This window comes from Apteryx mantelli, chromosome 2 (assembly GCF_036417845.1).
Source record: "Apteryx mantelli isolate bAptMan1 chromosome 2, bAptMan1.hap1, whole genome shotgun sequence".
In the NCBI taxonomy this organism is placed as follows: domain Eukaryota; kingdom Metazoa; phylum Chordata; class Aves; order Apterygiformes; family Apterygidae; genus Apteryx; species Apteryx mantelli.
In genome coordinates, this window is record NC_089979.1 from 86,060,582 (window position 1) to 86,348,939 (window position 288,358).

At 37.2% G+C, this 288,358-nt stretch overlaps 1 protein-coding gene across 2 annotated transcripts; it reads left to right on the plus strand.

Annotated features, from left to right (window-relative positions):
• The first annotated feature begins 48,500 nt into the window (after positions 1-48,500).
• On the plus strand, positions 48,501-234,581 carry CDH18 (cadherin 18). 2 transcript variants are annotated; one of them, XM_013952442.2, is made up of 11 exons: positions 48,501-48,728; positions 92,244-92,538; positions 101,326-101,445; positions 161,308-161,475; positions 174,562-174,749; positions 182,849-183,102; positions 196,329-196,465; positions 209,651-209,772; positions 215,613-215,730; positions 232,112-232,363; positions 233,898-234,581. In XM_013952442.2, the coding sequence occupies exons 1-11, from the start codon at positions 48,501-48,503 to the stop codon at positions 234,398-234,400; spliced, it is 2,385 nt and encodes a 794-aa protein (XP_013807896.1). In that variant the 3' UTR covers positions 234,401-234,581. The 2 variants fall into 2 exon arrangements, with proteins under 2 accessions (XP_013807896.1, XP_067148505.1); XM_067292404.1 differs by having other exon boundaries at positions 233,910-234,581.
• Positions 234,582-288,358: the final 53,777 nt, after the last annotated feature.

Below are 288,358 nucleotides of genomic sequence, written 5' to 3' on the forward strand. Positions count from 1 at the left end.
TCATGTTTTCAAGTTTGCTTTGCAGAAGGCCCTGAAACACAAGTTTTGATGACTGTGAATTTCAAATACATACATATTATAGCATTGTAGGTTGTTTTGTTTTTTTACATGATTACCCAATATTTCTAAGGGATATCCGGCTCTCATTAGTCAAAATATTCTTTCATTTTAACCTGCTTGTAAAATATTTTATTTAACTTACAGTGCTCAATTTAGTACCTCACAAGGTCTTACTTTCTTTTATTTAAACTGTTGTTTTATGTATCCTGCATGTTTGCAATAGACTACAAGGTATAATACTTTAAACAAGCTCTTTCTCAGCTCAGGAAGTCATTTGTGTGTGGGTACCCATCATACCTGTTATGAGACTGTTCCTTGGTCTTCAGAAAACATAGCCATTTGTGCAATTCTTGTTTTTTAATTTTTCCCATCATTCTGGCAGCATTATAAACCTCTCAGTTTTTTCTATATGCCATTGTTAAAGGATCTATAGATATACCTGGCCAGCTTGACTAGTAGCTGTTGCTTCCCAGATAACATGCAGAACAAGTGCAGGAAAGGCAAGCAGGCTGATGCTTCTGTCCCTGTTAAATTTTCAGGATGTAAGAAATGGAGAGCAAATTAGTACCTTTTTTTGTATTTGTACTTGTACACTTTGTTAAAGGCAGATGGTTGGGAGCTGCTAATAAGTTTCAGTGGCGAGGAAGGAGGAGATAAACTTCTGAATTATCGAGGAAACTTCATAGGAGGACTTGTGTGATTATTAGTCTGGTTTGCTATTTATATCTGGGACACGAGAATAATTAATATTCTGACAATTATATTTAAGAATAGTCCTGGATATGTCATCTGTGTTGTCCAAGTCAGGATAAGTAGATGAGACATGGAAACAGAAATAGAAAAGCCTTCCCTGTCAGTCACTCACTCTAACCATCTGAAAGAAAAATAGCTTGCCAAATGATTGTGATAACCATTTTATTATTATTATTATTAAAGTAGAAAAAAGAGAACAAATAGGACTGTGGAATGAATCCTCCATTTAATTTCCATAGCAACCAGTGAAAACAAATGTTTGACTGCAGTATGTCATCTTCAAGAAAGGGAATTGCAGCTCCTGCGGTTTAATTTGAAGGAAAGGTCAAATTCAGTATTTTTGCTTTAGGGAAAAAAGATAATATTGAGAGAAGTAATGATGTTCTAATTAATAGTTGTGCCCACCTCTTACTTCACATACAATGTGTAAAATGTTATGTATATAAAATATAAAAACTATTTTATTTGTGTTCCAAAGTAGATATTTATGTTTGTTTCCAGAATGCTTCTCATGTTACTGTTATCATTGCAGAAACAGAAAATTGTGTCCTCTAGTGTGAGGAATTATTGTTCTTAATTTTGAAGGTGAGAGCAAAGACTATTCAAGTGAGAGTTTGTGGGATTGGGTCTGCATTGCATGAAACTTGGCCGCAAACATGAAACAAGGAGAATGAAAAACAAGGATAGAGTTTTTGTTACTTTTTTAAGATCATCAGATACTCTGCCTGAGTGCGTAAGACTTATCAGGTTTTGAAAAGCCCCATCATCAACTTACTCTTGCCCTGTTGAAAGAAAGAGAAGCCAAGCTTACACGAAGGCAAGAATGGAATCATCTGCAGGACGTATCCTGTAGTGGTGCTGGAAACTTGCAAATGAGGAATAGAGCTTGGGAAGGCTTCTTGGTTGCTTGTTTGCTTTATGTAATTCGTCACACTTTGTGCGAAGCATGAAGGGATAGCTTTTAGATAGCTCATGTGAGCAACATTCACTCGGGCTTTTATCAGGAGCATTCATTCATGCCATGTTCAGCGGACACCCAGCAGCTTGTGCGCTCTGGCGTTCCTGAAGGGCTTTGTTTAGTTGGGAAGAATTATGCCATCATCCAGCTTTGCCTCTGTTCCCAAGTTTAAACAGTGTTGCAGTATGGTGTATCCATTCAGTACTATAAGTGAATTCTTCTCAGTGTATTATAACACATTTTAGTCCATAGCCCATTTGATGATAAAATCAAGTAAATGGGACAATATTGTAGGAAGTGCCAGGTTTGGTATGAACATGTCTCTTTTCAGATCAGAATGGGTGAGTGTGAAAAGAAACATAATGCCTTATATTACTATTTTAGAAAACATGATATACTTCGCAGTAGTAAAATTAATCTGCCCCCTCAATGAATGCACTATAGAATCTATTCTGTTCTGGGGAGTGCTTTTTTTCTCCAATTAACTGAGTACCTTGAACCAAATGGCTTGTTCTTTTCTGCATCCTATGCATAAAATAATTCACCATGGCAGTGACATGCTTTATCTTCAGAGCCATCACAGAATATTATAATTCCCTTCCTATAACATTGTGGGAATTCATGCATCCAGGTGGGCTGAGCTGGAGCAATAGCTCATTCCAGATCACACACTTCACAGTGCCAGCCAGGAAGATAATTCAGTAGGATGATTTTTGCATACTAAGAATCAGTCTAAGAGCATTTTCACTCCTTCAGGTATTCAGTTCATGCCTTGCCACTAATTATGAAGATAGAGAACAGATACTATGAGCACCTGACATTTATCCAGCTCAGCTATTTGTTTGGGAGCACTGACTCCAGTGTGGGTGTTGGTAAGGCGCTCTAAAGGATTTCATTACTGTCAGAAAGGTGAGGTGAACTGTAGCACAGGTGCTTAATGTTAAAGTCATCCACAGAAAAATCAGGTGCACCTTGGTCCCAAGTATTTTTGGAACTATTTTCTTGTTACCTGCCCGAAAACTACACATGCATCAAACTTTTGCAGTCGATTTTATCTGTTAGCAGAACAGTAATATGGCTAGTAGCACTCTTAATGTTACATCTCAGTTCTGTTAAGAAAAAATATTCGAACATGATGAAATTTATAACAGTGTAACATTTGTCCTACATACAAACACATGAATAGGTAAATTACATATTTTGTTTTCTTTTGCATTTTAATAGTAAGAGCTTTTCCTTGCAAGCAATAACTTTTTCTAGAAAGGGGTATCTTTCCCACCTTGTATTACTAAACAAGTTTTGCCCTTCTTTGCTTATCTGATATTCACAACTCTAATAGAATGTGACCGTTTATTTTGCAAAATATTGCAGTTTTTCATGCATTACTGAATATCTTTCCTATAAATTCAGATAGTCAAAACTTGGGGGAAAATGATTTTTAGCAAAAAATGGAAACTTCTAGAAAATGTAGTTATGACTCTTTGGAAACTTTTTTTTTTAATATACCTGTAATAAAATATATTTTCAAATATGTTGAAACAAACATAATTTGGGAATAAGATAATAGTTTTTCTAATATAGGTGTAGTCAAAAGCAAGTTCTGTGCAACTTGAGCACTATGCAGCAAAAACATTCTAACCTGATTCTGCTATAGCAATATATATATAACTGTGCCGAATGGTTCTGTGAGCAGAAAATAGACAGATTTTTTTGTGACCTGGGACAAGTACTCTAGAGTAATTTTCTTCTGCCGATGGAAGGAATTGCTCTTTTCCTTGGCAAAAAGCACAGGACCCTCCTCATTAATTTACTCTGTGGCAGTGACTCACTTTGTGGTTATTTTAGCTGTTTGTCCTCAATAGCCTCAATTACAAAATGGGACAAAGCTTATTTAATAATTCATATATTAGACTTAATTTCTATCTTATTTAAATGGAAAACTTTTCAGGTTGGTGGAATTCCTTGTGAACTCTTGATAAATACAAAAAACAATGTTAAAATCACAAAATTCAGAACCCAGGCCAAAATTAGAGGAAACTAAAATCTCTTAATTATACATAGCTTCACAGCTGTGGAAGCCAAATTATCTTAAACTCTGCTTCCATAGAGACACTACCCTAAAATTATCTTTTTTTTATTCATGGAGAATCAAATATTTGCACCGTGGTATCTTACTTTCTGTAATGTATTTCAGGTGTACATGTCTCCCATGTAATATGCATTATGTTCTCCTTTCATGTTTTAGAAATATGAGATTATATATATATTTATTTATTTATATTTATATCTATATTTATTTATTTATTTAAAGGTGCTGTGTTCCATTTCTGACAGTGTTGTGGAACAACTTGGCCTAGTCCTTTAGGTGTGCTTCTGTTTTCATCTATAACAAACCAAGAATGTTACCTGTCAGAAAAAAAAACACTTACCATTTGTTTTTACGGTGTGTTATTTGCTATATGGAATGTGATAAGAATCCACAATCATGCTACAATTAAAGAGTTCCAGGAGTTTGTTTTTTATAATAGAAACTTTATTACAGATGGGTAATGAAGAATGAATGTGTGATTCATATAAGCATCACTTCAAGATCAGAATTATGATTCTTTTTCTTTATACATTAATAATTAAGTTTGTAATTTTTGGTTGGTTGGTTTTGTAAGTATCAACATACTGGAAAGATGATACAAATCCAAGCAATGATATGAATGTGCCAGTTCCTAATTATCTTTCTTTTCTCACTTCTAGAACATATTTATGTTTTAATTTCAGAGTAGTCTTTAAGTACAGCTAGGGAGTGAGACAATTGAAGGGGTAGTTAAGAAAATTGAAACATTTGATTGTCTTGTAGAGTATGTATGTTTTCTGTTTTATGGTTGAAACATAATAGAAGTAATTTGGGCTTTTTTTCTGGGACTTCTGTGACCTTATAATGAAAATTGAATTAGAAATATTTGTAGGGCAAATAAGAAAGAAAAATCCTGTGAGAAGGAAGAAGTAATAAAACAATAAAAAAAACTTCTGGAATCCTGCAGTTATATAACACGTGTGTGTGTGTGTGTGTGTGTATAAATATATAAGTAGACGCACACACACAAATATATAAGTAGACGCACACACACACACACACACACACACATATATATATATATATTCCAAAATTGTGCCTGTACTGGCAAAAGAGGTATGTTTAAGTTACATCCTTTGCAGTTCAGGGGACAAAACCAGTCACTAGTATGGACTATGAAAGCAGCCGATCACAGGACAGCTGGATTCCAGTGTCGTCTTCAGCTCAGAACTGCAATTCCGTCTACTCAGCTCCATTTCGTTCAAGCACACTGAGTTCATTTGGGTTGGCTTGATAGCATTTTTTTTCTTTTTTCAAGTCAGGCATAGTGTGATTAAACACTTGTAGGGCCTCTTTTAGAATAGAAACAGCTAGGCAGGAGGTCTGCTTAGTTAGTAGACAGAAAATGTTTGATTATAGTGTTTATTGAGCTTTACCTGCACAGTCTCTCCCTTTTATCTTTCCTCAAGAGTAATCTGCAAATTTACTGGGACAGCTGCTTCACAAGCACAGCTGCCTTTAACCTAGAACCTCAAGGGGCCATTTATATTATATATATATTTTTACAGATTTTTATTCCTTTTTAAAAGAATTTTCCCCCTTTGCTTTCCTCATTCCCATCCTTAAACCCTCAGTCTCCTGGGTTGGAGGGGTGACTGACAAAGCATGTGGGGATTTTGTCTGTGCAGATGCTCAGAAATTATCACCATCATAGCCACAAAATTTGTAGGAATTCAATGGCTATCTGCAGTTACAGGATATTTTCTTAGTTTCATTGAAATATTTTCTTTGACAGTATACTGAGGCTAGGCTAAGACTCTTACTGTATGCCTTTTTCTCTGAAGAATCAAGTAGTTCATGAACTGAATCACATAATTTCATTTGCATTTGTGTTTTCTGCTCCGAATATTAAAAGTAAGCTATTTTTCTAGAAATTGTTGATGGGGGGAGGGGGAAACACTTCAGGAATGTAATCCTAATGTTACTGAAGTCAATCTGATTCAATACCAAATACAATGGGACCAGCATTTACCTCTGTTTTTTTCACCAACTTGTAAAACTCATTTTTTTCTTTTATAACATATTTTTGTTTATTATGATATTCACAGAAACATCTTGAGTGCTTTGAAATTCTCAAAGTATATAGAAAAAAAAAGTGTCCTTTGTGTCCTTTGGCAGGGCCATCACAGGAATTACAGCTACCCTATTTTGACTTAATTGATTGTCCAGAGTTTGAGGCTCCAAGGCACAGTGGAACTGATGCCGATACTGAGGTATGAAGAGGCCTCATGCGTTTTGCATAGGAACATGAGTCTTACAGTCTCAGTCAGGCCCTTGTTTATTACCATTCCTTTCCTTCTTCCTGTGTTACTATTTATGTGACTGTGGACAAATCCTGCCATGTGTATTTGTATACAACAACAGCCAAATGATCAATTAAAAAGTACTGATCCTAGGCTTGAATTTGCTTACTTTCTTTTCTTCTTACTCATGAAAAGTTTGTGTGAATAGCCTGAGGAAAAAGAAGGTCTTTCATGCTGGAGTTTGATTTACACCTGCATAAAACTGATCCTAAGGTTTTAATTCTCTTAAAATGTTAAATTGTCTAAGAAAAATAGAAGAATATAGTGAATTGTAGTAATAATATAGAATATTTAAAAAAAAAGCCTTTTTCAAATCAAACTTGTATGAAAGCAGCTGAAACTTGTTTGTACTAACGTAGTGGAGAGAAAGCACACCAGCGCTTAGGAGAAGAATTCCCTGCATCAGGTGCAAACTCCGGTTCCCGTGTCTTTGCCTGTGTTAGGCCGTGCTGCCCTTGCACTAACTGCAGTGCCCTCCTGGGAAGGGTCCCTGCTGAAGTCATTTATGGCTCCATGTTGCTCGTTTAGTTCCCTACAATGAGTAACGAAGGACAGGTTTCTACTGGCATGAGCGGTCCCAGTGGGAGGAACGCCTCCTGATCCAGGAGCCTAAATGCAGGGCTTGGCCCCTGGCAGCAGCAGGAGGTGCCTTCCCTCTCCTGCCTCTCCTCACGTGGAGACCGTGTCAGGCTGTCATCCGAGTCGCACATCATTCCTTGCAGACCAAACACACTGCGGCAATCCCGATTGAACTGCTGTGGTGTTCATCATAGTAAATTGGAAAAAATGTATTTTGTAATGTAATGTCAGTTCATTACCAAAGTTGACCGGGTTTCTCGTCCCCACCCCAGAGTAAGCAGAGCCATCCAGCCCAGTTACAAAGTGCCTTTGCACTGGCAGTTTTATCTGAAGGGAAGAAATAGGAGAACCAGTGAGGATAATGTTTTATGGCTTAGAAAAGCATGCTATGTGCAGTGATTTAAATATAGCCTAAAAACAAAGATTGATGAAGACTGATGTAGAATAAGGGTGTATACATATAGATAGATAGAAGCTCAAGCATATTTAGATATAAATACATAGCTTATTAAAAAATGTAAACTCTTCATTCTCTTGTGAGATGTTCATGGTTCCATGTCTTCCACAGTCAGTGCAGTTGTTTGCAAAGCAGATAGGTTCCAATTTTAGTTGGACCTAATTTTCAAGTTAAATCTCTATTCTACATAGCCAAATCTGAAGAACTCTCTTAGCCCGTTCAAATAATGTCAGGCAAATGCAGTTGTTTATATTTATGTGTTGTAATGTTGGTGAAAGATTACAGACACAAGATATCTTGCTTTGTCTAAATAAAAGAGAAAAATAAAACCTCTATCTTTTTCATCAGTTGCATCACTTCTGAAGATATTTCTGTAATAATCTTAGTTCACAGCAACTATGAAACAAACTACAGAAGTACATACTGAATGCATTCAAGAAAAGCCATAGAGAAGGGATGGGATGTCTGATGGAGGGTGGTTTTTGTCATGAGCTAAATTTTGTGAGCTAAGCTTAATAGGAGAGTAGAATTCATGTGTGCTCTTAGGTTCTCAGGAATTGCTTTGGAGTGTGATTATTTGCTTTGCCATTGTGTAGACTTAGATGATAAGGAAATATCTTGGTGATAGACTAAACTTTTTTTTTTCCCCCTGAGGTAGAAAAAGAAAGTTAAAGCAAAAAGATGGAATTGGTTAGCTTCTGAAAGTTTTCTTTCAATTTAAAGATGTGTACGATCTCTGAAATTATAAGAGCATTTTGAGGTTCAGTTGTTTCTAAAGATGTTTTAAACACTGTTGTTCCTAAACTTTCAGTGATGAGTGCTAAGAACAAGAAAAAATTTAATTTACTGATACAGCTGTGATCATCCCCCGCATCTTTGCACTAAAGGGTTTATTTAACTAGGGGAAACATGATTAGCTTTTCTCTTCTTTTTTTACTGGTGGGTGTTTTGATGGGTATTTGAGAGACCTAACAGTAAAATTCATGTTTTTAAATTTCCTTTTGGTGATTTCATTAACATTTTATAAATCTCTTTAAAATAATATAAACTACAGAGAAGTGAATACTAGCTTGCTGAATGAGAACTTGTATTCCTATATAGGTACAGTAAAATATTCATTTTTATTTCCTTAACTGGGTGTGAATCCAAAGAAGCTAAGAAACAGGTTTAACTGTACATAATTTGAAACCTTTTCTTACTTGTTAGACTTTATATCTCATATTCAGGGAGCTTCCTCATTATGGGAAAAAATAAACGTTTCATCAAGGAATATGTACATGAGAGAACCTTGTATCTTACTGTGAGTTTATTATTGCGTATTGCTTTCTACTGCATATGTAAGTCATATTAGTTGTAAATGGATGGAATGATCTGTGGAGTCTCTCTCAACCCACTGAAGTGACTGAGGTGCTTTGCTTTTGGCTCTGCCATTGACAGATACAGTAAAAAAGGACATTAAAGGACAATGGTGAACACACAAAAGCAGTTTTCATTTAGTCTTGGCTAAAGTGCCAGCTTTATTTATTTGAGCTACCTTGTAGTGACCCTTCTCTCCCTAGCTCACACTTTCTACTGAAATAATTCAACTTCAGCAGCTGTAATCTTCATCCTTTTAATCCACTGAAGATGCCCTTAAAGGTATTGGAGAGACTGAAAAAGGATCTGTCTATAGTTCACCTGATGTGTATTTAGAATTCAGAGTAGATTTGTCTGTTCTAAACCTATATTTTGCCTGCACTTAAAATTGTGGCCCCATTCACTATCTGGACACCAGTCATAAATGCATAATATCAAATAATCTGGGCTGGAATTATTCTACTCTGGGATTAGTTCCTGTTTCATACATCCCTTTCTGACTGTTTGAATGAACTGTGTGGTCTGTATGTACTGCCAGAGACCAAAAGTTTGCATAGCAGTAAATTGTAGATCCATATACAGAGCAGGCAAGGCAAAATTGTTGTCCGAGGCAAAATATAAACAAATAGCAAAGACAGAAACTATATGCTCCAGCCTGTACAGATGAATGAACAGCAAATGAAGTGTGGGACAACTGTGAGAAGAAACTGGAGGAAATGATGTGATTATATACTTCATATAAGCTTTTTTTCTGTTTAACAGCCTTTTTCCATACTGTCACTCAGTTCGTCTTACTATTTTTTTCAAGACCTTTTTTGGAAAAATCATTTGGCCTGTAGGCTAGTCAGCTCCTCCTAATAGTATTTGCAAGAGCAGCATTCCATCAATGCCTTTTTCTCCTTTTATATGTGCTTTCTTAAGCTGCAGTTTCTGGAAACAGGCCATTTATTTTAGAATTTCAACTTTAATTTAAAGAGAAAATTGTCAGGATTCTGCTTCTTTTGGCATGTAAGAAAGATTTAAAGCATTATCTCACTATATCCTCCAGGTTCAGAAAGTAAATTAAAAGAAGTTAGAATTCATTATATTAAAAGAGTATTATTTTTTTGAAAGTGACCTGTGGTCATTTAATGCTTGGGATTGCTGGTATTGAGTTTCTATATAAGAATTGCTAAAATTTGGTAAGCCAAAACAATAGTTACTGTTTTGATAAGCCATACTTCTGTCATGAGAAGGCACCACTAATTTTTAGTTAATGTAGAAAATGAAATAAAAGTGGAGTTAGAAAGAAATGTATATAGAGGAGAATACAAATCTAAACATGAAGTATATGAAGCAGTATGAACATACGGTAGTGCATTTATTTATTATGACTGAGATTTTCATTTATTTCTTCCTTTATAGAAACCTAGACCTGCCTTTCTAATTGTATATTAATATGAAAAATTACTTTCTTAAATAAAACTAGTCTTTTCCATTTCTATAGCTGACCATCTGCATGCCACTCAAAGGGAGTGAGTGGACCAGTTTAACTTGAAATGCAGGCAATACAGTTACCCTAGAGATAAAATAAAGTGTTACAATAAATTTTAAAAGCCAGTTCACTGAGATGAATGTTATACCTGCTAGGATTTAGAAAACCAGTTCAGATGAAGTGAATTGATTCTTTTAAATACAGATCTTTTAGTGATACATAGAAGCAAACATAAATGTTGTCAGTTGTATGCAACTCTCTGTTACATCTGAGAATAAAATGCTAGCTGCTCCATCATATGTGGAATATGCTTAAATGGATTTTTTTGGTCCACTGAAAGAGAAAAGAAAATAATAATGGGTGATTACATGGTGTGTGTAATCTGTGGATCTCAAAAAGCTGAGGTTACTATTCCCATAGAGTTGTAGGGAACATCGCTTGAGTTGCAAAAATGCATTGGAAGCTAGAGCAGTCTTTGAGGTGCAGGCAAGTTCATCAGTACACAAATATTTCTCTCCAGAAAGAGAAAGTGAGTACTGTCCCATAGTGTGTCAAAGACAATTTCTTGATGCAGGTGATCAGTGAACCAGTGGTGGGAGGTGCTCTGCAGACCTGTTACAAACAAGGAGGGACTGGTTAAAGATGTGAAGGTCAGCAGCAGCCTTGATTGCAGTGACCAGGAAACTGTGGAGTTTAAAATCCTGGAAAAAAGTGAACAACACAAAATCACAAACCTGTACTCCAGGGCTACAGACTTGGGCTTGTTCAGGAATCTTCTTGGCAGGATCCCATAGGACTCTATACTGTGGAGCAAAAAGGGCCCAGGACCTCTTCAAAGGATAAGAATGAGCCACTCCAGTGTGCAGGAAGCCAAGCAGGTGTAGCAGAAGGGCAGCGTGGATGAACAGGAGACCCCTGTCTGAGCTCAAACAGAAAATGAAAGCTCACAGAAGATGTAAGCTGGGATGGGCTTACTGGACAGAGTACAGAGTGATTGCCAAAGCATGCAGGGATGAAGTTAGGAAATCCAGAGCTCAGCTGAATCAAGGGACATGAAGGAAACAAGAAGAGCTTCTCTAAGTGCGTTGCTCAGTGGGGCAGGGGATCTAGTGACAAGGACATGGAAAAAAATAAAGTCCTCAATGCCTTTTTTGTCTTGATTTTTACTAGTAGGGTCTGTTCTTAGGCTTCCCAGGTCCATCAGCCTACCAGCAGAGTCTGAGGGTGTCAGCCATTATCCACCATAGGGAAAGATAGAGTTAGGTAGTACTTAAGCCTGTTGAACACGCAACAAGTCCATGTGACCAGGTGGGATCCATCTGAGCGTGCTGAGGGAGCTGGCTCATGTTGTCAGGACACTGCTGTCTCATTTTTGTAAGGTTGCGGTGTTCAGGAGAGATTCCTGATGACTGGAGAAAGGCAAATGTCACACCCAGCTTCAAGGAGGGAAAAGAGGATCCAGGTAACTTCAGGCTGGTCGGCCTAACCTCAGTTCCTGGGAAGGTTATAGAGCAAATCCTCTTAGACGCCATGTCTGAACATATGAAGGACAAGAAGGTCATTAGGATCAATCAACGTGGATTTACAAAGGGCAAATCATGCCTGCTCAACCTGATTGCCTTCTGTGATAAAATGACTGGCTCTGTGGACAATGGGAATGGATGTCATTTACCTTGATTTTACTAAGGCCTTCAGTGCTCTCTCCCATATTATACTTATAGCCAAATTTGTGAGATATGGACTGCAAAGGTGGACTGTAAGGTGGGTGAAAAATTGGCTGGACCACCAGGATCAAAGAGTTGTGATCAGTGATGCAAGATCCAGTTGGCAGCCAGTGACTAGCGGTGTCCTCAAGGATTTCAGCCAGAGAAAGTACTCTTTTAATGTTTTTATTAATGATGATCTGGAAAATGGGGTGAACTGCGCTCTCAGGGATTTTGCAGATGATTGGGGTTAACAGTCAATCTGATGGCAGGCAGGGCTGCTATTTAGAGGAACTGTGACAGAATGGACTAATGAGCTGACAAAAACTTCATGAAGTTCATTGAAGGCAGATGCAAAGTCTTGCTTCTGGGATGAATAACCCTGTGTAGCAGTAGAGGCTTGGTACCAACAGGGGAGAAAGCAACAGAATGCAGAGGAGGATCCGGGGGTCCTGGTAGACAGCAAACTGAATGTATTCAAAGAAAGCCAATTGCATTCTGGACCGTATTAGCATGAAAGTAGCCAGCAGGTTGAGGGGAATAATTTTTCCCCTCTTTTCAGCCCTTGTGAGAGTCTGTATGGAATACTGGGTCAAGTCTGGGCATCCTAAGACAAGAAAGACCATGCACTGGAGCGAGTCCAGTGAAAGAGCTACTGAGATGGTCAGAGGGCTACAGCACATGATGTACGAGGGGAGGTTGGGAGAGCTGGGTTTGTTCAGCCCTAAGAAGAGAAGGCTAAGGGGAGACCTTACAGATGTCTTCAGCTACTTAATGGGAGGGTATAGAGAAGGGGGAGCTGGATTCTTCTCAGAGGTGTGTGGCAGGAACACAAAAAGCAACAGACACAAGCCGGAACCTGAGAAATTTTGGTCAGACAGATGAAGAAAAATTACCACAGGGCAAGCAAATACTGGAATAGATTTCCCAGATTGGTGTAGAATATCTACCCTTCAAGATGTGCTAAACTCAGCTGGACAAGTCCCTGAGTAACCTGATGTAGTTGTCCCTGCTTTGAGCAGAGATCTCATCCAGCACAAGTATTTCCTAATTCTGTAATCAGTGCTTAAAATAAGTTAGATAATTAAAAAAAAAAAAGGCGTATTAACTACTCGAAGTACCTAAATTTTAATCTTAAAAATTCCTTTATTGCTTCAGTGTTTAGCTTCCTTGTCTTCCTGAGCAACTGGGAGGAAATCTGAAATGCAGTTTTGCCAGTGTGCTTCTGACAGAGCAAACAAAGCGATACTGGAAAGCTCTTGTTAGGAGCTCCTGAGATTTCGCTTCTGGCTTCCTGAAATGAGCTGCATTCAAATATGCCATGGCTCAGCACTGAAGGTGTTTCCAAGTTTTTCTGAATTGAACTCCACTGTCAAAAATGTTGAGATTTATTCATTACTTGTGATGAGACTGCAAATGAATGGAAACAAGACAAATCAACCAAACACTTCTGGGTTGGGGGCAGGTTCTGTTATTTATTTATTTATTTTAACATAGTTGCTAGAAAATTAGCAGAGCTTTTCATACAACAAATATTTTTGTTACATAAAGGGCATTGTTCAGTGAAAACCCTGTTCTGCATTTTGCTGTTATTGGGAGCAGAGCCAGGAACTTAATATTGCTTTGTTATTTCATGGTACTTCTGAAGAAAACAAATAAATCCCCAGATTAACCTGAAAGTGAGCCTGCACTAAGCATTTTCAGTCATTAATATTTATAGCAGTAGGAACATATTAATATAGTAATATCTAAGGAAAATAAACTCCCAGTGCTAATTAAGACTGACTTGGATTTTAAAGGAGGCTTTTTTCCCCCCCTTTTTTTCCCCCTCAAAATCCATTCAACTTAAACATGTGCTCTTGTCTGGGTAGAATATTCCAATGCTGTTAATTTGCCATGAATTCTGAGCTCCAAGGAAATAATGGAAATACAAAACAGAGGTTTATAGCTCTATGAAGAGCAAAATGCTTATTTAAATTTTGTGAACATTTTTTTTACTGAAGTGATTAAACGGTATTTTGTCTCCACCCTTCACACAATTACTCAAATTAAACTTTTTTTTGTTCTAATAAATAAAATTTTGTTCTTCTCAAGTCTGTTAAACAGTATGAGCAATGATACATACTTATGTTGTGTCAGTAAATATTATTTATGCCACCTAAGAGAAGAAAGTTTTTTATAGAACTTTATTGATAAATCTTGATGCTAAGATGGTAGGGACATAAAAAATTTTTAAGTTGTTAACTGCAACATCACCAACATCCTGATAAACCTTTAGGAGCTTGACTGTCAAAATTATAGTCAGGGACATGTTGATAGTTGTGTTATTGTTGTTTACCTTGAGATGGACTGAAGGAGGTGACCCTTCTGTGGGATTTATTGTAAGACTTTGCTGCAGGACAGAGGATCAAACTGCAGCTATAATTTTACTTCCCATTAGCTGTCAGGAGGAAATCTGTTGGGAGGATGTACTATTCACAGATTTCTTTATAAAAGGACCTGAAATTACATATTTGAGCATATTCAGCTGACAGCCTGTGCTTTACTTCACATGGAAGTAATGACATGTTGGTGAGGAAATAAATACTTTGAAGCCCAGGGAACTTAGTTACAATATGAGTGAATGGATTTTTTTCATAGCACTTACTCTCTGTAGGGAGAATATAATTTAAACATAGATGAAATGAGAAATATTACTTAAAGGACTAGTCTAACATTAAGCAGCATGTGACAATTATTTTTTACACTTTTATTCTTCAGTATTCCACACCTTTTAGTTTGCAGTATTTTGTTTAAAGCATTTGCAAGTGACTGACTTTTAAACGTGACAGTCAGGGTGTGGTGTAGCGGAGAATCCTCTAATAACTTCTTACAAAGTGGTCATTTTACAAATACTAAACTTGATCGATTAGCTCAGCTTCTTTGCAGTAATTGTCTGGGGGGGGGGTGGTTGGTTGTTGCAGTTTTTCTGAGCTTGGCAGGTGATACTTTTACCACGCTAAATCCGTAACTGTGTGAAGTGGTAGCTTCTCAGGCCTTTGCAAGAAGAATGTGAAGTTCTTTTGCTGGGCAATTTTAGTTCCGGATGCCAAAATTCTGCTGTATAGGTTCATGGCTATTATCTTTGAGTTATAGTGAGAGGTGGGTCCAGCTGGCTCTGACATGGATGTAATATGGGGGAATGAAATGTCTTTCTAGATCAGAGGGAATTATATTTCAGGTGGAAATGGAGAAAGCTGTTAGAATCTGCCAAGTGTGGGAAATTTAGATTAAAGTTTGTTTATTCCATTCAGCTATAAAGCGAAACCCTTAGACTTGACAGGGAATATGTGATGATTTTCAGTGATCTTAATGGAAAGACTCACTCGGACCGCAATGGAAATTGGATCAACCTCTATGTGTTTCATTTTGTTCAGGCTCAGGAATAAAACTTTCATAGAGTTTAAAGACTCTGAAGATGAGTACCAGTTCCTACTGTAAATTACAAATCAGCAACCCAATTTTACACTGCTGCATAGTATAAAGAATTAGACGATGACTACTTTTTATAGGGTAGATTTATATTTTCTCTAATTCTTATTTTCCCCACAGTGTACGTTCACTATTGGAGTACCTATGTAATTATCACTCTTCTAAACACTATAGAAGTTACACTGAGAAAAATAACTGTTTTGTTTTGTTTTGTTTTGTTTCCCACCAGAACATCATCTTACCAGCTACTGAGGTCTTTTTTCAACATTTTGTCCCTTCTTCTTGGTCATAAATGATGTATGTTACTATTTAAGACCCTTACACAGGAAATCACTTCAGCAAAAAGTGTGCTCAAGTGCCCGTTCTGAACTGGGAGGTATGTGTTCCTGAATTAGAACATAGATTGAGGGGGAATAAGTTAACTTCCAAGGGTGTAGGTCAGACTGAAAACCCATTTGCATCCCAGTTTCAACTTTACGTTCAGCTAAAAAGAAAACATGTTGAAATGGTTTCTTCTCCTGACTTGTACACTGTTTAAATGGGAACAGGATCTGACATGTTCAACACAAAGAAAAGAAAAACAATAGTGTGAATAAATGTGGAATATCCTCTCTGCCTTGAAATAGTAGTTCACTAACTCTAAAATGATAGTTTCTACATTTTCAAATCAGACAGATTAGCATGTTAGCAGTCTTCGAAGAATGCCGTATGAAGTCCCTGAACCAGCTTGCCTTGCTTATCTTTATTTTTCATAGAAACGACTTTAGCCCAGAAAACATTGAACTAAGAATGGAAATCCCAGTTTTATGAAAAAATGGACAACAGTCTAAAATAACTTAAGAAAAAAAAGAAAACTGCAGCACACAGAGGACTTAATCTCTTTAATGCCTAATTTGGTTTATTTGCCGGTTAAGTATCCTAGTAGAGGTTCTTTTCTGGAAAAACACTTGAGCACATTTAGTTTTAGCATATGAAAATATATTCAGTGATTGTCTACATAATATTTATTAATGTAGTCTTAAATTATTCCAGAGCCGGTCTCTAATTTGTCAAGCCTGAATTGATATGAAAAGTCCTTTTTTTGTGTATTACAAACTTTTTATATGAAATTTGGATGTGAATATTCTGAGATTTTAGATGTTCACTTTGTGCATAGCTAGAACAAAAGTTCTTTGAAAACTACAGAAAATAGAGGAATCTTTTTAAAAGGATATTTTCTTCTTATATAAACAAAAGCGAAAATACTTTATTTTCATATATCAATATTTTCCTGCAATATACTACTTTCAGTAGAATGTATGTGCATTTGAGATTGGAGGAAGTCTAAAAAGGTGGCTATGTTAATATTCTTTGCTTACCTTTTTCTGAATTCCTTTAGGTAAAGAAGATCTTGTTTTAAGGAAAGTAGAAATCGAGGTAAAATAAACTACAGCGCTTAGTCAAATCTCTACTTCCACTTATACAAGTTATCTTATGATTAACTTATTCAGGCCATGTATTTTTATACTTGCAAATTGTTTATAAATGTCTCTTCAATTAGTATTGGATGTGAGCAACTCTAAACTAAGTATATTTTTGGTATGAAAACTTAGATTTTTATAACTTTTAATTGAAATTATTATGTTCTGTTTTGTTGGTAAATATATTGCTTATTTATATGGACTGTTCCCCTCTAGTATCAACTTGCCTTTCAGTAGATACCCTATTCATAGTCCTTTGAGGTAGGAGAGGACTATTACAAATGAGAAACAAAACACACAAAAGTCTGTTTATGAGCTAGGAGGGAAACAGAAGTTTTCAAAATCCCAGGGCAGTGTCTCTAATCACTCCTTTTTTTTTGACTTAGTGACCTTTATCCACCCCCAGCCCAGTGCTGCTCAGAATGCTGCCTTCCACCACTCCAGAGGCAAAACATGTTTGTGTTAGTGGCTTTGTGTTCACACATAGAAGGGCATTGAATATAACTGCTCCAACTTGATTTCCCTCTCTGCCCAAAACTTGCCAAAACAAAACATTGTGCTGCAGCTATGGTTTTCCATTTGGGGAGTGATTGGAAAAAATGGCCACATGTGACAAGTATATTTAACACAGTATTGAAAGAAGCTCAGTTTATGAATAGAATAGTTTTCTTACATCTAAATTTTTATCTTTAGCCCCGATATTCAAATAACCTAACCTCAAGTTATTTGTTGCAGCTTTGTGTTGTATCCTAATCACTGGTCTTCTTTCCACTCCCCCAATCTTCCACTCTACTTGTCTCAGATGTTTCTTGGTGTGCTCACATTTTTCAGAAGTAGCAGAAAGTCCAAACTGCTTGTGTTGTGTGTCCTATTAAAAGAAGAGTATCTTTCATGCCTCAGCAAGAATCTCTATAAAGTGAATAAATTGATTTTAGAATAAGAGAGCTATTTAAAACCATTATGCTTAGCTCTGTTCTCTGGAAATTGTGTCTTACGAGTGCAGTGGAGACTTGCATTTAACTATACTTTCCTTATACATCTCCTGATCAGAAGAGCTAAACCACTGAGGTGAATGTGGAGAAAGACAGTAATAGGTTTAGGGTGATGTTTTTGAGCTAGCAGGCCTCTGTGAAACCGTAAGTGCAGTGATTCCATGTTCAGAATTGTGTTTGAAGGCACAATACATCCCTAAATCTTGTTTTTGGCAGCAACCTTTTTGGAATGTATATTTAGGAAAGTCTTGATGACTTGGTGATTCTCTTCTTTTTCAGTAGGGTTTTGAAGTTATTGATGAAAGAGGTTTTCTGAGGAATATAACAGGGAAAATGTTTTCATCCATTTAATAATATGTAGCGTTAGTTGTTACCCAAAATATTATACCAGAATAAATTAGTTTTATTTGGAAAGAATAGGAATCAGCATCAGAAAAATCCTCCTGCCATGGAAATAGAAGATTAGTGGAGATACTTAAATTTGGATTTTTTTTAAAGTAGTTATTAGTATTACTACTACAAGACACATCATTCAAAGACATATATAGGCAAGGACAAAAATCATAGCTTAGAAAAAAAATCCCATATTTTCAAAGAATAGGTATTTACTTGCTTCTTACATTATATTATAGAATGTGTTATAGAAAATCTCTTTGCAAGCAAATATCTTAAATGATTTGTAAGAGTTTCATTGCCCACACTTTCACCTTTCACTTACAAAAGCAGGGCAGGTTAGGTAGCCCACTCATAAACAATCTGGTGGGATTATTTTTAACACATAAGCTGGTTCAGTTATCTCTGTACAGCATCAGTGTTAACATGCCCTGTTTCAAATGAAGACCTACATTTTCACTTTGAGGTTTTGACTTAGATGTGTTCAGAACCAAACAAAATATTTGTATGTATACATGGGAAACAAAACTTCTAAGCCTCTAAGCTTAACCTTTCCTGAGGTTCTAGGAGGTGTTTGTATTATCTGTATGGATCTGATGATAGGAATCTTGCTGAAAGAACGCTAAATATCTCTTACAGAAATATGTAGATGTTACCTCTTTGAAAAAAAAAAAAATTACACCACAAAAGGAACAGGTAAACGTCATTGAAAATGGTTCACATGTTGTGGACATCCAAGGAAATGTAATTTGTGCTCTGTCAAAATATTGCTGAGATGTATTGTTTCATTCTGCTATATACTATAAAACATCCGAATGTCAAACCTGTATATTAAATGAGAAGTCAGTCATGGTTACACTGTTATGACCCTACAGGTTTAAGTGCGTAGCAAAAAATCTTACCGTGTCCCAGAGATCCTTTGAGGTCACCAGCAATCTCCGGAAGATGATTCTGCTTGCATTGACCCAGTAGTACCAGTTTCCCATGCCCTGCATCCGCTGTAGCCAATTCTACTACATTTTGATAGGTTAGAGGATGGGTGGATCTAGGGTTCTTGTTAGGCTCTTCCAGGATCCAATTTATTGATTTTAGACACACTTAAGTAAGGAATGCTTTGTTATCCAATTGGCAGTATTGAAACTCAACTCAAGCAAAGTTAGGATAAAATTCAAATGCTAGCATTTATTTATAGCATTCAAAATAGATGACTTACAAATATTTATAACCTCGATAAATGAAGAAGTGAAAAAAGTTGTAGTTAATCTTCATGCACAAAGATGGTGTCAGAAATACCTCTTTCTCCCTTATCAAGTTGACTTTATGTCCTTGCTGTCAAGTTGGCAGTCAGGGTTTTGGTCTTTTTGCTTATCTTAAACCTCAGATTGCACCTGCTCAGAAGGGTTTTTCAGAGAATTTAGGAAGTGCCTTTGGTGGCTTTTCATATTTCATTGTAGAATGTCTTTCATTATACGTTGTATTCTATACCAATGTGTACTTTAAAACTGTGTATGATTCAAATATCTATGTAGGATAATTTTACATGACTTAATGGTAACTTACAACTTCCGACTGAGACCAGACATATATACACTGAGATGACTAATTTCTAAGTTTTTCTTCCTAAACAGAATATGAAAATATATTAATCAGAACACAGGAAACAGTAGCAAGCGTTCATGATACGTTATTCTTGTATAAAAAAATACCAGTATGTGTATCTTTGCTGACATTACTGCTGAGGAACTTCTATCTGAACAGCGTTGGCACATTTGATTCTGAAGAATTTGCATACTGATTGAAACAATCTGGCTGGATCATTGACTAACTGTACTATAAAGCATCAGATCTATTCATCTGTTGCTATGTTGGTGGAAGATTTTCTTGAAGCTCTAGTAGCTATAAATTTCTGTAATTTGTGGAAGCCATTTAGTTCAAGTATATAGTCTGCCTTCAGCCAGGAGTGCATGTCATCACAGCTGTATAGAAGATTCTCCCTGCGGAGGTAAGCTGCACATTCAGTTTACATTTTCTGTATCAGGGAAGCTCATACACTTAGTCCCTAAATTGAGCACTGGTTCTTCTAGGGTAAAGTTATGGGAGATCACATGAATCATTATATCCTTTAGCATTCATTGCTGGGGGGCTCTGGTAACCTGAAAACTTTCGATATATGACAGAAACCCAAAGAAAAGCAGGAACCAAGATCATCTGCCTGCCTTTGAATTAAAGTGAGATACCAATAGATTATGCAAGGGACAGCTAGCAGAGTTAGTTGCAATCCTGGCCTCTCTGCACCTGCCTCAGTATACTAGACTCTATGCATTTATGTCATTGTGTGTCATTGCTGTGGATCACCACCAATAAAACATCATGCAAATACAAAATGGTAAAAAGCTATTGATGCCAGATACCTATACCAGAAATGACAGGATGACATGAATCTGTTAATAAAGCAGGCTGCTTATATGATGTAGTCAAATTCTTGGGATCAAACGGCTGATGTATTAACACCAGGCAAAAATACCGTTTCAGGCTTGTGTGTTTAGGAAACTCTAACCTGTCCTATTAAAATCCATTGCAGTGGATTAGTTAATAGCCACCATCATTTGAATAACAAATACTGCATTTTAGTTTCATCTATATTTACCTTTTTCTAGTTTTAGAAAAAACTGATACCAGCACAAGTATTAAGACTTTTTAAGACTGTAGAATGTAGTTTCTGGAAGTAGAAGGAGTTCTGCTTAGGTGATCACTTAAATCTTACAAGTTTTCTTCCATACATTGGCGTACTTTACAGTAAAAATACTTAAGATGATATCTGCAACCAACAGAAGTGGGCTTCCTTTACGTTTTACTCATCATTATTTTCTTTACCCTCTATTGCCACCAACATAAGAAACTCAGAGGAATAGATGGTCATGGCTGAGTTTTATGTTGATTTTGCTTTCTAACAGAAAACACAATTTACATAGAAAATTCTGTATTGTGGAATGGAAAACGCTTAATCAGAAACATGTTTGACTTGATTCATTTGACAGATAAAGACTGTTTTTTGCAGAACTTTGCCTGAATTCAGATTGGGATGTGGTAGACCAGAGTTTTTCCAGGCCCTGTGGGCATTATAGCCATAGAGTTGGGAGTCTGAATGCACTGCACGTGCATGCAACAGTGCCATAGCAGGAAGCGCTAAAGCAGCAGTGAGTTCCAGGATTTTTGAACTTCTGTATGTGGAATGTGAATACACAATCGTGGAAGTTACAGGATACTTTCCCTGAGTTTGCTTCTCTGAGAGTTTAAAAATACTAATGTTGCCAAGCAGGAGCTAGTGCATGTTATTGAGCTGATTTAGTTTGCACTGTTTTAGTGGGGAGTAGAAGCTGCTGCAAAGGAAGTTAAAAATGTAAGTGCCTTATCAGCTAATTTATTTTCCCTACTTCTTGAACTTTCCAGATTATATAATGTGGCATAAGTATTTAGCTAACATTGATTACATGTTAAGTCAGTACTGCTTTTTTTAAAAACTGTTACACATTTGCTCAGTAAATAGATTCCCTGGAATGATTTATTTTAGTTCTTTTATGCTTTAAATGTGCTTTCTTTCTCCCCAGCTTATGTGGCTACTTGAAAAGTTGTAACACTAAAAGCCCAATTTCTTTCTGCTCTTGCACATGCAATCCATTTGCACAGTGGGATTCCAGCTAAGTATAGAAACAAGAACAGCACACCAGGGAATGCATGCACCTAGCAGACACCTGAAAGCTTCCATCCTTAAGCTTCGATAATGGTATAATGATCTTAGTGATCATACTGTGCTGCATCTCAGGCAAGAGAAACTACAGAAGAGCAAAAAAGCACCTTGCTTACTTTATGCCTGTCCTATTATTTTGAAATGCTACCTCTGTATGATTTGCTTGAAGACACAGAAAGCATTGCTGAACTTCACTGCTTTTCTTAATCTGCCATGAGCTTTTCTGTTGTCACACTTGGCTGATGAGTTAAAACGTAACTGCTTGCTCTGATCAGGAATGTGTTGTAGTCTACAAAAACTAGCTGCCTGTGTTCTGCTATGTACACTAAGCTTTAGGCCATTTCTGCTGTAAGCCCACTGAAATCACTGGAGCCACACAAGAGGTGAAGCCTCGCCCAGTTCAAGTAAAGACTTTGATTCCACACTCTCCATTTTGTCTAATACTTTGTCACATGACATACTAGGCTGTTAGGATTTTGTAGAAAAAAGGAATAACAACAAACAATTGTTGTTCGTCCCTAGTAATAGTAACTACTGATCAAGGACAGAGATTATTTTAAAAATAAATTAAATAACCATTTCAGAATCAGCATTTTCAGCACTTTGATTTGGTTCCCAGAAGTGGTTTCCTCTCTCAGTCACTGTCAGGACTGATGAATATAAAAGTAGCATTTCCTTAGCAAATACAGAAAATACTTCTGTTAATGGGAACATATTCTATTCTACTATGCCTACATTTGTAAATGTTTCAGATTTCCAGAGGATCATCTAGGGTCATTCTGTTACCAGAGATGATTATTATGTGTAGTATAATTGGATGTGTGATGCTACACCATAATTTTCTACAGAACAATTGGGAAAATATTAATAGCTATACAAAGCAGATGGTTAGCTCATACTATACTATTCATTAAGAATTACCCAAAGTTCAAGCATTATGAAGGACATCTGCAGGAAATTCAGAGCCTTCAACAGCCTCTAAGAGATATTATACATCGATGGTTTGAAATAAGAAAAGTAATTGATTTCCCAAATCACTTAACAGGTTTTTTATTTCTGACTGAGAATAAAATGGACACTTGTAAAGCTAAGCTATCTTCTGTAGTTGAAATTTCTGCTGTTAATTATAATAATATCAATAAAGCACTTTATCGAAGAAAGAAAGGATGCAGGATGAGAAAGGGGAGCTTGAGAACTGACAGAAATAAGCACTGTTACTGGGTTAGCATGATAAATAGACATACTGTTACCACAGTGTCTTATAGAAATTGTGGAACATATTTTCCTCCTAGAGAGAACAGATAAATCCCAAACCTCAACCAAAAAAACCCTGCAAGAATTACACTAGCATTCTTAAGCAGAGTTATGAACCTATATCTGGCTATTGCTGTTAGTAGTTGAACGTTCTTGCATTTGATTTAAATGGGCATAGTTTCAGTAACTCGGATGAAATTTGTCATGTCATTTTGGTAAAGCTCAAGAACATAAGTACATTTTCTCTTTTTTAGTGATTCTAGATGAGTTGTTGAAAAACAAATTTCCAAAGCCACAGTATGGTATACTGTACTGAACTGCAGAAGGAAGAGCAGGTTACTTAGTTTGAAAATGTTTAAAAAGTACTCATTCAGGCTCTTTTAGATACGAATGATACACAACACAATTTGGAATATAGAAGGTAGCAGAAGTCGAGGCAATTGAAGTCTAGCCATTACACAGCGAGTTTAAGGGGCCAGTGCTTCGTAGCACTGCAGATAGTTTAGCCCATGCTGTTTTCATTGTTTAGTGATAAAAAGAAAGCAGAATATACCAAAATGCCTAGGAGAGCCTTGTCAGGTTGTCCTACTGCACTTCAGCCGATACATCTTGGGCTCCTAAACTCATTGAGCTCCTTGATAAGTCTTTTCTTCGGTTCCCTGATCAGTTCCCTAAGGCTAAGCAGTTGCTCCCACAGTGATTGTACTGGAGAGTCACCAACACTCATTTTTACTGTAGAAAGATTTTATTCAGTTCAAGCCCAGTTTGTTAAATATGGAAGTGTGAGGAAGATCACTGCTTTATGTGTTATAGCTGCATTGCTTCAAGCTATAGGTTTTTGGAGATTTAGAAAACCTTACTACAGTTTGCATATGTCTGTTGTGGTTGCTCTAGAACCTCCATAGGATATCACTAAGAAAATAGATCTTTGTAGCATTTATCCCACCTGTAGTTCAAGGAGAAATAATAAGAATAAAAATAAGAATGATATTAATAACCTGATTTGTTTTTCTCATTTTTAAAAAACTGATTTGTTTATATGACTATATCTAAAATATAATCTGGTGATGACAGAAGTATTACAATCCAGAAAGAAGAAAAATCATATATTTTATTAAGTATTTGCAAATGTACTCACGTCCCTTCTTTATTGCATCTTTAGATGAAAATTCATTGGCATAAAGGGCTTTGTGGGATGCAAAGGAAAAACTAAATAAGAAACAACTGCTTTTTCCTCTCCAAAAGAGATTCCGTCATAACTCTTTGCAAAGGGATAGGAGAAATTAAAAGTGACAGGAGAAATTTTCATTTTTGATACAGGAAGTAAACTGTTGTTAGCTTTAAATTCTGTAGTAGGTAAAACAAGTTCTGACATGCCTCCTGTCTGTAAAAAAGGGGGTTGGACTTTCTGGTTTCTAATTCATGCACTTATCGGTGGGAACTCTGCAAAAGTGCTGGGACTGTAGGGCTCCAGCATTGCTACCAGCATCGTACTTCCCACGGTAAGTTTCTAATTTTAATACAGAGAGTTTTTTTCTCTTATTATCCTGTTCTGCAGAGTAATCTCAATGCCGATTATTGTTTCCAGCTTCATATCTAATAATTCAGTTTATCCTTCAAAAGGCAGTATTAACATCCTTTAAAAATACTCAGTGAATAGCAGCTTAATATATGTTTAACTCACTGCAGCCTTTCTACCTCACCTTGCATATTTTTATAAAATACAGATGTAAAAGTTTGCACCGAATCACCTGGATTGCACCAGCAGGGGAGAGCGATGAAGGGAAGAACTTGAGTCAAACAGGTGTCCAGACAGGTCCTGCCTGATGTTTCTGTGGAAGAAACGGGTCATGTAACGGCTCCCACTTCGGCGGTTCCCTGTGATCTAGTGGCAAAACTGGTTGGTGGCCCTGTGGCCTTGCTGAGTCTCTTCTGCTTTACTGTTGGTGGTTTGCAATGTCTATCTCTCCATGAGGTCTAAAAAAGAGGATAGAAGAGTGCTTTGCCCTTTCTATTTCCTGGCCTTTTTTGCCAGCTGTGTCCCGTAAAGCTTGCAGTGGTAGTGTTTGCTTTCTCATGGATTAGCAGAGGCCTCACTGATCACGCCACCAGGCTAGGCTCTGTGACTTTCTCCCCATCTAAAGCCAATTAAATGGCTGTTGCCTGGGTCCCTACTGCCTTCAAGTGTCCTGCCCCAAACGTGTTATGAGGGTGTAAAGCAGGCAGCAGCTCATCCGTTCTGCTTTTCTGCGCCTACCCAACCTGGCAGAGCAGGCGTATGGCACCGGTGCCCCCCCCGCGGCAGTTACGGGTGTTTCCAGCACATGCCGGAACCTTCCACGCGGTTAGAGCCAGGCGGGTGCAGCCCGGGCTCCCTTGCTCGGTCCCAGCAGTGCTTTCGGGTGCGTTTACCCCACGCCGCCTGCCGTGCCTCGCTTTTCTGTCCGTAAGGTGGAGATAACAGTTATGCCCTCGCAGAGAGTACTTCTCTTCATACATGTGTCCTTAGTGCATTTTCCCCTCCAGAGTACAGGGGCTGTCTCTCAGCAGTGCGTAAGTAGCAGGCGTAGGTGGCACAACGGGGATCTCCATGTAGTCTCTCCGCATCACCATGTGCCGCTATGAACAGAAAGAAATTTTGTAGCCGGGGGTGGTCATTTAAAAGCAGCTGCTTGCTGCCTGTGGTGTTGACTAGAAGTATGAGAATACTGCAGACTTTTCCTTTAGAAAGCAAAGTCCTGTTTCGTTTTTTTGGTCATGGTGAGTTTTACATACTCCGTGAAAAACTCAGGAAAGGACAGTTGTGGATGTAAAATCTTAAAGGATTATGTTTAACATGGTGACATCTCTAACATGCATTAAGTCTGAAGCAACTGTTTAAACTTTTGTTTCTTAAGATGCTATCTGGTGTCTTGTAAAAGCAGCTTACTGAAAGCTGTAGCTCCTTCTTCATGCTAGCTTTATAGACATGATTCCAGCACATTTGATTTATGCTAGAATTGCAGTTATTAACAGCTCTGTCAAATGGCTGGTGTTAGCATTGCACTGCTTGCTGGTACCTTTGGGGAAAGTTAGGTAATCAGCAGCTATCCTGTGTATCAGAAACTTTAAGTTTCTTACTGCTGTGTTTTTTTCAGTTGCATCTTCTCCAAAGGAGATTTGCAACTTTTATATAAAATAAAAAATCAAAAGCTTCTTTAAATAAGTTTAATTTCATATTGAGATGGCATCCTATTTGGACTTGCAAATCAGTAAAAGGAATGTGATACTGATGGGTACAAAACCGGATGGGCACAAACCCTGTCCAATCCTTTAATACAATGGAGCAGTAGAGAAGGCATTAGAAAAAATAAATCTGCTGTTGAAATGTGCATAGTTCACAGTGTGATAGAAAGGGCAGAAAACTGAGCTGATGTGAAGGTGATGGATTTGCTTTATATATATATATATACACACACATATATATATACACACACACGCACACACACACACACACACATATATATATATATATATATATATATATATATATACACACACACACACTTGTAATTTGATCATTTCTTGTCATTGTTGTTGTTTCTTGTTATCTAAAGATCTTAACTGTGTCCTACCACAGTATTCCTGTGAAGGGATTGTAGGCTCACTGATTCTTACTAGCTTTTAAGAGCAAAAGGTTCAAGTGAATCAAAAATTCCAAATACCGTGGCTGTACTGCTTTTTACCTCAGCTGAGAGGTGTGGTTTTTTGGGGGGGTTGTTTTTTGGTTTGTTTTTTAAATAAAATACCCTCTCCCTCAGTTCCTTTAATTCTGACACATGGGAGTTTTTTGTTTTTCCCAGCAGCTAAAGAGGCAGTAGGTTTGTTTTGGCAAGTTGTTTGGAAAAAGGAGAAGTGGAGAAGTGCCTTGTTACCACTGAGCAGTGAGTGCCTGGTTTACGTGCTATTTTAGCTGCAGAAATAAGTAGGATGTGCAAATGGATTGTTGTGAACATTTTGTAATAGTGAGAAGCATCTAAAAATGATGCTGCCTTTTCATTCTGTGCAACTCTCACACACATAAGTCTAACTATTTTGAAACTGAAATGCTTTAAAACAAAGGCCAAGAGATCTGTTTGGAAGCAATTAGGGATCAAGTCATAAGCACTGTTGAGATATACAGAGTAAATTATTGAAAGCTGAAGTTGAGAAGTACAATAAGTGACATTCAGTTAAATTGATTCAGAGAATAAGTAGTTTTAAGTATGCAATATAGACAGTCTCTAAAATTAAAGGGAGCTGTGTGGATGTGTATGCAGAACTCTGCCCTTACAAACTAGGAACTAATTAAATAAAGACATGCCTGTCAGTTGTATTTGCATGCTACTGAAAATGCCACCCTGTTTTATATTATAAATGGCTGTCAGCTTAATTTGCAACATGTTTCCCTGTTAATTTAAACTTTTTTTGAATCATGTTAGATTAAAATTACTATTTGAAAATGCAGGTACTAACTGCTTTCTATTTTTCCCCAAGAGAAAATATCTCTGCAGAAGAAAGTAATATATAAAAATGGGTCTTACAGGGTAGATTTGGTAACATGATGCGAGAGACTAATCTGGAACACTAATGTATGAAGCTTGGACTCAGAAATGTTTAGAAATATTTGCAAATGTATTAATCACTTAAGCTACTGTTTGAGAACAGTCACACAAGAAAAGTGTTAGCATGCACCTAATTTACCGTATCTTAAAACCTCCAGAACTTCAGAGAATTAGTTTAAGAATGAAGTTTTTACTTTTCTTAGAGTTGAAAGCTTGAAAGCAGCTGAGGCAGAAGTTAATAATACTAGCCTGTAGGAGTTACATTAGCTTAGGATTATGGATGTTGCTTTAATGTATTGTCTCTTATTTATGCATAGGTACAGGGAAAAAGAATGCAGTGAGATCTCCCTTACTCTGGGATAAGCTGCTCTCTGCAGTTGTACCCCCAGATTTGTGAATACGTGGACTCTTTATCCCAAACTCATTCCTTTAGAGCAACAAACCCCAGGTTTGGGAAGCAAAGGAGTAGTGTTGTGTTTTAGTGGAGTTGGACTAACTGGAAGGAGTATGGAGTATTTTTTGTGAGGCTGTAACCAGGATGCAGATCAGAATGGGACAAACCGATCTGCTAGCTCACTCCCTGGTGGAAATGCAATGAAAAATGAAACAAAACAAAGTGTGGTATCTGGTGCATGTTTCTTTCATAATACTATTAGTAAAGCAGCTGTAGTAGATGAGATGGACTCTACCTGTCTCGGACTTCTGTATTCTAAATTATTAGATCTGACCCCATTTATAAAGAACTGATTTTTACCTTTGCTATCAGTAGAAAATAAAGATAGAGTAGAAAGTAGATTTTAGAAATAAAGAAATTCCCTATATTTAGAAGAATGATTGTATTTAAAATAAGCTAGTGTATTTACCCTAATTATATAAAAATGGTAAGATTTTAATTAATTACAGTCTATATAACAGATAACAATAATGAAAGATAAAGAATGAAAGTAAACCACCATAAGATTTTACTCTCTAGCTATATGATCGATTTTGGCAAAACGGAACCTTAATGGCAGACATGGATTAGTTTTCTCTTACATGTGTATGGCAAAAGACCTAAAAGGCACAGCTAAAGTTAATAGGATGGTATGCTAAAAAAAGTATGTTTAGACAATGTTACGGATGTAACATTGTCAACATCTGTTGAGATGGATCAGTGCTTTGCATCTGTTTTTATCTAATATCTTAAGTGAGTGTGTTGCGCCTTGTGGTAGGATATGTAGATTGGTATTTGAATGATTTACTGTCCATATGTATGTGAAGTTCGTGTTATAGTTTAATCTATTCTTTAACAACCAAGGAGTTTTAAATTGGAAATAACACAGCAAAATGCCCTTCTTCATGCCTTAAAACTCTTCTATCCTCATAGCAGGCTGTATTTCTCAGGAATTTGTTCAAATATGTGCTGAAATAAAGAGGGTTGAACTCTGTCATTTAATAACGCATAGGTCTTTCCTGGCCTTTGTTTAGAGATGGGTGTCACTGATGGGCGGTGTCTCTGGTATAGTGCAGTTATATGTGAAGGAGCTTTAAGGAAATTAGTGTGAGGAAATCACACATGCATCAATTTACCTGTAGTGTCTGAACACAGTATGGGCCTCCCATTTTAATCAGATTCGTGGGCACATTCTGCAGATCTCGCTGAGTATTTTGCTGTCAGCGCCGGAGAGCTACTGGTTACAAAAAATAACTGCATGTATATGTATTCCTGATTTATAGATAGAAGAACTTCAGGAAATGCACGCCTTAAGGAAGCAGCTAGGTTAAAAAACCGTTGGGTTCCTCTTTACATTTTACTTTCCACTTTTTTTTTTTAATTATACTTGCCCTATTCAATTAAATTGTTTCCTGTACATTCTCACAGTAAATAAAAGTGACACACTTTTTATTAGTTGGAAGCTTGGATTCCAAACTGGTGAGCACAATTAACTTATGAAAGCAGTTGTATAAATTAACATTACAATACAATGAGTAATTCTCCTTTACACCCTTTCCCCAATGTTTTCCAAGGGTAAAGGTAATAGCCACACTACTAATGTTTATGATGTAATCTAATATTGAATATTGAGCTCTTTCTTTCTTTTCATATTATTTTCTCTCTATTGATTTAATTAATTGAGTTGCAGAATATCTGAATGCATAAAATGCTGTGAAAATATTAGGTTAATAGTTACAAATGCTAGTGTAATGCTACAAAACTTAAAATATATATATTTTTTAAATTTCATGCCTAATATTAGAAGGCTCTCAGTGGAGGGAGAATCTAAAACCTTTTGGAAAATTGGAACAGGTGGTTGTCACTGTTTACTCACCTTTATTTAGGGAAGATAAGATATTATTACTCGATTAAGTCATCAGGTTTGATTCAGAACAGTCTTAATTCTACAAGAATCTTGTTATTCGTTTTCATTAGTTTTGCATTAGGCACTGAATGTGAGACTCTTTACTGAATATTTACATCTGTATGTGTATATGTATCTCTTTATGTGCCTGTGCACCTTTTCATGCATATGAAATCTTTGTGTTATTACAATAATCATGTAAAAGCCCATCACCTTCATGCAAAGGGCATGCACAAGAGTTAAATACCAGTCAGAGTTGCTTCAATCTGGCATTAGTATCCTTTACACAGCTTGTTCAATCTCAAGACTTCTATAATTCCAGAAATGTCAGCACCTCACCATTCATAGTTTTAGAGATGAAGCCAATATTCAAGTTTAAATATTATGGCCAACTGCATGATGATGTTTAGAAAATGACTTTATCATCATGAAGAAACAGTTTTGTTCTGCCACTTTAACAGGGAGCTGCCCTCAAAATCATTTTGGGGTGGAACATCTTTGTTATAGTAGCTCTTATGCCAAAATCTGTTACTTGGGGAGTAAAGATGCCCATGACTGACCCATGTTAGATATTAGATTAGCCCTACTCTTGATTTGCTCAGTTGCTTTAGTGTACTGTATAAACAGTCTGCCTATCAAGAAGGAATAGACCTGAAGCCACCTTGATACTACTTCTGCAGCAGATTAGGATCATAGGCCTTCAGGCTTTTCTAAGCTTAAACACAGTTCTGAATCGCTCTGTTGTCTTGATACTACTATTCTGTTGGATGTGAAGCTTGTGGCTGGCTGTTCTGCTAACTACATGCTTCCTTTAATTCTCAAAGGGTGATTGATGAGGGTTTGCTAGTATCCCCATCAAAAGCCTAAACCTCTTTTAGTAATAACAGAGCTGTCCTAGAATGTGTAGAAATTTATGTATTCTTATCAGTGAAATACCAGTTTATTTTTACCGAAAGTAGCAGATAGCAAGTGAGGAAACACTGAAATGCAAGAGAGCAAAACCACCAGGGAAGGGCTTGAATCTCACTTTGATTGGCTGGTTAGAGATTGTATTATATGATATACAATTTTGATTTATTATTTCTCTTGACTGTTTTCATAGCAGTTATTCCTGGCTTCATAAAGAATTTCTAGAAGTTGTTATACTTCTAATTTTTTTGATGTTGTATTACTCATGAAATTATATTCTCTTTACTAACTCTGGTGAATGAGTACTTTCATAAATAGGATAGAGTTTGTTAAAACCTGTCCTCCTCCCCCTACAAATAGTTTACATGTTGCATTTAGGAATCTCAGTCTACCACTTTTCACCACTTGCTTGAACAGAATATTGTGGGAGCACTGTAGTTGCGAGCACTGTCAAATAAGGCTGTAAATGAGACTGGGATATGAAGTTTAGTTCAGAAATCCACACAGCAGCATTAAGATCATCTGTTGCATCTGCCCAGTCAGATTCCTTCCCTTCTGGACATTTGAAACCATCACTCCTAAGTAAAACATCTTTGATCTTTCATGTGAAATGCATTCCCTATTAAAGCGGGAGTATGATTTTTCTGAGTGTTCAGCCCTGACTGAGGTGCTCTTCTAATGATGCTGGATGATTATTAAATGAGGTGATTGTGCTAAATCCTCATCCTGTTAACTTACAGACACAAAGCCAAGCTCCAGAAAACATGTAGGTTACAGTTTGAGTTGCCCTCTGGGTGTAAAGAATCCAATATTAAACTTTTTCTATTAAACATATTGTTTGTGGTTTCACGAAGACTTTCAATGCACACTAGAAAGCCTAATACCACATACCATGCCTGTTATTTATGAACAATATAAAAATGGCCTCATACTGTTTTGCTTGCTCTTAGGCTATTCTTAATGTGTTAATGGAAGAAAAACACATTTTGAAACTGAATGCTACCTTCTTAGGTTTTCTTAATGCTTTTCAGTATGTAATGCATTTGTCTAAAATAGTTATTCTTTTAGCTCCCCCATGAAAACACTAATGACCTGATCTTTAAAAAGCTGACTTTTAAGCTTAGTTTTAAGCAAACAGTTAATCCCATTAACATCAATGAGCTTTTCATTAATAAGCTTAAAGTTAAGTCTTTTTTTGTTTGCATATTCAGTACCTAAGATGCGATCCTACGGATTATCTTTGTTTCTCCTACCCCATCTGTCCCTGAGGACTTGCTGGTGTTATACTTTTGACATTACACCCCAAGGTATCTACTACTACTCCTCGGTAATTGCTGGCACAAGCATGGAAGCTAGAATTTTCACAAGAATGTAGTAATGTTACATATACAAATTCTGTGGCAATTCAGCGGGATCTGGATATTAAACATGTTTGGATATTTAAACCATAGTACAAACTATGTACATGAATATTGTCTGCTGTATAAAAGCTAAATTAATAAGGTTTTCATGATATATTTAATTTTAGTTAAAAATAATATATGCCCACACTCATTTCTAGATTAATGCAGAATTATTCAAGACAGAATGCTGAAGTGATTTATATCTGAACAAAAAATAAGGAATAAAATAGGAGTTACAAAAGACTGTCTTGGTTGAGCTGAAGGACAGGACCTCAGAAAGGAGTCTCAGGAATAAGAGTAAAAACAATCTGAGGTAAAAGCATGGAAATATTTCTTTCTGTTTGGGAAAGATGGCTGAGTATGAAGATGACTTTATTGGTTCTAGTGTTAGCAAAAGATTCATTCTTTGAAATTTTATTTTTGTATGCTGACATTCATGCATCATTTTAATGAAGTGCATGTTCAAAGTGAATATAGTGTTCATAGTGTATATAGTGTGCAAAGATAAGAATACATGCATCAGGTTTGGAAGAGGAGGATCTTCTTCTTTTTGTTTTGGTATCCTTTTGCAACAAACTACTATTTTGCATTTCTGAGAGAGAAAAGGGGGATAAAACATGCAGCTTGTTGGAAAAGAACAAGGTACTACATAGTCTCAACAACAAAAGAAGAACGTTTTACCATCTTCTTCATGTCAGTATTCATTTTCACTAGTGGTTGATCGTACTTATTTCCCCCTTATAAAGGTTTTTTTTTTTTTCATAATTCAGAGCACTAGAAATTGGAGAGTAGGTAGAAATGAATTAATCAGGGAATTTCCGGTTATAAATTTTAACAGACCAGAGCAAGTACTGCGAAATAAAAATCTGTGGAAATTTTATTCACACAGATACACACATACACAAGCATATCTACATGGAGAATGTTTGTGTATAAGTGTGTTTACATACCCTTCACAATCGGAATATTTTTAAACCGAAAAATATTTTCTTCGATTTTGCTGTATCTGTAGGATCTAGTGTTTAGTTGGGAAAGAAGCTTTACCACTAGAGAAATAGTAGTGGCATAGAACTAAAGTAGTTGCCTTTTTTTTAAAGTCCCTGTTGTCCTGTTGTCAATTTCACTGGATTTTTTGCATTTTTTACTTCCAGTTTATTTGGCCCTGAACTTTGGTTAGATATAAATTTCTGAAAAATACAGGTTGGCTTAACTAGATGAATAAAGAACTGATCACAGGCAGGAATATTGCATGGCTTCTAAGAGGCTAAAGATGTTTTGCTATTATAGTAGCAAAAAGGCTAATTCTGCCAAAATCTATTAGTTGGAAGACTATGATGAAACTATTGTGTAGCCATGCATTGCCGTTTAAATACGCTCTCCTTAAGAAGTTCCTAAGAAGTTCCTAAGAAATCACTTAAAATATCACTATCATTTCTGTGTATCTTTTCAAAAGTCATTCTGAGACCTTTTTCGTTAAACTCTTCTGTTTGGATTTCACCTGAATTTGTTACATCGTTGCTTTCTAAATTTGCAATACAGCAAGCTAGAAAACTTAGGAAAATGTTTTCTTGGCATATTCTGGAGAGTTTCAATATTCGTAGGGACTACACTGATGGAAGACAGAGAAGTTGCTTCTTACGAATTATGAAATCTCTGGACTTCTTATGTTGATGTCCCACAATAGAAAAACTAGTTATCTAGAGATTTGGGGAATCCTCCAAAGTAAAAAAGATCTTCAGAAATAAGATACTCACCAAAATCCTTGCAGCTAGTCTAGCTTGCCGGTAGGGTGAAAAGTTCAAGTAAATGCTTGATGCTTGTGTTCATTTCTGCTTCACAGTGACAATAAAAATACTTATTACTACAAACAGAGCTACGATTTCTTTCAAAGTAAAAGAATATTTAATATCTAACATGTGGACTAGCGTTTACTCATTCTGTTCAAGCAGCCTTCTGGAAGACATTTGGTATTTTTCTAATTATTAGAATTTTGTTTCTTGCCAGCGAACGTGGATAACTTAGATATTTCTGCATTTGCTTTAGTAATTATCCGTGGAAATTTACAGTACCAAATTACACAAATTTTCTTATTATTTATAGGCAGACATTTCCTATCTTCCCATCCATCTGCCCACAAGCACATGCACCCTCATCCATCCATCTGGGCCAAGCTGCCTTTGCAGTTTACGTGGCTGTTTTGTATAACTTGTGAATACTTGACAAAATGAATCTAAGTTATTCTGTTTGCATTTAGCAGATGAGATATTTTACTATAGGTATCTATGAGGATGTTATGACATGCCAGTTGAAGAATTTGGTATTTATGGGTAAGTCAGTCTAAAATGGAACTGGATACATTTATCAATGGAAGTGATAAAATGAGAACCATGATGGTTTGATGCTGGCTGAGCTGAAAGAGCAATGAAAGAAGACAAGAAGATAAGAGTCAGGAGAGAAGAAAAAAAAAAGTTATTATGCACATTTCAAGAGAATAGAGAAACCTAAATGTAATGAAAAGATGAGTACAGCCAGAGAAGAGTCCAATTGGTATTGTGTAGAAGGAGATTTTAGGGTGATGGTAAGAAATCAACATACTAGCAGCAATGCTTGTGTGGTTGACAGTGATTATAGTTGGCAAAAGTAAAGTCACAGGAACAATCAAAGACTTACAGAGATATGATTTGAAGTATAACATGAAAAGGCATGTTTTTAAATACAGACTTCAAATTTAGACTTGACATATATGGATATCTCTGCTTTTCTTTCTCTCTACTTACTATATGTATTACTATAGCTGCACAAGAGTAGTCCTGGAATTCTCAACAGCTGTCAAGCAGAGCTTGTTACTCAGCTTTGTGTCCTTTAAAATCATGCTCTTTCTTCAGTATTGGTCTCGTGGGTGTTAGTTTTACTTCTAAATAGGATTTTCTTTTATTGGGGTTTGTGTGACTACCATGATTACTCTTTTATTTGAACAGAAGGGACTCAAGTACTGACCTGATTCAGCATAGTAAGGAAGTTCAGAAGCCTACACCAAAATTTGCTGAAGTCTGGAGATGCCTAAATTGCATATTTGACTTAGAAGTACCCCAGCTTCCCACAGTTTTTTTTTTCTGACCATACATAGGACTGACCAATCCAAGTATTTTGGTACTGACAGACTTGTTATGCCTAACCTAATCACTCATAAAAGGTAGTGGCAGAAACTTTGTTTTTAAAATTTGGTAAAAGGGCCATTCACTTTGTACTTCATCACTTGCTGGAAGAATTGCTTACCCAGAAAATGAGATCTTTGAAGTCTGTGTTTTCCTACCTCTCCCAAAGAATGTACAAATCACCAAACTATAGAGTCGTACTCTCCACTTCTACCAAAGTCGTGCTGCTTTAAAGGGTTCGCAGTTCTCTGAACTGTAGAGAGGAAGTCTAGCAGTAGTGTCATTCACCTGAGAGACCATAGGAGCGTTTATACTTGTCCTCTATAGACACTTTATGCAACCAAAAATTAAAAAAAAAGAATTTGCATATAACAAAATCACCTATAGATGTTTTCTTCTGGAAGTTTGGCTATGGATATATGAGACAGGGAAACACTCTACAATTTGTGTACTTGAAACTTAGTAGACACATGAAGGCACCTCTTCATTTGGGCCAACATACTCTCCTTGAAGAGCTCTTTGTGTTACACAGAGTCCCACACTAGTGTGGCATTACTGCCACCAGGACCATGCAGGTGTATGCTCTCTCTTCTGCAACTTGCAGAAGTTGATTCACTTTCCATATCCATGAAACAATGAGTAGGGATTTACTGAACTACCACTCCTTGATTATAGACTTCATGCAATATGTTTTTAATTAAAAAATAATCTAGGCCTGCAGCAACAGTAACAGAAACGATAGAGGTATAAAACTAATAGAGGGGTCCAAGTGTGTATTAAAGGAGATTAAGGAGGGAAAGCGTAGTTAGATGGTGCCCTCCAGGTGTCTCCCCATCTTTGCTAGGAAAATTGCACCCAGAGATCTCTCTCCAGGGAAGATGTGCCATGTCCCTCTGACCGCAGAAGCAAGTCAGACATGAATACAGTGGAGACAGCAGCGGTACTGTCAATCTCCAAACTGCAGTGTTCAGGCACAGGGCTGCTCGCAAAAATGCCCAAACTGATCACGTGATTTTGCTGCCTTTTATATTTCCTTTTTCCCTCATTTCCCCTTCCAGGTTATTCCATTTTACCATCTTCTTGTGTCCTCCCAAATAAACAACTCCTAATTGCTTTTTCCATAGTGGTCTTAGTTTTGCTACATCTGCACCCAAATTTGTTATTTCTGGTAGTGTTTCCTAGGTAATCTCAACTTTAGATAGGGTTATGGAGATGGTTACCTAGGTACTTTTGACATTGCAAGATTTTACTTTGAACAGCAGTTAGAGCTACATGATGTCCAAAGGTCCCTGCCAACCTCAGTTGTTGTATGATTAGATGGCTTTATAAAGAGGGTGTCAGGATGTTGTTATATCTGTAGAGAAAGATCTTTGTGACATTTTATTGATGCCAGTGCTAATTTGCTTCTGGCTTCATCTGGCACTCAAAATAAAGCTAGTAATGAGCTAAAATGATTGTCATGTCGTTAAGTCATGTGAGTGAATGACTAGATAGCAGTTTTACATGGGAGTTTAGAAGACAGATTTTGAGTCTGTAGCAAGCGTTTTTCATAGGCATGAAAAGCAGTTAAACAGATTTGCAGTCCTTTGAGTGTATAAGCTGGTTTCTTTTCCATGTTAGCATGAAGTTCCTCTGCTAATTTACTACAATTGGGTACCTGTTTTTAAAATACATTCTCTGGCTATTGCTTGTTTCATTTCATCTCCAGAAAGTTTTGTTATTTATTGCAGGATTCCTGGAGTGGAACTGTAAATTTGGAGATTTGGATTGGTTCCTATAAACCTCTCAGAATTTTAGAAAAAAACTCGTTCAGGCATTAAAACTATCTGAATTTTTTAGGCTTGCCAAATACATTTAAAAAGCTTGTGAGAATAGTGCTTATTGCAAATAGTTTAGTCCTTCCTTTTTCAGAATTGTCAGAAGGGTGAAAGAGCATGAAGAAAAAGAATGATCAGAGAGAGAAAGGCAAATTTTTCAGGTATAAAAAAAATTGTTTCACATCTGGTTTGATTCTTGGGAAGAATTCAGTTTACGGTTTCTTCTTTGTGAAGAATAAGAAAAAAGATCTTGGCATTATTAATTATTTTGCCAGTAAGTGACCCAAAGAGATGGTCTTCCTTGTCAAAAGTTGGGCACCACTTGACCTCTTAATGCTGACTGCTCAAAAACTAGTATGTATTAAGGTTTTATATTTACTACACAAAATAACAGGACTTTGTGAGCACTGAAATATTTTGTCAGCCAATCATAAATTTCCCCCTCTGTATATTGCCATAATTAAGGATTTATTCATATTTTTACTGGGAGCTTTTGTACCTAGAACATTTATAATGCTAAAATACCTTAACTTAGATTAAAAAAAAAAAAAAAACCCTCAAGGTGCTTTCTTGCCAACATAATGCACTTGATGCTGAGTGCCACTGAACTTGAAGTAAAATCTTGCCTCTGTTGAAGTTGATTGGAATTTTGCCATTCACCTAGTGGGAATCAGAGTTTCATCATTTGAATCCAGTGTAAGGAAAAGGGGGTAAGTCAGTCAGCAATTGTGATGTTCCAGAGCAGTGATAAATAAAAGTCTAGCATGATTGCTTAACAGGAAGCAAAATCTATGAGTGACATGCATTAAATGAAGAGCTTATTGGGAATTTTCAGGCATAAGGTTTTTTAACTGCAGTGTGTCAATTTTTGAAAAGCAAAACTGTTTATAGAGTGTTAGTATGGTGTTTCAATGAGAAAAAAGTTCAAAGTCAGTTACTTATGCCATTTTAAAGCATTAAAATGAAAATGACCTTTGCTTTGAAACTTAGTTGAACTTTAATATTAAAATATTCTATTTAAACAAAATATTTTATTTTTATTAAGTAGAAGTATCTTGTTTGCCTTGATGCAATTTTTTTCTCCTTCATTATTTTACTAATGTTGCTACACTGAAAATAGAACAAAAGATCTGGCTGTCTTGCTGTCTTGTGAAGTACCTTAAAAAAAAAAAAAGTAGATTATTTCAGAAATAATGGTGACAATTTGTGTTTTAATTAAAAAGGAAGGGAAAAATCAGCCAATATAAATGTACTTTAGGTTTTTTTTTCCTCTATTGAAACATCATATTTTAGGCATCGTTTCTCACAGGACAGTCTGACATACTGGAAAAGGAGTGTTTTCAAACAGCAAACATGCACAATTAGAAATGTTTAACAGGTCAGTCATTTACTCTTATTTTTTTTTCTCTAAAACAGTGAGATACAAGTTTATTTTTAACAATATCTTATTTACCACCCTTCTACTGGGTAATTGCTCATCAGGGTCTCACGTATTTGCTTTGTTCCCCGATTGGGTGAGGAATGACTCAAATCAGAGAAATCTTTATTCTGCCAGCAAGTTCTTTGGGAAGAGAAACAGAAGGGAAGAAAAACTTCTACTGCTTTGGGAAAGTTAAAGGATTTTTGTGCTCTGTCTTGTATTATCCTTGACTAAATACATGGACTCCAGATATACATGTAGGTGGATTGTGGTCCTGTTGAGGAAAAGAGAAAGATGTGACTCAGATTTATGAATCATCTCTCTCTGTTTTGCAGTTGTTCCTTTCACAGCAGGTTGTGGTTAGCGTGATTGTGTGTGCAATTACAGCTGTAAAAAGAGTGGCTGGATTTTATCTGACTAATTGTGTTGTTAGTGTTTCATGGTCATGACAGTCACTCTCAGTGCCAATGATATGTGTATAGCTGCAAAAAATATTTCTTCAGTAGCTGATTGTGATAGAGCACTTCTGTTATCCTGGAGTTGCTGTGTGTCTGATTTTCATATATAAAATAGTTTGTGTGCTTAATGAGGACGGATGTTGAATCCCTCAATCTCATTTTAATGTCATATTTTTACTAACCATTCATCATAGTTGTTAATTGCCTGTCTATATGCAATATTGTTTGTAAATTAAATGCTTTTTTTCTGTTTTGTTTGCAATCTTTGCAAATCTTTACTTATTCAAAGATCATCTATTTCTCTATTCGGCTACTCAGTTCCTAGAACATATTTGCCAGAGTACCAAAACTACTGGTTTACTGTGTCTAATAATAATGTCTGTACACATTCATATAAAATGTCCTTTTATAAAACTCTTTACTGTATCTACTGAAATCAGTGAGTCTCTTAAATTGTCTCTACAGCTACCACTCACTGAAGCCATTTATTGTTAAAGGCAGCATAGCAGATCATAGTGCATCATGCACATCATTTAACCAAAGTGACAATTAAATGCCCTTTTTAAGATCCTTTTATGCCAATAAGCTTGAATTCCATGGTGGTTCTAATGTACTGCCAGCATTATACTGCAGGTGATAGTGGGGGTCTAGTATGACCTGCCTGTTTGTATCCTGGCTATGAATGAATACCTCAGTTCTGATGGGCGTTTCCAGGTCTGATAGGATTTTGTTTGGGGGTGCAGGTGGTTAATATGTAAAATTGCATTTTTCCTATTGAAACAACTGAAACTTGAAAAATGATTTTTTTTAATTTGAAAAAAAAGTTGCTCTCCAAAACGGAACTCTTTTTAACTGTAAGAGAGATTGTCCTTTTTTATGTATCATGTTGAGTCTCAGTCTTCCCAGAAGCCTTTATTTGGGCCATGTGCTATCAGTCTCCTTTGCCATATAATGTGCTGGATTAATTGCCCAGCTGTGATGTGACTAAGTTTTTAAGATACTCTTTGTAAATGGTACCTCAGTTGATGCTATCCATTAAAGAATACATTAAAGCTTATGCTTATTGATTAGCTACACACAGGACCAGAAGAGACCACCTTCATCACAAGCCCATATTGCTTTTATAAAATCTTTGAGCTCCTGTTATGGCTGCTATTTTAAGGCCTTGGTGTAAGACGGTCTTGAATTTATCTTTATTTAGAAAAAAAGAATGAAAAAAAGAAATGCAGCCCAATAACTACTTGGAAGTTTCTGTTGCCAAAAGCAACATTAAAGACTTTTTAATATTCCTTGTAACTATACATCTCCTAAGGCTGTTCCAGCCTCTAATGCTCTTATTCTTCCTAGTGCTGCAGTTAGGTAGGGTTTCAGTGGGATTTTTTCCTTTGGGTAGTCCATATGGAGGTAACACATCACTAATCTATTTTAATCTAGGCATTAGCAGAAAGTAGTTCTGCACAGAGCTGTTTGCTACTACCTCAGCATTTCTGTTCTCTCTTAATTGCAGGTGCTGCTAGGTTTTGCTTCCAAATTTTTTTTTCATAACAAAATCTGAATTCCAGTTCACATAACTCTTTGTGTATGGAATGTGGGACCACTTCTATGAATAATCTCAAAAACTTTTATTCATACCACATCTACTCTGTTTTATGACCCCAGCTAGTTCAAATATTATAACTTATCCTAGCTAGTGAGCTGGCTTTGTATTAAGGTCTATTAAGCTAACAGGGAATATGGATTCTGAACATTAATACTGGCCATGAAGCAAGCAAGGAAAAATGAATACAAACTTTTATCTAAAACTTGAATCAAACTAATGCTGGATGATTGTTTTGGCAGTGGCCAGTGTGTTAAATGAAACCTTTGAAATTATTCCATCTTCACAAAGTAGTCAGAACTAAAAATGAAAACTAAAAATGTCAGTATGTTAATGCTGGATGAAGAAGTTGTGTCTGGTCCATACCTTTTTCCTTTTCCAGTCTCAAGACGTTATTAACCTTTACAAAGGGAAAGATAAGACCAATCCATTGTGCGAGAAATTAAGAAAACAATCCATACTTCTTCTGCGTTGAAGTATTAGGTGTGAACTGTCTAAAATCAAACTTATGATGCAAATAATAAAAACACAGACTGTGTTTTAATAAGAAAATAAGAGATTTTGCTGTTTGTTAATAAAAATGTATTATTTTTCTTTTTTCTTTAAGAAAGAAGTATTTAATAAGAAAATAAGAAAAGACTTCTGCACTGTGAGGGTGACAGAGCACTGGAACAGGTTGCCCAGAGAGGCTGTGGAGTCTCCATCCTTGGAGATGTTCTAAACCCGACTGGACATGGTTGTGGGCAACCTGCTCTAGCTGACCCTACTTTGAGCAGGGGGGTTGGACCATACGGTCTCCAGAGGTCCCTTCCAACCCCAACTGTTCTGTGACTCTGTGACTGTTTCAATTATGTTTCTGAAATCCAAATTATTGGATTGGATTATTATCCTAATAGCCTATTCAGCAGCTGCTAACCCAAAGGGCTGGCTTAGCTCTATTTTTTGTAGTCTTCACAAAACATTTGAATTGATAATAGTATATTACTATAATTCAGAAGCTACTGAAATTTTAATAATTACAGAGTAGAGTCAGAAAAATGAGAAATTTTAATTAATAAAAAACCTAGCAATAAAGCTAATGGAGTATACCATTGAGGGCAAAGGCGGAATTTTTTAAATGTATTAATTTTTAACCATGCACCTTGTGGTCTTCCTCATATTTAAGATGTAATGGAAGTAAAACTGGAGAGAGAAAAAAACTTTTTTAGACTGAAAAACTGTCCTGGAATATGAGCAGTTAGGAAGAAATCCCTTGTGATACAGACCGTAGATTTAATACAGGCCTCTAGCATTGTCTCGGTGAAGGTCTGAGCCAGTAGGAGAAATAGATTCTCATGAGTTGGGATTGTTTGATTTGCATGTGTCAGTCAGGATACTATTGAAAAATTCATCACACTTTACTACCTGAAATAATTTAAATTTTAAGTGATTTAAATGCTAACTCTGAAATTAAACTCTAGTGTTAAATTTGAAAATCAAGTGGGAAGAGTAATGAGTTAATTCCTGGACAACGTCCTGATTTTGTATACCTAATTGTAACGTTAGGACATGTAAAACATGTTACATGTAAAAAAGCTAGGGCATACTTGTGTGCTGTCAAATTGTCTTTCCGTTATGTAGCATTATAATTTACTCTCCAGTGGACCAGCTTGCTTTCCCAAATGCAGGATTTGTGTAAGGAGTTTTTCTTTCACTATTTTAGAATGCCCCAAAATGTGTGATTTCCCTTTCCTTAGATAATATCCCAGCATCAAATAGGATACAGCTGCTGGGTTTTGTTTCCTCCTGGGCTTTTGGTACAACTGTTCCTTTCTTTGAGGTGGTAGGAGATAAGGGGAGAGAAGAAAAAAAGGGCATTTTTTTCTTCCCTTCCTTGATTTTTTTCTGGGCAATGTTTACTCAGTACTCTCAGCAAGATTTCTGTACTGATCTAAATAATTAATTTTATATAACTTGTTTCTCTGTAAATTGAACTTACGAATATCACAGCTTATTATTCACATTGTGTAAGAACCTGTAATCATTAAGCCTCTGCAGTTGTCCTTATATTCTTGTATTACTTCATGTTGGATTTTCTTTTCTGAACCAAATGTGTCATCAGTTGACTTGATTTGTGAGTTGTGCATAAAAATGTAGAACTTAAAACAAGAGCTTTTCTGGTATGGAAGATAGAAAGCACAGGGAAATAAATATTGCCATTGTTTTTGCACTTCTCTTGGCAATTTCAGCAAACTCATTCACAGATTCATGTATTTGGTGGGGAATTTTGTGTCATGGTTTTATTTTCAATTAGTGTTTTCTGTAGGATAGCATTTTTCTGTTGAATTGTATTAACTGTTTTTCTTCCATTCCACAGAAATTGTACTACTTGTTTCTCACACGTGCTTGTAGGTCTGAGAGAAAATTCATGGCTTTACATAGTATCTTTCACAGTTGCAGCTGTTTCCACTTGAACTTTCCAATTTGCTTCTCTATCTTGATTCATTTTTTTCAGTTATTTTTCAGTGTCTTTGTTTTATCTTATTCTAAACTTTCTTCTGTTATTTATCTGTATATAATGTCTGAGTGCCTCTGTTTTTTGTATCCCTTTTTATTTTCCTGATTATTTTTTTACACCCCTTTCTCCCCACAATAGAATTTCTGTTACCTAATGTGAAAGAACAGTATTCATTTGCCATGGAAGCTTTCTTTTGCGGTTATTTTTATTTATTTTATAAGAGGGAGTTTGTGCCAGATAATTTTCCTTGTGAAGTCATGGTCAGTTCGAGATTAGCATGATCTTTTTTTCTTTTTCAGTTAGTAAAGGTGATATTTACCAAAAGACTCTGTATGTAAGTGTGAAAGAGAAACACAAGAAATAACACCCTTTGCCATTGTACAGCCACGAGCTGGGTTTGTTGTCCTTTAAAAAGGTGAGGAAGGAGATGACAAATGCTCTCTTTTTTGTTTCTTTAAGAAATAGATTGTGTTCCAGGATGATAAAGACTAGCTTTTAGAACAGTAATACATATATACATAAATTTGGCAAAAATTTTAGGAGAGTGATATCTCATGCAGTCATCTTAAAAGTTAATGAAAGTTTCCTTCTGCTATGGCAGGGAAAAATAGTTCAGTTTTCCATTTCTAAAAGGTCTGACAATATAGAACTATAGTGTCAAAGCATTTGTAGTTATTGAAATTACTGTTAAACTATTTTAAAGACTTCTTTCTAGTTTAATTATATATTTGCTTTTAGTTTTTAGTCTTATAGACATAGCTAAGGTACTGCATTTTACACACACAGTGGCAAGATGACATTTAATACTGTTTTTAAATGCTTTCTAAAACAATTTGGACACTGTTTCTGTTAAATCAACTAGCATCAGAAGGCTTTGTTAAGAAGCATTGATGGTTATACTTTGTGTTTGTATACCATAGGCTGAGAAAAACTTCATGCTTCATCTTTTCATGTAAAGTCCCATAGCTCAGCTCTACCAGCCTTGGGAAAAGAGAGTGGAGATCAACACTGTAGGAAGCCTTTCCCTCTGCCTACTTAGAAATTTCACTTTTGTGTGTGTGTGTGTGTGTGTGTGTGAATTACCAGGGGTCTGTTGGATTGCTGTGTATTCTCTTGGCAATTTATCAACCTGTTCTTCAGCAGGATAAAACAAAAAATAATATCCCATTTCTCATTCTGATATTAGCCCAATATTCTGTCCTTGGTCTTCAGGTCAATATGCTATTATCTCTGCAGTGCAGAAACACGTAACATTAGCAACAGAATAAGCACTGGAATACAGAAAGAAAGAAATATTTTCCTGGCTGATTATATGTATGAATAATGATGTTGATTCGAAGCTGGTTGGATTTTTATAATGGAAGAATTTGTTCTGACAGGGATAAGTCTAGACGGCAGAGGGTAGAGGAGGAAGTCAAAAAGTGTATCAGAAATGCAATTTATTACAAGTTCCATAACTAATTGTTGTTCCATCACCATGGGACTAAAAAGGGTCCCTGAGGGTTGTGACAAAAGATGTGCAGAGCTGCGTTGAATGTGCATCTGCAAAACTGAATCATTCAAATGAATTCAAATGTGTGGTCAATTTGATTATGGAGATGGGGGAGACTGAGATTCAGGGCAAGACTCTCTTTCTGTATGGCCATAATTGCTCCTCGATGAAGGATGTGTCTCCTCGTGATGGTGAAGCATCCTCATTTTGCATCACTGTGCTTATACTGGTTTCCTGGGAATTCATTATAGAGACTTGCTTCCACACTTAAGCAGTAAATACTCTGCTCTAATGATTTTCAGCAGTGCTGATGGAACTTTGCCACCTCATCTTATTTAATTATTTATTTTAATTTTAACTCACTCTGACGGTCTCTTGAGATATACAACTCATTTTCATGAGGGCTCCCAGGAGATAGCAGTAATACAAGTCTACTCTGCTGCTGCATACAGCATTATAACAAAAAGCATAAAGCAGGACACTTAATTTGAAAGTGCAGACAAGAGCATTGAGCAGTCAACATCTCAGTTTGTTAGTGTAAGCCAACAATCTAAAGGATTTCAGAAAGTTCAGTCCTTTCGTTGAGTTCTTCACAGTTCAAGTACATCTCTACTTTGGTTTGCCATCTTTTCTGTGTTAACCGTTCCAGATCTTTCCATCTGGACTTGCCCTCTGTAGACAAATTTTGCTGCCTTCATGGCAGAGTGTTGGGTTTGAGGAAGGGGGGTTATAGTTTGGGGAGGGGGGGGGAGTTGTCGTTTTAAATGAATTTTTGCCCTAGACTTTTAATGGAAGGGTGCTGAATAACTAAGAATGAGGAGTTTTCTACTGAGTGTTATTTAGGCTTTGATTTTAACAGGTGTTAACCAAAGCCAAAACACTTCAAAGAATCTTCACTAAAAATCCTTCCTCTTTTAATTGTTCAACTTTTAATCACTTTTACAGTCACGGTGGAAATGACTCTCCAGGCACCACACAATTCTGTAACTGTTGATGCCTGAATTTCAAATCGTAATTGTAACAGCAAATAGACTCCATTGCCATCTTTCTTTTTTTCTTTTACAAAAGATTTATGCAGAATAAAGAATTTAAAAACTTTGATTTTGTTGGATGGGGGACCCATTTAGCACGTGAGTTATGAATTGACTTAAGAAAAGATAGTAGTTTTGGCACAAAGTGGAGTTAATGTCTCCTATGTTAATGCTAGGAAGAACAGGTATTTTTGAGATGAAGAAGCTCTTTGTAGTGTGACATTTCTTACTTGTTCTAAGTCATATAAGAGCCAAGCTAATAACACAGTTTATAGGATCCATGTTGCTATTAATGAATTTGTTCTATGTATGACTTCTGGGGGGGGACGACAAAGTTCTGGATAGTAAATCTTGATTTGTGGTATCTGCTGCACTCATTTACATTTATTCTTTTATGAGGTAAGAATTATCCAAAACAATCAAACAAAAAAATCCCACAATTTCTGTAAAGGAAAGTTCAGTGATAATGATTTCAAATACATTTTAAATATGCAATTCTAAAAAATCTCAATGTGCTATTCATATACTATTTTTTAACTTATTATGCACTGCTTATAGTCCTATGAACTGCTCCCAGGCATTTCCCAAGATGGGAACAAGGGGAAGAAAAATAATACTTGAAAGGATAAACCTTTCCTTTTGTAAGGTACTAGTTAATTTTAGTGTACATCTGAAATATAACAATGACTTACCTATTTAAATAGCTCATCTATAAATATAGAAATCTTTAGGAGGAAATTACAAACCTCGGGGCAAAAACTGATTTCCAGCAAGAATCAGGAAAGAATGCAGAAAGGCAGGGGAAGAGAGGAAGACAAATACAAGGTTAGAAACAAATGTGAGTCTCAGAACTGCTGGATTCTGTCCCTGCTGTAACTAGATTTCATATAACATTTAGCTGTGGAAAAATCCCAATGAAATCACATTTATATTTAAGGAAGGTAATTTTATGAATTTGTTCTGAGATGGGATGCGAGGTTTTTGAGAGTCCAGTGGCTTGGTCTTTATGGGTTTTGAGGGGAGATTACGTTGCTATGGAAGTAGAAAGCAAGGTAAAATTAAACGTCTACAAATTTCTGTCTTCAGTTTCTGTAGAGAGTTTCTTTTTGAGTTTCTCCCCATCATCCAGAGACTGGTATTCTTCCTTTACTTCAGAATGCTTTAATTTTCATGACTGATGTACTGTCCAATGTCCTGAACTTGGTAATAGCAATAGGAAATATGTCCTTTATGGGTATTCCTAATTATGGCACAGTCTTGAAGTATTGTTTCATTATTCTGATGAGAAACTATACTTAGATGAATATGTAAGAAAGTATGGTCAGGCTTCCAGTATTATTGTGGCTTTGGAACAAGCATAAGGGGAAAAAACCTTGCAAACCAAAGAAAGGTTGGTGAGCTTCCACGACAGTATTTTTCCACTTGGCTTCTTATTTCTTGCTTGGTTTTTCTTTGGAGATTTTGTTGTGTTCCCATGGAACTTGCAAACAAAATTAGTTTCATAATGTTTCTGTTCACATACCTTTTAATGGCTTTCTGATATTTAAACAAAGCCAATATTGGAAGGCAGTTCTAATTCTAATTTTTGTAGATTTAGGTGCATGTTTTGAGATTCTTGACTGATTGATCCTTGATACCTTCAGATAATTGAACAAATTGTTTGCCCAGGGTAACTATTTTGTTTGAGATTCAAGAGTTACTTTTAAAGGTACTTTTGCTTAAGCACTACATCAACTTCTATGTACTTTTTTACATTTTAAATGCTATTGTAGTATAAATCTTCTCTTTTGAAGTTGAAAAAATGTTATGTTACTGGGAATCTAGGAGTTTTTGAAAAAATAATACTGATTATCTAAACATCAGTATCTGAAATTTCTGTCAGTATGAAATAATTTTGTAAAGGTCCAGTGCAATATTGTTTGTAAGTAAAGCACAGTGGGTAAAAATGCACGTTTTGACTAAAGTTCCTCCCAGTATGCTCTAATATTGACTCAGACTCAAAGCCCATTTCGGAGGCTTTCTTTCCAAACCAATTGTAGCCTTGTTTTTTTTTCACAATCTTGGGTCTCTTTACAGTATATGAAAAGACCAAGAACTCATCTGATAAGAGTTATCAACTGCTTTCTGTCTAATAACACTGTAGCAGTAATTTTATTTTACTGCCAGACTAGGTCAGTGATTTGCAGGCAAAAGGCCAGATGAACTGTTCTGAAACATCCAGTTTTTAATAATGCATACATTTTCCATAGTTTGGAAGAGACATACTAATTTGTAAGGCATTTAAATAAGAGCAATCAGAAAACACTTTTACCGAAAGGGCTGGAAAGAAGTTTAGTTACAATGAGAGTCTTTGAGGGACTGGTTAGTACAGCTGTGACTGTATCATCTCAGGTCAAAAAGCTGGAAATTGCTGGTTTTAGCGATGAGTAAGTGGCTTTCTTTTCTTTCCCTATTAGACAGAAAATGGTCGGCTGTGGAACTCTATTGTGAAGACCTCAGAAGAAATATCAATTTTTCCAGTCAGCTTTTCATAATGTAAATATAGTTTGAGCTTTCCCCAATGGGCAGCTAAACCATGAACAAGCAGAAAAAAACATTTTGGACTGTATTTCTGAACCAGGCTTCACCTTCCATCCTGGGAACTTATTAAAGGATTACAGCTGAAAAAGACCACAGAAAGAAAACCTTGAACCAGGACGTTTATCCTACAATGAGAATTACAAGTACATCTTGTATCTGCCCAGTCCTAGTTTGTCTCTGTTTTGTGCAGAGGTGTTATGGAGCTGCTCACCATGGCTCCATCAAGGTGACTAGAAATCAAACCAAACACATAGAAGGTGAAACAGAAGTGCATCATCGTCCCAAGCGTGGATGGGTGTGGAATCAGTTCTTTGTTTTAGAAGAACACATGGGACCAGATCCTCAGTATGTAGGAAAGGTAAGGTCATCGTCTTCCTTTTCCCCCCTCATCCCCTGAAACGTGACATTGATAGAGGAAAATCAGGTATCTCCTTAGGTGGTACCTCCCTTTTTTAAAGGTGGAGGCCTCTTGAGACAGGAATATTACTACATCCATACTCAGTGAACCTACCTGTCTGTGTATACTTTCTAAGTTAATTATAAGACAGCAATATGAATTAAGTAAATAGGATGAAGATACTTAAATATGATGAAATAGTGTTTCTTCCGAGCTCAGCTAAAAATGGCTGGAGTGAGTGCAGGTGATATTCTTGCATCAGATTCTGTATACCCCTAGTGCTTAAATATGTCAGTGTTAAAGACGTTTCCATACTACTTCAGGATAAGATTCAGTTCCACTTCAGGGAATATTATAAATACAGTCTAGACTCAATAGGCTATTCATTCCACTCTGAGGGAAGGGTGGAAAAGGACTCCTCTGAAGGGAAATCCCTCTGTGACTTTCTTCATTAAAAGAGTCAGGAGATACGTTACTTGCTACAACTCCTCAAGAGTTTGTGAAGTGTTTTTAAACTGTAGTTTGTCAGGATGCCAGTGACCAACAACAAGACCTGCATTTACATTTGACTTATGTAGTGAGCTGAGCTTCAGGCATAAGGTTCATTCTATCTTGCTGATGCTGTTGTTGGGTGGCCAGCTGAAGTCTGGTATATCATGTGTAATGTTGTCTGTATGAGTTTGAAATTTACATTAAAGTAATACAAAAACTGAATATATAGCTTCATAAAGAGGTGTTTGAGATAGAGCTTTTGTGCCCCTGAATATTGTCTTTCAACATTATGATAGAATTTTTTATTACTTGACTTAGATGAATCTCTATTTCCTTAATGAAAATGGAGAAAGATATTGAATATGAGGGTAGAAGCAAAATGTCTAATGGGAATGAGGGCGCGGAAAAGGAATTATTTCATTTTAGTTTGTCTTCAAGTTGAGAAACTTGAAAATTACATCTTGGAGTATACAAAATATCCAAGGAAAGCAGTAGCTCGTGAAATCACAGATGTCTGGTAGCAAGGTCTTTCAAATTTGGACAGTATTGTCTGAACTGGAAATAGCAAATGGAGCATCGATATTTAAGATACTGTTACCACAAAGATCGAAAAAGAACCCCATGATTTTGTTAATACAAGCTAAGTAAAATATGAAGTATATGGCATTTCTCCAGGTGGTAAAAAATGTTGGTTATACTGAAGGATGTTGAGATTTGTGCAGGAATTGTAAGCTGGGGAAACAACTTTCTAAATGGAGCTAACAAGTTGTGTTGAAAGAGAAACTTTCAAAATAGGTGAGGTGAGGAGGGGATATGCCTTCAGACCCATCTTAGACTGCTTAATAACCTCATGAATGATTCTGGAATAGAAGAAATACTCTGTAAATATGTGCTACTGTCTCAAAGGTATGCAGGAGAATCAAAACATTGTCTGGAAAGTGCTAGATAGCATTGAGAAGATATGGATATGGAGATACAGAGTAAACTTCAGGACCACAGTGTGATAAGGCTCTTACAGAACAATATCATGAATTTCTGCGGTACCCTGATGATTTGTCAGGTGTAAGTGACAGAGGAAGAGAAAGATCTGGTCAACAGATCCGTTATTGCCTCTATTGCCATACCTTAAAAAAGGCAAATACAATTCTAGGCTGCAAAAGTTGAGATAGTCCAAAGAGAGATAAGACAGTATTAAAGCTATTGTGCAAAGTAATGTTAACCTGTGTACAGCTTCTGATTACTTTTGGCTAAGAAAAATGGATTTATATATGAAGCAATGCAGAGAAAAACTGCTACTATGGATGGGATGGTAGTGTGGAATAAAATATGTTTGGTTATTTCAATAGCTAATAGTGGAGAGCTTTTATATTTTCTGTAAACACACTTTGGAAGAAACCATAAGGGAGAGAGAAGAGCTAGTTAAGTTAATTGAGTTTCACTTGAAAAAAATGAGTTTTTGCTGGCTGTGAGTTAATTTAGGATGGAAATAAGAGAAGATAAGTGAGGTTCTGGAGGAGCCTCCTAACAGGAAGAGTGGAAACAAAAGTCTGAAATGCTTTCAAAGTAAAGCATGCTTTTCTTTATGAAAGCATTTATAGACATGATTGCAAGCAAAAGCAGAGACCTGGATTCAGTGAGTAATGGATGGTCCCCTTCAATTTTATATTCCTGTAATAGTGTTACATTTTTTTTCATTCTCTGACCTCTTTAACAATGCCAGATTTATGGAGATAACAAATAGGATTTCTTTTTATCTTTCATGCTCAGAATGTGACTAGATGCCTTGTTTGAGGACATTTCTTCCTGTGTATTTCCCAATTTTTTTCCACCTTTTCCTCAAAGAATTCCCTATGATGTTCCATACTCTGAGTGTCCTCCCAGCAGTAGTAAGCTTGTCTTTGTAGAAGTTTTGTGGGACTTAGGAGCATCAATACTCTATTTTGCATTTGGTGATAGTTCTGATGACCAGATTTAGTGCAGAGATCAATCGTATTAGCTCAGGCATTTATTTTTAATTCAGAAAAAAGGCTGAGACAGACAAAATCTTAGTAATCAACAGAATTTCCATAGCAGTCACTGTGCATGAGTTTCTTTTCATTTTGAAGCACAGATGTTTTAGTGATGTTGCATTTAATTATAAACACCTCATCAAGGTCTCATTCTGTATGCTTTAATTTGACAAGAGGTTTTCATTTGGAGCCCCTCAGTTTATGAAAGAAGGCTATGTGCACGTTGCCCTTTAATTCTAGGCTTCTATTCACTAGCACTACTCTATCAATTCTGTCAGTTATTAACTCTGTGGACTGCTCTGCTTCACTGGTGAGAATTTTGCCATTTGATATCTGTCCTTTCACATTTTTCACACCCAGTTTGGGAGTAACATCACAAAAAGCAGTCATTACGTACAATGCTGTTATAATGATTACAGTCATTGTCATGGAAATGCCCGCTGAGGACAAGAATAGGTTAGGTCTGCAGTGGAAATGGTAAGGTTTCCCATTCTTATCATGAAATGACTGTCAAGAGGATGGATTAATTTACTGCCATCATCTCTTATACAGCAAGCGTTAGGACAACAAGTCATCATTATATTTTAATATCAAACATATCCCCACTACTCACTCATTATTTCTTTTCTCTTAAAAATTGTCATTTGGAGACTGGAAAATTGTATAAAATGAATCCATATTAGTAATGCTCATGAGGTTTTTATAGGAAAAGGAAACATGACAAAACACAGATCCTGCGTGAATGAAGTTGTGATAAAAATGAGAAATGATCCTTCTGTAGATGCTAAGTATATTCTCTGATACCTAGGTTATTGAACTGATGCTCTCTTGTTGCACTTCGGATCAATTTTCAATGTTTCAGGTGATGTTTTCCTGAACAGACATCTCCAAAAATAGTTTTATATTAAAAAAGGTATCTTTAAGTTCTTAAAACAACAGGGACTTCTTTTTCTGAAATTATGAGTTATTTGGGGAAGATTTTGTGAAAACTTCCAAAAGGTCAAGACTATCTAACGGTGTTCTGACAGACCATTCATCTGCAAATATGTGCCTGCATATGCACTGGAGAAACTGAGGGAATTTAATCAAGGAAGAACAAATATCCCTTTTCAAATAAGCAAGTGAATTCACAGAATTGAGCTCTCAGCTAGAAATCATGAGGAGCTCTCCTGTGTGTTGTGTGTCTCTGATGAAAAATATCCTAATGAAAGCATAGCTTTGAGCTTCGAAAGAGGCAGGGCTACTAAGTGCTCAATGGCTTGGTAAGGAGTTGGGTACCACCATTTTATTCAGTGCAGCAGCTCAGAAGAGCAGATTCTCCTGAGAAAATCTAGAAGAAAATGTATAGTATTGCTGCAAGCTTTAATATCGCTTAGTTCCTATGGTGGTGAAGTATGGCTTGAGTTTCCTACAAGCTTCCAAGTTAGATAATTCAGGATACGGAAAACAAATAAATAAAGAACTTTAGGAGAGAAAAGAGAAACAGAGGATGTATTTCAGTCCATAACATTCTTCATTTTGAATGTTGACACATCTTTGTTTCCCGAATGTCCTGTGATATTTTTTGAAAGTGAGTTGTACTGGAAGCAGTTCATAACTTCACAGTCACTGTACTTTTTACTTTGGAGAGAGAAGTAAATGTGCAGTGGTAAAGGGAAGATCAGTATTGGTCTGACTTTGGAGTGAGTCATGCCTTTAAAGGGAATAGCAGAGGAACATAAGGAACAAGACTGACAAGTATGGACCCTTTGGATCTGTAACATACTGAATGCAGGCTTCTCTCAGTCCACTCCAAATGTCCTCTAAAGGGCAAATAAGAATGGTGCTTCAGGTATTCAACTGAATGTAGTTTTTCAAATGCATTTTTCTCCCCAATTTGGGGTGTAGAGAGAGTGACATTTTACTCCATTCTCATATTTTTACCTGTAATTATAAAACGCTTTCAGATTTATGTTGATGGATGACGTAGGGAAGTATAAGCAGTTGGAAATGCATGTAAATACAGAAAAGGGAAGAGGGAAGTAACAGCTTTTAAAATGTCCTGAAATGGTTATACTGAATACTATATAGAAAAGGAAAAAAATCCCAGTTGTTATCTTAGACTTTCAAGGCAGTAATTCTATTTTTTATTTTTTATTTTGGTCTCCTTGAAAACAGAAATAAAGCATAACAAACTGGTCATTCAGACTTCCTTTTCAAGATGATATGATGGCATAACACTGCAAGAAGTTAGGTCTAGCACAGGGGAGAGAATATAATGCTTCCTTGGTCATATAAAGACAATTTCTGCATCTCAGATTTAATGACAGTAATGGAAAAAAGTATACTTTAGAACTGCTAGGGAAGAAACAAAAGTTAAATTTTATAACTAAAATGCATTTGTTCATTTTTAGAGGCTTATATAAAATAAAACACATCAGCTGTTTCAGCGTTTTCTACATTAGTAAGCTGTTCCAAAATTTATTCTAATGGATTGGGAAAGTGTTTTTCTTTCATGAAAATGTAAAGGAAAATCTAGGTGTTGCAGTCTCAAGATTTTGCACAGGGCTTGTTAGTTACCTTCGTGCCTTTGCAGAAAAGAGTGTAAGCGGCATAATCAGTGTCTAGAATAAAGTGTCCCATTTTATACCTTTAAGTTCCTAATTTCACAAATGATAAATATAAATAAAGTCATTTCCCAGCATCCATATGTAGGAAAAGCGTAATAATAATAAAGTAACAACCTGAAAATTCAAACCCAGTTATTCCAGTTCCTTCATTGACTTTGGGTGCTTCTTAAAAGTTTTGTGCCAGAATTGGCCTATGAAGAAAAGAAAGTAGAAACAAAAGGAAAGGGTTTTGGCTCAAGACAGTAATAGGCATTGAAACAACAAATTTCATGTGTCTGGTGTGAAACAGTTTTTTATTCATGTTATTTTTAGTTCTTTCAGGGTTTTAAAAAGGGAGAAGAACAGCTTTCAATTAATACACTAAATATTTGAGCAAAGATTTTAACATAACAATTTTCAATTCAGTTTAAGACTGAGAGATCTGTCCAGCTCCTTCAAAAGAACCTCCAAGCAAATCCAGGAAAGACTGGGATTAGAGACATTTGCACTGAAAAAGTAGAGATTTATAGTTTTAATGGATCCTTTTTAATTAAAAAAAATCATCATCCTTGTTAGAGCATTTCCGTTGTGTTAGGTCATTAAACCCAGATTTTATAGTACTTTGTATTTATTGAGAAATTTATGATTTTCTGGTCTCTGATTGCTCAGGTCCTGGTTCTTGCCACCCTTACTATTGCTAAATGTCATTTTGATTCAGTGCCGTTTAAGTAGATGAAAGGCTGACACTGGTCATACCAGACAGCGCCTGTTTGCTTGTTCATGGTTCGGTGTCCTTCCTTTGCTCAGGGAGAGGACTACTGAGAAAACCATCTTACTGCTATCAGCAAACCTGAGGTCAGTATTATGCAACATTATACGGTCCTATCTCATGTTAGTCATCTTATTTTCTGCTTTATTTTTATGAAGAGCTAGTTCAAGACTGTTGCCACCCCAAAAGCTTTTCATAACAAAAATGCACACGTGTACTTGTTGTTTCTTGAGTCGTGTTGGCACAGTGTGCCATGTTGCCTCCTCACTGCTACTAACCCTGTCTCTATTCACCAGCTATTACTTGGTTTCTTTTTGAGAGGACGAGAGCACATTACTCAAATTCTACCAGGCACAGAACACTGTGGGCCTTTTTAGTTTTAGCTTTTATTTTTGCATTGGAATCTCTAAACATTCAAAGGTTATTTGGGGGAAATTCAAACTGAAGAGAAGAGAATGCTTTCATCAGTCTGATCAGTCTGACTTTCTCCCAGTAAGTTCAGCCATATCAGAGATTTCCTGAAGCTTAGTACTTGCATTGGAGTCTTTTGACAGAAAATGGCTACATACAGACTGACAAGGACGTTTTGACTTGACGGACCAAACAAACAGAAAAGCAGGAATGCACTGAAGTTCAGTGTTAGAACAAAGGCATGGGGTAAAGTGTTCACCTAGTTTAACTTCATTTCAGTAAATGTGTAATTACACCATGAATAAACTTGGCATTTTGCATCAAAACAGCAACATTGAATCTAATATATAGGAGGAATATTGTTTTTGTGAGGAAGCTTTATACAATCTGTCAGCTTTATATTGCAAAATATCAGTCTGCTTTGTGAAGACTGGTATTTCAATTAATAGGTCAAATAAGGTGTGAGGGTGATCTGTCTTCTCTGATATTCTTTATGCACTTAAGTCTGTAAACAACTTGATTCACTTTTATTCTTTACTTCTTATCCTTTCACTATATGGGCACTTGCATGCTTCTTATCTGCAGCTGAAGTTCTGTAACTTTTAAACATTCTTTCCACTGAATTAAAAATATTGATGAAACCAAGATCTTTTAGATGAAACTGCTATATTCTCTCTTCAACTAGTCACAGTCAAGTAAAGTAGGCTAAATCTTGTAGCACACCGGCTTCTTCCTGAGTGAAAGAAATGGGTTCTTCAAAAACTGAGGCTGTCTTGTGACTTCAGAATTGACTTGTAATGCATAAGGGATGTTGCATCCTGGACCACTCTTTGGAGGACGTAAGATATTTCAGTCTGTATTTGTTTTCTTTTATGTCCTTTTTGAATAAGGGATTCTGGCAGCCTTGTTCATTTTTCCTATTTGTAGTTGCCTATAGCAGAGAGTAAAACTTATTTGATATGTCGAGTCAATTTTGTTTTTCTTCGTAACGTTAGAGATCAATGATAGCTGAAGTCTGAGAAATGTAAGGTCTTATTACAAATATATCCAGTTTCATAAATAATTTTTTTCTAAGTGTTGTTTTCAAAGCATTTAGATTTTTGGCTAGACTGCTACTGAATTTTCAGCTATAATTTCAATAAAATGATAATAACTTTTAAGCTGAAGATTCACGCTATTAAAGGTTTTTGATGAACAACTTATGCTGAAATTGGAAAATGTAGCTCTATCTGTGTTGAGGTGTGACATTAATTTATTTCTGAAAATCCTATTTAGCATTCACATTACTCCCAAGTAGGCCTCCTGCGTCCTGAGATTTGTTCTTTTTTTCCTGAAAAGAGTAGATTTTTTGGAAAGTAAATATGAAAGCTTGGGGACAAATATGAAAACAAAGGGGTTCCATGCCAGGGTGACTCTCCTTGTAGTGAGAGTTAAGAATAGTGTAAGGTACTCATGCCTTCTGAAGAGGCAGGTGCATTACTACAGAGTGCCTAAGAGAGGATAAGAGCAGGGAATGCGTCAGGACAGAACAGTATATGGAGTTAGTAGTGACAACTGTTGAAGAAGTTTCAGTTAGTCAAAATTTGCACTGCTTAATCTTTTGTGGGATGCTTTAAATTTAACTTTTGTGTAGAAAATAGGCAGATGTTATTATAGGTGTTGTTATAGGTGCGTTTCTGGATCTATTAATCAGAAAACTTGGCAATAATGTTTTTGTGGGGAAATCAAGTCTTGTCTAAGTAGAAAGCCTTCCTACTTAAGCTATTTAAATTTTTCATTTATTAAATAGTATTACCTTTCAAAGTATGGCAGAAGCTGGATATTGCTGAAGTTCTCTGTTGTTTTTTGTCTCTGTTGGGTGCTTCTTTATTTGTTGGTAGTTTTTCTGTTGACCACCCTCAAACTACAATTCTGCAATGATGGTTTTTTTTTTTTTTTTTCTTTTTTTTGACAAAAAGGTCAGTGAAGACAATAAGAACAGCTGTGACATTGAGAAAAGTAAAATTATCTGGCTTAGTGGTGGTGAGGAATATGCCTGTATTTTAAATGTCTACACTTTTCTCCTGATTAAGTCACTGGGAAGGTTCAAAGCAATAGAACTGAGAGAATCTTACTTATTTGTCATGTCTGTGTGACATGACCATTCTACCTCTCATAATACTGGTTCTTGATACAAAGCCTCAGTGATGCTAATTACTTCACTGGCGTTGAAGTGTCAAAAGCAGGGAATCCCTGCAGTGTGGACAGTCTTAATGTTTTGGAATACACAGATCTTATGCATGTCAAAAAGTCATAGAGGGATATAGGTGGGGAATAATAAGAGTTTTAATTGACCCTTTAAAAAAATTGATTCATTAGAGCTGCAGTGTATTTTACAGATTTTTGACAGACACCTTTTGCCTCTAAAATGAAATAGAGTATTGCATGCAGCCCAAAGGAAGATGAGTTCCATTAGGTTAGAAGATGAAGGGAGTGAGTTTGTGTTCAAAGTGAATACTAGATACATATTTTTAAATTGTGCTTCCATACAATATTTATGTTAACTTACAACATGTACTATGTAAAGTGGATAATATTTGTTTGTATTCAAATATAAATGAAAAATATCTGAAAGCAGGAAGTACCATGAGTACTCAAAATCATAGGTATATGTAGTACGGTCGCCGGTGAATTCCAGTGAAAACTTGCTCTGCTATTGTTTGTTTTTTCTTGAGAAGTTTCTAGTGTTTTAATAATGTTCTGACTTTCCTTCAGTCAGAGCACTTACATTGAGATGATAATAGATTTTTCTCCTTTATCTAGCCATTTTTTTTCACATCCCTTATAGGAAATTATGATCCTTGAGACCACTAGCCTTCTGTCAAATTTCCTTGGTATCATCCAACAGTCCAAAAGTCATGGGCGCCAGGGGCGCAAACACAAATGTATAATGATGCTCAGAGGCTTGCTTGCATAGGCACTGTGTCTAATTGGAGTCAAACTTGGAACTACTTTCTTTGATCACCTAATGTGTGATTGCCATGCAGTTTTCAGAAGGCAGACATTGTGTTGGTTTAATACTGCTCTTCTTAGCTGTCACAGTGACGTTTACACAACATACAGAGTTATGGCACTTCCATCAAGCTGTTATGAAGTGAGTACAACTTGGCCCATTGTTTCTTTCCTGTTCATGAAAAATAAGTGATGAAGGGCTTACTCTTTACTTTGTCTTAAGTGGAATTTGATTAAGTATTATCATGTGTCCTTACCGCCCTAATAGAAAACATGTTGTGTGTGGCACAAAGATAATGATTCACAAATTTGGTATAGTACATCTTGCCTTCCCTGTTACTGCATCTTTACCTTATGCGATACTCAGTATGCATGGCTTCTGTCAATCGTTGCATTAAAATTATGTAAAATCTCCAAAAGATATAGTTTATATATTAAAAAGTAGAACCACGGAAGAGGCGATATATTATATATGTTATATATTATATCTATTATATCTATAATATGTGTCAATGAGGAAACACAGATAACTCTACATCCTTTTATATTCAGGTCTTCAACATGGTAACTTTGTTTTTAAGAATATTTACCATCTAATCTTAAATCAATAGGCAATGAAGCTCATAGGCTGGCAGCCTCAAGCATGAATGGACATCTCAATTACTTCTCAAGCGCCTTCTCAGCCTTATTTTGGAGAGGTATTCGTTCATGCTCAGCAGCTTGTGTAACTTTTCTTGCCCACACTCCTTTTTTTTTTTTCCCTAAGATGCTGCTGCATCATTTGGCTATTCAGTATATTTTATCAACTCATTCACAATGCCTTTATAAAAAGGACTGTTAGTTGAACTTTTACTTAGCTTTTTTTTTAATATACAGTGACAGAAACACTTCTGTTGCATGGTTGAAGCTCTACATTCAGTCATGCTAAATATTTTGTACTAAGCTATACAGAATTGGAAAGAAAAAGGAAGCACAGGAAGTGCTTCATCTTCATTTGGCAAACAGATACAATGTGCGTTAACAAACCTGTTAAGTATTTTCTCTCTCTCTCTCTCTTTTTTTAATCTAGAAGGATGTGACAAGTGAAACCATACAGAACGTGATTTAGCAGGAGATTTTCTAGGGTATTTTTCTAGGGCGAAGATTGTTGTAAGAGAATAGGGATTTCAGATCCAGAAGCTTACTAATATTTCGTCTCAAAATGGCTGAAAAGAAATGTAAGCATGAGCCTGCAATTTTCTTGGACTCATAGTGGGATTTATAAACTAGTGTGTTGTGTATGGCACTACAGGTAGTAATTCACAAGGTTGGTTTGGAATGCATTGTCTTCTCAGCAATTGCTTCTTCAACTTATTAGATACTTAACCTTCGTGATTTCTTTAAGTTGTTTTATCAGAATTATGTAAGATGCCAAAATTATATTTATTTGTGTTCCAGAACCCATGCACAATTTTTAATGACAGTAAAAATGTCAGGCAGTAAGAAATGAAGCAGATCTAATATGTAGTTTTAAAACTTCCATATTATTTCTAACTGTTTCTAGTCATATAATATTTATGCAGTTTATGAAACTAAAATCACAGTGAATTTCCAGATGAATCACATTTGTAATCATTTCATTTCTAAATTACATAGAGTATTTTCTAATTATAGTGGAAATCATCAGTCTATGAAACATGAAAGAACTATTTCAGATTTTATTTTCTTATCAGGATTAGTTTTGGTTGATTCTTGACAAGCAATTAGTTTTCATTTAAATAGTTTTTCCTACAAGTTTATCAGCTGTGACTTGAACATTTTTTAAATGACAATGAAAACACAAACACCTTTGTCTGGAAAGAAGGAAAGGATCTGATATCTGCATTCAGATTATGCTTAATTAATTACAGCCAGAAAGCTGAACAGTAGTTAAACTGTATATTTGGGGCTAGAACAGAATGCCTTAAAAAGTCATCTCTGTATTCCTGTGATCTTGGGCCCATTTGCTAAGGAGTCCATTCTCTCCAAAAATTAGATGAGCTTTTTTGGAATTGAGGCTGCCTACATGGAGCTGTTCAAGACAGGTAAGCAATTAAAGGACTCGGGCTGGAAAGGATAGTTGCAAAGACATCTCTGTGCAGAGAGAGATTACTAAAGGATGTGGGGAATAAATTGGCCAGACAACTTGCTGTAAGTCAGTTTATCACTCGAGCAATAGTGTGGTTGTCTGAAATGTTGTATGTTTTTGTCCAGTCTTTATTTTTCCTGTTACAGTTATTTGAAATTCTCCATTAGGTTCAAAAAAAAAAAAAAAGAAAAAATCTCTATCGATGATAGTTCATATTGATAAATTTACACTTGAGACTTACTTGGTTTTAGAGTATAATTAATTTGTGTGGCATGGAGTATTGTTATGCCATTGTTTTGATTTCTGATACCAGTAACTAGCTGTTGGCAGTTTGTTTGTTTGTTTTGTTTTATTATCTTGCAGTGAATTAGTATATTTTCTATTTAAGTTATCACTATAAATAATAGAGCTTTTCAAAGAAGTCTCATATAAAAAGAGATACTAATAGTTTTACTGAAGAGATTTTTCATGTTAATCAAAAGACTTACTTGAACCATTCTTGCGCTAGTATGTTGATAATTAAAACAGGTGCTATCCACAAGCAACTCATGCTTTGAATTAGGAAAGCCTATTTAGGAAGAGATTTCTGTATATAGTTACAAGACAAGTAGAAATAGTTGTAATTAATATACATATAGACTCTTGGAATGCATGCTCCGTTTATGGTTGGTTATTTGTTTTATAGATTTTTTTTTAATATGTTGGTATTCCTCTTTTTATTTTACCATTTAATATTCTAAGGCATTGCTTTTCTTCAGTGATGACTAACTGAATCATACAATTCAATAATATCCTAAAAATCTGTAATTGGGGACCTGGTAAAACTTGACAAAAGCAATGTTTGCACAGCCTTGATATATGAATATTTGCTGTCTGAAAGCTTAGAGTCAAATCATGACAAAGTAACTGTTTCAGGAAATAAAAGAGCATCTCTATGGGCATTCCAGATGTAATATTAAAACTACTAGAACATTCTCAATGCTTTGTTGACAAGGATAACAAGTTGCTGATGCTGTTTTGAGATAGCCTGTGAAGAGGAGAAATGCAGCAGTAGTGGGAGACTTCCCTTATTTCCCAGAAGACAAGATAAATTTTACACTGAGGTTTAACTCAGTATCGAAGGGTTTTAGTCTTTCATGGCTGCTTCATGAAAGAGCTGGTCAAGAAATCTCTAAAAGAAGAACCAAAGCTAGACTTGTTCTCTCTTAAGTAATGCTTAAAGCAAATGTGAAGCACCTGCCAGAAAGGCTTGAAGGGCTAAAGGAAGTTGGAATGACTAAATGGCACAGTATGGAAGGGAAATAAAGGCAAAGTGTCTTTTAAAGTGTGTGGTTGTTTCAAAAGGAGAGAAACAGAAAGAGCTGTGAAAATTTTGTAGGTTAATTGTAAAGCTCAGTAACACATGTCAAAAGAAAGTTTGAGAACAAACAGCAACAAAATAAGCTAATAATAAATCCTTCTTTACGTACATTAGGAAGAGGAAGGCTGTCAGAGTATCTGATGTGCTGAAAGAGAGGCAGGGTATGAAAGGTGTAAAAAGAGTAAAAATAAGGCTGTAGCAGGAAAAAAAATTAATTTCTCTTTACCTTGGAAGATCTTAGGGTGAATAGTCAGATGACAAATATCATTAATAATACAAAGTTACTAAGAATAGAAAAGTGGAAAGGCCAACCATAAAGAAATGCCGCAGAAGGACCTTCTAAGACTGAGTGAAATTCAATGTAGATAAATGTAAAATGGTACACATGGCCATCAGCAATTTTAACTGAGTTGACAGTTACCGCTCACTAACAAGATCTTAAGGTTGTATTATTCTGATAAAAAAAGCCCATTGGCTCAGTGCTCAGAAAGAGTCCAAATGGGAAACTGGATATTAGAAATTCTTAGGAAAGGGAAAAAATAATTTTACTAATTCTCATTAGCAAGTAACACCGAATATCATTACTGTATAAATCCATAGTGCATCTGTATCTTAAACACAAGGCATGCTTCTGATTTTTCTTTTCCTTTTCCCCAGTCTTACAGCAGAAACATTTCCAGGAAGGAAGGGCTAGAAGCCTGATCAAATGTATAGAACAATTTCTAAATGAGGAGTGACTAGGTAGACCAGCAAATTGTCAAGCTGTAGTCTTTATTTCAGAAACTCTGTGTTCAGTTAGTAAGTTCATCCATGTTCTGGGATTTCAATGCTTATTTACAGCTCTTGACCTTCTGAGTACTGGATTTTTTATGAAAAGAGATTACTTTCTTGGAAGCAGTACAAGGAACAGATGAATAAAGCAGGACTCTTCTGACTGAAAAAGAGATGACTTAGAGTGGATTAGATAGTGGCCTATATAGTCTCGGATAGTGTGAGCAAGGTGAACCAGGAATGATTTTCACTGTCTTTCCCTTCCCTCCTACAAGCAGTTGGAGTCATCCAAAAAATAAGCACATGACAAGCTAGAAACAAAGGAAACAATGTAGTGCTTCACACATTAAATTAGTAAAACTGCTTGCTGTAGGATTCTTTGGTAGTTAATGCTATATCTTATGAGTGAAATGGTGAAATTGTATTTTAATGTTCGTAATTACTCCCTCAATATCTAATCAAGGTATTTCAGTGAGTGAAAACTATGGCACGTTGAGATTAAGAGCAAGCAGGAGTTTGACAGAAAATCCATTCATTCAGGAAGTAAGAGCTGCACATCACTAAATATGGATAGCTGAGCTTCAGCTCAAATAAACGTTAACAACAATCATTTCTGCCAGTCGCATACCTGTATCACAAGGTTTTGTGTCATATTAAATATTATTCCAAGCTTGATTGTGTCAGAGGCTATTACTGATGAACTCAGCATTTCCAGTCCATCCTCCCTTCTTTGATAACTATTCATCTATATGTCTGAAATAGCATGAGCAAATTTTGCTTTTGGTTTTATTTGGAGAAAGTAGTTTCTCCATTTTTCCTCTATATTGTCTGAAATCGTTGTGACATATTTCTTTTGGAGCCTAATGAATCCCTTTGTCATAGATAGTTTTCATACTTGAAGGAAACTGGCCATTTACATGACTCATTCAAAGTTGGTTTTTATTTAATTTATTTATCATAAGGATTATGTAAAATTAGGATTTAGATCCTAGGTAAAAGCTGAAATATATATATATACATGCATACACTAATTTTTTTTATAATGTTAACTACAGTTTCTATAAGAAGTAGATCTTACATCTTAAAATTGACTGCTGATCTTCAATAGCTCCAATTTAGTGCTCTACTTGGTTTAGGAATCTAATTTTGTTGTTGACTTGTTTGGTTTGTTTCTTTTTAGTTTTGATTTCAGAGAGTAGGTATTTGGTACTTTCTGAAAATCAGACCCCACTGAGAAGTCTCCATGTAGGACCCCCAGATCTCAGGTACCCTGAATTCTCTCCTTATCCATATCCGCTTCATTTAAAGTTTTGTGAGATGTGAAAATTCTGTAATTGCTTGTAATTTTGGCCACTTTCTTACTTGTTGAATCTATTCCAGAGACTTAATAGTTTCCTATTAAAGAGAAGTTCCTCTGTTCCTCAAATATAATGGCTTCTCTGACTTCACCATGGATGTTGATTCTTAGTACAATGGTTAAAACTATCAGAAAGAATGCACATCACCTAATTAAGCAGCATATACTAATATATACTAGACTGGAAATCGAAATGCCAAGGTTCATTCTTTTGCTAAAGACTTGTAATGCTAAGGAGCAATATGCAATACTAGCAGTAAAACATAGTAACCTTGCTGTGGCTGCTTGTTCATTTGACCTATTTTGATTTTGCTTTTGGAGAAGAGACCCTATCTTACTATGTATTGTATACGTTGTCTAAGAAAGTGGGAGCCATGAGGGCCTAAAGTAATATAAATACTAATCTTTATTGCTAAAGGTGCTATTTTAGCAGAACGTAAGTAGTTCACGAGGCTTGTACTGACCATTTACACTGTAAACAGACATTCTTCTGGATATTTCGGAAGTGTTCTAGCTTACGTGATATTAGTATTTATCTGTTTTTCATTTTATTTTCTATGGGAGAACAATATGTTTTTCTCTGACAGTATTGTGTATGAAAACATGATGAAAAAAAAATCCCCAGGTGGAAATGGGATACGGGAGTGTCAGAACACACAGCTACCCTGGGGAGAATGTAAAAGTTTTCTGTCTGTCTCAATTGACACTTTTCTAACCTACGGTTTCTTCAGAATTGCTAGAACACTTTCTGATTTTCAAAATCAATGTTCTTTCTAAAAGTATTGCTAACATAGAAAAGATACTACTGTTATTCGGTAACTGACTGCATCATTGTAATGCTCTAATACCTCTGTAGGTGCAGATGGTTTATTAATGGTTTATTTAATGGTTTATTAAACTAGAAACATTCTAAATGATATTGCTTTTCATCCAAGAAAAATTATCTGCAACATTTCAGTCTATTGAAAACCAAATAAATGTTGAAAAGAAATCTTCTTAGTGAATCAATTTACAGAGAGGAGAACAAGAGTATTTCTGTTGCCTGTCAGCCGTTCTGTTTTACCTTGAATAATCTTCATTTAAAATGCTCCTCATTCCTCACAGTATTCCCTTCTGCTTTATTGTTTCCAATCAATTGTTATTGTGTTTTCCAACATCTGCCTCCCTCCCCCAATAGCAGTGCTGTTAAAGAAGTGGAGAAAAACTCTTTTTTAGGCCCATTGAGATCCTGCAGGAAGGCTTTCTCTTCACTCTTAATTATTCACCCTTTTTGAAATTTCACTCTGGGATTACAATTCCCAGTTTTCAGCAATTCATCACCGTGTTTAGTGTTTCTAATCTCTCTTTGTGTTGTTGTACCTCAGATTCTAAAAGTTCTCCTTGTTCTGACCTCATGCAGATCCTTTGGATGTTAAAAGATGGTTTAATCTTTCTCAGTGTCATGTGGCAGTTGAATAAAGATCATGTTAACCTGTGAGCAGAATAGCATATAATAGCCTATGCACTAGTATAATAGCCTACGGATTAGGAGTAGCTGAGTGAAAGCTCTTCAATGCACTTTTCTTTAAACTTTTTTTATTCTGAAGCATAGTAAATGGGAAGATAATGTTTATTTCAGATCTATATACTACATGTAGTAAATGCGTGAACTGCTAATGGGAAGCAAGATAGAAAAACTGTAAATGATTTTGGTTTATGTTGCCTCCAGCCTAGAGAACGTGCAAGTGTCTGGAGTTAGAGTAAAAGTGCATGGGAAGCACAGAACACAGCTTATAGTAACAACAGAAACTGCAAGTTTGGAAAGAACATACCGAAGTGGCTCTGTTCAGCGTCTGTAAAAATAAATCTCAGACCAACCAGAGTTTAGGCATAAAATTACAGCGAATTTATTTGGTTACCCTTTAGGATACTTTATCAATATTTATTGAAAGTCTTGTGATTTGGGTCAGCTTTTTCAGTTCTGTCCCTCTTGCAAGAATATATTTGCAATAATATATTTTTTTTCTTGCAAGAATATATTTTTAGGCATTTACTTTAGTCATTTCAGACATGTCTGAATTTCAAAACAAATTAAAATGCTCACCTATCAGAATAACATAGGTCATTTGTGTTTACTGGTGATGCAGAACGCTTTTTGTAATTCCAATGAAGTTACCATATCTACATATCCACTAAGATTTGTCTAGTTTTTTTCTTCTTCGTGCTTTTCAAGTAAAAGAGTTGCAAATCTGAAATGTTAGATGACATTCTGAAAAAATCAAATGAGTAACTGCACAAGCTTTGGACTTCCGCCTTCAGCTGAACATTTAATTATATGACTTGGAAGACAAAAAATAAGTAACAGGAGAAAAGTATTTCTTTTCCAACTTAAACTAATTAGAAGTATACAACTAGAAGACCAATGTCATAATTTCTGTATTTTATGTTTCGGTGTTCCCTTTTATTTTCTGTTTCGTCAAGATGTCAAGATTATTTTTACAGGCCAGATTCTGGCATGTTTTTTATAAGGTGTTAATGTCTTTGAATTATGGCTGCTCCCCTGTAACTGTTTTTCCAGTTACTGCCTTCACAAATGCTTATCATTTTAAAATAGCTTAAACATGCTAATAATTTTTTTTTCCTAAAGTACATGTATCTGTCTCGAGGAATTTGGATAGTATTCTGAAGGCAGGATGGGAGGGGGAGGGACAACATGCAGAGTCTAGAGGCGGGACAACAGAGAGCGCTGCCTGCGTGCAGGGGGCTCCCTTCACTGACTATAGTGATTTTCTTGCCTGACACAGGGTACTGCTAGGTCTCAGCCTCCACTGAGGAACGGTGCAGGCTCAGGTGCAGGTCTCATAGCTCAGGACAACAAAAAGGAGCATTCATGGAGCACTGGTGAGTCAAGTTAGCCAAAACATGGAGAAGGGAGGAGGTGTGAGTGTATGCTCAAGGGAACTTGATGAGATGGGATTGACAGAGCTGGAAGCATGAGGACTGTGAGGGGAGGGGAAAGCTTCAAAGTGATTTTTGCTCTACCATTTATTTGCTGTTAACTTACCAGCTGTCAGTGTGAACCAAAATGAGTGATCCTAGTTTAAATTACACTGTAACCTCTCAGAGATTCTTCAGTCTGCTAGAGCAGTGGAAAGGAGAATTACTTAAATAAGAGTTAGTGTTGTTACATTTGCGATAGTATCTATGAGTTGATTAATCCTGCTGACTGATATAACCTTTCAGAGTTTTAACACTACTCTTTAATAAATAAATAAATAAATGGTGTTGTTTTTAAAAGATGTGGTGCTAACTCAAGGTACGCATCAATGTACTGATGCCTAAGAACATTGACATTGTTCCTTTCCCTCCTTCTCAATAGCTAGAAGTGGGAAAGAAGCAGCTTTTGTTGTGCTCAGCTTAAAAGTGAGCAAAGATGGAACCTCTCTAAGATGGGAGGATTTCCAAACACTTAGGAGAGACTTACTACTCTTTTGGAATGGTGGGACAAGAGATAAGATGGCACCTGTAACAAATATGTATGTCTAAAAGTTGTCCCCTCTCCATCCGTAATTAGGCCTCACCTCAATAACAACTTTTGTTGTTATCTTCAAAATTGAAGAAATTCTTAATTAGCTTTTAATGATCTTGTGTTGTGCATGAAGTATGTGTGCAAAATACTTCAACAGAGTATTGCATTGTTATGTCTCTATATTATTAAGAAGAATAGTTAACACGTGATAAATGCTCTGAATACTACTATAACAAAGCATTAGTGGTCTGATCACACATTATTTTTTGTATAAGCAGGTTCTTATGGGGATTAATCCTAAACATAGTTCTAAATAGGCATTTTAAGAAACACAAGAAAATAGAAGAATCTGGTTATTTGTCAAACCTTATACCTCCTAACAAATCTGAGCTAGAACAGCCTTACATTACAAACATTACCAGAAGTTTGGGTTTTTGGTGGATTTCATTTGGCTCAAGAAAAATTTGTTGTAGTATTTCAGCACTCCTGCCTATGAGATTAATCAAGTATTGTTGGCATACAGTGAAAATAATGATTCCTTAAAAAGAAGACCCTCTTCAAGCTTTGTAAGTGCTTAGTTTGAATGTTAGTAGGGTTTGATTTATTACTACTATTGAACTAGTTTACCTGTCCTTAATCAAAGCAAGATCACAGATTAGAAGGAAGTGATTTATAGATGAAATAGCTAAAATGTTTTTTAAAACATCAAAGAACCATAGATCAGGAAGAAACCTCAGGAGATCATCCACTCCATACCCATAGTCCAAAGTGGGACCAGCTGTGACTAAATTTTTCCTGAGAAGTAGTTGTCTAATCTGTCTCATTTAAGATATGCTTAGATGATGCAGGTATCCCAGCAAAATCTAGAAGTTGACATGCATGCTTTAAGAGCTTTGTAGTGTTTATGGATCAGCTGGTGCTGGGTTAATTGGTACAGAGACTATTTTGCAGGATTCTTCAGAGTTCAGGTGTCCTTCAGGGCTCCAAGAAGCTGCATGGACTACTTGTACCAACCTGGCACATGAGATAATCTGCTCCTGTGCTTAACTGTCTTTGCAGTGAGAAAGATCTGTTTTTTTCCCCCCCCCATTGCTTAATCTAACTCTTCTTTTCTGATGTTCTAACCCAGTGTCTTATACCCAATAAGAATGGTAAACACATGATTATCTTCCTCTTTGCATCAAACTTTTGTGCCTTGAGGACTTGTTGTAATAGCCCTCCATAGTTTATTAAACAGCTTTAAGTCATTTACTCTTTTCTCATGCCTCATAACTTCTGGAATTCTCTTTCTTCTTCTTGTCCCAGAGGAACTCAGAAGAGGCTCTGAGTTTTTGTTGAATCACAGAATAATGTAGATTGCAAGGGACCTTTGGAGGACATGTCCAAATTCCTACTGAAGGCAGGTCCAGTTAGAGCAGGTTGCTCAGGGCCTTGTTGGTAGATACACTTTTCCTTAACTTTTTCCAGCGTTAATTTATAACTTCCTTGAAGCTGTGGTTCAGAGAATCAAATTCTGTGTTTGAATGAAGCCTGAACATCATGCAGCGGTGTAAAAGGATAATTTTGGTGTCTTACATATTGCAATCCCGTATATACGTTACAATATCTTACACATTTTTATTGTAATCTGTTGAAGTTTCACAAAGACATCCAGGTTAGCTCCAGCAGCACTCTCTACCTGTTATCCATAGAATCTCTTCTATCCAGTTTAAATTCAGATTGCCAGTAAATCTGGGAGGAACTGCGGTCTTTGGAATTGTGGATGAGCTTGAAAGTGATGATAGTGCTTTTCACCTGGTAGAGACTTTATGAAGAAAAAGAAGGACTGTGAGTTACTGCTGAGTAGTTCCTGAAAGATCTGAAATGTTGCTATTCAACTATTCCACATTCCCTGCATTCTAGCAGAAAAAAGTAGAGTTGGATGCAGTATATACCATGCTGACGAACTGAGTTTGTTTCTCTCTGTTTTCTTTTTGTTTTTCTAATCCAGGTAGAAATCACCATAGTTAAGTGAATATTTGAGTGAATTTTAGGAGACATAACAAAATGTTAATGTTGTTTTTCTTTTTAACTTATGGGAGTATTAAATGGTGGTGTATGAATGCACTTAAAGTTATGTAGCTGTAATGACTTCCTGAAAGGCAATGAAATACAACCTTAGAATGGAGCCAGGTCAGCAACACATCCATATTCCAAAGTTTGATGGAAACTATAAAACTCCAGTAGCACCTGATACGTGCAGGCATTGTCATCCTTCACTTCAAGGCAATATGTGGGTGACAAGTGTTTTATCTGCAGAAATTTCAAGTGGTAGGTAATAAAAGAGATAAACAGTTATCACTGTAGAACAAGTTTTCTTCAGTTCCCTGAGGTGAGCTCTTCTGCATCATCTAGTTCATTCATTCATTCATTCGTTCATTTTCTCTCTCTCCTTTTTTTTTTTTTTAATCTCTCTGAGGCGCTTGTCCACATTTCAGACTTATGTAGACTATTAGCTACCAAAACTACATGTTCAACTTGGGAAGGTTGGAGGGGAATAACTATAATCATCACAATCCAAAATGAAGTCATATCGAGAACCAATCAGCTAGAAATATTCATCTACCTAGCATGATTATCAAGTACATAGTAATTAAGTGCACAGGATATGAAAAGATGTCCTGAGAGTCCACGGGGATAGTACAATCGATGCTGCATGTACCAGGGCCCAGTTAATCGTTTGGTGGAGCCCCCTGAGTCGGCGCAGCTTTTGCAGAGGTAACTCTGTCGTGCAGGGGCTCCTTGGAGAATGCATCCATAAACCATTAGGAGAAAGATAACTTTAAATCTTGGGTTAGTAGTTAGTATTTGTAAGCGTTATGATAATGTAGCTATAGCAAAGCATTTGTCTAGTACAGATCAGCGAGCACTTTGCTTCAGCCATCAAGTCCAGTTACCTCACCAGCAAAGATTTTGAAATGTCACCTATTAGTGATGCCTGTCTTCCTCTTTTGCATAAGGCAGAGGAGCACAGCCTTGCAAATTTGTTTCTCTGCCATGAAGAATGAATTTTTTGTTGTCTAAAGACAACAAGCGAACAACTAAAGGAAGTGCTCTCCTGAGGCTTCAGGCTGGGGAGAAGGAAGAAGGGATTATATAAAATACCTTTGCAGATTATTGCAATGAATCATTGGTTTTTTTGACAAACTTTTTTTAACAGTGAAACAAATAAGTTTTTCCATTTCCTGCTGTTGACAGTTGGACAATATTAACAAAGATGTTAATATGATTATTATTACTGGAGAGGGTTGTACAGAGTAGGGGTAAGAAAACTATTTTTTGTGATCAGACTACTTTGGTAAAAATCTTCTCTTGGCTAGTGAATATATACTAGAGTTGAACTTTCAGCTCTGGTATATATTAAAAGCTAGCTGAAAATGTTTTTTGGATGTATTCAGATATACTAAGGGAGGCTTACTGCTTGTCAGGGTAGGTATGGGCAATCCATATCCACTGACAGCAATCTGCTGTTTTATTATCAAGCAGTATTTTGTTTCTATTTCACAGGCTTTCCTTTTGTCCAAGGACATCTTTTAAGACCAAATGAAACTTAAAAAATAATTATTTTAAATGAGAAAAAGATTACTGAACTCACAAAACATAGCATGAGATACATGTATAATGTAAATGCAGTAAAATTACATGGGCAGAGGTAATGCCAGAACATTGCTACAGTAGGAAACAAACAGAATTCATCTGTAACTAGATGTGCTAATCACAATGGACTGTGGGCTATGAAACCATTTTCTGGATTTTTATCATGAATTAAATTCTACTTTCACAATGCTTTGCATATCCTTGAGCCTTTTGAGAATTTCACAAGCAAGTGTTCCCTTCAAATGCTAATTTCCCGATTAACAACATGATATTGAAAGCACCGCTTCTAGGGAGGAAATAAATAGCATGCAAACAAATGCTTTACTGAATGTCTGTGTCCTTGGTGTCTTTCTAAAAGCTGTTATCACAGCTATATCATGTGTTCTAAGCTGGCTGCAGGAAGCTTTCTTCTTTGTATTAAAAATATATGTAGAATTGTGAAATTTGCCTTACTTCTCTGTTAGAAAGAAAAATTGGTTTTTCTGTATTCTAAAGTATTTGTATTTCTAAGCTGTCTTTATCAGCTTGATCAAGATTGCATGTGTGGTATATATGTAGATAGGTATGCATCTGTCTTCAAGACCTAAATACAGACATTGTGATGGTTTTTTTGTTTTAAACTGAAAATGAGTTTGCTGCCTTCCCATGGAGCCTTTGGATGTGTTTAGGGAAGGCTGAAATACATAAGGTGATGGCTGAGGCAGAGTTCCTTAACTTTGAATGATTTACTTTGAGACTTTCCCATCAGCTACCTTAATTCAAAGTGAAAAAGAGTTTTGTTTTGTGGGGTTTTTTTCTGAAAAAATTTCCAATGGCATTTAATCATACAGGAGTGATGAGTGCATGAATTTTATATCATTACCCACAAGTATTTATTTTGCCCCAGAGATGCACTTTATTTGCTGTATACCTTCCTCTACCCCGCCATTCCCCGTTTAACACCCCTTCGCTCTGCATAGTTCTGCTTCCTACCATGATCCCAAAATTCTCCATCACATTCAGCAGAAGATTTAAACACCAAAGGCTGAAGTTTCAATATCCATGTATCATTTGCATCACAGTATATCAGTGCTTGCAATCAGAATGTAGCTGGAGGCAGAAGGAACTCTAGTGTAGGTGGAAGATGCAAACAGGTACATGATTGCTACTGGCTAGGCTGTATAGCAGAATACAGGGTAAAGGAGGAAGAAAACAAAGTGAAGAGACATGGTGATAGTTCTCAAAACATATAGGGATGTAAGAAGTCTGAAGGACTTGAGGGGAGAGTTTGATCAGATGAGGACGTGATACAGTAAGGAGTGGGACTTTTGTCTCCCTGGAGTGAAGGTTCACTACAACAAACCACAAGCAGTTTCCAAAAAAAAAGTAGATCCCCTCTGAAAACGCTGTCTCTAAACTCTTCACTTTAGAAAACTCTTTCCTTTGATTTTCCTGATTACTGAATACTCTGCAACTCGAAGTTTGTCTGTGTCCAAGTCACTGCTCCCTCTCTCACCTCCCTTACTCAGACAGCTGGGCCTGAACAAGCAATTAATAAGGCAATAGGGATCAAATGTTTTAAGAATGCCCTTATCCTGCCATTCAGGAACTAATGTGAATTAATGCCACAGAGAACTGTACTACTTAGTGCCTAAGTAGTATTTCTGCTACATGGTATCTGCAGATGTTGCTGACAGATGAAGGATTATCGCTTGTTAGTTCAGTCGGCCTTCATCCTCAGACACATTATCTCCTCTCTAAGAAGGAGAACTGGATGTTCCTTTTTCATTCAGTCTGAACTTAGTCCTTGGTCTGAAGAGAGAGCAGCTTTCTTTTTTTAATACAGGTATCCAGATGGCTTGCCATTGCCTTAACAGTAGCTGAGTAGTGCCATTTTGTGATGGCAAAATATTGTATACCCATGTCAACAGGAATGGTTCCAATACCAAATACTTCAGAGGTAGTAAAACTATAATATTCTTCGAAATAAAATTGAAAAATAATAACATCTAGTGCTCTTTTTCAGGTATGGGAGACTATTCCTTATTTATTTTATTGCTTCTCTAGGCATGAATATCTGAGGTCTTCTGAAATTAAGACTTTCTCCCTTTATGATGTTATCTAGCCTTGCTTTTAGATTTACACCTTGTCATGTATTATATATATATAATATGCTTTACATTTATTATAAATCAAAAACAACAGCTTTAAAATTAATGTTTACTATCAAAATAATAACTATTTTCCTCAGTTTTATATACCAGCATTAATGGCCTGATCCAAACTCCATTGCCAGCAATAGGAGTTCTTTCATGTTCTGCATTTCATAATTCAAAAGAAAGGGAAAGTGTCAGTGAAATTGATAAGCAGTAGTTCTGAAACTTCTGCAAAGACCTAAATACTTCTCTCTTACAGAGCTTCTCATAAGCTCCTTCTCATAAGGAGCTGTGGAATTCAGACCACAAGATATTTGTAAGAATAAATACTGACTGAATTTTTTTTAAAATAAGCATTTGATGATAAAATAAGAATAAATATAGTTAACATACACTCATTTGTTTCCCTTTTCTAGTTTTATGCATCTCTAGCTAAAGTCAGACATCAAATAATGGGAGTTAGAAAAATTTTTTTGAAGGGGATGTCCCATAAATTACCACAAGTGATACGAGACATCCACAACTTTTCTAATATGACTTCTTTTAGAAGTAGTCATGTACCAGATAAGAAGTCACTCTAGAATAAAACAGAACTGTTCCAGCGCCAGTGTCACCAGAATCTAACAGAAATGATTTGTGCCTGTTTCTCAGAGTGTGGTATTTTTTCCTACAACTCAGGGCACCACGTAAATTTATTGTTCTAATGACAGGTCAAATGTGTCTCATTGAAATTAATGGAGTAATAGGTTCAATACAATCTGTGGTTTGTAAAATTTTCTCATTTTCCAAGCATCCGTTGTGCCACTGAATGCTTATTCCGTCAGCTTACTCCTGATGCACACACAGGTAATTCTACATGGTGTGGATTTGTGTCTGAACAAGATTTTAGTTATATTAACAAAAAGGGGGGTGGGCGGCATTTCACTTTTCCTCCAGAGTTTTCTTGAGTGGACTGTTACAAAATGTGAGATTTACATCATTCCCAGCATTTGTCTTAGTCTTCTTTAGTCCTGGTGGTACAAAATTGTTAGGTTTGGAATGAAGGAAATTCCAGCTGATTAAAAATTATTACTTGACCAAAAAACAAAGTCAGCTCTGATAAACCAGAATTTGTATTCCTGCTGTCCAAAGAGCAGTCTGCTTCGGTCTCATGAGTTCTGCTGTTAGGGCTGTACTGCACTAGCGAACAGTATAGTGACCTGCTATGTTACTGCTTGTGTGGGATATATCCAAATCTGCTAAATATGGGTGGTATTTACTCACTTTAGACTGAGTGAAGGCCTGTACTCAGTAGGTGTTTGAAGTACCAGGCTGTGGAATATACATTTTTTTTCCTGAAAAAAGATTAATATTTTTAAACTTTCAGAAACTTCTTCCTGGTATTGGTGAAACCAGGTTCAGAAAAAAATCCTGGAAGATCAGAATCAGATCCTTAGTTTTTCTGCTAGGCCATATGGGAACTTCCTTCTGGGTTCCTTTGATGTAAAAGAGAGATTACTATGGAAGTGTGCTAGTAAATTAACTGTACATTAAAAAGAGACTACAGGTATTCCATATCAACACATCCTTGTATAATATCTAGAAATAGTTATCTTAATGGTCATTTTAACTGCTTTCTGAAATGAAGCATTTTTATATTAATTTCCCTATCATTTTGCACATACTGTTTTAAAACATCATTTGTGCCTTGCAGTTTCTTGGCAGCTAGTGTCATTAGGGATTGCAATTTTATTCTGCCTGAACATTTTTTGAGAGAAGAGAAGGTGTCAGAGAGTCTCTGGGAAGAAAAATCACTGAAATGTTGATGATAAATGGCATTTGTATTGATACGTCAGCAGATATGTAACACACACCAAGGAGAGAAAGATACTGCCTCAAAGTGTGAAGAGTTTGCTTCTGGTCTTTCATGTACTTGGAAATTTGTTCCTGGGGAAAGGTCAAATTTTAACAGATAATTAATAAGTGATGGTAGTGAATGGAACAGCACATCTGAGATTCCTTAAATATACAGAAAGAGAACGTGTCTTGTATGTCCCATTATGCACAGCAAACCATGGCTACTTCTAGAAACAGGTATTTTATGGATGGTATATTCACACAGGAACAATTAAGCATATTTTGAATCTAAATATGGGTTTCTGGAAAATTGGAGGACTTTGTCTTTTGGGTTGCTATTGCAAAAGTCTAGCATCTTTTCCTTACGACTAGAATCTATGTGGTCAGTTGTAATGAAGAACAGTTGTTGTCTGGGAAAGGATGTGAAAAGAGACCATGCAAGACTTGCAATGACCTTTTCAGGTGCAAAAAGTAGCAAAAGCTTACAGGTTGGACGGTACCTGCGTAGGAATGTTGTTAACTCCAGAAAATGCTAGTGAGTCATAAATCGTGACATCAGATTAGTTTGTAAACATTTTCAGAACTTTTGTTTTACTTGTCCAGAAGCTGTACTGAACCAAGTCTAAATAATGAGAGTTTTATTCTGTTTTGAAACCAAAACCTGTCTGGTGGCAGTACAGATGTTTATGGAAGGTGGAGTCACGATGACTCTAGGAAGAATACAAGAGCAGGAGCACACTACCTCTTTGCAAAAGCAGTGCCTGCTGGTAAGAATCACTTGATTAACAAGAAGTTGCCCTGAGCTCAGGAACCGTACTTCTCCTTGACAATGCATGTGTTATGTGTGGAAATATGCAAGAAAAAGATATCTCGAAATCCCCCTCTTTACATTCATTTGAGATCCAGAAAGCTTTATGTCATTTCATAAAAAAGCATGCTAATAGTTTAAGAGTACTTGTTTACATTCCTGTTCATGGCTATCGATATTTTCCCATTTTTTTTATTTGTACTTGTAAAAGTCTGGTCATCACTGTTACAGTATTCACCACTTTGTCACCTCTTTATTACAGCCATTATATGACTTACATCTGTGGAGGGAGCTAGTGATTAACTTCTGTTGTGAACACTGATATTCCTCTGACTTACCCAACAGAGATGTCAAAAGTAGTGTAGCTGGCATTCTCCATTACCATCAGATTTTGAGGCACTAGTGACCTTTCAAAGAAATTTGTAGAAACAATTGCTTGCTATGATAATACAGCTTTGTTCCTGTGTCATGTAGTATATTTAGATTCTAGCAAACAACAAGAGTATTGCATTATAGGAAGAAGAAAAGTGATAGGAAGCAAAAATTATATTCTCTTTTAAGGGAAGTAATTAAGAGTTATCACTTGTGAGAATTGTAATGGAAACTCTATACAGAAGCAGATTTTTTTTACAAATCTAAATTTTACCCAACAAGAACACAGGCTTGTGTGCCACATAAAAGGAATAAAGCGTCATGACAGATTCAAAACCAAAACATGCCTTTAAGTATTAAATACTATAGAGATAGTGAATTAATGCCCCCATAAATCGGTATTCTGATCTTACTGTCATACCACATTCCAATATTTAAAAAATATATATAACAAAGGACTTTTAACAAGAAAATTAAAAAATAAAAATAATAAAAATACATATTTGTTTGACCTGGAACAGTACATTAACATGAGTTGATAAGAAGCTCACAGAAATATGAGGGTAAAATTCTTTTGAAAAAATGTTCTCTGCAGTTCTTGGTAATGTGTGCTAGTGTATTCCTTTCAGTTTCTTCAGAATGAAACAACTTTAGAAGTCACTGGACAGTAGCTAATCTGTTTTCTTTCCACATTCATATAAATTCCTCAGCAAATTAGTGCCTCAAAGACATCAAAACCAGAAAAAAGTAAGAGATTTTTGAGCAGATGGGATAAGAGAAAGCTGGTAAATTAAATAACTCTCTTTGAACTTTTCCACATAATATTTTTTCATAATCAAACTCTGTAATTGAGTAAGTAATTGAGTTCCTGAAATAAAATTTCCCTTTGTTAATTTTGCACAGCTCAAAAATACTGCATCAGAAAATCACACATTTATTTTTATCTTCATAAAATTATTTAGAAAAAGCAAAGAAGTAACAAGTAATTTAGAGTATCACATGGGTACACTACAGAGCTGTTTTCCCAAAGCTTAAAAGTGAATGTGCTGTCTTAACATCTTTCACAGTATAAACAGTGTTCAGTGAAACACTGTCAAACAAACAAAAAAACTGATACTTTCCATAAGAGATTGAGTTCTGTTCTCTGTTCCAGTGAGCCATTTCTATCACTCCTGTTAATATCTTGGAGTTGCGCACAGGGCTATAGAACATAATACGAAATTCATTGGTCAGAGCTTTGGAGAACTAGCAGTTCTTTCACATTTTGAAAAACCTGTCATAATTTTTATTTTGGCATTCCTGTTCAATAAGGGAATATATGTATTTTCCTTTTGGAAAACTCCATGGCACTAGACGACTTCATTTTTTTCCCTCTGCTGTGCAGATGGTAGGGTAAAGCTGAATTTGATTCTGTCTTCATACATGTAAAAAAAAAAAAAAAAAAGAAAGAAAGAAAAAGAAAAAGGAGAAGACCTGCTGCAATGGGAGTAGCTTGACTGAGAAAGCCCCAGGAATGAAGGTCAAGAGCATCTGTAGAAACAGAAACTACATTTTTACCCCATAGTTGTCATAAATGTGCAGTGTTTTTCAGGAGAGGCTTTCACTGCTTCAGTGAAGTTCCAAACCCTAAACTGTAGCATCTCTTTGTGTTCTCAGCATATATGTATATGCATTAATCATTCTTCTGCCTTTGACGTTTTCAGTGCCCTAAGCAAACACTCTGTCATATGAAAGTTAGTTTCACTTCACATAATGGAAGTTATGCTACTGGTGCCAGTTCTAAGACTGCTTTTTATATCTTTGAGGTTTAATGCATCTCTGACTGACTCCTATCCCCCTAGTTTTTAAGGTTCTGTTCATTTTATGTGTAGCTGAACAGTAAGGCATTTACAAACAAAGCAGCGCTTCAGTTATCCAAGCAAACTAGAAGTTAGCAAGGCCTGTGCCAAAGACTAGTACCATGAACCGAACCACTTTTATCATCTGCTTGTGCCCCTGTACAAGGCATACCCCCCCTACACAAGGCATGATTTTCAAAAGTATGTAATACTGGCATAATACCTCCTTACTGAAATGTAGAAATAACCCATTCATTTCAGTGAGAGCAGAGGGTGCAATTTTTGTAACCAATTGTAATGCACAGAGACTAACAATAAAATGCCAGAGCTTGCTGTACTAAAATTGAAACAAAATAATATGCTTCTCCCAGTAGTGATGTAATGTAGCCAGGGCTTCTTTAAGTAACAGGGCATCATCAAGGCACTTGGATCCCTACTCAAATTAATGGGCCTCCTGCAAGGATCCATGAATCTAAATTATTACCACAGTTACAGATCTGTTTATTTTAAATTAAGTTATTGGTGACAGTGATTTTGAGGAGATACTGAAAACTGGACACCGGTCAATTTTATAAATGTCTAGAGTTCATGAAATAGTTTTATGCACTGCTTAGTGACATATGACATCAGAGGGGAAAAAAAAAAGGCATGTGCAGCAAGAACAGGACGCTATGAAGTTAAGTAGAATGGACCCGGGTATTGATTATTTGTTCATACCCATTAAAGCCAGGCTTTTGGCTAGCATACAAAAAAGTCAAGCAGCAACGTGGCCTAGATCTTGAGGAGCTGAGAGATTATTTGGTTGACTATAACAACAGAGCATTCATTTAAAATCTGATTTTTTTTTTCTTGTCTCTGGGTAAATTTGGTAATTCATTTCATGTCTGTGGACCTCAGATTAGCCATCTCTAAAAGAGAGATAATGAAACTGCTCTGATGCACAATGAGACTTTGAGAACAAAAAATTAAAAGTTCTGTACTAAGAGCATAGTATGATTTTCCTTACTTAGTAAAGAATAAAGGCAATATAGTATAACAGAGATATAACCACTTATCTTACATTAATATCTAGTGGTCAGTCTACATCAATAAATATCATTGCAAATGGCCACTCCATGCTCTAAAATACAATATACCCCTCCTGGGAAACCTGCATGCTCGATCACCTCTCTGAAATGCCTGTACACCAATGCACACAGTATGGGGAGCAAACAGGAAGAACTAGAGATCTGTGTGCGGTCGCAGGGCCATGATCTCATTGCCGTTACAGAGACATGGTGGGATAGCTCGCATGACTGGAGTGCTGTCATGGATGGCTATGTGCTTTTTAGGAAAGACAGGCCAGGAAGGTGAGGTGGTGGAGTTGCTCTTTATGTGAGAGCAACTGGAATGTATTGAGCTGTGCCTAGGGGTGGATGAAGAGCGAGTCGAGAGCTTATGGGTAAGGATCAAAGGGCAGGCTAGCATGGGCGACACTGTTGTGGGTGTTTACTACAGGCCACCTGATCAGGAAGAGGAAGTCGATGAGGCCTTCTACAGTCATTTGGAAGTAGCCTCATGATCCCAGGCCCTGGGTCTCATGGGGGACTTCAACCACCCCGATATCTGCTGGAAAGACAACACAGCTAGGCACAAACAGTCCTGGAGGTTCCTGCAGAGCATTGGTGACCACTTCTTGACACAGGTGGTGGAGGAGCCAACAAGGAGAGGTGTGCTGCTGGACCTCGTACTAACAAACAAAGAAGGACTGGTGGAAGATGTGAAGGTCGGGGGCTGCCTTGGCTGCAGTGACCATGAGATGGTGGAGTTCAGGATCCTGCGAGGAGGCAGCAGGGCACTAAGTAGGATAGCAACCCTGGAGTTCAGGAGAGCAAACTTTGGCCTCTTCAGGGACCTACTTGGAGGAATCCCATGGGTGAGGGCCCTGGAAGGAAGGGGCGTTCAAGAGAGCTGGTTAATATTCAAGCGTCACTTCCTCCAGGCTCAAGATCGGAGCATCCCTATGAGTAGGAAGTCAAGCAAAGGAGGCAGGAGACCTGCATGGATGAGCAAGGAGCTCCTGGCAAAACTCAACCAGCAGAAGGAAGTCTACAGAAAGTGGAAAGGGGGACAGGCCACTTGGGAGGAATATAGGAACGTTGTCAGAGTATGCAGGGATGCGACGAGGAAGGCTAAGGCCCATTTGGAGTTAAATCTGGCAAGGGATGTCAAGGACAGCAAGAAGGGCTTCTTCAAATACATCAGTAGCAGAAGGAAGACTAGGGAAAATGTGGGCCCATTGCTGAATGGGGTGGGTGCCCTGGTGACGAAGGATGCAGAGAAGGCAGAGTTACTGAATGCCTTCTTTGCTTCAGTCTTTATTGCTCAGGCCAGTCCTCAGGAACCCCAGACCCTGGAGGCAAGAGAGAAAGTCTGGAGAAAGGAAGACTTTCCCTTGGTGGAGGAGGATTGGGCTAGAGATCATTTAAGCAAACCTGACACCCACAAATCCATGGGCCCTGATGGGATGCACCCACGAGTGCTGAGGGAGCTGGCGGATGTCATTGCTAAGCCACTCTCCATCATCTCTGAAAGGTCATGGAGAACAGGAGAGGTGCCTGAGGACTGGAAGAAAGCCAGTGTCACCCCAGTCTTCCAAAAGGGCAAGAAGGAGGACCCAGGGAACTACAGGCCAGTCAGCCTCACCTCCATCCCTGGAAAGGTGATGGAGCAGCTCATCCTGGAAGCCATCTCCAAGCATGTGGAGGACAAGAAGGTGATCAGGAGTAGTCAGCATGGCTTCACCAAGGGGAAATCATGCCTAACCAATCTGATAGCCTTCTCTGATGGAATGACTGGCTGGGTAGATGAGGGGAGAGCAGTGGATGTTGTCTCCCTTGACTTCAGCAAAGCTTTTGACACTGTCTCCCATAACATCCTCATAGACAAGCTCAGGAAGTGTGGGTTAGATGAGTGGACAGTGAGGTGGATTGAGAACTGGCTGAATGGCAGAGCTCAGAGGGCTGTGATCAGCAGTGCAGAGTCCAGTTGGAGGCCTGCAGCTAGCGGTGTCCCCCAGGGGTCAGTCCTGGGTCCAGTCTTGTTCAACTTCTTCCTCAATGACCTGGATGAAGGGACAGAGTGCACCCTCAGCAAGTTTGCTGACGATACAAAACTGGGAGGAGTGGCTGATACGCCAGAGGGCTGTGCTGCCATTCAGAGAGACCTGGACAGGCTGGAGAGGTGGGCGGAGAGGAACCTCATGAAGGTCAGCAAAGGGAATTGCAGGGTCCTGCACCTGGGGAGGAATAACCCCATGCACCAGTACAGGCTGGGGGTTGACCTGCTGGAAAGCCGCTCTGCGGAGAAGGACCTGGGAGTGCTGGTGGACACCAAGTTAAGCATGAGGCAGCAATGTGCCCTTGTGGCCAAGAAGGCCAGTGGTATCCTGGGGTGCATCAGGAAGAGAATTGCCAGCAGGTGGAGGGAGGTGATCCTCCCCCTCTACTCAGCCCTGGTGAGGCCACAGCTGGAGTACTGTGTCCAGTTCTGGGCTCCCCAGTACAAGAGGGATGTGGCACTACTGGAGCAAGTCCAGCGAAGGGCTACAAAGATGATTAGGGGACTGGAGCATCTCTCTTATGAGGAAAGGCTGAGAGAGCTGGGCCTGTTTAGCTTGCAGAAGAGAAGGCTGAGAGGAGATCTTATCAACGTGTACAAGTATCTGAAGGGAGGGTGTCAAGAGGATGGGGCCAGACTCTTTTCAGTGGTGCCGAGCGACAGGACGCGAGGCAATGGGCACAAACTGAAACACAGGAAGTTCCATCTGAACATGAGGAAAAACTTCTTCACTGAGAGGGTGACAGAGCACTGGACCAGGTTGCCCCGAGAGGTTGTGGAGTCTCCTTCTCTGGAGATATTCAAAACCCGCCTGGACGCGATCCTGTGCAACATGCTCTAGGTGACTCTACTTGAGCAGGGGGGTTGGACTAGATGATCTCCAGAGGTCCCTTCCAACCTCAGCGATTCTGTGATTCTGTGATATGTTCACACTCTGAAACAATCATCCTGGCTACAGAGCAATCCTGGACAGAGAAGAATCTTGTTTTGTTTTCTATTTGAAAATAAATCTTTCTTTTTCCTAGAATGTACCAACCAAAAAGGCCAAATTAATTTCAGATCTGTTTGAAAGTAATAGTTTAATAAGCTGTAGACATTTAGCCCTAGTACCTGCAAAAAAGTATATTTGCATAGTTATGGCATACTTTCAGAAGATTTTGGTCAGCTTGTTCTGCAAACAGGATGCCTGTCTAGCTCTGTAAAACCTGTAAAGCTACTTTCTTGAAAAACAAGCAGTTTGTGTGCCTATCATATCATTCGCCCGAGTAAAAGATGTCTGAAATGAAAGTCTACTGCTGTGAAAAGTTCAGATGAAAACTTAAGTAGCACTAAAGTATTTTTCTTATATATTGCTTTAGACACATACTACACTGAAAATACAATTTCAGAATCTATTTTTCCAAAATTATATACTGTTCTTAAAAAACAACAAAAACGGTTTTGTACATAAACATTTATTGTGTTGTTTTAGAATTCCGTTTTCTGTTTTTCTTGTCATCCACTTGAGTCCTCTTTTTGTGAGCTTTAGTATACCTGAAGTTGTTTCAGATGTGATTGCATATGCACCTTCATACTTTTGCCATTATCCAGTACCCCAAAAGTAGCAGCGAAGGACTGGACTTCAAATGAGCACATCTTGCAAGAACAGGTGTTTGTATGTAGTGTTATACTGTGAAGTTAATACTGTTTCAGTTCTGATTTCCTGGCTGATTGTGATCCAATTATTTTTTTCTATCTGAGAAAACCGATTCACCAGATGGGGGCAATTGCAATTCTGTATTTTCTTCCTCTGTTTGACATGGATGTGGAATAGCCTCTTCTCAATTTGTGGACACTGCTATGGATAATATAGTTATCTCCTGGGCTAATGATTTCCTCTGAGAATTCCATCAAAAGGTGTGACATTGCCCAGAGCAGTATATTTCATTACAACGTATTTTATAGCTCAGACCAAAGGAAGCAAGTCTGCGGCAAATCTGAGGATGCTTTTACTGCACAGGCACAATGAACATTTCAGTAGCATCAGCTAGACTCTGATTTTGCAGTGAGTTCCATTCAGAATTGTTTTATGTGTGTTTTTTACTACTGCTAAGTTACTGTAGCATTTATTTGAAATTGCATGCTGTGTCTGCATAAACATCAAAGGAAGACAGCATGATTACTGTTCTTGTTAGAGAGAAGATAAAACACCTTCTATTTATTGTTTTGGTATTGTAACATCAGTTCTTTGTACATATCTGCACTTACAGTGTTTGTCATGAAGCATGAAGTACGTCATCTTGAGTAACAACAGTTAAGTAACATTATGCGTACATTCTTTTTTAATGAAATTTCCTGACCTTTGTTAAAAGCTCGTAGCTCATGTTGTTTGGGAATACGGTTGGCATTCCTCACGGTTGGACACACGGGTGGGCTTTGCGCTCATAGTGGTGCGGGGGGCCCTGGTGTTCCCTGATGAAGCTGATTGGCAAGGACGGCCGAACGGCAGAGGGAACCTGGCGCCACTCTACTTGAATGGGTGCGCCCGCTCACAAAGCTGAAGACAGTAATTTATTCAAAATACATAGTAGCTGCAACAGAAGAAAAAAAAAGAGAATAACAAAATCAACCATTTAATGGATTGAATTAACTGATTCTTACAGTACTCCATCTTTTAGTTCTTGCTGTTCTTGTTTTGCTACAAATGCTGTAATTGCTACAGAATATTTTGAAAGGTTTTAAGTTTTTTTTGTTTTTTTTTCTTTTTTCCTTCCTGGTCATTTGATGTTAGTTCTAGTTCACTTACTAGTCTCCACTACAGATTTCAATCTCATAGTATTAGTTTCTAGTACTTTCTATAGGGACAGAAATATGCATGCTAGCTAAAATACAAGTATGTGGAATTTAATTACTACATATGCAGTTTCATTGCAAAACTAATCTGACTCTAATGAGATTAACCTGTTTACATTAATATTTAAGCCCTGAGGAATTGAATAGTGGTGTTACTACTTGCTCTTTACTGTGTCACTTTGCTCCAGGTGGATACTGAGGAAATTAGAAATTATCCTCAGTACCTTGCAACTAAAGCCCAGCAACTGGTATTATGAAATATTTTCTTTTTCTGTTACAATTATTAATTTATTCAAAGAAGAGATGGCGTTACCATTTTAAATGCTATTTCATGTTAAATGGAATATCTACCTGGCTTATGGAATAAAGTACATTTTAAGCATATGATAATTTGCAAATACAATATTTTTTCATAATGGCAAGAACTGAATATAATTTAATAAATGAGTAAATCAGTCTTTGTTTACTAATTCTTTCTAAGTTCTGTTATGATAAGCTATGTTCTCTTGTACACTTGGTAAAGAAAGGGCACACGCTTTCTATATTACCAAAAGTGTGTGGGGGGGGGGGAAGCAGGGGGAGAGAATCCCCCAAATCGGTTTGTCCAATGAAAAGAGAAAGACAGAAAAAGTAAAAACAGTAGCTTTTGTTTGGGAATAAATTGGAGGCAAAGGCTTCTGAGCATCAAGGTGAGATATATGTAGACAAAAGGAAAAAAGGGAGAGTGGATTCTGGCTGAGAGCCCTGTCTGACAGTGGCAGCCAGGAATTACGAGAACGTATGCCTTTTTATAATAAAATCTTGTTACTTGTTGAAATAAAACTAAAACAAAATATGAAATATTTTATGTGTTTGTGAAATGTAAGCACTTTTCCCAACAGAGATAAATTACTTGTATATCATTTGTTAATATGTAATAGTCACAGAATAATTAAACTCATCTTGTGACTCTTCCCTTAATTCAAAGTAATATCTTAAGCTGTGAGCTGTTTTCAGCCAGCTGAACTCCTTTCCCCCCACTGCACCCAAACTCATATGTGCAGGAGCTTCAATGTCCATCTTTACAAGTCTTCGCTTCTTCGGTGAACCAAAGCTATATCAGCTCAGACAGAACAGCAGGGGATCTCTACAGCAGTGCTTCTCTTAACGCAGGGGAGCTGAGAGGAAAAACCCCCACCTGTTTCCCTCTAGATCCTGATTTACTGAAAGCATCTGCACTCCCTTACTAAGGAAGGAACCTGTAATGGGATGTCTTATTAGCAAAAAGGAACTGCAAGGGTATTCTTTCCTTTCTTCGTAATTATTCTACATGAGTTCTTCCACACCTGTTTTAAGCTGTTTGGGGGGGGGGGGGCGGTGTTAGGGAGAAGGGCTTTGTTTTTTCCTCCTGTTTGAATTAAAATGGCTCCGCAATTTTGAGAAGTACAGAATGAATGAAGGTGGTCCAGAAATTAAGTTGCAGGCATTTCCTGATTCAAATGTAAAACTGATGGGAGCTAGGCAAGGGAGAGAGACTGTCTGAATGTTGGTGCAAAAAGAGAGTTGGCAACTTGGGGAGAGAAGGTGGGAATTTACAGTCTTCTCCCTCCATCCTGCATGGGTACAGCTATTTGTGATCCACAGCCAAACTGTGATATGCCAGCTCTGTAACCTTTGTTTGTACTGCTGAGGAAATTGCCATGTTGTGAGGAGTTGTGAGGAAGACTGGAGAGCCACGTGAGATAAGAAAGGTAAAGTTATAGAGGTAGGATTGTTAGTAGCTCAAGGTTTTGAGGAAAAAAGCACCAAATGGAATGGTAAAAAAATCATACAGGCAAAAAAAAAGGTGGAGGGAGGAGGGCACAAGGAGTCATGATAAAGATGGTAACTCATCAACATCAAGGATTCATTCCAGAAAGTGGCAGAGGCTGATCCTTTTCCTCCTGAGTGACGCCTGCTGCTTTGTGTGTCTTCTTAGGGGTGGAGCATACTTATACTTAGCCTAGTAGCTTATTAAATCCTAGCTATCTTTTGGGTATTAGCCAATGAATAACTTCTCTATACTTTTAAGTTGTATGTACCAATCTTGCAGAGTATCTTTGCACAAGGCCTAAGGTGCCCAAAACAAGTTGACCCAGAGAGGGAATGTTGCAGTCTATTTGAACAAAGAAATAGAATTGAAAACTAGTTTAAATAGGGGATAGATTTAGAGGAAAGGAAAGCAAGAATCAGAGATGAGATGATGAAGAGGGACTAGGAAGAAGAGGATTAAAAAACAATAGGTGATGAATCAAAGCATAGGAGAAATGCTAGCAGACTGTTTATGCAGAAAGTCAGAACTGTACCCCTGTGAACCTGGAAAACAAAGTATTACAGGAAGACTTTAAATGAGGATGGCAGAGGGATAGAGATTGGGTTCTGAGCAATGTGAGGAGTGAGACAGTATATTGAAGAAAGAGTGTGTGCCTGAGTTAAGGAGATGTGGTTGGAAACAAAGTAGTGAAGAGGAGACAGAGGAACCCGTAACCAATAGAGCATGCTCTCCTCTGGAGTCTAAAATTTAAACCCAGTGTTCCCAAGTTTCACCATTACTTTCTTCTCTACAAATATCTGTGAATCTCTCTGGCAAAGTGACTCAGTTTCTTCTAGTTAAGGTACACATATATGACCGGTAGGTATCATTACCAGAACTCAGGTTCTGCTGTTGGAATTCTTTGCCTATAATTTTTGTTGTTTATTCTTTGTCAGCAATAAATTTTATGTTAATTATATGCAGTTATTTCAAAATAATCTCCAGTTTATATGTACATAGCCACTTCTAGTCTGTTTAGATACATTAGATATAAATTAGTGCAACAGTTCTTGATTTTAAAATCAGTTTAAAATTTGCTTTTAGCACATGTTTGGAAATCCCTTCATAAATTTTTGTTTTCGACAGAAGGGAATGTATCTTATATGCAGATCCAAGACTTTATTCCTAGTCCAATTAAAATACTGCAAAAGTCATTACTAGTCCAATAATCCATGTGTCACCCACACAACACACCAGTAATCCAGATAGTTCAATTAAAGCAAAAGGGGAGGAAGCAATCATGCAATTAAATCACTAATAGACAGGCTCTTTTACCTTATAGCTGCCCTGCATATCCAAGCTTCTTTCGCACTCTTCTGGTCGTGTGGGGTTTCCTGGACACTGCCTGTCTTCCTTAGGCAAGCACAGGGGAGTGATGGTCACTGCAAGTTGTGAGCATCCCAAGCTGTCACCAGGAGGGTGTTGGTTTCTTCCTCTTCTGGTCCTCCTCAGTTTTGGGGTTGGTTTGGGGTTATTTTTATATTGCTCATTGGCATGCTTCTTTCCCACTGGTCCCTAGTTCTATACTGTCCAACAACTTCTGCTTACCTGTGGTCATTTGCTGGGCTTTTGTCGTATGTGTGTGGCTAAATGTTACAATGTGTGGTATGTCTAAGCATTAGCTAACAACAACTAAGGAAAAGAAGTCTGAGGATTAAGGGTAGTGAACAAGGCCTGTAGTTAAGCAGTAGCCACCTGACCATTTTGTTTTGCTGTTACGCTTTGGCCACCTGATGATTGCTTTGCTGTCACTAGCAGGAACAATACCATGTTAACTGGGCCGTAAGCCTACAACCTCTGTGTTCGTTTTACAGCAATTAATATGCTGGCATATTGAATTACCTTTATTTAAAGACCTGTGGTATGAAAATTAATATAAATATATTAAAAACCTCATTAACTGAAAAGTTTAAATTATACCTCTTGAAATCACGCCTTTGGAAAGTTTAGCCCTTCCATAGTCTCCGCAGGGATATTAAAAGAAAATTAAGCATGTAATTGGGCTAATGGATGAAAAATGTGTAAGTCTTAGTAAAACAAGGACACCTTGCTTGTTACTCTCCTAAATCAGTCATACACTGCTGATAACAGCTAGTTAAAGATTGAAGAACCATCATAAATCATCCTGAAGCCAAACTGTTATTAAATATGTCAAGAAATGGAACCTGCTGCATTGATAAAGGTGACATTCCAGATATGCTCTTCAGCTAATATTTTCGGTTTCTTCCTTCCCTAAACAGATAAAAATTCAGAGAAATAAAGACAGGAATAATGCCCAACAGGGGGTGAAAATTAAGCGTTCTCTGGCTTTTTCTAGTCGTGGACTCATTCAGAATGTTTAGTATATGTGTTACGTTAGGAGTATAACCAAATAGCAATAAATAATGTTTTCAAAAGTCAGTTCAGCACTTAGAATAGCAAATGCATTTTCACAAGAAATTCAGGAGTCTATACTTACTGAAAGTTGGGAGACTGAAGATGTAGTTTAATTGGTGACTGTACGCTGCATTAGACTCTACTGGTTAGATAGGTAAACTGTTGGCCTCCTAAGTCATTTTTTAAAAAGGGGTGGACTCTTAGGTGAGAGATTGCTTACTGAAGCTAGCTGAAACAACTTATTGCAAAAAAAAAAAAATAGAAAAGCTTCTTTCAATAGCAATTAAAAAGTTAATGTCACAGGTCGATATGTAATCATCAGATGAGCTGGACTATGCTAGAAACTAAAGCCAGTTGAAAGACGTTTTCAGTAACATTTTCACATTCATAGTTAAACCTCTGATACAGAAATCAAGAGAGCTGTATTCTGATGTTTGGCATCTTTTTCATATATTTTCAACATTTTCAACATATTTTCTTATATTTCAACACTCATTACTTGTTTCAGTGTTATGAGTAATTATGTTTCAGTTAGCGATGTGTTTATATTTCTTTTTGAATTAAGAGACTACTGCAACATTCCAACTTTCTGACTTAAATTGGCATAACAGGGGAAGAAATAACATGACTTTTTTGTTTATTTAAGCTATTTATTTGCATTGCTACAGCACATGAATATCTTGTTCTCTAGCATGTACATACTCTTGCAGTAGACATTGGCGGAGGAGGTGGCTTCTCATTGAAATGAAATGCTTGCATATTTTATAGGGATCTGGATTAAAATGACTTCCCCAAGATCATGCAGGTTGTGTCTGAACGACTGAATAAAAGAGTGTAAAGGGCTTAAGTCTGCATTGCATAGTGGTATCCTCCTCTCTGTCAAGTGAGTCTGAAAGAGGAGCAGCTGGAGTATTTCCAGATAGATTCAGAGTCCACTGTGGTCCAGCTAGAGTTTGCTCCCTTGCTGTCTTTCGTTAAGCAGTATAGACATAACTGCAGAAGTACAGCCCCCCCAAACCATGTATTCGTACCCTGACTAGTGAACCACATCTACTCCAATTGTGGAGTAAATTGTGGAATAAGCCACCTGTTGTGGAGATGATTTCATAGCATGCAGGGAAAAGAAAGTGTGCCATGCCCAGGGATATCAATCTCTCATTAATCTGGTAGGCACTTTCTCTTCAGTACAACACATGCTGCAAATAGCTTTTGAGAGAAGGCTTGATATTCTTCTGCTTGAGCCAATTTGTAATGAGATGAACGTATTAAAGAAGAAAAGTATTTATTTAATCTTTTACTTTACTTTTTTACTTCACTTTACAGAAAAACTGAAATATAAAACAACTCACAAAGGAAAGGACCCTTAGTTATACAATAGAAATATTATGCAAAGTCTTCCCATGTGAATTTAAAATTCAGCATCAGAAATTAAAAGGCGCAAATGAAAGTACTATATTTCAAATAATATAAGAAATATCAGGAAGCAGGAAAACAGACACTCTCTTAAGTTTCTTTTGTTTCCGGTTGTTGCCTTACAACTGCAGTATGAAAGACACTCGCAAATCAAAAGATTTCAAGTTTTATTTGTACCTACGTAATTATCTTTTAATAGCATTCCTGCCCACATTTTTGTTGATCAGTTTGTTGGGTAACATAACATTTAGAAGGAATAGTGTATAATTTGTTGACTATGCAATCAGTTGAGCATCTTTTGTATTTCTTATTTTTTATTACCTGTTAGACATAAAAGCCCTCTAATTCAAGATGTACCTAATTTTTTTTCACTTATTGCAAGTACAACTATTTGTTTCTGCACAACAACAATAATCTAATGTTGTTAATTTTCGATATGTTCCATGCATTTCATGCTGTTGCAGTGGATTTCTCAACGTGGCCTTCTGCAGTATGGTATTAGGATGCAATATCTAAGTTGATATTTGACATTTTGGAAGAAAGCATACTCCTTAAATTCTACAGCAGTTCCTTATGCTGTTGATGTCTCACCTGTTTATGTAACCGAGATCTTACCCATGTATTTCTTATTATAAATACAGTGTTTTGTGCTGGGATCTGTACATGGTATACCTGAATGTGCTCCAAAATATATGCAGGCAGAGTTAAAAGAGGAAAATGAGGTCAGAGCATCTTCTGTTCTTTTTTCAGTTCTGGGTAGGTCTAACCTGAGTTTATTATAGCTTCACTAACTGAGCAAATTTGACATATTCATTGGCATAAGATTTTCTCTGGGTTTCTTCATAAATTATAGTCAGCCTTTCTGAAGCAAATATTAACATCTGAACATTAACATTTACTAACACTTTGAAATCCTTTTATCAAAAAGTAACCAGCAACAAGAGAAAAACAATTTTGATTACCTGACAAATTAGAATACCAGCACACCAGTATTAGAATATTAGAATACCCGGTATTCCTGTTTCTAGGAATAAATCCACTTCAGAAAACATTTTGGCTTTGTAAATATAGGAAGTTTGGGTGTCTGACATTTTACAGTGAATGTATTATTTGTTACTGGTGTCCACTAATCTTGTGAACGTAATCAGACATGAGCATGTAACCAGAATTTGGCCCATCACAACTGAAAAGGGAAGGTGTAAGACTGTCATGCTGTCTTCTAAAGGCAAAGCCAAGCAAATAGACCCATTCTCTGCTTCTTTCATTTGTTTTTATTTTTCAGAAATAAAAAAGATGGGTCCACAGTAGTGGCCCAGTTTAATTTGATTATTCAGTCAGATCTTTTTATAGCGCAGATAAGTATATGTGCATCGAAGTTAGGCTTGTTTGTATCAGCTGAGGATCTTAATTTTATTAGACTTTTTCCCAGAAAAACATACAGAACATGATCTAGATTATGTGCAACATCATAATTGCATAGATTTAATAGAGACATGATGAAAAGCGTCACCAAGCCCCATATGCCTCTTCCTTTTATGAATAGCAAACCAGTTCATCTTAAATGCAAGACAAAGACCTCCCAAAAAAGGTAGAAGGAAGAGAGTGAGAAAATAGCAGGAGCTCTCTATCTTCTGATTTAAGTCAGGAAAAAGAGGACTGAAGTTTGAACCTCCTTCAGAAGTGTTATTTATTTTGTACCACAATCCTAAGTGGTTTCTAAACTGGGAATTGAAAAATCTGGAAACTGACCCCTTGTGTTGCATTAATTAAAAACAATAATTATCATTCTGTTTGAATGATTACTCAGATTCTGCATAGAAAGTTAGTAGTGCCACATAACAGATACTGGGAGATATTCAGGACAGTGTGATAAGAAAAAGAATGAGTGAGTACTTAAAATCAGAATGTTTCCTTCTGATTTAACATCAAAATATAGTTGCACAATAGCTGAGGCAGTTCATTTCAGTATTGTCACTTTTTTCTCGTTGTGCACCTCAATAAATACATTCTGTTCTTCTCAAAGTGATTCTAAATTAAAAAAAAAACAAAAAGCACAAAGCCTCTCAATCTAGCAAAAATCATTCTTCCCTCCCAGAGAACACATGTTTATTTTTAATCTAAATAGGCAATTCTTTAGATACAACAAGCACAGTGACTGGGTGGATAGTTGTTTAGTATTAGCTGTCAATATACCAGGGTACTTAGTGACTTTCCCAGACTTCTTTTTGCAATAAATTATAAGCATTGTTCTACTCAAGAAATGATTTGATATGCTTACATATATTTTATAGCACAAAGTGTATATTAGAAACAGTTAAGATGCCAGGAGTATCAGTCAAATTTCATTATTTCCTTATAAATAATTTAAATGCAAACAAATTAGGTGACTTCCTAATAACAAAAAGCAGAAAAAATGGCTGTGTTTTATGGAGTGATAGACTAATCCTGGACAGGCATCTGTCACTCCCACATTACACAGTTTCCTCTTGCCATAAATGGCACTGTCTTTGGGACCATAGAAGACAAGATAAGTGATGGGACTGAAATGCGATCGGTGCAAACTTCATTTTCAGTGTGGCTGTTTCAGGTTTAGTGCTCAAGGCAGAGTTTCAGGCAAGTAGAGCTCTAAGATAACTGGCTAAAGGACTGAAACAAAACAAATAAAGTTGCTAAAATATTATTGATTTAGAGAAGTTTCCTAGACTGGACATAGAATCCCAGAAATCTCAATTAAAAAATGAGCTACACTTGGGTGGAAATGACCCAAAGTAAAATGGTTGTTTTGCCAAAAATAATGCACAAGCATTTATGGCAGAAGGTGTGAAGGTTAACAGCTTAGTAGAAAGTGCTAACAGTACTATTATAGTTTATATTATCTTATGCGCAATAACCTTTTATGGAACGTAATATGTCATTTTATGTGTATATCTTCTACAGCTGCACTCCAATTCCGACAAAGGTGATGGATCAGTCAAATACATTCTTACTGGAGAAGGGGCGGGGACTATATTTATTATTGATGACACGACGGGAGACATCCATTCAACCAAAAGCCTAGATCGAGAGCAGAAGACACACTATGTGCTTCATGCCCAAGCTATTGATAGACGGACAAACAAGCCACTCGAGCCTGAATCTGAATTTATTATCAAAGTGCAGGATATCAACGACAATGCACCAAAATTTACAGATGGACCATACATTGTTACTGTGCCAGAGATGTCTGAAATGGGTAAGGAAACCAAATTATTCTATTCAGTAATCTTTGTACAAGTGAAATCGCCTCTGTTTGACAATGTTATGACATATTATTGTACCACTGATTAGATGTAAAAGATAATGGAGTTGAGAGGAGATGATAAGAAGACACCAAATGCAACCTTATATGTTACTAGGGACATTTATATTAAGAAAACAGTACACACACGCTGACTGTAGAGGAGAGTCACTCTTATTCTTAGTGCTTTAACAGATGAGTTCTATTGCACTCTTAGGCAAATAGTAATTTGCACTCTAGAAAAAAGTTTTATTAATATATCCCCATTCAACTTGAATGCTTATTTTGTTCTCGGTTGTATTTGTCTGTATAAGAAGTCTGTGCAATTCACAGAACTAAATGTAAAGGAACAGTAATTTTCTAGTTTATTTTAGATCAATGGCCCTATATGCTGTTTACCTTTATTAAGTTTTTAAAAAGCAAACTAAAGTACAGAAAGTACTGATCTTTGTTTTTCCCTGTGAGAAATGTAGTTCAGATATTCATGGGGTGCTGCATGATACAATCAATTTTACTTATTGCTTCTCTGGTGTTGAAATTGGTTTGTAACTTCCCTTTACTATCACAATATCAAACACATAACTAGTATAGGATAGACAGATGCAAATATGACTTTTGTTCTAGCTACCTTTTAAAGAAAGTTCAACTGGAATGACTGTTCTTTGTGAATATGTCTGCTACCTTTTATCACTGAATGGACAGTACAGATAGTTACCTTATGAACCCACACTTCTCCTCCCCAAAGCATCCTCACACACTCCATCTAAGAAATTAGTTTGAAGTCCAAGATGTGTCTAACTTTCTCAAGTGGATATATACAAAGATAATTTGCTCTTCTCTCTTTGCTGTCTCTCTAATCAGCAAGTGATAGGCTTAACTTCTGCAGAGTAGAATTTATAAATATTAAAAGGGAAAAATATCAAAATACATGCAGTTACTGAGCTCTCATAAGAACATTAGTTTGATCATACATATAAGAATGAATGAGTAGCACCACTGAATCTTGATGGTTTGCTATCATTTGATCACTTTGAATGGTAATGTTGATTCATATGAATAGACCAGAAAATAACAGAAGTGTTTTGTTCCAAACTTGGAAGTTAGATATGTTATTTTGTTAGCATTATTTTGGATGGGAGGTTGCCTTGCACAACTTTCTGAGTTTAGATAGGTGGAATTCATTTTAAACTGTATTTCTGCATTTAATTCATCTTCTCTAGTACCCAGATGTTGAGCTGAGGTTGGCATCACCTGGCATTACTATGCTGGGCTGATACACAATGTTGTGTAATGAGGGAAGTTTCACTCTAAACTGTTCATGGAAGCAGCCCAGTTTCACAGTATATAAAGAAATAATTCTGAAGGGACCAAACAGACCAAAACAACAACCCCCATTAGAGATCTGCATTGTAAAACTAGTACATTCTGAACACGTTTACAATTGTTTTCTCACGTATACACAGGAAATGTGGCATATGAAATATTTGCAAATATTTCCCAATCTTGGGAAGACCAAAACATATTAAATACTATTCTTGAATCGTGGAGTTCAGAGCTGTGGCACTTTGGAAACAGAGACAAGATCAGTGGCTTCTTCGTTGACCTAAATGGAGTTACTCTTGTATAGAGATAGAATGAAATAGAGATTAAATATTCTTTGCTATCTACCATGAAGAATCAGTTTGTATTAAATAGACTCTCAGACTTACCAAATACCATATTTTAACAGGATATAAAAAATTTCCTCCATCATCTTTCTTTTTCCCTGGCTTCACTACTGCCTCTTCATTCTTTCTCTCACTGCCACTTCCTTGACATGTAGGAACAGTTTCTTGACTTTCTTCTCAAAATGTCCCCTATGTATGACATTTTGAAAAATCTCTACCTGTCTGCATCCTAATTGTCTTACACTCTTACCTCATTCTTTCTATTCTCATAGCTATTTCTAGGGCCTTACTCCTTCTCCAGTTCTCTCCTGTCTTCCTAAGTCCTCTCCCAGTATGCTATTTCAGGTGTCTCTTCTCAGCAATGGAGAATTGGGAGCCTTTTTTTTCCATCTGCCCTCTTGAAGCAAGAATGCGTGAAGAGAGAAATATCTTTCTTTGGTCTCTTCATTTCCATCCCTTCACTTTGTTCATAGGTCATTGTTCCCGTATTAGCCTTCAGCTTTGCTTATATGAATTTTCTTGTTGCAACAGTCTTTTTTTCTTCTAACTTGCAATCTCCATCTCATCTTCCCTTGTAATTTCCATTTCCCCCTCCTCCCACATTACACTTCAATATTTATAATATCCTCTTCTGGTTGTCTACCGGAAGAATGGTCTTTATTAACCATTCCTATTTGGTCAGTATCTAAAAGATTTTCAGATTATTAACTGAATGCATTTTCATTCCTTAAAATCATTTGCAAATTATGTTAGCTAGTAGTTTGTTGCTCTCCAAATCTGTGAGTTCTTCTCCAGTCCTGGTGACTTAGTTGATCTCCTCTTTTACTTCCCAAATTTATGGACTTTATAAATTTATTTATAAATTTATAATTTATGTAGGTTTCCATTGCATCCACACAGTGATGCTAGTACATGTAACAGGACATGTTTTTAATGTAGAATTCCATTTTAAATATCTAAGCATAGTACCATGAATATCATTTCCAAGAGAGATTTCTGGAGGTACCAAAGGGCAGTATTTCTGTGAATGTCGTAACAGCAGAATTATTCAAGCAGTATATCTTTGTGCGAAGTACTACTGTGAGGGAACAGAGCTGCCAGTAAGAGTATTGTGGGCCTGTAGGAAACTTCTTCAGTTGACTTTGATTCCTCACTATGGCACTAAGGTTTATTGTCACAGAGTTATGGTTCATTTCAATAGCATCTAAGTTAGCTCTTATCTCAGTTGTCTCTTGTCACATCACAGACTGTCTTGATGTGAAATTCATTTCCTTTATCGACTGTCTCCAAAAATGCACAACTCAGTTATCCTTCCTCTTTCTTCAGTTTCCTTTGTCTTTAAAGAAGACCATTTTAATCAATTGATTATTTTCTTCCCTCTTTGTGGAAGCCTTTTATTATCTGCATAGGAGGAAAGACAGTGGAAAGGAAATCAATGTTATCCTCAATGTCAAGAGCAGCTAATATAATTTTTTTTTTCTTGTTCATTTTGTTTGTAGAAGTTCTCTTCTTTTTGTCCTCTCAGAATGTAGCATTCTTATATAGATATTAGTCATAATTTTATAATAGTCTGTATCCCTGTATGTAGTTACTGTACAACTACATTATAGATATTACCATTTTCCAAAAGACAATACTAAGTTATTCTGGGGTGGTATTTTGAGTTATGAATCAGAGTGGTTTATGTTAAACCAAGGAAGTTTTAATGATAAGATAAAGCATTAATGCATATGTTTTATAAATGAAATCTTTTACTGGCTGTATCTCAGGTAAATCATTAAAATATCTATTCCACAAAGCTTTCCTGTAGTGTGAATATAACTGAATTTTGATATCCTGCCATACAGTCAATATTCTGTACGCATGCATTATGTTTTCATTGCAAATTTTTGATCTTTATCATTTATTGATTTTGTGTCTGATGCATACTGAAAGCAGTTTATTGTTAACATTCTCCGGAAGACTAATTCTATTAGTGCTTTCATAGGATATATTCTTTCTGTCAAATGATAGAGATCCTTATGCCATTTTTATTAGTTCTGTAAGAAGTGTGTTTTTTGAAATTTAGCTGTGGAGTCTATCCATAATTGATCTTCTTGCCTTTATTTCATGAATACCTAAGGATGCTTCACTACTATAATTTTCTTTTCTTCCACTGTTTTACATAGGAATTTAAAGAACATTCAGTGTTATTGGCTCTCTGTAACAGAATTCATCCTGCATGGCAGGTGTTATTTTTGATCTCAGTTAAGCTGTTTAGTTTCAGCAGCAGTTTCCTGTCTGTCTCATCAAGAAATTAGCTGGTGTTTTTCCCCCAAGTTGAACCTTTCTCAGTTATTTTCTTGATCTGTTTCTAAATAACTTCAGAACCAGTCAGGCTATTTCTCTTTAGTCACTGACAAGAAAGTACAGTTCAGTTCTGTTAAACTATTTGCCAAATATTAGATCACTGTTCACTGTGGCATGAAATGAACATGTTATTTATGCTTTATGTATTGCACTGAAAGAGCTGAAAGCAAGCAAACGTTCCTTGACTTCATTGAGCTTTTTGCCTACAAGTTGGCTCAAGAACCAAGGTTTATATCTGAAATGATTTCTTCTGCCATGTAAAAAACACTCAATCTTATTGAGAGCTACAACTGTGCTCTATTTTAAGGTTTATGAAAGAGTCATCATTATCTAAATATAAGAGGAAATGAAAACGTATTCATTCAATAAAAACCTTCCGTATCCGCTCATTTCTAGATAGCTTCAAAATGAGTGAAGCATTGAGTGGAGCATTGCGTATTGAATTTTCTAATACTAAGAGCATGCATAAGAAATGTATTCCCAATAAATCCTACTTAGAAAATTAATAGACAGACTGGACTTATTTTTCAGAACTTCTTGCCAGGATGTTATAATGAGAAGTAATCATAATTTCAGGTATTCTAGAGCACATTATTCATGATGTTCATATATATGATATGCATGGCAGGTGCTTACATATATTCCTGTGTTGTTTGATTTTTATCTGCTGTTAGAGCTGGACAAAAAATATTAGGATTTTCTATAGTGAGTTGGATCAGTTATACAGCCATCGAACTCCAAATATTATTTCCTGGTGAAATCACTATTTTTTAATGTAGAATGAAGCTAAAACATGTTCTGTTGACTATTACTGTTTTAAAACTATTTTAAGAATTAGTTCAGTTAGGCAGGAACTCCCAGTGTTCATTAATCTTCACCTTATTTTTACTTATACTTTTTGTTTGACACTGATCCATTTGAGATTTTAACAGTGCAGCAAACGATGACAAGTCATGCATACAGATTTGCATTCTCAGCAGCATATTTTATTAAACTGCCTCATTAAACATTAAAAATTTGTCTTCAGAGAGACAGATTGAAGTCTTCCCCTTCAGCTCTTCATTGATATTTAACTTTGCAAGATTTTTATTGCAAACATATTTGAAAAAAAAAAAACAAAAGAAAAGATTCTGAAATAAAACTACAGTTTGATTTCCCAAATGAATTGATCTTTATTTTTGATAACAGAAAAAAGGCAAAACTTAGAGTGGTGTTTAGAGTGTACAGATGTATTTTACAGCTCTGTAGAAAGCATTAGCTAAGAAAACAGAATTCCCAATATGTAATCTCTAAACTGTTGAGAGAAATCATTTGGAATGATAGTTGTACTCTGAATAAGTAGAGCCTCCACTTCAGGGGAAAAAAGTCTTTTTTTATTGCCTAACTGGAGTGTCAGAAGGCTTTCATAGCAAAATTTTGACTTTTCCTTGACAGGCACTTTCACAGTAGGTTAGTGAAGAAAGTATGGAGGCTATGCCTCTGGGTCTGATTTTCATATCTATTCTGAGGTCTCCAGGAAATTAGATGCTTGTTTTTTCTATTAGATTCTTTTCATTAGGGTCATTAACATTACAAATAGTATGGCAGCTGTACTGTATACTTTTTCACCTAAATGCTTCAGTACGCATAGCTTCCACATGTAGCTCAGCAGCAAAAACCAATGCGGTATCTGAATGGTCCAGATGATACTTTCAGAATCATAATTTGTCTGTCATTTTGATAAGTTGGATGATTCTAACTTTGAAAGGAGAGCCTGGAAGGAAAAGGTACCCTTTTTACCTTTTCTCTAGCAAGGCATTCTAACGTACATCTTTCACAACCTACCTTTCCTCTGTGCTCAGCAAAGGAGGCAAGAGCTAGGCAGAAGGCCACTGTGGGCACATCCTGTAAGATGCTGAGCATGCTTCCATAATAGTGTGGAAAAGTTAAGCACCTGATGAGTTACATTGTACTGAATCAGGGTTGGAGGGGGAGGTGTTGAGTTTAAATTAATGCCCATAAGTGTTCTTTCAGATGGAAAGAGAACACTTTTCCACTATTCAATACCAAATTATTATTATCAGGTCTTTCCTAGGAGAGAGATATGGATGTATTAGAAAATCACTGTGGTGGAATTTAAGGTATAATAGTGTTCTGTTCATGCTAAAACGACCTGTCAGCTGCTTAGTGAGATATCTCCTTTCTATAGCCTTGTCTCTTTGTCCCACACCAATGAGCAACACAAGCACTAAGATTCTACCCCCTGTCTTTTAAGATAAGGAGAGAAGAGAAGAAAGTTCCTGAGGAAGGTGTACCATGAAATCTCAGTATTTCAGGTATTTTCTTCTTCTGAAATAGCCCAAATTTGTTCATCTGTTCCAAAGCTTACCTTGATTTTCTAGAATTATGGGGAAGAGTGCAATTGGGATTACAGCTTGTTGAAAGAATAAGCAGCTGTTGACAACTGTTGTTCCCAGAAGCAGGAAAATATATGTATATTTATATAAAATCTATATATAAAGAGGTACAGAAGCTGCCCAATGCTCCGAGTAGCAAACTCTGGTAAGTGGCTATCTGTTGGATAGGAGAGTTTTCATTGTATGTAATTAAAAAGAATAAAATCAGTATGTTTCAGCATCCTGTTAGTCCTTAATGATCACAGACTTAAGATTCCAACATAAAATAATAAAGTCATGAATAATGCTAAAGCAACAAATTAATGTGGAGAAGCCTTCACCAGTGAATGGAACAAGCTTAACCAGAAGACAGAGAAGTTACAGCTTTTCCACCTCAAGTTTGAAATTATTGCTGAACTGAGCTGCGGAAATACATCCCAAGGCTATTTAGATAAGCTCTAGAATAGGGTAAAAAAAAGCATTTTCTGTTATTTGAAGTGATCTGTTATGGTTTGTGGGAACTTTTATGCTAAGTGTAGATAGCAAAGTAAAATGGCTCAATAGATTCCTAGAGCATTTTAAGGAAATTACACTTATTTTTAATTCATATTTGTTTCCCTCAGTAATTTAATCGGTTTTACATTAAATCCTGAATAACTATAAATAGGCCATTAGCTGCAGCATGATTTTACTACTATATTCAACTTTTCATATTCAAATTTACATTTCAAATTCATCAAGGTATCCTTATATCTGCTGTGAGCATGTAATATTTGGCTATGAGACTATGTAGTTGAGCTGCTTCACAGACTACAAGACACTATATTTAACTATGAACACATTTGCTATATGTTTTACTGTATTCCCAGTACAGAAACAAAAAGGAGCTTTCCATGCCCAAGTTACAGTATGGCACAAATGAATGAATACTTTTTCACACAGTGAGAAATCCAGTTCTTGAAGATGTGCATGCTTGCTTAGCTGTTCTCGAGTTGAGACCCACTGATTTTAACTATTTCCATTCCCAGTGCACGCCGGTGATGTCTACATTAACAAATAGCTCTGTGCGGTGGAAACTGATCTGTAGAATGCAGCATTTGGAACTGGGCATCCAGTGTCCACACCGTATGTTTTGGGGAATTTTTACTTCAGACTAGCTCTAATGTCATCCCTGGGACTGACTGGCCATCAGCAGTCGGCATAAATCAGATGTGCTGCTGGAGCACATCTTCTGGTTTAGTTTCATCCCAAGGAACCCAGTTAGCATGCTGTAAAGTGTTCCATGAGGCAAATCAAAGTACAGTAAGTGGGGGAGATCAAGGGATTCAATTCAAAAGCATACTTCTGATCAGAACTGAAATGCTAAATTGAACACCCCAGAGGGGAGATGATGCCTCAGCAGTTAATTTAACTGAAAAGCCACTTTTAGAGGCAGAATAACATGAAAGGAGCTGGTTTCATTATTATTATTCCTATATTATTAATATTGGACCAAAGGAATCTGTAGAAAGCAGTGTCTGTAGAAAGATAAATAAATGGGATGGAGACTGAATGTTAATAACTTGACAGTCTTTCATTTGCTGATTTCCTGTGTGAAATGTCCAGCAAAGATAGGAAAAAAGAGTCATCATTAAGTGTCTTGAAAAAATACAGTAAAATATGAAATCTCTTATCTTCAGTCTATCTGCTCTGTATTTCTGCATTATATTCTCTCCAAAATATAATTTGTAAGTTATCCCGCTCAGTGACATACGAGAAATTACAATTTTATTTTACTAACAGAATCTGTTAACAGCATAAAAATATTAGTCTTTTGAAATCCTTATCTTTCTAGAATTTTTTTTTTAATTGAATCCATCATTAGAATTCCAGCAATCTTCATGTAGGTATTTGATTTCCAGATCTTTGAGGCTATCTGATAGCTAGATATTTTGTTTCCTTTGATATCTTTCATTGATTTGGGGGTATTTATGGACATATTTTCATTAAGTGCTTCAGGACCAGTTTGTACTGTAAAAGATAAAAAATTCCTGAAATCTGTAATCTTGAGATGTTCAGAAGTCTGGACAATATCCAGTTTGGGGTTCTATATATGTGAACATGCACAAATATGTATGCTATATAGTCATATGTATAATAGAGAGAGAGAGAGAGAGATATTTTTTCCAGATCAATGTAAACATGTTTTCTTAAAAATATGATAGGATGATAATATATAGAGAAAATGTTACTGAGCTCTGAATTTTAGAACAAGAGGACTGTAGAGGTTTCAAAAGTGCATCTGAAAATGTTCATATTTGACAGAAAATTATATTTATGGTCAATTAACTTTTATTTTCCTGTATATACAGGTACATCTGTTCTACAGGTGACAGCCACAGATGCAGATGACCCTACATATGGAAACAGCGCCCGAGTGGTATATAGTATTCTTCAGGGACAACCATATTTCTCTGTTGACCCTAAAACAGGTGGGTATCTTATGTTTCTCTCAGTGTGGTTTGGTTAATAGATTGCAGTTAACCAATTCTGGCAGATGGGATCCCATGTAAAACATGTGGGTGTGAGTGTTTTGTTTTGATTTTTAGTTCCTGTTATATCCTGCTTTTGTCTCTAAAACTGTGAAATCGACAAGTTGCTATTTTTAACTGCGTGCTGAAATTAACCTACTGTGTATAGAATTAATTCTGCATCATGTTGTGGTGGGAACCATTCAGGCAAAGTGGAATATCACTTTTCCATCCTTTCAAGCCTCAGTTTAGGAACTGACTCAAGTTTAATAATTATGATTTTAAATGTTTTATTGCCTGTAGGATAGGCTTAGGAGAATTATTGAATGGGTACTTCAGCACATATACCATAATAAATTCATATCGTGCTTATATTTATAAAACTGCAGTATTTTCATTACACTGAAATTGTATTCTATGACTCAAGGAGTAGAATCAACTAAAACACTTATGCTTAAGCTCAGTGTATCACCCTCTCCTTTTCCCAAAAATGTAAGTAATGTATAAGGAATCCAAATTGGTTTCTTTAAAGAGAGAAGAAATCTTTTTTGGGGATGAGAGTTGTTACCATTTTTGGATTTTCTGAAGAACATTATCTTGCCTATTGATATGATGGATTTTTAGCACGCATTTGTAGTCCTTGGTAATGAGGAAGTATAACTTAAGTAATTTCATCTGAGTTTTGTAACTATTTTTCCCTATCCATATCAAACCTTCAATATCAAGGGAAAAAATGAAATCAATGATCACTGCATTATTCTTATTTAATGTAGGGAAAAATAATGATTTTGAAATTGTGTGGAAGCAAAGTGTAGAGTACATATTTATTCTGGTATCCATGTTTATCCTTGTAGTATTTACATTTAAGTTCAATATTACATTTAAGTGTGTATGTTTCTGTATGTTAATCTCTGTGAAACTTAGAGGAATGCAATTGTTTCAGTACAAAAGAAGTTAATCAGAATCTGGCCCTCAGAGAGGAACAGATTTTTTTTCTCAGGAGGCTGAATCTGTACATTAAGATTAGAATGTAAGACTTTATGCCATTTTTTTAAGAGAAGAAGCACAAAACTAGTGACAGAAAAAGCAGGAAATTACCTTCTCCCAGTTTCAGTGACCCTCAACTTTCAGATTACTTTGGAACCAAAGCAGACTTTTCTTCATTACAAATGTCCAAGCTAGAATTCAGTGTTGGTGTACTCCTACAGTATTCCATGATGTATCGGTTACATAAATACCAAGATTTATTTTTTTCCTAAATCAGTTCTAGTGATTCTAATGAAAAAAAAATTAAAATGCAACTTTTCTTTTTTCAGTGAGAAATGTAATTCTGGCAACATGACAAGGTTCTGTAAAGTCATTTTCAGCAGATCTTTTTATCAGTTTGATTTTTCATCAGAGTTCTTGGAGAAGGGACGAAGAGAGAGATAACCCAGATGACTAGAGCATTCTTGATGACACATGCCAAGGACTCAACTCCAAACAGTCTTGAATCTAGGTTTCTCATCCAAAGATGCCTTGCTAATGAGCTGTCTTTTTTATTTCTAGATAAGTTGTCCTTTTGAAGAAAAAATAATGAAAGATTTTATTTTCCTTTACCTTAGAATAAAAACAAATGTTGCTAATGTAGGCAGAATTCTTATTTTCTGACACACTACATTTTTCCAGTACTTTCATAGCTTTTTTATGCTGCTGTTCCTTTAAAACCGTGTAAAATTGTCATAGTGACACTGAGAATCTCTTCCTAAATTTCATACTGATTAGCTTGCTAAATTAAGAACTTATTCTGCTATCTTTTTATCCATCAAAATTCAAAGTTATTAATGATAATAAAAAAGTATTAAAGGTGCTTGTAAGATTTTGCATTTAAAACTCTTCAAAGAACAAGTAATAGAGAATGATCTTACATAGTGTTGAAGACAAAATGTTTTTGAGTTTCAAACAAAAAAGTTAAAGTGTTTTTATATAACTGTATTTGTTCTTTATCAGGAGAAAGCATGTTTTTGAAAGGGTATAACTACTTGATTGCTCTAACATTGTGACTCATTTAGTGACTTTTTTCAAGAATAGAATTAATAGTGTTTTTTCTTTAAATGACAAAGAATTAAGGAAAAAGAAAACAGAAGTTCAAAGGCCAGATTATTTTAACAGCTCTGGATACCATTGTACTAACCTCATCTTTTTAATATCAGTCGTGTGCATGTTGGCTTTCAGAAACAATTTTCAGACCATCAAAGTATTTCAGTGAGGGAACTTTTCACTGGATATAAAGAGAAAAGTTCTTCCTGTGAGAGTGGCGAAGTGCAGGGACAGGTTGCCAGGAGAGGCTGTGATCTCCTCCCTCAGACATACAGAAAATGCAACTGGGCACAGCCCTGGGCAACTGGAGCTCACCTGGAAATTAGGCCTGCTCTGGGATGGACTAGATGACCTCCAGTGGTCTCTTTCAACTTATCATTATTCTGTGAGGTGGTGAACTCGTGTAGATAGTCTTAAGAGCCCAAAGCCCGACTGGATAGCGTTGGAGGACTGTGTAAGGTGGTGGGAGGCAAACCTGATGCAGCGTGGTTCATCCTGCACCCTGGGATCGGCTGCTGGCTGTGTGCCTTACCCCAGCTATGTTCGAGCACAGTCCGGCAGAGTATTTATTGACACAGGTTAAAGCCATTGTGGGGAACAGTTGCTAGCAATTAAGAGGGATAGAAAATCAGTAGTTCAGTGCTCAGACTCTCTCTGCACTTGTTTTATGTAGAAATACCAGTGTAGCCTACATTTTACTTGTGTTTTGTCGCTCTGAGGCAATGGTCTAGATTTTGTATTTTGATAATGGTGAGGGCCTTGTAGTCTGGACCTGTTACTTAGTGAAAGAATCGTAATGGATGTTTTGAGTATCAGGTCTATATCACAAAAGAAAATTATACTGTAATATCACTGTTTGTATCTGTTACAAAAAAAGCAGATGGAAATGTATTTTAAATTCCAAAGCCTTAGGCTTTGACAGGGATTTAATGACACTTTATGAACTTAAATTGTTTTTAGTATGTGTGTAGAATAGGAAACTTTTTGGTTCTTTACTGTATTAGAATGCTTATATGGTGAAAGAATAAATATCTTACGTGATAAATAGACAGTGATACAGTGAAAAACTGGAGGAAGCTTTCTAATTTGATAAGTTATCTTTTTATAAAACTAGAATAGCTTGTAATTTAATTTGGCATGATATAATGGAAAAAAGCAGAATATTGGAAGTGATGAGAAGGTCTTGAAGAATGGTATGTTTCTGTATGAAATTTCACTTTCAATTTGGGGGTTTTAAAACACTTATTTTTCCAAAAAATTCACCCTTACTTCTGAATTTGGAAGCATTTCTGTGACTTGTTTTCCTGAAGGCATTACTTGTTCAATTCCATTTTAATTGTATTTTATCTGGAAGTTTTCTGAATTTATAATGACGTGCACAAACTTTCTCTACAAGAAAAAAGTAGAAGGACCACAGCAAGGAAAAAGAAAGAGAAGGGGTCTGACATTCAGGATTGCATGTAACGTTTGTAACACGAGAGATGCATTGTAACATGGATCTCTTATGGCTGTCCTTACAGCTGACTGGAGTTCTCAGATACAGACTTTGAACTGTTTATAGGTCTGGTGTGAACAGTAACCTTAGGAAGTCATCTGCTTCTAACTTAGTGCTGCCTAAACTGAGTTCTAAACATGTTACTGTCTGAAGACTTTAAAATTATGGATTTTTAGGAGCATAGTTTAAAATAGCTTAAATAGGATTGACTTTTAAGAATTCATACATCTAAAATATAATAATGGGCCAACATCACATTACAAATGTAAAAATAAAAAGCCGTTTACTTGGCAGAAGGACATCTTTGTTAGGTTATGTGATAAAAGGCTCATCTCCACACACAGAGGAGCACAGAGGCCCAGTGGCAGGCGGGGGAACCCCAGTCACCCAGACAGAGACACCAGCCCCGGCCCTCCCAGGGCCATCCCGGGAGCCACCAGCCCCATGGGCTGGAGGGGCACCTATCACCTTGAGTCAACAGGAATGGCTGTCTGCAACACCTTATAGACCAAGGGGAGGACTGCCAAGGGGTATGGGACACATCATGGGATGCAGGGGAACGGCATTTGGGGATCGCACAAGACTTATTACGGGATGTCTGGGGCAGAACTGAAGGTGAATGAAGGGAGGCAGCAAGGTGGTTTGGAGAGAAACAAATATGGGACAGTAGATGGATAAGGGGCTAAAAGGGGCTGGTCACATGTAAACAAGTTGCTTGTCTGGCCATGCCCCGCACCTTATCAGTGTCATGTCCTGTCCTCTGATTAAACTCCATTTCTAACTATTTTCCTGAGTGAGGGGGCTCTCTATTATGTGTGTGTGTGTGTAGGTCTAAGTGGCAACAACTGGAGTGGGACAACAGCTGGTGGGCTGGTGTGTCTGGGGTGCCAGCAACTGGACTAGCCAGTGAGTAGGGTAAGAAGCTTGGGAGCCAGGTGTCAGTGGCCATAAGTCTGGGCTGGATGCTGGAGAGACCAGAGGGTTTGAGACTTGGCTACTGGAGGGGCCAGGGAGTCCAGACCAAATACTAGCGAGCACAAAATACCTGTGGGTCAACTGAGAGGCCCATTTGCATGTTTGTGTCTTTGTGCAGGAGGCAATGGGAGACCAGCAGACCAGCAAGTCCAGGCGCCAGTGTCTAAGGCCAGTAACTGGGAGTACATAGCACATATGCGTGGGTGTTGGTGTGTATGGGGGCATGCAAAGGAACTGGAAGGCTGGGAGTCCATGGCAACTCCAAACAGCCTTCAGTTTTTCAGGTGACTGTTTTAGGATTTATATTTTCCTCAGGAAGCAAGAATTGTAAAACTTCTTCCTTGTGTAGAAATTTATTGCAACTATGTTACTATGACTGAATGACATAACAACTGTCCATGCCTAACAAACTGGAAGATTTGCAAAATTACTTGAATTTGAATGTTTTTTTAGTAAATGTTTTGTATTTGGGTTTATTAATTTTAGTATTGTGAAAGCATTTAAGCTATGGCAGTCTGTGCTGGATTCGTGTTTACTTTCCTCCCGAATTTCAGCTAAACATTCTGCTGAATTTGATATTTAAGTATGTGTTACTAATGCTGGTGAATGAGACAGAGAGAAGTAAATGTCTAGATTCTAGGTATATTTGCAAAGATTATATAGGACTGTATGAAATTTTTTGATCAAAATATGCAGGGAACCCCAGAAAAAACAAGAGTTGTTTTTCCTTTAAACTACCATTAACCACACTGTAAAATAATTTAAGTTATCAATGGACTATAGAACAAATAATTTGTTAATATACTTAGGGCTTAATGTCAGGTTTTTTTGGTTTTTTTTTTGGTAGAACTCTGAAAATCATTGGAAATTTCCAAATGTGCTTGAAAGTTTGTCCTGGGAGTTTGAGTTACAAATTTAATACCCCACCTTGCCCAAGCCTTGAGGTGTTTTGATCCATGAACTTGATGTAGGATCTGTCCCTGCCTCAAAGCAGGACTTGTACATTGTTTAAGTGAGGTGTGGCCTGTCAGACCACAGCTGTCCAACGTTTGACAGGCAGCCCAACCCCCGAAGCTCCTTTTTTCCTGGGGAAACCTCAGTCTGGAGTGTGCGCTTTTTCTGGCAGCTACAACAGCCCACTCTCTATTGTCACATGCTTCAGGAACGAAAGTGAAACTCCTACTCCAGTTCTACTGCTTTAGATAGTAAGCCCATATCTGGAGGATGTTAGCTATAAACAGCTCTTCCCAGATGCATCAGTCTTTCTGAACAGGCTAAGAACATGCACAAATATACAGATTGAATTCATCTGTGGGACATTTGTCCCTTCAAATCAGCAGTCCTTGTGGTAACCGTGATGAAATAAGAAACAAAAGCCTCACTCGTGGCAACTTTGAGTTGAAATGTAGACACTGGTGGAGTAGGAGAAAAAAAAACTTATCCTTGAATTGAACAGCTGTGGAAAAAGATTAGATATTTTTATTTATTTGTATTTATAATGGGCTATTGTTATAGCAGTAGTATTATTAAGTTCTTAATCACAGATTAATTTCTTTTTTATTACTTTGAGATATGAAATAGTAAACACATAAGTATGCCTATTTCTAAAAGAATGTTACTGCAAGTTAGTATAAATGTGTGAGAAGAGTGTTATCCTCTGTTTCCCTTTTGCTTTCTGTCTTTACAATAATATGAACAATGGCTTTAAACACCCCTGTAAGAAATGGCCTATTCACCACTTTTTCTAGTTTAGTTCTTGACTGAGCACAATACAAGTAATAAATATCATCAAGAGACGGATAATACTTCCAAACACAGAGATGTACCTTATGAGCACCAAGTGAGTAAACCCTGAAGCTCAAGAGTTTTTATCCCCATCTGTAACTATACCTCTTTTTTCTAAAATTACTTGGCCTGTAAAATAATATGTAAGTAAGTAGTACTATGAAGGCATCTCGGGACCCAATGTCTCTGCTGTACAGAGCAATTCATATTTGGTAGTAAAATCAATTCAGAAATCAAATTGTGCAACTTACCCATATAAGTATCATTATTTTTTATATAAATACCTTGTTTTAGTTGAAATAATAGCTTCCTTAGTGACATCTTTTTAAAATAAGCAAGTTTACTGAGGTTAATGATCCACTGCTGATATGCAGGTTGGTTCATATTAGAGTGCTTCATGCTGAGAGGCTCCAGGATCATTTACATGAACTTACAGAGCTATGTAAGCATATTACATAAACAGAATGCTTCTACCCTGATGCTAGGAATGCTTCACAATGTCCTCCTAACTCTGCAAGTAAGACACCACAGCTGATGCCCAGCTTCTTATAATGTCCAAAAGTAAACTTAACCTCTACTATCACAATTTTTACATAAGGGGTCTGAAATGGCTGTTACTCAATAACTATAAAATCAATAAAGGCAGTTGGATGTTTCATAAAATTTTGCTAATGACAAATTCTGTTTAAGGTAGACAAGCAGGAATCTATAGAGAACCTTCAAAATCTCACTTGCACTTACATTGCAGACCATTTATTTATAGCTGCTAGTAAAGACTCCATATTAATTATATTTTATTGATTTCTATTTGGTATCAAGCAAAGGTCACACTGGAGAATCATTCTAAAAGTTGAGTTCTTTTTATTAGTGATACATGTTACTAACATTGTATGTGATTCCATTAAATCTAAAATAAATTCATTTCCTTTGTGTATGGGTTTTTACTTTTTATCTTGAAGCTGTAAGAACTGTATATCATGTTCAGGTTTTCATGTGTGTACTTTCCTTTGAGAATTTCTGAAATGTTATAATGGAAATTCTTTCTCTAGCATGTATTATTGTCAGAGTCTAGATGGTTTACTGTCTAGAGAATCAATCACAGGAAATTTGAGCTCAAAATTTGATAGAGTCCTACCTCTTTCTTCTAATTCTACCAAGTACTGTTCAGTGCGCTCCTCCATTCCTGAAGGGGCAGAAACCTATACTCCTCCTGAAAATACTGTCACAAATGCTTGTTTGAGAGTGTCATCTGCTAGCTTGCAGCTGACAGCAATGTAAATATTGTAATGTCCTTTAATTTAAATTTTGAGTAACTATTAGATTTGCTACACCTACAGTTTTCTCACTATTAGGATAAACTCTGAATAATGGTCACAATTCTTTTGTTTCTTTTGTGTTGAAAATATTTATGAACTATTACTGTGTTGCTCAGAGTTATTCAAAGGAGGGAAGAGGCCATCAGATAGATTGTCAGAGTGATATGAGCAGGTGATATATCAGCTGTTTCTTGTAGTTTTCTAATTGCCCTGTTTTGGTAAAATTGGAAGATTTTATGAGGCCATTGGTACAACTGAAACCCTGTTGTTTGGGCCTTGTTATCCACTAGCATGCAAACTGCACAGAAGGGTCCTTGCTAATCAGAAGTGTACGAACAGGAGGCAAAATAGTGCAAATGCACAAGAAGGATAACATCAGAATAGCAGTATTGCTGCAGAGCAAAGGTCTGTACAACCTAGTATAATGTCTGCTGTGGTAACTGATAGGTGCTGGGCCACCCTCTCACTTCTATATCCTGATGCAGTTTTTGCCATTAGCTCACAGGAGATTTTGTGGTCTGCCTGCGGAAGCAGGGGTTTGAAGGGCAGAAGGGGGATCACTCTGCTGCTCATACCAGCTCATATACCTGTCCTGCCACTGTGCTTTCTTTGCTGGTTACATACCACCACTCTCTCTTCCAGCAGCATCACTTGTATACTTAGAAAAGACAGGCGTAAGAGGCAGAAAAGCAAGAGCAACGACATTGCCTAACGTTCTAAGCATGTTTTCCCCTCTCCTGTGAGAGGAACCATGTGGTAGAGATTAATTTCAGAAATAGGGAGGAAACTCTTTCTTGGTAGTTGTGCTGTCGTTTGTTTCTGTGTCGGTGGTTGCTGTTCTGGACAACTGCTATGAACAATCTGTGTTGTCCAACCACTAGTTATCCATAAGAGAAAATCGACATGTTGTTCTCTAACTCTGCTAATTGTCAGTTGGCAAGTTCACAGACCATGTATCATCTTGGCTCCTGAACCAGGACTATTGCAATTTGGCAATTGCATTCCTGTTGTTGGTAGATGCTTTTTTTTAACCTTTCATCTGTGAATACAGAGGTATATTTCCTGGAGGTCTAAAATACTATACTGTACCTATTGCAAAAGGTAGTGACTTGGGTGTGAGAAAAGAGTTCCATTTTAAGCAGCTGTAAAAGGTCTGTTTCTCTAAAGTAGAATTACTTCTATGAAGAGATATTTTTCTCTGTGTCTTCTAACTTTTCACAGGAGATACATGAAGCATTAATTATAAGCTCCTCCTTTGTAAACAGGGAGAGCTAATATCCTATCCAAACAAAATGTGGAGAATTGCATGCATGATAAAATGTGTTTAACTTTAGGGAGAGGAAATGAGTATGATTTCACCCTTAAGCTACAAATACATTACTGTAATTTTTAGCTCAGCTGGGATGAGAGCCAGGGCACTGGCTCAGAAGATTAATGCACTAGCCTCTTTTTAAAGACCCTGACCCCGAGGACTAGTCCACATGTTAGCAATGCTTAACAGATCAGTCTTTAATGCTGTGGATTTAAGCAGTAACTTCATTGCCTTTAATTGTGCTAATGGGTGTCCTTTTTCTAGACAATGGTTTACTATTTACTATTCTACAAGGAAGAGTTACTGGGACACTAAATCTTGTATCTTTTTTTCCCCTTAAATTTTGTCTGGGGACTGAAGTGAAAATTTAGAATATAACATCAATTTGAACTCTGTAGGGATGCCCTATTCTTACTCAGCTCTGCTTCTTTATCTGTACTTCAATTTCCAATTTAATTTTCCATATCACAAGCCATTGTGGATACTGGTATTATTGAGGATGGTAATTTCAGAAGTGCAGTTAAGCGGTGGCAATGAAATATTGCAATGGTGGTGAAACAAGGGGGAGCAATACTGAGGTACTTTTCCAGGAGCTGTGTTGCCTCCTAGTTTGGTAATGTTAAGATACCTGCTTATGGATGGATTATCAAATGACTTAACTTCTTGTGTCTCTATTCTGTGAGGTTTTTACAAATGTATTGTGTTAGTAGTGCTATTGCTTTAATATTAAATTTTAGTGAGTTCACATTTTTCCCCTTCTTATCCTTAGGAATTACATTTAATTTGGACTGGAGGAGGGGAAAAGACCAGTGGTAGTAGACTTGTGAAAAGGGAGGTAGACATATAGTATTGATTGGGGATATTGTATCCTTCAGCAGGTACATCTAAACATTGATTTTTATAATGCATACTCACAAATTGTGATTTAAAAACATAGCTACTCTCAAAATATAATCTATGCATAGTCCACATTAAATCAATAAATGTGCATGCATCTGGCTTCCCATCAGTCTTGATATTTTTGAAAATTTTTCAGTTGCGATCTGAATAAAAGTGGCTGAAAATATTTTGTTTTATTGTAAACTATACTGAACAGCAGATCTAGTCCAGAGCTGATGCTTTTCCAAAGTTTGTATGTGAAGACAATGCTTTTCAGGAAATATTGGCCAGCAAAAATGATTCAACCACAGTTGAGATACTTTCTAAAAAAATTGAACAGAAACTTTGTAAAATTAACCCAAGCTCTGTATCAGTTGACCATCTACATTAAAAAAAAAAGGCATTTATGAAAGAATTTTGAACTAGTTTTAAAATAAGGTATGAATAAACATAGCACTACCAGGGACCTCTGTAATTCAATTCTTATCTGAGTAGGAAGGGAAAGAGAAACTACCATCACAAACCGTCCACAAACCTAGGAATGTGATCTGCCTGGGACATTTGAGCTTTATCAGCTGTGTGTCAGAATCTGTCCTTGCCTTCGGTATTCCAGTTTGCAATAGCCCCATTCGCAAGGTTGGAGCCTGTGTGAATGGGGAGCACAAAGCTTGACCATGAGACTTCCCAGTGTCCCCTACATGATGTCCATATTTCCCAGACTGCATTTTCAACCGCTACAGCACTCCCATTCCCTTGCTAAATTTGTCAAGTCCAACAGCAGCAACAGAAGTCGTACTGTAAGCTTTCTCTGGTCTGTAAGATTAGAGATGGTCTCTGATGAAACATGGTAATCGGCAAGGTAAGCTCATGTCTTTATAACTGTCTTTATAAAATGGACTTTAGCAGGTTAGGTAGGAGCTGAAACACAGCCTTTACATTTTTATTACAAATGCAAAGGGTAATATGCCATTACTGAGACTAGGTGATTGTTCTTATTCATTTCCTTATTTAGAAAAGTTTCAACCTGTGTAATACCATCTAAAATGTACATGCAGCCGCTTCACTGAAAGGATTAGAGAGTGCTGCTTTATAAACACTACATAGAAGCTGCAATTTGCCGTCATATTCATGAATTTTAAAATTAGGAGAGGTTATAACTGGATGCCACAGTGGAGCTGGGCTTCAGTCCTGCCCCGGCCCTGCCCCTGCCCAGCCATGGGCCCCCTGTCCCTGCGGCGGTGCCCAGCGCGCTCGGGGCTGGGGTGCACTGGCTGCCCCTGGGGCCCTGCTCTCCTGGGGCAGTGGGACGGGCCCTGGTGGGCAGGCCGGGCCCTGGTGGGCAGGCCTGGCCCTGCCCTGCCGGCAGCCCCTGCCGCCACTGGCCCTGCCCGGGGAGCCAGCAAAGGTCTGTAAAATGGATACTTTTCTTCACATTTTGAGATCCATGAGCATCCCTCACGCAAAAAAAAGAGTTACAAATTCTCAGCCAGTCCCTACGTTATGCAGTTTTTTAAACAATAGATAAAACCTCACACTAGAAGAGGAAGAAGGAGGCTCTGTCTATTCACTACCCATTGCACAGAAGTGCAGCCCAGTCTGCAGTCTTTAAATTTACTTGGACAAAATTCTATTAACATCTTCAAGGAAGGATTTTGCTTTCTTTTTATATAGTTTTGTTTTGTTTTTCTCTTGGTACACACATTTCAGGATTAAAGAATGAAACTTTTAGCAATGTTTGTGGTTATGATTACAGTATTAAAATATCCCAAAGATCCTCTTCCTATTACTTTTTCCTTAGATGGTCAACAAAATTCTCAGTGTGTCTGTAACATAGTATTTTGAGATCATGCTTAGGATGTTTGCAAGGAAATTTTCAATTCTTTCTGTAACATGAAGGAAAATTTAAAAGTAGAAGCCTTCCTGGAATTTAGTAAAACACTTGTAATCCCAGAAGCAGATACAGCCATCAAGAGAGTAGTCCTAAGGGATGAGGGTAGATGAATTGAGGTTTTGTTCTCTCCCACACTGTTCTTTCAAGAAATACATTTTAGATCGATAGATTGCATCTAAAAGTATTCAGGCAGAAAATGCAACAATTCCCTATATATCTAACTACCATGCGAGTTAGGCCACAGGCTTCACTTTACTTGAATGGAAGACGAAAATAAAATGAGAGACTTAGCTGATAAGGCTATTTCTTATTGAGGAATATGTCTTTATGATGAGATGTTCTGTATCTTCCTGTCATCAACATAAAATGGCAAGGACTGGTAGCACAGTGCAGATCCTTTCACTTGAATGCAGTTGACAAGTCTCAGCTTTAATGCATTTGTGATCAGTTCTGGTGAAAAGTTAATATTGCAGTGAAATGGATTGTTGACCTGAGCCATACTGTTGGGTAAAAGTAACTGGAACATTGAAAGAATACACAAGTGTGTTTGCTTGTCTAATTTTTTGGATTTAGGCTTAAATACAGTTTCTCTCTGTGTTCTGTGGAAAAGGCCCTCATTTTCAAAATGGAAACCTTTATGGTAACTATCTGGCTTACTTGTACTTTGGAAAAAAAACTGCTTTAAAATAGAAAAAGCAGAGAAACTTCAGCCTGTAGTTTTTGTACAGAAGCTTGTACTCACATATAATAGCTCTTCTGGATATTTTTTATAAGCCTCTGCTATATTAAACAGCTTTGATTTTGGTTCATACGTGAGCTTATTTTGAAGGGATTCTTGACGGTATAGGCAATATATGACAAAAATTGCATCTTCTGAGGCTGAAACAATTGTTTAAAGGACAGTATAATCTTATCGGAAATGATTCCTAAAATTTTCCTTCTTGCATCAAACTTGTGTAGTATAGAATTCTAGTTCTAGAATGCTCTGGTAAAACAACAGTTGCAATGTATACTATAATAATAAAAATACTACAGTGCATTACAAAATGCTGTAAGGTGTATCAGCAAATTATTTAATGTAATCACTGTAATGACAAATGATTAAATATATATAATATAATAAAAACTCATATGCAAACTATCACAAAAGATGAAAGAAGGTTAAATATAATTATGAGTAAAATACATATTTTTTTCTGAACACTTGATGGGTCGCACACTAGAAAAAGTGTATTTGTGTTAATACTTTTGTTTAACAAATTTATGCATTAAATCATTTAAAACATTCAGTTCATAATCAACATGTATATATGTTTATTTTATTTTGATACACTGTTTCATTATTCAACTAATACTGTATTAAGTCAGGAAACCAGGAGCGAGCCAATGTAATATGAAGTATATGTGTAGTACAATTGAATTTGGCTTATGTCATTGTTTTGAAAATGCTGTTTCTTGACATAATATTGTGGATATTCATCATTTTGTAAAATCCTATCTGTTCGCTATTCTTGAGATGGAATCTTAGTTTTTTCCAGTATTATTTCCATGATGGAGATCTTCCATGTAGATTTTTGTACCTGCAATGGTAGGGTTTTTTAATGACTGCTAAAACAAAGCTAATATACAAAAAGTCAACATCCAAACATTAAAAAAAATTAATTTAAACACAGATGATTAGACTGACTTTCTGGTGCAGCTTTTAACTTTTTTTTTTTTTTTTATTATATGTGGTATGTAAATAGTATATTTATACATGATATTTACTAACCCCGCACTTTTCTCAAGATGTATTGTTCTTCAGAGATATGAGGAACAATTAGTTCCTTGTTTCTCATAGGACTCACATACAGGGCTAGTAATTTCTCACCGGCCTGTATGTCACACACCCATTTTCACCAGTCTTCTGTTGAACCAAACATTGAAACAACTGAAATGGGGTATTGACTGCATTTGTCTTAATACAAGAGGTGAAGAACATATATCTTTCATTTGAATGCGGTTTAAATCTACTTTGGAATAATTTTGTCCACCTTTTAATATAGACAGACACTCTGGTGAAAATTTTGGAATGTTCTAATCCCCATTGAAGTTAGTTATAAATTAACTACCACGTTCATTGAGCGTTGTATTAGGCCATTTGTCAAAAACCAATAAGGTTTTTTCATCTTGATTCATTTTGCATTAATTAATACAACTAACAGCTGTTGCCAGATGACAGCCACAGTGTTGCTGTGTTTTTAGTATTTTCTACTTTTGACTCTGAAGGTCTTTTTTTTCTGACAGGAATATTCAAGGTGAAGAATCAGCCATCCTCCTTTTAGTGGTAGAAAGGGTCTCCTCTTTAGGCGTGATCATGGTGGTACCTGTGTAACTGGATGACCTATGTCATCCAGTTTTATGGGAAGCATTTCTGCTTTTCTGCTCCAGAGCAGTTTCATTTAGATTTAACTTTGTAAACACAGCAATATGTACGCAACTATGTTCCTGTTTAGGAGGATGGCTTAGTAGATCATAGTGCAGTACAGAATATATTGCGATGGCACCAGTAGTTTTTCATTGGCTACTTTTGTGACTTAGAGATAATGAAAGTCAGTAAAATCTGATTAAATTGTGTAAATTTCAAAGAGATTTTCTTTCATTATTCAATTTGTATTTGGTTCTGAAGTCTGTCTTTTCATTACTGAATCAAAAATTATTAAGATAACAGTGCAAGGTCTAACAGAACTATTTTACCTTTATATGAGTAAGTGAGGGTTTGTTTTTTTTGTGCTGGGGTGGCTTTTTATTCATTAGAGAAAGCAACAGGTAGAAAAAAAATCAAGTCTATTTGGAGTGGAAAGGAATTAAATACAAAAAAAAAATCCACAATTTTTCCAACCTCTTAAAATATCACATCATTACCTATATAAAATACCATCATGGACTGATTTTTATTGTCCTTATAAATTTTATTTTAAAAATAATTGATTAGTGTTTAGACTAGCTGTCTTACAAGAAATGAAGTGAGCCTTTTGTTGTTTTTGTTCTGAATCAAGATAGAACTGTTAGTAATGCTTTTAGTGGATATAAAGGTTTAATTAGGAAATAATGAAATGATGCACCTCTGATTCAACATCAGGCCTGTGATTTGCAAGGATCACTGTTCAGTTTGGTTTTCACAATTTTTTTAGATAGTTCAGTGTAAGTTAAGGACTCCTGCCTGGTGGGAAAGTGAGGAGGGAGAAGTAAGGAAGGATTTTTCCTGCATACACCCCCCACACACACACACACACCCTTTCCCAAAGTAGTATTTGCAAAAACTGTGTTTATCCTTGAAAAATAATTTCTACTGAAAATTCTCAACCAAACTCATATTTTATCTTAAAAAAAAACAAACCACTACTGGTCAGTTTAGAAAATACATTTCTATATATTAATGGTTTGTGTTCCGTGATTCAGGAACTGTTTATGAAGTAATATGTAATTTTTTTTTCTAGTCTACTTACTGGAAATGAGTGTAGTTCTGAGAACACAACTTAAGTAATATAGTTACTCTGTTAAAAGTTAGAAATTGCAATTAGTAGATTGTAGGTTGGACTGCTGATAACTTTGTGAATTAATTATACACAGTACAAATTATGCTAACCTTAAGAAAATATTCTTTTTCAGAAATTTATATTCTGGGTAGAGATGATAGCAATGCCTGTAGTTAAGGTTGAGTAGCAATTTCTGTTATAAGTTCCTATTTCAAGATGCTTATACACTTCACTAGATTTTGTTACTTAAGCTCTAATGATCTATTATTTAACTGTTGTTATGACTGGTGATATATTCGTTTCAGCAAAAACGGTTTCTAAGGATGTGATCCGTGAAGGAAATTGTTATCTTTCTTATTATTATTTCTTGCATTTTGTAACCATTTCTGTTTTGAAGCAAGAGCATGACATTTGAGAGGAAGATATTTCTGGAGCGAGAAATTTTGCTTTCACAATAAAAATACATGAAGGTTCAAGGAAGTTCTGAGCCTCTGAAGAAGCTCAGAAATGATTGTCACTGAATTTCCTGAGTAGGCTCCAGCCATACTAAATATGGCTAAATATAAGCACTGAGCCATTGCACTACAACTTTGTCAGGGAGTTATAACAGTCCAGTAATTGTTGGCACTGACATGACCAGGAAGGAGGAAACTCTGAGTCCCGGTTTTAGTTTTCTGCAGTCACGTGCTACTTTTGAACTCCACAGCTTTATTATTGAGCAGATCTCCAAATGGCTGTTCTTGGAGGCCGTTACAGATGACATGACTGAAAGCTGCTGTAGGCCAGCTCTGGAAATCTTGGAAATAAACCTAAGCAATTGATAGACAGTGCCTACTATGAATTTGTTGCTTGAAGTATAAGTTGCTCAAGGGATCTCTCCCACCACTGCCACAGAGAAAAAACAGGAGGAACACTAGTTTAGTCCAGTTTTTTAAAAGAAAAACGATCAAACTCTAAACTATTATTTATTACTAGCTTTTGCTAGTGTCTTCTGTAATAATAGAACAGATAGTTCTAAAGTGGATGTCTGTGGAAAGACCAGCTGTTTCCATTTAATACTTAGTAAGTCTATAGACATTTGCTCATCAGTACACAGTGAACTTACATAATGAACTTTTGAATGACAGTACACACTGCTTCCCCTGTCTTTATATTCTTGAAGCTCAGTTGTCATTACCTACCAGCAAGACAATCTAAATAAAATTGATACACAAAGTGAAACTGTTCTTTCTTTAGAACCCCGATTTTAAAAGTATTTATATTATGTAAAAGAAAGCTTTGTTTGTCTGCAGTTAAATGAAAATAACAGTTACCTGTGTGTATCTGAACTGGAGCTGTGCCTGGGCATTCAAAAAAATTACTCATTTTTCAATGACAAAAAGGATGACGTAGTTATGAAGGCACAGTCTCATATGGAAATTGTTTCTCCTCTTTATACTAGAGTCTTAAACCTTTATCAGGAATGCTTTCATTTGTAAAAAGAAATTTACACTATATATGAGTAATAAATGCTTGAATTACTGATATATTGTAATATCTCAGATTCCAGTTTTAACTGTCCTGTTTGTATCTCTAGTCATTCTGTGCAATACAATGTAATGCAATTATAGTGTCCACTGTGAACTCTCTTTCTGGAAAGTACTCTCTAGATTTAGGCCATGTATTTACAGTTATACTCACTGTGACAGAATAAATTAACAAATATACAGAACAGTAGTTCTGATTATCAGTAATAAAGAATCATAGGTCATGACTTTCATGATCCTGACCTATCTGAGCTGATAGAGGTGGAAGTCAACTCCATTTCATTCTTGTCTTTGTATATGAATTTCTGCTACTCTACAGTAAAGCTCTAGTCTTACAGACAGTTATACAGATGCTTCATTTTAATACCAGCTTGAGTCTACGTTGTCTAATCTGCTAACATATATGAACAGAATTCAGATAATGCAATTGGATTATTTTGACTCTTGCAGTCTGGGGTGTAGCACACAGGTTGACTCCCATAGTGAGTACATATACCCAACCCTGATGTCCTTCCAGGAAAGGGAGGAAAGTGTTTTCTTTCTGTATGTCAGACTTAGAATTTACTGTCTCCTTCGCTATGAATAAGATATGAAATACTAAGCATCTGTCTATAAAACTAAGAAGCCATGAGGTAGAGAGATATGCAAAAGCTATTTCAAAAGGATGGAACATGAGATATTGCTAGTAACAGGATGAACGTATGAAAAAAAGAATAAAACAGGGGTTGCACAGATAGGAAGGCAGGAAAACAAACTAATACAGCTTTTGAGAAAGGTAGAAGCCTATTATTTTCTGGATTTCAAGAAAGAAAACTATTTTGAATGTGATCTTGAAGAAGAACAAGAATTATCATCTGGGGGATGGATAAGAACAGTGCATATTGCAAAACGTACCTGCATAAAATAAGATGGGATTTTAAGAAACCATGAAAGAAATTACTGCATTAGTCTAGGCAAGACGAAATCATGAATGAAGACCTCAGCTGGGGTGGAATTGAAGTATTTCATTTTAATAGTTATGTGCTTCATAATTTGTCTGTCTGTGAGGCCAGAGACTCGCATTCACTCTGGGACTGTATTTACTTAAGCAATACCTTTCTTTGAAATAGATGTCTTTTTCTTCTTTTTTTTTTTTTGTTTTCCTTTTCTGCTATGTCCTCTTGCCTATCAGAGCTAGTACAAAAGAAAAAAATAATCAGAACCAAAAATGCTCCTGGTTGTCCCTGTTTCTGGGTCTTCTCACTTAGGAAGGAACATGAAGTGGGCTGTGGGTCAACCACTCTGGTAGCTTATTTTCTTACGTATTCTTATTCTCTGATGACTGGAAGTACATTTGTCACATAGCCAAAATCCAGGCACTCCTTTTTTATAACTGAGTGTGCACCTATTGCATGTGTGGACACGTGTTATTTTGGTTATGTGACATGGGTTGGTCCATGCAGCCTTTTCAGTTCCAGTTCCACTTTGAACAGTTCATGGTGTTCTTCATCCATTGTTTTAATGCAGTCTCTCACCCTATGCATTATTTTTGACAATTCCAGTACATTTCTGTTGAGGAAGTGGAATAAATTCTCCCCTTTCCTGTTATTAATAATCCAAATCTTAGGACACAAGAATTGATATCACTTGGACATGACATTCTGTTTTCTGTAATGTTTCTTTGATGATTGACACTTAGGTTTTTTTCACATTTCAAAAGTTCATGAAATGTTTCACCATAGTTAGATGGTATTGTAGATTACATAAGTGACATCTTAACCTGGTAGAGATTTCATCTGACATTTAAAAAACACACCAATTATTGATTTCTTAGAAAATGTGTTTGCACATCATCCTAATCACCTACTGTCAATTTCATGGGTTTTTTTGTGTCAAGTACCAAACAATTTTGTTATTCTTGTGCTAAAAACGGTTGATATGGTTTTCTTTTCATATGGGCAAGCAAGAAAAAACCTTAATAATAAAGCCAATAGAGTCATACTAGTATATCATAAAGAGAATTTGACTATTCTGATTTTATAGTATTTGCTGTTAATTATTCATAGTATTTATGTTCCAATAAATCTTTGTGTCAGCTATTGTCTTTTATTATTCATGTTTTACCTTAATAATAGGTTATTTGATCTTGAAACTTTTTCCTAATGAGTTTGGTGGATGTCTGATAGTCTAACAAATCAAATGAAACCTAATACAGTGAAAAACAATTAACAGTATAGATTTTCAGTAGTTTAATATAGACATTTGTGTGCCTTTGGCTTGCCACTTCATTAGTTCTTGTCTCACTAATGTAAACACGTAACTGTTATTGTGTTTGAACTTTGTCCAAATTATATAATACAGGTTTTTTTACATAATATGTGTTTGGGTTTGGTATCTGGTAACATGACGAATTTGAATCTTCCTTTTAGCTGTGGAGCACTGAGATCCTCAGTGATTTTGCTTAGTATCATTGCATGTTGGATGAAGAAACCTCATTATCTTCGGATGTGTGTATGGGGAGGGAGGGGGGATGTCTGACTTTGAAGACAAAACGATTGCTTTTAAAGTATTGTCATTCTGTATCTTTCTGTGGATGCCATCTGGCCACTGGGCTGTAGTGGTTCACAATTTCAGTTCAGATTCCAATAGACAGGTTGGCATGCTCCCCCACTTTCCCCATAAATGAAAGTTTACGCTTTATTCTGAAATATATACTGTAGGGTCTAGTAAAACTATGATGGAAAGATGCTACTCATTTTAAGAAATAATTTTTGAGGTAAAGCTTTTATTTTTGGCATAGAATATCTGCATTTTCAGTTCTCTTAAGGCTAATTTTGCCTCCCAGCCTTACTATAATGGAAATAGCATTAATATCAAGAAAAGCTACACAGTGATACATAGTTGTTTAAATTCCACTGCTTTCAATTACAGCAGAAATCTCAAATAATTTGAAAATGAATTATTCTAGTTAAAATGTAGTAGAGAAGAGAAGCTGACTGAATGTCTGCTGTTACATTTGTTGACCTGGCTACTTTGTTAATAGCAAGCCAATGTTATTTGTCCTGTGTTTGATTTAGCTATGTTTTTGCTTAATGTTAAAAAATGCCACTTGTAATTAATTCTAAGGGAAGAAAATTAAACACTGTACTTTTGTCTGAATAACTTACATGCCTCTGTTTAGCTGAGAGTGTAACCGTCAGTGAAATCACAAGACAGTGCAGCTGATCTTGAGAAAGATTAGTTCTTCCAGTGTTGATAATTTGGAGTTAGGAGAATAACTTGTTTATTTTGCTTGATTACCAGATTAGGGGTGAATTGGTGAAAGAAAATCGCATCAAGCTGATTTTTTTCAATAACAACTTTTAGTGAAAACAAAATAGAAAAAATGCCTCAAATAGTTTTTTTTTAGTCACTTTTTCAAAGCCAGTGAAAATAAAATATGTAATTTTGGTGCTTTCATAATAAAAAAAATTGAGAAATTTATGGCTAGATTTACAAAGCTGCTGATGGAAAGATGATTTCATCATCCGTTTTATCTAATAAGCAAATATGTAGGAGATGGAGTTTGATATTTTCCATTGGTCAGGATTTTTGAGCCTGTACCTCCTACATGAATAATGCCACAGGTATGGCTTTGTTATTATTTTTAACTGTGTTTCTCTTAAAAAGAAAGGGGAGGGATTGGTTAAAAGAAGCAAAAAATGAATGATCGTTTTGGCAAGAATTGAAGGAAAATTTTCTGAAGTGTTTTTTTTTTTAGAAATTATAAAATATTTTATTTTGACGGCTTCAGAAAGAAAACATTTTACTCCATTTTGAAATGAAAGTTTTTAGATAAAAGTTTGTTTATTAAAGTTTACTTACAGTTTACATTTAAAATAGATTTACTGTTTTTTCACATAAAGGACAAATGAAGAAATATGACATAAATCTTTTGAGAGTCCTCAATTTGTAAATCTTTATTATTATTTTTTAAATCTAAATTTTCTCCCTTATGTTATTATATGTGTCTCAATCTCTTATTTTAATACTGTTTTCCTTTCCTTAAATAACTAGATACTCAGTGAAGCAGGGATGAAATTTAGTGTTCTTTTTTCCTGGCGTTTTAACTTCCTGCTTTAGAGCTTTTTCCACTTCCACACTGACTCATATAATGTTCCATGCAAAGTAGAACAGTTTCAACAGGAAAGAATATTCTGTGATCTGTGACTAGGATACAGTCATGAGAGGTGGAAGCCCCAGCTCAGATTCCTCTACTGCCTGGTTCGAAGCCTGGTGTTGAGCCAAGGCCCACCATTTCCCAGGTAGCTATCCTCATCAGGCGTTACTGTGAGCTCTACCTGATCCATTAGCTATTCTCATCCTGATATAAATCAAATTAACATATAAAAAATTTTATATTGAGGGAAAAAAGTTTTTTTGCTGTGAATAATATCTACTTTGAAAATGAAAGCTAGTGAAATAATTTGTGGCATTTATCCCATCCTTTCATATGTACATGGTGTTATACTTGCCTTCTGCCTTTTTCAGACAGTCTCTATTTGGAATTAAATAATGTAAGTCACTTGTATTATTTGGTGTTTCATACAGTCACAGCCATTTCTTATTATGCATGGGTAAGACTTTCTGTGACCGTAGAGAATATTTCAAAATCTGTCAGAATTCTTGTTTTCTTACACAGTGTGTGCATACAAATGTATATACAAATGAACACATACAGCACCTCCCAATTGTATATTATGCTACTAAAACCAGTGAATTCACTCAGGTAAATCCACTGTTTCTGTCAATTTTGTATTCTGTTTTCTCTGTCCATTTGGACAAATTTTTTTCATTAGCTGTTCATCTGTTACACTTTTTTTGCTAATGACTGTCTGCCTTCCCTTGCTTACTTACGCAGATTGAGAGTATCAAGACCACTTCTTCCAGCCAGTTTGACCCAATAGGGAAATGGCAGTTTCTAGACACAAAATATACCTGTTTAAGATCAAAAATGTGAGAGTATTTGTAAAATGTACAAAATGAATTATTTTATTGTGCTTTTTACTGAGATCACTCGGGGAAATTAAAGGATATATTCTTTTAGCTAAATCACTTGGGAGCCCATTAAGATTCTCATCAAATAATTCTTATTAATAGTATTTATGCTTGGTTCAGATGCTTATTTAATGGTGCTTAAAAAAAATCACTAGCACATTGAGATAAAAACAAGGGAAAAAGTAGGCTTGAGTAGTGGTTCCTAGAAGTGGTTAAAAAAAAAAAGGAAAACTAGACTAGATTAGAAAAAATGGAGGACTAGAAATTGATATAATAACCTCAACTTTGTCAGCTTCATCATAGAAGAAGAATAACAGGCTTTCTTGACATTAACCCCAATTCACAACAATATGTCTTGGAGCAGAATTCGGTGCATTAATTTCAGCCTGTTTTTTCAGTGTCTCCTTCTTCAAGTGTGTTTCTTACAGGGATCCGTATTTGTTCAAACACTTGGCGAACACTGTTGCTCTTTGTTGCTTATTATTATGAGACCTTTGGTATACTTCCATGATAAAAACTGAGTAATTGTGATTATCTTCGATGTGTTAATCATGTTCTCAATTTGCATGGCTATTTTGGATTTTTAGGTTTCATTATAAATCCTGTTTTTCATGATCCCATTTTATTGTTAGGTACAGAGCTTGCTTTCATATTTTTATACCTTTTTTCTGAGACAGTACCCGCATGGAGAGTCACATGCCAGAAAAGGAAGTTGAAAGGCAGAATAGTTCAATATATAGGAAACCAAGAAGCTTTCTCATACTAGCATTAAGCTGTCATCATTCTAGCACTAGATTCATTGGATAATGATCTGAACTGATAAGCCCTTTTTATTATTTTTACAGTTTACAGCACCATATTTCTTTATATTCAGAGAGAGTAGACAAATACCTAATATATAATTAAATTGATAATATTTACATTTAAAATGAACAGTTTGATGGAAGTGTTTTACATTGCTGAAAAAAGCTTTGTAACATTTTAAGATAGGTGGTAAGGTATTACTAATATTTCCTTGGCATTCACTACAATAATGATACAGGAAATTGGAAAACTATTATTTTTACAAAAGTAAAAATAAAATATACCATGACATGGAACTTTAAATTTACTTATTTTCAAAGCCTTCCTCTGAAAGCCGCCTTCTCTTTAATTGGGAACCATATTTGCTTTGTATCCTTAATGAAGTACCATATTTCCCAGTGAATAACACTCACCACTTTAAAGTATTGCTTGTTGAAAATTTATCCTCAGATAAAACCTTTCTTCTAAAAAGTTGCCCACCTCAGATAGTCCATGCAAAATGAAAACAGACATTCAGGGAAGTTTTGGTGTAAGATCTACTAAAGGAAAAAGAGTAAACTGTGGACAGTCTGAGGAAGGAGTCAGAGAGTAGGCTATAAAGAAGGATGCTTCTGAAGGAGAAGGGACTCTTCATAATGCTTATAATATATACCACTGCAGAACTGCAGTCTGTTTGCTTGTCTGGTTTAAATAGAAAACTCAGAGGCAAGGTACAAGAAAACAGTCATTCACATCATGAAAATCTGGTTGAATGCTTTGTATTCAGTTGCTCAGTAGGTCAGGAGAAACAGAAACTGAGGAGAGGGAAGAAACAGGCTGATAGGACAAGGTGATTCCACACAGCTTTGTGAAATCAAGTATTTTCTGAGTTTGTGAAAAAATTAAGCTCACATGTTTAGGTGAATAAAGGAATGTGGAACTTTGCAGATACTATAATTTAGTACCGGCATTATAGAGTCAAATTTATGGCAGAATTATTGTTGGCCATTCCTCAGGTATAAAAATATTCTGTAATTGTGTGTTGTGGCTGCATTAGAAGGTAAACAAAAACAGAGCCATCATATTCTCAGGTTGTAAAACAAATAATAATACAAACAAACAACAACAAATACACCCAGAGAAAACAGTTTGGATGTTTTCTTTGGGAAAAGAAAATTCTTGTTAAAGGTAATGGCCAGATCCTCAGCTGATGTGAATCAGGATAACTGCACAGTTGTCAGAATAATGTGGATTTAAGCCAGCTGGCTCCCAATGTGATCAGGCTGTCAGTGAAAACCATTGAGGTAAAAGGAAGAGAGGAGATGTGAATTTGCAAGTTTGTATTAAAACAGCCCTGTGGTAGTGCACTGAATAAGCACTGACAATGTTTTAAAAGCATAATAAAGACTGCTGTCTTATACCCTGATGAAGAACTACAACACTCAAAATCATCATAAACTAGTGTTTATTCTATATAACACAGTCATAAACTGACATACACAATTTACAGTATTTCTTAACTTCTGTTATTAGCCTATTTTCTGAACTGCAAAATGAGAGGAATCCTAAGACTTTTCTGGAGTGCTGCTTCATGTTGTGCTTCTAGTTGCTCCTGGTATCAAAGCAAAATGGTTTTAAGAAAACAGAATTTTGAAAACCCACTCCTTAAAAACAGGATTTTAATGCACTAATTCACGTGAACAGAAAAATGTGGATAGAAGAAGGGAATATAGTTTAATTTTTTTGTCCAATTTGGTATCTTTTCACACCCTGATTTCCACCTCCAGCCAAATTCATTTCTTTCTGACTGAACTGTTCACTGTCTTTTGAATTTATTATTGACAGAATGAAGATTTAAATTCAAATGTACAAACTGAATTAATCCATTAATCTTTGCTGTGTTTAAGTCCTGTATAATAACCCTGCTGTGTTTATTGTAATTTTGTGCTGCGTTTTTATTCTCAACTATCCCTGCACCAGCTGCTGCTGCTTCTGGAAAGCACTGTTGCTGGCATATCAATTCATGAGTAGTAGCTGCCCAAGGGAAATTGTTAGAGCAAATCAGTTCAACAGATTTTGTCCTCTGTTTCAAGAATTCTGTCCTTTGTTTCCCCTTGTGTGACACATAAATCTTCAGTTCTTGTCTTTTTTGTATGTGTGTTCCTTAATCTCATAATCTAGTAGTATTATTTACATTACTGACAAGCATCATGGTAATTTGGTTTCCTGGGAGAATGCAACACAAACTGTGCAATTCTTCCTCCAGCATAGGTTGTCATCTTCTCTTAAAACTGAACATTCCTTCCAGACCTAAGCCTGTCTTTTATTAGTCATATTTTGTTTGATCTTACTTATAATTCAGTCATATATAACTGTCTGATATATATGGAAAATGATGTTAAACTCATTGAAATATTTTTTTATTTAACATTTTGTAAAACTTTTCCTATGTTTTGCGAAAAGGACATTCAGAAACAAATCTAAATAATATATATTTACTAAGAACAAGAAAGCTTAAAATCAAAATTATACAAAGAGATTATGTCTTTAAGTGAGAATTAGTAGACTATTTAAGAAATTTTACAAGATGCTCAGAAAGTTGTGATCAAAGAAGTAAGACATGGAACTGCTGATTAAATACTGCTAAAGTAAAAGACATTAGTAAAAATGGAGGATTCACATAAAAATAATTATAGTTGCAAATGGTAGAAAAGTAGTAGCAAAAGCAAAAGAAAGCAAAGCATGTCACACAGAGTTTAGTATAGCAAAAAGGATATATTTTTTTTGATATAATAGGAACAAGAGGAATCTTAACAGTAGTCCTGAGAATTTTTTGTTACTGATGTTAATAATAGCATATTCTGTGCTAATGTTTTGTATTTGGTTAAAAATAAACAGAGGAACTAGTTTCCGTTCCAGCAGAAGCTGAGGTGGAGACTAAACAAAAGATACTGAAGTAATTTTTAAAACATAAATCAAGACAACCTCACTGCCTGCTGATGAGTTAATAGTGTTTTTTAAATAAGATTGCAGAGACTGGAAAAGATCCAGCAGACTAGAAGAAAGCCATTGTGCCAGTATTTTAAAGACCAAGCAAGATGTCATAGTTACTTATAGACTTGTCATCCTGACATTGAACCTGTTCAAAATAATGGACTTTCTTAAGACTCTTTTAAGAATCAGAAATAGAACAATATAATTACAGGCAGTCAGCATGGCTTTATGGACAAATACGTCATGTGAAATGAATCTGTTACACCTCTGATAAGATCACCATTAAGTGATAGAGGCAGTAATGTTGGCATTATAATAATTAAACCTAGTTTAAAATTTGGATTCTGGCTTCTGTAATATATTTTGTCTTGATTGAGAAGCTGGAAAATACAAAATTCACATGACTTCTAATAAACACTATTGAACACAGAAGTTCTAAAAATTAAAATGAAAGAAAAACTCTTCTGGGTCAGACCAGTGGTCCATCTAGCCTAGTATTCTGCCTCTGACCATGTTGGTGGCAAAATGTTGTTTAGGGAAAACCCTTTAGCCTGGACACTTTCTGTAGTCTGCTCCCTTAATTCTTTCCCAGTCCAGCTTTTCATGGAGCAAAATCCACTACCTTCCTGATTCTGCAAACCTTGATCATATCTTCCCTCAATTCTTAATCAGTAGATTGAAGACAGCCAGCCTTTCTAGTCCCTCCTCATAAAGCAACTTCACCAAGAAATCAGTTTGCTTATTCTTCTCTCTATCCACCTTAACTGTACTTAGATCATTTTACATGCATTATTACATTCTAAATTTTAAAGAATGGCAAAATGGCACCGTCTGTCTTTTCTCAATAATTTTTCTAGTGTGCCCAACATTTTGTTGGATTTTGTAGTTATTATGTGTTATGTCTGTGATCTAGGAGAACTTTTAACAATGACTCCAAATTTTGTTTTCCTTAGTTGTAACTGCCAGTATGTACAGGCACGGTTGAGACACATTTTCCTTAATGCATTATCTTAAATTTATGTACACTGAAGCTCATCTTTCACCTACTGACTGCTTAGTTTTGTGAACTTCTTTTAAAGTTCCTTTTGCTGGTGTTGGTATTGTAGGTGGTCCGAGTTGTCTTTGTGATATTTACGGTCACTGAGCTGTTTATTTCCATCCTGGCCTTTTCAGAGGCACAGTGAATGATAACTATTTCTCCCCTGTGGCTTGCATCAGACTGAATACATTTTTATATCTGTCAGCTTTCTTCCCATTCCTAGTTTTAATACTCTGCTGTGACCTTTTGAGTTTCCAGTGCCAGCAGCCTGGCTCCATTATGATTAAGGGGTAGCCTGACAATTCTGTTCAGGTTTTTGTTGCCCCGAAAGGTTCCCCAGTTCCTGCTATTCCCAAATCCTTCCTCTCTACACAATCCTCAAAGTGAGACCCTAAATCTCTGCCTGCATCTCAGGCTTTACATATGAATGGGACAGTGTTCCACGGAGATCCTGGACTTCAGTCTCCTGCCCAGCAGCATGAGTCAACCTTTAGAGCATCCCTCCTGCACTTCCCTGCATCATTGATAGCAACATGAACTACACCTGCTGGCCCCTCCATTGCTCTTCCAAACTCTCTGAACATATGAGACCTGTTACCTGTTTTCACCTAGCAGACAAGTTAACCTGTGTCCTCTTGGATGTCACAAAGTCCATTATACGTGTTTCTAAAACTCAGATCTTTCCATTACTCCCACCTGTCTCTTTCTATCTTTGAAGACTGCCTCTATTGCAGGAGCATTCTTGGAGCATCCTGCAAGCAAACAAAGCAGTGTCAGCTGCAGGATGACTCTCATCCGGTATTAGGTCCCTTCTTCTCAGCTAGGTGCCCTCCTTTTCTGAGACTCCTGTTTTCCTCAGCAGCAGGAACTTCTGTTCTCCAGCTGGGGTGGAAGTGAAATTTTTCTACAATACCCCTGTAGACCTCATGTATGAACCTCTTAATTTTTTTTAGCTGTTCCAAGGAGTTAGAATCTCCCTACGCCACAGACACGCATACAGAACATGCCTCCTGGGTAGGTAATTGTATATACTGTATTCTGTGTAATAAACTAGGAAAAAAAAACATTCCACTGCTTAAACAGTAAAAAGGATGTTGTCAAGCAGTCATGGTTTTGGTGTTCTCTTTGTATGATCTTGTTGCCCTCCATTAATAAAAAATATTCAGTGGACTGAAGAAAGGTATTGTGTGATTGCTACTGAATATTGCCTAAGGTAGACAAACTGAGTGGGAGATGACAGAAAGGATGGATCCTGACATAAGTGATCTGGATTGCTTTATGAATTGGCATAGGCAAAAATACCAGTGAATATAAAGACTAAAGCATCACATTCATACTTTTAGACTTTGTAATCTCTGTTACTAGCTTCTCAGCTGTATCAGTGACTAGTGACTAGTTAATCAAGTTATCCCTAGTGAGAGTCATCTGTTCAGTTAGACCCTTGTGTGTCTGTGCTAGTTAATCTCAACTCCTTTTATGGTAAATGGTTACTTCTGTGACCTCCTCTCACCAAAAAGTCCAAAGCGTCGTAGAAGTATCTAGTTCTCTTCACTGGTTAGAAGGAGAATCTAGACAACCAGCTCAGGCCTATCAGTTGTAGATATTTGAAGTTAAATCAGATGAGTGCCTACTCAAATTCCCAGTGAATATGGAAATGGGAATTTTTATTTGTTGTTTGGGTAGCAGGTATATTTTTGATGAATAACAAATGTAAAATGTTTATTATATCAGAATTTCCTAAAGAAATTAAAATCCTGTTTGTAAAGAAAATCTTTTTTTCCTTTTCCTAATTTTTTTCTCCTGGGGATAGCTATTAGGCCACAATCCTGTACTTTTTCCTTTAGAAGTCTTTAACAGACTTTGAGGAAAAAAAAATAAATGTGTTATTTCCTCATAGATTTTCAAGGAATGAATAAGTAACACTGATCTCCAGTCTGCTGCTATTAAAAAAAGCTATGTTTCAGCAATTGAAGCTCATAGTCTCTTCTTTTCTGGGGCCCTTCTAGAAGCTGCAGAACTCAACTTTCTTCAGTTTTATAAATTTTAACATGGCCTAGATGACAACCAAATTAAATTATTTAATATAATAATTTAACTGTGAAAGCTCCTTGCCTCTTCACTATTTGCTTGTTTTACTTGGGGGAGTATCATCTTTTGAAAGGCTTTAGAAAAGGCCCATTAACAATGCCAGGGGAATAAAGTTTGAAAACCTAAAATCTGTTCATTCATGCCTAGATGGATGCATTAGTGGAACATCCAAATCCTTTAAAAAAAAGAAAAAAAGAAGTCTTTTAGCAGAGTTTACAATTTTTACTCTGAATCACTTTTTTCTGCCTTTCTAGAATGTTTTTTTCCTTCCTATTTATTTTGTTGAATCTGTTTAAACAGACCTTCTGTGTCTGTGCTAGTCAATCTCATCTCCTTTTACATGTTGTGAAAGGAAATGGGTGCTTCTGAGACTTCTCATCTAAAAGTCTAAAGCATCCCAGAAGTACCTAGTTCTCTTTACTGGTTAGAAGGATGTTACATTGGTTAGAAGGTATATATTTTTAATGTATTTTGATTTTACAGGAAAAAAATTGTAATAATAGAGTAGTTAAATACTGGAATACGTTATCCAAAAGGGTTTGCAACCTTTTATCATTAGAGGTTCAAAAATGAGGTTAAAAAGCATCTGATAAGAATGCTTTATGTGATGTTCTTGCATTTACACTTGGGGATAGGGGACTGCACACGTATGGGGGCCATGTGATGAAAGGGAGAGAGAGACAGACAGAGAGAGACAGGGGGAGAGAGAGCTGCTTTCAGCATGGAGCTCAAACTTCTCTTCTGCTCCGTTATCCCAAGCTCTAAATGAGGCTAACTGGGGAATCACAGATCAAGCCAGCTAGTGCCTGTGCAATAACAGAGTAGTGAAAAGGCACTGTACTACAGATGTGTGAAATACAAAAGCTGCAATGGGAAAACTATGGAGAGAGCCATAGGTATGCACGTCTTGTGCTAAAAGGGGCATCATCACTTAAGGTTATTTACAACCATATCTTCAACTGACATTTGTTTAAATTTACCTGTTAGTATGACAGTAATGGCAGTGTGAATAGAAACACAAGACCAACAGCAAACTTCATGAACAAGTTACACGATAGCGTATTTTAAAAGAAGTCATGGAGACTAGAATAACAGATTAATTCAAAATATATATTACTTGTTATACATAGTTCACACAAGCCTTGTTGGTAGGTGTGCTTCTCTGTAAGAATGAAGCAGTGCAGAAAATGGTAGCATTACAACTGAGAATCTGGCTACTCATGTGAAATGCCTTGTAGTATAGCATAGCTTGTCCAGGCTTATCTGAGCTGTCATAAGGGATGCATGGAATATTTGCTGAGAATAAACAAGTGTTTCAGTGCAGTACGGGCAATGTCACTATGCAGTGTTTCTTTTTCTGAAAATTTTTAGAAGCTCAGGTCTGTTACTGCACAGACTCTGAAGCCGTCAGGTTACAGTGTTACACATCTTAGTTTATTGATATGGCAGTGAAGGTGGGATGTGAGGGGAAAGCTAAGATGGTTTGTGTATCTTTATACTGCATTTTTACTTCAGTTCTACAAGATGGCTGCATAAATATTTGAAGAGATTGCTTTTAAGAAAAATCAGTTTATTCTATTAATAGGCATTTTAAAAGTAGTTCATAAACCTATGCTTGTTCCAGCTCACACAGTAATGCTTTCTGTGTTCACTGTAATACAATAATATTCCATCAGCACAGCAGATTAATGGAGGTACCCTTTCACCATGAGGTTCTCAATTTGCTGAATATCTATTAGAGATAAGCCTGCATTAGCAAAAGGAAAGGACCAGTAAGCTGCACTGTCCTCAGCTTGTACTTCCAAGAAGCGTGTGCTTGCCAGTTGTAACAAGAACTTGGCATTTTAATATCTGAGTTGTTCCTCCTTAACATCAAAGCAGAGCATTTAGACTCAGATTTATTGCTGGATTTTTCAAGTGGACATCCCTGTGCGTAAAGAATTCATTCCTGGCCATGAATGTGTCAAGTAGTCAGTCTTAAAAAGATTGAGCCTCGACTAACTTGGAAGAGTATTTTCTTAAGATAAAGTTTTTCACTGTTTCAATCCATATCTTATCCCAGTTTAGAAAATTAAAAACAAACAAACAAACCTGAGGGGCAATTGTTCATTGTAAACAAGGAGATCAGGACAGTACTGCCCTTGTCTACTCAAGAAACATCCTGACATAAATGTGACTTGCATGCTATTTGTACTAAGAATAGAGTTACTGGCGCTGTTGATGTGGGTAGCATCTACTTTAGAGATAAGCAATCAAATGGATTTTTTGTATCCCTTTCTTTTGCATACTTGCATATGTTCACAAAGAAAACACAAAACTATTAAGGATTTAAGTTCTATTATAATTTTTGCATGAAATTTGGTTACCACTTCACAGTTCTATACTTAGGTAAAGCTTTATGGAGGAAAAACAAAAATATGTTGCAGCTTGTGTATCTATATGTATATAAAGAATAGGTACAGTAGCTCTAAATAGAATGGAATGTAATTAGAGGAGCTGCATGCAAGAATGATTGGTGCTAAAGTGAATGAACAGAGCTTGTGTATAAATTGAAATGTATTATTTGTTTTACTGCTTCTTTCAGAATAATGAATATCATTTTTGATAGAATATAAAAATCCAGCAAAAAAAGTCGTAGCAGTATTTCCTCCTCCCTATTCTACTGCAGCAAAAGCCTTTAAATAAATATTCACTGCTGCAGAGAAATCAAACATAGCCTTGGAGCCTGGGAATACTGTATGTCATTCAGAAGCATCCTTTTTTGGCAGACGCCTGAACTTGAATCCCAGCTCCTTTAGCTAGAAGGAGGGTCACGGTGGTATGGGGCCTTTGAGATAGAATGAAGGAGAATGAATGAGAAATTAAAGGCTCCCACAAGCCATTACTTATTTTTGAAGTGAGCTAAAAATGGCACAGTTGCATTTCCTTTGGATACTGTACATTTTTTCCCTATAACTTTTTTTTTTAAGACTAATATTGCCAGAATTTTTAATTTGTGTTTTGGCTCTGAAAACATTCTGTTACTGTGGGATAGTGATGTACCATCTGCACAGGAGGAACCTGCACCAAATGCACAAATGACATGTTCAAAATGAAGATTATACAAAGGGTCCTTTCTCTCTTTTCCTGTCTGCTGAATTTGTACCTGCCTGTTGCTGTTTGGATGTCATGTGTTTTTGATCCACATGTTTAGATCTTAAATGCCTTGGCCATTTCATAGTTTTAGGTAATGTAGTTGAGGTGGGTGTCCTTTTAAACATAGCCAAAAGCATACTGATTTACTTCCTTACATGATAATGGAATTATATTATGCTTTGAATTTAAACACACAAAACATATGTGGGTCATACATTGAAGTTGACCGCAAGTGGAGTACTTGGCAGGGCACAGAAGGAGAAAATGATCTTAATTCTATTTCTTGCCCTGGCTACCAAAATAAGGAACCAAGCAGTGGTATTTCAATCTGTGTATCTAAGATAGGGGAAAGGTTGAAGAATATCACCTGTGAAACCTGCAGGTGACAGGATCTCAGAAGTGTGATGGCATAGGCTGATTTTCAGAAAAACTGTTTCTGGCAAAAAGGAAAAAGCATAGGTCCCCTTAGGAAGAAAAGAAGGTGAAGAAGCAGTGCTCAGATTTCTTATTTCTCCTTCCTCACAACATAATACTGGTCTGACAGTGTAAATGAGAAATCAGTGTCATAGATCTGTTACTGTACAAGGAAAGTCTATGTAAAAAGACTTTGCAGCATGTTATATGCACCAGCAAAACTGCATTTGGTTCATACAGTTTTCAGTCAAGGATCTTCTACTGAAAATTGCCAGGTTTAAACTTCAGATGTTCATTCAAGTTAGCGAATGTTATCTTAGATAATTCAGCAAACTGAAATGGTGAATGAAAGTACAGAGAAGGCAAGGTATTCTTTAGGACTGTCCGTACCTACATTGTAAAGAGAGTTACAGATAAAAACAAACTGCTTGGCTTCCATTCAGAAACAGGTGAGAAACAAAACCTTCCAGCAAAGTTGCGAGATAAATAGAAGTACCCTCATTTTCATAAGGAAGTTGTCTAAGCATCTGACACTAGGCTATGGTGAAAGACCAGTATTACGTTCCTGCTTTTTAGACAGTTTTTCAGCCATAATACCAATCCTCTTGCACTTACTTTGAAAAATACTGTTTTTCCAAACTGACAGAGGAAAGAGCGAAGAGTTTATTGTTACAATGTTGTCTGCACTGTGGGACTTGGACACACAGACAGGTGAATTTTGGCAAAATGCTATGAAAAAGAAATCAGGCATCTCCTTGATGCTAAGACATTTACTGGCATTTGAGAAACCAAACCGGAGATACTGAATGTGATAATGAAATAGCTGTGCAGATCTGTTTACTTGAAAAGGCACTATGTGGGTTGAACTTTTTTTTCATCCACTTAGAGACAAGGTCAATTCCACTGCTTAAACTATATGAAGCACTAAGGCATCAAGGGAAAGTTATTTTACATAGAAATTACACCTCTGATAAATATCCCTTTGTAAATTCCACAACCAGAATTTCAATTACACCTTGGTCTGTACTAGCATGCCGTTCAGAATCTTTCTGAAAGGCTTGCAGAAGAGAAGTGACGTGCTTCCTTATACTGTGAACATGTAGAGAAAGGGTCAATTTACCTAAATCCTAATGCTAAGTGGAAGAAGAAATTGCTTTTTGGAATATCCAATGTAATTTGTTGCAGGCTACATGTTAGATAGCACTTTCTGAAGATGATAGAAGACATTAATTGATTTTGTAGTTCAGTGACACAAGGATAAGTGATTCTCTCAATCACGCATCTCAGCTCTGAGACTAGTTTTCATTTTTCTCCTTTTTGATTTGAAAGGTTTATATCAAATATGTAGGAGGCACTTGATGGGAGAAACATACCATGCAGCACATAATTAGTATGATGAATGCATCAGCCAGTGTCTGCCTTTGGTTAACTTACTGGATTTTAGTGTAAGCACATTAGTGCCCTAGCAGGAAAAGCAGCATGTAGATGGGAAAAGGAAAAAAAGGTAAATAAAAATATTCTTCAGTGTAAAGGGTTATTTGGAAACTAGCGCTTAGGTATTATAAAATGAAAAATGGCTTATTTTCTGAGTAGTGTTAGTGTCAGTGTGTTTATCAATCATTAACTGGTTTTGCCTATTTTCCAGTGGATAAATGTAATAATTCATATAAGATGCAATAACTGTTTAAGATGTAATATATTCTGGAAACAGATATCAAATTCTTCTTGCCCAGGAATTCAGTCCTAGCAACTTGTGGTCTACTGGAGAATGAATAACCACACTGCATGAATTCTTACTTCTCTCCTTTTCTCTCACAAAGATGCACACACAGAGTCTGAACTACAGTGTGCTGAGGGCAGTGCTTTGACCTGATCCTGGGGAAGCAATGATGGCCAATTTCTAGCTGGTTTTAGAGAACATCTTCTCTTACTGAGTCTTGTGACACTTAGCCAGTACATATAGTCCTTTCATCCCTGCCCAAATATTGAAAAGAAAAAGAATACATTTTATATATACTGTTCTCCTTGTAAGAGAGTTGAAAACAAAGATTAATTTCCTTGTTAATCTGTCTCCACGTTCTAATAAATAACATGGGGTAATCACTGTTAAAAATAAATAAATCCTTACATTTCCTACCCACTGCACGCATGTTAGCAAGGGAAGTTAAAATAAAGCCAAATGTTGCACAAGCTAGTCATTATAAAATGAAATGATCAACAGGAGAAGATGATTTGGAAGTCTGTTTCCTCCCACTTCAAACCTCTACCTGGGTTAATTTCCACAGGCTATAGTTAAGTTTGATCAGAGGAGTCTTCTTCTGCATCTGTACTGCACTTCATGGCCTGTTTTGCACTGAGCTTACGTCGTCCTTGAATTTTTGTTTTGTGCCATTCATCCTAGGCTTATATAGATGTAGCTCTATGCAGTTTAATTGGATTTATTCCTGACAAAGTGACTGAGAAGGGTATTGCACACACTTTGGTTTTAACCATGTCTTGCACTTCTGGTCATGAAGTATGTTCACTGTTGGAGACAGTGATACGATATAGCTGCAAAACTAAGGCCTGACATTTTGATATTTCCCCAATGTTGCTTGTTCCAGCGCAGCTTCTGTTTAAGCTCATCTCTGGGAGGAAAAATGCTTATTTTTGTTAATAACCCATCTTTTCTCCTTTCCCAAAATGCTTAAAAGCTAAGCAAAACTGGCAAACTGGAAACTGAATCAGGACTGGCAGTCAGAGAAGGCTTAAGAAATGCTGTGGTGGATAAAAGAGATGATTATAATAGTAAGATGAGCAAGGGTGAGCGCAAAGAAAGTGATAGAAGGGTGAATTTCTTAACTATAAGCAATTGTCATAGCATGGACAAAATCACCTGTTGTTTTAAAGTAGGAAATTTAGCTATAATCCGTAAAAAGCAAGTTTGTACAAGCATAGTCACACCATAAGACAAGATTCCAGAAGGAAGTCTGACAGATAGTCAGGGCTGTACTATCAAAGATTAAAAAAAAAATAACTTTAACAATATAAAGTTAATCTACCACTTTCTAGGCAGCCAGCCTAAAAGAACATAAGACAGGCATGATGATATAACAGTTTTTCAAGCCAGCATGCTGTATTCTGTACTAGCTATAAAAACTACTGTAAAGCTGCCAACAGTCACCAATGGCAGGAAATTGCAATACTCAAGCGTTGTAGTTGCATGCATGCACGTTGTTCTTGCAGAGTCATCAAGATGTAAAAACAGGAGTTTTGTGACTGAAAAAATCCCCTTTGTGCCTTTGAATATACACAGTTTTCCATGACAGCTGATCATGATTTTGTTAGAAAATACATTCTTTTCAGAAAATGCTAGATACTAGAAATTCAAACACTTCATACAGAAATGTCAGTTTTATTTAAAACAAAAGATTTTGCAATGCATTTTTTTATATTTTTTTTGGGGGGGAGTTTAAACTCAAAGTAAAATAGTATTACTGAAATAAAGTTCTTTAATGCAATATTAGTTTTCTTCAGAATCTTTTTTTTTCCATAAAATTTCTTCAGATTGTTTTACTTTCTTCCTGACTTTAGATGGGAAAATGTTTTGCTATCTCAAATATTTCCAAATAAGGAAGAAATTTCAAGATATACTTGAGATATGTCAGAAATAATTTAAAGACTCTTAATCAGACTCTCATTTTAGCATGTCTTTTCAATTTCCATGAAGGAGTACTATCAATAACTTGAGTACTGATAAGGAGTAACTAACTGTAAACGCTCCAAAATTTGCAGCTTGATGTTGTGCTTTATCAGTACATCTGTTTTCACAACTTTAAATGTGTCTGGTGATAACATCATACAAACATACATCCATGGTTAAGGACAAATTTGAAGCTTCTCAGAGAAGGGGAGACTGAATCTCTTCCATTTCTGAGAGCAAACATTATTATAGTTTTTCTACTGAACAGAAAAGAATAGGATTGGACAGAAGAGAACACAATTCCATTTGTATTTTCCAATTATGGTTTAAGAATCAGGAATTAATTTCTGATTTCCTAAGGGACAGCTATGGTCATAGATATGAAAAGCTATTGAGAAATATAGCATATTTCACATGGACAACTGTTGAAATACAAAACAAATAGGAGATCAGATCTTAATCTAGGAGCAGCTTCTATTAAAAAAATAAAATCCAGAACTGTGTGCTACTGAAAAATGTTATATTTTCACCAAAAAGTGACCAATATTGCCCCCATCATATGACTTTAAAATCATATATTTAAGTTATGTATCATACGGTCATTTCCCATCAGATTATAAATACATTATCATCACATGATTTGCAACTCTTATACATTAATATTGAAGATGAACATAAAACTTAGTTGCAAAATGTAAAGAAACACAAAAGTTAAGGCTGTCCTTTCCCTTTCATGTTTTTATTGCACCAAATATTATATAATGCATAAGACTGGACATTTCAAAATTCCCTGTTTTTTTAACTGTGGAGTAAAATATTGGCTCTTCTTTTTTTTGCATTAAGCTTTACACCATTTTCTTGAAATAGGTAATTATTTTTTGACAAATTTTATGGATGAAGTGTTAGAGACAGAGAAGTTCTGGGGCCTGTATAATGCCAATTCAGGGTAGAATGTCCCTGCTTATCTGACTTTGTTTCTTTTTTTTTTTTTCTTCCTTGACTCGATTAGAGATTCTGAATACATTTCTTCAAATTTATTCATCAGGCATTTAATCTGTCCTGATTTCATGTATAATTTTACATAACATCAGAAGGATTAAATGCCTGATGAATGATATGTGAACCCACAAATTAAAATCTTTTCAGAATTTGTCTGATCAAAATGAGCAACTTCACTGCTAATTTTAGTTTACAGAGATTTGTATTATATTTTACATTTTCTCAATCCTGTGAATCTAAAACTCTTATAAAATTTTTGCAGTTGACATGCTGTCATTTTTAAGACAGGCAGTATCAGCTTGCCAGGTCACAGCATGAACCATTGTTGAGAACGGGGTATTTTGTCCTTTATCTTGAAACAAATTGCAGTTCCTATGAATCTTTTCCCAAAATAAATAGATCATCTTTTCTTTGGAAAGTATGGAATACTTGCAAATTGGACAGAACGTTAGTTACCGTCCGTTGGATGTGGAGAACTGTCCTGAAATTGCAAGCAGGTTCTGTCATGGTTCAAGAACGTGTGTGTATTCTAAATACAAGGCTTGGAAAGGACAGTAAAGTGATGTGATGCATATGAGGCAAGGTCAGGAGCTGCAACATCGAATTGGCACCCAAGTCTGTTCTTTTATAGAACTATTCGTCCGAGTCCCTTCTGAAAAGCACAGAATTTAATAGAAAGGCAATATACATACTGAACAAAGGTGATACAGCTGCGATCATTCAAAACAACGTAATTTAAAAAAATTATACATTGAAGGGGTTGTTTTAGAAGTCCCAAACTAAGGCTTCTGCATAAAGCTTTCAGTGTTTCATCTGCTCTATTATCTGTTCCAAAGTAATAACTACAACTTTGTATGTGAATTATAAAATTGTTCAGAAATTTGCAGCAATCTATAATCCGCCAGTTCTAAGCAGCTGAATAGGTGCTCTCTCTGCGAATGCTTCAGAGGGGCTTGGGGATGTCTTAGCACTCAGCATTTTGGACACACCCCAAATGGAGCTCTGCTGCATCATTTTTCATAAATACACATGCCAAGACATTTTATTTCCTTCGCATGTTTTGATTCATTGCAAAGAAGAGTAGAGGTAATGGCACAAAGCTGTACTGATGCATGAAACAAATGATTGTCATTTCTACTTGAGAGTTCCTTATTCATTTATATATGTAGACATCATCGTATGGTTTATGCCAGGGAAACCACAGCATTTACTTTTGAAAATGTTCTGAGTCCTCCTTCCATTCCCTCCAGAATTCTTTGCTAAAGTCAGTTAATTTAACCAGAATTTCGTTTCATTCTTTTGGCTCTGCAAATACTCTGTTATTGTGGGGCAATAATATGCCAGCTGCACAGAGGAATATATACCAAACACAAACATTACATTCAAGGAGAGGATTATAAGTGATGGCTGAAAACCCCATTGTCCTTGCAGTGTTTTGCCATTTGACAGGTTTGCACCTGCATGTACTTGTTTGAATTATCTTTGCTTTATTATCAACATCTCAGTCTTTTAGGTGGGGAATACACTTAATGATCTGGAAAATGATTTCAGTGTTGCTCAACAGCTGTATGTGAGAATACAGTGTGTGGTACAATTAACTCTTGTCAGTTAACACCACTGTGAAAACAGGGGAAACAGAACTAGGCTGGTGCATTGCAAAATATGATGTCAAATTAGCCATCCTTTGCATTAAAAACATTAAAACTAGAAACAGGAGGGTAGCACCATTAAGTATTTTTGTATTTTATATGTTTGTAAATATATTTGTACTTCCTATTAAGTTACTAGTCTTAAATTTGGGTCTGCCTGTAAATCAACTGGCTGAATCCCTGCCTGAATTAAAAAAAAAAAAAAAAAAACGGAAATACATATCTATATTTATATATAGAGCGAGCAATATATTCATAGTCAGTGATGTGTAGTTCTTTGCTGTATGTCACTGTATTTGAGATTTAAGGAAAATAGGGCAAGCAGCAACAAATTTGCACTGTAACTAGAAAGATTCAGGCTAGACATTAAGAAAAGATATTAAAGGCCTGGAATAGATTGTCTGGTCAAGAAATGACAAACACTATTATGCAGAATACAAATGATAAACATTTTCAAAGCTGAGGTTCAAATATTTTGGAGAATCCTATCTTAAAGGGCTTAAATACATACAAACTGCAGTTGCTCTGAGCATGGGCAGTAAATTCATTTCTTACACCAAACTATGCTGCAAGTAAAGACTACATTTGCAAGTAAAGATAACATTACAGTCAAAGGTCTCTTTACTCCCTGGAAGTGCGAAACTTGCTGTGTAGATATTTAGGGTCTGTGTAGTACATTTGTAGGTATCCAAAGCAGAATGTATGGAAAATCCTGTTGGAGGTATCAGCCTGTTAGATTTGCTGTGTATGTGGAGAACAGACGGAATTCTTAAAACGTGTCTGGATAACACTTCAGACAGGTATACAAAATGTACCTGGAAAAACAAGAGGATGGATGGCAGCCCTGAGTAGAAACTGGCTCCCTTTTTTCTAACTTCTTGGTTTACTCTTGCAGCATTGCTTTCAGTGTAAGATCCTTATTTGCATTAATTTGAGTGGTAAAATTGGAAATTTGAAATTTGAAAAATGAAGACTATAATGTCAATGTGATAAATATGTTCTTTTCTTGACCCTTTTTTCCACTTTTCTAAAACTCTTATGAAAAGTCGGAGGGGAAAAGGGATTTGAACACGTGCACGCAGACCCCCCCACACAGAGTTTGAAAGGGGCATGGAATAGCCTTCCCCTGTTTTCTCTCCCTCACTTCCAAATGCACGTCGTTCTTTTCAGAGGAGTTACCGGACTAACTACCCTTCTTACCTTAGAGAATTCAGTACTATAGAATAGTCTGAGAGGATTTTGTGGACCAGCCAGATACCTGAGAGTAAGGATCGTTGTCCTGGGAGAGTGTTGTGGCACACAAAGTAGATTCTAAATCAAGAATTATCTCTTCAAATTATTTTCATCCTGGATATAAAGCTGAATATTTCCTGCATTTTAACTGTTACATTGTATGCTATGCCCAGTATTCCAGTTTGTCAAAGAAGCTCATTATATTTTGCCTTTTCAGATACTGGGAAGAAGTGGGAGCATAGCTGGTACTGCAAAATGATTATAGAAGAATAGGTAACCTCAGAAGAAAACAAATAAGAAAAAGTGTTCCTTTTAACATAGCAGAAATAATCATAGCTGTTGATATGGTGCAGTGCTTGAGTAATCTAAATAGGAGTTCTTATGTGGAGAAAAATCTGTAATTGTTTCAGAATATTTCTGTTGATTTCTTGAGATGTGCTGTTTTCCTGAATAAGCTATTCACAAATGACCCTCTATTACTTAGAACTGCTGAGAGCAAAGCTGAAGAACATTAAAAGTTGGTGAAAATTCTTCAGTATTTGCATAAACATTTCTAACACATCAGAGAACATCATTTGGTTGATACTGCCCATTAAAATATATGCATGCTAAAGTATAATGATGTTCTGTTTTGTTTTCCACTTTGCACTTTTAAAAATAGACCTTATTTCCTCCACAGAAAGCGTAGCCTTAATAATGAGGCACAAGTCAAAAAATTGTGGCATAGCTTTCAGACTCAGGATTGTAATTGCAGGACTGGCAGTTAAAAAAATCTATTACTGAAAGAAAAATAATATGGAAGTCACCAACACACAGTAAATACACAATTCTATGATACAGGTTTTGTGAAGTCCCTTTCCAAAGGAACGAATTGTGTCTATATACAGGACTTGTCAATCAGGTCTCAGTTTGCTTTCACTTTTCAAGTGTGCAGTGTTTGCATTTATATCTATTTAACGTGTGTGCTGCTATACCAAGTCTGGTCAGACAGCATGACCACTGTAACTGTTTGTGTCTGTCAGCTTTCCTAACTGTTTCAAACAATTGGTTCTGAGGCCTTTCCAAAATAGAATTACATAAAATGCATCTTTACATTGTAATCCTTGTTAAGTGAACTAGATTATTTGTTATATTTCATGTTAGTGTATCTCTTTTGATGTCCAGATATTTGGTACCATACTAGACCTTTTAGTAGACACTCTGGGAAATCATAAAATTGGCATGCTGTGTGCATAAGGAACTAGTGTTTAATGTCAGAGACCACAGGGGTCCATCCATGGAGAGTAGTCTTTAGAGGTGCATAATCATCACCTTACTAAATTCTGCACTGGATAGCTAGAAACAGAATCAGGAAACAGTTGTCAGTAGAGGTAAGGCTAGAAATAAGCTTAATGGAAAGATTTACCAAAGCTCTGAAACATTACTGAAAGGAAGACTTTGGGCAGGAGGGTAAGTAAAAGTATCAGTAGGGTAGTTTGCATATGTAAGTTTGGCTTTTGGAAACTGACAGCCATGTGTCCACAGCGTAATTAGGAAATGGTCTTCTACTTCAGGTCTGAGTCCTCCACAGTACAGCATGGAGCACCAGGACTCCAGTCTGTGGACCAGTGTTCACGGAAGGAGTAGAGTCAAGCTCTGGGAGTTCAACCTTTAAGATAGCATATGCAGATGCAAGCGTGTTTAAACTTTTCTTGGAGTTTGGGAGCAGGTTAAGTTCTCCATGTGTTTTTTCGTGTTGCCTCGAGTATTGTATTCAGTAAACTTAGCAAACAGATCTATAATTACCAGATGCTCTTTGTACCATTCTGGAATATAAAGGCCAACTGCTGAAAAATCAGTCTTTTTTAACACAACAGAAACAATTCCACTTTGACTGATTTATCAGAATTGGTGGTGTAGTAGGGTTTATGTGGACTGTCATATACAGACATGTTTTCCGTTCTTTGCTAGAAATAGCTTTTTAAAATCCCTCCATGAGCACTTCTGTGGAATAGGGAGGACTTTAAATGAGGTTTCTTCTGAATTGGATAAATAAAGCTCTAATGAATAATGAGAACATGTCAGATGCGTAGAGCCAGCACCACAGATTTTGCAAGGGAAGATATCATGTCATGCCAGCCTTTATATCATAACACCTTTCCTATAATCAAGATGTAGTGGAAAATGCTGATATTCTATGTATGAACTGCAGCAGCCACACTCTAAGCAACACCTTTCTATGGCTTGAAATTGCAAAAGGAGAATGGCGATGGACTAAAGGGATTGCTCTGGGGTCAGCTGGCCAGGCCCAGATCATCGCTACATATTTCCTATGCATTATGACTGTACTGCACTTAAAAATTGAAGGCAGCTCTGGACCAAAAGTAGGTGCAGCGTGCAATCAGGCTGCTTGCCTAGGAGTCTGCGAAGCACAAGACCTCTCATGGACAGGCAGTCGGTCCCTGGGGGAGGAGGTGTCCCAACTTACGAGTCTCAGCTGCCACTGAAATTGGGAAGATGGACTGACTGCCAAAAGATTGGCCACCACTGGTCTGCTTGGACTATTGGTACTAACTGTACTGCTAACAATTTTGTAAATATTATTTATGCAGTCATAAATTAGACATGGAGATAACAGAGATTCAGATGGTGTTCATTGGTAACATTGTCCAAGATCTGAAATAATGAATGGTCAAATACCCATTTCTTCCATTTTCTACTGTACAGTTTATCAAAGCTACTAACTTTTTCCTGTTTTCCACAGTAAGATACAATCTTTAAACATGTCTTTTGCATTCTTCTGAAAATCAGTCTTTTAGATACAAGAAATGGTGAAGTCAATATTTGGAAATATTAGTTGTCCAGTGTTAGATATGATTTCCCTGGGATAAGCAGACACACTTACTTTCAGGCCACGTTTTTAAATGACTTTTTTCAGGCATTTATACTTGAAAATTACAGCTTTTATCTATATTGTCTTGCTATCCTGTAAAGGAAACTATTTTCAAGGGCTTTTTTTCAAAATGATGAGAGCAAAAATAAAAGATGTAGTGCTTTGAGACAGCTTTTAGAAACTTCTAATCTCTTGTTCTTGAAAAAAATATTAATTTGTTCAGAGCACAGCAATATAGCTGTGTCCTTTGCAAACTATATATGTGTATCCCGTTAAATGTCTTAAGATTCTGAGGATATATACGTCATTGTCCATGTGATAAATGGCATCTTCTATAAAGGGTAATAAAAGTCTGTTCTCCAGTCTTTCGTAAATGGCTTCTGCAACACAGTTCATAAAAAAATGAAGTGATATTGTATTTGTGTAATGGATCACCTCACAAAGGTTTTATGCATGTCAAAATATGTTTTTGAAGTTTACTGTTCAAACTTTAGCATTCAGATTATTACTTCTTGCTAAATCTTGCAAAGAATTTAAAGGGATTTATTAGAATACTGTAATCTCTGAGGTCAATCTGGCAATTGTCCTATGTACAGGAAAATGTTTCTTATAAAAGTGAATTTTACAAAGATACAAGAAGTCTTAATCAAAAATTAAGAAGTTGTTGACATAAATGGACCACCTCTACTAATGCTAAAGCAGCTACTATTGCATCTTTGCCATTTTCTAGACAATTATCAAATACAGCAAGAAAATGCATATCATTTATTCAGTGTGAAATACCTTAATATATGCATGCTCCATTTCAGTTTTCACTTTCCTGAGAGTTAGAGCCACTAGGTTTTGCAAATAACTATAGTAGCTTCAGGAAATACATTGCTCTTGGTAGGTATCTACTGACTTACACCTATTTCGTTTTCAATGTTTTGGTTAATTTATGCTAGTTGACCTTTAGGGAGTCAACATTTTCTTTCGCTTACACTCCCACAGTTGGTTTTCCTACAGCTTTTCTCAGAAGACGCAGTTCTAAATGTCTTCGCAACAGACTTCTATCAGTAGAAATACATTGTTTAGACAGGCTTCTACAGCTATGGCTTGCAATATATTGGAGCAGCACTGTGTGCCTGTAGCAGATATCTTCACTGTGCTGTACTTTCTCCAAAAAGACAAGATGGTAAAAGACATTGGACAGTCTAAAATTTAGACATTCAAGAAAACGTAGGAGTGGAATTAGAGGTAGATTTGAAGTGAATTGCCAATCCTTAAGAGGAATCTAAAGGCCCAAGGAGGCATGCAATCTGTTTCCTGTCCCTAACATTTACCTTAACATACACATTCACAAATGTCTATTTTAATCTTCAGGTGTGGTTTGAAGAGGCTATGGTATAAATAACTATAATTATTGGTCAGATTCTCAAGTGCTATAACTGCAGCCTTGCTCATATAATGCAGTCTTCCCTGATATGAGCTCCCCTCCCCATTAACTCCTGCAGAATTAACTCCTCCTCATCAACTAGAGTACTAGATTGACAGCTTAGCCCTAATCGTGGTAAGAAGCTTTTTGCCTAAAAATAAATGATGAGATTCTTTACTGATGTAAATCAGCATAGCTTCATTATTCTTATTTGAAACACGTGGGTGTATTCCAGATCAAGATCAACAATGTGAACTCCTGCTCACCTTCTTCACGTATGTACTTTAAGAAGATCTTAAGAAGAGCAGACATGAAAAACACTTTTAGTGCTTCCAAACATGGCAAGCCATAATTACTGCATTTTCTGCACAAGGAAATCTCCTGTGCACTCTAATTAGGATTCTTTATGGCTGGCCTGATTCCATGGATTTTATAGGTTCTCGCCTAGTCCTGGAGATGAAATGCTCTTTTTTTATTTACATATAAGTTACCATACATGTAGGTACACTGTATCTACCCCATATTTTAGGCACACTGTTTCATATTACCCCAAGGCATTCTGGAGATTTAGAAGGGTGAGCTATGGATATAGAGAAATGCTTGCTATTGTAGATCATATTCAGAGAAAGGACTTCCTCTGCAAGCATATATGAAGGAAACACAAGGACAGTAATCTGCTTCTGTGTTTGGTTTGGTAATAGAAAAATGGTCAAAGAAATTCACAGTGAAAACTGGTATACTGCTCTGAATCTGTTTTACTCTGTCATTGTAATTAGAGATTGGGCGGACTTTTATATAGCCCATGCTATAGTGCTCAAGCACAATTAGATTAAGAATAAGAAGTTAGCCTTCACATTAGCTACGTAACATGAAGGACTGGATTTTAACTAGGCAGGCTGCTTCCTCCTAGATCTTAGCAAAAGAGTTAATCTTATTCTTTTTTATTTGCCATTCATATTGGAAAGCTACAGTAATAGTCCAATTTAAGGTCAGTAATGTCAAGGAAGAGAGACTTACTGCACTTTTTATTGAATGCATAATTTTCCAGTGATCATTTTGCAGCTTGCTTTGAATGAGTTGGGATAAACCTTCACATCACCAGTTAGAACATACATTCGGTAAAGTCGTTGATTCTTTGTACCAAATCTCAAATCAATTTAGTCCTTTTGTCTTTTATCTATTTTATCCTATTGTGGGTATTTTATATGGAATGGAAAGAATACAACAATTTTAGAAAAATCTATGTCCTCTTAAAAGGATCTCAGATATAGAGTATTATATGTCCACATTTTTGATTCATTGCAAACCCACATGAGGCAAATAATCACACAAGGTACAATTCAGTAGAGTCACTGTGACTCTGCTCTTGATCTGTTTTCTTGCCCTGTGCAGATCACTAATTAATTATCCAGAGAATTAGATTCATTGAAAATACCATTTTTAGTGCTTTCCAGGAAATTCTTTTTTGAAAAAATTGGTGAATTTGGAAAGTATTTTTATTTCATTTTTTAGATCTTCCAAAATGTTTATATCTGCAAAAGTTTTGTATTTCAAATCTTCACCTTTGGTCAAGACAGACAGAAAATAGTGGTATCAGGAATTCCTCTAGGGTCAGAACTGAAACTTTTGTTCATACTCATTTTAATTATTGTAAGCTGTCTTTCAGTAATATCCTCAAATATTTTGGCATGTCATTCTAATCAGTAAAAATTACCTTGTGGAAATTTTGTAGAAGATTTAAACAGCTAATGCTGATTCAGTGTAGGTTTGAAATATTACAGTATGTTATGTTGCCAACGCATAACCAAACTATGTAAAAGTTTGAGACACTTAAAATATCCCGGTTATGCAGACTCACTTTAATTCATTTTGTGTATTTTAATTTACCTTTACAGAGCTTGAAAAGGTACATTTGTAATTTTGTATTCAACTATATAAATATTGTGTACATTAGAAGGGGTCATGTAAATGAGTGAGGTTTGTGAAGCTGGTTGCTGATTGATCAATGAGATCAAATTATTAGTTAATAGGTTTCAATATTTTTTCAAAGAAGTAATTGAAACCTGAAAACTATTATTGTATTTTTTAAAGACTGTAGCTGAGAAAGGTAGGTAGTAGTAGGAGACAGGAAAAGGATATTTTCTTCACAGTACCCAGCATAGAAGTTTGTAATATGCAGTATCTAAAATTGTGATGCTTGTGACTTAGTTCATGAAGTTGTGTATCTTTCCTCACTATGGGATCTGAGACGAAGTCCTGGCTTTCCCAAAGTTGATGGCAAAGCTTATGTGGAGTTGTTCCTAAACACAGCTGTCTCCATACAGAGCTTTTCAGGGACAATGCTTGTATTTTCAAATTCATGCTTTGTCTAATGCAGAATAGTTTCAAATGTGGACAAGGTTCAGTTTCGATATGAGGAGGGTTTTGATACTAATACTTCCAGGCTGACTGCCTTGCAGCATAATATAGTCGGTCAAAGCAAAAAGAGAAACAACTTATAAAATTGTCTCCTCTCATGAAGTGATTATATTTTATGTTGTGTCTGACCTTATTATGATTTTTAATTTATCATAGTGTGAGGGGTCTTTTTTAAACAAGCTACAACACTTCGCTAATTCAGTAGTCGTTTTCTTTGTAGCAGTGCACCTGTAACAATGAAACAACACAGATCTCTGTTTTCAGCAACTTTAAGATTTATTGAACCTCCAGGTACAGATTTATCTTTTCTCTGACTAGATCAATATTTAACTCTCAGGTCAATAATTCTGATTGAATCTCAACAGAAGTCAATAGCTATCTATTATGTCACCTAATAGACAAAGATTTTGTGGGTGTTGGGTCTAAGAAAGAAAATATAACCTCTGTGAAGATACCTCCAAGAAGGCTTATTCTCTGATTTCTTAATATTTTATCTACATATCATCAACATCTTTTCTTGTGTGTATCAGAAAGTTATGAAAGCTGTGGTATGCTTTATTCTACTACAGACACATTTTTGGGTTCAAAAATACCTATATGTGATATGATTCCTTAGTCAGCGTTCTGTTTACCCGGAGTGCAGTTCTGAAGATACTTTTTCTTCCTATGGGATGGGGTTAAACTTATTTGCAGCATTGTGGGAACAGACTGGTACTTTGTTAAAAGTAATAAGCATTCAATGAATTTATAGATTTGTGTTGGTTATAATGTTTTTGCAGAAAATATTACAATAATATTTTATTTTGGTAGGTTTTTTTGTTGAAGGACCTGTAAGAAAACCAATTGATCAAGTTTGTAAGGTAGTTGTCACATATATTTATATACTCTGATGTACTAAATCTGGTACTAACGCAACTTCCAAAATGAAGAAATTTTGCTGATTGGGCTTGGATTGTTCAATTTGATGCTTGTGATTTGAACAGACATTAGCTTTCATAGCCACAAGCATAACTCATCAAGCAGAAATAGTTTCAGTGCTATTCAACTGTCTAAGTTATACATGCGAAAAGTGTTTCACCTTTCCGAATTGACACCAATCTCATGGTATTTCACTTGCACTTAAAATTTACAAAGAAGCGTGCTTAAGGGTTGAGTAAAGTTGTCCTCTAAATGCTTTATAACAATCACTTAGCAATCTCTGCAATAGTACTATAAGGTCATAAACATGTTATACATAGGTCAGAGGCATTGAAGTTAAGTGGCATGCCCATGGGCAAGTAATAAGTATCATGGGGAGAAAAGAACACATTCTTGGTCTGTTGGCTAAGCAGGCTGTCTTAGTAGCAAATATCTGACTTATCTAGGCACAGTCTGTCAGTTGTAATTGATTAGCACATGAAGTTTTGTTCAAATGTAGAATCTTTCTAAGACTGTATGTTACGTTCAGTTTTCAATCATCCGGATACCATTTTGACCCTGAGAGCTTTTTTCTCATGTCTGTAATGCTTGTCTCTCATTTTGTCCCTATTATCAAGGTGACCCACTTTGAAAAGAGACCACAGTATTATTCAACATCATGGGCAACTGTGTTAATTACCTCCAGTTATTTAGATACATTATCATATACTTACTGAAGACAAAAAGTTAAATTTAATTTGCACAGAGGTCTAATTTAATAATAAGTGATAGGTGAGAAATGTGAAGTTAAGTCTGTGACTCCATCTTTATTTTTCTTTCCATTATGAAGGAAGTACTAAGGAGCTACGGATTATGGGTGAAATATAAGCAGCTTTAACCTTCAGCTCTCTTATTTTGTCTTTTTCATTCAAACTACAGATTAAATAAATTTTGATGTGGATAAGTAGGTGGCATTATTAGAAGCAGTGTTTGCTACTGATAGTAATGACTGCTATTTTAAGAGAGGAGCATTACCAAATTTGTGAATATAAGCAGGCCGTTTTCAGTTAGGTCTAAGCTCTGTCTTTCTTGTCAAATGGGATTTCCTTTGAGAAGATTACTGTACTTAATTCCCATCTGCTATGTTCAGAGGTTACTTAACACATCCCCTTTTTACTTAATTGTTTTGTTCCTCTCTTGTCATAGGGTTGTTTCTTCTTACCAGAGATTAAGTACATCTCTGAGAAGTTCATACTCTGAAGAAATCACCCTTAATGAATAATTTCCTCCCTTCCAACATTCTGTGCCCTTGCCTTATCTTAATACACATATCATTTGCTTGTTCCCCCTTCCTGCCTACTTGAGAAATAATCTGTTATGGAGAAGTTCTCAATATCTAGGCAGCAGTAAACTTATCTGTTAATCCTGTATATCTCAATCTAGATATATTTCATAGCTACCTTAAACATACTACTGTAAATACTTGTTTATACAGCTAGCACTCACTTGCTATCAGTTTTGAGCAAACAGATTATCCACTTGTTTTTTTCTAATTAGGACACAGAATCTTCTTTGCTTTTAAATACATTTTTAAATGAATTGTCAAAAAAAAAGTAAAATTTCAACACAGCAGGAGCATCACACTTCTCTAGGCTTTCCTCATGCTGCTCTACCTGCCGGACACACCTCCTGCGGTGTTAGGAACGCATCAGAGTTTGACCCCTAGAATCTGATCGTTCAGGTTGGAGGGTCTGAGCATGCAGCCCTGTCTGCACCTAACCGTACTTTTCTTCAGAACTGTGGAAATGCCACTGATTCAGGATTCAGTTCCAGGGAAATGATATGATTCAGAGCCAGACCATTGAAGTGTCCTCTGTTCTAAACTGAATGAGCACTTTATCATGCACATATATAAGGAGAACTAGTATATAGTGGCATGTTGCTACTAGATACAGTAATTTTTTTAAGCCAATCTTTTTAATGCTTTCTTTTAGTCCTCCACTCCTCATCTCCAAGGGTTTTGTTTGGAGAAAAATAAAATCCTTAATAAACAGAGAAGCAATTTTAGGAGTGGTCAAAAACTCTCAGATAGGGGATTTGGCTGAAAGGAAGTTTAACTCTGTTTTGTTTTCTGAAAATTCATAGGAATTTATCATGTACAATTAATATTTCAAAAGAACAACTTACACATATTCAGAAGGGCATAACAGTTTGATAAATGAATTCTGGAAAAGCATAAATTAGCCCTTTTATGAAAGCTTTTCAGAATCTACACTTCAAAAAATTGGCAGAATTTTCATATTTTTCCTGAAGATATAACCTAGAAAATGTTACTTTGAGTCTTCTGGAAAGAGGATTAGATTCATGGAGGATAATAATCATTGTTCAGTCCCAAAACCATGAAGGTTGTTAGATTATCCCTGAATAACAAACAGCTAAGAAAATATAGCAATTAGAAATTACCAAGTGGAGAACATTGATAAAGAAATCTGAAGTCACTGGAAGCTAATGGCAAGTTAATGGAGATTAGAAGGCTGCTCTTTCAGAAAGCTGTTAGATGGTAGGGGGAAAAAAAAGGAAATGCAGCAATGATAGGATCATGACTAGATGAAGATGATAACATTGTTAGTAATGGTACAGAAAAAAGTTAGATCCATCCTGTATTTGGAAAGAAGCAGAATTACATGTATTTATAACATACGGATGATCATTACACCATACAGTTTTAACAGTAGCTGAGAAAGATGCTGTGTCACATCTCCCTGGGAAAATCATTTTCAAAGAAACAGACTTCACAGCTTGAGTTTGTTAAGACCTAGCTAATGCAGTTTTGGTCCCACTAATGTTCATTTTTAATAAATACTGAATTTCTAGGGAAATTCCAGAACATCTGCAGAATGTAAATGTGTGCCAGTTTTCTGAAAGGCCTAGCAAAATGAAACCTGTTACATTAGGCTGGCAATCTTAGGCAAAAAAAACCAGAAGAGCTGAGAAAGGAAGAATTTAGCCAGTAAAAAATAAAAATATAAAGAATGCCTTTCAACATGGTGTTATGGAAAATGGGTCGTGTTAAAGAAACCTGATTTCATTCTTTTATGAAATTAAAAGTTATGTTGATAAAGATAACTGCATAGTGGTAGTAGACTTTTAATTTACTTTATTGTCACAATGCCATTCAAATTAAATAAATAGCAATAAATAGTAGCAACAAAGCACATACTAACTGGATATGAACTGGGTAACTGAGAGATAGCACAAAGTTCTTGTCAAGGCAGTGTCAACATGAAGGAAAAGAGATTCCAGCCAGATTCTACAGGTATTGGTATAAGACCTATGTATGATTTAAAAGTATATATAGGACTACTGCTGATAAAATTTTTGCAGAATGATGAATAAGGATGAGAACGGGACATTTGGGCAGAACAACCTGGATTGCTTGATTAGCTGAGCCACTTAATGCAATAAAATGCAAAAGTATACAGGGAGGGAACAGGAATTTACAACGTGACTGAGGAAGGTAGAATTGTATCCAGGAGAACTGTGACTCAGTAAACTATATAAAAGCAAAGCAGCACAAAAGGAGTTCCCAAAGCAGTACTGAGCCAAAAAAAGGAATTATTCAATCCTTAAATATATTTTTTAAAATCACAAAAGTTTAGGAAATTTAAATTTACATCAGAGGTTGATACTGGGATGGTAGGGAAGGAGGGGAGATCATTATTGAAATATCAGTAATTGTTTCATTGTATTTTTTTTTTAATCTTGGAAAGCTGAAAAGAGCAAAAAATAAAACTTACAAGTGTGAGTAAAGGTTTTACAGTGAAAAGTATTTACTATTTAGTTTAGCAAAAAGACTGTTAGCTTTGTGAGAGTATGATAGGATCCATATAAGGAAAAATACCAAGAAGTAAAGGTCTGAAAGAGGGTAACGAGTCAATGATTTGAAATTGAAAGTGCACACCACCAAATAAAGGGCAGATCTTTGACTTTATGGTTAACAAGTGGAATATTCTGACAAGGAATTAGGTGTCTTTTTCTACCTCTTGATCTCTTCAGTACAAAATTATATGCTTTCAGGAGGATGTGCTTTACCCATAATCAAACTGCTGGGTTAAGACAGCTGTAATTTTGTTAATGATGTCCTGCATTCTAGAGGAGACCTGGTGGTCCCATTTGGTTTTTAACACAGTAACAACATTGGATAAAGAATTCACCATTAAGCTTGAAGATCTTAGTTTTTGGAAGATTGTATTTTAACTGTGGATGTATCAGGTTATGTCCTCTAATCTCCACTTAGAGGTTTCATTTAAAGGAAATGAATGTTGCTTAAAAGGAGTCTAAATTTTAAAGTTTCTGAATAATTACAAAAGCTGTACCTAATTAGGTCTTAATCCAGGTAATGTGTTCAATAATAATGTGTTTGGAAGAAAATATTAATTTCTTTGCCATATAGAAAAAGAACAGTCGGGTTTCTGGCTACCAGTGACTCTGCTGTCCACGGCCACTGGCTTTTTTTAGAGCATCTGAAAATATTTTTGGAAGCTGAAAGAGACCATTTGTTCTCTTATTTTCTAGCTCATGCCTGTTTTGTGTAGATGGTTATGAAAGCTGGTTTCCTTTGGCTTGAAAATATTTAAGTAGTTGATGCTGTACGTCTTACTGGGCCCAGCTTAAGTCTAATGGCTCCGTATTTTATTTTAAAGCTATTATGACAGAAGGACCTCATTCTGTTTTATGTCCACTGTTTCTATTAAAATATATTTCCCTCCTGTCTTTACCACAGTAACACCTATTTTACCCAACACAATTAACTCTTCCCTGCTACCTTTAAAGACAGAAACAAATATTTAGATACCATAGTTCAGTTATAGCCATAAAACCCACCAGAGGCCACTGGAGATGCGCACATAAACTCAAGTTTACTGTCCAGCCAGCACAGAGATCCTCCGACAATAGGGTGCCATGTCTATACAGCACAGCAGAACAATGAAAAGACACCCTTGCCTTTACAGCCATACAGTGCCACACCGGACACACGTTACTAAAAAGAGCTTGGGTTTGGAAGCAGCATAGCAACATCAGTGCAACACCTGGGCTGTCAGCAAGGCTTAGGATTGAGGTACATGATTCACTCTGCAGCTGCTTCTGATTCCAGTGCTACTGTAGTCTCTGCTAGTTTACATGTTTCTGCATAATACCCCTAGACTGCTGTTATTACCCCTTAAGCAGTTGTCTAGTTGTATTTTGGATAGCTGTTTGTGTTACAAAGCGTTATGTTCTTTTGAAGTGTTTTACCAAGCAGTATAATGAACTGTGTGGTTAGATAAAGAGGTTTGTGTCAAAAAAGTAGGTTTTGTTTAGATTCTAAATTAGCTGGTGCATTTGGTGCAGATGTCTGGGCCTAAGTGCAAAGTTGATGTTTACAGGAATGACTACAGTCACAGTGGTATAAACCAGCAATCCTCTACCACTAAATCCAGAAAATACTTCTTCCAGAGCAGAGTGATTTGGAAGTAGCAGCAATTTGAAGACAGTGGAACAAATAAAACACTTCAGCAGAAAAACTTTCCTGATGATAATGCCCTGCTGATTCAACCAGCCTGCAAAAGACTGAGAGAAAAGTAGTTTAAAAACCTGTGAGCAATATTAACTGTAACAGAACTGACAAACCAGGCATCCATATATATCTGCTTTAACTACTGGCAAGGAAAAGAATGACAGCTTCTTGCTCAGCTAGGGTGGCCGGTTGCTATGGCCATTCTGTAATAGATGTTGCTTTGATTTGCAGCAATTGCATATGGCAGATTAGAGTTTCTTGTCTGCTCGCTGGCAGGCAGCATGGCAGAAGGGTCTTCATTTAATTCATTTCTTTGTGCTTTTCATTATGAAAACATTGTAAGGTGCTATGATTACATTTGGCATCCATGCAATTGCCAGGTAAATTACTGTATTTTTCACTCAGGCAGGGACACATTCTTCAAGTTCCTTAATGCAGGAGGCTTCAGCACTAGCTTTTTTGGTTTTGTAATTTCAGGCTGTTACTCATCAAGACTTTTGAGAAGGCTTTAGTTATTAAGAGCAGATTGGGTAGATTTTTTTCCTATTGGTATCCATTATAATATAACCAGTCCAATTAATCCCATTTGCTTTTAATCAAATGAAACACTGTATTCTAACCAAGTTATTTACCATTTTCTTACCAAATTCTTACAATTTTCTGTTGAAAAAATGTTTGTTTTTCAGCAATTTCTGTTGTATTGCAACAGTTGTATCTCAGTGTTGTATTCATGTATTTTACTTCAGTGATAATTCTCTTTAAGAAAGTAATGCTTTTTGCAGAAGGACATACTGTCTTTCAGTACTATAATCATGACCATAGAAGAAAATTGACAACTAAGTGTCATTGCTGAAGTTCTTTGACTTTTAGCCGTGAAGTTCTGACTAGTGATGTCCTGGTCAGGAACAAAATGTATGATGTTCTTTATATACAGCAGATCTGACTCAGAGGCCTAGATTAAAAACACCTATGTTACAGAAGCATTCAGAATTTGGAGTATGGTCAAAATCTCTTTGATTTCATTGGGAGTTCCAAATTTGAAATTAATTTTGAAATTTAAGAAAAAAGAAATGCATATGCTTAAGACTTGTGCTTGCTCAGTATTTGTCCTAAAAGGCAAAAAAACACACAAAAAAATACTTCTTTCTCTTAAAGGAGATGTGTCTAATTCTCTCAGGGTAGAATAATATTAGATTTAGAGATGTATTTTAGTATATACAATATATTCAGAGCATTAGGTTGTAATAAAATCAAATAAGCTAACCACATATTCTAAATCAAAGCAGTGGCAGAAATAGAACTTTTATTCACAAAGTCAAAATAATATGAATGAAATTAACATATTCCAGTGCTTCCTGTAACAGTAATTTTGTAACAGTTTTCCTCAGTAATTAGTCAAATCACATATATAATTGTTTATTACGTAGATATTTAAAAGTATATTTGAACAGTTTAGTGTTTGTGGTTATGATAAGATGGACACATGAGAAATTAGAGTATGTGTGGATCTAGTATGACCTGCTGGCCCTTCAGAAAATCTCTAATGACCAGGCTCATGGTCTAACAACAGAATGATTATTTCCCATACAAAAAAATTAACTTGCACACAACAAACTAGGTTGTTGTTAAAGTGAAACTTTTTTTTTTTTTTCACTAAATAGGAAACCCTTGAGCTAAGGAGACCACATTAAAATGAACTGTGGTTTATTCTGGGAAGGTTGTATTGACACATCATGCAGAAGTTGGCCGTAAGAGAAAGCCAATTAAAAGTCTCCATTGGTTACTGAATATAAAAAAGGTTTTGATGAATTACTTAAAATGCACCAGATAAGTACGCAGTTAAACACTTAGCTGTGGTGGACATTTTCTTAATAATTGTCTGCACTTGAATTTAAAAAATCTTGATTTTTACAGTGTCAGTTACAGTCGAGCCTTTAGCTGTAGCTCTTCCTACATGCTAATAAAATGTTTCTACACAGAACACTAAAAATGACAACATAATACGTTGTTAGATGCCACAGAGTTTAGAAGTAGCTTACAAGAGGAAAACCTGAAAAAAACAGGAATTGATTGGGATTCAGTAACATGAATGGGTTCAGAGAGAAGGAAGTAGAACTTGCCAAAAATATAATTATTTTCAGGGCTTTCTCAAATCCAAAGGTGCTGGGAAAGAGGAAAGAAAAGAAACTATCCAAAGTAGTAGAAATATCAATCTTTTTTCAGAGCCTGACACCTCAATTTTCTTCTTGGTCAATTTTGTGTGATGTTTTGAGGATAAATGCAGGACTGTGCTGATGAAATTTTCTGATGGCAAAAAGTTGTGAGGAATTGTCAATACAGAGGAAGAGTTTATGACTTTGAGGTCAAGAGCAATAAGAATGGAATGAAATGTAATAGTACAATGTTAAAGGCCATGTTATAGGACTAATTACAAGACTATCTACAATAACTGTAGTCTCATTAATTTGGAAGTGTTGTTGGAGGAGAAAGTCCTTGGTATATTAGTCAATCAATTGCAGATGAATAAACAATGTGATGTAACGTAGGTAGGGTTCTCGTGATCTATATCCAAGGAAGATAAATTCAAATTGGAAAACGTGCAGTCCAAGACTATAGGAATTATCAGGGAAATGATGGGCCTAAATCACAAAAGAGGTTTAAAAGAACCTAATTTGTTTAGCCTACCACAGCAAGAGCTGAAAAGAGATATGGGTGTTGTTTACTGATGTATTAGGGTAAAGAAGAGCCACTGAAGTTGATGGAAAAACACAAAAACAGATTAGTATGATTTAGAGTTGAAAAAAATTAGGAAGTTAGAAAAAAGAATATGCTCTGGGAGAGCCTTCCATGTAGAAGGAACAGGAAAGGTGCAGGAAGGTGTAGGAGGACACCTCTAACCTAATTTTAAGATGGATCTTGGTATGAATGGACTCAGCAGTCCAGGTGTCCATATATATAGCTGGGTGCCCTTCACACCTCCACTCCATTAGATCCAAAGTGCTAAGTCACGTACATGGTTTTTCACACAGTAATCAAACTTCAGCAAAAATTCTTTGCCTAACACCAGCAACAAGGTGGGGTGCCTCCATAATGTGTACTCCCTGTATTTTTTTCTTGCTTTCTTAACAGAGATGAAACATAGCTGAAAAAGTAGTCACTTACCAGGGTCGCAGTAATGCCTAGCAAGTATGAGACAAGATTTAGGCTTTGTTTAAATTCAAAAGACCTGTGGCAGTTTTCTTCTCCTCCTAGTTTCAGAGAGGGAGATAGTCCTCCTTTCTATGAACTTCCTATTTCTTGTGTAATGTTTAAGAGCCCCTGCCAAATATACTCAAGATACTCAGGGGCAATTCCTACTATAAAAGGAACTGCTAGAGTATTTCATACTATCTTCTTGGAAAAGACAACAAAGGAAGTTTACCTTACAACTTTTAGGCTGATTGGAGAAATCTGAAATTATATGTGATTTTAGAGCTATGCTGCCTGAACAATTGGTGGAGTTGCTAGTAACCAGGATAGAACATTAGGATCTGCATTGGTGTTACCTAGCTCATACTGATGGTGTAATTTTAGGAATTATATATGTATATTCAACTGAGGAAAGAGAGAGGACTAAACCTTCTCTTATCTCCTTTCCTTCAGCATACCCCAAACTTAAAATCCAGTCCTCTTATCCTAGATGTTGGATTCAAGTTTTTGGAATTAAAAACTTGTCCATTTTCATTTGAAAAGAAGAATGTGATGCAAGTGAGAGAGAGCAAGAGATTAGCAATCACTTTGTTCCACACATCCTTATTAACTCTCTAGAAGAGTTGATTCAGTACAGTATCCCCTTGGAGCAAAGAGCAAACAGGGAGGAATTGAAATTCAGAGAGATTTCTGTCTGTATGAAATAGTTTAAAAACTTTAGCGACTAGTATAATTATGAAAGTTGTATGGAAGACAGATATTCCATTTTGTGAAATTCGTTCTGTTTTCAGTTGAAATAGAAGCTTTAAAAAGAAAAAAAATCCCGTACTCTATGTGCGTATGTAAACATGAACAGTTCCAATAAATTTGGCTTCTATTTCAACTTTCATTTCTGTTATATCGTTAAAATGAGAATGAAGAAATGCCAACATGAAAGATTATTTCAATGTAAAAAACTGAAACAATTTATTTGAAAAATGTCAAAGCAGGACGTTTTGAGATATAAGACTTTTTACATTCCCATTTTTCAGTAAAATAAAATTTCAGGAAGTAGAACAGATTTTGTGAAGCTTATTGATTTTGATGAAATTGCATATTTCAGTTGTATGAGAAAGTAGTTTTATCCAAATGTCTCCATGCCTTTCTAATATAATATGTATGTTGTGCTTGGATAGCTTACTTTCAGTTTTTAAGGTGAAATTTGTGAAAAAATCTATTTTTAAATGTATAAAGGAAAAATACATTGATGAAGTAAAACACATTGGTATATTATTTTTAGCCAGCTTGTCCAGAATCTAAGCTTCTGAAAAAAAGGAACTTACAGTGTAAAATTGAGATAAAATGGAGCATACACAGTTTAAAATATTATTCTTTGTGTATAGTCCACTTATTTATAAATGTGATCTGTTTTCAGAATAGGATGGAAAGAATGATATAATATACATGAAAATCTCCATTTCTCTTGTAATAATGTCTCATTAGTTTTATTGAAGACATGCAAATAAATTAATTTAAAATACAACAAAAGTAATATTCTGGAAATTATTTTTGGATCATCTGATATTGTGTGAATCACAGACTTTGGGAACCATACAGTACAGCAGATTGCCTAGAAGATCAAGACTCCTTCTCTTAAGCTGATTTTTTTTAATGGCTATTACATGTTTAAAATTTTCCCAGAAGCAAAATTTGATCATGCTATGCTCTATTCTCTTACCAGTTAAAACAACCACTCAGTTTAAGAGTTCAAAACTAAGTTATGCTAAAAATTTAGATTTTTGAGAGTTTACTGTTAATAAATGTAACATTTCACATATTTTTCATTTTTTTTATTTAACAGTGTTTAACTGTATTTTTCTGGGTTTTTTTTATTTTATTTCTATATTTGTTTCAAATACTTTAAAAATTATGAGAATTTTGGTTTAATTGGAAAGTGATATATGATACTGATATTAACTTATAAAATTATAAAGAAAAAAGGGTATTTGTTTTCCTGACATTCACCCCTATAAACCGTAAAATAGTTTAGGTCAGAAGGGACCTACCCCCTGCTCAAAGAAGTCCAGTAAGATCAGCTTGCTGAGTGCCTTGTCTAGTCACATTTTGAATGTCTCCAAGGATGGAGACCCCACCACCTCTCTGGACAGCCTCTTCCACTGTTTGATTACTCTCACTATGATTTTTTTTCCTCATATTTGAGTGGAATTTCCCGTATTCTGAATTGTGCCAATTGCATCTGATCCTATCACCATGCACCTCCCAGAAGAATCTGATTCTGTCTTCTCTACACCCTTCCATGTGGTAGTTGTAGACAGCACTAAGGTTTCTTCTCTGCCATCTACAGGCCTAGCTCTCTCAGCCTCTCCTTGTATGTCATTTGCTTTGTGACCGTCTTAGTCACTGGACTTGCTCCAGTATGTCCATGTCTCTTATGTAGTGGGGAGCCCAGCACAGGACACTACTCCAGATGGGGTCTCACAAGTACTGAGTAGAGGGGAAGGATCACTTCACTGGATCTGCTGGGAACACTCTTGCTAATGCAGACCAGGACGCAGTTGGTCTTATTTGCCACAAGTGCACATCGCTGGCCCATGGTCACCTTGTCCACCAGGACCCCCAGGTGCTTTCCTGCACAGCTGCTTTCCAGCTGGTTGGCCCCCAGCCTGTACTGGTGCATGGAGCTGTTCCTCTGCAGGTGCAGGACTCTGTGCTTCCCTTTGTTAAACTTGATGAGGTTCCTGTCAGCCTTTGATCAAAGAAATCAGCAGGAGGTTTTTTTGCAGCCATCATCATGAGCAAAAAAGAGTTCCATAGCTGAAACTCAGCCCACAGAGGTGATTATGGCACCCTTACTGTAATCTTTGCTTGTGCATGTGTAATTGATTAAATGTGAGGAAATGTTTCTGATGATGATGCATAAAAATAAATAGAATCACTCAGTTTTAATTTTATTTTCTCTGGATAAAGTAGTAAAAAGAATAAAAGCTTATCTTTCACATTGCAGACAAGTATTAGGTAAGTAACACTTATGAATAGAAACATATGTGATTGAGATTTATCAAATAAGAAAATCTAATTTTTAGGTAGTTTTAAGAGGAATACCACATTGTGTTCAGGAAATAACTTTTCTTTTGTTAAAATAAAGGAATCAGGCTTCTTCAGTGAGGCATGAATTCCCATTCATTAATATTTCTGTAAAGCAGATATTTAAACAATTATCATGTATCAGAAAACACTGGACTTTTGGCAGGGTAGCTTTTGGCTAGCAATGTTATATAAGTTGGATTAAATATTTATTAGTGTATCATTATATATATTGTAATATAGATTATTTTAATTTCTTCATATCCTCAAGCAAGTTGACTACCCTGCAGCATCTGGCAGTGTTATATTAAAAAAAAAACAGTGGAGCACTCTCAAGCATCTCTGTGTAGTGTGGTATGCAATCCATTATTCATTAGTTGTTTGCACACAGGAGGTCACCACTTGGTTTATAATTCTGAATATCAGCCAGAAACAGCTTATTTTTTTTGTAGAAAAGCTTTGCATTTTCAGAAAATCTCTCACACCCCACCTTTCCTGAAAAGAAAGGTTATACCCAGCCCTTTCCTTTGCCATAAGAAGCTAACCCTGATTTTTCTGTTGTTTTTTTTTTCTTCCCACCACAGGAGTCATCAGGACTGCCTTGCACAACATGGACAGGGAAGCCAGAGAGCATTATTCCGTTGTCATTCAAGCCAAAGATATGGCTGGGCAGGTCGGAGGGCTGTCAGGGTCAACAACTGTAAATATCACACTCACTGATGTCAATGACAACCCACCCAGGTTTCCTCAGAGTATGTACAATTTCACTATATAATTGATTTGAAAATTGTGTTGATTTTCAGTGAAGTAAGCAGTTATTAGTGAAATCCCATTAGTGTTCAAATTCGCTGGGAGAAGGCAACTGGGAAAGAGTTTGTATTCACCAATATTTTTTGATTTTCCAGTGTTTTCAGGTGAAGCTCGGAATGCAGATATAGCATAAGTAGGGTATTAAAACCATTTAATTAAAAACTGAGTAACAATGAGATGCATGACAAAGGAATACTTTTGTCATATGTGGGTTATTCTGCATTCCTTTTAGAATTTCAAAAACTGCATGACAATATGATTTTGATCCAGTAAGTGAATTGTATTGTTCCCTTGATACAAAACAACAAAAGGTGACACATTAAAAGATTGAATCTGTCATTCATTTGGCCGCTTCCATACACATCTGTCAGATTCATTTTCTGTTTCTCTTACACCCATGCAAACTTTTAGGATTACTTTTTGCCTTACAAACAGTCAAAACCTTTGCTGCTGCTCACTCTTGTAGGCCTACAGTGAAGTCTACCTTTATCCTAATTAAATGATTTGTAGATGCTGATGTCAAACTGAATGTTCTCACATGTGTATATGAAAAGTATAAGCGAGAATACTCGTATTAGAATATCCTAATATGGGCGCTAATAGGACTAATTCATTTGTACCCAGCTCATTGTGTGCACACTGATCTGACATGAGCCAGAGTCTTTTAGGAATTATGAATTCAATCAACAATTTCTTTAAAACTCTTTTCAGAATGAAATCGCATAGCTAAACTTTCTTCCCTTTGCAGATTGGCTCAAGGCCAATAAGAATATTGTAATCTGGACTCAGACATTGTTTGAGCCCTTGTAGAACATAATGGACTAGTAGCTAGAGGTACATCCGCAGGGAAATACATTAAGCTGTTTGAATGAGAAGATTTATAAACAATAGTAAAGATCACAAAGCTCCAGGGAAAAACAAAGCTCCCTGGCAATACACATTATGTAAAATCTGGTCAAGCAGTAAGAAGGCTCATTATAAATGCAGAAATGAATATTTTTTCTGTGCCTCACGAACACATAAAAAACATAAAGCCTTTGGAACATTGCCTTAAATAAAGTATATTTGGTTTTATATTCCACAGCATTGTTATTGCATCCATCACAATATTTAATACTTGCTAACTATTGGAAAGGCAAAAGATAAGGCATATATTTGAACAAATATAACATATAGTTAAACTAGGAAAAATATCCTGATTTTTCTGCAAATTCAAGGACAAAATAAAGTCAAAACAGATCCATATATACCAGCTTACACCATTTATTTTGAGTGGAAGTGTTTGGATATTAAACTGACTGGCAAGCAGAAATGTACATTGGCACATAAATTCCTTTATCTGCATTAATATTTATTCAGAAATGGAAAAAGTACATAATTTTCAAATTATTTCTGTACATTTTAAGGGAGTCTAATAATTGCAAAAATAACGTTGAAAACACCAGAATTTCTTTTTACTTTTAATGAAAACTTTTTTTAATAAAGCAAAAGTAAAAAAAAGTATTTGGGAACCATAAATTTTTCGGAAAGTGTTATTTCAGAAAATATTATACCTAGAACAAGTATGGTAGAGTACAAACACTTGCTCTGTTTTTCCTAATATAGGAATCACATACCATATCTATGGCTATTACATTACTTCTTTACTCCTTTTCAACAAGTGTAACTGAAACACTTTGCAAGCAGACATATGTTACTAGTACAGAACCATCACAGATGATGTAAAATCAGGCAATCTCAGCATTGTGAACTATTAAAATAACACATGAACATTACACTAATAAAAATAATTTCAGTGTTTATTTTTCTTCTCTTTTCTTTGTATGTCATGATTTTGAGTTAACTTTCTCCTCAATTTCCTCATTAGATGGTATGCTAAATGAGACTTACTGAGGTTTGTCACATTCAGAATTGAGTTCAAGGGAAGTGCTAGCCAAAATTGCATGTATCCAGTGTAGATCCCTCGGGAAACACTGAGTCTCAGCTATACCTCAGGCTCCCTTTTGATTAGTTTTCTTTTATGAATGGCCATACTTGTGAATTATGAATCTGAATCTACCTGTGGGAGTGCTTCACTTCAGAACATGTTGGAAAGCACGTCTGGTGAGCACTTTTATTATTTCTTTTATTTAGAAGTATGCTTTGCTGTATATATTTGAAAGATCGAATCTTTTTAGTCTTTGAAGATAGATGCTCATTAAAGATGCATATGGACTAAGGTTTGTGGGATTTCTCCCTCTTATGACATTTGAAGAAACACTGTAAAAATCTAATTAAAACATAAAAGTAGATGAGATAAATATATCTGCTTAAATGAATTTACTGTGTTTTTTCTGTGTCCATTCAAAATATAGCTGATGTTCTTTCAAAGAGATTACTAAAAAAAAAAAGAGCTGCAGTTTTCCAAAATACCAAAAAGACTAAGAAGAAGAAACATTAGTGCATAAATTTATCAGTCTGATAGCTGCAGTTCTGGAAGAGAGTTGAATACATGGTAACAATAACCTCTGAAATAAGGAATATAGTTTAAAAATTCTGCTTGCAAAACACAGTAGTATGTCCCAGGAGAAGGCACGTGATTGTGAATTCACGAAGAGGATAATCTGAAACTTCAAATACATTTTGCCTATCAATGACTTCAGTGCATTTTGTACACTACTAATTTATCTTTCTTCATCACCACAAGCTTCCTTTCTTTAGGGTGTCCAGTTATAAATGATATATGTATATGTAAGCTGACAGACAGTGCTCTGCATAGAAAGATCTTTGCTCTTCAATAATCAGCATCTCCCAGCTCATGCTAGTTTTATCACTGGTGGATCTACTTGACTGATGATTGTGGGCCCTAATTTCATAGATATACATTTCTTTCTGTAGTCTGATAGAAAATGTTCTGTCTACTGAGTTACATAAGAATTGTCTGTTTGCTGTTCTTTCATTAATTCTCTATGGTCTTGTTTAGGATGAATAGGTTTTGCATGTTGTGCTTTGTTTAGGATGAATAGATTCTGATTGCATCAAGATCATCACAGTAGGCAGATGCTTCCACTGACATGTTTTGTACTTCAAGTGCTAGTGATTACATTCTGGACAGTATATAGGAGATCTTTAGTTATTGTTGTGGTTAGAGCTTAATTTTACAAGGAAATGCTCTCTCTGATAGCCTATTTGCAGATTTTGTTGTTTGAAACATCTAGCTGAGTACTTGAGAATAAAGAAGAATTTAAATACAATTTATGGCTTAAAACAACTTTTTTTATAAAGCTTGATTGTTGCAGCTTGGTTGTTTCATGGCATTGCATACAAGTAAGGTGATGTTTATGTATGTTCATGATTTGTTTGACCTCGCTTTTTTTGCAAGTCATTTTATGAAAAGTATGCAGCCATATTTAAATGGCAGTATTGTATGAAGGTACTCAAGTTAGCTCTGCCAAAACAAGCTCCCAGAAGCAAACATGTTAATTCTGCTCTATGCTAATAAGGTGTCTACTCTGTACCTACTACCCAGCCTTGTTAATATAACTCATCATTAGCTAATTAAGCATATCTGCTGTTCACACTCTTTTAAAACATAGATCTTACAATGTGGACAGGAAGGTTCTCCAGCAGTTAGCTCTCTACATATGCACAGTGTGCATCTAGGCATGGCATTTAGTGCAAATTTCGTTGCCAGTAAAGATGCAGTGTGCACATACACTGCATGTATAGGGGTCCTAGAACCATAACAGCAGCAAATCAAAGCCCATGTCTTCTCTCTATGCAACACCAGTAGATAATGCAGCTACCTCCTCTAGTAATTAGGCCACCATATGGTCCTTTCCATATCCCTAGTTTTAGATCCATATAGTTCATCCAGTTCCTGTGATCCCCACACTTAACCATCAGCATCCCCCCACTCCCCACTGCCGATGACTAGTCCAGAGCCATCTGCCTGCTGATTGACCGCTTGGCTGCTGCCAGAGGAAATGAGCAGCTGCTGAATTTTCTCTGATTTTCTCTTATAGGGACATGTAGAAAGTTGATTTCAAGCCTGACTTCCAAAGAACCCTAATATTTCTGTTCTGCAGAAGATTTATTCCTTCGTGTCCTAAATACTGTGTTTTCTTTCTTCAGAATCAAGGTTACCCAGCCTGGAAATGTTATTTTATTGTCATTTTTATCATTTCTGTGTGGCACAGTTGAATTTTTTGTACTACCATACTCAGTGCTTGCTCCTGCAGGTGGCTCACAATTTAGGATACATTTTTCTAGAATTTTAGTTTACATGTTGCATCCAAGAACATTTCAAGTCTTTGACATTACCAACAATTGTCTTCATATGTGCATTCCAAGATCTCCAAAGACATACATATGAAAATCATGTTATTTGATAATTTTTTTCCAGGGTTGTGGGAGGACCCTTTTTCCTTCTTAGTGGTTATACAAAGCTAGGTACAGAACTAGCTCTTTGTGTAAACAATAGACTCAGACAGGATGAGTCTGAAGTGCTTGATCACTCTGCTGAAACGCAATTACTAATATCTCGTTAAAAGATGAAATAAGTAACGTATATGTTCATGCCAGGGGAAATGAGATGTTCATGGGTGATAGGGAAATACAACAGCCTCCATTAATTTATTTTATGCCTGAAGCAGATATTACTTAAAAATCATATGTAGCTTATTTTTTGTTCTGTTATGAAAGTTGAACCAACATAATGAGAATGAAAGGGTAGAGTTTCGTGAGAAGATCTGAGCATTGTTCATAGAGTTTTCCGTTTGCTGTGTTCTTAAAACATCTGTGGTTAAAATTGAGAGTTTTCTGAAAAAAAAGTGAATTCTTGACCAACATACTAATCTTAACGAACTTTGGACGTCAAGATTAATCCAGAGCATTTCAGTGTATTGTTAAGAGTTCTTAAATGGCAGGTGAACTTTAGTGTAAAAAAAAGACCTAGAACTAATTACTTGTAACCTAGAAATTGTAGCTGGTGATGCTGATCAGATGTAAATAGTATTTCAGTACAGACTTTTAAAATGATAAAGGTATCTACATTAATCAGATTTTTAGTTATATACATAGGGAAAGAAAGGTAGAAAGATTTTTTGGTAAGAATATTGTGTTTAAGATTACTGTAAAAAAACTAACAGTGCAGATCTGTAAAAAAACTAACAGTGCAGATCATGAGAACCATTAGAGCTTTTATAACATAAATTTTAGGATCTGCATTCTTTGATAAACAAAACTGCCATTAAAATTTGGATATAGTACATATTTACATTATAGTCACACTGCATAATTAATGCTATTGGGTATTTTGCTACTCCTTTGTTCTTAATGCTGGAGAATTATTCCAGTTAATTGTGTTTATAAAACGTATGCTCAGGTTTCAAAATGAATGATCAGTGAGTGACATTTCCTTTGTGTGTGTGGTTAGTGTTCAGTGAACTGATTTTCTGGCTTTACAGGGAATCATCACAAGTAAATCTCCAATCCCCCTGACCTTAATTGTTCTTTATTTAAAAATGGCTAAAGTTTCATATCAGAAACTGAGCATACAGTAGGTAAATATGAACTAGCAAGCTTCCATTTTTGTCAGTTTTCAGAGCATGAGTTTTTTTCTGACTTTGTCAGCCAGAAGCCCATCTAAAGGGAGAAAAATGCTTATTACATGCTTGTATTACGTGGTAAGAGTGTGTAACTTGAATGTGTGAGGCTAAGACACAACAGCTGATAGTCTTAAACATAAGGGATGCATGGTGGGTTTTGATTCCTCAGAAGTATTTGGAGTCACCTGCCTAGCGAGGTTGCTGAAACAAGGACGATGGGCTGTTTAAAAAACAGTTTACATCAATAATGTCCTGAGAAAATTGACTATTGAAAGGGACAAGCCTCAGTGATCTGAATGATTTCTAAAATTTCTCCTAGGCTGTACCTTTCTAACATGCTAGAAGCAATCAGTAATCTGTGGTGTGCCTTAAGACATGAACATATGAGATGAGGAGTACAGGACTTAAGAAAGGATGATGTTCATTAAGTGCCTAAGAGAGTTAAGAGATAAGAAATGAAGTATAGGTATCTTTGAGTGCATGCTTCTATGGACTGAGCAAATATTGTTGAAAGTGATTTGTTTGATTAATTGTCTTCTTTTTCTACTTTGTCTGTGAGCAGACAAATATTTGCACAGCATTTGAAGTTAAATCTAACAAATTGTTTTATTTATCACTTACGCTATAGTTTACTTTTCAGTAATTGAAATCTGACATAAGTTTTTTAATGTTGTTTGATCATATAATAGGTTTCATGATATTCTGTTTCCTGGACAGGAAAAGAGCAATTCCCACAATCAGATATCTTCTGTAAAAATTAAACGAAGTAACTGTAATAAGAGAGTATTTAAGTATGCGGTTTAAAAACTCTTCTCCAACAATCATTCATGATACTAAAAGTTGATCACACAATTGTTCATGGAATTCAAGTATAAAGGGCAGCTTGGACAGCCAAAAATACATTTATATTCAAGTCTGACTACATATTTCTAGAAAATGTTCATTTTGTATAATTGGCTTTAGTGTCAGCTTTGTACTTCAACTTTACTCCTTAGAGTAGCGTGAAATCTAGCAGTGCTTTATATTTCACTTAATTGAGTATTGTCTATGAGGATTTCTATGTACAGGATAGATTACTCACCATATATATCATACGTATCAAAATAAAACCATTTTGAAAGGTTCTGTGGTAGAAATAAATGTTTGTTTGTTTGTTTGTTTGTTTGTTTCCATAAGGGATCAAAATGAGGCAGTAATGGTTTGGGGTTTTTTTTGTTTTTCTGAGTGGAGAAGTAGGATTAGGGCCTATCCACTGTAAGAGATGTACCTCAGAATGGCTTTCATTTTCGTGTCCGTTATGAAGCTAACCCCCAATGGGAACACAATCCAAGCTGTGCTAACTCCAGGAAAAAACAGTCCAAATGGAGCAGATTCTCTTTACAAGTGTTGCTGTTGCCCTCTGCTGACCCAAGCTGAAAGATGTAGCCTGAGTCCCCGAGTAAATGGCATAGAATATGCTCAACACAGCACAGCTCTAGAGGCTGCTGCAGATCAAGCCCAACCATTAAGTTGCTCATTAGTGATGATTATGGAGTGCATATGTTGTTTTTCCCACACCATTTGCACAGGAAATGCATAGTCGGGTATTCAATACCTACAGGAAAATACTGAATCTGAAAATCCAGGAAATCCAGCTTTCTTTCTGTTTGCATTTTACCCATGAGTGGCATAAAGTTCACACTTTTTACAAGTCAGAATACTTTTAAATTCTGAAAATTATCCAGAAATTTCTCGGGTACTTTTAGTTACTCTCTGTAAAGGCAAAGTTGCAGGGAACATGAATGAAACTTGTCACTGATTATAATCTTAATCATAAACATAACTCACAAAGTTTGCACTGTGATGTAAAAAACAGGGGTGTGGGGATGCACAAGTCTTCTTCCAGCTAAATAGGTTTGTGGCCTCTAAGAAGGACGTTTTTCCTAAAATTGGCCCAAGAGTACTATATTCTCCAAAGTTTTAAGGCAAGCAGACTGTCTAAGTTTTGAAGATTACTTTAATGTCAGTTATATTAATATTTGCAAATATGCAAAGACTTCACCTAAAGTTCAAATATTTTTCTAGAAAATGCAAAAGAGGTTTTTTTGGCAGTGAAGAAAAGCCAAATTTACTTATCTTAAAAATTTCTTCCTTAGTTTGGTGGTATGAAAGGGATATTGTCATCAGAAAGAATATTCAGAATAAAGGTCTTGACAGTGAAATTCCTTGACTGAGCTGCTGGAAATGTGGAAGTTACTGGCTTCATAACAACCACAAATCAGATTTATTATATTCAAAGTAATCATAGTTGAAGGAAGATGGCTATGTAACAACTATCGAAGAAAGATTGTGAGAAATGAACTTCTAAAAAGCTGCCGTCTCAAAAGAAAATCCAAAATCATGTCTTACATGTAAAGCAAATCAGCATCTGTGTTAATGAAGAATAACTTCACAGCAGAAAACCACCTACCAAGACTGAGCACAGTTCACAATTGAAGCTGCACTATATTTTGTCAGAGATAACTTGCGGTAAAACCTGAGGCATAATTTCATGAACCACAGAAACATGGAATCATGTAGGACCTCCAGAAGGTCATATGACCCAAACCCCTGCTTAAAGCAATTTCAGTTAGATGAGGTTGCTGAGGGTCTTGTCTACTCAGGTTTTGAATATCTCCAAGGTTTCAGATCCTACAACTCTCTGGACAGCATGCTCCAAGTGTTTGACCACCCTCTTGTTAAAAAAAAATAAAAAAATCTTTTATTGAGTTGGCATTGACTGTGTTCCAGCTTGTAACTGTTGGCTGTCATCCTCCCATGATGAAACTCTGAGGAATGACTGTCTCTGACATGTCTGCACCTTCCCATGAGGTAGTTACAGACAGCAATAAAATCTTCACTGAGCCTTCTCTTCTTAAGGCTAAACAAACCCAGCTCTCTCAGCCTCTCCTCATACGTCGTTTACTCTGTGGCCATTTTAGTAGCCCTCCACTGGACTTGCTCAAGTATATCAGTGTCTTTTATGTAGTGGGGAGCCCATCACAGGACACAGCACTCCAGATTGTGGTCTCACAAGTGCAGAATAGAGGGGAAGGATCACTTCACTGGACCTGCAAGGGTGCATTGCTGGTGCATGGTCAACCTGTTGTCCATGAGGATTCCCAGGTCCTTTTCTGCACAGCTGCTTTCTAGCCAGTCAGACCCACCTGGTACTAGTTCATGGGGTTATTCCTCTACAGGTGCAGGACTTTGTATTTGCCTTACTGAACTCCGTGAGGTTCCTGTTGACCCATCTCTCCAGCCTGTTCAGGTTCTTCTGAATAGTCACCCTGCCCTCCTTTGTACTGGCTGCTCCCACCCAGTAGGTGTCATCCACAAGCATGCCGTGAGTGCATGCTGCTTATTTAGTTTATTAGTAAAAACATTAAATAGTATTGACCCCAATATTGACCTCTGAGGGATGCTACTACTAATCGGCTGCCAATTGAATTTTATGCTGATAATCATCACCCTTTGAGGCCGCCTCACTGTCCACTTATCTTCCATATCTCAGCAATTTGGCTCATGACCGAGCATTTATGTAGTTTTAGGTACAAGAGAACTTTATATATATATAGTTAGGATATGGCAGCATTTTACATTAAGGCAATCAGTTGCTATGTTTATCAGCTTGCTAGTAGATAGCCAAAGGAGTCAGTGTGTGAGCTATGTTGTATGAATGAATGCATCTGTTGGTTCATCACCAAGCAGTATTTATCCTCATGTCACTAAAACTATACCTTGGATAAACAAACAGCAATCATGCCAAATATTTACTCTTATTTCTCACTTTATTAGCCCAGTATTATGCCTCTCCTCCCCTTCTTTTCAAGTAACTTAATTTCTATTGTTCTAGAGGACATTGTACCCTAGACAAGTAATTCAAAATTATCTCTAGAATAGATTAATAATTAAAATAAATTGAATAATGTGCTTATTAATAAAGTGAATAACATGCTTGCTGAGTTGCACTGTATACTGTCATGTTTCTCTTTTGGAGACATTCAGGCAGAGAAGTTGCTTTTCTGAGCCTTATAGGTAAAACAGCCTTATAGGTTGCCAGTAGGCTAATTGGAAGAGAAGTAAAGTGTTCTAGAAATCAATAAGTTGGTTTTGTATTATGATGACAGAAAAGCCATATAATATATTGAAAGAAAAATGAAGATTGTTTATATGTATTTGAACTATGTTTCAATTAGCATAGATTAAAGCTTTGCAAAGTGATATCATGTGACCACAAGGCAGGCAAGAGAGGGTCAGATACCAGTGGAGAGAGACACTCAAGGTTCATAAGGGGTTAAACAGGATAGATTAAATAAAGGACTTACACAACAGACTGCACGGGGAGCCCCGGGAACCACGAGGAGGGGTCACTGATGGGAGGCTGCTGGAGGTATGGGTCGGACACGTGGGTTGGACGCACAGGCGGGACACGACTCGTTGTTCGTAAAGGCCCCTTAAATCTAGTAGAACTGTTTCCTTATCTCAGCTGTGCTAACCTTGAGTAGCTACTGCCCGGGAAGCAGCTAGACATTGCTGACAAAAGGGAATATGCATGCCTGGCCCTGATGGGAATTTGGTCAGTGTGTAGTTTCACACGCTGGGGTTGCTACCACGTACTCTGCCAGTCACTGACTCCTCGCCAGATCTTCCGCAGGTGTTCTTACTACACATCACTATCCTATAAAGTACATTAACTGGAAAAGAGTATCAGTTTGCTCATTTCCTCAGCCAAGTGAATGCATCTGAGAGAGTGTTGACATAAAATTTGAAAGCCAAATCAACCTCTACAGAATCTTGATCTGTGATCTGCTGGACGGATCCTCTAGAACAATTTAGAGCAGCTTCAAGATGGTGTGAAATTCCTGCTGTTACACCAGCTCTTGGAAGGCCACAATGCTTGGAGTGTAGGAACCTGTTCAACTCAGGCAGATTTGGTAAATTCTTGCTAGAGAATGGTGCCTGATCCTGAGCATTCCTGAATCCTCAACAAACTTTTAGGTAGTTTGAGACAGGGAAATAGGTTAAAATAAGAATCATAAATTCATAGTATTCCCATTCCACATCCCTTTTATTCTTAATCCTATCAAAATTTATTTAATGCCCAAGGAAATTTTCAGTTGATCCAGTTCATCTAATTTACAGGAATAAATTTTGCAACTACTCAGTATTTCATAAGGACATTTCCAGTTTTCACCTCTAGTCTAAATAAATGTCAATAATATATTTTCTCGCACCTTCATGTTGCTGAATTTTATCCTCTTAAGTGTTTGTTGATTTCAGATAGTATTGCTTGTAATTATTAATTGGCTCGTGTCTGTACAAGATATCTTCAGGCTATTTCTATGAAGCAGTGGTTAAATTCTCATTGAGAAGCATTTCTGATTTCATGATCTGGCAATTTTTAGTTTTTAACACTATTCCTTTCATTACATCATTTTCTGAAACATTTCAGTTCTACAGATACTAATTAAATCATGATTTCAAATGTGTATTTTGCTTGAGATTTTAACATTTCAGAAAATTTAAAGTTGGTATCTGTAAAATGTTGTTTTAAACAGATGGCTAACACTTAGGGTGTGATTATAAAGCACAGTGTAGTGTCATGTGGATCTATTTGAACTAGCCTGAGTATTTGGAAGTCTCTATTTAGTTCACCTCATCTTACAGCTTTAACACTTCCAGTTCCTGAAGTAGCTTGGTTACATCTACGTGACATATCTTTGTGACCTCACTCTTTTCCTTTATAGGATGCATTAGTCAGAGCAAAAGTGTCAAACACATTTCACATTTATTTTAACAAGAAGTAAACTCCAAAATGCATCTCATCCCATCACTATGATTTTATGTATGAAATAAAACAACCAACAGTATGAAAGTGTCAGCTGACACCATCTGTAAGCATGAAAAGTTTCAAAAGAATGCACTTATTTTGAAATTCATGAAGATGGCTTTTATATGCATATCAAAGAATTAACTATGCATTTTAGTTTAATCAACTTCTAATCAATTTCCCTGTTACATCACTGTTGGTAATTTCTTTTTTACATGATTAATTCTACTTTTTGTGCTGTTCTGCTGGACAGTTCTTGTTTCCCTTGAGAATCCCCTAATGTGTAGTAACTTATTTTCTGTTTTAGATATGATCACATTTCTCTTAGTGTTATACAGTGTTAAATAATGGATATTTTTACAACTGCTGGACGTACAGATTGGGAAGAAGAGAAAAATTCCAAATGCCCTTGTTTCATTCCACTGAGCCATGGAACGTTTCCAACATTAGGAAGTGAGCACAGAGCTCTGTAAAGAGTTTCTTAAGATTTAAAAATATTCATGCTACAGTGACTCAGAGCTATGCTATCTTATGTTAAACACTGTGTTGAAAAAGATATTTAAAAGTATAAGAATTGGAAGATTCTAGAGTTACTGTAGTTTCCCCCCCTACTCTTGTATTAACTGATCCTCGCTTACAAAGTAGTCTTGCACTTTAGAGAAGGTGTGATCCATAAGCATACTGTATGCAGCTTGTTGGCAAGACAATAGTTGCTTTATAGACAGTGCGATGAGCCATTTTGCATATTAATTGGGGCAGCAATTATTTTGACTAATTTTTCCAAAAATATATTCCACTTTCTAATGATTAATCTGTCAAGTTATACAAATACTGAAGGAAGGTCACAGTTGTTATGGGTACTTTTTATGGTGAGAACTGTGGAATGCATTTAAATACCTGTTATGTTCATTTTCCTTTACCATGGATACCAATCAATATTTGTTTGCAAAGGATTTTTTGCTGCCACAAAAACGCTGTAAGGTAACAATGGTAAAATATTAAGGATTTATTACATCTTTCTGTAGAAAACATACATGTTGATTCAGTGCTGCAAAATCAACTGATTGGACTTTAAAAAATAAACTATGGATATAGCATACAAAGACTTTTCAGTTCAAAAGAAATGTTACTCATTTGACTGCATTTGATGGTAAGTTGCTGAAGATGTATTTTTTTTGGCTTTGGAGAAGATGTACTTTTTAACATGGTGTGAAGTTAACTTCAGAGATAATTTCCTTGTTACATGATGAACAGCAAAAATGACTGAAAACTGAAAGTTTGCATTAGGTAATTTTGATTTTGAATAAGACATCCATGTAAGATGCAATTTCACTTTGAATTCGTTCAGGAATCTGTATATGTTCATAGTTTTTATTTCTCAGCTTTGTATATGAAGTACTGTTCCATTGACAAGTGGAATTACAAGAAGTGTATCAAACACATAATGGTTCCATAATTTAGGCATGCCTAAATTTTTTAGCAGCAGCTTTCCCTCTTTAGGATTAACAATGTGCCCTCCTGATTACTTCAAAATTCAGTTCTTTAGTTTGTTAGAAAATATCATCCAAATTCTGTTCTTTTTTCCCCAGAACATTACCAGCTGTATGTCCCTGAATCAGCTCAAGTTGGATCAGCAGTTGGCAAAATCAAGGCAAGTGATGCAGACACTGGCTCAAATGCAGACATGAAGTATACAATCATGAACGGTGATGGCTCTGGTGTGTTCTCCATATCCACTGACAAAGAAACACGGGAAGGAATTCTCTCCCTTAAGAAGGTAAGCAAAAGACTTTGGAAGTGTCTCTGTGTATGTAATTAAAATGTTAAAGAAGAAGAATGCCGAAGACTGCCAAACAGGCAGATGCTATGATGAAAATACTGTTTTAATATGTAAACCTAACAGATCATGAATTTAAGCAGTACAATGTGCTCTACAGTGCTTCCCTGAGACACTTTAAACCTTTGCAGGAAATGGACTGAGAAAAGAAATTCAGAAAAGAAACAATTATTTAAAACTGACGTGCTTTTTGAATGGCCATATTTAATATTTAACTAACTTTCAAATGCAGTGAATGAAACTAAAGCTTATTGGATTGTTTATTGAAAGGTTTTCTTCTTTTTCTGAATGATGGTTTTGCTTATGAAACTTCTTGGAAAGAAGTGAAGTTCAGCTGGAAGTAGTACTGTTGGCTCCAAATTGCCTGAATCTTGACCTAGAAAGTTCATTTGTGGCAGTGAATGTATAATTCAGTTTTCGCAGACTTTTATTCCTTGACTTACCTGCCAGCTGGCATCTAAGGGGTCAAGTATTGTACCCTGTGTAATGTGCATACCCACTTGCTTATAAAGGCACAGAACATAACTTGTGTATAAGCCATCACATTTTTATCATTTATATGAATTCCTATACTTATACTAGTCTATTTAAACTATTAATTATAAAGCCTTCTTGCCATTTAGTCATTCTTAACTGAATTCCATACACAAATTAATTCTACAGATAATTCCATCTCCATATTAAGTCCTCTGAACTGAGTTCATAGCATATGTTTCCTGAAGTTTATGCTAATATTCTGTGGCAAAATTTAAATTTAGTTTAATATCAAGAGAACTGGGTTATCATATTTAAGCAATTATTTTTTCAAAACCTTTCCAACAAGGGGAAATCCTTTCTGGATTTCAATTTTCACTTGGACTAACAGACATCAATTAGCAATTCTTATGTGGATTTATTGTTATTGAATCTTGTAGGCATGAATTATATCTTGCAGCCTAAAAAATGAAAATGAATGTACATTTATATTTTGGTAATATGTGTGCTGGGCCTGGCTGAAGGTAAGAGAAATGAAAACCAGAAGCTCTGAAAAAGAAAATATGAGAAAGGAGAATCCAAAGAAAAACATTATAAAGAAAATGCATTTTATGTCTGAATAATGTAGGTATGTATGTAAATTTTTATTTTACATTTAATATAAGATTTTATCACTGAATTTATGTCACTTTTCATAATAATTTAAAAATGGTTCCTGTCTCTCCCTGTACTATAGTGAGCTTTAATTCAGAGGGCATTTTATAATGTTTGGGTAATATCCAGCTATTTCACTGACATGAAAGTAAACTCTGCCTTTATACCAGTGAAATTACCTCATATTTGCTTTGAGGTAACTAATGCCATAATCTGTTATTTCTTATCCAAAATGAGCATTTTTCCATGTAAAAGCTCACCATTGCTGTTGCTTAATAAACACATATATGCAAATTGAGAACATGAAGAAGAAATGAAGAATTTGTAGCATAATTCATACCTCAAATGTGTAGAATCAGGTTTTGTAGTGGTTTTGTCAAACAAAATAGCGTGAGAGAAATTTTCACTATAGTTTAGAATATGGCAAAAGCATTTGTTACCAGGTCTTTTCTTATGCATACATATGACGGTGATTTGAGACAAGAAGGAGTGTGCTTTGCTTAATGTTATATGTCAGTTGAGCTGAAATTCAGCACCTCAAAAACAGTTAACTTGGCATCCCATACCTCCATTCTTCCCTCAAAGAACATCCCCTTGTAGAGTACTGTACAAAAAGGTGATCTCATGGGTCTTTTATCTTTTATTCTCTTTTGCTCTGATCTTGAACACAGTTTAACACATATTTTACATACTATGTGCTGTAAGTATTTTTAATTTAGACTGGCTTTGAAGTTTAATGACTTCAATAGCCTAGGTGTAATGCGTAATATATACTAATAACATAATCAGTTTTGTTTCATAAATCAGGTGCAGTAGCTTCTATAACAGTAAGACAGAATGATTTCTCCCCTCTTAATACTTCTTTTGAAGAATATACTGTAGGCACATCAGAAAAGCTAGGTCTAAATATATTAACTATGTCTGAAGCCCAGAAATGCTTCTCAAAATTTCATGAAACTTTACTTGTTTGAAGTTCTGATGCAAAAATTTAATTTCTTAGAAGCTCCATGCTAGGCTGGTCAACATAATTGCAAAGTCTGCAAATGTCAGAAGGAATCTTTTTTAGCCTCATTTTGTTCTGTACTTTCACCATCTCTCTTCTTCACGAGCCCCATGAAGCCACCCTTCAGTCTCAAAAATCCTTTTACACAGTGTAGGTTGCAAACTCATGGAAAGTTTCACCTTTGCCTCATGTGATTACTTGTTTGAGTGGGAGATCAGAGGAATACAAATCAAAAGCAAAACAAAATAGTACAGTAAAAGCCACTACTTCTTTGAATTCTTCAGAGAGTAAGTGGTCAGCATGTTCCCCCTTGCTATGGCTTTTGGAGAAAAAGTATTCTATAATGTTACTAACCTCAAATCAGCAAGTATCAACCAGGCTTCCCAGAAAAATAGTCTGAACAGCCCATGTCTTCCATTTTGTATAATAAGCCTGAAATGTTCAGGAAATAGGTACTTCATGTACTTATTTCTCATGAAACTCTGCTGCTCCTTTTGGGAGCCTGATACGAGAAATGTAAACTGCAGTATGTTGACTAACACTTTTGCCAGTTAGCTCCGTGACTGGTTGCTTGAGCTACATTTAGTATTTTCAGGCTTGCATGAAAATCAGAATCACTGATCCATATGTACAGGAAATATGTGCATGTCTTTACAAGCCTTACAATTGTGTCCTTACAGTTTGTGTGTTTGTTTCTTTTGGAGGGAGCAAGGGGTAAGAAAGGACACAGCCACCTTTCTTTTTGGTTACTTGGAGGTACATGAGTCCTGTGGTGAATCTGATGGAATAGTGAAATAGTTCCTTTGGAAATATAAATTATTTTGAATTATTGAATTATTTTGAATTATTTTGGGCCAAAACCTTTGCTAAATTATAGCAGAATTATCAGATAGATTAGGTATTTTAAACTGAATTTTATGCTTAATACATTAAATCCAAAAAGAATCACAGAATCACAAAATGGTTGAGGTTGAAAGGGACCTCTGGAGATCATCTAGTCCAACCCCCCTGCTCAAGCAGGGTCACCTACAGCACATTGCACAGGACCATGTCCAGACAGCATTTGAATATCTCCAAGGATGGAGACTCCACAGCCTCTCTGAGCAACCTGTTCCAGTGCTCTGCCACCCTCACAGTGAAGAAGTTTTTCCTCATGTTCAAACGGGCCTTCCGGTGTTTCAGTTTGTGCCCGTTGCATCTCATCCTATCATTGGGTGCTGCTGAAGAGTCTGGCCCCATCCTCTTTGCACCATCCCTTCAGATAGTTATACACATTGATAAGATCCGCCCTCAGCCTTCTCTTCTCCAGGCTGAACAGGCCCAGCTCTCTCAGCCTTTCCTCAGATGAGAGATGCTTCAGTCCCTTAAACATCTAAGTAGCCCTGTGCTGGACTTGCTCCAGTAGCTCCATATCTCTCTTGTACTGGGGAGCCCAGAACTGGACACAGCACTCCAGATGTGGCCTCACGAGGGCTGAGTAGAGGGGGAGAATCACTTCCCTCGACCTGCTGGCAACACTCTTCCTGATGCACCCCAGCATACCATTAGCCTTCTTTTCTGCGAGGGCACACTTCTGGCTCATGGTCAACTTGTTGTCTACCAGGATGCCCAGGTCCTTCTTTGCAGAGCTGCTTTCCAGTAGGTCAACCCCCAGTCTGTACTGGTGCAGAAGGTTATTCCTCCCTAGGTGCAGGTACTCTAACGAAAAAGTACTACCACCAATAAACAGCTCAGATTACCTGAAAGAATGGTTGTGTCTATAAGCAAACTTTTTTGCACAGCATTTGTAGTATGTGGGATGAATGTCGGTTTTAACACATACACAATGTTTTAAGCAGAAGCCTAACAAAATAAAGTTCTGTAAATTCAAATTGCAACCAGATTTCAGTTTTTGCATGTTTTAGCAAATGTGAAAGGAAGAGTTATGTAACAATATGATTTGTGAGGTACTCAAAGATGTGGAATATTACAAGGCTTATTTTGCTTCTGATTTTCCTTAGTTCTCCTTAGGAGGTAATAATTAAAAAAAAAAAAAAAAAAAAAGAACTGATACTAATTGAGACTCCAGGTAGTAATACTATCCTTACTACAGTGTGTGTATCGTCTCTCCAAAATAGCCAAATATTGGAGTATAGTGTTTTTCACCCCTGTGAATCCCTATGTGGGAGAGTGAGCTGCTGTTCTTATATGTCCTCATATCTGATTCTTGAATTCAGAGAACTTCTGGGAAGAACAGAAAGAAAATTAAGAGAAAAAACTTCTTTGGGTCTAGTTTTAAAACTTTAGGCTCCTTGAAATCTCAGCTATTTCTAATTATTTAAAAGGACTATCCTCATACTTCTGGACAAAAAAAAAAAAAGTGTTGGTGCTATCTAATTGAATAGCTACACCAAAGAAAGAAAACAAGACTTTACATTCTGTATCATGCTTCATGTGTATTCTGAATGAAATTAATTTTCCCTTACAACTTAATCCAAACATTGTCAGTACACCCTTAAGTTCTTCTTTTCAACCATGTATGATAGTCACAATTTGCCATCCTGTTGTAAGCTTGTTTAATCTTAGAATATATGTGCCTCACAGCACTGCAAATGACCAGTTAATATTTGCCCCATTCCTAGCAGAAATACTACATATGTCTGTGAACGACCTCTGAGTTAGGATTACAGAATTGTATTTACTAAAAATATAGTTCTTTATTAATTTATTTGATGGTATATTTAGATCTGTTTTTCACAGTAATCGATTTATCAGGCTGTGATAAATTTCCATGCCTTTAAAATTTTTATTTATATATTCAGAAAGGTAAGACAGAAAAAGAGAGAGATAAAAAAGTCTCATCCAGTTAGAGTTAAGAGAGTGAATTAATTGTCCTTCAATACACAGAAGAGAAAACAAAGAAATATATAGCATATATAAATCCTGACCAACTACATTTCTTATACTTTATCAATCAAATTTACTGTAGACTTTAACTACAAAATACACCCTGGCATTGACAAATCACACATTGAGTTTCTCATATTTCTTGCCTTAGGTACTACTTTTCTACTGCTCGGGATGATAGAAAATACTTGTTTAGCCTTGGTCTAAGGCTTGAATACTTGTATTGAGTTCTGTTCAGTCAGACTGTTAGGCCCACACCGAACAATATTGATTTTAATGGCGTTCAGTCATGCCATAATGTCTGCCTTTAGGGATTTCAGACCTAAGTCTTTTGTGGCATGGATGAAGGCAATGTAGGAGAGGGAAGAGAGGGGTATACATTCAGGAAGTAGTTTATTTCCTAAATATTTTTAATAGCATCTTGAGATTATGTCATAATAATTTCTGTTGTAATATAGCTTTTCCACGCATATGCAATTTTTGTTATTTTAGTGTTATGTCTGTGTTCTGAGACTGTGGGAAACTTGGTGGTAGTATATGTCTATATAAACTATCTACTCTCCTCAGTATAATGATAAGTATTAACCTACCTATCTTTCTTTATAAATTGACTGAAGCCTGAAATTTGAAACCCAGTAAGAGTTGAAATGTCTATCATGTTTCTATCAAAGTAGTGCCTTTGCTCAATAGAAGCACATTTGAAAAATAACAGTGGAAAACTTTGAAATCTGCTTTATGATTGTGTGTAACTGCATATTTTCATGAAACATATAAATGACCACTCAGCATGTTTTAACTTGGCTAACTTTATGTATGTGTAGACAGAGAGAGATAGAAGTTCCAAAAATTGCAAAAGGAATGTTGTTTGACACTTCTGTCTTTAAACAACTTTGGTCCTAAGTGTATTGTTATATGGTAGATCTGACAGATTCTTCTCCCCTAGCTTGGCCTTGTGCTTATCGTTGCAATCAGTCCCTACAATCACTGCAGCGCTCTTCCACGCTGAGAGATTGGCTTTGATGCTCCATGGAAAATGCACGCATTCTGAGACCAGACAAGAGTTCTTAAGAAACTGTTAGTTCTTGATTTAAACTTTTATTGTTCTCTGCACAACCCCAAAAGAGCTAGGTCCTTAGGCCATGGGTTACAGTAAATAGAGTCTGTGCAGCACAATAAATAATACAATTTATGCCACTGATTGTGACTTTCAAGGTCTGTAAAGTTGGAAGCTGCAGTGAACCTAAGTTACCTAGAAGTTTCTTAGGATGGCTATTGCACCTGACCTGAACTGGTATTTATTCAGGTTATTTCAGTAATTATAAGCCTAACAGACAATATATAGAAAGAATAACCTGTCCTCACAGCAAAGTCATGATTCTCTCTCTATGAAAAGTAGTCAATTATTTTAGTGAGACCACAGAAAAGGACCCCAAAAAATTATGGTTCTGTAAACACGGCTTTAGTAAACATGTTGCTTAGTTCTATTTCTGCTAATGGAACTTCATTACCTGCATACTTTTAAGTTAAACATCCCTTTAGTCTCCCCTACTGTATTGTTCTCTGACACTAGAAGAGTTGAGAGTTGTGTCTGTCATGTCTCATGGTGCCTGTTTATCTTATATATCTTGTATAACACGGTGTAATATTATGGTCATCTCGGGTTGAAATGAATATATCAAGTCAGCAAACAGGTACATAATAATCTGATGTAGTTAGGTTGGTCTGTGGTCTTATGTTCTGTGATTTCATGCTGGTTTCTAACAATAATAGGAGCTTGTGGAAATTATTGTATTGCAGAATTTAAGACTGTTGGACAACTTCTGCTCTTGGTTTTAACAGTAGTTTCAATGTCAGTATCAGAAGTGTCACTGAAATAGAATAGTGGCCCTGCGCCACAATGCTCACGGACACGGGAACACAACTAAATCTGCATATGCAACTTTCATTTTCTCTCTTCCGGTTTGAACTGCAAGGTTTTGTGGTTAGTGAGCCTGTAATGTGCTAGAGGAGGAAGGGAGTTAGATGCAAAAAGAGGTAAAAATTTTCGTATGTGTAAATAGCAGGTAGAAAAGGGGCTCCTAAGAAAGGAAGCATCCATGCGGAGCAATATATGAGTCAGACCCCAGCTTCTTCCTTCCTCGTAGAAAGGTAGGATTCCTAGTAGGAATCTATCAGGTCACATAAGGCAAGGCTAAAATGTCACTGGCACTAGGTCTGGGCCTTTTACTGGTTTTTTTTGAACGTTAGGCCCCAGAAGAGGGCACATCCTCAGCTGCAGACTCTCCCAATGTATGAGTGCATAATCCAGGTGCAGTGAAGCAGAGCACAGTGAGACAGTCCAAAGAGTTGTCTCTCTCATTGTTAAAGAATTTCAGGAAAATGGTAGAGACACTAGGGATGCCCCATGCATTTGACTCAGTTTAGAAAAGTGCACAAGCACATGTTTAGGCTACCCTTACTTGTTTAAGTTCCTGTGTCTTATGAAAACTGCAAAGAGTTGTTTTTTTCAGCTGGTGATTTAAGAGATGGTTCCCAAAAGATTTTTAGTATCCCCATCACTGTCTATTAAATATGTTAATTAAATGTATCAAGTTAATTTAATTTGGGATATATCAGTCTCTAACTTTTCTAATATTGAACAATATTAATTGTTCAATATTAGAATATTATTTGTTCAATTCATTGAACAATAAAATTTGAAAGGTGATAAAATTCTGAAACATTAAATGATCTCAGAAAAAGAAACTGCTGCTCAGTCTCAACTCCGAGGTTTTTTTAAAAAACTAATACCTTGCCAGAATTCTACTGGAGAGACATCCTGAATCATCTTGCTTCATGTCCTTCGTATCCTTATATTTACAACTGTACAGCAGTGGCTATTGGGATATCACAGAATATTGTCCTTTTCCAGTAACACTGAAGAAATGTAGTTAACCACCAAGATATATTGAAAAGATGTGTGTAGCTACCAGGTTAAACTGAAGCACAGAATGGTAATAATAAATCTCTTTTCTGCCAACAGCCACTCAACTATGAAAAAAAGAAATCCTATACACTTAATATAGAAGGAGCAAATACTCATCTTGATTTCCGCTTTTCACACTTGGGACCATTTAAAGATGTAACAATGCTGAAGATCATTGTTGGCGATGTGGATGAACCTCCGCTCTTCACTATGCCTTCTTATGTCATGGAAGTTTATGAAAATGCAAAGATCGGGACTGCTGTTGGTACAGTAACAGCACAAGATCCTGACGCAGCCAACAGTTTGGTGAGGTATAGTAAATCCAAATTATACTGGATTGAATTCCACTTGCTAAAGGGTTCATGAGATCTGGGATGTATGAAATGACATCTTTTATGTTAGTGTATACAAGGAAAACATAGGTTGGAATAGTGTTGTTATTAGTCCATGTGTATCAGTCAGTTTTAATAATGTAATCTTCATTTTTTTTGTTACTTTGCACTAAATTTGTCATTTAGCTATTGGTCTGAGCAAAGGTCTGTGTGCTTTTCACGCTATAACAGCACCTCTCCAAGCAGCCCACTGAACAAAGACAGTATATTTTCTCACATCGTGTAAAATGGTGTGCTTCACTGCCCTGCTGCCAATCAGTGTCCTGCCTCTAGTTGTAAATCTGTTTAGGATTGTAATGCTGTCTTCTCCCTGTCATCTGTGCAGGTGTTGTGCTAGCCTTCTGCAAGCTTCCCAGCACAGGCACTGTAACTGTGCCAGGTGCTTGTGCAAGACAGAAACTGTTTGAGGTACTGCTTTCCTAATAGACATTCACTACACTGCTTGCAAAATTATATTTGTGGAGGAAGTCATTATTTTGTGATATGCTTCAATTTTAGCTGGGTAGGAAAAGAATATACTGGATATATTGCTGCATTCTCCTGTACTGTATTGATGGTGTTATGGACATGGCATGCCATCTGCAACTGCCAGGTCTAGGGCAAAAATGAGTGCTGTTTGTCTGAGAAGCAAGCACTTACAGCATCACATACATCTTTTGAAAACTAAACAAATATGTAACATATTAGGAAGAAAAGATTTTAGATAGTCTGTGTAATGTAATTCATTCCTACAGATCATATTCTAATTTAAAAAAAAAAAAAGTAAGAATTCTGTGTTGCTGCCCTGGCCAGAATACTTCTTATCATAACAGAACTAGCTTGGAAATAAGTCATGATCTGAACTAAGGAATTGATATCAAACTGGAAATACCCCACAGCAAACCTGAAAAAGCATTGATGCCAAAAAGTATACATATGGATGTTGGTCTGACTTATTCTAAGTTTCAGAGCATGTGGATTTAACCCTGAATGATTTGGAATTGGGGTTTGGATGCATTCCTGATTTAGAAGAAAGTTCTACATTTTTTCAACAGTCATATGTCCAATGACATTTTTTTACTGGCTTCATTTGTAGGAAGAGTTGCTTTTTAAACTGACATACAGTGTGAGAATTTTGTGGAACAATAAACAAGTATTTGTCTCAAAGGTGGTATTAGGTTTAAGGTCTTTCAGGAGAAAAATTCTTCATGAATGTATATTCCTTTCCCATTCCTTTTTATGACTTTCTAGTCTTTTCCTTTTTAGTGGTAAAGCCTTTGTGCAAATCATGTTAGAATATACTTGGAAAATAGTCTTTCTTAAGCCAATGGGGCATGCTTTTAGCCTCCTGGCTGAGTTGAAATCTACTGGGTATGCGTGATAGACATGGTAAAATGAAACAATTTTTGTAGAACAACAGAAACATCAGGTTTTTTATGGTTCTTTTGTGCAAATAGTCTAAGATTCAAAATGTTTTCTGTCAGACAATCAATATATACAATTTCTTAATGGCAAGTTATCACCCTTTAAAAGTGGCCAGTGTTTTTTATGTCTAAACCATAACATAAATTAGAAAAGTTCATTAAGATAACTGCCAAGTGCCTGTAGTTGTAGTACTATAATTCTGAAGCAGCAGCTAACAGCATCAGAAAGATTAGCAGTCATGGTAGCCCAGGAATAGGAAGGGTAAGTGCAGTTTGACTAATTGACCCATAATTCAATCATCTGTGGCTGTTAGAGTTTTGTCTAGAGAAGGGTAAGAGAATAATGGTGGAAGGAAAGCAGTAGCAGTTTGTACAAAGGCTGGGAAGGCCAATAATAGATTTTCTGGATGAAATAAGCAATAATTTGGAGATACTGGAATTGGAAAGAAAAAGCTTTTTCTCTGAGTGTTCTTTTTTTTTTTTTTTTAAACGGGAATTTTTAACAAATAATTCAGGACAGAACATTAAAATATACATATTCTTTAAAGAACGGAGGACAAAACTTGCCCATATCTTTCTCTGTCCTTTTTTTGCTGCAATAACTTTTATTTTCGTGCTTTTTTGTTACATCTTTCTTTCAATGAGGAAAAAAAAAAATGCTAGTAAAATGTACTGAGTTGTGAATCTCCAAAAGGAGCCAACCTCAGCTCTTGGAGGGCTTCAGCAAGGGCAGTAGCAGCTCAAATATCTTTGACATACCATTATATTGGCACCAAGTCCACTCTCTAGGCAGGCTTTATCCTGCTCTGTGAGACTGACAGTGAGTACCACCTGTGAGCGTGTGGGCTTTTTTATGAAGATACTGATCCTTTAAGGCCTTGACTAGCACATTTTTTATACAGGAATCTGAAGAGCCATCTGTTTCTGCTGTGGTGCGCAGAGGTTCTGTTCAAGTCTCCTTCAAGAGGAGAAAGACTGTTGTGAAAAAATGGAAACTTTAACCCCTGTTCCCTCACTGTGCTGATGCTGAGTCAGTGCTGAAAAGAGTTTTATATTTTCAAGATTTGGTTGTGCCTTTGGGAGACTGCAGGTGGGAAGTAGCAGGCATCCTCAGAAGCAGGCTAGGAATGAGCTGTGCCTGGCGAGCCGCCCTGAGCTGCACTGCCATGAGAAGCAGTGTCTTTGCCCCTGCTCTGTTCATAGTAACAAGCATAGGAACAGCTCAGTGGAAGTTGTTTTACTCAGAAACAAGCGTACAGTACACATTTATGATTCTCTGTGCTGCTTTGCAAGAATCCTCCTAACTGATTAAAACCCTGATGAATCTAAAAGATAGCCTGAGGGTAATGAGATCACTTCTTTCCTTCATTCCCATACAATTCTAATTTCATTCAAAATAATAGCAGTAATAATAATAATAATAATAGAAAAATTCAGTATGTCTGTATTAGGAAACACAGATCACATAATCTCCATGGAAGACAGCTACAGATATGACTTGCACAGTTGATCTGTGTGGAATTATATTTAGTCAGCCAAATGGCTTAGATACAGTTTTGAATGCTGTGAGTCTACAGGACTGGCAGCGATTTGCTTAACAGGTTTTCCTAATCCAGTTGTGTGTCCTTTCCACTTTATAAGGACACTCATTGCTATGTGTGAGATTGATAAAGCATTAGACACACACAGTTTCAACCATATCACTTCTTTATTGTCCAGCTGGTTAAGAAATACAGTGCCGTGATTTATTCACTGACCAATTAAATAACACTTTATTTTGGTGGCAGGAACGGTTCTTATAACCAGAATAATGGTCAGAGGAGTAGTTACAGTAATTAACAGTGTTGAAGGGAAATCTATTTTAAAGTCAATTCTTGGAGCTATCCTCCCACCCCCCCCAAAAAACCCACCCTACCTCTATTGTTATCAGTTGTGGGGAGACTGAGGGCTTTTTTTCTCTTTATGGTCTGACTGCAGTTCCAGCACCATAATTTCAGCTCTTTCCTGAATTGAAAATCCTTCAGAGTGCACTGGCTTGGTGCCAGTATTTGTACCACTGTTTTACTTGTTCAGCCCCAGCAAGAAGAACATTTGTAATAATAAATGTAGCAATTATTGATTTCTTTTATTCAGACATCATATGGCTGGTACTTTGGGTTGTTTTAAAGGGGTTTTTTTAGGTTTGCATTTTTTTCACATAGGCAGAAATGAATTTTCAGGGAAACTTTTAAAAATGCAATGTTTTCAAGGAAAAGATTATTATTGTATTAAAATATAAAAAGAAAAAATAATCATAGAAAACATAAAAAAGGAAAAATATTAAAACTCCACCATGTATTAATTCTAAAGATAAAGATTTTGTTGAACAATTTGGAAAATAGCTATTTACTTCAAATTTTATGTCCTAAATCAATGGAAAACATCCTAAATTGGAATTCATTCAAAGGGAGAGCTGGCTTGTTGGAACTTTTTTGAAAAAATAGACCCTTTTCCTTGCACTATGCCATTTCCTTCCATCCCCAAATCTTCTGCTACTTGAAAGAGTTGGAATTAAGTTGTGTCTCATACTAACTTCTGACGTGCCAGCAGGTCTTGCAAGTCTCTCATACAACATGAGAGAAGGTATGAAGATTGTATGCTCTAACTATCATTTTATTTGAGTATATTATTCATTTTAAATATCACCATACTTACTTAGACTCTTTTTTTCCTGAACCCATACACAATCCAGGCAAGCACTTCTCTGGAGACTGAGAGTGAATATAGGTTTTATTTGACGGGTTGCGTACGTGCATTGAGAGCAGCCCTAGGCTGCTAATACTGCCGGAGGGCTGTGGTAACACTTGGTAAAACCCTACCATCTTCCTAATGGATGGTGAACCCTTCTAGTCACAACACATACTGCCTAACGTTCCTCAGAGCTTTTTGACTGCGTCTGTTCTGTTTTCAGTGGAATGGTTTTCAGAAGAATAATGTTGCTGCTGTTCCCCAAGCACTAATTTTATGGCCTCTGTCCCCTCTGGTCATTTGTTACACCCATTTATTAAGTTTGATTTAGATTGTACTTCTGGGCACGAATTGTCTCTTTCCAGCTATTTTAACACAAGGCTCCTGATGAAAAGGGTGTTGATGCTGATGAGAACCCTGTGTGTGACTGTAGTATAAAGTAATAAGAAATATAAGCATACTCCATTTTCAGAATGATATCTATCATGGTTTGTTTAAAAATTACCGTTTCTATTTTTGAGGGTCTTTGGAAGGTTGATTAGGTTTGCAATATTAATATGTTGAAATTCAGATCATTTTCATGTTGGACCCTTGCCACTCTGTATTCTACTTTGAATTTTGCTAGCCACGTCTGAAATTCATTAGCTATAGGACACTGAGGTAGTGCCTTCCTGATGTCACTAGAAAACAGACTTCTTTCTTTCTACACTATGCTCTTGACACTACTGCTAAAAAACAAAAACACAGAAAAAAAAAGAAACAAAAAGGCGCAGCAGGTTCTCTTTTATGTAAAACAGTTGTTTTACTTCCAAGAAACATAGAATGCATTAATCACCTTAAAAAAAGCACCCCCCAAAAAAAAAAAACCACGCAAACAAAAATAACCCTTGCAAAATCAGAAAAGCTTTTCTGTGAATATCAGACTGCCCATTTTATGGCAAGTTAGTGAAGCATGAAAGTAGAGATACATATCTTGAATACTATGTAGTATCAGCCTTTAGAAAGTCATGTTAACTTTCACTAAATGGCATTTTAAAAGGAATGCTTTTATGTTGACAAAAGAACACACCCACGGAGTTTCAGGTATTTAAATAATTATTTCTAAGAACCCTAAAGACATAAAGATCTTGCAGAGAATTCTGTTTGTATACTATTTTTCCCGTGCAAAGTGTATATTTATTAGAGACAGAATTAAAGAAACCTGAAATTCTGATTCACACCCAGTCCCTGAAATTTTGGTTGTACAATATCAGCATATTAGGTGGAGGTGCAGGAGACAGCTGTGTGGGGGTTTGAAAATGAAAATAGTATTTTTTAAATTTTTTTCCTCCTGTCCTCTGAGATCAGCGTCTGCTTTTACAGTCCCCCTACTACTGTAATTTGGGAGAGGGGATAAGAACTAATTATCCCCTGCTGGAAAATATAAAAGCCTCTTCACCTAGGTGCATGTGTCTGTCTTACTTGCCTTTGGTTGTCATATAAGTTGAATTCGGTCAGTTTGCTTTTTTTATAACCTGTATAAAGTATGCTTTGTTTGCTGTACTCAGGGCAGCCTACAGACATCAGTGTTACAGTACAGAGTGACCATCCCTCATTCACATGCCTGAAGGGTCACTGGGAAAACATCCCCCTGCATCCTGCCGACCCTGCGCGGGCGGAAGGAAAGGCAGACATCTGTCCTCCACTGCACTTAGACACTCAAAGCCTAACACTGTCATAACTGTGTGATCAACACCTACAGAGACACACTAAAATCTTCCCAGGGTATGTAACTGGCTCACAGTTAGCAGGGAGAGGCTGAACCCTCTTTCTCCATCTCACCTCTTTCTTCATTCTTTTGCTCTCTTTATTCCTCTGGTATTCTTTTCCCCCAAGATTGTCTGAAAATCAAAATAGAAGAAGAACACCCTATTTTGAGTGGCTGGAGATGAATTTTTTTCCAATTTCTTTTCTGATTCTCTGTCTGTCTTCACAGGAAGCAGCCATTCTAAAACTTTTTTTTTTACAGTATTGAGATGATCTGTTGCTGATTTTTCCCCCTGAGGCCTCCAATTATTTTTGGTTCTAGTCAAGCTATGTGTCCCAGACCTCCCACTCTCCCATACGGTGGTGCTGCTGCCATCCCCAAAACACATTTGCCTAACAAAAATGTCCATCTCTATGTGCAGGAGCTAGTAAGCATCCAGTTGAGGATGGTCAAGATCTCACAGCAGCCAGGACCACCTCCATCCCTCACTTAGCACTCTGAGAGAAAAACTGACAGATCATCCTTACATAGTGACTTAAGAGCCTAATTTTTCATTCGAAGACATCATCTTTATGTTTCTGTAATTTCCACTGACTTGAGAGTGCCTCCAGTAGTTAAAATTCTTTTATGGTTTTAAGAATCGGCCTTCATATCTGAACAAATCTCTGTAAGATAGTCTTTTGATAGGGCCATTCAACACCAATAAATAGATATAAAACTATGAACCTTATTTTTATTTAGTTTAGTCTTTCCTTTTGTGAATATGTCAAAAAGCATGAATAATATGTAAGTAAAATACCATTATTTAGCTGGTAAATCTTTTGGGAACAAAAAATGGGTCTCATATAACACTAACTGCACTTTATTTCTTCACAGCATTGGAATTGGAATGTTAATTTATCTGAGTAAAAAGCAACTTTGGTATAAAAGTTCTGCCATCAACACATCTATTTAAAATGCAGTTGGACAGTTGTAATCTGAAGAGATTCATACAGTCAGGAAAAGAAGAAAAACCTTTATGTTCCTTTAACTTCTGATTTGTGCCTCTAAGGGTCTCAGATGTTCTTAGCCTATGTTACTGGCAGAATTAGCTAAGAAAGATGAACGTGACTAACACATGTTGACAGAAATCATCAGCTAGAAAAGAAGGGTGTACAGAAATGGCTCATTTCCTTCAAATGAAGTGCATTGCCATTTTCTAGTGTCAAAGGTGTGCAGTGTGCCAGCAATGATCAGGGATGGGAATGAGAGTAGGAATGTGATGCCAGCTTCTGCATGAGCTGCAAAGCAGTAGCAGTGGCTGCTTGGAGGATTGCTGGGAGGCAGATGTGCTTCAGCTCCCCCTTGCCTCCTGAGATCAGCCACCTCACCGTTTGCTGTGACAAGGAGAGGGGAGGCCCTGCCACTTCTGCTGAGCTCAAATTTCAGCACGAGAGGTGACCCAGGTCCTGTAGGACAGATGGCGAGGTGCTGCTGATCAGCTGATGGATGCCAGTGGGCAGGCAGCGCCAGAGCTAGCTCAGTGGCAAGGGCATATCTAACAGAATTCCTGCAAGCACCCTGAGAGGAACAATAGTCTCTTCAAATTCAGGTTACACTTATCTAGAAAAAAGAAAGATGTAATGGTAACCTGAGAGATAATACCTTCTCCAAGCTCTCTTCAAATATTTTTCTTTGTTTTCATGTTTGGAAAGCACAGCTGAAGGCTGCAGTTATCAGTTGTAGTCTTCAATTGAGGAACTCTGGAACATTTAAAGTCTCTTTAATCTACCAAACACCCTGCAGGAACAAGATCGGTTACCTGCTGTTTCGGCAGCCAACTTCTGACTCACACTTCGCAATTGCTTTATCTCTCCCGGAGACTTTTGTTTGAACTACAGGGAAATAGACTGGCCCTGGAAAGGAGACAGTGTGGAGCAAGGCCATCAGGGCAACAAAATGTTTCCCCACTGTCTCACTTGGCTTCATGGGAATGCAGCTGGTTCGCAGGCCCATGAGGAATGCTGCTGTCAGGAGAGAAAGAGAAGTTGAAAGGTGTGAACTGGAGTTATAGCCCACCATGGGCCATTTGTTGTTGCACTCCAGCTGGCCAAATACAGAGAGCAGCAGCTGATGAGTTCTCTCACTTCTCTCCCTGCTATCCCTCACCCCGTGCTGTTGTTGCTTACACATTTTTTCTGGGGCACTTTTGGAAAAAAAATCTCCATCCTTTGAGTATCTGTTTCTGAGAAAAGATCCTTTGCCAGATTTTTTAACTAAACAGACTTCCTTAAAATGGCATTTGATTTCTAATAGACGGTCTTTAGATGGTGTGACTGTTCAGTTTGGCGGAGTATTCTCTTCCCATGGCAGACATATGATCTTTTTTATGTAATTCTTTGTAATCAATTTCTGTTGTTATTAGAGGGCTGGCTATTTACATGTATGTTGATACAACAGCCCAAAGAAGTACTGTGACCTGCAAATCCAGATCTGGCTGAGATGCAGTTTTGGAAGTTCGTTAAGACTGATGGTTTTGTATGCAAGGTGGAAATTTGCAAAGGAGTTCTTGCTTGTAGATTTCAAATAAAATAACAATAGGATAGTAAAAGAATAAGTTAAAGATTTGTTCAAAGGCAAGTTAAAAAAAGACAGAAAGTCCAAATACTAGTTAAAAATTCAAAATCAAGGCTTACCATTAAACCTCAATGACCAGAGAGAGAGGTGCTGGAACTGTAACGAGCAAACTGTATCACTTGATAGAGAGAGAAACTGATGCTAATATAATCTCAAGACTCTCAGTAATTTAGGGACAGAGATTCTGAAGTGCTTATGGGTTTTAGCTTCAGAAGCCCCCAAAAAAGATCTGGAGAACATTAATTTTCCTAAACTCCTTTAGCATGTTCTAAAATCTTCATGTCCAACATTCTCTGTATTATGTGCTTAGAGTCTGACAGGTTTACTAATGTACGTACACTACTGTATACATCCAGAGTGTTCTTCTAAGAAGTCTACAGCCTGTCTTGCACATAGATATCTCTTCACTTCCTAATTCACACAAATATTTTTAGTTCTCGGTATGAACTGTGGGAATATCTGTCCTACCAAACTGCTGCTTTGCTAAAAGACAGGAAGTGAGGAGGGATGTCACAGGAATGGAGGGAGGGTCAGAAGTAGGAAGACGGACATGCATGGAAACTGGTAATGCTCTTCTGACTGACTCCAACTAATAAAAAGGTGGTATCTGTTGCATTTCCCAGTGCTAGCAAGATTGAGTTTTGGTATTTAATTTCCTTCAGACTCTCTTTAGATAGTGCGGCTAATAGGTTTTCTACATTCATGATCCTTTTTATGTAATTTTTTTAAGATTGGTTTCTCCTACTGGTTTGAAGGTAAACAATTTACAGAGAGCTGTTTGCCTAAGTATGTCTCGTTATTAAGTCACTTTATTAACATGTGCCACGCAACTCAGATGTGCTTATTTAATGGCTAAAGGTATGCTAATTCACATAGCATTGTCATGAGTAAACGTCTGTAAATAAATATCTGCAGTGAATGTTATAAATTCATTTTTTAAATGAATGTATTCTAAATGAGTGAGAAGAAGCAGTCAATTGAATTAAGGTGGAGATTCACTTTTGGAGTAATTCTTTGAATTTCAAAATGCATACTATAGCTTTTTGCAGTCTAGAAGAAATACTGAAAAGCAGTTCAGGAGAGGTGGGGGGAAAGGAAGGGGAGAAGGGTATGACTATCTTTGTTGCTACTGTTATCCTCTAGAAGTAAATAATTTTTTGACTAGACCAGATACATTCAGAAGCCTAAGTAAAGCATAATCAGCTCTGAAGGAATATAGCTGTATTCTGTCCTGTATACCTGGTTATCTCATCATGTAGATAAATCAGTGGCCAATATTTATTAAGACAAAAATATTATCTGCTTTGTAAATACAATGAAATTTGTTCTTGCTGTTATGTGTGACAAAAATGAGTAGCTCTACTAAGAGAGTTTCTTAATACAGGTGGCACAGAGTTGTACAAAATATTTTCAGGGCACTTGGGAGCAATACTTCAGACTAGTATTTCTATAGTTCTTTTACTATGCAGGAGTATCTTCCGTAGCTATTTACTCAGATGTACACAAAATCTGGGAACCTCAGCAGTGCAAATGGATGCTTTAGATGTTAATAGAAAAAGTATTTCTAAGGAAGAATCTGTAGTAATGGAGGAAAACTGAACATAATAATAATGGGAGAGCGTAAGAAACAGCTACACTTTTTTTTTTTCATGACCAAGGACAGTTCTTTTTGGCTCTGGATGTTTTAATATGTCTGTAACTGTACGCAAAAGTCAGTACACAAAGAGTAAGTGGATAAATTAGAAACATTTTTCATTTTTCTAGTATCACTAGAAGCAAATGTGTTAAGTGAAATAAATTACCTCAGGACCACTTTATTTTCATGAACAACGTAAAAAGTACAATTGAAATTATTCATCCAACACCGAGTCCTTTAAACTGAGAGCTTTAAGCTTCTATAGAATACATTTAAATAACTGATATAGAAAAAGCTGTTCATATTCCAAAAACTAAGACAATCCTTTATTATATGAAAATGAAGTGTTAGGTAGCCACAATTCGTAACAGAATCACACTTCAGTCTGTTTTTTTACACAAGCTTCATATATAGGGGCAGATATTTGTCTTTTTTGTTTCTGTAGTTTACTCAGGGAGGGAGGGGTAATAATTTGTCATGATTATGAATCAGAGAGTACACAAAGCAGCCTGGTGATCTTAGCGTTTTAAGTTTTTTCTTGTGTAAGCCCACTTTGAAATTCTGTCTAATTTTAAACTTCTGTAGGCAAATGCTAAAAAGCCCTATTTTCTTATGGTTTTATGGTTAGCACAATACTGACTCACAAAGTAATCATTGTGCCTGCTTTTGGTAGTAAGTAATCAATGTCTACAGTAATAAATGTTTGCAGGGACAAGACTCTTGTCTTATAAATTGCTTTGGATTGGGACTACTTATTCCATAAGGACAGTGAAGCATATTTTTTTAGAAATAATTCTTGTTATTGTTGGGAGACTTCTGGAGTCAAGAATAACAAGGCTGTAGTAAGAGAGAAGGAATTAGTTTTTATTGTTGCAGATCTGGGTGTAAGCTATACCAGTAAAGGTTTTAAGGTCTCCAGGAAAATTATTTGAGGGACCATTATGCTTCCTGGGCTTCCTCTGTCAGCATTCCAGTTCATCATTTAAAAGATGTTTGTGTATGTGTGCACTTTCCATCTCACCCAACACTGTCAGATGTTCACTATTTCTCCCTTTAATAGTTATGCAGTCAACATGCTCCAACAATTTGTCATAGCTCAGCTTTCCTACACTTCTAGGCATAAGACGTGGAAGGACTCCACTGAGGGATGCATTTTCTGTACATAGTTCAAATCTCATAACAGCTCTTTGGCAAACACAACAGCTTTATGGACTTTTAGAGGTTGATCCTCCTCTGGCTCCAAAGTTGCGTTAAATCTAGTAAAAGGTAATGCTAGCTGTGTGTATAGGAAATGCAACTTCTCCATGGATACTGGCACAATCTTTCAAAACATTTCTGTGACAGTGAGCAATGAGGTATTCTCAGGTTTGGTAGTTAATAAGCCACACAGAGGTTCTGACTGTAGCTCAGATGATAGAAGACAGTGAGTTAAATCCTTATTCTAAAGAAACATAGAATGGATAGGCACTGTGGTCTGCCATCTCTCGATCTTGGAGTCTGAAGTCTGTTTTCCTCAGTCTCTCCCATGGGAGGTGTTTCACTCTTCAGGATGTTGAGAGGAAGGAAGGAAAGAAAGAAGGAAGGCAGGAAGAAAAGATTTTCTAGTCTAGTTTTGACTGCTTTGAATTCCAGTTCCTGATCTATAATTCTCTCATTCTTGAAAATACTGAGAGTGTCAAAAGGTCCTGCGTGCCGCAACCCAAACTGCATATTATGAGGCGAATGTACAATGGTTCTTGCAGGTGAGAAAGGTGGGTTCAGGTCCTCTTAAGTACAGAAAATTTAACCTAAGTCATCACATCCTAGCTGTCTTACCACTGTGTCTCATCCTCTGAACCGTTAAGGTGACTCACTCAAATTGCTGCCTCCTCCTTTAGTGCTCCATTTCCTTTGCTTTTTCACAAGTCATATTTTACTTTAATGCATCATTCAACCAAATGTTCACTTGCTTGTTTGTTTTTCCTTTCCACAAATAGTCTAAATAAGTAGATTGTGAGAGAAATAAAACTGAAGTTATTTTAATTGTTTTGAGCTTGGCAGCCTTTTTGAGCACCACTCTATTTATAAGCTGGCAATTACATTTTTGGTGATGTATAAATAGGAGCAATTGGATATGAAAAATAAATCATTTTGGCCTATATATAGCTTCCATATATTAAAAACTTCAGAGAATGAAAACATGGCTGACAAATTATCAGGCAAAACAATTATGGTATATAAAAGACTTGGCATCTTTTTCCTTATTTTTTTCGTCAAGTCTGAAGTTAGTAAAGAAGGCTTGATAGAAGTCTGTAATTGCTTTATTTGTTAAAAACTGTCATAAATGATTTAGGCTTTGAGAGAAAAAAAGAAATCTTGTTAATCTCTTCTTTTGTGTTCTTTCAGTCCGCTTCCATTACCCACTTCAAGGTTTTTACTTTCTCTACCAGGCAATGTGCCAAGAAGCCAAGGGGGTTAAGCAGGGCTTAGTTCTGCTTCTAGTCTAATGTCAATTACAGCTCTGTGAATCAGCTGTTTCTGCAGCCAATCTCTGTAATGTTCATCTTCAGAATGGCTCATTTCATCATATTTCAAACGCCATGTCAGGAAGACATGCTTCACTACAGGTACCATCGCTGAGCACACTGGTTTGCAGTGACAAGCAAATAATTAGCAGAAGAATTACATCTTTCTGTTTTCTTTTACCTTTCCATTTTATATTTTTTGTCAAAAAGATGTAAGTAGTGTCTTAGTTTTAACATAAGTGTATGCTGCTGTGTAAAATATCATCTGCTGTCAATTTCTGTCTTTGCGACTCACAGTGGAAGCCTTGTTATGTATCAAAAAATCAAGTAACATCATGAAGGAAAGGAAAGAGTTGTTTTAGGTGCCTTGATAATGCAGAATTTTTCTTAAGGTGCTTTTTTAATTTCTAGGATTTTTAAAAGCTTACAAGTAATATTCTTATGTAGGATTCTGTTATTTTGGATGATATATAGCTCAACAAATATATATTTACTGTTTTATTTCTTCATAGATATTTCATTGATCTTAACACAGAAGAAGATAGGTATTTCACCATTGATGCTAGCACTGGGACCATTAAGACTGCCAAGATCTTTGACAGAGAGGAAACACCTCGGTACAACATTACGGTGGCTGCTTCTGAGATAGGTAAATAATACATTTGGCACATAATTTTAAGGAAAAGCTTAAAAAGGAAAGGATTAATATTTGATACCAAGAAACACTATCTTGAGACATTAGGTTCTTTTCAACAGCAGCTTTTTTTTTAACCAGTTTGAATAAAGGCGAATTTTCTGTGTGTATGTAACTTTTCTAATTCCACAAAACAAACAAACGAAACCCTACGTGCTTAGGTGATTCCATCTATATAAATTTACCACATTTTTCTGTGTGGTAGAAGGCTGTCAGTTTACCCAGGAACATTTTCAGCCATTCTGTGTCCAGTCTGTCCCATTTGTGTATCATATTTCATATATCTCAGAAGATAACACTGTATAGTTTTATCTGAGAAATTCATCCTTACCTCTTGTATGTGCTATTAACCTAGTATTAGTGAGTTGCACATTAAATATGCCAATATTAACTTATATCTGACTGCTGCCTAGTAGTTGTTGATTATCAGGGTGTACATCTGGCCTTTTAATAGGCAAATTGCCAAGTAAAGATACAATAAATACTTCTGGTACATTCAAAAGGCATCAGTCAAATCTGATGAAATTCCATGGCCTCAGACAAGCCTCGCCACAGTCAAGAAATGTTTTGACTAAGTAGTCCCAGATAAATATTTTTACATGAGGCAGGCCCAATTAAGAAAACAGTTTAAACAAATAAGCATTTCAGTTATATTTTTATTACAGGGTCTTATTTTTGGCACAAGTTTTAGAGTTAAAAAACTCAACCAAGCAAACAAAAGAAATCCCAAACTGAATCAGTATATCCAGTTATGTTAAGTGCTGTTAGTGATACAGTCTTTCAAGGACAGTGATTTTGATCCAGAACATGAACTACTTTATGTGTATTCTTTCCCTTATTCTTTTTCTTTTTTTCCTTTTGGTGTATTCCATCATTGCTAGATGATGCAATACAGGTTTTACCTGTAAAAAGTGCCACTGACATTAGTGGGTTCCCTCTGCTTTCATCTGTTTCATTTCCTGATAAAAATGGAATCTAGTCTGCCGCTATACTACTAGCATACGCAGTAACATTAATAACACATACATATTTTATAAGGGCAACCGATTGTTTTTGATTAATGTACCTGCTTTTGCAATTGAGTTAACATTTTGAACTAAGTAAATTTCTATTGTAAATAGTAGAATGTAGGGTTTTATAGCTAGTCCTTAAAAAAAGGTAACAACTGAGACCTTAGAGTACTTTACAATATCTTTGCATAATACCTTACTTCAGTGTAGCACACACTAAAATAATTTAGGCCTAATGTTAAACAGGTAAGAGTGAGTGCATGAATGAATAACCTGGGCAATGGGACAGAGCGTACCCTCAGCAAGTGAGTTTTAATTAAGAGCTACATTGGGACATACTGGAAATGGAAAGGAGTAGTCACTAGGCTTTTGGGGAAAACATACAAATGTAATTATTTTGCAGAAATAAATAGCTTTAAACTTCAATGTTGCTTTCTATCCATTATTTATTTTGCATAGTCAAGTGAGTGATACTACACATACCATGCTAAAAAAGATTATGCTTATGATTAAAAGAAAATGGAATGAATAATGAGGATGAAATACCATTTTTTTTAAAGATAGCCTTCTTAGAATTTTCCATTCTGGGTCCTACTTGTTATAGGAGAGCATGGATCTTGCTTCTCCCCTTGGTTTGCTCCTTACTATTAAAGTTGGAGTTGGAAAGATAAGTAAATCTATAAAGTCAGTTTGAGAAAAGTTCTCTTATAAAAAAAGGAAGAGACAGCAGTGAAGAAGAAATGGATGGATGACACACTGACAGGTAGCATAAATGTTAATTAGCCTTCCTTGTGTCCACTTTTTCTTTGGCCGTTTTCTTATATAGAGCAATTTAAAAATTACAACAATGCTATATTGTACCAAATCCATTGTGAAATCAGTAATTGGATCTATGATAGGAAAAGGTACATATATTGTGCTTACAGCGTCAAGACTCTTGTTTTCTTAAGTGCTATCTATTGCAATAACTACAGCCAATTTATGGCATTTACTTTCATGTCCATGTACAAGGTTTTGCAGGATTAAGATGCAACCTGAAAAATAGGTGGAACACCATGAGCAAAATCTCATTTAGTCGTGAGAGTGACAGTCTTCAAGGTAGTCTGACATGATACAAGTCATTTGTAGCTTCTGACACCCCTTACTTAGCCAAGAATATGCAAGGTCCAGAAAGACTGTATTACTTCAACAATAAGAGGTGCTCTGCTGAAATAACATTACAGTTGTGGTTAGTTTCTTGAAGTGTTTTCCTCTCTTTACTTAACATTGCACTACATTGACCATTTTCTTTCTACTGATTATCCTTCGGGCAGCTATATATAGCTATCCATACTTTATGTGAAGGAAATGTAGAATCAGTGTCATACTTATATCCTCATTCTTAAGATATGGTCATGTTTCAGACTTATTGTTTCCAAGCCCTTCATAAGCAGTTTACATTCTCTTTTAGTGTCAGTGTGTGAAGAACACTCTGCATTGATCAGCTGTCCCCACTGAAATCAGTGAAAGTTCTACAACTTGCCTTTGTGGGAGTAATGTTAATGTAATGATCAGTGATTTTTCAGTTTATATAGATGCAAGAGTTCTTTGCTAGGAGAACTGGATGATCCTTTTTTTCTTTAACATGCTCCCTTCTTTAACAGTAGGATACAATGGGGATGAATGGGATATACCAGGGGAAACCACTGATGCTGTTGCTTTGGTTGTTTCAGTACTGGTACTTACTGCAAACTCCTTGTAGTACTAGGGGATGAGAAAGTTGGTAACGTACTATGTTTTTCATTAACGGATCTACAGACTGTATTTTGGGTGGAGGGATGGACTAAAATTGCTGAGAACAGGATTCAAAACTATGGTTTAACTTACTTATTCACATTTCATTAACTTATTAGAATTCTTTGAAAAAGTTTATCAAATAGTAATTGAAAGAGGAAGGAGATACAATTTGCTTGGCTCTACTAAAGGCTTTTGTTCAAGTCTTTGATGAAAGAAATAAGAAAATACAGAGCAAGAGGACAGAGTTTCATAAAATGAAAGACTGATTCAGAGAAAAGAAATACAGCCTTTGTGAATGGTTGTTCCTTTGGGAGTGGAAAAAGTTAAGGCTGAGCTGTTTTAAGGATTGATGTAGGATGAGTGTCAATTAGAATTCTTTATAATGATAGCATGCACGAAATGGGCAGCAAGTGATTAAGTGAGATTCCCAAATAACCCACTTAGCTGCTGAAAGTAAGGAAAACTGAGTTAGACTCATGCTTAGACCAAGGCATATTGCAGTACAGGCTACATAAATGAACTGTGAGAATGGTTAGTTCTATTCCTCTGAAAACTGGCTGAACAGCCAGGCTCAAAGAGTTGTGATCACTATCCCAAATCCAGCAGGGGGCCAGTCACTACTGGTGTCCCTCAGGGATCAATACTTGGGCCAATACTGTTTAACATCTTCATTAGTGACCTGGGTGATCAGACAGAGTGCCGCCTCAGCAAGTTTGCTGATGATACAAAACTGGAAGGAGTGGCTGATGTACCAAATGGTTGCTCTGCCATCCAGAGGGACCTAGTGTCACGGATGAGTGGAGTAACACACTTCACTCATAAGAGAGAAGCAGCACTATGTTTATTATGGCAAGGTAGTGACGTAACAAAGTTCAATCGTAAGTAAAAATGATCTAACGACATTCGATTGGCAAGGTTCACTCAGTTATTTCCTGCATGGAGGACAGGGTCAGATGCAAGTGCAAAGGTTGAATCACGGGGTTCGGAATGGACCCCCTTGCTTTCTAAACTCCTTCTGATAGGAGTCTGGGTGTGGCTGGATCCAATCCTAGTCCCAGACTTGGTCAACGGTTCATGTCCAAAGCAGTGTGTGTGAAAGAGACCCTCCTGTTGAGTCACAAGGTTCAGAAAGGACCCCCTTGCTTTCCAAACTCCTGAGAGGAACTTGGGTGCATCTGGATCCGATCCTAGTCTCAGACTTGGTCAACGGTTTATGTCTAAGGGATTATGTGCACAATCAGTCAGAGATATAACTTAGCAAAGTTTTGCGAAGTCTGCAAAGTTTCAGTATGCTATTAATCACTTACTGAGGATCTGTCACAGGTAAGGAATCTCTCAACCTCGAGGAGTAACCTTGAGAGGCGTCCCTGCTCAAGAGAAGATTCTGCAGTGCAGCCTGCTGCCATGCAGGAGAGCTCAATGGGCTCTGGGCTGCCCCCTATTTATGGGGGGGAGATGATTGACTCATAGTCATATTTGCATGCTAGATGGGTCTTAGTTGGCACATGTTCAATGAGCCTGTGACTATGTACTGTTTACGGGGAGGTCAGGTTGAGGGGGAGAGAGCACATCAGAGTGGAAGGAGCACACCGTCACACCTTGACAGGCTGAAAAAATGAGCCAACAGGAACCTCATGAAGTTCAATAAAGTGAAGTGCAAAGTCCTGCACATGGGGAGCACCCATGCACCAGTACAGGCTGGGGGCTGACCTGCTGGAAAGCAGCTCTGCAAAGGAGGAACTGGGAGTGCTGGTGGACAACAAGTTGATCATGAGCCAGCAATGTGCCCTTGTGGCCAAGAAGGCCAGTGGTATCCTGGGCTTCATTAGGCAGAGCGTTGCCAGCAGGTTGAGGGAGGTGATGCTTCCCCTCTACTCAGCCCTGATGAGGCCACACCTGGAGTGCTGTGTCCAGATCTGCACTCCTCAATATAAGGGAGACATGGACATACTGGAGTGAGTCCAGTGAAGGGCTACTAAGATGATTAAGGAACTGAAGCACCTCTTGTATGAGAAAGGGCTGAGAGAGCTGGGACTGTTCAGCCTGGAGAAGACTGAGGGGGGGATCTTATCCATGTGTATAAATATCTGATGAGAGGGAGTAAGGAAAACAGAGCTAGATTCTTCTCAGTGGTGCCCAGTGAAAGGACAGGAGTCAATGAGCACAAACTGAGATAGAAGACATTTAGACATGAAGTATTTTTACTGTGGGGGTGGTCAGCCACTGAATATGTTGCCCAGAGAGGTTGTGCAGTCTCCATCCTTGGAGATATTCAACACCTGACGGGACAGAGTCTAGAGCACCCGGCTGTAGCTTACCCTGCTTTGAGCAGGGGAGTTGGACCAGACAATTTCCAGAGATCCCTTCCAACTGCAACTATTCTGTGCTTCTGTGATACTGAAAACTGTTGAAATACACTGGAGGGGGAAAAGGGTAACCATTTCTCACAAGTGCTGATGTGTTCCAAAGGAAAATAAGTGATTTTATAAATAACTGTGGGATATTCAATGAATGTTTCTCTCTAGTGTATAGTAATGCTGATTAAAAACAACAGCAAGAGCAATAACAGCAAAACCCAAAGCCATAGCCAGTGCAAGAGAAAGATAGTGCTAAAATATAAATGGATGGACTTCTGCCAGTTCCAAAGCCAATTCCAGTTAGAAAAATAAATATGTACTTCAAAGTTTTCAAAGCAGTGGTGCAAATAAGACAAAGTTTTTGTGCTCAGTAGGAGGGAATAAAAGCTGTGGCAGAACATAAACACTAATGAATGAAGGAATTCAGAGAATAGCATGTTTTGAGAATTAGACTGAGAATATCTTTCACGAGAAATTACTACTTAGAAGTAAAGCAAGGAAGACTTTTTCAGGAAACTCATTCTGGGAAATAATTCTAACAACTGAGCTAACTGTTTCTGAGATAAACAGAGCACAAACAGCTTCTATATATTTCATCCAGATGATGTTAAGGCAAGAGATTACTGCAGTTCATAAAGTACTGGACATTTATTAGGATAATAATATCCCTGGTTGAAACACAAAACATGATTTTTCAAAGAGATATAAGTGCTTATATCTCATGGCAGATCTAACCATTTACATTTCAGGGATTTAGAAGATACTTTTGGAAGGGAGTTTTCCACATCTTTCTCTTGTGCAGCTGATAATTACCACCATGGAAAATCTTCCTTCTTTCCCTCTCCACACACATTCCTCAAACCAGTTTCACAAGAAAAGATAACAGAGTGCTGATGTAGAGCAACAGCTCACTGACAGAATATGCAATGCCCTGTGATGTGGTATTGAAAGGATCCCAGGGAAATAGAGTCATTACAAAGCCTACATGAGAAAATAACTTGCAGAGGGCCAGTAAAGCTTTTTCAGAATTTGAAAATGTGAAAAAGCAGGACAGCTCACAAGAATCAGGGTTTGTAACAGCTGATAACAATTTGGTTAAAAACATTAAAGTGGATGCTCTATGTATATTATATCATGTTATATCATATTATTGTATAATATACAATTTATATCATGTATGTGATATATATAGTATATAAATATTAAATGTATTTTTATCATTTGTAAGTTTTGGTAGAAACAGAAACAATGACACGGAAAGATATAGTTATACAATTCAGAGAAAAACAGAGTGCACAGAGAGAGATAATAATTCCTAGCAAAACCATGCAAAAAATCTGAGATTTTGAATGGATGTTGGAAGTCCTATAACTAGATAAAGTAAATAAATAGATAAAGTATATCATTAGACTGAGGTAGAGTTAAATGTTTTCCTCAGGTGCAGAGATACTGTCACCTGAAATCAGTGAACACCAAATTATGTAAACAATTTGGTCAGTTCATTTTCATGTTTTACAGTTGGATTGCAGCAGAAAAGAGATGTTATTCTTTTGTTCCTAAGATTTTGTTAGGAGATTAAAATGTGTGTTACTTATAGTAGTGCTAGATGAGACAGTCACGTGGAGAAGGAGAAGTAGAGCTGGGATGACAGTGTAGAGAAATTAGAATAAACTTGTTAATGCTATTGAGAGGCACAGTGTTTTACTTTACAGGAAATATGTTTTTACACAAGTGTGAAAACCAAAGGGAAAAATACACCGTTCATATGTGTTTATTTTGAAACAGATAAAACAATACATGTACTGCCTGAAGGAAATAAGTCTGTGGAGTAATATCTTCTTGGCATATAGCATAGAAAGCATGAGAAAATAGCAAGAATTGATAACATTTTATTTTCTCACTTCAAACTTTTCCCCATAATCAAGGATGGCTTGTGTCAAATAATTAATTAAAAATAAATTCAAATTGAACCGTTTCTGAGATCTAACAGAAAGTAGTATAAATCAGAACAAAATGCTGTGACAGTGTTTTAATCTCCTAACTCTCTGTATCAGTGGACAGCAGGATGATTGTCTGTTTAATATTAGTGATTTTTTTGCTAGCTTTGCATCTTAATGAATTTTTCTGTACAGTGAATATAAGATTTCCTTATAATGATATTTGATTTGTAATTTTTTTCTCAAAACCAATTTTTTTACAAACCAAAGTACACTGAAATAATGAAATTCACTCCATTGGTTTAACATCAGTACAAGGAAATGTGGTCTTATGTATTGTTTTGCTACATTTGTGGTTATCTCTGTGGAGAGATACATTATAGAAACAGAAATTAAATTGTTATCTTCCCCCCACCCCTGCCAAGATCATGTTCATTATTCATCTTTGACCTCACTTGCGCTGTGCCTGCTAGCTCAGTTTCAGAAAGACTTTTGGTATTGGTAAATTTCCTGAATTGGTAAAGTTCCTTAATTTCCAAGAAATAATCTGCCACAAAAATATTTCCTACTTTCTCCCTAATGTGGACCAGATTAGTAGATTTTTAAAACTATGAGGTCTAAATTCCAAGACTATTTCATTCATGGTATAGTAACAAACTGGATATCTGATGTCTTTTTAATGGCAAGAGCTAGAAACAATCCATGTATCCTGTCCAAGCCTTCCAATGATACAGAGTCTTTTTCCAGCTTTGGCAAGTTGAATACTAATGGACCATAAAATCACAATAATCTGATTAGCAAATAGCAAAATCTGACATTCTTTTAAATGCACTTAGCAACGAAATATCAAAAGTCTGCACAAAATTATTAAAAAAAAAAAGTTTTGTAAAGGCAGGTCATTCTCCATCCTGCTCAAGAAGTACTGCTGAGCTTCTAATTCCAAGTTCGATGCTTATTTCCCTGTTTATTTTGGTTTAGTCATTGGCTTCTAGGCATGATGGATTTTCTTCTCTGTTTCTTTGGGGAAAGGTATGAGAAGATATTCCTACATTGTCATCTGAAGATGGTATAGGGTATGGCTCTTCCTGACCTCTCTTGGTGTTCCAGTTGGGCCTGCATTTAACAAAGTTCATTTGCCTGCTCCTCTGGGCTCTGATAAATGCAATGTTCCTGATGATGGTAGCTACCAAGGTGGGTCCCCGAAGAAGAGACAGTCTTTGGGATCTCGTGACATTTCCCCATTCAGGACTTTGTGAATCAGTACCAGAATCTGAAATGGACACATTACTGGCCACAGAACCAGTAGTCTGTGGTGCCCTGCTCTACTCAGGAGGTGAGCACCAGCATTGTCTATGAGCTGTAGAATTTTGCTTTCATTAAGGCAGAGAGAGTTGCCAGCTTGAAAGTGCTAAATGTTTTAACTCTGCTGCAATGCTATTATTACTACTATTGCTCCTGTTGCTGCTATTACTACTTCTGCTACTAGCATTATCCAAGAGAAGTGTCAATGCCTCCAGGTTTGTGTTCATCAGTGAAAAGTCAAATTTTTACGAAAAAATAGGAAAAAATAAAAATGTTTTTTTAGCCAGCTTCAGATAACAACATTTTAGAAGAACCCACTACCTTAAAAAAGCAGAGTAGAATGTTAACTTATTTTTAGGTTCTGCATAACTTTTGCATTACTAGCAAACTTAGTTATCACATGTAAACTATTCTGAATGAATTCCAGTATTTTCTGAATATTAGCATTCTCACTTAAATACAAAGCATTCTTCCGTTATTTTAGTTACCTGTCTATAGTATATTTTATCCTTGCTATATCTGTATTTAGTCTTCTAATGTATTAGAACATAAGCTTATTAGGTAGGTAAGATGAACGCTTTCTACTTCTCTGTAAAAAATACCAGAATAAATAGTTGCTTGCACATCCTAAACATTGGCTTGTCTTGTAGGATCTTCAAAAGGTGTCATAACCAAACAGATCATAGCTATTGCAGTGATTAAGATCAATAATTAATAGTAATGATGAAAATCAGACATTAGTTATGCATCCTAAACTGTGTGAAGATTTTTGTTTTAGATGGATCCTGGATACATGTCTAAAATCATTCCATTGCAAAATCCTTCACCCTGTTTAAAATAGTCTGCTTGTTCAGACTTACTGTGGATTAAATTATTCACTCAGTTTAACTATACCAGTCTCGCTTTAAAAAAAAAAATGTTGATGTCAGGGCAATTATTCTGGATGTCACTCAAATTGGGTCTTATTTTCGTTGAAGTGCATGAGAATTTTGTTAGTATGAAAAGGAAGTCTCTGATTGCAGAAGTTGTATTAAAAGGAAGCTTTTGTCTTAAATAGGGGTTTTAAAGTTTGCCCACACAAATTAAATGAAGAGAGGATTCAAGATTCCAATTTGGCTGCTAATAAGGATTCGTGTAAGTTCACAAAGGACTTGCTGGTTGAGAGACTGATACTCAATGAAACTGATTTACTTTACAAATATTTGGTATTCTGGCTGAAGAACTATTTATTCTGAGAAAAGTCTTCAAGCATAAGAAAGCAAGCCCCTGATGTAGGTGAATCAGAACAATTTCTACTTCAGTTATCCCTTAAAACAGTGAGCATTCACTTCAAAAAATCTGCTCTTGAGGCATAATGCTAATAGGATACAGAATGGTTCTGGCTGTTTTATAATGCACAGGCCTGAAATATATGTCAGCACTGATTATCTCAGAACTGGAAATCTGCCAAACTACTGCAAGAAATTTGTCTAATTAACAAAAATGTGCTACTAACAGGACCAGTTATTAGAGGGGTTTGTAAGATGCAGATGAGTTGTGCACATCCAGAAGGTTGGTGTTTAGATTTATTTTATAAAACCAAACCAAACAAAACCTGAAAACAAATATGCTCGTAAGAAGTCTCTCATAATTCATTCTCATTCTCTTCCCCCTTTGTAAACTGTGCTGTCACCTTACATACACATTGATCTAGTGTACACAATTTGACAGACTTCAAGACTGGTATGGTAAATGGTGTTAATACTTTCCCTGTTAGCATTTTGTAGTGAGTAGACTGTCAGTATGAAAATCTGCCTGCAAAGGTCAAAGATCCCAGGAGGTAAATGCTTCCAAAAAGATGCTAAAAATATCCTGTGCATTAAGAACTTTTTTGAACTGGTAAGGTAAGGTAAATGTGAGTTCTTTGTACTGCAAAACAGCTACAGAAGAAACAAAGGTAAATTCTCTGAATCAGCAGGTGAAAATGCAAGTTTAGCATGGGTTAAACAGATGCCACTGGGTGGTAGTGACAGGCCCACAAGAGGTCACTGTTCAAGGTGGGGCAAAGTTTCAGTTTACTACACTGAAAGAAGGGAAGTTACACTGTTCTTGTCATCTGTTGGAGTAAAATGTTTGATTTTTTTCCACCCGTAACTATTCCAAATATGCCAGATCTGTGGAACAGTTAATTCTCTCTGGTATGCTCTCCCTTGTGCTCTTCCTGTTTTCTTACTCCTTTCCTCTTAGACATGTTACACCCCCTTGTAGCTTTGAAGCTGACCCTGCTTTGAGCCAGGGACTAGACTAGTGACCTCCAGAGGTCCATTCCAACCAAAATTTTTCGGTGATCTTATGACTATCAGATAATCACAACTTTTTTTGCCAACAGCTTCTTCTGGCTTTCTCTAGTGACAAAATCTTCATTTTCTTCACTAAAGTTGACGAATCCATTCCCAAATGGATTTATTCTTCCTTAATCTTTATCGTGATCTCCACCTTCCATCTCCTTACAGTCCTTTCTTATGCTTCCCCTTGGTCTGCTTTGTCTCATTGCTTTAATTTATAGCGCTTTCTAGTTTGCATACTTAACAGGCTGTGTGTAAGAGACTCCTAAAGAGCACCAGAATAAGGCTCCTTTGAGCTGTAGATCATCTCCAAATCAACTATCAGCTATTTCTTGAGATCAGGTCCTGTAATTGTTATTACAGGATTATTGTAATTGTATTGTCTGATTGCACTGGCAGAAGAAGTTAGCTAAATGAGATTGTTAGCTGTATTCCAGTGAACAGTAAGAAAAATTCTCTTTCTGCACAGCCTCATGACCTACCTCCAGGGCAGGGCCAAACACCTTTTCCTGTTAATACTCCTAACTTCCTATATCTAAAACTAGATCTTCTGGAGAGAGGCTTCCTTTTCTCCCTTCTGTAATGAAAGTAGAGAGAGGTCAGTGTCTGCTTTCTTCCAACTGTTTAGTGAACAGCCAGGTGTCATTCTTTATCACCTTCACTTCATATATTCCCATTATTTTTCCATTCCTCAAAGATTCCTGCTAAAGGTATTTTCTAGAGATGGCGAGCCTTAGCCTTGCATGAGCACAATGGGAAAAACCTACCTTAGTTTCTTGGTTGATATGTTGTAATGATGTTCATAGTCTTGGGTCAAGCTGAAAATACCAACATTCAAGGAAAATTTCAGCAAGAAAATGGAATTTGCAAGTCCGTAACTGTCTTCCGAATGTGTTCATATAATTTGAAATTGACTTTGAATTAACACTAATGTTAATTGGGAACAGAGCTTCCTATCTAATCTAAATCAAGTCTTCCTTTTCTGATTGCTATTTTCATATCTGTTCCATTCTCATTTTTTACTTATGGGGATAATTGACTAAGTTCCAAAACTAAGTAAAAATCATCAGCTGAACATAGTATTAGTCAGAGAGAGAATGTGAAATATCTGAGAAGAACTAGGCCCCAGGATCTTTGACTAGTATCCCAGATAAAAAGAAAAGTGAAATCTGTCATTTTTAAAAATAAACTTCAGTATTCTCATATATTCTTTCAGTGGAAGGCTCTTTAATTGATGGCTTTGAAGCCAAATACTTGCCTAATCTAATCAATGTTTCTGAGAATTCTGAGCAGAAGTCATCAAAGGCATAACAAATCTAAGGCATTTCACAAATGACCCTTTTTGACAGGTGCATGATGTGGATTAATTAAGACAAAAATAACAGGAAAACATGGGACTGTTAATGTTTCTTTTTTATTCTTTTTCTTCTCATGAACATACATAGACATACACACATCAAAAACATCAATCTGTAAGACTCAGTTCTTCCACCTCGTTGTTTTAGAAGAATTGACTTTGCTGTCTTGTATTCATCATTTCATTTAATTAGTGAAAGTAGAATTAAGTTTGTCTTGTAGAAAAAGGATTGATATTTATATGGACTCTAGAAGATGTTTTAAAAAGCTATTTATAAAAAGTTCTTAGTACATGATTCTTTCGACAAAATGAAAATTTATGTATAGTAGTAAGAACGAGAGGATTGGAGATTAAGAAAACTTGGATTTTTTTCCCATTTTAAAACATAAAGTGTATTCTCATTGAAAGGATTCTGTTTATTGTGCTTTTTTGAGGGGGAGCTCTTTTTTGATAATCACGCAAGTACAGATTATAACCTAAGACACCATTAGTTAAATATTATCACCTTACTGTTATGTCACTGATCCTGGATTTTTGCAGCCAAAGCAAGTCTCTCATTAACTACTCTGTGTAATAGCCTGATAACTTGTGAGGAATCTGGAGTCAGACTTGGGAAAATGGTTTATATGTGGCTGTGCATTTATATTTTCTTATTATTTTATTTTATTTCCTCAAATCTTTGAGGGACTGAGGAAAACAAGATGTTTACTGTTAGATTTTATTCCACACTGTGATGATATGTTCACATTAATTACAAAGCATTTGATCGTATCTTGGCATAGAGTGTGACAGTATGTGAAAAACTGCAACAACTTTCTTCCACTTCAGTTCCGGAGTAACTTGTATTTTGTTGATATAACAGTGACTTAAGATGCATATTATGCTTTCCTACTCTTTTTTTTTTTTTCAAAACAGTTAATGAAGCTCAGCATCTTTATGAAGTTCTTGCTACCTAAAGTTCTGCAGTTCTATTTAGTTCTTATCCAATTGTTGTGTTAAGAAAATGTGTTTAGATCAAAGATGTCATTGATTATTGAATATTTCAAAAGGCTTAATACCCCTTTGTGTATTTTACAGACAACCCTGAGCTAGTGAGTCATGTTCCAGTTGGCATTAGAATCCTGGATGTCAATGACAACCCTCCAGAGCTCGCCAGAGAGTATGACATAATTGTCTGTGAGAATGCAAAGCCTGGTCAGGTAACTCTCACAGTTCGCTTTCTCCCAATGAGTGAGATGAATGATTTCATTTCTGTTAATGCCACATCTGTAAGAGGTTTGATTCAGGCAATATGGCAGTGTCATAATTCTTTTTGATTACATTTTCATATATCACATTTGATTCAACTTGTTAATTGTATTAGACTAAAGGAAGTAGACTTGGGAATTTGTTCAAGGTATCTTTCTTGTTGCTGTGAAAAAAATATCAGTCTTCAGTGAAATGGGGAAACCTTAATTTTGGCACACAATATAGATCTTGTAAAGCCACTATCCTGAACAAAATGGATGAAGAAGATGTAACATCTCTCATTGAAGTTGCCATGTGGTGGCAAGGTTTCAGATATACCTCAGAGCAATGGCAGATTAGCATGGCTGCAGTCCTCACTTTTTTCATGTCAGTAGCTCATAAGAGTTTGTATGGAAAGTCATGATAAGGGTGAACCTGTTTGTGCAGACTCACTGTACAAAAGATGGTGAACAGGTTTTCACAGCTGTGAGGATCAAACTGAGACTGAATAACAGAATAACATCAACTTCTGTCATTGGTGCACTTCATTGCTGTCCATGGTTTGACAACTTTGCCAAGTTCCTTTGCTGTTTTGCCAAGGCTAAGCTTTTAGCTAGCACTCGATACTAGCTAAACATTATTACATAGTTTGTAGGTTGTAACTGTGAGCTTGTATCTTTCTTAAGGAAGATATTATTAGTAATAATAGTTTTCTCATCAAATGTTTAAAATAACTCTACATAAATGCAGAGTGGAAAATGTATATTTTTAATGTAAGAATATAAAAATGCTGTACTGTGTCAGACCAAAGGCTGACCAAAGTTATCTTGCCTCTAACAGTGGCCAAGAGTTCAAGCCTAGAGAGCAGTATAAGAACAGGGCAGGCATATATGCTACTTTTCCAAGTATTTCCATAGTCTCAGATCATTTGCAGATTACTTCCTGATCCTGGTCTTGATCCAAGTGTGGTTTCTGTGTTTTTAATAATCCTTTAATAATCCTCTCACATGAATCTATCTAGCTTCCCTTTGGACAGATGTAAACTTCTGATACCTGCTGCATTTTACAGCAAGGAATTTGCAGATTAATTGTATGCTTCAGAAAGACCACCTCCTTCTGTTTATTTTAAATCTTCCCATGCTGTCTTCATTTTATATTTACTAGTTCCTGTGTTGGAAGAGACAGAAAGCAGCTGATCCTTCTTTATTTTCACTGTGCCATTCATAAATCTCTAGTACATCCCCCCTTACCTGTCTCTTACTCAGACTGAAGAGTCCTACTTAGTTGGACAGGCCATGATAGAGACATGGTAAGCCTTTAATCATGCTGCTTGTCCTTCTCTAAACTTTCTCCAGCTCCTCTCTATTTGCCTTGAGATGCAGAAATCAAGATTCAAGATGCAGATATGCAGTGGTTTATAATTTCTTACCATAGTTTATGCATCATAGTATACGATGGTCTCTACTTTGTTCTCTAGTTACTGCTTTCATAGTAATTCCTAACAGTGGACTTGCTTTTTAAGCACTAGTAAGCTCTGAATGAACAAAAACACTTGTCATAATGCCGCTATTAGTGGAGACAGTCAGCTCAGAAATCATCATCATCACATATGTGAAGTTAAGACTTCCCATTTATGTATACTGAATTTCACCTCTCTTTGTATGGCCTCACTACTGAGTATTAGATCTTTACTGTCAGCCCTTCTTTTTTCTACCTTGAATAACTCTGTATCATAAGTAGATTTGGTCACCTAATTATTCATACCCTTTTACAAGACAGTTATTAATAGGATAACCAGCAAGTGGCCCAGCATAAATCTCTATGGAATCCCTGTCAATGTGGGAACAGACCATTTAGAGAAGAGACCCCTATTTACTGTTTTGTAAGCAATTATTTGAGCAAGGACCTTCCCTCTTATCTTATAACTATATAGTTTTCTTAGGAGTTCTTACTCAGAGGCCATGCTGAAAATCTTTGAAAATCTAAGTTGGTCTTATCAACTGAATATCTCATATTAACATGCTTATAAAGCAAAAATAACAACTTTCTGAATACCTCAAATAAAGCCAAATATAACAGAATGAAGACTTGTAAAAGACTAATTATTAAAAAAATGCGAAATTCTCTTTAAGCAGTAATTGCAATTGGTATCAACATATTATGATCTTATAAGAATTATGTAACTTAAAGAGAAAGCATATCTTCAATAAGCATGCAGCAAAGCCAGCTCAGAAATGTTCTGTTTGCCTTGGGGTTTTTTGAGTCGCTAATGCCTCTTACTAGCAAAGTTTTAACTGTCCGAAAGTAGTTTTGTATACAAAACTTTATAAGAGAGATATTTAAAGGATCAACCATTTTTATTATAATAGTATTTGCTGCTGATTTCTATCAGCATTGTGTTTCTCTCTGGAGCTACTGTTCCTAGTGTGAATAATTCTGTGACCTCTGCAGCACTGCAGTTTAACACCCAAGATTAATGCTACCGTGAAAGGCTCTATAAGCAGGAGGTTGATATGAAAGCTGGATCAGCATCTTGGTGTATATCTAAACTAGCAGGACTGCATTATGTACATGTCATCATATATTAATTTTTATTTGTATAGCACAACAAAGCTTCAGAGAAGAGTGTGATACCATTGTGCTGTACAAAAAAAAATCACAAAAGTATATGGCTCTTGCTCAGAAGATCTTACTGTCTAGCTTAAGAAAGGAAATGACAGTGTTCAACAAGTGTTAAGGAGGGACAGATAAACAAGAATTACAGAACAGGACAACTGTTCCATATGCTAAAAAGTATGCCCAACTGGATGATTCTGAATCACTGAAAAGACATTATTTATTCTGAATTATCCATCATTGTGTGAGAATGATTCAGAAGATAGACCACTAAAGAACAAATTCCATCAGGTACTGTAGGTTCTTAGGGCATTTCTGCTTGACTAGTGCTTGTTATTAAGTTATTAGGCATCCAGGCTGGGCTCCTGCCCTGAACTGACCTCTAAGAGTTCTTATTTCTTTCCTCAGGAAATCCAGGGAGACTAGCTGCCTGCCTTCAGCACTTAATTTAGGGGTCATTTTTCCCAGAATTCTGTTTTGAATTTATTGTGTGCAGAATAAACTGATCGTTTGCTTTTGAAAGGCTTTTTGCATTTTGTTGCTTGTTTATTTTTGTAAGGAACATCTATGGAGAGAAATCACAGTATCATTTAATTTCACAACCTCTCTTTCCTGCTTCCTTTTCCCTCCAATTTATTTACTTTTCAAAAAAAAGCCAATAAAACTTAAGGAAGTTTTACTTAAATGAAACCCCTAAGGCATCTCTAAAGGAAAATGCTTGTGAGATGATCATTTCAACATTTAAGTCATACACACCACATATTTTTCTGGGTGTTTTTAAGAGAAATAATAAAAAACGTTGTGATGGTTGTGAAATGTAATTTCCCTGGTAGTAACCATCACTGTAAATTAATACACATGTGTACACACACACACACACACACACAAACACAACTTTTTCAGGAGTCCAGTGTATAAATATTGTGCTGCCAGTATGAGCTACCTCTGTCTGGGATGCTGTTATAACCAATAGCCAAAGGAAAAGCTACAGCTATGCCTCTAGGTAAGCCTATGCCACCTATGGCAAGGTACACCTATGCCTCTGCTATAACCTCCTCATGTAAATTTACTTAATTATTGATTCAGGTCTGAAATGGATCTGAGTAGAATTTAGCACCTCTTCTTTCTCCTGTTCAATTAGTCCTCCTTCCTTCTTGAGATTCTTTCTTTTCTGGTTATCTCTTACCTTTAAAAACATAGCATAAATCTTCATTTTCATCACTTCATTGCTGTCAGTGAGCTTTACCACAGTTGAGGATCTGTGTCTACATTCTTGTTTTAATCAGCTTTGGTAAGGTTAATGTCTATTAATAGGCCGATAATTAGTTGGCCTATTAATTATAAAAGGGTTAACAGTACATTTTGATGTTAAGAGGATGCACACTTTTGTTTCAGATATCTGAATAAACTTTAAAATCTTCTCCCTAGAAAACAAGAACCTTTATGAAAGGTTTCAAGTACATTTTAAAGCTAGTAGACTGCACTGAGGCCTTGATCAAAGGTGGGTTTTTTTTGCAAAATGGCATGTTTTTGAAGAAAGGTGCTGTAAAATGTCACTGAAAGCTTTATGTAAGAGAGGGCAACGGGACAAGAGTTTATCTACTAGGTTGTCAAAAAAAGCTGAAAGTGCATGGCAAAATGACATATTTTTCACTGATAACACTGAAGATTTATAAACAATGTTTAATAAAATGCATATCTTTTTTTCTAAGATCACTGATCTGAATTTTAAACAAATACTGATAGTATTTATCAGTATTTTTAGTAGTTGAGTAAAAGCAGAAACTGGTTCACTTAAAAATATTTTTCTTTCAACTATCCTTTCTGTCTTGCTTTGACTCATATCATCTCTACATTATCAACTAAATATGTGTATCTAAGATAATCTTATATTTCTGGTTTTACATTTAGTTGTTTCCTTCCATCTTTTCAAAAATTGATAGAGAATGATTAGCTTTTACCAAAAATTTTCACCAAAGTTTCCATGCCTTTGGCAAACTTCAAGATTATACATGTTTCAGATCGATCTTATTCTGCTATGGCTTGGCAAAAAAAATATCACGGCAAACTTCAAAAATAGTCTCAGCAATTATCAGCAGTGTAATTATCAGCAATATTGTTAACTTGTTTAACAGTTTCAGGCGTATATAGTCTTTAGACTAATGACTGCAGTTTACTAGCTTCAAAATGTACTTTTTTTGGTTTGCTTCACTTATGTGAATAGAGGTTGAGAACTGTGTGTTGTTTTCTAGTTTTAAAATAGTCAGGACCGCATGAGCCCTCACTGTTTACATTTCAGGTTTGGTCCAGACAGAATGCAGTCAAATACTGAACAGAAAAATTCTCATGAGAAGAGCACTTCTCCCTCCCCCTTCTGCTTTTCCCTGTCAGCTCTGTGCAACAGTCTGCTTGGTCTTCACTGGATATATCATAAAAACATCCTTTATTAAATTCTGCTTTGGCACTCCAACTTCCATGCCCAGCATGATTATAAAAGCAGAGGCAGAAATGTTGCTTGGTCATACATTCCAAAAACTTAGCTCATTTTTGGTTGAAATTAAAATTTAAAAATCATCAGGGCTTTGAGATAGAGGTCTTAACCCTTTCAAAATGCCTCTCCAGTACGCGGTTGCTACATCCAATTCTGTTCCTTTTGGGCAAACCAGGAGTGGTTGCTGTTCTTCATGTTCTGTTCTCTGACAATTTAAAACTGATTCCTAACAAAATTTAAATGGCGAGCTGATATTATATGTTGGTCATTTTGGTTATTATTTTTTCTTTACCAATATTAAAGTACATCTAATTACTGGGGGGCTAGCAAATGATGCTCTGTGTAGACCTACCCTGTTCAGTCTCAATTTTGGCTGTATAAAAGTATATGTTTAGGCACAACTGTAATTCTGAAAGTCACCAGGAAGCAATGTAGATGATGAAAATCTCTGTACCAGGGCCCTGACCATATTAGAATGTCAGAAAGTATAAATGTTTTAGATTCTTTTATCTAGCTCTGCAGTAAGGTTCCTAAAATATTTCATGCTAGAGAAATCAAGCTAATGGGCCAGTCATTTCATAGGTTGAATGTGGCAGCAGTCAAGAAGAAAATTAAAATAAGCTAAGTTTGAAAATCCTGCTGAGGTCAGGTAATACTTGGGTCAAGTTCAAATTTCAACACATTCACTTTTAATTTTTATTTCAGGTAATTCAGACTATCAGTGCAACTGACAAAGATAGCTCTGCAAACGGGGCAAGATTCCATTTTTCTCTTGATGAAGGGCTTTCTTTGAATCCCAACTTTACTCTAAGGGACAATGAAGGTAAATCAAAGCTATTAATCTGTAAGAAATGGGTTTCTGTTTTGTCTAGGATGTTTCACTGAGCAGATCAATTTCCATATATTTCTTGACAGAAGGGGAAAACTGTAATCTCTCATCACTGAACTGGCTGATATAAGGGACATGGTGATGTATACAAAATTTCGCAAACTGTGAATAATCACATATTCGCTTTCCTTTTTATATACATCTTACTTCAGTGTTTATATGTTATAGTTTTTTTCATACATTCAGGAATGTCTTTAAAAAGTAGGTTAATGAAAATACGCTGGCATTTTGGTCTATTTCGAGGTGAATAACACCCAGTAAGTACAGTCAAGTTTATTGCCCTTCTTAAAGGAGAAACTAAGAATTTAAGGAGCATAAAAGGTTGAATTCCTGCTTGCTCTTACTGGTTTAATACCAAGAGTATATCTGCCAGTGCTTCCTGGGTGAAAATGTGTCTCTTCATGTCCTTCCTAACAAAGTATACCTAAAAAGGTGCAATCAGAAAATTATAGCAAATAGGCCCAGAGGGAAGAGTGCCTTCAGAGTCACCTAGTCAAGTGTTTTTGAACATTCCTTAAATGAAAGAATCATCCAGCCTTTCCAAAATACCAAAACGAACCTCACCATCTTGTTGAGTATTACCCCATGATTTCCATTTTGCAACCTGATGAAAATGAAATGCTCGTCTGTTACTTTCATCTGGGGTTTTTATGTATGCATGTGTGGGGGAGGAGGTGTTTGTATGTGTGTATGGAAATTTGGGGTTTATTTTACAGTTATGTTTTTGCAGTAGGTCCACAGAATACCTTCTGACATCTTATAGCCCAATAGTCATTTGCGGTGACTGAGAAGTGTTAACTTCATCATTGTATCTATGACACATATAGTGATGTTAAAACTATTCTTCACAGATATTTTCTGCTCTGTTTTTTAAAACCTTTCAGGGAAACTTTCAGGACATTGCATAATCTTCCTAAAGAACTTGTTCCAATGTTTAGCTATACTTACAGTTAGAAAGAAAAAATTCTAGTCATGTTATTTGTTCCAATAGTTTGTTTGCTGCTTCTTTTACTTCCCCAAGAGCAGTGAGTGCTGGGTTTACCACCAATAGCAGAAGCCAGCATGTAGAGTATCCTAATTTGGTTTTGGTGGGGGAAAGTAGAGGAGGGAACCAGACTCTGATAGGTGTCCTTTAAAATTAAGGCCTACTGGGAATTATGCTCCACCTAAAGAGTTACAAAAGTATGCACTTTCTGTAGCATCTTGCATAAAACTACTGTATCTACCAAGACTCCAGAAATGTAATTTCCAATTTTGTCCTATGATTAACATAAAGACAGTTTAACTGAAATCATAGCAAGAAGTTTAACTTAGCAAACAACTAGAAAACTCCTTAAAATTTAAAGAATTGGCACTGTTTTACTCAACACATGACCTTTGGATTGTGTTGTTTAAACACTGCCCTTTATTGAGACATTTTCTTTATGATACAATCTATATGTAAAATATGAGTGAAACACTTGTAAAGTGCATTTCCAATTCCAGTTTTCTTGCATTTACAACTTTCATTTTTATCATCTGTTCCTATTCAGAAATAGAATTTCCGTTGCTTTCTAGTCTTGGAAATAGATGAGAGATGATGGGAAAAAGAGTCGTTTCTTATGTCTGTTGCAAGTTTGCACTTCTGAAAAATCATGTTTTTGAGGATCAGCTGTTAACAAAAAAAGATCAGAATGCTCTTAACATGTGCTAGCCACTATTTTTCCTTCTGGATTTAATAATGGCTAAGATTCTTAGAGAAATTTTTGTTTTGTTATGTTTTTTAAAGAAAAAAGAACTGCTACAATTGCCTCAAAACAATTTCCGATAATGTTTTGCAAAATGATAAAAAACAAAACCTGGATGTCAGGTTGAAAGTGGTACTCTGTGATACTTATATTTGTCACTGTGAAGCTATATTTCCCTGAAAGGGGAACTACAGTTATCTTTGGAGCTTAAAAATATTTTAATAGACATTTTCTTCCCTTGTTTTCATAACCTTGAGCAACAGAATTCTGCTCTGACTTTGAGCCCCAAGACACCATTGGATTAATGTTGTGCTACTCCATTATCATCAGTGGAGCTACAAGATCAAAAGACTCTGCAGTATAGAATTGGATCTCTAAATTTTAACACTTATATCAGTGCACTTTCACTGAAACCCAGAGAAGCTGCACAAGTGTGAGATTTCTGGTTTGTCCCTACCGAACTGTATAGACTGTAGCAGTATACGAACCTGACATATGTATGATTTAGATAGTTCTTCAGTAAGACTTCGGACGCTATCTCTCATAACATCCTCACAGGCATGTGCAAATAAGCAGACAGTGAGGTGGACTGAAAACTGGCTGAACAACCGAGCTCAGAGGGTTGTGATCAGTGGCTCAAAGTCTAGTTGGAGACCTGTAACTAGCAGTGTACCCCAGGGTCAATCCTTCTCTGGTCCTATTCACCTTATTCATTAATGACTTGGGCGATGGGACGGAGCACACCCTCAGCAAGTTTGCAGACAATACAAAACTGGGAGGCGTGGCTGATACACCAAAGGGCTGTGCTGCCATTCAAAGGGACCTCAACAGGCTGGAGAGATGGGCAGAGAGGAACAACAAGGGGAAATGCCAAGTCCTGTACCTGGGGAGGAATAACTCCATGCACTGGTACATACTGGGTGCGAGCCAGCTGGAGAGCAGCTCTGCAGAGAAGGACCTGGGGTTCTTAGTAGACAGCAAGTTGACCATGAGCCAACAATGTGCCCTTGCAGTAAAGAAGGTCAGTGGCATCCTGGGTAGCATTAGGAAGAGGGTTGCCAACAGGTCGAGGGAGGTGATTCTCCCCCTCTGCCCAGCCCTGGTGAGGCCACACCTGAAGTGCTGTGTCCAGAGCTGGGCTCCCCAGTACAAGAGAGATATGGAGCTACTGGAGCAAGTCCAGCAAAGGGCTACTTAGATGTTTAAGGGACTGAAGCATCTCTCATCTGAGGAAAGGCTGAGAGAGCTGGGACTGTTTAGCCTGGAGAAGAGAAGGCTGAGGGGGGATCTTATCAATGTGTATAAATACCTGATAGGAGGGTGTAAAGAAGATGGGGCCAGACTCTTTTTAGTGTGAGAGGCAACAGGCTTGAACTGAAACACAGGAAGTTCCATCTGAACATTAGGAAAAACTTCTTTACTGTGAGGGTGACTGAGCACTGGAACAGATTGCCAGGAGAGGTTGTGGAGTCTCCATCCTTGGAAATATTCAAAACCCAACTAGACACAGTCTTGTGCAGCCTGGTCTGGGTGACCCCTCAACCATTCTGCGATTCTGTAATTCTTATGACTCATGCCAGTAATATTCTGTGACTTTAGTAGAGGAAATAAGAGGATGTTAAAATATCTGTCTAGATAATTGTTCCTATGACCAGTTAAGCCCATAGCTCTTGAGCCTGAGCTTGTGCCTTTACTCAGTAATAATCCACAGTGTTAAAGCTCCAGCCTTTGGATATGCGCCCTCATAATGCACAGCTTACAACCCTCAGGGAAATGTAGGTCAGGAGACAGGGCTATATCAAATAATGCAGTCTGGGCAAACCAAAGAATTGCTTGGATCACCTTTGGGATTCTGTTGTTCTTTACAATTTTAAAGAAAAAATGGAAAAGACAGATTATGATACATTTTCCCCTACTGGCTAGTTCTTATCTCACAGTAGGTTCTGTGATTCTGGTTGAGGTTTTTTATATACTGACAAAGTACTGTTTAGAGAAAGCAAAGGTTTAAGAGTATGAGCAAAATATTGTGATATCCATGCACATGTAAGCAGGACAGAACAAGAGCAGTAATAAAATTTCTTTGCTATACAAAAAAAAGCATTAAGTTGTAATCATTCCCTGAATTCTGTTGTTCTAGAAAGCAAACCCAGGTAAGGTGCCTTTTTGTTTGCTTGGGAAATGTACTTATGATGGCTTTTTAATGAAAAACAAGGCTGTTGACAATTTATTCTGTTCAGCAAAATGTTGCAATTTCAATTAAAACCTGAGCAGCCAAATACCCATTTAATTTGGAGGTGCTTTTATACTGCAGTTCAGATGCTACATATCTCAGTTCTTCTGTGTTGGCTGTGTTCTTCTCACTTTGTTTTTTAAGATGTTATTATAGATAATTTTGAACCCCTTTTCACTGTGTATGTGTATATATAAATGTAAGTAGAGGGAAGAGCTCTATGTGTGTGTGCAAGTGTATGTGTGTGTGTGTGTGTGTGTGAGATGTCTTAAATATACAGCTTTAGCTTAATCAAACATAGGTGCTATTGGATGTTCCATTTAAAACTTGTCAGGGCAGTATAGACTAAAAGAACCTTCCATCAGGAATCAGAAAAAAGATGAAAGGATCTATTCATAATAGAGCTGTTTGAAAGTACTGAATTTTAAAATCATACCTCTTTTATCCTGAAAGAATCATATTTTTTCCAGATGTTTAAGGAATAGTTGATATATTTGTCAAAATTTGTTAGTTTGATGGAAAATATATCCCCAAATGTTAATATATAGACACACACATATGCATGATCTCTCCTTCTCTTCCTCTCTCTCTTTCTTTCTCTCTCTCTGAGTTTAAGAAATTCATTCCCTCTTTCTGCCTATTTTGTTACCTACTAGAGATCTCCTGCAAAAGTTACAGCATACTCTTCAGGCAGTTGGCAAAAGATTGAACCTCCAGAGGAGAGTTAACTTAGGTTCAAGGGAGCATTATGACTTTTAAATGCTGTAAAACAGGGTTTTGCTGGGGATTTTTTTTTTTCACAAGACATGCAGTTTTAATTGGATGCTCCAGTGACTCTTGCAGATTTCCTGGACTACAAGTTTTGGTGCAGAGGCTGTACAAGTTCACCCAGCTGTGCCAATAAGATTTGTACATACCCTTACCTTAATAAATTGAGACTGCTGACTTCTAAAAATAGACAGGTAAAGCTTACCTTACTTTCAAGGAAGAGCAGTTCCCTTTAGAATGCTTAGCATTTGTTTTCCTCTCATTTTATTTCTTCAGGACAAAGGTTTTATTTCTTGTAAATCTTTGCAGTTTTTTTTTTTTTTCCCTCTGCTCACTTTTATCAAAGGTTTGGCTTTCTGAAAATAGCCCAGTGAGGGAGAATATTCTGAAGCTGGAACAAAGGTAGACTAATTTTCTAATACTAACCCTTTCGACATTTTTTTTGGTTAATATTATGCCATAGGATATTTTAATATCCACAAAAGTAGAGACCTGCTTTTATATAAAATCTAGTGCAAATCTGTTTGAGCTCAGTGGCATCTCTTTAAAACCAAATTTGAATTGTGTTCATCCACTAATGCCTGTGATACAAATTAACATTTTTCCTATTTTAAAGATGGAAACTGAGTCATAAAAGAATCAGTTTTACCTGGTGTTTGCTGTTATTTAGGAAGAGAACAACCTCCAGAGAGCAGTTCACCCCATCCCAGCGTGAATTTCCTTGAGGACGTTTCTGTTTATTTCTCTTACATATATTCCCAATACACGTACTCATCTCCTACCATATTGCACAAGAAGTCTGTGGCAGGGAAGTGAACTGATTTTAGGCCTTTAAAGTTGCAAATAAGCATGCCAGATAGCAGATCTTCATTCGGAGTCTTAGTTGTTCTAGGGCATCTAAATGGCATTAGAAGAAGTCAGTGTTTGAATTTCACCCTTTTCAATCAACATAAGTGGGAAACAACTACATAGTTCCTGCCTTTCTTTACATCTAAGTGGCATGCTTTCTCAGTTTATATGGTATTGCAAGTTACTACTGCCCTGTCAATGAAGTATCATTCTGTGAAGAACACAAGTTACAACTGTAGGAGAATTCTACAGAAGAGAGAAAATGGAATGATGTTTGAGAAATGCAGAGTTAGCATTATACATGGTGACTGTAAACAGATTGTACAGTAATTTGAGTAGATATTGCAGAATCAAAATGTAGACGTAAAAGGGGATTTTTTTTGCAGATACAGAAGACAGTAACTTAAAAAACATATACAGTAACTACTGGAAAGCTTGGCTTTCTAGAAATAGGGAAGTGTTAGATAACTGCTGTAGAGGGAGACATTTATCTTTCTCAAGACTGTGAACATCTTTGATATTTTTTTGATTAAAAAAGTTGAATCCAAGGTTCACCAGAAGGACAAGACAGTGCATGTTTCTTTTTTGTTTGTTTTCAGTGGTGCTACCTTTTGGTGTTTCACAAACCAACCCATAAGCAAATAACTATGTTTCAGGCCCCAAACATCTGCTATATTGCTTTGCATTTTTGCTGCCCACTGAACTAGAAAGAAAGCCCATTGGCAATAGCTTTGAAACCAGCACAAAAGAAAAAATATTTCCCAGAGTTATCAGTAAAGAAATGAAACAGAAATGCCTTTCAGTGTTGTCCCACATAAACAAATTAAAACTATTCTCACTTTAGAAATATAAGACATGCAAATCACTCCAATATATTTTGTTTTGGTTTTAATTAATTATGACTTTTCAGAAAACGTATAAAAGTTGAATTGCTGATTTAAGCAGAGCTGAGAAGCAAATTAAAATATGCCTAAAGCTATAAACAGGGTTTTTCTTTTTACTTCCATTTCTCTTTTGCCTACCTGTAATGTATAGTGTGTCAAAAGAATTCTCAAATTGTGAATAATAAATAAATTAGTATCCTCCAGCGGTCACCTTCCATGGTGCTATCATTGTATCTCTGCTTCTTTGATTTTCCTTCATTTCTTTTCTTAGTTCAGGAGCTCAATATAAAAATGCAGAGATGATGGAAAAGAGGAATGTGATAACAGCCTTGTGTACGGTTTGCAGTCTGGCTTCATAGACGAGTTCATCTTCAGAGAGTGAAGAGCTGCTGCATTAGAGCCATGTAGAATTTATTATATGCAACCTCAAACCCAGCTGAGATGAATCTTAAATTCTAACTTGCCATGTTTGCAAAGGACAGCCCAAATGTGAGGAAGTTTAATGATCATGAACTGGGGCAATGTGCACCACAGGGAATGTGATAAATTTTTGTTAACCTACATTGGAGCTGTTAATTTTCCCATGGCAGCCAATGCTTTAATCTCCAGCAAGTCCTAGTTCTTATCATACTTCTCAGAGATTAAATTCATAGTTTAAATCTATTGAGAGATAAAAAGAACTTTCCTTCTGGACCTAGAAGAATCACATCTATAGTTCTTATCTAATGCTATTGTTGCTCTCCTATACACCTGTCTTCCCTACCTGTCTGCTGTATCTGTTTGCAGGTGTCAAAGAAACTTGTCCAGCCATTATCCTCCTCTCTCTCAAACTAGCTTTGTTGATATAGTGTAGTTGTTTTTTTTTCCTTTCCCCCTCAGTAAACCCTTTCCTAGGTCATCAGAATCTGCCTTTGTATTCAGCTGTCTTTAGCTTTGACAGTTTGTGGGATTTTTTTATTTAATGCTAAGTTTCTTGTCATAAAAACTGCTCTCCTTCTACTTCCCCTCTGAATGGGTCTTCCAACAGTTTTTGATGAGGAAAGTGAACAATTTAATTAAAGCATAGAAAGTTAAACACATCAGAATAACTGTTAGGATGCAGTTGGAACTGCAGTTTGGCTAAATTTTTATTATCTGTTCATTTTGCTGGCATACCTTTCTGTTGTCCTCAAGAATAGAACTCTGACTAGGACATAAGAGACATGATTTCTGTTTTATGCCAATGTCATTAGCTTTGGTCATTGGCCACTATCCTTGGTTCTCAGTGACTTTTAAAGAATCTTAGCCTGTTTCCCTCTCTGTAAAAATGTTAGTGATCTCATTTGTAAAATATTTGAAAAGATCTCCTGAGGAAGAACACCACATAAGAGCTAGGATTCTTTTCCATTATTTACACACAGACCTACACTCTATATGTAACTCTTACTATTGTAATAGTGAGAATTAGAATTTTTGATGGTAATGGGAACAGGGAACTTCCATGCCAGTACCCAAAAGCTTATGACCATACTTTTTTGCTTGTGTACAAATTTGTGAAATTGTATTGAAGGAGAAGTTTCACACAGTTTCTTTGAGAATGTTTATAGTTGTGTATGTTACAAAATCTCCTCCATACATGTAATGAAAAGTCTGCTTCTACAGAACTCTAGTTACTACTTAGAGAATACAAATACCACAGATTAACCATGACTCCACTCATTTTAAGCCCATCTATATATGTAGAAAATTTGATTCAAGCTACATCTTTGCTTAATATTGTCTCATGTTAATATTTACTTTTACAATGTCAAAACATTACAAGAAAAAAAAGTCTTATTTTTTCCAGTTTTTATTTGTACTATGCAGCATAAAAATGTAAGTTTCATGGACCAAATTGCGCTGTACACACACTATGCATGTTTTAAATACAACTCTTTCAAGATTTCTTCATTGTAACCTTAGAATTGTCCGCTTTGTCTATGTTGTCAAGTTGATCTTTTTGTTTTATTTTTCTTACAGTTTTGATTTTTGTCCTCACAATATTTTCCCCATCTGTCCGCAGTTATGCTTATACCAATGCTCATATCTCAGTGTTCTTTTCTCTGCAGCTTTGCCAATAATCTTTTGTGCTGAAATCCTTTCATTACTGCTGGGTTGCTACAAAAGTCATCTGTGACTTAATCACAGAATCGCAGAATCACAGAATCGCTGAGGTTGGAAGGGACCTCTGGAGATCATCTAGTCCAACCCCCCTGCTCAAGCAGGGTCACCTAGAGCACATTGCACAGGATCGCGTCCAGGCGGGTTTTGAATATCTCCAGAGAAGGAGACCCCACAACCTCTTGGGGCAACCTCTTCCAGTGCTCTGTCACCCTCACAGTGAAAAGGTTTTTCCTCATGTTCAGATGGAAGCATCTGTGTTTCAGTTTGTGCCCATTGCCTTGCGTCCTGTCGCTCGGCACCACTGAAAAGAGTCTGGTCCCATCCTCTCGACACCCTCCCTTCAGATACTTGTACACGTTGATAAGATCTCCTCTCAGCCTTCTCTTCTGCAAGCTAAACAGGCCCAGCTCTCTCAGCCTTTCCTCATAAAAGAGATGCTCCAGTCCCCTAATCATCTTTGTAGCCCTTCGCTGGACTTGCTGCAGTAGTGCCACATCCCTCTTGTACTGGGGAGCCCAGAACTGGACGCAGTACTCCAGGTGGGGCCTCACCAGGGCTGAGTAGAGGGGGAGAATCACCTCCCTCGACCTGCTGGCAACACTCTTCCTGATGCAGCCCAGGAGACCATTGGCCTTCTTGGCCACAAGGGCACATTGCTGCCTCATGCTTAACTTGGTGTCCACCAGCACTCCCAGGTCCTTCTCCGCAGAGCTGCTTTCCAGCAGGTCAACCCCCAGCCTGTACTGGTGCATGGGGTTATTCCTCCCCAGGTGCAGGACCCTGCACTTGCCTTTGTTGAACTTCAGGAGGTTCCTCTCCGCCCACCTCTCCAACCTGTCCAGGTCTCTCTGAATGGCAGCACAGCCCTCTGGCGTATCAGCCACTCCTCCCAGTTTTGTATCGTCAGCAAACTTGCTGAGGGTGCACTCTGTCCCTTCATCCAGGTCATTGATGAAGAAGTTGAACAAGACTGGACCCAGGACTGACCCCTGGGGGACACCGCTAGCTACAGGCCTCCAACTAGACTCTGTGCCACTGATCACAACTCTCTGAGCTCTGCCATTCAGCCAGTTCTCAATCCACCTCACTGTCCACTCATCTAACCCACACTTCCTGAGCTTACCTATGAGGATGTTATGGCAGACGGTGTCAAAAGCCTTGCTGAAGTCAAGGGAGACAACATCCACTGCTCTCCCCTCATCTACCCAGCCAGTCATTCCATCAGAGAAGGCTATCAGATTGGTTAAGCATGATTTCCCCTTGGTGAAGCCATGCTGACTACTCCTGATCACCTTCTTGTCCTCCACATGCTTGGAGATGGCCTCCAGGATGAGCTGCTCCATCACCTTTCCAGGGATGGAGGTGAGGCTGACTGGCCTGTAGTTCCCTGGGTCCTCCTTCTTGCCCTTTTTGAAGACTGGGGTGACATTGGCTTTCTTCCAGTCCTCAGGCACCTCTCCTGTCCTCCATGACCTTTCAAAGATGATGGAGAGTGGCTTAGCAATAATGTCCGCCAGCTCCCTCAGCACTCGTGGGTGCATCCCATTGGGGCCCATGGATTTGTGGGTGTCAAGTTTGCTTAAATGATCTCTAACCCACTCCTCCTCCACCAAGGGAAAGTCTTCCTCTCTCCAGACTTTCTCTCTTGCCTCCAGGATCTGGGGTTCCTGAGGGCTGGCCTGAGCAGTAAAGACTGAAGCAAAGAAGGCATTCAGTAACTCTGCCTTCTCTGTATCCTTCATCACCAGGGCACCCACCCCATTCAGCAAAGGGCTCACATTTTCCCTAGTCTTCCTCTTGCTACTGATGTATTTGAAGAAGCCCTTCTTGCTGTCCTTGACATCTCTAGCCAGATTTAATTCCAAACGGGCCTTAGCCTTCCTCGTCGCATCTCTGCATACTCTGACAACGTTCCTATATTCCTCCCAAGTGGCCTGTCCCCCTTTCCACTTTCTGTAGACTTCCTTCTGCTGGTTGAGTTTTGCCAGGAGCTCCTTGCTCATCCATGCAGGTCTCCTGCCTCCTTTGCTTGGCTTCCTACTCATAGGGATGCACCGCTCTTGAGCCTGGAGGAAGTGATGTTTGAATATTAACCAGCTCTCTTGAACGCCCCTTCCTTCTAGGGCCCTCACCCATGGGATTCCTCCAAGTAGGTCCCTGAAGAGGCCAAAGTTTGCTCTCCTGAAGCCCAGGGTTGCGATCCTACTTGGTGCCCTGCTGCCTCCTCGCAGGATCCTGAACTCCACCATCTCATGGTCACTGCAGCCAAGGCAGCCCCCGACCTTCACATCTTCCACCAGTCCTTCTTTGTTTGTTAGTACGAGGTCCAGCAGCACACCTCTCCTTGTTGGCTCCTCCACCACCTGTGTCAAGAAGTGGTCACCAATGCTCTGCAGGAACCTCCTGGACTGTTTGTGCCTAGCTGTGTTGTCTTTCCAGCAGATATCGGGGTGGTTGAAGTCCCCCATGAGACCCAGGGCCTGGGATCGTGAGGCTACTTCCAGCTGTCTGTAGAAGGCCTCATCGACTTCCTCTTCCTGATCAGGTGGCCTGTAGTAAACACCCACAACAGTGTCACCCATGCTAGCCTGCCCTTTAATCCTTACCCATACGCTCTCGACTCGCTCTTCATCCACCCCTAGGCACAGCTCAATACATTCCAGTTGCTCTCTCACATAAAGAGCAACTCCTCCACCTCGCTTTCCTGGCCTGTCTTTCCTAAAAAGCACGTAGCCATCCATGACAGCACTCCAGTCATGCGAGCTATCCCACCATGTCTCTGTAATGGCAATGAGATCATGGCCCTGCGACCGCACACAGATCTCTAGTTCTTCCTGTTTGTTCCCCATGCTGCGTGCATTGGTGTACAGGCATTTCAGAGAGGTGATCGAGCATGCAGGTTTTCCAGGAGGGATACAAGAGGATCCTCCATAGCCACATCCCATGCGCACTTCCCTGGCTGCATTCACCTGTTGGAGGCATCCTGACTTGAGCAGTCTTTTGCCAGCTACCCTGTCACTATAATTCTCCCCTTCCCCCATCTTTCCTAGTTTAAAGCCCTCCTTACCAGGTTGGCCAACCTGTTGGCAAAGACCCTTAAACCTTTCTTGTTCGGTTTTTCTTCGGTGTATTAGGTCTATGATGTTTTTCTTTTCAGCCTACATTTTCATCCCTGCTTCTGTAGCTGTATAGTGATACTGGATCACTCACTCTGTGTTAGATTTATGTCAGGGGAGGAATGGAGGAGGCTATGCTTTTCTGCTCAGGTTTGAATGCTGGGTCTTCCTTGGATATATGCCCAGGAAGATTCATGTGAACTGAATTTTATGGGATTTTCTTACTTATGCAGACAAGGTAGCTGAACTGAAATGTTTGGAGCTTATAGAAAATGTAACAACAGAAATAACAAAACATATTAAGCAGATATAAAGGACTATTATTATCGGTAATAGAACTTGCTATCACCTTTTGGAGTTAGCTGTATAAGATCTGAGGATTTTTTCTTTTGGGATGAGAGACATTACAGATATTAATATTAATGCTTAGCTCATGGATATGGTATCACTTGTTACCAACAGGAAATTACATTTCAAGCTGAGTCCTTGAACATATCCTTAATTTTTTAATGTATAATTTCTAGATAACTTTGTTGTGTGATTGTCATCTTCTCATTTAGCTATAACATGAAATATAATTCTCCTTAGGACTGTGCATCTTTGAAATTGCTTTCTCTTCCTGTTGATACATACACAGCCTAAAAAGTGCATATGGGAGTGTTACACTTCTCTAATGACCTCAGTGGGATTTCTGGGTGACTGGTAATAGTTAGACCCTGTTTTTTTTTGTGTCAGTATAAGTGCTGAGGAAAAAACAAAAACAAGAGCAACAACCCACAAAGAAAATCAGGACTGGGACTGTTCTCAGCACTGAGGCCTAGTAACACAGACTGACTCCGCGTACACTACACAGCACTTGGCCTTTTGTCTCCTCTGGGCTCTATGTGGTACCCAGTGGAGCTCAGATATCATTATTATGTTTTTTTTTCTATTCCAAGTTTATGAAATAATGCAAAAGCTGTAGTGCAGCCCAGCAGAGCAGTGTTACCATGGCATGAAACGGAGGCTATGTGCTGCAGGGAGTGCGGCACAAGGGCAGTTAGGGATGCTTAAGGCCCACAGGCTGTTGGAATAGTGTTGGAGCACTATTTAAAGGGGATGGAGACAAAGCTGGTGCACTACTGTCCATACTGCATTTTGGAAAGAGTCCTTGGTGTATGTTCCTACTCAGACTGTGGTTGGATATTATCTGAGAGAGTTCCAGCTGGCCCAAAGGCATACCAGGGAGGGTGCTGACATTTAGCAGTGGTCCAGTGTTCAAACTCACTCTCCAGTCTTGTCTTGTTTAACAGCCTGCAAGTGCAGGAGATAAAAAGAAAATGGTAGAGATGAGCTCTGTTAATACGCTGTAATGAGTTGCACTTCAAGGAAGGGAACCAATTATAAATTGGATGCTGAACAACTAGAAAGTCAGCGGAATTGTTCATGCATATGGCAGAGGTAATGATGAAGATTTTTTCTGAACACAGAAAGGCAGGAGCAGCAGTCATCACCTTGTATATGTATATCATTAACTTATTTTTATGTAAAATAGTGTATTCCTTTGAAATTGCATGCTAATCATAGAGATGTTGGTTTATTTCTGCTCTTTGGCTGTATCTAAAGCTCAGTCTGCCAGTGCTTTGGCAGCTGACAGACAGACCAACTGACACTCATTTTGTACTCTCTGTTGGTTTCCCTTTGTGAACCACTGAAGATGTTATGCATGTCCTCCAGCAATATTAGGGAAGTTAGGACCTGATAGTCTGACATAAAAAGTGGGGAGTGGCAAATGGGCAGGGTTTGGGGGGAAAAAAAGGGCAAAGCATTTTTTGCAACATAAAGTAGCAGAAAGATAAAACAGCTGCTTATTTTAACTTCTGATTAAATGAACACATGTTGAAAAATTAAAAAATCATACAGACAATCTACCTGCTTGTAATCTGTGTTCCCTAAGATTTTCTCCTTGATTTATGAGTAATTTAAAATAAACCACTGAGACTGTTCATATACTGCATTTACTTAAAAGTAGAAGGACATGAATGTCTCAAAGAATAAGCTGGTCCAAATCTTGTCAAATCAGACTTGTGAATCTTCCATATATTTTAGAATTAAACTGGCAGAGCCTAGGAAGTGCCATGGGTGAGCACAGTTTATAATTATGGACTTAAGGTCACTGCTTATGCTGCTATAGGCATGAATTTTCTTTATACAGGAAATGTAGTCTGAATTTCAGTGATAGCCAGCTTTATTTTTTTCAGTCAGGTGACACAATTATAACACAAAACACTTTGCTACATAATTGATTGCAGAATAATGTGGAAATCATTTATTTCTTAACAATAAGATCTCAGCATTGTTGAGAACACCACAATATATTTTCATAAGGTTTCACAGGCCCAGATTTAGCAATATGTAGAAGAGCTGAGGCTTAACAAAATTTTTATAGGAATGAAAGTAATATTTCTTGCATTTGATATACTTCAGATTGTGGAATCATTTCCACAACCCTGTGTCAAATGAAAACACGGATTTACTATATATCTTATCATCACATCTGTTCTGGGCTTCTTTTGTGGATTATTGAAAACACACTTGTATTTTGGGGGTGGGGGGGCGGGGGGGCAGTGCGTACAGTATCTGGCAACTTGGCAAGGAAAAGAGTGTGTTCTACCAAAAGTATTTTATAACCTCTATGCAAATATCATTTCCATAATGTGACAATGTTGTTCTTTGTCAGATTGTTTCAGATAGAACAATTATCTATTCCTGTCATTTTGGTTTTAGTAAGGCTCTGTAAATAGAATGAATGAATACAAACGTCATTTTAAGTGGCTGGTGTCATGCCTCTAAAGAGGAAGCTATCATGAAGTTCAGGTTTGAGTTCTCAAAAATATACCTTGACATAGACAGCTAGAAGGGGACTTCAGGAGCCAATTGCAGAACAAAATCATATTTTGCACCCGCTGGAAATGAAAAGAACAAAACTTATTGAGTTCCTAACCAACTCACCATACTGGAGCTTTCCAAGAAGGTAAGTAAGGAGGGTACAGAAGAAAGTCTAACAAATGAATGCAGTGGAACCTGATGCTCATTTCTTGGCTCAGCCACATGGTTCCTTTGTGACCTTGGCAAGAGTAATACTTCCCACCTCATATGAATCTCTCATGTGAAACCTGTTACCAAATGTATTGTGTTATGGTATGATGCTGATGGGGCTATGATACCAGCTTTTCCCAGTACTGCTATCAAGTGATAGGCAAAAGCAAAATGTAGAGTGAAATGAGTTAAAACAAATGCTTTAAAATCTGCCACAGAGCTTGACAGAAGATAGGGCGTAAATAGCTCTGCAATCTTCATTTTTTCCTAGATTATGAGAAATGCATTTAATACTGTAGCTATAGTTGTAAATAAAATGGAAAAGTTTTCTATTCCATATATAATGGGAAGAAGAACCCAGTAGGCATACTGTATTTTTGCATCTATCACCCCTGCATTGTTTGTTAAAAAATTTGAAACCAGCAACCCTGCAGTTTGGAATCTATATGATTGTTATGCATGTGCAAGTAGTAGGAGAGGAAAGCTCTTTTTTTCCAGTAACTCTCTTCCCATTTCCCAGTCCCAATTGCCCTCTTTGAGCAACTCCTCCTGTCTCTAATTTCTCACTGGCTCTAGTTTTGTTTGGGTTATCTGAGGACTCTTGTACAAGTGCCAGTACTTTTATAGTGGTGGAAACAAACTGAACTGAAGTGTTATGCATACAACAATACAATATATCTATTTATTATTGTAGCATTTCTTCCCCTGAACTCTCTTTATGTCCCTTAGCTTCTTGGAGTTGAAGGAGCATGAGTGGCAGCTTCTTTTTTTATAGTTGTGCAGCCTTGGTCTTAAATTAGTGCCCCTAATTGTGCTCCGGCACTGTGCGTGAATTAAACATTAGTATTCTCATTGACTGTAATATATGCCAGATGGACCTGTAGCTGACATAAAGGTGACAAAATTTTACATCACTTTCTTTCCCCTCACTCTGCTTTTCTATAACCTTCACCAGTTTAGAACCTCTAATATCTACTCTCTTTCCCTTCAACTCCTTCTTCATCCTGACCTTCCCACAGCATGAGTTTTTGGCCACTGTCTGTTCTTTCAGATATTCTCTGAAGGATCACTTGAGTTACAAAACCTATCACAAGCAGTGAAATATGAAAGTCTTACTCTGACTTTTACTAAAGACATTTTAACATTATTCTGAGAATAGAAAAGAGTTTATGTTGCGGAGGAATTCCATATATTCCCATTTACAGGTGTCCATACACTGCCAACATGGAATAAAACGTTTGCAAACTGGGTCCAGAATGTTTATCAAAGTTCATTTGGACTCTTAAGACAGACACATGAGCTTAAATGATCTTATTTACATAATGCTAGCTACTCTCCCCTACTTCCCTGTTTTCCTCCGTTGGCCACAAATGCTTTCTGCCAACTTTTAATTCTAGATTGTACATTTTCACAGATTGGGACTGTCCAGTTGAAGATGCCTGATGCTTCTATTGCATGGGAAAGAAACGGTCAGTAACACTTTTCCTTTATGACAATGATACTGTGGTTTTGATATTGTAGATAACACAGCCAGTATCCTGACAAGACGAAGGAGATACAGTCGAACCACTCAAGATGTCTATTACCTCCCAGTTTTGATTTCTGACAGTGGAACGCCCCCTCTCAGCAGCAGCAGCACTCTCACCATTAGGGTTTGTGCATGTGAAAGAGATGGACGCGTGAGGACTTGCCATGCTGAAGCTTTCCTCTCCTCTGCTGGCTTGAGCACAGGAGCTATAATTGCAATCCTGCTCTGTGTTGTCATTCTTTTTGGTAAGCTATTTTCAGTGTTAAGAACTGCTATTCTTCCTCTAGCTCTCTGAATGTGACAGGGCAGAAATTTATAATATGATATGTTTTTGCACTAGAGGCTGCCTGGTAGTAGAAGGTAATTAGAAACACATAGCTGTGATTAGGAGGGAAAAGGTTGAGCTAAAATTAATAGGAAAAAATTCCTTTAAAGTAGATTCATGGGTATCTGGGATCCACCAGAAATAATTTTTCAGAGGTTATCAAGTAATTAGCAGTGCAGATCTTTCTTCTGTAATTTGGAAAGATTTCAAAAAACCATTGACTCAAATTCTGTGTCTGGAACAGTCTGAAAAATTATAGGAAGGAGATGAGGAAAGCTTTTGGAAATACATTACACTGTAAGAAGCACCATTAGCACCATACAAAAACCATTTCTTAATTACCTTTGTGGGATGAGCTGATAGCAATGCACAACAGAATCCCCAGGGGCAAGGGACATATGAGACAATAAGATGACTCCATTAGATAAATGTCCTTGGAACTGCATTTTCTCTTGATTTTTTTTTTCTTTTGCCCAGGCCAATTTGAATGTTACCTATTAGTTAATATTCTTTCTGACAGAGGCACAACTTGCTGCAATATATCCCTGTACTATTCATGTGCCTTTCTGCATTCTAATGGAGGTGGCAAGAAATAATGGATTTGCACTGTGACCCACATACTAGGGGATTTTGAATTTTTTTTCTGAAGTCTTTATGTTTTCTAAAGACTACTTTTATCACAGGTTACTTCTGAATTAGTGTTTTTTACAAGGCTTTTTAAAATGTACAGTAATGCATTTAGTTTATAATTTATCTTTTATCATACAGTATCGCACATTCATAAGGGAAAAAATGAACCTTGCAAATACACAGTGAATATTGATTTTAATAAACCATTGAAAGCTCTTAACAATGTTTCTGAAAAATCTCAGCCTTAGGTACTCACTTCTCATTTAACTGAGAGTATGTTATCCCCTTTTATGTCCTTTATGAGGTTCTTCTGTGGATTTCATTATTGGCTCAAGAAACCTCAGCAGTTCCTACAAAGCAAGCATACACAAGAAAAAGTGCTTTTTATTGACCCTTGGGAAGACCAGGCTGTACTGGAAATTTGTAGTTTCACTGTAGCATTCTTAATTTTCTGCTTAATTGTGTGGCCTCTACATGTTGCACTTCAGCAGGATACTGTCTCAAAATGTGCCAGTATAGATTTCAAGGGTGCTTTCCAGGCATACAGTAATCTGTCTTCATATAACAAATTACACAACAAAAGCTTTGCTCACTTAGAGCTATAACTATGCTCTTTCAAAATTTGAAAACTTTGGGGACCTGTTATTACAGACATATTCCTAACTTAATGATACTATAGTTCAAGGCCAGCATAATAATGTCAGAATATCAATATTAGCATAAAAGCATTACACCTCTGTATTCGTGATTTGGTATCTGTTATTTCTGTAGCATATATCTGCTTACTTCAAACATAAACTTTAAACCTAATCTAATATCTGCAGTTTTCTCTTTAGCAATTGTGGTCCTTTTCATCACCCTAAGACGTAGCAAGAAGGAACCCTTGATCATTTCAGAAGAAGATGTCCGGGAAAATGTTGTCACGTATGATGATGAGGGTGGTGGAGAAGAAGACACTGAAGCATTTGACATCACAGCACTGCGAAATCCATCAGCTGCTGAGGAGCTAAAATATCGGAGGGATATTCGTCCTGAAGTGAAGCCCGTGCCCAGGCATCAGCCCTCTTCAAGCCTTGACAGTATAGATGTTCAGGAATTCATTAAACAAAGACTGGCAGAGGCTGATCTGGACCCCAGCGTGCCTCCATATGACTCCCTACAGACATATGCCTATGAGGGTCATAGGTCAGAAACTGGCTCTATCAGCTCTCTGGATTCAGCCACAACACAGTCTGACCAGGATTATAATTACCTTGGAGACTGGGGGCCTGAGTTTAAGAAGCTAGCTGAACTCTATGGGGAAATAGAATCAGAAAGAACAACTTAGTTGTAATTCCAAGAACAGAGAAGTTCCTGAGCAACAGGAGATGTAAGAACAGCACCAGTAACAATAAATGAATACAGTACTTGGAACTGAGCAAGTTGTACACAATTACTGTAGAAACAAGTGCCCTTTTCATATTTGAAACTGGGTTCTTCAATTGCAAGAAAGTAAAATTTTGAAAAATACAGAAAAAATAAGCTATTGTCCCTTGTGTATATTTTTTAATTGCTCAATAAAGTCCGTGGTACCGTATCCGTAACAATACCTAAAGTAAGCCAAGCAATGACATCTTCATTGCAATATGCTTAACATCTCAGAGCTACTACAGTAAGTCTATGGTCATGCCTGTTTAGGAAGGTAGCTCATGGAAGAGTGAATCTATTGCAGATGGTTGTGACATTGCATTTCTAGCTGTTCTCTAGGCCTTGTTTGATCCCAATATATGGTAGCCAATGGGGTTTACTACCAGTGTGAGAAGTCCTAGCAGTCTGTTCCTTTACAGAAGGGATATATTACAAATGTCCTCTCAAATAAACAGTCTGTTGATATAGGCCCCTGTTTGCATCAATTTGATCTTACTGAATTAGCAGGTTGCACTGAGAATATGTCATTTCATTATATTTTTCATAATCTTTTCCTCCCTAGCCAGCTAAAGGAGCAAGGGCATAATTAGCTGTCTGAGAAAAAAGACCCCAACCCACAACCCCAGACCTGCTCTGTTCCTGAGTGCTAGAACTGTTGTGTCCAGTGTGCATGTGCTTTTTCTTTTTGTCTTTTCACAGGAATATCATTCATCTAAATGGAATCGGTCTGAAGTATTCTTTATGCAGCAAAGCATATGAAGCACAGGCTCTTTCAATAAGAACAGCAATGGCAGCACCATTAAGCTATGCAGTTGCTTGCTTCACTGTGCTTCACTTAGGTCAATAGATGATGCTTTTGAAGTCTTTTGCTGCTTTGAGTCCAGAAGCCACAACAGTTAATTGATGGCCCAGAGTTCATAATCATAATGTCTCCCTATTTCCATGTGTGACTAAAAGCAAAATAGAGCTGCTGGTAAGATACTGGAATAGAGATGATTGAAACAACAAGGAATTTACAATGCTGTTGCTTTTTTATTTTGAATTCAGTTTGATTTAGTTCAATTAATCTCTCTCAATGTAATTTCTCTCTAAGCAAGCTTTTTTCTCCCTGTTTCAAGCATTATGGGAACAGGAACATATTTTAAGTCAGTTGAGGGAGGAAAAATTAAATGTAGAAGTGCCATTGTTGGGGTTTCTATTGATCCCTTCTGTTAGTAATTTCTTAGCATTGCAGAACTTGTTCCTTAGGCTGTTTAACACCTATTTACAAATTTTTTACTCTGTGGACTGCTGTGGAGGAGTAACAGATCGGTACACTCCATTAGATTCCTTCCTATGCATTTAAGGTGTTGCTTTCCTTCAGCTTAGAAGAGAAGGGAGTGCCTCTTTCTCAAAATGGGATCTGACCTATGGTGGGCCACACAAGTGAACCAGAATTTTATTTAGCCTTTCCTTCTTTACTGTATGGGGGTAGGGGCCAGAGGCAGGTGCCAGACATGACTGGAACGTTTCATCAACCCATTTGAAATTAATCTTACTTTGAGGATTTTTATTTTTTAAGGACTCTCTGTGATTTTGTTGATTCCTTTTGGTTTACACAGCTTGCTGAAAAGTAAGCAGGTAGCTTTGAAAGAAACTTTTCAAACTCTAAAAAGTATTTGTTGCACTGTACTTCCAGAATTGTCTTTTACCACACTGTTTTCTCAGTGTTTCTTTCTCCCAGAATGAAACAAATGGATTTGTGTAAAACATTTATGTAATATATAATAACCTGCAACTTTAAAAAAAGAATTACGAGCTTTGGGAACTTTGCCATTTGAAAATGTTAATGTTTCCATTTCTGTCAACATCCAAACCCTCAAGGCAATTTAGAGGGGATAAGACCCTAAACCCTAAAGTGTTCTTCTGCTGATGTGAAGGTAGCTTAATAATCTGTGTTGTTCCATCTTTTTTGTTAATTACCCAAACGAGAAATCTCCCTAAATATGCATTTAAGGAGATATTCTCATTATAGAGAAAAGTTTAACAGAGAAGTGTCTGTTAATGCAGTGAGAGTTTCACAGAAGCTGAGAATGGTGAATGTATGTGAATGTTTTTTGGGGCAGAGTTAGTGTGTTCTGTCCCAAATGAAGCAACTAGTAGTGCAGAGCTTTATGAGGAGAAATTTCCTTCTGCTTTAGATCACACTTGCTTTATACCAACATCTCAATTTTTATGCTGTGTGAATAGAGTGATGAGATGAAAATGTTGACATTTTCAACATTTGTAGTACCATGGGCCCTAATACTTTTTACCACGTATGATGAAATTGCATTCATATTATAGTTTTGAGACCCAGATCCTAGTTATATTTATGTATCTTCCCCCACTCCTACACCCAAGTAGGCAAAATCGACTGTATTTTGTGCTTTAAGCAGTATTTCAGACGTTATCTTTTTATTTGCATCATAGAACATTCAGGTTTAAAGCCAAGAGAAGCTAAGTGCAGTGACAAAGCAAATACTCATTTCTTAGGCTCATGTTCTGATTAAGTTAATGAGGGAAGGGGAGGTCATATTTCATAGAAATAAGAATTCCCTTTTCATCATTTGTCACGTTCTCTCTATCTTTGCTGCTGCCCAATGCAAGTATTGTATGCACAGCCCCGGGAATTCTGCATCATTGCAGTTCCGCAGTGTTATCGAGACTCTGCTTCACTAATGCTGTGGTGTGTCCTGTTTGATATGTCCTACCCGCAGTGATCACCAGATGTGCTTTTCTATCATGATAGATATCTGCATGCTTGCTATGCTTACTGTCTCTTACTCAAATACACATCACGGTGCCGTGTTGTTTGCATGACAAATACCAGAATATTAAATCTTCAGGGCCACAGAAAAAGGCCTCACATTGCAGAACAACAGGTTTGCAGATTTCTTTCCCTGATCGCACAAAATTTTCCTTTGTTCCTTCTTGTTCTAGGAACAAATTTAAACTATATTTGAGAATATATGTCAACATTGATTAAACTGAAAAAAAACTAACACTGTGTGTCATGGAAGCCACGATCATTTTGTTGCACTGTTGATTTAAACAAAGTGTACATTCAGTGAAAGTAATGTGGGAAAATCTTTTCTAGTTTATGGTTAAGTCTGACTGTATGGATTTTGCTTACAGTTTTCATGGATCTTTTGTATACTCACATTCTCAAATATTTTTCTCTTAGCCTATATCCTGTTGTCACTTACCAACTAAATGCTGAAAACTGCCAGTTTTACTTAGACCAGAAGATGCTGAATAAAGTTAAATGCCACGTAGAAGGGAGCTTTCTAATTTACAGTATTATTTCTGCAACAACTATTTAACTAATAATACATTTACACCCAATTAGTTAGTCACATTACCTCAAACAAGCTCTCTTTCTTGCAATGGTGAGGGCACTCACTATGTTATAATCTTGACAAGTCATCTGAGAAAATGGTCTGTGTAAAAATGAAAAGTAACGGTATATTGTCAGCCTAAAAAATATCAAGAAACGTGATACCCCTAAAAGTCAATGAAGAGCTTGACTTCCAGTGGTATTTGATTAAGATCCACGCATTGAAATCAAATCAATTTGTTTATCAGTGTTGCCATGTATATGACATACATACAGAAAACTGTGTAAATGTTGAACGTAATTTCACTGTTAGGCACTTTATTTTTTGCATTTCTTCTTGGAAAATGAAAATAATTGTAAACATCCTTGTTTTCAAATTCTAATTTATGCAGTTGTTTTAAGTTGCAAATACTACAAGAAAATTTCTGTGTGAAAATATTCTCACTGGCATTTAAAAGGAATTACAACATTCCTGTGATCTTAGGCTTTGTACAATTATCTTTTAGAAAAATAAATATTGGACCAGTCTGGTCAAACTCCTAGTGTCACACAAAGGATAATAAAGGATATGTTCTAAATACAGAGGAGAATATGAAATTGTAACGCCTAGGGTAACTTTTGTGGATTATAAAGTGCTAAGACCTTGTACTTGCAGTACATTTAAATAGCACAGTGCATTCTAAGGAACATTAGGAGCAGTGTTGCAAGTATTGGGCCATCCTTATTTTTCCAAAGTCTCCAAAAAATATATATTTTTTAATGAGAGAGTAATGTAAAGTTTGTAATATTCTATTAAATTAGGTTACAAATACCTCCTTATGCAAGTGTTACTGTTAGAAATTGTTACATTTCCTTTTAATAAACAAAAGGGACAAAATCTTCTATTCGTATTTTTCAAATAAAATATGTTCTTTGCTGTGGTGATGGGTTATTGTATTCCTCATCACAACTAGGACAACGGGTTATTTTCTCCTCATGACTATATTTTATACTTACCAAAGAAATATAACCATCTAAAGGCATTGTAAGAATGAGATGTGATATAGCAGCATTAATGAGGTCAATGTCAGAAACAGTGTGGTAACTTTAAATAGATTTTAATGCCTGGCATATTCACTCAGTTGTGTCACTGTTTCAAAGACTGTCTTACATGATTATAACTACAGATGGGTAGGGAGAGAGAGAGACACCAAGAGATGCTTTGCAACAGACTGCAGTGTAACTGCTAAATGGTTCATTACTTTTACTTGTGGCAACTATTGAATCTGAAATACAGCATTTTAGGATGAAAACATTACTCAAATGAGTGAGTTAGGGAATTGCACGTCTATGAATGCAGATTGTTGGTAACTGCCAGGGTTGTTATCCAGACTTGACACAGAATAGAAGAGGAAAACCAGGCAAGGACATTCCTAGTGATCCCCCTTGGGCACGTGCAGTACCCATGTACATGAACCACTCCTTCTTTCTCAAGTGAATGAACAGGCTTTACCAACATCTTAGGAAATCCTGGTGCCGTGGCTCACAAGCAGCTTGTTGCCTGTAAGACCCTCTTTCCCAGACTGACAGAATTCAAAAATAAAGCTAAAGCTGACAGAAAAAGAAAATATAATTTTGTTATAGTGCCTTACTTGCTCTGCTTTATTGCCCACAGGTCAATTTAGATCGGGTACCACTGTTCTATGCAATTCTCACATGTGCCTCTGCATAGCCCAAGAAAAGCTTCTCATGACAAGACATCATTCAGCTGCAAGGCAAATACTGTTAGCCTGAATCTGAGTGCAGGTTCAGGGGAGAAACCGATGGTTTTTGTTTTGGTCCTAATTTGAGGAGTTTTAACTTTCTAAAGAATGTTCATAAAGATGTTGGATCATCTTTCATGTCTTAGATCCACTGGACTTTTTAGCAAAACTAAAAGCTTTTTATTATCCTCTTATATATATAGATATTATCCTCTTATATTATTGTTAAATTAATTTTTAGGTTGCTGGAATCCATTCTACTCCTCTTTCCATAGCTGGAATGGAATGTAAATAAATGTATTATTTATATTTAGGTACAGAGAGTCTTCAAAAGCTAGAAGACTTTGCCTGGGAGTTTTTCTAGACTATTTCTGTGGCCTTCATGACTCTCTGTAGCACCTCAGTGTAACTCTTTGCAAATCTCTCAAACATCTCAACCTTTAATGAACCGACAGAAAACCCCGAAGAGCCAGCAAACAGTCTTTCTACAGTAGCGGCCTCTGAATTTGCATTTTTAGCTTAGGAAGTATGTGCACTAGAGCATATTGTAGTCTGGGCAGACGGTAACGGCAGAAACATCAACCCGCAAATCAACCTTCAAAAGAAAAAAGGCACGTTGGGATTAGGACTCCTGGAGGATCGTGGGCCACACAGCACTTGAAGGGGATTAGGTGCCTAGCCAACCCTTTACCTGACAGATCAGTGATTTAGAAACAAATTAGATGATTGCTCTTCACTTTATTATGAAGGCTGTATATTGTTTATTATCTGAATTAATGTCCATGCTCCATATTCAAAAGCTATTCTTTCCCATCTCGTCTGGAATGGTTTGAGAAAAAGGTGACTGGGGTAAATTTTAGCCCTCTTTTGAAGTCTAGGGCACAACATATTTAACAACCTATTTGCGCAATAGGATTTGGGTGGGGCAAAAAGCAAATACTGGTTGTGTCCAAAAAGTAAAATTTACTAAGCAATATGTTTTTTGTTTGTTTAGACCTGTTGATTTAAAACAACGCTTGAAATGCAAACGTGTATGAAAATAGGCACATCTTGATTATGCCATGAAGACTATATTTGGATTTCTCAAAGAGAAGTAAAAAGCAGCTTGGGATTTGTGCTCTTTGCAACTTTTTTGAACTTACTCTTTCTGACGAGACTTGTGATTTCCAGTTAGTTTCAGTGGTTTGTGCTAGATAAATCTTCAATCGGGAAGTGGTAACCTGGAGGAGAATGATTCAGAAATTAAAATCTTTTTAATATCTAGCTGTATAATTGTTAAAAAAGAAAAAGACTAAAAAAGAAAAAAGAAAAAGCCTTTCTTCATGAAATGAATTGGATTATCAGCTCTGAAAAGCAAATTGCTTATGTATGATGTTGGTAATAACAAAAATAATATTTTTTTTTACTTTTTTTCTTACCATAATGAAATCAGAAATTGTAATGCCATTTCTTCTACTGAATGTCTCTCAAATCTTTCAAAACTGACATATAAAGAGACTGTCTCTATGAATGAGGAATCTCTTCAGTCCTATTTTGTCTGTCCTGAGACAGAGATTTTTTTGAAACAGTTTTATACAGAGAATTCTTTTTAAACTAGGAGGCCAAGTGTGCTTCAAATGTTAACTAATTGAGTCCTATAACATCTGGATGTATAAGGTCCCCTTTTCTGAAAGGGAGAAAGAAACCCAAGGCAAAGTAAGCACAATCCCTTCAGATCTGGTACATGGAACACAAGCTCAGACTCTCTAGGTAGATCTGAAACCACTACCTCATGTTTCTATCCTATGTAGTCTTATTAAAAAAAAAAAAAAAAAAGCTCTAGCACTCACTTTATATTTTGCCCTTATTTTCCAAATGAGTGTTTCATGCATCTTTTATCATGTTTCTTTCAATAATATTTTACTGTTTCAGTAGCACTGCCTAAGAAGTTTTTGACAAATTTGAAGGATTTGCTCTTCCAATATTCTCAAAACACTTAAGAAGTGAGTTCTGTTGATTTTTGATAAAAAGTTTATGAGGAAAGACTTTTTTTAACCAAGTCTAGAGTCAAATTCTAATCAAAATCCATAGGGGTTAATCAAGAACTCAGGGGTCAAAGCACTTTACCAGGGATGTGGGAGACTGGCTTCAGAGCAGCAGGTTAGATGGGGATTGTCCAAACTATCTTTTCCTTTCATAAACCCATGTATATGTCACAAATTTCAGCAAAGCTGCTTTGGTTTCTTTATTCAACTATTATTTTTGTAAAACAGAATTCTCATTTTCTGGCAAGCTGTGTGGGGCAGAGTGATTTTTGCAAATATGATTTATGTATTCTTCACTTTGCATCCTCCCTTTTGTTTTATGTTGCTTTGTTTCTTTTCTACCCCCACCAGCCCCCTTTTTGTGTTAGATGCTTGAAGCACTGTACTAAGAGAATCTATCTTAAAAATATCGGGGGACTCTAGGAATAATATTTCATCTCTCTGAAAAATAGAAATACCTATCAGTGTTATCTGCTGCCAAGTGTACTAATCTTTGTTTTTTACTCTGGGGCTAATGTTGTTAATGGGAATTTATCACAGCTTAATTCCTTACCTTTTTATCATGCATGCTAATATGAAATTCAAATTGGCTTCCATGATAGCTTGAAAATCTTGTTATTTATCACTTTTACATTGGCCAGGACCCTATTGTCCTAGGCTTGGTACAATCACATGGAAAATGACATTATTAGGCTAAAGAGTTCCTAGCTTAAAAGACAAGATTTATGAATGCGGTATTGCAAAGCAAAGGCTTGTAAGGGAGGGAAGGAGGTTGCAAGAAGGATGAAGTGCTACGGAAGGGTAGTAGAGGAGATGATAGATAGCAAATACCATAAGGCAGATGCAGTTATTGGTGAAATGATCAGACAAGCCCTACAACCCATTAAATACATTGTAATACAGGACACATTTTCAGTAACAGATTGTGATTATTATTGTAAGGCTCTGTGATTGAATACTACATTATTTTATGACCATTCCCATTAAAGATAATAATAACATAAAATATACAAGATATATAGTGGGAGTAGAATATGAAATTCATAAAATTTACAGTGGAAAAAAGAACATATTTTTAAATTATTCATTTGTGTGTGTATTTCTTTGCACAATTCACCTAATGCTAATTTCTGAAGTTTGTAAATACCTGACATTGCTGGATGTCTCAGGTACATGCAGATTCCCATTCGTATGCTTAGGTTTTTGGCTTGCTGGTTATACATATGGATTCTGGAAATACTTAGTTCATTCCCCTGGAAGTTTTGGATTGTTCTTTGTAATGAAAAACAGCTATATTTTACTCATTTGTGTGGCAGAATTTTAGTCCCTTTAATAAAGATTTACAGGTAAATTTACATATTGCAGGAAATATGATAATATCTACATAGAGGGCAGCAGGTGAAAATGTTCATGTGTCTACTCATGGGCATCTGGTACTTTTCACTTGATTTGTGTCAACACAAAATATGGGCTGAACTTGCAGGACAGTGGAGAAAGCTTCTGTTAGATAATGTATGTACCAAACCCTCTGCCGACTCTTTTCCAAGTCCTTCACTTCTAAACAAATTTCAAATTAGGTGAGTTTCATATGATTTCATTGCTCACACTTTGTTTTGCTTGTGGGAAAAAGTCAAAAGAATATATACCGCATATGAAACACAAATGCACAATTTGTGCACCTTATTCTATATTCAGCTTATTATCATAAGAAAAGATGATAATCATATCACACTTTCATATCACAAGAAAAATGTGGAAGGGGAAAGCTATTTGGCTAGCTTGGACCTGCATCTTCTACATTGCATTCCTCAACAGTCATGTCAACAAAATGATAATTTTAATGTGGTACATACAACAGTGCAAGTTTTCAATTACAATGTAGGTGACTCTCAACACCAGTTTACAGTTGAACTCAGGCTGCATCTTGCCAAGTTATTTTTTAGAAGGAAAGAACACCATGTGAGAAATCGGGGGTCAGATAGAAACATCCCAATTTAAACGTGTGGAAGAGATACTTGCTGTCTTGCAGAGTTTTACATGCTTCTGAAAGCGATGAAGATGCTGTAATGTTTCCTTACTATGGAAAGGAAAACTTTTGCCCTCTGAAAGTGAAAAGCTTTTCCTTGCTTGCAAGGTGTTTTATGCCAGACTTTAGCACAACTTGAAAGGTTTCATCCTGAACCTGAGAGGTTGTGCTGGTCAATCTGTCTCTTTGCATCTTGTATGGTTTGCTGTTGATTGTGCAGTCTGCCCTGTATGGTCCTAGGAGAGATGTTTGCTGAAGAGCATCCCATTCTTGATAGACCCTTTAATAAAAGTATGAATGTAAATTATTTGGCTAAAAAAATTAATATGAAATATTGGGCATTTCACTTCAAGGTCACTAGCTCACATCTGAAATGGAAATGAGCAATGCAAACATGATTAGCATCAAATGACTACTTTTTAATGTGAAATTGTGATTTCACTTCAGTGTTAGCACAGAAATCTGCAAAATGACAGTGTTGAAGAGATAGCCACTCAGTCTGATCACAATATTCCTATCTGCTCCTAATTATATTTTTGAGTTTCTTGTTTGACCTTGAGAATCTGATAAGTATCCCTGTAAACAGATAAATCCGATTTCCAACAAACACTGCTGTGCCAGTCTGTATTCAGCACTGCATACCTTCTCCAGCTTCCATCCTTACTACATCACTGGTGGCGTTTCCAGGTTGGGGTGGGTCACCATCACACTATGGTAGCTGTCAAAATCTGAATAAATCTATAGAATTCATCAAAGTAAACTTGCTGTGTCTGGATATAGAATGTAGCTCTATTTTTTTGTCTGTTCCATTTTCTGTAAAATACTTCTAAAAGTCTCACCTACTGTCATCATGCAATTAAAGTTTAGCAATGTTGCTTCCACTTTTCTGAAGTGGAATCTGAGCCAAGATATTTCACAATTAAAAATCAAAGAAAAGGGCTAAATAATATAAAGATATGATGGCAAGAATATTAGCCGTGTAAGAGATAAGGGCAAGTGGTGTAAATGGTTTTTAAGCAAAGCACCATTAAGTATTCTCTGCATTGTTGGTAATACAGAATGATTATAGATCTATTTTAGAAAAAAACTTAACAAATTATGCTACAGGATGCTCAGTGAACATGACTTTTAGGTACTCTAGAGAAGGGCACAAATGGGAGTGGTTTTGTTAACTAGGAAACAGGTAGAAAATTATTTATACGGCAATATCCCCTAAAGAATCTCTGGAAGCTCAGGATCCCAGTTTGTTGGTGCTGAATAAACAGCTGAGATTTGCTGCCCCAGAGAGCTTAGTGTCGACATGAGGCTGAGCAAAGCCATCGTCCTGCTGATGTGACAGACACAACATGAAAGGAAATAAGGATTATGGAGGATATTTTACAATCAAAGTCCTAGAGACAGCCTAACCAAGAGTAAGATAAGGTTGAATCATTTCTGAGGGAAATGGGACAAATGACTGAAGCAAGTAACTTGATGCTGCTGGATGATTTAATCTTTCCAAATATTTATAACGGAAAATATATGGGTGAGCAAAAGTCCCTGATGCAGTTTCTAAAACATGATAAAGGATAAGTTCCAAATCCAAACAGGGAAGAAGACTATGCATAAGGGATCCAGTAATAACAGAGATGAAACTGAAGTTCGCTTAATGATAAGAGAGTGCTTTGTATTCACAATGAGGTAATATCAAGGCCAAATATTCTACTAGTAAAAAGAGTTACAGTAGAAGAGAACGTGTTCCTTGAACTCGGTATAATAAAAGTGAAATTGTGTGCACTGAAAAAAAAAGTTGATTCAGCCATAAACAAATCATCTTTTCCTGTCCCTGCCATTGATTCAGTCTGTCCTTGAGCAAATACCCAAATATATGCCAATTAACAAGTAACTTCCTCATATTTCTTCAAGTGCGTAACTAATTAGACCAAAGTGTTCAGATGGGCTTGCCTGAGATAATTCTCTCTGCATTTCAATGTACACTCTAAAGAAGGTGCTAAGCAGAAAAGTGCAGAACTTAGAGATGAGTTCTGCTAATAATCAGTAATCTTAGAAGCAGGTGATTTAGGAGCTTATCTTTAGTTTCCAGCTTTGAAAATCCATGTATATTAAGTGCTTTGAAAACCTAGGGTGAAAGCTGCTGGCAAAATTCAAAAATTTTAAAAAGTGCTTGCTCTATTCTTAAAGTAAGAAAAAAGTGTTTTGAAACTGTAAAAGCTAAGAAAGCCAGTAAGGACAGGAGACCTTGGTAGGTCAGCTGAAATGCATGATTCCATAGTGTTACTTAGAGGGAAGATTTTTTTCCCATCACATAAGGGTTCAAAGATTTGATATTTTTCTTTTCTCACATCCAGACTTGAAGCTGAGACCAGGGAAATGTTCATGAAATGCTCATCCTGGGGGAAAGTCAGCTTCAGATAAAGTAACAAAGAAAAAGGTTTATTGTGATGATTGTCAAATGTTTCATTTTGATTTTTGATCTCTCTATACTTTTGTAGTTTTTTAATATATGTGAGCTTTTCAAAATCCAAAGCTTCTGTAGTTAGTTAATGAAACATTGCATTTAAAACCAATCAATCAGCTCAACAAAGAGTGTCGGTTTTGAACACTTTGCATTTTCTGATGGAAGATATTTCACCACAAAATTCATGACTTTGAACCTGTACATTAACAGCACAAACTCTTGTTTGTTGTGATTAAAAGTCACCAAAATAGGATTGCAGCCAGTTATTTTTATATAGTTGTTAATTTAAAGTACAGATATATAAATAAGTTGTGTATACTGTAACTAAGAAAATACAACAAAATAACAAATGGTTTTATTATAAAGTTATTTATTTTACAGAACCTGCACATAATGAGATTCATTAAGATAACACAAAGTTTCATTTTTAAATTTCATTTTTGGATTTAATTTAAGTAAAAAATTCATTTTTAGGCTTTGAGTAAATAGAAAAACACTTAGCAGCAACCTGTGGAGCCTGTGGAGCAGTGGCTGTGTTAGCCATTCGGTAATTTTTAAATTTTTTAATAATTTTAATGTTAATACAGGACTAGGTAAACCTAGTATTAGCCTAAGTCTTCGATGCAGACTACTGAGTTTCAGTAGCTAGAGACTGCATAATGAATTTCAGATACTCGAAAGAACCATTTTACAGAAGGTGAATGGCCAGAATTTTCAGGCTGTTGTCAAATATTTCTAGCTGATGCCCCAAATGTGTATCCTTTCAGGAATGTGGTCTTAAGTTTCCAGTTTTGGTCTCTGAGCATATGTGCAATTCCCAGAAGCCCTGAGCATAAAACCGCTTTCTGAATAAAGTTTTCCCAGTTATTCTCAGTCTTGCAGGCTAATGAAGGTTAAAAAAAAAAAGAAAAAAAAAAATCTCATTTTAATTTCCATGCAGGCATCAGTGTAACCAAAATGATTTATTGGTATTACACAAGGAATTAAAGGAGTACATAATTATGTAATTTTAAAAAGTGACAAAAATAAATGATAAGCTTGCAGATGATGAGTGGAAAAAGAGCTAATGTGGACATAGGAAAAATTAAAAAGGGTTGGAGGAGAGATTCATTGAGCCCAGTATGCTGTATCCCACATTCAGCAGTGGAGGCTTAGAGAAGAGCTTGGGTTAAGACTGCAGTGATGCTCCGCCACAATACGGCCTAAGGACTCCCAGAGAGTTGGAGCTGTGGGACATCCTGTGCAGGGAAGAAATTCTATCATCAACTTTGTACCCACAACGTGAGTTCTGCCACCCAATTATGTATCGTGTGAAAAAGTACCTCCCTTTTTGTTTATTTCAAACCTGTTACCTAAAATGTCATTTGATGGCCCCTAGTTTTTCTATTGTGAAAAATAATAATAACCTTTTCATGTTTATTTCCTGCATGGCAGTTCTAATTTTATAATTTCTAATTTTATATTTTAAGTATTCCTCCCAGTCATTTCTTTTCCATATTGAAGAGTCCTAGCTTTTAAAATCTCCTGAAAGGGTGGCTATTCCATACATTTGAACTTTCTTCTTGACCTCTGCATACTTTCTCTAGTTTACCTATGAGACCAGACTTGTAGCCAGTAATTGAAATGTGGACACCGCCTGGGTTTCCAAAGTAGCATAATGATGTTTTCTGTTTGGGTTTCTATTGTTTGTCTAATAATTCCTAACACCAGACATATTTTTATTGTTCTTTTTGATCACTGCTGAGCACTGGGCTGATTGGTGTACAAAGAAACACTCAAAATATCCTTCCTGCATAAGAACAATTTATTCTGAGCTCATGGAGCAGGTGCATTTTGAATTGTTTTTGCCTGTGTTCATTACCTTGCATTTCTTTTAGTTTCAGCTACCATTTTAGCACATCATTGATTCAGTATGCAGCGATTGTTTTGCAACTCTTCACAGTTGTGTTATTTCACAAAATAATCAGAAAACGTTGTAACCTTACCATTTACCTGCTTCTGTAGAGTATTTATGACACCATAGAACAATCCTAGACCTAGCATAGTTCCCAAAAGTACTCCTTACACTGAGAAAACTGACAAGTTATTCCTGTACTTTGTTTCCTGTTCCTTTAATCAGTTTTTAGTTTTTCAAAATATCATGTTATTCCATAGCAGGTTCAATGAAGGACCTTTTAGAAAGCTTTCTGGAAACCCAGGTGTACTATTCAAATTAGATTATTCTTATCTAAAGGCTTGTTGATGCCTTCAAGAAATTCAATTAGATTAACCTTCTACACAGGCTAAGTTTACTTTTCCCTCATATATCCTATGTAACCATGTATCATCTACTTGATTTTATTTTTTGTGGTAATTCCTACCAATTTATTGGGTACAGACATCAGACTCACTGGACTTCACCCTCCTTCTCGGGCTCTTTGTAAAAACTGGCATCATATTTCCTCTAGTAGCAGTATTATTTTAAGTTATTAATTACATACTTACTGTGATTTTTAAGGAAAACCCATGAAATACATGCTTCAACCCAGAGAAGTTTTGCTGTCTAAGTGATAATGGAAAAATGTGACTTTTGGCAAAGAGGAGATACCAGAAATGAGATCTAATGCCGGTAGGGCTAGAACTGGATCCAGTGTTTCACGCCTAATGGCTTGGAACACGTAGGAACTCTCAGATTATTTCCAGCCCCGTAACATTTACCTCTGTCCCCACCTGTATCCTTCAAGTTTGACATTTACAGATCTTGGTCATGAACTTACCTCAGCTGACTTGCTTCGTCTGCAGGTAATGCCAGTCAGGAAAATGAATCCACAAGTCCATTTAAAATCTGATGATTTATGGAACAGATGTCAATGAGTTGCTGGCCTCTGCTCAGCCTTTACTGTCCAGAGCCATACACTGTGTTATTCCATTCAAAATGCTCTGAAGTGAATCATTACTTAACTAAATTACTGAGAGCAGAGAATTATAGAGCAACCACATAAAAGATTTAGAGAATCAGTTCTAAAGAAAAATAAAAATGTGAACCATTATATTTCTCAGCTATTAATCATGTCATCTCTGACATTCATGGGGTTTGGTCACATTATGCTTGAGGTTGTAGCTGACAAAACACCACATACAAAGCTTAGTTATGTTTTTTATTCAGTATCTGGGTAGCTCAAAGAAAACTTTGACATTAACGATGCTAGCTATTTATGTTAAAACGTAAAGAACTGCAAAGTAAACCCAACCGACTGTTTAATTCCAGTTATTGTTGGAAGTGGTAACTGAGAACAATACACTGAGCTATCACATCTTTTGCAAATATGACAATTTGAAAGAAAGGAAATTAATATTTTAAGCATATGAGCATATAAATTTTACATCATCCAAGTAATAAGCAAATAAATTATTCATATTATGCATAAGGAAAGGCATATGTCACCAAAACACATTTACTTCTTACCTGTGAATTAGTGAGGGGGTTTATTAGTATTACTCTTGTATTCTTGTTTCCAGTACCTAAGCTTTTTAAAGGAACTACTTTTAAATATATTAGCTGATAATGTTTCATATTATCTACATAAAAATAGATTGCTTTTGATAAAAAAACTCCAAATGGTGCTTACTGAGAAAAAAGTCATACGTGTAATTTAATAGAACATTGTATAATCATATTGATTATAATAAAATATACGTATTAGACTTGGATTATAAATGGTCAAAGAAAGTCTTTTTGTATGTATGTATTCATTCCTACTCAATAAGTGGAACATCTGTTTTTTATATTTAAAAATCATCAAGATACACAAGCTCATATCTAACTTCTGGTGATTTATTTGTTCTGCAAATGTCATTTGCAAATGTAACAGCTATAACCCATGGTTAACAATTTAATTATCTTGAACTCACACCTATATAGTAGCCACTATAGTCATATAATCCAGGTAGGCATGAGCATTTAACCTGCTTCTGCACAAAAAGCAAGAGAAAGTCTTGCTTATATAAAAGAAAAACTCTGATAGCTTTTTAAAAAATATTCTAGGAACACCAGGAAAAATAAAAGCCTTATATTAGAAAGTTTTTTTTACAGACCCAATTTTATTTGTAGTAAAATCAGCAGAAAGACTGCTTCTAGGCTACTGCTTACAGAGCCACCTCTGCCTCCCGATATACTGTCCTATTTTAAATATATGGTAGAGTTAATAACTTAGTTTGAATAAAGACATGAAACTATTGAGAAACAGTACTTTAAGGTGAGAAACAGAAAGTCACAGCAGAGCAACAACGCAATAGACTTGTGTCAAAACCAGATAGTTTTTATCCTTGGACTGAAATGCTTCAGTGCATCATCTTTACCCTTGTGTTCATTTGATAAAACCAAGGATTTTTGTTGCACTGCACTGAAGAGATAAAAACAGCTTTCTACTTGATGATACATTGTCCAGTATATAGAAATTGTTAAGGCAGAAAAATTATTGAGAGATTAGAAGAATGGAACAAGACCTCGGGAAACTCGACTTACAGACTGGGATATTCATTTCAGTCAGTCAGGGTGGCATTGGAGCTAGACGATTTGTGCCAGAAGTATTTATATTTATGTGTCTGTCTGTCTGTTTTTTACCATCACTGCGTGAACCATAAGGCTGAAGGGACCATTTAATTTGAGGCTGGCTCACCTGCTCTGCTGCCATCGTTGGAAATGGGCTCAGGTTGCCTCTCATCACGAAGATGCCACCCAGATCCCCTTCCTGCAAGAAAACATCTTTCTATTCCAAGGTGCTGGGGGCGTATTAGGAGAGAAATGACAGTGGACGGTATCTGCTAGAGGCATTTATTTTTATTTTTCAAAAAGCCTGGGAAAGGCACAGTCCTGATCTCTATTTCACCTGTGAGTAATGCATCTGCATTGCCTATGAGCCTTACAGAGGATTCTGGAATATTATATATAGGAAAAATATGACTGATGTGTGAGATTCAAGTCGCTTTCATTCAAAAATTTCCCATTCTAACCACTCCTTACGAGTCAAAATGCAGGTAACTGCCTATAAATCAAGACTGTGATATTAGAAGAGATAACGATGGGTTTTGTCTTGCTGCCCTGGAGAAACATAGCACGGGGCTGACCAGCATCAGGATACTGCTGCCCCTGAAGCCTAAATTTTGTGTGGCTAGGGATGATGAGCAATATCTTATATATATTGCTGGCTGGAGTAAAGCTGCTTCCCAGCAGGGCTTTCTGAATGAATCTTTGCCATAGTCCAACCGCAGTGAGTTCACACTGTTGCCAGACATGCAATGACGAGAGAGGGTTGTTGTTTTTTTTTTTTTCTTTTGTATGATGACTACAGTGAAGTCCCCAGTGCAACGCTCAGGAGTCATGGCCGTTAACTGCTTATCATGTTGCATGGCAGGAGCATGGGCATGAGCGAATCAGGAGCTCTGCTTTCATCCACCTCCCCCTCATGATTACTCCTAGGAACAGAAGTATTTGTTTAGGCTGTCTGGCTCTTAGATGTGTGTCGAGTAGGAGACTTCATTTTATTTGTTGGCGTAAAGACTGAGGGGAAAAGCCCAGGCTCCCCCCATGTGATTCCACTGGCTAGTTTTATTATTTGATTTTTATTTTTTAGAAAATTGTATTTCATCTTACTGCATGTTCTGAGTTGTCTCTCATAGAGCAGAAAAACATTTCCAAAACTTCTCAATTTTTCCAGTGTTCCTCAGTCAGTGGAAAAGAAATCATTAACAATTCAAATGCTTAAAAAATTTTTTCATGATTAATTCTCAAGTTAGGACAGACAGTTAGATAACGGTTTATATTACATGTGTTCTTGTGCATTTCTTTTGCCAACAGTTTCCTTGACAGCAATACTTCTCTGTGTTCACCACAGATGTGCACAAGAGTGGCAGGTCCCCAGGGGCACCCCAAGGCCCCCCCAGCCCTGCCAGTCCCTGCCCACCTCCCTGCCTTCTCCATCCTTGGCTCCTTGTAGACTGCTCACACAGCTGATGTGGCTTAATACATCTTGCTCAGAGGCTGTATCCATTGGTTTCCTGCTTGTTAACAAAGCTTAGGTGGTTATCAAACCCAGGACAGAAGACTTGAAAAACATTTTGAATCTCTTCCATGGCTCTATATTTTGCCACTCCTACATACTTCAGATTGAATCTGAAGAAGCACAGGCAGAACTGTGATTGATATCTCAGTGTGAACAAAGATAGAAGATCCTCTAAAACATAACTTAGCATGAAAAAAGATACTATGCCCATACAAGCTGAATGCCTCTGTATTGAAAAAAGTGTCCCCTAAGGTTTAATCAGTACTGCAGTGTTTCCAGCTACTCGGAGGACTCATATAGTATCCAGTCAGTACTGAATGAAACTAATGTGTATCTTATTCAGTTTGTCCATGCCACACAGTTTGGTTGTGGAGCAGAGAGAGAAAAGGAGCAATCTGAAATTTCAGCGGACCAATAGATTCTGCTAAAATGAGTATTTAACAGAAGAAGCACTGTACAAGACAAAATATTGAGAGCAAAGGGAAAAAAAGCAACTGTGCAAAAAAATGCTGAATATTACATAACGTGCGTGGTTTACCTCCTGGTTGGCATCTGAATAAGTGAGTACTGGACGTAACAATTCATAATGGTGTTTGCTATAAGACACTCTACTCTTTAATTCAGGCATGGTAAATGATATAATCTTCTTGTTGCTTTAAATCTATTTGTGTAGAAAGCTCTATAAAATTGCAGGTAGTTTTGTGCAAAGGGCAAGATAACTAAAAAGAGTTTTTCCAGCTAACTAGAAATTCTTTCTCAACTTTATTTTCAACATTGCCTTCTGTACCTCTCATTTTCCACAGCAGTGATCAAGCCTTTCAAAAAAGCTCTTGTAACACTTTTCAGATAGTTTCAGTCATTTTTGCTTCAGTTGATGGAGATTACTATTCCCATGTGTTGTGTTAGCTAAGTAGTCATGCAGCACATTTGAATTTGAATTTGAATTAAAAGTCCATTTTTTTCCTCCTGAACAAGATTCATAAATAAAAAATATCATCTTTGAATAAAACTCAGGTATTGCACTGAAGGGAAAAGGCTTTATATGTTAACACTGTCAAGACTCAACGATGCATAGTAAAATGGCTTCACAAGTGATGAAATTCAGATTTCAAGCTAACCTCTCTAGCTTCCATTTAAAAAATGCACCAGTTTTTACTTATTTTTGTAAGGATTTTAGTCAGGATCAGTTCAATTTTAGTATGCAGGTGTGCTGGAGAAAAACAAAGATGTGGGCTGTTTTTCCTGTCCCTTAAACCATCACTCATAGAGTTGCTCCACTGCCCTTGAGGAGACCATTTTGAGAAAATCACATCTTGAGAGACACAGCAATGTAACATCGCTCAGGTATATCCATTTGTCATACCGGCACTTTTCCTTCCCATAACCCTAAAGTTATGTAGCAGCATCTTAGCCTGCTCCGTCCTTGCACACATAGCTCACTGTCAAGGATGGAGAGATGAAGACTAAGACCAAAGATTGGGATGTCATTGGGATGAACTGTTGGATATCAGCAGCTCATGTCTGTTCTTGTAGCCATCAAAGGAATGAAATCAATTATGGATGGTCTTTCCAAAGTGGTATTGGCTTCCTTGAAAAAACACTGACCATTGTAGGAGTTCAGATCCCATCAGTTTGGCATGTCAAAGAGGGTCCCCCTGCTCAGTTCCTTCTCACTCATTGTTTGTGAGCAGCCTCTGAATGAATAGCTCTGTTCAACAGCATGGCATTAGGATGACTAAGTGTATCCAGGTGGGAAAACTGAGGTTCTTTTCTGCTTAAGAGTTCAAATACCATTTCTATGCAATACTCTTAATCTGAATGTGTTGACAGTACACCCACTGTACACCTTACTGTGACAGTAATTTGCTTTTAAACTGGTGCTCTGAGAGTGTAATTAGTTTTGTGTGAATTTTTTTTGCCTTTTTTGCTATTTTGTCCATCTTTGTTCAAGAGATCACTAGAAATAAAACATGTTTAAAGACAAAAGTAGGCTAGAAAGGAATGTCTTGATTAGCCATCTAGTCCTGTTTAAAAAATGAATTAACATGCTTCAGAAGTTCAAAAATCCCTTGACTCCTTAAACAATTCTTTTAACAAAAGTCACATCTCATAGATCCTGGAAAATATAGCCATTTTCATAAATCCACTGGTTTAAAGAGTAAAAAAGCAGTCAACTTCTGCTGATAAAATAATTAATTGTACAGATTTGTACAGCCCAGTCCAAAAAAATTAGCTGTTCTGCTATATTCATCTTTGGTTCTGTGAACTGATTTCATATCAGCTAGACACACAGAGCACTCACTAAAAGTTGCAGCTGCTTAGATCATGTTTCTATGCTGAAACAGCACTTAATTTCCTTGCTTTTGCACTAATGGGTTTACTAAAGATGGAAGCAATGTTTTAGCTCATTATGCCAACAGAGCCGAAACTCTGTGTTTCTGTGCACTTGCTGGCCTCTTGTGCCTTTGAAAGTAGCTGGAAGCTTTAAAATCCTTTAGTCTGCTTGATTAGACAGTGGACCTTTGCCTGGCATTGATTTCAGTATTTAGAGTTTATTAGGGGGGGGGTCACTGTTTTTGTTATGCAACGCTGACAATTACCCAGCTCCTTGAATAACTAAATACTAAAAACACTCAGAGTTAATACTGGTCTCTTTTTAAAAGGTTTCAGTACTTCTCTTTCTTTTGTATGATTACAGAATTCTCATTTATGTACTTGTACTTATACATTTTATACACTTATATACTAGCACTAGAATGTTTATTGATTTTTTTAATACAGGAATGGAAGTGAAAATAGATGGTGAATGAGTCTGCATTTCAGTTAAAGAGTAATACATATTAAAGGCTCTTAATGAAAAATTCAGAGAGAAAAAGCCAGACAAGACATTTACTGAAATCACCTCATGCTGTGATTTGCAGCGTGTCATGTCATTCCTTCCTGAAGACAGCACTGGAATGGCAGGCCAGCTACATGGTGCCTACAGTGAAAAAAATGGTCAATGAATAAAGAACAGGGGAAAAAAGGGGGCTTAAGGTCTGCAGATTGCTGACTGTGGCATTGTGGAAGAATGGTTAAGTGAAAAGGGGCATGATCTCTTAGAAGTGAGCAATCCTGTCTTCACGATGGAGGGAGGATCCCACGGCTATGTGAACTGTCCTTGAGCATTCCTAGACCATTACAAAAGGGGAAGACAAGCAGTGGTAAACAAGTCAAGGAGGGGGCCGACAAGCCCCTCCACGTGAACAGCAACTTTGCACCAATTGTGTATTTGCTTTAGGCGCGTGAACAGAGACTGTAAACCAATCATACAGCTATTGCTAGCGCATGCTCTATCGCCTGTCTATATATACTCTGTGTAAGCTCTAATAAAGGGAGAACGACCATACTCATATTGAGACTCATCGTTACTCCGGGTCCGTCTCCCACTCCGACATCTGGTAGCAGAGGATGGTTATGCTCAACTAAGATCTCCGAGACTGCGGTAAGCAGCTAGAGGAGGGGAGTGGGAAATCACGGCTGAGAGGCCACTGCCCGAAGCAGGCGCCGGGCAAACATTTTAGTGGGGTCGCGCCCCACCTCTCAGAGGCGCAGCTATGGAAATTGATGCTGCAGCAACGCTACTCGCTGGAATCCTCTCTAAGAGAGGGATAGACGCACTGGCGAAACTGCTACACAACTTGATTAAACTGGGACGACGTTGGGGTCACTTTTCTGACACCCACTTGTTGTTTTCGGTATCTGAATGGCGAGACTTTGGGGAAACCATGTGGCAAAAATCAATTGATGGGGGTGAAAAGGAGGAGAAGGAGATAAAGGCCGTTCGCGCACTTTGGAGAACTGTGTTAGAGACTCTGAAGGCTTTAAAAGCCTATAGGGAAGTAGCATGCACGGCAGCGCAGATGCTGGGTCCGGGAGTCCCTGCTTCCAAGCCCCAGAACAAGCCAGGGCCCGTTGCACGATTTTTTGGCTTGCCTGCGGTCAGAGGCATGTCCGGGACGGTTTGCCAGAACGCTACTGAGGTGCGGGAGAAAGTAGAGGGTCGGAGCCCCGGTACATCGGAGGACGTCCCGAGCCCCGGTCCGAGCCAGAGAAAAGAGGAAGTTGCCGCGCCGGAGGCTGGCGCGAGCTCTGAGACCAAAGCGGAAGTGCGCCCGGGGGCAGTCCCGAAAGGGGCGGAGGCCGCGCCTCTTGCCGACCTCATAGACTTGGGCGGAGAGAGGTGTCGACCTTCCCCTACTGCTCCTCCCTTGCCGCCGCCTACCGCACCTCCCCTGAATCCACCGCGCTGCCCGTCACCGCCGCTGCTGGCAGCTCCCTTGTATCCGCCGCTACCATCAACGCCACCACCCGCACTACCATCATGCCCTCTGCCCACGGAGTACCCACCACTGCCTGCATCTGGAGAGTCATCTGGATGTCACACGCCTGCCGCGATGCCCACCACCGCCGCTGCCGGCAGCTCCCTTGTATCCGCCGCTACCATCAACGCCACCACCCGCACTACCATCATGCCCTCCGCCCACGGAGTACCCACCACTGCCTGCATCTGGAGAGTCATCTGGATGTCACACGCCTGATGCTGCAAAAACAACACCGTCACCCCAGGGAGCCACTGCAAAAATGTTGCAAGCAGTACTGGAGCGCCTGGAAAAGATAGAGCTGAGGTCGAGCAGCGGCAAGAAGGAGTTACCGCCCTGTCTACAAAGACCACCAGGTCAAGCAGCACCAACGCGATGGAGCGGCATTACTAAAGATGCCATTATAGAAGGACAATGGAAACCTGTTGGTGGGGCCGAGGGTCCCGCAGCATTAGCGTTCCCTGTGGTACAGCAGAACGGTGCCGCAAAATGGGAACCACATGATTGGAAAATTTTGCAGCAAGCCCGTACCACCATCTCCACCTACGGGGTAAAATCTGAGGCAACACGGCAAATAGTGAGTTGGATCTTTTCCGCTGATCTCATGTGCCCCTATGATTGCAAAAACGTAATGAGGCTGCTGCTTACCCCGACGCAATATCTCCTATGGGCCTCGTCATGGCACCAGCGGGCCGCCAACGAAGCAGCTCGCAGGCAGGAGTTGGGAGATCCCCTCCGTGGGGTAACAACCAACATGCTTACAGGCAAAGGACAGTACAGCACCATGATCTCGCAGCTCGTCTACCCAGCTGACATGCTACAGCTGTCCCCTCAGCTGGCTCTGAATGCTTTCCTGTCACTGCCAGGGTCAGGCGCACCCTCATTCGGCAACCTAACCCAGGGAGCAACGGAAAAATACAGCAACTTTGTGGACCGCCTGTGGGAAGCACTCATGCAGCATCCCGACCTCTCTGAAGAAGGGAAGGGCCAGATGTTCAAAGTTTTGGCCTTTGACAATGCCAACAAGGTTACTAAACAGATCCTCGCCAGCCTGCCAAGGGGGGCTGGAGTGGAGGAGATGCTGCTGAGGGTGGAGAGAGCTGAAGCACAGCGACAAGGAACCACAGTTGCCGCTGCGGTCCAGGGGGCAGTTCGAGGAATGATGGAACAGTGTCGGCACACCAGCGGGCACAGGAAACCTGCCCGACCATCGAAACGGCCCACCCCCGGAAATTGTTTTCGCTGTGGGGAGCCAGGGCACGTCAAATCAGCCTGTCGTTCCACAGTATGGTGCGATCGTTGTCAGAAGAACACACACGCCACGAGGGCCTGTACGGGAAACTGGAAGCCGAGCGCAGAAGGAGGCCGCGCGCAGACACAAGTGAAGCCCCGAGAAGCGACGCAGGTTTTTTGCAGCAACACCAACCCGCAACCCGAGGGAGCTTGGGAGTCGACGTGGAGACCACAGTAGACGTCACTCTTGTTGATTCCACCGTCCAAAAGATCCCCAGCAATGCAGTAGGACCTCTCGTCAACCAGAACAGTCTTGTTGGAGGACTGTTGTTAGGCCGGTCTTCCGCCGGTATTCAGGGACTTATTGTATTGCCTGGAGTGATCGATGCTGACTATACGGGTCGCATCCACATCATGGTCTACACCGTCTGTCCGCCTGTATTCATTCCTAAGGGAAGCAAGATCGCGCAATTGATCGCTTTCAGCAACCCATCGTGCCGCTCGCCATAACCCCATCTCTATCGAGGTGATCGTGGCTTCGGGTCTACGGGTCCTGCCGTCTGCTTCTCTGCAAAAATGGACCAACGCCCCATGATGAAGATTGTCATCTCCCAACATGGCATATCAAAGCGAATCGAAGCCATGCTGGACACGGGAGCTGATGTCACAATCATCAGCCGAACCATATGGCCTGTGAACTGGCGAGTAGAATTGCCAACATCAACCATTGCAGGTGTTGGGGGACAGTCTGCCCCTTATGTTAGCAGACAGCCAGTCCATCTACCATTTCCAGAGGGTCAGCAAGCCTGCCTTAAAGTGTATGTGTTACCTCTACCAGGAACCTTAGAGGCCTTAATTGGCCGAGATGTCCTGAGTCAGATTGGAGCAGTACTAACTACTAAACCTTTTTAGCTCTGGGCGCTGGGGAGCAGTCGCCCAACCCACCATTAACCTGGAATACCAACGAACCCGTGTGGGTTGACCAGTGGCCCATGTCCAAAGAGCGACTGCAAATCACCGAACAGCTGGTCGCTGAACAGCTTGCCTCCGGGCACATCAAGCCTTCTGTCAGTCCATGGAACACGCCTATCTTTGTCATCCCAAAGAAGAACGGGAAGTGGCGACTCTTGCATGACCTCCGCAAAGTCGATGAACAGATGCAACCTATGGGAGCCTTGCAGCCCGGAATGCCGTCACCTAGTATGCTGCCAGAAGGGTGGCACCTACTGATTGTTGATTTGAAGGACTGTTTTTTCACCATTCCGTTACACCCTCAAGACACCCAACGCTTTGCCTTTTCTGTGCCAGCAATAAACAAGGCTGCGCCCGCGGAGTGCTATGAATGGGTTGTTTTGCCGCAAGGAATGAAAAACTCACCAACCCTGTGTCAACTTTACGTTGCGTGGTCATTGCAGCCACTCCGGGACAAATGGCCAGACACCATAATTTATCACTACATGGACGATATTCTCTGTTGCCAGGAGAAGCCTTTTGTGAAAGAAGCATTAGAACAGCTAACGGACACTCTGTCCTCAAAGGGACTTATCATTGCACCAGAGAAGATTCAGCGCATGGCTCCATGGAAATACCTTGGATGGTCCATTGCAGAGTCTAAAATTCGGCCCCAAAAGACAGAACTCACAACGCGGTTAAGCACCCTGCATGATGTACAGACCCTGCTTGGGGACGTACAGTGGGTGCGACATTGTGTTGGTATCTCCAATACCGATATTGCGCCCCTGACGGCGCTATTGCGAGGCACTAATCCCGCTAACAAAATTACCCTGACACCTGAACAACATGCTGTGTTACAGCGTATCACACAAAAATTACATTCGGCATGGTCCTCTCGACGCCTCCTAAACCTTCCCATATCCCTAATCATATGCAATGGGAAAGACTCACCATATGCAGTCGTTTGTCAGTGGCAAAACAGAAGCGGGGAATCTCTCTCCCCTATTCTGATCAATGCCACTGCCAAACGCAAAGATCAAAAAGATGTATTTCATATCTTGGAATGGGTATTCCTGAGTGTACAACCAAAAACGAGTATCCAGACCCAAACCGAAGCAGTAGGTGAATTGATACACAAAGGGCGATCAAGAATCTTAGAGATCAGTGGTCAAGAGCCGAACGATATCAGTATACCTGTTAACATGGCTGATCTAGAGTGGTGGCTCCAAAACGCTGTGGCCATACAAAATGCTCTGTTAGGTTTCTGCGGTAAGGTACATTCGTGTCAGCCTCAGGGAAAGTTATGGCAGGTGCTACAGCGAAATCAATGGATAGAAAAGTCCAAAGTAAGTAGGGAACCCCTTTCAGATGGCGTTACTGTCTACACGGATGCGGGTAAGCGCTTGCGACGTGCCGCGTGCGTGTGGAAAGAAGGTGAGCAATGGAAACAACACGTCATGGAGGGACAGCCTCGGGATTCCCTTCAGACTTTAGAATTAACTGCGGTAGTTTGGGCTCTAACCAATTGGCTGAATACTCCTTTAAACGTAGTGACTGACTCAATGTATGTAGCAGGGATAGTACCACGACTGGAGGACGCCTTAATAAGGGAAACATCTAACCCGAGGTTGGGAAGTCTGTTCATCACCTTGCGCTCTGTGCTGGGTCAATGAACAGCAGCTTGCTGTGTTATCCACATTCGTAGTCACCAGCTAGATGTGGGGCTAGGCCAAGGCAATCAGCTCGCTGACAGCCTGGTTAGCTCAGTGTGTCATTTACCCCCTATGGACAAATTCCAGCAAGCTAGACAGAGTCATGACACATTCCACCAGAACACAAAAGGGCTAAGAAGACAATTCGGTTTAACAGAGAGTGAGGCCCGAGGCATTGTACAGGCCTGCCCAAGATGCGGGAACCATGGTCCAGGCATTGGGCTTGGGGTAAATCCAAAAGGGCTGAAAGCTCTAGAATTATGGCAAATGGATGTCACTTATGTTCCAGAATTCGGTCGGTTAAAGTATGTACATGTAACCATTGATACCTTTTCAAAAATGATATGGGCAACTGCATTACCCGGAGAAAAGGCACAACATGCGTGCAAACACCTGTTGGCTTGTTTCGCCATATTGGGCGTACCGGAGCGGATAAAAACGGATAATGGACCTGCCTATATCAGCCACAAATTCAGGGCGTTTCTGTCCCGATGGGGAGTTGATCATGTTACAGGAATCCCACACTCACCCACTGGACAGGGCCTAGTGGAGCGCACCCATCAAGTGTTAAAAGACTACCTAAGGAAGCAAGAGGGTGAGGAGACGGACGCACAGCAGAGGCTGCATCGTGCGCTCTTCACCCTGAATTATCTCTGTCTCATGGGCGACCGTGAGGAACCCCCGGTGATAATTCACCACCAAAATCTTAAGTTTAATAATACAACAACATTACCACAGTTTAAAGTAATGTATAGGGACCCAGTCTCCGGAATATGGATTGGGCCCGCCCCTGTTGTCTTTAATGGTCGAGGTTATATGTGTGTCTCCACAGATCGTGGTCCAGTGTGGGTACCCAGCAAGAACGTGAAGCCTGTCTTGACTCACCATGACTCATCTAGCGAACAAGAAGACAGAGATCCTGATTCTGGGAATACTGTTCCCAATGGTAATGACTCTCCACAAGATTGAGCACAGACAAAATATGTGGGTTACCTGGGTGAACAAAACAGGGCCACAAGCCTTTTGTCTGTCGCTAGCTTCTGCTACGCAACCCTTTAGAACCTGCTTAGTAGGAATTCCCGGCTATGATAAAAGCGAATTTTCTGAGTATAGCAGGGGGAGGTGCAACAGCAGTATGCCTGCTAGTAATTGTAGTGCCGTGCTTATTAATGCTTAGACGGATGGCTAACTAACCTGTTTGGAAATCTACCACAGTGGCTAATAGGGTTGCTTACTGAAGGCTCACGCATCTTAATGATCCTTGTAGTTATAGGTTTGTGTTTATGTGTAGTATTAAACTGTATTAAGAAAGCTCTGCTGAAAGTAGTGAACCAAGCCTGGATTGCTCAAAAACAAGAAGGGGAAATTGTGGAAGAATGGTTAAGTGAAAAGGGGCATGATCTCTTAGAAGTGAGCAATCCTGTCTTCACGATGGAGGGAGGATCCCACGGCTATGTGAACTGTCCTTGAACATTCCTAGACCATTACAGAAGGGGAAGACAAGTAGTGGTAAACAAGTCAAGGAGGGGGCTGACAAGCCCCTCCACGTGAACAGCAACTTTGCACCAATCGTGTATTTGCTTTAGGCGCGTGAACAGAGACTGTAAACCAATCATACAGCTATTGCTAGCGCATGCTCTATCGCCTGTCTATATATACTCTGTGTAAGCTCTAATAAAGGGAGAACGATCATACTCACATTGAGACTCATCGTTACTCCGGGTCCGTCTCCCACTCCGACATGGCATGGCTGTATATAAAGGTTTGATAGACAACTTTAGAGGCAGAGTGCTATGCAGAGTATCTAAAAGCAGTGTAAGCAACCAAATAAAATGGATATTATCCAACACAGCTGGTAATGCCTCCCAGCTTGGTGTAGTTTATATACTTATACTTCGATAAGTATGCCTGTGATTCCATCATCACTGATACTGAAAATACTGAGTAGTACAAGACCCTGGACCAGCTCCCACAGAAAACCACTTGATATATTTTTCAGTTTTTTGACTGCGATCTGCTATTTGTTGAATGCAGTTTCTTGACAAGTTTTGCACCTATTTGACTGAGGTTTCATCTGGACTATTGCTTCCCTAGCTTAACCTACAGTGTCCTATGAAATAGTATCCAGGGCTTTAATAATGTCAACATATGTGATACCTATTCTTCTGTGCTCATTAGAGGTAATACTTTGCTGAAGGTAGAAATCAGCTTAGCCTGAGAAATGGCATCACCAGATCAGTGTTGGCTGATACTCAACTTTTTGTTCTCTTCAAGATATTTACAAATAATTTACATGATTATTTGTTTCAAATTTTTTCTGAGAATAGGAGCTAATCAGAATGGTATATAATATCTCGAGTTTTCTTTTTTTTTTTCTTTCAAAGATAAGCAAAATATTTTCCCTTTTGTAGTCTTCTGAGATGTCATATATCCTCCATTAATTAAAAAAAAAATAGCAGCTAATGGGTAGGGCACTTAGACACAGGAAAGCCTTGACCCTTTCTTGCAGAAGCTGCCAGTGAATTTTCTGATGAATGGGGGGAATGAAGAAGTTACTTTTATTTTTGTCCCTAATGCTCATGCTATACTTCAGAATTTATTCTTACTAGTGGCCGTTATCCACTTTCTGTCTGCTGTCTGTATGAATTTGAGCTTTCTGAAAAGCTTAAGATAATGGCCAGGTCGGTCCCTCATTATGGCTTCCATCTTTCTTCCAAAATAGGTATTTTGAATCTATGCCTTTAATACTGTTTATTAAAGAAACTCTCAGCTCTCTATGACCCTTTTTCAGACCCTTTCAGATATATCCCTGCTACGGAAGAAATGTTATTTACCAGCACTCAGAGCCTTCCAGAAAACCTATTTCCCTCCGTATTCTGGATCTTCATACAAAAGGCTACGCACCTGATATCTCCTTCTCATCTTATTTCTTTGTCTATCATACCTGAACAATGAAGGTCCTTTAAAACAATAATCCAGTCACGCAATGTATCCCCCTAATCCATGGTTGCACCAGTTAAATCATAATTTCCCATATTCTTTCATATTTCATTTCTTCCCTTTTCCTTTTCTCTCTCTCCATACTTGTCCATTTTTGTCCATTATCTTTGGTTTTATCCATTTTTTTGTCCATATTTGCTCCTCTTCCTGTTGTTTTGCTTTCAGCAAGTACCTTGCAGCTTCCATTAAAATCCTTGGGAATGACAGTATCTTATCTCCTCTTCAGATTAACTCAGTTATTATGCAGTTGTTTTCACATGGAATTATTCTCTTTAAAATGCTTACAATGCTGTATCTGCACAGATACGGATTTAGGTCCTAGCCTTTTTAGTAGCTGTGTTTGAAATGCTGGATGACAAATAACATCTGCTATTTAACCATTTCATTTGCACCATAGTCTTATCTATGAGGGACAGTCTTTCTAATCTGCAAGTACGCCTTCAAAATTTTCAGCTGCATTTGTCTTTATTTAAATATACACGATGTTCACTAAATAGTTCCCATAGTAAGTACGAATCCTAATCCATGATTATCTATTTGCAAAAAGCAGGTGGTCTGTGTTAGAAACCCATAAGCATTTAAGCAAGCTAGCTGCCATGGGATGGGATTAGTCTGTATCCATTATGTCAGACTTTTCTCTGTTATTTTTGATGAATAAGCTAACAGCAATGGTGTTTGTGACTTGTTTGCTATTTTTTAAGTTTCTAAATGGGAAAGAGCAACAGTCTCACTGAGTTGTTATGAAAATTATTGTAATATTTTCGTTATGTTTTGAATATTTGTTTTTACTTAGGGCATCATTAATTCAAGAAATTAAGCAGTTATATCTTTTCTATATTGCTATTCTGTTTTCCTTCCCTATCATAGAGAAATACAGAATGTATTTTCCTCCACTCATTTCTATAACTTTTTTTAAATAAAAAATTCTTTTTCATACATTGGGGGAAATGTAATAAACGCAGTAATTGTTCTGACACATCCTTTAAACTACAAGATAAGAACTGTAATTTTGAAAAATACTTCTTCTTACCACCATGTAAGTAAGTGTTAAATGACCTGAGACAGGGAAGAAAATTAAATGCTTTATGAAGAAAGATTGCATTTGTTTATAATTCCCCTGGTGAAAGAGCATTCATCATTCTTCCCCTCCTCCCCAATCTTTTCATCCTGAACTACAAGCCCATCACTTGCTTGGCTGACTCTCTTGAACTTTGACATTTGGCTTAGTCATGCAGTGTAGAAAGAATTAAGGCAGTGCCCCTATGCAGGTGGGGTCTGTTTGCTAATACAGTACACCACTGGCTTCTCTGCCTTTCGTCTTAATAACGCAGCCAGCGACATTAATAGGCCTAATCAGGTCACATCAGTTAATGGACTATCCTTCCCAAAGACTGAATTTTCTCTTTAGAGGCACAAGAGAATCATTTCAATGTTATATCACCTCTGGACGTTATCTATCAATTAATTAATTTATTTATTTTTCAGCTCTCCTCCTTTTGAACCATCACTAGTTTTAATTAATAGCCTTTCTTTGCCTTTTTCTGAGCCTGTGAGCAACTAATAACCTATGATGTGTCATTTTGTGTTATGTTATGCCATTTGTACACTAATGTCTTAAGCACATGGCATTATATCACATTGTACAGCTACAGATCTGCTGGTTTTTTCTACAAATGATTGTAATGAAAGGTAGAGTACTGCATTTTAATGATTTTTCCTCTTACATTTTGCATGCTATGATATTTAAGCAGAATACAGCAGTTAAATGACTAGATATGTAGGCCTATAACACTTACATTAATGCCGAAGTCACAGCATAAAATTATAGTACAGTTAGTCCACAATAACAGGAGCTGATCCTTGAATTTTGAATGAAAAGCTGCCAGCAGGATTTTTGCCATTGACTTAGTAGAACAGAGATTTATTCTTGAATTTTAGTAAGATGTGGATTAAAACTGAAGGTGTCTTGGAAAGGAAGTGATCAAAAGGGGATGACACATATGGTTCAGCATTGCCTGCTCTGTTTGCACAATTTCAGCAGTGACTGTGCTATTTATTGTTTGTCTTCTGTATTTTTTCAGTATTCAGTGCCAGTCTCTGCCCTTAATTCCATTACCCAGAAGAGACAACTTTATATCTGCTGTACTGACTTATTTTACACAGATGGAGAGGCTGTTCAAAATGTCTGAACAACGTGGAGTAAATACTTCCTCAGAGACTGAATATGGGAGACTTAATTTAGGCAGTCATTATGGAAAATCTTCACCACTGATTTTGTAAAAAATTGGTTCCAAAACAAATTGTAAAAGCTTCTTTAAACTTCAAAATTGATCAAAATTAAAAACTGATATTTACAATATATGCTCCAGATAGTTAAAGACTAGCTGCATGCCATAAGTGAAATATGTAATTTTTGAATGGCTAATTCTGTAATTCTGTGAGTTATGAAATCAGGAATTATTTCTGAAGTCTTTGCTGATTATCAGGTTTATTCCTGTTATATGACTGGTTTTGTACAGCTAGTTCTATATTTTGTTATTAAAAAAGCATAAAGGAGTCTATGCTATTATAGCGTGCCTTCCCATACAAGATTAAGCTGTTACAATATGTAAAATTCATTCTTACAAGTATAAATCTATCCAAAATAATAGGGCTATCCTATATCTCAGTATGAGGAAAGTGGTATAACTTCAGAAAGCTGTGAACTTCTTGTCTGACCTTGGGCAACCTTTGACTGATCTAGTCCCAGCATCATTCTGTTGTTGGCACTTCTGCATCCAAAAGAGCAAAATATCAGCTATTTAGAAATACACTTCAAAAACAGATGGCACAGACATATTTCATAAAAACAGTCACACTTCTGATAAACCAAATAACTACCTGAACACTGAATTCTGCATGCCAGTAGGCAGAGAATTCTCATTTCACCTTTAATGTTGAAAAAAACTAATAAGTTGCATTTTGTTGTAGATAGAAATGGCATGCTTGTGCAGTTAAGCATGGACAAACGCATCGTGATACATTTTATTAAAAGGACTTTAGAAGTTTTTTAGTTTTTATATTTAGGAAACTGTAACACATGAATAAGGACATGTCTCTTATCACCAGTATGTACTGAACTTGCCTCTCGAAATACTTTACGTAGTAGGGCCTAGTTAATTTGAAACTTTTATAATTGTAGTGCGGCCAATGGGGTTCTTGTGACTGACATCATTTGAAGATCCCATTCACCCTGTGATTTTTATTGTGTTAGGGGACTCATTGCCAATGTCTTTTTTGCTGCTGGTGGTGATGGTTGGCTGTTTGTCCTGTATTACAGAAAAATTCAGAACTCATGCAATTCTTCTTTTCAGCTTCAGTGATTTCATGTCTCTGCTGCTTAGTGGTATTCTGAAAACAAAACCTGCTGACACAGCTAGATTCCACTGACTTTCTACTAATACTCCAAAAGTTCTATTAATCCTATTAATCTCTGTTATAACCATTAGCTAAGGAGGAGCTCAGATTTTAATGATGTGCAAATGATATTTTGTGCAATGATACGCAAAGCTCTGGAGGCAGAGCAAAAACCCAACAAAAGCCCTGCTGGCCTTTCCTTAAAGCAGACTAAAACCTAGGCCTGTTTTTCGCCTGTGGTGCTTCTTGTTTTCCTGCGTACATCTGCAGCATGCCTAGGTGAGGAATTATCATGTGCTGTAGGAAAGTGTATGAAAGTTGTGTGAGGATGCCTTGTCCCCACATGCCAGTGGAGACCCTGGAGGAACAGGCACAGATAACTGCTGGGCCCAGCTCTAATCACCAGTGAGATTTCATGGATTGGGAGTCTCAATCCCTGTCATTCTTTCCTGTCCAAGGCAGCTCTTCATCAGCCTCAGCCTCCTCTCCTCCGGTAGCTGTGGAAGTTTGTCATGTGCCTGGTGCCTCACTGCAGCACTTCAGCTGTATCATCAGCTGCCCCCACAGCAAGGCTGTTCATTTGCTCAACCTCCCATGCGACTGGCTGATCTTGAAGGGCTTCTTGCATAATGAACATTTGCTTTATACTGTGGAAAATAATAATAACAATAATAGCAATAATAATATAATAATAATAATGTCCCTCATCTTCCACTTACTTTCCTGTCAACAGAGTGCAGCTTCTGTAATTTTTTTGATATGATTCTGCTTTTTTTTTTTCTTCTGAGATTCATGATCAGAAGTAAGAGGTACAGCTCCTGAGAGCAATTGGATATATCATGATGAAAATCCTTCCAGAGTCATATAAGATTAATATTAGAAAACAGCTGTTTGTGAGACTGGTTGAAGGGGTTGATACCTACCTGATGCCAATTCTTCTTCAATGGACTGAAGCAGGGATAACAAATTCAGTGAAATTTACACAACAGAAAACAAACCTGACTGTTCAGGCACCCAGTGATTTTTTAGAACCTTACTGGAAAACATGATATCAGTGAAAGGAAAGAGAAAATATAGTTATAAAATTTCCTATAGCAACCAGTTCGACTGACTGTTGCATGATAATAAGAAGCATCTCCATCCAATTTCATAAAAAACTCAGGAGGCACATTCATGGAGTGCTGAACAAAGTTGTGGATAATGGATGGAGAGAGGCTCTTACCTATTCCAGACATTGTCCAGTGCATCTATAGCTACTCTCAAAATGATGAGGGCTTCACCCTGTTCCTTCACACTTCAAAACTTTATTAGCTTATGTTCACAGGCTATCTTATTCTGTACCCTCATAGGTTATAAAAGGCTGGTAATACCATTGATGACAAAACTAATTATCTCCGGAACATCTTCCAAAGAATGGTCTGAATACAGAGAATATGAGGTTTGGCATCTGTGTTAATTTAAATAAGCCAGTAGAACTATTGATCATGACCAAGTCTCTTTTTATAAGTGAGGCATTCTATAACTAATACTTCAAAAGCACATATTTTGCAGATAAATAAATGCAGTATCAAAATCTGTGACCCTATAATCAAATATTTCAAATTCAAAGGTAATGCATAAAACAACCACTGCTTCTGTGTTTAATTTTATTTCATTTTAAAAGGAGTAAGGCTGGGAAGGAGAGAAAGAACTTAATTAGTACTTTAATTATGCCTTCTGGCCTTATCTGTAGATGAATAAACAAAACATTGGGTACAGTTGTCATCCATAACTGTGACTGTATAAATTCAGAAAAAAATAGCTTTCTTACATCCTAACTTCCATTTTCCTGTTGACCAAGCATGCCTACAGGAATTGAAGTTTTGCTTCTTTTCCATGTATGTTGATGTCTCCAGGACTGTTCTGGGTGTCATAACCTAGCAAAAGATCTTCAGCTCTGGTGAGCACCATGAAACGACTGGTTTAATTTGGATTAACTATGGTGAATTCCTTTGATTCCTCCTCACACAATTTTCTGATCTCTGTTCTGGAAGCTCTGAATATTGAGAGCATGTACTAGACACTGTTTCTACTTTGGTTAGTGTGTTTAACTTCACAGAACTCACAGCCTGCTTCATTTTATTCATGTTAGACTGTAGTTTTAGGAAAATGCCCTCACAACTTTAAGAGAAAAGGAAAAGGTCCTTTTGGACAGCTACCTGTTTGTGAGAAAGTCACTCTGTGCAAGTAATCTGAAGTGATCCCCCTATTAAATGAAAAAGTAAGTAAGTAAGTGATGAATTATGGAATACAAATTGCCAGATAACTCACAGGAAATATATTTTTTCAGGGGTTTTGCGGTTGGAGTCAAAAGCTACCTGGAAAAAGTAGTAAGGAATATCAGTAGGGGAAGGTCTCAAGTGGTGTTCCTTGTGAATATGCTACCTGCACACTGCAGAGCAGGCACTCCCAAACTGAGTGATGAGAATGTGATTATTTACTAACACGTTTTTCATAACCTCTCTTGAAACATTATATTGTTTTATTGCCAGTGTGACACAGACTTTCAAATTATTTAGAGTGGTGCAAAATAGGCTGTTGTTATCAAGTAGTACCAGATGTTTTGGTCCTGGAAGTTCTTCATAAACTTCTAAAACATTATCAGGCAAATTTTCTTTTTTATATACTTTGACTTTTCAAAATATGTAAAGCACCATGAGGACTATCCATAATAATTTGACCTAATATCCAAAACCAAGTAGTTTCCCAAGGTGCAGTGTAAAGCACATTGTTTATCAGCAACGTCTACAAGAACAGATTATATCTGTAGCATAATTGAATCAAACACTAGCTAACAAATGATGGAATTAAAGTCAGCTTTTATTGCTTTTACAGCCGAATTACCTTCACTCAGCTGGTTAGATGAAAGCAATACTACTTTAGTCATTTCAACTGAAATTATACAATGGAGTTGCTGAGTCTCTTTGATAGCCAGGACCCAGTCTTTGCAATCTCTTTGTATGTTAAGTTGATATTCTGCTATTGTAAACCTCCACCAGAAAGCAGTAGTAATTGCAAAGCACACAGGTAAGGTGTGCAGTAGTTCTAATACTTTTAAAAGAAAAATATTGACTGTTAATGTAGGCCAGACTTTGGAGGTAGTTTAGGATTTGGTCAAAGCCCTTCATGAACAGAGCCCTTCCTAAAAATCACTTCAATACCTTTTTTCAGCTTTCATATAATACTTTATGGAGTCATGAGAAAAATACAGAGAGCATTCCCAGACAAAGATAATGTTATACGTCATGCCATAGTTATTCAAAGCTTCTTCATTTTCTTCAGTGTGACCCTATCAGAGGTCATTGGCCTTTAACTCCTAAGAAAGTTGAGCAAAAGCTGTAGTCTATTTCTTTACAGAAACTCCACATATTTGAAACCTAAATCAAATCCAAGTTCCTTAAGAGGTCAACAGATTGTCTACATAAAGAGGATATATGAGAGTGCCTGCTGCTGCCAGTAACAACAGCCACAGGAGGTCTTAACTCCTGAGAAGCTCTAGCAGCTGCTAATGAGCTCTGTGGGCTGCTCTCAATCAAAAGGTGGTGGGGCCTTTGTTCCAGCTGAGCCCTGATTCCCTCATCAAGCACCCTTTAGCTGATGCTGGGGAGAGGCCTGTGTAAGAGCCAGGCTGAGGCTACAGCTCCCAAAACACAGCTGATAGGAGCAGGCAACAAATGCAGCAGGTTATGCAGTTTGTGCAACCCTTTGCAAAGAAGAGCCCAGCAACACCACTTGAACCAGCATATGGTAAGGACTCAGCTATGGCAGGGACATGCCATGGGACACAGTCCCTGACAGCTATTAGAGCAACTGTTCCTGCAATGCTGGAGGCTTTGATCCAGATGGAGTTTCAGCAGGTGGATGTAGCCCTGTAGGCCTTGGGCTGCAGGGAGTGCCTGGGGTCTCTTGCTGGGACTGGTAGTCTCTCTGCCTGAAGATGTGCAGTGGTTCAGGAGCTGAGCTGTGAGAGGAGGCTGGCCAACTGATCACAATCAGAGAGGATGAGAAAGAGATCAACTGGGTCTTCTCTGGGACTTGGCAGCTTCAAGAGCCTGAACCTCCAACTGTAGTGGAGGGGTGGGCAGAGTCAGTGCCTATCAAATCAGAAAGTAGAAACTCCCATGGCTGTGAAGGCTGGGAACTGGTGACTTCTGACATTGGAGAAAGTCTCCTGCTCTACCTGGAGACTTGCAGCTTTGGGATAGCTGATGAGGAGCTGGGAATGTTGTCAAATGAGATCATCTGTGCTGCCTGAGCCACACAGGAGCACCAGGGAAAAGCAGTGAGTGGTAGTACAGGGAGATTTCCTGCTGTGGGGGATGGAGGACCCTGTCTGCTGGTCTGACCTGTCATCTACAGAGGTTTCCTGCTTGCCTGGGGCTTGTGTTCAGGATGTCGTGCAGAGGCTGCTGAGGCTTGTCTGGCCCTTGGACTATTACTCCACTCTGCTCTTCCATGTGGGCACCAACAATACTGCCAGGGGAGACCTAGAAATTATCAAGCATGACTACATGGCTTTAGGGACTGTGCCAAGGGCATGGAGCCCATGTGGTGTTCTCCTTCATCCTGCTGGTGCGGGGGAAGGGCTCAAGGAGGACTGCACAGATCCTGTGGGTCAACAATTGGTTGTGCAGCTGGTGTCAGCAATGGGGTTTGGTGTCTATGACTATGGGGCCCTCATCAGTGACTGACAGCTGCTTGGAAGAGATGGGATTCCCCCTGATAAAATGGGGCTAAATTATCTTTGCCAACAGGCTGGCCAACCTGGTAAGGAGGGCTTTAAACTAGGAATGATGGAGGAAGGAGAAAACGGCCAACGGTCAAGCGAGGAAGTAGTGGATGGGGCTGGCAAGCAAAGGGTCTGGAGTGATGTCTTAATCAACAAAACAGGGATGAAGTGGAATCGTCCCAAGAATATGCACATCTAATTTCTCATTCTGCTCCCCAAAGAGCCAGGTAGGAGCACCATGACCTACAGGTCTGCAGGATTTGTCTGCTCAAACTTGAAGCCTATGTCAGAGCTGGGAACTGAGTAGCTGTACTTGGTCGCAGTTCAATTTTATAACTTGCCTTTCTCTCCAAACTCCAGATATTTTGAAGTTCTTCTGCAACCTGCAGACCATGTAGTAAGTTTGTAACATGCTTAGAGCATGTATTTAAATACCATTGACTCAAATAGGGCAATACATGTGGCTGATATACTGCATTGCCTAGGGATATTTTCCTAGAACACGATCAAATTGATGGATGTATAAAGCATGCCTCATAGATAATGTATGCAGAACAGTTGTTAGGAAATGAACAGACATGAGGGCTCTGTAATAGTTTCTAATGCAGTATACAAAGGGGAGGTAACTTTTCCTGGAAACTCAAAATGTTCATTTGGCTATTCAAACCAAGTTTGAAATACCCTGCTTGTTTCAAGAGTGAGGAGATAAAGTAGACTGTGTAAGTGATGAATGAAAAAAAAAAAACAAAAAAAACCAAACCAAATAAACAAACAAAAAACAGCCTCTGAACAAGTGAATCACATGAATAGGTGATGCTTTCAGTGGAATGGTGTTATCCTGGGAGTTTATTTGAGAGTTCATATCTGTGAATATTTTGCTGTCTTATCTGGTTGATGATACCTCAGAGCTCTGCAGACTGCTATCTAAAGCTACAAATATTACATATAAAATAAATGCACATATATATACACACAGGCTATTCAGGGATGGTAATTTTTCACTTTCAAGGACTGCCTGTGAGCATGAACACTAATTTTGTACCCAGTGCAGCAGACTTCTGAAATGTTAAAGTTCTAAAGTTACCAGTATCTCTTCTTCCCTAGAACTATGCTGGTGAGTGCAACACAACATTAGCTTAAATACTGTGCTGAATCTCAATAATCATAATAAATCAATATAAATAACTCTAATTTATGTTTTCACTAGAGATTAGTTTTCTAATCTGTGAGACTGCACCTGTGTTAATATTATTAACACAATATGAGCTGAACCTGCAGGCCAAAAGAACAGAGATGCTTATTGTTCACTCCTTAGGAGTTCATTTCATTGTAAAAATGAATGAAAATGCTTGTTGAGGGTAATTTAGCAAGCTCAGGTGGTAGCTGTCCATCAGAGAAGTGTTTTTATCCTTTCGTACTTCTCACTTGCTTCTAAAGTTTCTTTCTGTGTAAACAGCGACCGAGTTCAGCCACGGACCCCTGAAAGACAGAGGTAAACACTTCTCTTCACAAATTCTCTGCTTCCAGTGTGCTGGCTTACATGATCAACCCTCAATGCCTGGCACTTCATGGCTTATCGGTGGTCTGTCACTTTGTATTTCACAAAACTCCTTTCCAAAAACCCAGATGCATCATGCCACATGTATTGCTGTTCTCGACCTTGTCTGGGTTATAACTTCCACAACAAAGCTCAGTGCAGTTAGGCAGCTGCTTAAGTTTTTTTGGTTATGTCTCTGCCTCATTTTGTCTTCCCTCCTTTGGGTGCTTTTCAAAGTAAGGATATGGTCTTTGGTGTAATAAATGGTATGGAAATTCCTCTGGTTTTTATCCATATTTTCTAGGCGCACAAAACATATCTTCAGAACAGCTGTTTTCAATCTCTGAACTAGAAAGAGCATATTTAGAGAGCTGGATTTTTAAATCATTCCAGAGCTGCAATATGTATAGATAAATCCAAGGCTTAGGGAAATTTTCCTTGGAGTCCCTTCAGTACTGTCTTCACTTGGAAATATATTTCATTTTGAGATTCTCAGGTACTATACTATGTCTATGTTAGAGTGTAAGGGATTTCTGAATGTGTATGGGCAAAAGAGACAAACAAATGGTTTTGATGCTTTGACTGTCACTATTAATTTTTCTGATATTGTTTGCTTACTGTTAATTATGCATGCACTAGCTAGGATGTTAGGAATGTCAGACCAGGTTGCTGAAATGGTAAGTAAAGTTGCAACAAACTCAAGGGAATGAGAACACTGAATTAGTAAAAGGCTGTTATTTATAATAGATGGAACTCCTAAAGTGATATTGGTTTAGAAAAGGTTCACTTGACAAGAAATATCACTGTGTTAACTGAAATTAATCACCAGATGGTGGTGGCTTTTTAAAATTTTGAGTAACTTTGTTCATCTAATATTGCTACTGAAGTCCAAATTGGTGTAAAATACATTATACCTAAGTGACATTCTCAGCACAAGCCTTCCACAGTGCTGACAGGCCTCCTACAAGGTTAATTTCTACCAGAGACATTGGTGATTCTTGGTGTCTCTACATGTTTTTTCAGTAAGTTGTTTCAAGACCAGAATGTCATGTATTACTAGTGCAACACAAGCCCAAGTGAACTGAACCCTCTCCCCCTGCTCTGCACTTCCAAAGGAAATTGTTCAACATGTTGTAGTAAAACTTGGGGGTGTATTTCAAGTCTACTTAGCTCACTGTAGCTCCAAGGAGGGATTTTATAGCATTGTTGGCCTGGAAAGCAGACCCTTGCCATTGTGTTTTCCCTCTGTGAACAGACACTGAGAAACCTTTCTTCTCCCGCTTGTTCTTCTTCTGTTGTAGCCTCATAGACCAGCAAGGTCCCATTGTAGCCCAAGGACTCAATTTCTCTTAAACTGTTTATTGTGCTAGCTAGGAAGCAGTCAGGTGGCTAAAGCAAAAACAAATGGTAGTTATTACTTAACTACAAGCTTTGTCCACTACCATTTAATCTTTGGGTTTGTTCAAACTTATTTTACTGAAGAGTTTGATCTAATGCTTGTTTGAGCTAATGTTATCAATACCATATAAGTTAGCGCTTAACTATGCTGTTTATGCCAAGTCCAGCAAACAGCCATAAGAAAAACAAACTTCTATGCTATAGAATAGCAGACCAATGGAAATGAGACACTGACAAATATCAGTATTAAAAGAGTCCTAAGCAAACCCCCAAAATGAAGAAAATAATGCCATAAATCTTCAACTACCAGCTTGCCATAGCCATCCCTCCCCTACACTTGAAGGCAGCCAGGCAGCAACCAGGAAACCACACGTGACCAGAAGAGTGAGATTGGACAAAGGGGGCAACTATAAGGTAGCACAGCCTCTCTATTAGTGATTTAATAGCATGATTGCTCAATTAAAATAAAAGGGGGGAGGTGTTGTCATTCTAACTGCCAGAGTAATGACTTCTTCCTAATTTTAATTGGACTGCCAGCAAATTCTTGGCTCTGTATATGAGATGTTCCCTTTTTGCTCATAAGGTGTAATACGAGGGAGCATAGGAGTTACTCTTCTAGTGATTTAAGGATCCAGAACACCTCAAAGCACTAGGACAAGGAGGAGGTGAGATGATTCCTCCAGGCTGACTAGCAGCACTGACCCTTAGCACCTCTAGCTGTCTGAACTTTCAAAAAGCAGACATGAATATCTCTAGGGGTTTTTTTTGTTTTTTTTTTTTTCCTCCCTCTGCAGGCTAACATGTAAAAATCTCATTCTGGTCTTTTTTTGTTCCTACCTTGCTGAGAGAAAGAAAGATCCAAAATCTGACATTCCACACAACCAAAGGTATTTGTAGTAGAGTGATATTTTCTGCATAAAGAAATATACAGTATCTGGGAATGTTCTCCTCCTTAGGCTTTCTGTACAAAAAAAATCCATTTTAGGGTTACAGCCTACTTGAGGCTCTTTTTAAGTTTATCTTAAAAACCATCTGTTCCAAAATTTGTGCTTTGGTTCTAAGTGTATCTAAAATGTGCAGAAGGACACATACTGATTGCCTTCTTTCACCCTTTTCTTTGTGTTGTCTTTTATTTAATTTGCTTAAAGGGTTTATCCTATATCTTAATAGGGCTCCTCTGAGCAAAAGAAACACTTGTCTCCCATGCTTTCTACAGTTTCATTATTTAAAAATATTTGTTTTGCTTCCTGCATTGTTTCTAGTTTTTTACTGTCTCTTTACAGATTATCTTATCACTTGTACTTAATGTATATATTGTCTATATTTATTGGGTATATGTCAACTATTAAGAAGCCCAAACTCTGAAGGCTTCACTGAAGTCAAAACCATGGACCTCTTGCTTTATAAATCATTCTTTTTCAAGTTGGAATAACCCAGTGTTTTTATGGGCATGAACACATATAGTATCACACCTTACTACAGGGATTTGGAAGAGGAAGTCGATGAGGCCTTCTACAGACAGCTGGAAGTAGCCTCACGATCCCAGGCCCTGGGTCTCATGGGGGACTTCAACCACCCCGATATCTGCTGGAAAGACAACACAGCTAGGCACAAACAGTCCAGGAGGTTCCTGCAGAGCATTGGTGACCACTTCTTGACACAGGTGGTGGAGGAGCCAACAAGGAGGGGTGTGCTGCTGGACCTCGTACTAACAAACAAAGAAGGACTGGTGGAAGATGTGAAGGTCGGGGGCTGCCTTGGCTGCAGTGACCATGAGATGGTGGAGTTCAGGATCCTGCGAGGAGGCAGCAGGGCACCAAGTAGGATCGCAACCCTGGGCTTCAGGAGAGCAAACTTTGGCCTCTTCAGGGACCTACTTGGAGGAATCCCATGGGTGAGGGCCCTAGAAGGAAGGGGTGTTCAAGAGAGCTGGTTAATATTCAAACATCACTTCCTCCAGGCTCAAGAGCGGTGCATCCCTATGAGTAGGAAGCCAAGCAAAGGAGGCAGGAGACCTGCATGGATGAGCAAGGAGCTCCTGGCAAAACTCAACCGGAAGAAGGAAGTCTACAGAAAGTGGAAAGGGGGACAGGCCACTTGGGAGGAATATAGGAATGTTGTGAGAGCATGCAGGGATGCGACGAGGAAGGCTAAGGCCCGTTTGGAATTAAATCTGGCGAGAGATGTCACGGACAGCAAGAAGGGCTTCTTCAAATACATCAGTAGCAAGAGGAAGACTAGGGAAAATGTGAGCCCTTTGCTGAATGGGGTGGGTGCCCTGGTGACGAAGGATGCAGAGACGGCAGAGTTACTGAATGCCTTCTTTGCTTCAGTCTTTACTGGTCAGGCCAGCCCTCAGGAACCCCAGATCCTGCAGGCAAGAGAGAAAGTCTGGAGAGAGGAAGACTTTCCCTTGGTGGAGGAGGAGTGGGTTAGAGATCATTTAAGCAAACCTGACACCCACAGATTCATGGGCCCCAATGGGATGCACCCACGAGTGCTGAGGGAGCTGGCGGACATTATTGCTAAGCCACTCTCCATCATCTTTGAAAGGTCATGGAGGACAGGAGAGGTGCCTGAGGACTGGAAGAAAGCCAGTGTCACCCCAGTCTTCAAAAAGGGCAAGAAGGAGGACCCAGGGAACTACAGGCCAGTCAGCCTCACCTCCATCCCTGGAAAGGTGATGGAGCAGCTCATCCTGGAGGCCATCTCCAAGCATGTGGAGGACAAGAAGGTGATCAGGAGTAGTCAGCATGGCTTCACCAAGGGGAAATCATGCTTAACCAATCTGATAGCCTTCTCTGATGGAATGACTGGCTGGGTAGATGAGGGGAGAGCAGTGGATGTTGTCTCCCTTGACTTCAGCAAGGCTTTTGACACCGTCTGCCATAACATCCTCATAGGTAAGCTCAGGAAGTGTGGGTTAGATGAGTGGACAGTGAGGTGGATTGAGAACTGGCTGAATGGCAGAGCTCAGAGAGTTGTGATCAGTGGCACAGAGTCTAGTTGGAGGCCTGTAGCTAGTGGTGTCCCCCAGGGGTCAGTCCTGGGTCCAGTCTTGTTCAACTTCTTCATCAATGACTTGGATGAAGGGACAGAGTGCACCCTCAGCAAGTTTGCTGACGATACAAAACTGGGAGGAGTGGCTGATACGCCAGAGGGCTGTGCTGCCATTCAGAGAGAGCTGGACAGGCTGGAGAGGTGGGCGGAGAGGAACCTCATGAAGTTCAACAAAGGCAAGGGCAGGGTCCTGCACCTGGGGAGGAATAACTCCATGCACCAGTACAGGCTGGGGGTTCACCTGCTGGAAAGCAGCTGTGCAGAGAAGGACCTGGGAGTGCTGGTGGACACCAAGTTAAGCATGAGGCAGCAATGTGCCCTTGTGGCCAAGAAGGCCAATGGTCTCCTGGGCTGCATCAGGAAGAGTGTTGCCAGCAGGTCGAGGGAGGTGATCCTCCCCCTCTCCTCAGCCCTGGTGAGGCCACATCTGGAGTACTGCATCCAGTTCTGGGCTCCCCAGTACAAGAGGGATGTGGCACTACTGGAGCAAGTCCAGCGAAGGGCTACAAAGATGATTAGGGGACTGGAGCATCTCTCATATGAGGAAAGGCTGAGAGAGCTGGGCCTGTTTAGCCTGGAGAAGAGAAGGCTGAGAGGAGATCTTATCAACGTGTACAAGTATCTGAAGGGAGGGTGTCGAGAGGATGGGACCAGACTCTTTTCAGTGGTGCCGAGCGACAGGATGCGAGGCAGCGGGCACAAACTGAAACACAGACGCTTCCATCTGAACATGAGGAAAAACTTTTTCACTGTGAGGGTGACAGAGCACTGGAACAGGTTGCCCAGAGAGGTTGTGGAGTCTCCTTCTCTGGAGATATTCAAAACCCGCCTGGACACGATCCTGTGCAACGTGCTGTAGGTGACCCTGCTTGAGCAGGGGGGTTGGACTAGATGATCTCCAGAGGTCCCTTCCAACCTCAGCGATTCTGTGATTCTGTGATTTCAAAGATGCCTGTATGATATAGTCACAAATGGAATAGGTAAGTTATAAGAGTATACAACGCACAGACTTTTACTGCAAGAGAAATGAAGTTATCTGCATAAAAGATACATACTAAATACAGCATAGTGGAAGATCCACCCTACAATTCAGGAATCTGTTTAAATAACTTCATTATTTGTGTCTACTTGGTGTGTAATATCTAATTCTGTATGCAAAGAATAATATACTTCTAGACAGAGGACATCCAAAAATATAAAAGCTCATAAGCTGTTGTCAGTAATAGTGGAATGGGCAGGTCCTCTAATGATGAACACTGATGCAGTTCAGAATTTAGCCTCACCCATTTGTCATGGTTTTATTGGGCTGCAAACTGCTGAGACTCAAATGGAGGAGAAACTTTAGCTGTCCCGATTTAAATCCTGGGAGTTACTGTGTGATGGAGAACAATAACATTCTAGTCAAGTGCTTTAGCCTTTATGGTGCTATTTTATCCATCCTATAATAGGCTGAACTCACTTTGCAATGGTGCTGCCCTCTGCATTAAGCATACGGACAAGATTGTCTTGCTGGCTGGCAGCAGGGGTTGCGTTTTGCCTTTGCAGGCGCCTTTCTCCCATGCTGGGTTCTTGCCAGGCCAGAGCCCTTGGCAGCACTGCAGTCCCAGCCTGGCTGCAACCTTGAAGCTGACAGCTATGACAGTCCAATCTGTGTTTGTTTGCCCCTAACAGGTGCCTCTCGTGGCCTAGCAAGTCCTGGATCTAAGTAAAAAGGTAAAATGATAAAAGGAATTAACCTACCTTGATTTTGGTGAGTTAGATGCATGAGTCCAAAGACAGAATTAAACATGCAATTCTCATTATGCAGATACATAACAGATATATCTGCATCAAATGATGAACTGTAGATTAATGCACTAACAGGAGCAGATCAAACAGGATCAAAGAAAAAAAAGGTGCATAAGGGAAAGCCTCACCCTAAAATTCTTTAGTGTTTCAATTTTGTTTAACTGCTGTCTGTGGGAATTGACCCTTTCTCTTCTTTATAAAGAGATAAGGTTTTCTGTCAATGTGCTAGATTTGGGAAATTAAATTTTGGTGGTGTCATGCTACTTCTAAATTCATGTGAGATGTTGTGTTTCAATACTGTGGTGTGGTGAAGTAGCTCAACAAAAATCAATACCACTGTATAAACATCTTTCTTAAAAACAACAACAACAAAAACCCTAGAGGTTTTTGTAGGTACGAATGCCTGTATTTGTGTCCCAAAATTTAGCCATATCTTTTTATCATGCAACTCGGTTGCATCTCAAATTCTGTGCGTAATATAGGTTCTTGAAGATTTCCAAAAGCAAAACTCCGTTGTATTTTTGCTGCTTTTCTATCTGGCAATTTCACCTGTTGTACAGTGAGTCCTTTATTTTGGTAGGCCTTGTTACCGCTATAACTCCCCCCCCCCGATTCAATTAGATTATTTACCATGAGTAAAACATTAATACTTTTTCTTATATTACCAATTAAGGCTCAAAGATTATTGTTCTTCTTTTGACATACTCCTTCATACTCCTTCACATTAACTTGTATCCTTCTATTAAAAAAAAAAATCAAAACAAAACAAAAATGCTTGTTGTTTCCTGGGTTACTAAATATTAATCTATATAACATAAATAATTGATTGCTATCAAACCCTTCTTGAGAAGCTGGAGAGTTTAGGAGGACACAAAGAAAAACAACTTGTTTTCTATCATGAGTGAAAAATCATGGTTCTACTTTGTGACATTGAAATGTCTGCTAGTTACATACTCTAATGGGTCTTTTTGTCAGTATGCATATTTCACTTTCAAAATCAGCAGTAAGGTATTGCATATGAGCATTTCTAATAATTCACAGTGGCCATTTTCCCCCTTAGATAAATTCATGTAACTTCCATCTATGCATTTCTGTCAGTAGCCTTATGGGATCCTACAATTAATATAAAAGCTAACCTGTGTCGTAGCTGTGCATCCAATAGCTTTCCCCAAAGCAGGAAAATCTGGCCTGTTGAACAGAAAGTGTTCATTTTTTAGCACTGCTGCAACTCTTTCCCTTTGAGCATCTAAAACCTGAGTGTGCAGACTGAAGAAGTGATGAGGGACAATAGCTGGAAATAATGCTTTTTCTTAATTTTACTGAGTAAATGGCATTCATACTCATCTTGTACATCTTAATTAAGAGACATGGTAAAAAAAAAATATAGAAAACATATGAATTACAGAAAATTTCAGTAATTACCAGCAAAACTACTTATTCAGATCTGTGTGTAAAGTAATGAATACATAAGCATTCTTAAGCTATTAACTTTTCAAAAAAATTAACCAAAAGTGCCTCTATAAACATATGCAAATATTATCTAATGTTAGAAAGCAAACACATTTAACAACTCTGTGCTTCCACAACAGTTTCTAGGCAAAGGATTTTAAAATATTTGCTGTAAACTATGCAAAGGTATGTAGCTGACACAAGTCCAAATCTTATTTGCCAACACTTAAATGTCTGAGGGCCACGTTTCAAAGTGTATTTGGGCACCTACATATGCAGATAGGGTCTAGCTGGAATTGCAAATACTGGCCTGTGACATGTTTACTAACTAATCATCTGGACTATTCTCTATTCAGAGTATAAGAGTCACTTGAGATGCATGACATTTTTATTCCTGAAGAGATATCATCCCACTTTACAAATAAGAAAAATAAGCATTATATATAGTATCTCTTTTTATGAACTTCCTGATTTAGGGTAGCATTAGTCAAGTCTTGAACATTTGTGAGCACCTGCATAACACAGATGCACATGTGACAAAACAGTCTTCAGAGAAAAGTGAAGCACAATATAAAGTCCTATTTCCTTCCTTAACACTGAAAAACACAAGCTTAAAATTTTCTGAATGGATTTGGCTTAGATTATTACTTCTATATGCACACTTTATCTAAATTCTCTTTGACCTGGCCTGAAATTATCTGCCTTCTGGGATGAAAAATGTGCTTAATAGTTTTGCTTGACTAATATGATGGACTTCTCCAAGGATAAAGACAACGTGTGGTAGATAAAATTTGGGTTGACTAATCCAGAAGGAGGTTCTAGAAATCATAAATCTTAGTGTAGAAGCAAGACAGTTTTTTTTCTTTAAAAAACAAAACCATCCCCCCCCAAACCAGCCAACATCCTCTACAGAAATCCAAGCTCTACTTTCTCCCTTTATGCAATGTTTCTGACAAAGTAACACTACCTAACAGACTCCTTAAGTTGAGAGGACAAGCAAGTGACAGACCTTTTTTTGTTGGTTAATGCGCTGCCAGAGGCGCTCAGGCAGTGCAATGATCATTGCGCTATAAGGATATATGTGGAAATAATTGATATGAGCCACAACTGTACAGCAGTTTCTTCCTTTTCTTTACTTATTGTTGATAAACACATGCAGCAAAACACTTGCGTCTAAAACAAACACGTCCAAAATCAGTCAGCAGAGATGGATTAGCACGTTTTCTTTTCTCTGCAGGGCGTGCACAAGAAGCAATTAGACTGAGAAGAGCCTTAATTTATGAAAGTGCTGTTTACATACTGGTTCAGAAGGGCCAGACACTAGAGAGTGATTGACAGAAACTTCGGTGCATGTGGAGAGACTCATGGAGATCCCAGGAATAAAACACACTTGCCTGTGGAGCGTGAAATGTGAATAGCAGCAGCAAAACCTTACAGGAGCCAGAGAATTAAAATGCATTTTTCTTGTCTTCCTCCTCCATTTCCTTTCCCCTCCCTCCCATTCCCATCATCCCTGAACAGTACATTTGATAGTCTTTAATTAGTACAAAAGGCGGCAGCAGGAAAAAAACAAGCAAACAAAAGACTTACAGCATTTTAGAAAGAAAACAAGAAAAATAAGAATGTGCATGAACAGAGAAGCAGGAAATGAGTATGCACTTGGAATGATGTGATACCATAAAATCAATTATTCAGGAGAATCAGGAGATCAGGCTACTAGCATAGATAGAAAACAACAGCAGCAGCAACAACAAGAAAAGGAGATAGGTAAAAGAAATGACCAGCCCTGTGCCTGTGTAATGACTTTCCCTGGCTTATGTAAATACTTCTATGGACCTCGTTTTCAGTACGAGGCCGCAGCACGACTGTACTACATCAAGGAAGAAGGCAGCATTTCTGTTGCTTCTTAAAATAGTCGTTCAATAATTAAATAGCCACGGCCTGAAGCACATTCAGCATTTAGAGCGTTAGAAGCAGCTCTGGTAATGGTAGGTTAAATGTCTGTGGGTGAATGGAGTCCTCACAGACACAGGTTAAGTGCAGTTCTAGTTCAGAATTGATTCATTTAGCGATTTCCCAGCAGAAATGCAGGGTTTGCTATTAGACATGTTGTGCAAAATTTAACACAGAGGCAGTACTATTGATAGTGTTTGGTTACAGCTGGGCCTAGCAGCATTATTTAGCCACCAGGCCATAGTATAGCATGGGTTGTACAAACGACTCCCCTGCCTTGTTCTTAAACCTAGAAAGTCGCCAATCAAAAATCAGAAAATACAGTTTGGGGTTTGAAATGCAGGGTTAAGACTGCAAAATATTTTCCCTTCATGCATTGCATTAAAATATGGGGGGGTGGGGTTCATCCCACCTAGCCTGAGGCACCTGACTTTTGTGCTTGGAGTTTGGAGGCTATTGTGCGTGTGTGGTCCAAAAGGCAGAGAGGCTCCTCCAGGGAATAGTGCTGAGCAGGAGCCAAACTTGTGTCCCCCAAATCATTCACTAGATGATTCTTTTTCTCTTGTTTATACATAGGATGTAGACAGACTACTCACTAGGCACGTTAATTGGGTGGGTTGTAATGCTTCCCTAATGCCTTGATTGTATGCAGTATGATTAATTGCTATTACAAAGCAAGCAGCAAATCTGTTCATACAATGAAAAAGGAAACAGGTATATCACTGCACCAGTGAATGAACTCAGAAAAATTCAAACAGAATATGGGTAGGTCTTCTTTACACTGTTAGTATTTTTAATGGAACTACAAAGAATGTGTGTAGCGTTGTCCATGTATTTATCTTTGATCAATTTGTATTTATGTCTGCTGCACAAAGGAGCCCAGATATTCTTAAACAAGGCTTCTGGAAGATAGCTGATCCTCAAACCAGCCTGTAGACACCTAGCTATACATAACTTAAGTTCCCTGAACTCGATCTTTCATATGACTGACCCCATATGACTGAATTCTTCTCAACTGTCCTGTGTAGTAATGTTGGTTTTCTTTTGTTCACTCAAGCAACTTCAGATGACTGAGTAAAACCAACCTAGGTTGTGGTTGCTACTGCAGGAATCATGGGCAGGCAAGGAGGAGCAAGATGCGCCTTTGAACAGCAGCCAAGTAGAACTGCAATCTGTAGATTTACAGCAGAAAACTCTGCCTATGACTGCCTTGGGACATATGATACCTCAAATGAGAAGGCAGCAAAAACATACCACTTATCCTCTTTCTTTGTTACTGTAGCTGGACAGAGAGCAAAGTAAAGGGCTTTGTTACGCCCCTTGGAGGCATATGAGTGAAGATATGCTTTCTCTCTGATCTGAAAAGCTCTGGAATGATTTTACTTAGTGTTGCTGACTCAGTGGGAAACCTCCATTATAATGCAGCAGCTGTGTTATGTGGGGGAAGCAGGTTAAGGCAAATAATATTCATTTAAGCAACCTTACTGCTACCATTAACCTTTTGCTACAATCAGAATTCACATTTCTTCCTTTTTTCTCAGTCATACCTTAGGCTGATTTATATAGTCTGAAGGAAAGGCTGGCAAAATCTAGAATCTAAGCAAGAGGAACCAGTTATCTTCAAAGTAACCGGACTTAAAAACAAAGTCAATGAAATAAACTCATTTTTTGATGTTAAATATTACTCTTTATACATACATATTCCATAATGGTACATTATGCTATCCATCCCCTGGATCTTAAAATTCTGTCCTTCAGGAAGCAGATTGCTTAGTCTGCACAGAAAATGGTCATGTAGCTCCATTATAAAAGGACCTTTCTTTCTGCCAGAAAGGTGAGCTATTATATATTTAGAAGATATTCCAAGATGGTAAAAGTTCAGACTACAGAGAAACTGCTTCAGTTTAATGTGAATGTGACTCTCTGCTCTGCTGGGAATTCAGTTAATTGATCTTTCAGCATGTTCCTGTCAAATGCTGTTTTGCACAGTCTGTAAGGAGGGCTGGTAGCCCATCCACAAATGTGTTGCAGATCCTTTCTGTGTGGCTCACAGAGGATTACAGTTGGTTACAGCCTGCGGCTGACAAAGTCTCCAACTTGAAGTCTCTTATATGATTAGGACTGCAGTACTTGGAACAGTATAATAAAAAGCGGCCATAAGACATGAGTTTACAAAAAACAGAAAGCAAAATTACCAAGAGGATATGATTTTTTTCATTTATTTTTGCAACTGATGCTAAAATATGCAGCATTGTTGTCTTGGGCTGCTGCATCTCATTCTTGTCAGATGGAGCAAACACAGTCTTCCATGGGGGAAAACCAGAATCCTTTCTGCAGTCAGTAAGCATATAAAGCACTCACTTATTTCTGAGTTGGGTCTAAATCTTAATTTCCCAGCTTGACCAGCGCTGACAGCTGGTCCCACAGCTGGATGGTTCCCACAGGAAATGGGAAGCCCCAGGTAGACTCTCTGCAATGGTCCTGCTCTACAGAAGTAGCTAAGAGTAGGTGCTGCACTTTCCATCTGACATCTCTCACTAGAAAAATAAAGCTACAACTGCATAATACAGGGAGCAATTTAAAAAAAAAAAAAAAAGGATGCTTGATTAGAAGGTCCTTTCTCATCCTAGATTCTAGATTGTTACTTATGCAAATCTAAATTAACGTCCTGGGACCATGACTTTATCTGGCAAATCGCTTCTCCATCTGTAATTCTTGTGTTAGCTTTGTTTTGCTACATGAACTTGCTTGTAAAACATTTCCTCAGAAAAGCCATTAGGGGAAATGTCAGATTGCTCTATTCATCTTTTAAAATTAAACTATACAATCAAGAACTGGCCTTCTACTACAAACAACTCTGACAAGCTGGATTCTCAGTTTTGTGACTCTGTTTGATATCAGCATTATTCCACTGAATTATAGACAGATAGACTAGTGATAAAATAGAGAAGACATTCTTAGATATGGTATAAGAAGGCAGAGAACCCAACTGTAATACTTTCTGGGAGTTCTGAAAAGAGATGCCTTCACTAAATACACTTGTGTCATGAAAAACAATACGTACAGTTTTGGTAGGTGATTAGTGGAGTGAGAAATAAGAGTGAGGGTGTCTGCTGTAATTATGGCTGGCCCACAGAGTATCCAGCAGTGACTGCTCCAGCTCAAATACATTAAAGCTGCCTTGTGTTTGCACTAGCCCTTCCTTAAGGGCTTATTGCTGAAACCTGAACTCTGAGATGACATAACACTCACTGAAAATCATAATTTCCCTCTTCCATTTAATGCTTTAAAGCCCGACCTCAGTGTAGCCAAGCACTGTAACTCTGCAGCTGAAGGAAGTAATATACGTATCTCAAACCTGCTATTGTTTTAAAGCGTAAGAGAATAACCAGAATAAAATAGCAGTTGTTGAAAGTGAGAGTCCTGTATTTTTGTATTGCTGGTAAATATATCTGAACTGTGAGATCAGTTATAAAGTAAATTTCTATAACGTTCTTTAATATGCTTGTGCTACCAGTATTATACATGTAGTGTAAAAAAGGTGTTATTCTTTTGTCATTTATTACCCTTGGAACTCATATGTCAATTGCAACATAAAAAGAAGATGCAGTTTTCTCAAAAAGGAACAATTTGTATCCTGGTATTGCAAAGGCCAGAAGTCTGAAGAAATTGTAAGAAAAAAGTTACAGAGGGAAGTAGGAAAAGTAGGGATCTTTTGAAGGAGAGACTACAGATATATACAACCCTATTTTCTCTATAATTTACCAGGTAGGTTAATCAGTTATTTTGACATACAATAAGGTTAGCACAAAATAGTGATATAGTATCATGTGTCACTCAGTAAAATCCTAAATATTTGAAGAAAATTCTAGTATTTTGTCTTACAAATGGAAAATAGCTTGGTGCATAGGAATATTATGCTTTTTGATTGGTAAAATATTCATGAGTATATGAAATATGCAAACATAAAGAACTCTGTAGTGTACCATTATATATGCAGGTCTAGAATATTTTTTCCAGACTTTTGAAATTTTGTACTCATTCACTTATTCTTCATGCTAATCTGGAACAAATGCACTCATTACCTGGAGAAAAGCTTTCTCTAAATAACATGATGCTTCACAGATTGGGATGTTGTTCTTCCTAGGATTTCAAAGAGGGGTGCTCAGCTGTAATCAATAAAAGCAGAGAGGATGCTTCTCTACTGTGATGGTTCTGTTACTTTATAAGGATAAATATTAGTGGTGGAAGACAGTTCATAAAAGTATTCAGATTTGATCTATATGGTCCTGATGTTAAGATTGAAAAAAAAAAGACTTTTATCATTAATCACTTAATTCCTGTGTCTTGCAGTGTTAGAGGCCCAGGGATAATGCTAGTAGGAGCAGTAATGATTGCTACATATCAGAATGAAAAAATTTACACCAAATATTTCAATTAAGTGGGAAAATGGCAATGTGATATTGAAACTCTCTCTTTGGTAGGCTTTTGTAAACATGGATGGTATACTCTAAGCTATACAACATACCTGAAGGGAGATGGAGCATCTTTCTTATGATGTAAATGGAAAAGAGGTCTCATTCAAACTACTAGCTCTGCTCAATAGATACAGTAAGAACAGAGAAAATATGTCAGTTTTGATCCTCTGTATTTATCTTGTAGAGAAGAAAACTTCTAGAGCTAACTAGAGGATTAGCTATTCTTAATTTAACACATGGGAAGCAACGCTTAGAGTGTATATATATATTGGCACTGGTGACTTTGATGGAAGACTTGTGTCAAAATGCTTAGTTTCTGAAGTGCCCCTCATGGCCAGATGTAAAGTATGAACACATTTTTTTCTGCTGCATTCTTCTTTGTGATGTACAGGCCTTATGCAAGTCAAGAACAACAGAAAACTCATCTGTAAACCTGCCTTTTGTTTTGCCCACTAAATCACTAGTTCTGGGGCCATTAGTCTGAAGGCAAACTCTTTTAAAAAGATGGGAATGCAGGCCAAACAGCTTTTTTTTTTTCACTCCACTGGAAGAACCAAGAGTTCAGAGATGTTTCTAATGGTCCCGTTGCTTTCTCTCTTTCCTGTTTTATCAATATTTTCAATATTATCAATATTTTTACTCATAATCTTTCTAAAACTTCTCAGAGAGCAGCTTCCAGCTACTTACTATTTTATTCTGGCTGGTGTGGTGAACCTGTTTCCCACTCCTTAGTACCAGCTAAGATTCAGTTAGGCCCCTTTTGCACTGTTTTTATGTATAAATCTATCAATTTTTTTATAATTTGAATTTTAAGGAGGGATTGGATGTAATGAAGTGATAAAGATGCTAAAATGGAATAGGGGAATGCCTTACTGGTGTATACTGTATAGCAAGGAAATAGGTAAGAAGTCAAGTGTGAGAAAAAAGTCCCTCCAACATTTTGAACTGACAAAAGCAGAGAAAAGCTTTCAAAATTGCATAATTACCATGCTAAATTATATTTATTTTGGAAGAATAACCCCAAAAGATTGGCATAGAATGCCTTCTTAATCTTAGGACCCTTCTATTACAGTGTAATAGGTCTTTAATGTGAATTAGAATTAAGCAAAGCACCAGTCTCAGTGTATTATTTTGAAGGATTG

What these genes read in the sequence shown, in the direction of transcription:
- CDH18 (XM_013952442.2), top strand. Translation starts at nt 48,501, where the DNA reads ATGAGAATTACAAGTACATCTTGTATCTGCCCAGTCCTAGTTTGTCTC. An exon ending in GCCAGAGATGTCTGAAATGG is followed by an intron (nt 92,539 to 101,325) that starts GTAAGGAAACCA and finishes CTGTATATACAG; the next exon opens with GTACATCTGTTCTACAGGTG. An exon ending in CCCACCCAGGTTTCCTCAGA is followed by an intron (nt 161,476 to 174,561) that starts GTATGTACAATT and finishes TTTTTTCCCCAG; the next exon opens with AACATTACCAGCTGTATGTC.